This window comes from Zeugodacus cucurbitae, chromosome 5 (assembly GCF_028554725.1).
Source record: "Zeugodacus cucurbitae isolate PBARC_wt_2022May chromosome 5, idZeuCucr1.2, whole genome shotgun sequence".
Lineage (NCBI taxonomy): Eukaryota > Metazoa > Arthropoda > Insecta > Diptera > Tephritidae > Zeugodacus > Zeugodacus cucurbitae.
The window spans coordinates 1-212,712 of record NC_071670.1 but is presented as its reverse complement, the minus strand read 5'-3'; the positions used below and the strand labels follow the sequence as shown (position 1 = coordinate 212,712).

General features: G+C 34.1%; 14 protein-coding genes and 3 non-coding genes across 76 annotated transcripts; 9 read left to right on the top strand and 8 right to left on the bottom strand.

Annotated features, from left to right (window-relative positions):
* Positions 1-207: 207 nt before the first annotated feature.
* Positions 208-2,748, top strand: LOC105212722 (uncharacterized). Its single transcript, XM_011184904.3, has 2 exons — positions 208-388; positions 1,282-2,748. Exon 2 carries the CDS (start codon positions 1,307-1,309, stop codon positions 2,648-2,650), a length of 1,344 nt encoding a protein of 447 aa, XP_011183206.1. The 5' UTR covers positions 208-388; positions 1,282-1,306; the 3' UTR covers positions 2,651-2,748.
* Positions 2,749-13,572: 10,824 nt separating this feature from the next.
* Positions 13,573-15,707, bottom strand: Prpf38b_1 (pre-mRNA-splicing factor 38B). Of its 3 annotated transcripts, none has more exons than XM_011184906.3 (6): positions 15,545-15,707; positions 15,282-15,428; positions 15,070-15,194; positions 14,817-14,952; positions 14,553-14,659; positions 13,573-14,450 (listed from the first exon to the last, which is right to left on the bottom strand). In XM_011184906.3, the coding sequence occupies exons 1-6, from the start codon at positions 15,552-15,554 to the stop codon at positions 13,872-13,874; spliced, it is 1,104 nt and encodes a 367-aa protein (XP_011183208.1). In that variant the 5' UTR covers positions 15,555-15,707; the 3' UTR covers positions 13,573-13,871. The 3 variants fall into 3 exon arrangements, with proteins under 3 accessions (XP_011183208.1, XP_011183209.1, XP_011183210.1); XM_011184907.3 differs by having other exon boundaries at positions 15,282-15,416; positions 15,545-15,705; XM_011184908.3 differs by lacking the exon at positions 15,545-15,707 and having other exon boundaries at positions 15,268-15,409.
* Positions 15,708-16,462: 755 nt separating this feature from the next.
* LOC105212725 (raf homolog serine/threonine-protein kinase Raf) lies at positions 16,463-20,001 on the top strand. Of its 2 annotated transcripts, none has more exons than XM_011184909.3 (6): positions 16,463-16,917; positions 17,221-17,726; positions 17,797-18,471; positions 18,531-18,677; positions 18,741-19,114; positions 19,183-20,001. In XM_011184909.3, exons 2-6 carry the CDS (start codon positions 17,379-17,381, stop codon positions 19,760-19,762), a joined length of 2,124 nt encoding a protein of 707 aa, XP_011183211.1. In that variant the 5' UTR covers positions 16,463-16,917; positions 17,221-17,378; the 3' UTR covers positions 19,763-20,001. The 2 variants fall into 2 exon arrangements, with proteins under 2 accessions (XP_011183211.1, XP_011183212.1); XM_011184910.3 differs by lacking the exon at positions 16,463-16,917 and adding an exon at positions 16,995-17,139.
* Positions 20,002-20,591: 590 nt separating this feature from the next.
* LOC105212726 (homeobox protein extradenticle) lies at positions 20,592-28,499 on the top strand. 3 transcript variants are annotated; one of them, XM_011184913.3, is made up of 7 exons: positions 20,623-20,738; positions 21,046-21,082; positions 23,427-23,724; positions 26,548-26,694; positions 26,751-26,922; positions 26,979-27,237; positions 27,298-28,499. In XM_011184913.3, exons 3-7 carry the CDS (start codon positions 23,460-23,462, stop codon positions 27,580-27,582), a joined length of 1,128 nt encoding a protein of 375 aa, XP_011183215.1. In that variant the 5' UTR covers positions 20,623-20,738; positions 21,046-21,082; positions 23,427-23,459; the 3' UTR covers positions 27,583-28,499. The 3 variants fall into 3 exon arrangements, with proteins under 3 accessions (XP_011183216.1, XP_011183215.1, XP_011183217.1); XM_011184914.3 differs by lacking the exon at positions 21,046-21,082 and having other exon boundaries at positions 20,592-20,738; XM_011184915.3 differs by lacking the exons at positions 20,623-20,738; positions 21,046-21,082 and adding an exon at positions 23,142-23,280.
* Positions 28,500-28,893: 394 nt separating this feature from the next.
* LOC105212727 (unconventional myosin-XV) lies at positions 28,894-48,941 on the top strand. Its single transcript, XM_011184916.3, has 7 exons — positions 28,894-29,063; positions 33,625-33,858; positions 34,889-41,806; positions 46,606-47,108; positions 47,177-47,420; positions 47,483-48,622; positions 48,694-48,941. Exons 2-7 carry the CDS (start codon positions 33,733-33,735, stop codon positions 48,859-48,861), a joined length of 9,099 nt encoding a protein of 3,032 aa, XP_011183218.2. The 5' UTR covers positions 28,894-29,063; positions 33,625-33,732; the 3' UTR covers positions 48,862-48,941.
* A 2,889-nt stretch (positions 48,942-51,830) lies between these two features.
* LOC105212728 (GTP-binding nuclear protein Ran) lies at positions 51,831-53,672 on the top strand. Its single transcript, XM_011184917.3, has 3 exons — positions 51,831-51,993; positions 52,681-53,150; positions 53,214-53,672. The coding sequence occupies exons 2-3, from the start codon at positions 52,719-52,721 to the stop codon at positions 53,427-53,429; spliced, it is 648 nt and encodes a 215-aa protein (XP_011183219.1). The 5' UTR covers positions 51,831-51,993; positions 52,681-52,718; the 3' UTR covers positions 53,430-53,672.
* Positions 53,673-53,827: 155 nt separating this feature from the next.
* LOC105212736 (sodium channel protein para) lies at positions 53,828-187,933 on the top strand. 50 transcript variants are annotated; one of them, XM_054232467.1, is made up of 32 exons: positions 82,895-83,203; positions 84,106-84,453; positions 86,430-86,624; positions 88,389-88,479; positions 113,749-113,788; positions 147,949-148,104; positions 148,166-148,371; positions 150,768-150,896; positions 151,894-151,985; positions 152,094-152,370; positions 152,479-152,788; positions 153,337-153,642; positions 155,598-155,660; positions 156,383-156,563; positions 156,667-156,875; positions 156,965-157,064; positions 157,132-157,200; positions 159,626-159,903; positions 160,207-160,380; positions 162,232-162,394; positions 163,256-163,443; positions 163,557-163,800; positions 165,539-165,750; positions 165,835-166,317; positions 166,492-166,665; positions 170,494-170,616; positions 172,091-172,213; positions 173,045-173,239; positions 173,594-173,839; positions 175,202-175,472; positions 179,902-180,206; positions 181,503-187,933. In XM_054232467.1, the coding sequence occupies exons 2-32, from the start codon at positions 84,120-84,122 to the stop codon at positions 182,445-182,447; spliced, it is 6,882 nt and encodes a 2,293-aa protein (XP_054088442.1). In that variant the 5' UTR covers positions 82,895-83,203; positions 84,106-84,119; the 3' UTR covers positions 182,448-187,933. The 50 variants fall into 50 exon arrangements, with proteins under 50 accessions (XP_054088453.1, XP_054088442.1, XP_054088452.1 ...); XM_054232473.1 differs by lacking the exon at positions 82,895-83,203 and adding an exon at positions 83,323-83,674 and having other exon boundaries at positions 153,337-153,573; XM_054232475.1 differs by lacking the exon at positions 82,895-83,203 and adding an exon at positions 83,323-83,674 and having other exon boundaries at positions 159,650-159,903; positions 163,557-163,761; positions 165,569-165,750.
* LOC105212730 (uncharacterized) lies at positions 56,580-68,214 on the bottom strand. Of its 4 annotated transcripts, none has more exons than XM_054232488.1 (11): positions 66,828-68,214; positions 66,429-66,764; positions 65,378-65,540; positions 60,603-60,737; positions 60,075-60,531; positions 58,892-60,001; positions 57,558-58,783; positions 57,293-57,488; positions 57,020-57,200; positions 56,839-56,958; positions 56,580-56,775 (listed from the first exon to the last, which is right to left on the bottom strand). In XM_054232488.1, the coding sequence occupies exons 1-11, from the start codon at positions 67,235-67,237 to the stop codon at positions 56,589-56,591; spliced, it is 4,521 nt and encodes a 1,506-aa protein (XP_054088463.1). In that variant the 5' UTR covers positions 67,238-68,214; the 3' UTR covers positions 56,580-56,588. The 4 variants fall into 4 exon arrangements, with proteins under 4 accessions (XP_054088463.1, XP_028896235.1, XP_054088464.1 ...); XM_029040402.2 differs by having other exon boundaries at positions 57,558-60,001; positions 66,828-67,377; positions 68,027-68,214; XM_054232489.1 differs by lacking the exons at positions 65,378-65,540; positions 66,429-66,764; positions 66,828-68,214 and adding an exon at positions 60,831-61,056 and having other exon boundaries at positions 57,558-60,001.
* On the top strand, positions 64,230-65,355 carry LOC105212729 (pupal cuticle protein 27). Its single transcript, XM_011184918.3, has 3 exons — positions 64,230-64,520; positions 64,575-64,840; positions 64,911-65,355. The coding sequence occupies exons 1-3, from the start codon at positions 64,512-64,514 to the stop codon at positions 65,218-65,220; spliced, it is 585 nt and encodes a 194-aa protein (XP_011183220.1). The 5' UTR covers positions 64,230-64,511; the 3' UTR covers positions 65,221-65,355.
* LOC105212732 (zinc carboxypeptidase-like) lies at positions 68,919-70,525 on the top strand. The gene is made up of 2 exons (XM_011184924.3): positions 68,919-69,317; positions 69,393-70,525. Exons 1-2 carry the CDS (start codon positions 68,979-68,981, stop codon positions 70,389-70,391), a joined length of 1,338 nt encoding a protein of 445 aa, XP_011183226.1. The 5' UTR covers positions 68,919-68,978; the 3' UTR covers positions 70,392-70,525.
* Positions 70,410-77,423, bottom strand: LOC105212731 (uncharacterized). The gene is made up of 4 exons (XM_011184923.3): positions 77,164-77,423; positions 71,357-72,267; positions 71,156-71,281; positions 70,410-71,096 (listed from the first exon to the last, which is right to left on the bottom strand). Exons 1-4 carry the CDS (start codon positions 77,182-77,184, stop codon positions 70,907-70,909), a joined length of 1,248 nt encoding a protein of 415 aa, XP_011183225.1. The 5' UTR covers positions 77,185-77,423; the 3' UTR covers positions 70,410-70,906.
* On the bottom strand, positions 77,916-82,586 carry Fbxo41_0 (F-box only protein 41). Of its 3 annotated transcripts, none has more exons than XM_011184925.3 (6): positions 81,572-82,586; positions 80,704-81,458; positions 80,208-80,466; positions 79,979-80,142; positions 79,596-79,821; positions 77,916-79,509 (listed from the first exon to the last, which is right to left on the bottom strand). In XM_011184925.3, exons 1-6 carry the CDS (start codon positions 82,127-82,129, stop codon positions 78,316-78,318), a joined length of 3,156 nt encoding a protein of 1,051 aa, XP_011183227.1. In that variant the 5' UTR covers positions 82,130-82,586; the 3' UTR covers positions 77,916-78,315. The 3 variants fall into 3 exon arrangements, with proteins under 3 accessions (XP_011183227.1, XP_011183228.1, XP_011183229.1); XM_011184926.3 differs by having other exon boundaries at positions 80,018-80,142; XM_011184927.3 differs by lacking the exons at positions 79,979-80,142; positions 80,208-80,466.
* Positions 88,489-99,828, bottom strand: LOC105212734 (protein sevenless). The gene is made up of 12 exons (XM_054232464.1): positions 98,521-99,828; positions 96,818-96,892; positions 96,310-96,375; positions 95,860-96,204; positions 95,572-95,805; positions 95,180-95,511; positions 94,991-95,111; positions 90,497-94,928; positions 90,132-90,436; positions 89,868-90,059; positions 89,376-89,806; positions 88,489-89,307 (listed from the first exon to the last, which is right to left on the bottom strand). Exons 1-12 carry the CDS (start codon positions 98,911-98,913, stop codon positions 88,899-88,901), a joined length of 7,335 nt encoding a protein of 2,444 aa, XP_054088439.1. The 5' UTR covers positions 98,914-99,828; the 3' UTR covers positions 88,489-88,898.
* Positions 100,657-101,112, top strand: LOC105212735 (uncharacterized). The gene is made up of 3 exons (XR_008471587.1): positions 100,657-100,797; positions 100,893-100,969; positions 101,049-101,112. It is a non-coding gene; the product is annotated as an uncharacterized LOC105212735 (transcript).
* On the bottom strand, positions 102,748-102,819 carry Trnah-gug (transfer RNA histidin (anticodon GUG)). The gene has a single exon. It is a non-coding gene; the product is annotated as a tRNA-His (tRNA).
* Trnah-gug (transfer RNA histidin (anticodon GUG)) lies at positions 103,336-103,407 on the bottom strand. Its single transcript has one exon. It is a non-coding gene; the product is annotated as a tRNA-His (tRNA).
* On the bottom strand, positions 105,202-126,122 carry LOC105212738 (activating transcription factor 3). The gene is made up of 4 exons (XM_011184953.3): positions 124,874-126,122; positions 112,015-112,517; positions 111,864-111,953; positions 105,202-110,502 (listed from the first exon to the last, which is right to left on the bottom strand). Exons 2-4 carry the CDS (start codon positions 112,225-112,227, stop codon positions 109,081-109,083), a joined length of 1,725 nt encoding a protein of 574 aa, XP_011183255.1. The 5' UTR covers positions 112,228-112,517; positions 124,874-126,122; the 3' UTR covers positions 105,202-109,080.
* Positions 187,934-212,712: the final 24,779 nt, after the last annotated feature.

Sequence of the window (212,712 nt, the reverse complement as noted above, 5' to 3'; positions counted from 1 at the left end):
ACTATGTCAATGAGTCTATGCTCCCATCATTCCCCACATATAGTATTTGCTTTCAACTCTACAATTCTCACCCTTATTATTGCAGACAAAGTCTTCATGTTATTTACCGGAGACTTTCTTGCTCTCTTCAAAAATGAGTAGAGTTTGAAAAGGTGGTGATCGAAAGGAAAACGCAGACAGTGCTGCTATGCGCATAGCAATCCAGTTCACATTCGAGTTTTGTACACGGTACTTGACGGATGTGTTTTCGGAAACCAAGTTATAAAAACGAAGACCGCGCATTTTACGTAAAATTAAAGTTACGAGTATCACATATGCCTACATCTCAACTAAAATAAAATCATCATCAAATCAAAAAACGACAATTTTTATTGAAGTGAACCTAAAGGTAACATAATGTGAAATGGTGAAATGTACACATAAGAATATGCGAGTTCGAAGAGTAGCGATTGCACCCTGTATAAAGCATTTTATTCAAACACTTATGTATGTACTCGTATGTAATATAATTCATTTCGAATTACTTAAATACTTAAAAAGTGCACTTAAAATGTGTGGTATTCGCTAAAAAGCTTTAGATATAATCAATCGACGTGTAAATAATTGAAACGGCCAAACTGCAAATGCGCATACGCAGCCACGCGGACCAAACAACCACTTGCAGACGCAATGCAATATAGCCAGCATCGCAACTCAAGCACCACTTGAGGCCACTCTACATTTAAATGGAATAAAACGTATAGAAATAGCGCGCGCATATTTTAAAGGACTAAAGTTTGAACAGACGAGATTTCAAAGAATATGGGAGAAAACAGAATATAGAAATAACTTGCAAACACCGTCGCTTTTTTTAATTCCTGTTTCCTATTCAGGCGCAAATCTGCCAACGGTGCCAATACACTCTCATACTTCGCGAATACCAACATACTCGTATGCGCTAAAAGACAACAATTGGAGTTGACAGACTGCTTTACTTGCAAAAAAAAACAGCGAAGTCAATCATTTGTAAACCTGATTCGATTCCCATTGCTTTTGCTTTAAACACTATATTCGTTCTATATACGTGTATGTATATACATACATATAATACATAATTCGCCTTTAATTTCGCAGCTGGAATTCCGGCGGGCAAAGTCGACTGCATGACTTTGGAGTTAGAATAAATTATTTGGAAATAACGTTTTGCTTGCAGTAAATTAAACGGAGAATAATGTGCTTAGGACTCTCTTTTATGATCATTTACGAACTGTTCATTAATTAATTTGTTTTCATTCTTTACAGATAATTAACTCACATCTAATTAACAATGCTTAAGTGGGCAGTTAACACACCGCGAGTCTCCTATCTAACAGTGGAGGACTCTAAAGCAGATACCGAAATTTTGCAGCTCAAAACTTTAAGCGCCTCATCGCCAGGAAAACTGAACACTCCAAATGAAATCATTTCCACACAAACTCAGACCCTTTCCGCTAAGCGTCAGCGGTTGAAGCGGAAACCTTCTGATATTTACCTCTCCCGTCGTTTACAAAACTGGTTGGACAAAGAAAATCAAGTGACATCGACTCCTCTTCAGTCGAACTTAAAGACACATAACAGAAACGGTGCATTACGTCGACTAAACAGCTTCAAAGACTTATCCAACATAACGCCGTATGATAACGCCGTCTCCAATAACCCACTAAACTCAATCTTATCACTGCTCAACACACCAAGTCAGAGTTTAGATAGTAATATACTAAAAAACAACAATCCTGTCAATTATGCTACTACACTGCCTACCCTCGAAGTAGAATACTCTCCATGTGGCCCAGTTCCCGGACCGATTCTGGCGTTACGCGGCCTGGGTATTGCTGATACATACTTTGACAAACCCCGATATCTGCCACATAACAAAAATGATGAAACTCTAATACAAATCCAACCATCCTTTAACGCAACTAATTCCACTTTTCAATGTCAAAGAAATATGCGGCGTTCTTTGAATAGTGTACGAGATGATACTGCATCGTTGAGCTCCTCCAAAATGGGTGATCAAACGCTAGAACGCATGATAGATGCGATTCTGGAGAGCACCAGAAAGGAAAAGAAACCTATGAAGTTTGCGAGACAATCAAGTAACCAGCAGCAGTGTGTAATGTCGCCCACATATACACCAGCAGAAGATCCAGCCAACGATTTAAGTGAATTTTGGATGGAGTCACAAAATGGTGAAACGCTATTACAGACAATACGTAAAAAGAGACGTTCTCTACCAGCTAGTGTTGCGTCAGCTTCAATATACAGCGAGCGAGAAGTGCGATCTCCAAGACGAACAAGTAAACGTAACATTTTTCACTTGCGCCGACAACGAGCGGTGCGTAGAAAGAGGAAAACGTCTAAAGAAAACGTAAAACACAATGCACTTAAAATAGCAGGGTCAACACTGACAAACAAACAAGTGACAGGTTCGGGCGAGCTCAATTGCAAACAAAGGATTGACAATTCAAGCCCTGATAGTGGACACAATTCCTTTAGCGAACTGGATGAGAACTCCGTCACGATAGAGAGTAATTGCTTACCGATCGTTGGCTCGCTGGCGAACTCTGAACTCCGTGCCTTGGATTCTACAAAACGGCGTCTCAGCTTTTCAAATCAAACTTCAATCGTGTAGTATACACTTTATATGTTTTAGAAATGTTCGTTAATATAATTTGTTGCATAACCTGTTTATTACTTCATATCATATATTTTACAATCTACAGCCAAATAAAATCGTACAACAATATTTTGTAGCTAATATGTTTTAATGTTTCCACGGGCGGTGTGCAGAATAGGAAGCAACTACCGGTAGATGATAGTACTTATATAATATTGACCACTATACTTGTAAAAATAGTTTGTACCCCCGCTTACAAAAATAATTTATGCGATTTCGTAAGCATATTACGACCTATGCAAACACACTGCCACTTACTCGTATAAACACTTTACGCGGGGTAGTTCCGTAAAGTCGACATAACATTCTGCGGGTAAAGTGTTCACAAGTGATCACAAACCATGACTAAATTATGCGTAAATTCACAGAAAAGACATTTGAAATTGGACCCCGGGTGGTGTCATATGGAAATTACCAGCAAATACGCCGACGTCGGTGATTAAACCAGACGCATATCTATCTGGGCCTGGGAAACATGTGTATTTCGCAAGACTAACGTCATCGACAAACAGCTGCCGTTATGGTATTCAACACCGTTTCCGTTCGGTCAAGACACTGCCAAGTCAAGTACACTGAAAAACTCTTGCTTTTTAGTAAGAAGAAAAGTACCTGCTGCGAGTATATGCAAACATACTTATTCCACTAGAAGTGCATATGTATTTTTCCCATATACTAAAATAATAAGTACATAATGTTCCGTTAAAATTGTTGTTAAAGTGTACCTAATGCTTACATGTGTGAAATATCTTAAGAGTCAAACTATTTCCACTGCGCTATATGTGTACACATACGAATTGTATACTGTTTGTCGCCTAATCAATTATTTAGCACAATATAAATACTCACAATGCAATAGCAATTGCTTCGAATCTTTTACTCGTACATACCCTTTTCGTAGATATACTAAGTTGTTGAGCGTCTTATTGTCATTTCAATAGCTTTTGCTTACTGCAGCTGCTCTGGTTTAAACAAGAATATGTGACTGAGATTGTGTCAAAGCCTATACCGGTATAGTGACACATACAAACACAAGAATCATATGAATGAATGCCTGTGCGTACTAAGTGAATCACGTAAACGTGAGCTGACGTCCATGCATACTTTCAAGGATTACGTACCTTGAATAATACCCAGACAATGCAGTAACATAGGATGGCAGCACATGCGTAGAGACTTCTTGATACTTATACGAATATATCTGCGAGACGCGTGTGTGTTAGTCACATACTCGTACATATGCATGCATAATTTACCGCCAAAAATTGGCAGGCTGTTAATTTGGCGACATATGCCAGCTACGGAAACGGCGAAGTACGCGTTTGTACAACTGACATCTGTCACTAGTAGCGGCACGAGTCAAGAGCAGGCTGAACATACATATATGTAGCAATCGAGGCGGGCGTTTGCGTTGGCGATGCCCGCACAAATTGCATTACTACTGAAGCACTCTGTTTCTTTCTGCAATAACCTTTGTTGTGCATAAGTAAATTGCCTGAAATACATTTAATGGGTTGTGACGCCGTCATATATGTACATTTGTATATACATACTCATATCGTAACCACCGGTATGCATTCGTTTCAAGTATTGCTTGCTATTATTCATTGAACCGTTATTTTCCTGCACTCTAGTCCATCGTTTGAGTGGAGTGGAGCTATGCTATTGTCGCTACTTAAAATTGTCCGCCCGCAATCGCTCTTTAATAGTTGGCAACAACAAATAAATATGACATATGTACATAGAGTACATATGAACATGTATGTAGTATTGAGAAAGAAAATAAATTTAGCATATCGAATTATTGATTTAGCATTTTGCGTGCTGCTGATGTGTTTTAATTGTAGAAGGACAGTAGAAGGATTGTCTATGCATTTGCTCGCAATCAATCAGAAATCAGAGCGCATTTCACACTTGCAACGTCTGCATCAGCAGCGACATTTTTCTCCGCACAACAATTGATCGATCGCTTCTAATCTTTTGCTGGCATGTGTAAATCACACATATTCTTTTATGAAAGTAAAATGTTCCGAAAAGCACTCAACGTGATATAATGATTCTTTGAAGCAGCATCTCTCATTTTTCACAAACACTTAAGACACATTCACACATGTAGGATAACGCATAAACGTATGTACTTATGTATGTATGTATGTATGTATGTATGTGGGTAAAGAAGAATAGTTTGATTAATCACTGTGATATTGTTACATTCTGCAGCATATCCGGCGAAAAACAAATATATATACATATATGTACTTATATGGTTGTAAGTCGCGGAAACTGATACTTATACTTAGTTTCTTAAACGGCCCATACTTTTCATCACCAGTAACATCACATATTTTGCTTCCGTTTCTTCTTTTTTCTTTACCCAAACAGCACAGTGCTCCTTTGCTGGCTCCTACTGGCGGGTCATTGTTGCTTGCCGTCATTGTTGCTCTTTTGATATGTTACTCCTTGAATCGTTGTATTTGTATCATGCACAATAAACCAGAACATTAATGGATTTTGTAACAACGCAAAAAGGCATCTGGAGCAAATGTTGGATAAAAGTATACATTGTTCTCTAAATCTGGATGATGATTCGTCGTTTTGGCAGTGAGCAGCAGTGTGAGTAAATGCGCGCCAATATTACGCGCCTGCAAACGTGGTAATTACTCAACTACCAGTCCTACAATTATGCTTTAAGGATACGCGCACGTTCTATGGTTTCCCAAAAACCTTACTGAATTTCTTCCCATTTACTATATACATATGTATGTAAATCCTGTCATTTTTGTTAATTTATTATGCAAATTATTATGTTTCTGCTAAATCCTACGGCATCACGAGTCTTGCCTGTCAATTCCTTGTTCCCAACCAACTATGTAGCTATCCATAATCTTCATAATTCATGATCGTCCGTATACTCGGCCTGTGCTACTATTAGTTTTCCTCTGCTAGTGTGTTTTGTACCGTTTTTAATTTAATCAATTTCGGTGTTACGAAAGATGTCAATCTTGCTCAATGTAGCCCAGCGGACGGACATTCGCCCCATGTCCGGATGACTGTGTCTCGTTCTCCTTTGCGATATCAAAAAATGTCTTAAAAGAGGGTTAAATGTAAATTACGTGCATATGTCTGTAAACATAAAAACTATGAAAACAGCGCAACATGCATGCAGATGCCACAGCCCTTCGTCAAAGTTTTCATACGAGTATGACTAGAAGATTCCCACATGGGACGAGCAATGTCCTTGCGTCTCGCAAGGCAACCGACAACTATAAAAAACTCGATCGTTCATGCGACACCTAATGAGTTAGGTAATCTTGTTGCTGCAATTAAATTTAAATAAAAAGGTACAATTTTTGCATTTTTATGTGCGCCGAGAAGGCACAACAAACTTAAACAGACATAATTCTCAAACGGGATCAATCACAGCGCCGAAGTAAAAAGTTGTTTTCAACAGCCATTTACATATCTATATGTATATATATAAGGAAGTCATATGACAGATTTTCACATGCATATCTGCTTAATTAGTGGCATTAAAGCCCGCTCAACAAACAGTGTCGTTCGCAATCGTCTAATCGAGAATGAAGAAGCCAAAAAGTGAACAGTTTGCACTGAAGGAATTTCAGGACAATTGGCTTCAGCTTGAATTCTTATTTCTGATCTTTGGAATTTACATCGCCTACCAAATTAATTGAATCAAAGTTGCGAGTCATTTGCTTATGCACACTGTGTAATGTAAACATAATTCATACTCAACGCGAAAAATAAATAAATAAATTAGAAAGTTAGTTAAAGAGTTGGGCAGTACATTTTGCGGAGAGCAACTGTAAAATTAATGGTTTTTCTAACTGACCTCTGTCACGCGGCAACTAATAATTTACGTCATATTAGAAGCGCATCAGTAGGCAACACCGCGATCAATACAATCTTAATTGTTTTCAAAGATATCTCCGGTGTCGGGTATAAATTAAATTTAAAAAGCACCCCTCCTCAAGCTTTTCATAATAGATTTCTCAGATTGCGGTTAATGACCATGGGACACGCAGCGATGGGGTGTCTTCTTACTGGCCTTCCAAATGTTTTGATTTGCACGCCCTTTCTTATGCGCGTTCATTTAATTGACCAGTGACTACAAAATCCGCGTGAAAACAATGATTGCATGTCTCGCTTCATGTCACTTTCTTTACAACTATTCATGCATGACTTGGCGAAAATATACATACATACATATATATTTATATGTAGATGACCAACTATAAACAAAACAGCGTGGACAGGAAACAAGTAAAGCAGTCTAGGCAGTCAAGGTGATGTGGGCGCTTTCCCGTAACCGGAAAATTAAACCTTACATGAGAAAATTCATCAATCTGTCCTTGTTTGTTTACAACTTGGAAATTATGCGTAATGAAGGGGGAAATTGTATGTATAGTCAGTTGAGCACATAAATTCAAATCATAGGAATCAGGGCCTTACCCTGTTTAGCCATAGATACTAAATCAATATTAATATCTAGAAATATGTAACTTAGCAATATGTATGTAAGAGTGATCTTTGCGCCAGGAGAGGATCTTCTGTGCCTACTTCTAGGAAATACTGTGGCAAATATTAATTTTAATGGAAAACAAGGGACAGTGCAGAATTTATAGTAGTTGTGACAGTTGATGCAAGTGTATCTAAATATAGTTGTCAATGGATCAGTAAAGTAAAAACAGAAAAAATACTAAGAGACGTGAGGCTTTTGAGGCGATAAAGCTAGTTTGAAAGAAGTAAAGCAGAAGATAGAAAATTCCGAAACTATATGTGAATATTTTGAAAAAAACCCGTCACGAGGTACTATTGTATGAAAGGTTTATAATTTTCACCAGAGGATAGTTTTTATTGGTAAAATAAGAGACATATCAAATGCATCACATAGCGTTGTCAGCACATTCCAGCGTTTTAGAGTGAATTTACTTACAGTACTCAGAACCTCTTACTAATTGCTCGATCATTTTATACATTTTTGATGAAGTCATTAATTAAATTAAACAGCGCTCCTACCGTTAGATATACTGAATATATTCCGCTTATAGGGCTTAATCAAATCATAAAATCATATTCGATAATCAATAGGGGTTCCTCAGGAGTTGATTTGTGTGATATGAGTGCCTGCGCTAAAACAGTGCGTGTGTCCGTTAATGTAGCTATTGTTATCGCCCGCCTCAATGACTATTCTGCGAACATTCGAATAAAGTGACATATATGTACATACATCAATATAATCAATGTTTAGAGTTTGGAACTCTAATCAAAGAATTCACAAATAATGAGAGGACATGTGCAACACATCATTAATGCACAGCTATTTTATATCTGATGTTGGTATGTATCTAAAATTCGCGTGGCAGATACAAACGTGAAATCCCGAGTTTGCCTAATTCGACGCATTCTCTCAGAGAGAATGTTACAAATGACTTGCATACTCCGAAATCGACCAGGCACCAAGGACGATCTGCAAATTAAGTTGATCAACAGCACGTGCTGATTTGCCTGCTGCATGAAAAGCAAGCAAATACCAATTAACAATATGCAAGTGCGAATCTGAGGACACAAACAAAGAAACAAATACATAACCAACGCTTACTTCTGTTTACCTTGTCCTTCCACACATATTCATACATATGTACGTTTGAAAATTACTGCATGTTTGAGAATAACACAACAACTTCGAATATTTCAATTCATTATTTCAATTGGAGTTTCTACCTACTAAAAACATCTGCCCATCCAAGGCATACTGGCTCATACTGAGATTATACGCGCGTGCGCGCCTTTTATGTAAATATTCAATTCCTCACACATAGACGCGCATATATACGAGTGACTTAGTTAACATTGATCGGATCTAGACATTTCTTTATTGATGCACCTGTACTGGCGGACCCCATGCCGCCAGGTTCTTTTATAGTATATACATACATAAGTATACAGACAGACATAAGTAGGAGCCTCACTTTTACTTATTCCTTTGTCCAAAATACTTGCAATTATATTTCGGTTATATGTTTGAACGTGTCTTTCCCTATTGATTTCTTATCAAAACGTTAACAGGTAGGTGCGGGCGACGGTAGATTGGTTGGGCATCACGATCGGCCGTTAGCATTATCCTGCAGACAGCACAGTTACCCCAGTAAAGGCTGTAATAGCTATAATAGCAGGTGATATGTAAGAAATACAAAATGTATACCATTTATTGGCTGTCAGCTTACTTAGGCTCTTATAAATAAGAAAATGAGTATGTATGTACATAAATATATGTGCATTTAATGTGTACGCACTTTGAAGGATCCCATTGAGAGAATTCACAAATAATCAATAACATTGTAAAATTTCCTCCATTACATTCGAAATTTGCTGGTATGGTATTCTGGTTCTTCTCATTTTCATGCAACTGGTTCGTCTAACTACAATCTCCTCCAAAACCTCTTATCTTCTCTTCTAGTTTAAACTCATTATATGCATCTGGATATTTGCATATAAATATATACATACATATATTTTTACACTTATTGCATAAATGTGCCCGAAAAAGGTTGAACCAACACATTTGGGTCTCTTTCTACAATATTCTACTGTTTACTGCCAAAACATCAGCATGTTGAATGGAAATTGTGTCGGCAGTTGCGACGAAGCGTGAAACTTGCATATTTTATGAATTTCAACCAGCTGAACCGTGCAGGACATATGTACATATGTATGTATGAACCGAAGCGAAGGATTTTCCTCGCTACCATATGGTCAAGCATAGAGCAGAGAGTGCGTTAGGAAGAATAGGCAATTCGGCATGTGCCGTGTCTGTTTACAGGAATAATTGGAAACGTTTAGTCTCCTATTTGACCATTTCGAATCGTAAAGGGAGCACAACAAATGTAGTTACATACTTGAATGGGTAAGTGCTAAACGGTATAGGATAAAGTAATTTGGAAGTAAAAGAAACGCAACGACTTATCGAAAACTTCTTGAATATTACAGTGGTGTGCTGATCTGGTGGATTTCGCAAAGGTATATATAGGTCTTCTGTATTTTGAACTGTTGTGTACACGCACCTTCTTAACTTGCTTTAAATATTCATTCATATTTATGGAAGGTATACCAAACACGTGTACTTAAACCGATTTGTCCTAAAACCATACAACTAAAGTTGATTGTAGATATACATACGTAAGTTTGTACATATTCGGAACATTTCTGTGCCACCGCTGTAAACGTCACTTATTTACCTACTTATATATATGTATGTATGTATATAGTGTACTCAAACTGCACACGAGACCGTATTGTCGTGCTATATAGTTTGTCAGGTGATAAAAAAATTGCATCATGCTGCAATAGTCAACATCCGGTCAAACGACATAATCTAACTGCTAAGATCATATCGGCTACAAGTTAATGTGCTCTACGCGTGGCAAGGAAATACCACGGGCCGCCGGCTGTTGGCTGCATCTCTGACTAATGTGCGACATCGTCAGCTGCGTCGGGGGTCTCGATCCTTTTGTTTTGGTCATTAATAACTGAACTGTATTCTAACACGTTCCAGTAATAATGCAGTCCAACATACATACATACATATGTACGAGCATGTGCTTTAATTGTGTGGTTTACTGTTTTTTCTGGCATGCCGCTATGCTAACCGCCCACTGATTGTGTTGGCAGATAAAAACGTACTTTAACCAATTCTACATGCTGCGTTCATTTCTGTATGTGTATATTGCTTTAAAGTCAACCCGATTATGTGACAGTTTATCGCGCTGTCAACGCTACAAATGTCAAAATATTGGACACATTGCAATATGAATTCTAAGAGTGGAATTTCAACTGCAAAGTACCTAAGTACAGTAATAAAATAAAAACTGCGGCCACACAACCACCGCACACAACAATTTACTTTATATGAGTATAGGATGGGTTGCGGTTGCATGGGCTCACCTATGATTAATGATCTGTACATTTGCGTGCGGTTATGTACTGAAATTATATAATTGAAATTGTTTTAAAAGATCTTAAATAGTGTAATGATAATTGAAAAGGACTAAGGACATTAGCTTGCCACTAATGTTAGAAATATTATAATGTTCACTATATCTGATAAAACCACCTTAAAGTCATTAAATACCAACACAATCACACATTATTCAACACAACTTGAGCCTAAAAATTGTTTGTCGTTCAATATTGGACCGACTCTGTTTGCACAGCAAAACAGATGAACGCCGATGAGCCGACACATAAAATCTTGAAATTTAGCGCCTTCGCATAGGGAAATATACATACATATGTATGTGCAATGAACAAGCACAAATGTTTTTCTTGGTTTATTTTGTCACCGACTAAACCTCAAAATATATATAGTAAGTTATGATTTAAGTAATATTACTTTTCAGTGATCAATCGATCATAACTATGTTGTGTTTTTCTTGTTAATAGTAGACGAATATTGCAAAAAAGTTGACCGCATTTGCAGACATACATACATATGTATGTAGGTACATATGTTCACGTCCACTGTCCGCTTAGTTCGCCAAGGGTTACTCGCAAAAGCGCTTTGTTAGTTTAGGATAACATACTTATACTGACATTTATGTATATATGTCGCTGTTCTATCGTTAATGATGCTGTTGGCGAATTCACATCAAATGTTAGGTGACAATAAAATAAATAACCACCAATACCACTTGTGTACTTACATATTTATTTTACTAGATTTCAACAAAATAATTGAAGTGCAATTAAAATCACCGGGGCGATGGATATTTAAATGTCACACGGATATTAAAAACTGATCGTGCTTGTATGCGATGCTTTACATACCACTTGAGGGAACATGAACCACTCAAGCGACAACCGCTTATATAAAATATGATATTGCAATTTTTGCAGGAGACAATTTTCAATTCGAAAATGAAACTTTAGAAAACTAAAGGGTATACGTAAGATTCCATGCAAACACTTTCTGTACATGTATGTACATATGTACTATAAACAGACGTATATGTATAGGGTGAGAGAAAGTATCATTACACAGTTTCGCACACAAATGCAAATTTTGCATACCAAATATAACAATTTCTACAATCCTATCCTTCGATCTTCTGTAAGACGTCTTTCTTCAGCGTACAAACCAACGGGTATATGTACATACAGATAGGTATAGGTATTCAATTGAGGAAGGGATCATAGTCGTAATTTCGCAACCTCAGAAAACAAGTGATGCGCATTTAATTGTGCTTCAAAAAAATAACATCTTGTTACAAAATATAATGCATAGGTGCGACTGACACATCATTTTTCGCACTTACAAAGAAGAGGCAATCACTTTAAAACCCTTAACAATTCTATTATGTATGTAGTATGTATGTACATAAATGAGTGAAGGGGTTACAGAGGAATCATTTATAACGTACGCAACATAAGGCGTATGCTCTTATGGGAAATCTGGTACGGTGTTGATCCATATGCAAAAATGTGTGTACGATTACAATTTATTTCTGTGATATCGGCTCCGAATACCATTTATATTTTTACCAAGCACCCTTGCGAAAACTAAAGAAAACCGATTGATGCAGGAAAAAAATTAACTTTAAAGTCTGGCCTAACCCTTTTATATACATATGCATATAATACGCTGGTATACATAAATATGAACATATGTATAACATTTCTTTAAATATAGTATTTTAAAAACAAATAAATAGAATTATCCGAGCTGTGTAAACACATCGTCAAACAAAACGCTCCCAATATTGTTTGCGCGTTCCTCTACGCGCTTATCACATGGAATCACACCTTTGTCGGCAGCTGAATTTATAGAAAGCATACATATGTATGTAATGTAATACATTATATGACATGCACATGCATGCAATCTAACTTTGTTCACTAATATCATAGAATGTACATACATACAACATTTATGCTAATATTACAGAAGTGATCTTACAGAAGTGTTCTGATGCAATTTCCGTTTACCAATTAATATTTAATATTAAAAAGAAAATAAAGTATGTATCTCATAAAAAATATATAGGGGTATATAAGATATTTGTAAATTATGCATAAAAACTGTTGAGAGAGTTAATTGAGAAGGTAGCCAAACAACGATCATTTAACAATAATACAATTAATAAATACAATACAATTTTAGCGCCATCGCATGTGTATGGATTAACTCGAAATACGTAAGTATAAGTAATAGAAAAAATTTGTATAATTTCGTGAAATTTGTATTTTAATTAAAATTAAACATAATCTGTATATGTAACACATTTGTACGTACTTGCTTCTATCCACACCTTGTTAAGTAAATCGGATTCGGTAAACGGTGATTCATCAACTTGAACTGAAAATAAATAATAGATAGACGTCAAATGCTAGAGAATTACTGATGTTCATATTATTTATAATATGTTATTTAGATTTATAATACGTTATGCTCTTAGGTAATTTTCCAAATGTTTTGTGTGTGTTTTTGTATGTATGTATGTATGTATGTTAAGTGAATTTCCACATAAAATAAGAATAAAAAAATATATGTATATAGGAATAAGATAATGTAAATATATAATATTTTACATTTACTCAACTAATACATTGGAGCAATGAAACTATGTATAATGCGCGTCATATTTCTTCAATTGAAGGCATTATTGTACAAACATTGTTCGACAAGTTCCGTATAGGTAATTGTATTTTGTTATGGCCAACTGTGGCACTGACATATGTATAACTAAAAACCAATAATTATAGTCAATAATTGTGACATATCGTAATATCGATACGAAATGTACCAAATATTTATATAATCCCGATTCAAATATATTATTAAAACGCAGTATCTTCATACATGATTGCATTTACCTCATCGGGCTATTTACGTATTTATTAAATCATCTTTAGTATTAAGCAAAACAATTTCAGTAACTATTGTAACATTTAAACCAACATATATTTTTGCTGTATGCAATATAAAGAAAGTATAAGACAACAGACGTCCTGAGTTCAACAATGGCTTATAAAATGGAAATGTTATATGCAATGTTTTTCGGGCTATAGGGTATAGGAAAATCATATTATTTCCCACTTCTTTTTTATTCCGGGTTTCCTTTGTGCCTGTGTTTATTGTTACATATATGCTTTAATAAATATTTTATCGATATCGACGGTCCTCATAGTCACGACCACGACGTTCGTAATCTCTCTCCTTAGGTCTATTTCGTTCACGTTCACGTTCGCGGTCCCTATCACACTCCAAATCTTTTTTCCGCTCAGTTCGACTCCGACTTCGACTACGACTTCTACTTCTAGAATGCTGCTTGCGCTTATGTTTCTTCTTGTGCTTCTCTCGGTAGTGATCACGATCCCTGCTGCTGTGGTATGTATTTGAAGGTGACTCTTCACGTCTTCTGTTAGAGTAGTTATCCCGGTCATCGTGTTCATCACGATAATTTCCACTACCCGCTGCGGGAAGTCTGCTCCGACTGCTACCTGCACCACCACTTCTGCGATCATAAGCTACGTCATCATATTCATAATTTGCGCCTGCACTATTGGATGTCGAATTTCTAGCTGAACTCAATTGCTGCTGACTTATATTATTCTTGCGACAATATTCCTCCAACTTTTTTTCTATTTGCTTTTGTATAGGGACAGGTATACGGGGAAATAATGTAGAAAACCAATCGAGCTTGGTCAGAAATTGGTACACCATTTGCCCGATAGTTATAGTCTGTATTACGTGAGATAAATAAAAAAAAATACGTTATGTTATGTTATTGAACTAATATAAAATTAATGTATTTGAACTTTTTGACTCATACACTCGACTCACCTGCCCACCGCCAGCCTTTACATCTATTTCCTCTTCATCTTGAAAATAATCTTCATACCAATCGTACAGATCAGCTGGCGGTTGAGTATATCTAAGGTACATAAAACCTGAAAATAAATAATGGTTTTAATTGTTTGATGTACACAAAATTTTCTCCAAAAATGTTACATTTGCATAATACCTCCGAAAGCAGAACTGGATTGATCTGATATATCTGGATATTGTGATGACGGTGCTGTTAACACCTATTGACTTACCACCTACCTAGAGCCCTTATATAGGGTGAATCTGTGTGGTTTAGAAGTCCGTTAACCTGCTTTCTTGTCAGCCTAAGTGTGTACAATTTATACAATAAACAGTAAGCCGTTGATACTATGCCGCCAGCGCCCACTCCTCGCACCTAAAAAAGTGATAAAAGCCATTAAGCATGCAAATAAATACTCCTTAACTGCTGCTTTTTGAATTTTTGCAGGCAGTGTGTATATATAAAACGAAATACTACATTTCATAAACTCACTCCGCCACACATGCCAGTTTGTCCAGACGTTTTTCGTGATCCTCGTTCCCAGGGCTCCATGTGTTTTACTTGGTAATAAATCTCGTCTACAACTTCATGATAAGTTTTAAGTTTGAATAGATGAACTGTAATTATCGATATAATAAATATGTTATAAAAACACATAAAACACAAAACTGAAGTATTTCGCTACTGTACCTTTCGGGACGTACCTTTGAAATAGCTAGAGCCCTGTATGTTCGCAAGAATAAGGGGATTAAGGTTCATGGTCGCTTCATTTCCCCATAGCGGTAGAGTATTATGCTGTTTACCAATTTTCTTCGCCGCCGAAGTTTGCTGCTGATATTCTACAAAACATACTAAAATTATAACAAATGATGGGCACAATTTAAATTGCACATATGCCGATCACTAGTAGAAGTTGCTCAACTCTTCCAATCAGGGGCAACTCCAATATAGAGATTATTCTTCTTACCTTCATCCATTATGATTTGCAGTTTTTCTCACACACTATACAATTCCTATTCAACAACTTTTATTAAAAAATCTTTTAATTTCCATAACTCGCGATAAAACACCATAAACGTTTGACGACGAAAAAAATTATGTACAAAACGCGACAACCACGAATTCAGCGGAATAAGAAGATATTCAGCAAAGCTCTAAATTTTAGTGCTGCCACTAGGTTTAGACTTCGTAAAAATGTTTCTAGAAGATATATGAAATCTTAGGGCTTTGTATATATCTATATATTAAATAAATATGTAATGCTTATATATAGCTTATAAAAATTAACACGTAATTTATCCTTGGCTTATCCATATTCAATGGTCTATACATATAATATTGGATTCAAGCTAAGCCTAAAATTTCGGACCAAATATTTGAGGTTATCAGTTCGCTAATATTTGTTCTTACCGTCAAACATTTCCGTTAGCATGTATTTTTAAATATATAGTGTACAATGATTTATTAACACATTATACCACAATATTTTTATAACTTTAAATTTACTCACTCGCGATTGATAACGTATTTTCGAAATCCAATGGACTGTAGATGCAAAAACACGGAAGATATGAACGACGCTATTAGTGTACTGTCGAACTTAGCGGGAAATTTCATTGCGCTACCAACTTAATTTTTATCTTATAGTATAATATAGACAGAATTAAAATAATTTAACTATTATTTTTCTTTTAAATAAAACGATAAACGTTTTAAAGAATGTTGCTACTACTATAAGAAAAATAATAGTAGAGTAAATGTGATATGCAAATAATTCGTTGCTTCTACTGTTAGGCGAAAATACGAGATAAGCAACCCTGTTCGTCGTATCCTTGCAGTCTGCATTTTCAACAGCAACAACAAAGTTGAGTTACATATTTGAGGAAATTCAATGTCACACAATACCATCAGAAGAAAAAATAATTCAACAATATTTAATTATAATGCTTTTAAATAGTGTAAAGCAGTGATTAAAGCATTTTATTTAGAGCGTTTTCAAAGAATTTCTGATAAGTTAAACGATTTGGTTTGGTGCTATTAGGCCAATTAGGCTCAAAGCTACATAAGCATATACAAGTTATGAATGATTATCTTCATTTAATAACTACTTAACAAAGTACTAAGATCAGTAACTTAAATTCCTAATTTGACTCAAAATATTTAGAAGTTACGAAGAACTTAACGCCAAGTAGAAATATATAAAGTAACTAAAATCTTTGAAAAACAACAAAAATAACTCGTATAAGTAAACTTGATCATACATATCTAAGAGAAAATAAAACAGCTGACTTATAGATGGAATTAGAATAAACCCACACACACCCGTGATTGGCAAATGTGGTAAGGAATCTCTTTATCATTATCCATAAATAAATTATCTCACCTTACGTGACAACGCAAGTTCCTAAAAATATTAGTTTTTATAAAAAAAAGTAATTTATTGCAACCCTGTCAAGTTCTTAGTACAATCCGGCTTATTTGCGAATTTGTATTACTAAAAAAATAAGATCATAAACTTTTTTTAGTTTTCATTTAAGATGAATTAAAACATTTAGAAGCTGGGTAACATTTAAATTATAATAAATTAATATATACTCAAAACACAAACATTATTTAATTACCACAATTATTTTTGGTTTGCAGTACTGTGGAACATGAATTTGCCTTGTTGGGTAGATGTGAAAGTTAAAAATTAAAACTACATACCAATAACTACAATCGAATAATCGAATTGAAGTGTCGTGTTCTTATTAGTTCTAGCGTGAACACAAAAAGGTATTTTTAAAATTCTGAACGACAATATGTCTAGCACTTCTTCTACCGACGACAGTGGGGATTTATTCGATCCTCTCGCCGATGAGCTCCAAAATGTTCAATCTGTAATACATGTTACACGTGAAAATATAGATGCCCTTAATGCAAAATTTGCAAATTTACAAGAACCGCCACCAATGTACATAACAGAATATCAAGAACTTACTTCAAAACTTCATGACTTATATGTAAAGGAACATGAACTTATCGAGCAACTTAGTAGCCAGGAAGAAGAAGCAAACAAAATTGATCAACAAAAAAGCCAGCATGAATTTAGTAATCACCAACCTCAATATCAGAATCATCAACATACACATTTAGCATCAATTGATATGGTAAGTCTATGAATGGCGTTTGCAATGTGATAGATTTGATTTCATTTGAGTATATTTTTTTAATATTTAGACGGATTCTTATGCGGCAAACAGTAATAACGGAAGTCGATGCAGTACTTTGACTCGGCCACCAAAAGTGCTGCTGCGAGCTCATTTGCCTAATCAACAGCGAACATCTGTTGAAGTTGTACCAGGTGTCCGATTACGTGATGCCCTTATGAAAGCGCTTAAATTACGACAACTTAAGCCAGATATGTGTGAAGTTTCTGCAACCGATAGTGGGCGTAGTATTATTCCATGGGACACTGATATTAGCTCACTTATGGTGGAAGAAATTTATGTACGATTGTTGGATAAATGTCCAATAATGACTCATATATCCCACCAGTTTATAAGAAAGACATTTTTTTCATTGGCTTTTTGTGAGGGCTGTCGTCGTTTGCTGTTTAGTGGTTTTTACTGCAGCCAGTGCAATTTTCGGTTCCATCAAAGATGCTCTGATAAAGTACCTACACTTTGTCAACAATTTCCTATGGATATTTCGTATTATCAACGACTTTTGGCGCAAAACCCCGAAAATTTTGTTGGAATATTACATCCAGGGAGGAATGCAGTATTAAGTCAAGGAAGACACCCTCGCACAATTAGTCAACAAGATCGCTCAAACTCGGCTCCGAATGTTTGTATAAATCGACCATTAACAGAAGCACAACGTTGTTTAGTGCAGAACCATGTTCCTCTACAGGTTACCCCTGCAGTAATAAAAATGTAAATGTCAATATTAATATAATAATTTAATTACAGCATCCAGGCAGCGATCATCCTAACTCAACACAGGCCTCACCCACCGGCACGTTGAAAACAATAAAGCGACAAAGAGCTCGGTCTGCGGACGAAAGCAATAAAAATCTATTGTCGCCCCGTGACGGAAAAGGTTCTGAAGAAAATTGGGTAGGATTTTTTAAAATTCAAATGTAAATAGTAAATTTAATCGCACAGTTCTTTACATTTTAGAATATTCAAGCGGAGGAAATATTGATTGGGCCAAGAATTGGTTCTGGATCTTTTGGAACAGTGTATAAAGCTCATTGGCATGGTCCTGTGGCTGTGAAAACACTGAATGTGAAAACTCCAAGTCCTGTTCAACTGCAGGCATTTAAAAATGAAGTCGCTATGTTAAAAAAGACGCGACATTGCAATATACTTTTGTTTATGGGTTGTGTCTCTAAACCGTCATTAGCAATTGTAACTCAATGGTGTGAAGGTTCTAGTCTTTATAAACATATACACGTAAATGAAACCAAGTTTAAACTTAACACATTAATTGACATCGGCAGACAAGTTGCGCAAGGAATGGATTATCTCCATGCAAAAAATATCATTCATAGGTATATATATAATTCTGCTTTTAGTTATTCGAAATTTATTTACATCTATAATTTTTTAATGTTTTTAGGGATCTAAAATCTAACAATATATTTTTACATGAAGATTTGTCTGTAAAGATAGGCGATTTCGGTTTGGCCACTGCAAAGACGCGCTGGTCTGGAGAAAAGCAAGCTAATCAACCTACTGGCAGTATTTTATGGATGGCTCCGGAAGTGATACGCATGCAAGAACAGAATCCTTACTCTTTCCAATCGGATGTTTATGCCTTTGGTATTGTTATATACGAGCTATTAGCTGAATGTTTACCATATAGTCATATCAACAACAAAGACCAAATTTTGTTTATGGTTGGGAGGGGATTGCTACGACCTGATATGACTAAAGTGCGTGCAGATGCCCCACAGGCTTTGAAACGTCTGGCCGAGGATTGCATTAAATATGATCGAAACGACCGCCCACTATTTCGACCACTACTGAACATGTTGGAAACTATGTTAAGAGCAATGCCGAAAATTCACCGCAGTGCTAGTGAACCAAATATGACGCAAACACAGTTGCATAGTGAAGATTTCTATCAATGCCCCAGTCCTAAAACTCCAGTTAACTTCAGCAATTTCCAGTTTTATAATAGTGCGGGTAATATCTAGCGATGCTGATCCGATATTACTATTGTGATAACCAAAATGCGGGACAGACGATATCCCTTATGAACTCTGGAAACTTGTGTACGTAACCTTGACTATGAAACAAAGGGCAAAGAAAGTTTAAACTATATATATTTAAAAATCTGTGGGCCTTTGTTGATGGACACAACAGATACTTAAAATAATATTTACTTTTCTCCAAGTCTGAGCTAAAATAGATTATGAGTTAATATACAAATACAGTTATTGTATTAGTACAGAAATATTCTTCAACCCGTTTTCAGGAATTTTTCTGAGCAAACAGTTAACTATAAGTTCGCTCCGGTTTGTTCTTTTCAATGAATTCAATAAATCATGGACCACTAGACACCAATGGTGACTTGACAACTTCGGGATTTTCGGCTTAGCCTGATATTTCATAGAAGCTAATGAATAGAATTAATTACATTTTTGTGAAACATTACATTATTTAAAGTTGTAAGTAGACTAATTAGATGGCAAGAACATGTAATTGCATTGAGATTGTAACAATATAAGTAAATATTAAAATATAATATAGTTGATTTTAAGATATAAAGATTGTATAAAATATGTTTCATGCGACAGGTTTGGGCAATAAAGCATGTCCAACTTCATAAAATATATTAAAAATAAATTATTCTTTTAATGAATAGGAAAACAGGTGTATTTAACAAAGCTAATATTTTGTATTATTATTTAATAAGAAATACATTTGGAAAAAGGTTTTCGCACGGGAGGTAGGTGGTACAGTAATACTTGCAAGGTGAGTTTTAGGTACTTTTAAATGTAATAGATTTTTTTTATACTTTCAAGTTTTGATGTGGCATCACCAAATTGTATGGATTTTATTCTGACAACATTAACAACATTGAAGCTGGCAATACTTTGAGACGATTTCCAATTGCTGCTCTGCTATTTCTGCTTTGTCGTGTGGTTAAAATTTTATTGATAATATCTGGTTAGTAAAAATTATTTTGGGTAAACTTTACCAAACCAGAATAGTTTCAAAAGTTATAAAAACAAAAAAATCTGTGGTTCTATATAAGTTTAGTGTTAATACTATAAGAAAAGAAGTGAAACAACAAACGTTTTCGGACATAGTTTTCGCGTTTTCCTCCCCTCGTTTCGTATGATTTTTCTCTATCTATTTTCTTCAGCGGTTACAAATGCACTTGTTTGTGTACATAGTATAATTCATCTACTTAAAATATTTAGTTTTTATACTATTTCACCTTTTTAAATAGCCTACAATTTCCAATTTTCAGTTTTCCATCATTCTGATTTCACACAATTCCTATAAATGTAAGTAAAACAATTGAAATATAATAAGTATATATATTAAAAATGAATACACATTGCATATGTATATACGTAAGTAAATGTGTATTCCAAATGGATAGAGTGGATTGCGCAGGTTACCTCTAATATATTAAAATTTCACAGACCATTTTGACTTTAAGTTTTTCTAAATGATATATAAAAAGTCACTGAGTGTGTGACGAAGAGCTAAAACGTACATAAATTGTTGTTATGGAGTATCGGCGAATCACAAATCCAAAACTTTTCCTTAATCTAAGCTTCAACAATTACCACCTTTACTCAACCGACGGCTTTTGTATGAACTCGAATTTTATGAAAGAAATGTTTCCAAACATTTTGGATAAACCACACCCAATTTAAATAACATTTTAAATGTGTGGAGAATCGCATTTTCTTATTTTAGACTTAGAAGGATACATGTAATACAAAATTTAAGGTTCCCAATTTGAACAGCCTTGTTATCAATATAATTTAATGTATCAACTGTTGCTGATTCTTTGTGAAATGAAAGGTTTTGCAACGTAAATAAAATAGCGTATTTATCATAATATATAAAGGATAGTAAAGTTAATACCTCAATTTTATTTGTACAAATGTGAGAAATGACATAGATAATAATGGCAAATGTTCTACCTGGCAAATCAGTGTACACCTAACATAATTCGTTCCAATTCCTCAACCTAATTTGTTATTGTTCTAGAGGTGGAGGAAATTATACCTTACCAATAAAAATCACTGTTCGTATATGGTTACATAAGTCAAATTTAAATGCTGTAAGTCCATAGGAAGTTTAATTACCAACATGGGAGGGCAAGAGTAGGATCTAGATGGTTCGCATTGTTCTACAAAAATTGAGTATAATAAAATCAAAGGTGAAGATTAAGTATAAACAGTGGAACTTCCATAACTTGAACTTCTATAACTCGAAGATCTCCATAACTCGATCTTTTGAATTGGCAACAGCGGTTAGAAATCAAATTCCATGCAAATTTCCTTCCATATATATATAAAATACAAATTTTAAAATTTTACTATCGAGGCAGAATTTGAAAAGAGTTCCTATATATCGTATGGAGGCAAATAAAACATATGATTTTACATTTAAGGAATGCAAAGTCATATAACTAAGTCATAGGGTACAGACGTCATGAGCCAAACAATTGCAAACTGTAACAAACAAAATTACAGAATACATGTTTAACCTATATACATAAAGCTTTATGCGAAGTAAATAAATAAAGCTGGGTATGAACCTACATTTAACAGTTTTTGAAAAATTGTATGTTTTAATGAAAATTCTATAACTCAAAGTCTCTCTAACTCGAAGTTTTTTTGTGCATTATTGTGATTCGAGTTAGAGAAGTTCCATTGTACATATAAATGTTTTCATCAATGAACTCTACCTCATGCCTCTGGAAAGCTTAACGCTATATTAATATTAATATTAATGATTCGATGTTAATTAATATACACAAATTAAGAAGTCCTATTTTGTTGTCTCCTTCTGTCTATAGAAATCAGCTGATAGAAAATAAAGAAGTTTATGACTAGATACAAAATTATGTGCTGTTTTTTAATAAATAAATATGATATATTTTGTTCATGGTATAATGATATTATTTTGCCCGTTACTGTATCGCAAACGAAAAACACTAAGAATGGACTAACATAAAAAATATATCATTTCGAAGTTATCATGATTTAAACATGTGTCCTTTAATGTAAAATACTATAGACCACAGGCAAAGTTCCCTTACAAACAATAAGTAATTATCGTTTTAGGGACAGAACGGTTATATTTATTAAGAGAGGGCAACTAGTGTCCTTCTATCAACGCTGTGTTTCAAGTAGCTATAACGAAAACTACCGTCATGTGTTGTATCCTTGAAATTAAAACAATTAGATACTCATAAACATAATGTAAAATCTTTTGTTCATCTGATTACGTTTTTTTGTCAGGAGATGAGAGTAGCCAAGCAATTGTGGCGCATCTGATTCATTTAATTTTAAGAGTATATATCAACAGCATTGAGCTGAGAGCTGAGCATCGAGAGAGCAGGCATGTGAATAACATATGTATCTATTTTGTTAGCTTGGATGTTGCCCAATAATCGGTTTTGACTTTAGTTTACAATTGAGACTCGTTGACAGTGCAACGTACGCGCTTTGCTTTCCTTCTAGTAAGAATATTCAATAACGTTATTTTCGCAAATAATTTAAATATACATTTACATACATAAGTAAATATACATGCACTACGTTATTTGAACAAACGTTATATGATTGAGACAGTATTTAAAGTTTAGTGTATTTTTGCGATATTTAGATACGGCATTTAAGCATTGCGGCGGGATACAATATGGAAGATCCCAATCGTATGATGGCTCATACGGGCGGTATGATGGCTCCGCAAGCCTATGGAATGCCAGGCCAGGATGATGGTCAAAATACTGGTAATGAAAATGAAGTTCGTAAACAGAAAGATATTGGTGAAATTCTGCAGCAGATCATGAGTATTTCCGAGCAATCGTTGGATGAAGCGCAGGCAAGAAAACACACTTTAAACTGTCATCGTATGAAGCCGGCTTTATTTTCAGTACTGTGTGAGATTAAGGAGAAAACCGGTAAGTGAAAATTTATTTTTATCAATTGTTTTGTCTTTTATAATTTGTAAGTTATAATTAAAATTTCTGAGACTGATATCAGCATAAACAATAATTGTTTGTTGGTTTTCATTAATCTACATAGTTGCCTACTACAATTTGGTGCTTGCACAAAACAAAACATATTTGCTTTGTTGCATGTGTTCATAAAATGCAAAGCACGTTCCGAACGTCCCACATTGTAATATTCTATAGAGTATTTAAATCTTCATGCTACAACCCCTATTATTCATATTTTCATTGGCGAAATGAGAGCTTATGAGACTTTATTGAAAATGTAACATGTGTTTTGAATGGGTCAACCGCACTGTCGTAGGAATCACAATTGACAATTTTCTTACGTACATAGGTATTACTAAACCGAATTTAAGAGCAAAAGTTAAAGCAGCAGGTTATAACAAAGATATAGTACAAGTTTTGGTGGTTCATGAAAATTAACCGATAAAATATACACTATAAAGAGAGTATGTTTACCGTGTAATTAAATTGTGTGGATGTATGCGTTGTTGTTTGTTTTTAATATATTAATCCATTTTTCGAAATTTTTTTAACAATAAAATGTATACTTATTAAAATTAACTAGCAAAAGTAAAAATATTGTTAGATTCATTTCAAAAGTAAATTTTGGATCACACAAAACTGTTCAAAGCATATAAATTAGAATATTATTATTAAATAAATGTCTCAGTTTCTATACCATTTAAATGTACTCCCTCACACTCCTCATTTATAGTGAATAGTCTTCTATTCTGAACTAATGCCAAGTGCTCAGCTTTACTGCTTTCACCACACCTTTGGTTGTCAACCCTTTACATCTTTTAACTGTTTAATGAAGAATTTAAAAGAAAAGTGTGCGAATACGAATCTTTGTCTCTGCATCCTGCAATTACTTAAATGTGTAGTGATGTTCAAATCAAGAAGTTGTTTTAAATGTTTATTCATTACTTCTCTGCTTGTATCGTTCAAACTAAAGTTCACAATCGCGACTCTGCAGCATCGATCCGGTTTAATATTCAATGCCTACTGCCTTCGAACAGTTTCAAGAGACATATGTAAATAGCATGTAATGTTAAATATTGTCGCGCCTTCTCGCTGTGACTGAATTTATATTAACGCGACAATGCTTTCCCATAAAGTTGCTTAAAATATCACCTGAATATGCGAATAAACTATATACCTCATTTGTTTATTTGTTATATGAATGCATGTATGTATGTATATAATGCTCTACAATTACGATTGTACGAATGAGCGCTTATTGGTATGTTTGTTATTAATAATATGCTCTACTCAATTGAAGAATCCAATAAATTGCGGTTGGTTTGGTTAAATGAATATTATAAAAATTATCCGTATTTAAAGTTGTATTACTTTAAATTCTGTAGAATGACTTTCGGTCTAAATTTTTCCTGGCCAATTATAGCATATTTTCTACACAGCATTTAAGTATTTTTGGTAACTTATAGCGTGTGCTTCATTGCCTGTGCATCCTTTGCTATATAGTATAAATATGTAACATTCGAAAACACAGGCATGGTAATGCGAATCTATAGTAGCACACAAAAGGATACCGTAAGAAAACGAATGCTAAAGTTTTTTAATCTAATCTTAAATTGGCACACAACTACTTTGCGAGCTCAGGGACCATTCCTGCGTGCCGTACGTGCCGATGGTTGGGGTTATGATACGTTTGTATTTCTTGTCTGTGCGTCTTTTTCTAGACAATGCTTTGTTCATCCCTTGAATATGGATAGTAAGCGTATTTTTGCTTTTGCGGATGTTCATTCTCAATGTTGGCGGGCTATTTCGCACAAGTTTTAGATAAAATGATTTGGGTGTGGGCTATGTAAACGATATAATGGTAGAGGATGTTGCCTTATGCGCACCTTGTTACTAGCTATGAATGAAATGTTGGCAACATCTGTAGCATTGAATTCTTATTTTGTTTATTTTTATTTCGAAGAAACGAAACAAAATTATTTATATTTTATGCGCATTTCTGGAATTCAAGGTTTGAATTAATATTAAAATCGAGCCTCTGGAGTAATTGTTCAAATGCAATTTGTGAATTGCATAGTAATTTTTGTACAGAGGTAATATATATAAAGCAAAAAACAAAACAAAATTGTTTCCAGATTATATACTCTCTCATTAGGCTATTTGTTCTTGTTTCATGTTTTTTGTCTCTGTTTCTACTCTAAAAAATTTAAGTTGAGTTGTATTACAACTATACAATATACATATAGCCTAAGTGTAATGAGAATTGTGTTTGGCTGAGTTTAACAGTTTCAAAATACTTTTCGCTAAAATGATAATTTTTTGTTTAATATTAAAATCGAGCCTCTGGAGTAATTGTTCAAATGCAATTTGTGAATTGCATAGTAATTTTTGTACAGAGGTAATATATATAAAGCAAAAAACAAAACAAAATTGTTTCCAGATGATATACTCTCTCATTAGGCTATTTGTTCTTTTTTCATGTTTTTGTCTCTGTTTCTACTCTAAAAAATTTAACTTGAGTTGTATAACAACTATACAATATACATATAGCCTAAGTGTAATGAGAATTGTGTTTGGCTGAGTTTAACAGTTTCAAAATACTTTTCGCTAAAGGATAATTTTTTGAGCTAAAGCTGTAAACATGACAAACATTTATTAATCTGAGTGAAATATCAATAATTTGTTTTTGATACTTAGTTAAACATTATAAAAATGTACTTATTAAATTTATAAATAAATACCTATAGTTTATTATTTAATAATTCAAAATGTTTCCCTATGTAGTCCTCTCCATTCGCAATACGCAAGAGGAAGAGCCACCAGATCCACAGTTAATGCGTTTAGATAATATGCTTATCGCTGAAGGTGTTGCCGGACCAGAAAAAGGTGGAGGCGGTGCAGCGGCTGCTTCTGCGGCAGCGGCAAGTCAAGGTATATTCAATAACATACATATATAGTTTGCTATACACTAAATATTTGGAAAATAGGATCGTCTTTGTCGATCGATGGTGCGGACAACGCAATTGAGCATTCAGATTATCGAGCAAAGCTGGCGCAGATTCGTCAGATATATCATCAAGAGTTGGAGAAATATGAGCAAGCGTGCAATGAATTCACCACACATGTTATGAACTTACTACGAGAGCAAAGTAGGACCAGGTAAGTGATTATTGTATGAATATAAAAAATTGTTACGGAGTATTCCCTATTTTCAGGCCAATTACACCTAAAGAAATTGAACGAATGGTTCAAATCATTCACAAAAAATTCAGCTCTATACAAATGCAGTTGAAACAATCGACGTGTGAAGCTGTAATGATACTACGATCTCGATTCCTAGACGCTAGACGTAAGCGTCGCAATTTTAGCAAGCAAGCTTCCGAAATTCTCAATGAGTATTTCTATAGTCACTTGAGCAACCCATATCCATCTGAGGAAGCAAAAGAGGAGTTGGCGAGAAAGTGTGGAATAACAGTGAGTTTATAATGCCATATTTGTACTTAAATTGTTATGAAAAAAATAACATCCTTTAAGGTTTCCCAAGTTTCCAATTGGTTCGGTAATAAACGCATTCGATACAAAAAGAACATAGGCAAGGCACAGGAAGAGGCCAATTTATATGCTGCTAAGAAGGCAGCTGGTGCTTCGCCATATTCAATGGCTGGCCCGCCAAGTGGCACCACTACACCTATGATGTCACCAGCACCTCCACAGGATTCTATGGGCTACCCAATGGGATCAGGCGGGTACGATCAGCAGCAGTACGATAACAGTATGGGGGGGTATGACCATACTCTACATCAGGACCTTAGTCCTTGAGGCGGTTTAACATACCACAATTCACATGTATACGAGCAAAAGTGAACATTAAAATTCACTTGTGAAATATATTAAGAAACATATTTTTAATAATAAAATGAAAACGATATATGTTTTGTCAAAATCTTAAAATTAACTGTAGTTAATTTTCATTAAAATATTCAATATTTCTACTATACACACAAATCATATAAAATTATATATTTTTTTATCCTTTTGATTACAACATAATTTTCAATTTCCTAATCAATATCATTTCAAGTTCATTTCCCTAGAAGTTGTTTAATTACGAGCTTTAAAAGCATAACACTTTATTTTGAAATGTTCATTTTTGCTCCGTAATGTGTATACGCAATTAACAATAATGTATACGTAATATTGCATACTATAATATGTAGGCATCTATATATATAATTTGATTAAGTGTAACAATCTTTTATTGAAATGAAAATCCGTATACGAAACTTTAGATATAAATATTAACATCATAGTAATAAAAAAAAATATATGTGCAAATCCAGAAGCAGCTATCAAAACCTACAATTTTAGATGTACGGTAACAGCTAACTATAGAGTGCAAAATCGACGATGTATGTAGGTGTGCATAAAATATGAATGCTTTGCCAAACCCAAATTTACGATACTTATATTTTTATTTTCGGCACTACCTTTTAACTGACAATGCATCTCAAGAGAGTTACATTAAAAATTATACAAGCTAAAGCATAAATCTCAATATGAGCACAATTACTTATCTACTACCTATGTACGTAACTATTGTACTTTTGGCCAACATTCTTCAAGTATTTAATAGAAAGTATTGTAACGAGTTCTCTAATATAACTAAAAACATTACCTTCAATTTATAATGTGTAATTATTTTAAATTAATAAAGTACATAAAAATGTGGCAAACAATTTTCCGACTTTTTATTTTGTTTATAAAACTATATTGAGCATATATTTAACGTAGTCTCTAGTGACGTAGTTACTTGTGTATATGCACTGTAGCCTATACCTTTATGCTCTCACTTTGAGCGTAGCTTTAAGCCGCTTTGCACACACATTACGTGTCGATCTCACTTACCCACCCAGATACAGACACACAGAACGAATAAATGATGAAAATTTCGCTTTATTGTCTCAACTCAACCCAATAAACATACGCTATTGTGAGTTGGTGAGTTGTTGAGACACAGGTGAGCTAGTAAATTGGTAGTGAGCTGTCTTCCAAATCACGTCGGCTAAGAACCTGCCTACATTCCACAATTTAAGTTATGGCGGCAGCCGTAACAAGTTATTTCCGATCGAAATGGCTTCAACGATTCAGTTACCTGCTGACTTTCGAACGGATTCGTTGTGTGTGCTCGTCGCATTTGAATTAAAGAAACAAGAAGTGTAATGGAATGAAAAGATCTTAAACGACGCACGTATACATACACAAATACAAAGCTGTATACATAAATTGAAAAGCAAATATTGGTCAGTGAATGAAAGAATTCTATGTGTGGATATGAGTAAAATATTATTATTATTATTTTTGTAACAACCACATCTACGTGTGGAAACGAATGCTGATTCTTAAAAACTCACACAAATAACCGTAGTGAAATCCGTCAAATATACCAAAAAGAGTAAATCCACAAAAGGAAACTATATAATTCGGCCGGCTAAAATTGAAACACGAAAAAGAAATCTAAGTTTGGGAGCGTATTCCCTAATATCATAACACAAAATTCTTGGTTTACAACGCAAAGGTGTGACGGTGATGTCTCTACATATCAAATAACGAATTAAATTAATATAAAAATTTCAAGTAAATACGTAGATATGTGCTATCGCACCTTAGCGGAACAACAAACGAACGAAAATTAACTTCGTGGCAGTGGCTCATGTTATCGTTGCGATCTCACTTGTTTTCGGTGTAGTGGTGTTGAACAAGTATGTGTTTTTAAGCCCTGCTGTGACCTGATCTCATGTGTAAAACAATATGCACATCTACTCGTTTATATACGTATATACATATGTATGGACATAATTCTATAACTTATTATTCTATTGTTGTCATTTTTAATTTTATCCAAACTTGTATAGGTAGATAAGTAAAAGTAAAACTGAGAATTCTATGGACTTGAAATTATTGAATTTACCAATTTCTGTGATTAAGTAGTAGACGATGTAATGTGATATATGTATGTATGTTGGCCAACAAATTCTTAAGAACATGAAGTGTAGATATCATAGCTATGTTAAATAGTTTTAAAATTAATTTTGGCATTGGCTGTGAGAGGCTTAACTTAGTCATCGAACGTTTACCTAAATAATCAAGCATTGAATAGCGGCACAACCGTTAATCATGCGCAATAAATAATAGCATAAATCTAAACTCGTTCCGCATCTTCAATGTCTTCCAGAAAAATGGTGGCCACCAGCGACAGCTAAATTGCAGTAAAAGTTAACAGCTATTCGTATGAGCGTAAAAATAAAAAAACGTTAAAAATATTTAAGTACAACTACTACATCAATGAAATGTGGCCAGCGAATATTCGTTCTATTATTTGTGTTCACAGTTTTATTTCATTAACCTCATCTTAGGGCCAACTAAATACAAACGTTGTAAAGAGAGCTCAAAAGAGAGTCTTTAAAAGAGCAGGTGCTAGGTTTGAGGAGCTCTAGTAGCGCAGGGTAGAGAAAGCTTAGTTGGCCACACTTAACAAGCGTCAATATTTATTAATTTGACTAATTTCTTTTTGTTTAGTAATGTTAGAAATAAACCTTACTTTGATTTACATTCCTCACAAATGTAAATTCTATATGGTTGCTAAGTTGATTTATATTCTAACTATTCATCATAATCTAAGATTTTTAATACCTCCTGTTTTCTTATTAAATCCTCTTTACTTTTTAGTTTCATACCTATATTTTAGCGGCGTTGGCAAGTCAATCCATACTTTTACTAATATACTGTGATCACTGTTAAATGCTTAACTAAGTATATGCACAAGTGTCAGATACTTTACCGTGTAGTAAATAGTTAACCAATTATCAGTGACAGTCGCACTCATTGACAGTAAATACCAAAGCACCGATCGAATGTTTTGCATTTAACGCACCATTGAGCGAAGATATGGACAGAGAAATCGCAAAGGGCAATAAACTGTAGGCAGCTAATGCGCTGCCACATAAAGCAGATAGCTAAGGCTTGGGCAGTTACACCGCCATTGTCTTTACCGACTTTCTTGCTTCCGCCGATACTATATTTATACTAGACTGCGGAACGGTAAATAAATTTGATGAGCAATAGATACTGCTTGAATGTGATATACCATAAGTGTGTAAAACGCATCCTTATTATTTTTCAAACCCTTTGGAACTGGTAACTTTTAATAAACCCTAAGTAAGGAAGTTTCTTGGATAATGCTTTGCAAAAAATCGTGTATTATATATATTTCAGTTATTAAAATAAATGCTTACTTCAGTTGTTGTTCGCTGCGTTTTGACTGCACTAGAATTTGTGACACACTTTTAAAATTTTCTCTCCCGTTGCTGCTCATTGATTTTTGATTTTTTATAGGCTTGTGATAGGGATAAATATCCAAATTAGTATCCATACATCCAGAAATATTATTGTGTAATAAATTATACTTGTTTATATTCGTTTTTAAATCTCCAAATAGTAAGAGTGAGATAGGAAAGAAAAACAAGTTTGCAATTGGCTTAGTAAAGCTAAAAATATGTAATCGCCTCTATTCGTGCCATTCATTTCATATTGTTTTTAACAAGCACAAATTTATACAAATGTTTCTCAATTATATTAAAGAAACTACAAGATTATTTCATGTGGCCACGCAGCATTTAACAACTATATTGATTTAATGAACAAAAAGTACAGGTCTTACTTTGCCCCTGCACCATCGCGTGTCGAGCTTAACGTTAATTGAAGCTGCGCACTCAAGTGTTACTGATAAAAACAATTTTCAACAAATGCCAATATCATTCGGTACGCAATGTCTAATTTCATAAATGCAGAATTCGAATAACATTCAATTTGGATGTTTCATAAAGAAGTATATACACAAATTAGTAACTCCATTTCATTAAAATTTTATATCTTTTACGTGTTTATATACGGGTATATATTATACTTTTTGCTTTGTTTTTGCAATGCAATAATGGTTGGCATGAGCACAAACATAATGCACGAAGGTCTACAGGCATGCAACAAATGAAACTGACTGCAAAATGAATTAATTCACTTTCTTTACGCACGTGCCTTTTTTTAACGACGTTAACTAAGGACATTGCCCCGACACATAACTTCCAAACTTTTGATTCCCCTTGAAGTTGAAAAAGTAGATAAACTGAAAGCATCTGGGTTCTAGCCCAGATAAACTTCATATCTGAAAATTCGGTACACGTACTCTTATTAGCATCTATGTATCAAGATGCTTGCCTCGAGCTATTTATTGTGCAGCTATAAATTCCATCTATGAAGTCACCTCTGCGAGATATAATCGTTTTGTTCGTAGTGTGGCACGTGGCTGGGTATATGTAAACAAAGACCGCTATATAACATATAACGCATTTCAAAAGTTCCCTTACGACCATATTTCATTTTCTGATCTATTCTTTGCCAACACCAAGTACTGACATTTTAGCATTGGAATGCGGTCGAACAACAATGTTAAACGGTGATGTTCAATGGTGGCGCTCCCAGTCGGAGCTAAGCTAACTCTCTGCACCGCCCGAAAATATCCTCTCTTCAAACACAACACTTGTATCATTTTATTGTATGTATTGCACTAAGCTGTTCATACGAGTATAGCTAAAGAGTATTTCGCACTCAAATTTCAGCTGCCAATAAAAACAAGTTCTGCTCGGTATGCATACGGTTGGACTACGTCAACTCGAAAACCTTACCAGTTTGAATTCTGAATACACGGGTAATGGAATTTGACAAATATATTTCGGTATTTCGTTATCTAAGCACGATTCAATGCAGTGAAATGTAAAACCTACTTCCACAATTAACACAAGCCCAAACAGGTGAAAGTATTTTTATTTCTCGACTTCTTGCTCATTGGTTTAAAGTGTTTGTCGAGGTCAGTGGTAACTCCGATCACTGTTTAACATACAAAGAGCGTGTGAAGAGACAGATTTAACTGGAATAAAAGATCAAATCGAGTGTACATTGGAATATTAAGTAAGTGAGTGAGAGTGCTGTTTAATTTCACTTGGCAAGAAATACATATTGCATATGCAACTGCAATTGATAAAGTGCATAGAAACCGCCAGGAAGTTCGTGTCTTTAGTCTATTGATTTATACGAGTACAAACGGGCATTGAATTATAGTCACTGTTCATATTACGCGAATTATTTGTATCTAAATGTAAAGAGAGTATAAAGAAAATCAAATAATTAATTCGCCGCGACATTAATAATTGCTTACTGAATTATTGAACTGCACCCACTTTTGCCATTTTGTACCATTTATGTGTACTATCGCCTCCGGTAAATATTTCAACCCACAACATAAAATAATGATTGCTCTCGATGGGTGCCACAAACAAAGGTGCATCGAAATGTTGAAGTTTAGCTGTGTCACTCCCAGCAATGCTATTGTAAAAAACTATGCCCACACATAAACGCTTTGTTTTTAAATTTTCTCATTTTTTTTTGCAAAAATATTTAAAATTTATGTAGCATTTATAATTGAAATAAACAATTTTGTATGCCTACAGTCAGCGTTGAGCCATTTACGATGCGTAGGGTGACGGTGAAAGTGTGTAAATAGTGTGAAAGGTGCCAAACCGACGTGAGAAGGTTTGTTTATTGGTTGATTAGCGTTGGATTCAAAATAATTTTTTTCTAGCAATGTATGTGTTTGTAATGTTGACTCATCGGATATGAGTAAACAGAAATACACCGGCCAAAATGACTTGAGCGAATGTATTTGATTGTGTTTAGAAAAATTTAAAATCACACACACATTTTTGTATATTGTTAATATCTAAATTATTTTTAAAATCTTATCTTTTACAGAAATGCTTATGTTAATTAGTAATTAATATAAAAAGTAAATTTCTATCGCATACACAAAAGACGACTTGTACCGCATACTCAGAAGATAAGACAGATACTTTGTAGGAAATGGATTGGGTGGAAGGTGATTTGGTATGGTTTGACCCTGGTGTGGGTCATCCTATACCTGGTGAAATACAGGAGGTGCATCGTGCCGCACAAGTAATTGTTGTGCAGGCGCTCATCAAGGGAAAGGTTAGTAAATTCAAATAAATTAGGTTTAAATATATACTCAATATACAAGATCCATTTATAAGCTTTCATTAACAATGTCTACATAAATAAAAAATAGTCCGCAAGTAGCTTCACTTTGTAGTTTCAAGATCTTACTTATTATTAAAGTTTTATCATAAAGAAAATAATAATTGTTTATACGCGCTGAATCAAAGAGACTTTTAGAGTACAATACAGCAAAACGCGAAAAGCGTTATCATAGCATCGAAGAAAAATCAAAAAGTCAAATCGAACCTGTATGGCGAAGGACTCTTACTCGTAATATTGCAATGCTCAACAAATCAACAATTACTCACAGAAACACTGTAACAAGTTTCTCGGTCATATCTTGGTCAGCGACGTTAATATGTATGTATCTATAATATCTCCAACAAGAGTAGTGTGAGTTGTGGAGAGTAGTTGCATGCATCTTCACCTAGGCAACCGCCGATATCTCTTTTAAGCTAACAACAGTCCATTCTATTAACTGACATTGCAAAGTGCAGACATGTAGTTTCCATACGGCGTTCGTTTGTTATTTATCAAAATCCAAAGAAAAGCAACAGCATAGCAAGAGATTTTGTATTCTACAAAAAACATGCGTATTGTCCGCTTTCATCTGGAACCATGGCAGCGGTGCGGTTCCATCACACCCAGTCCGGCTCCATCGCCGTCAATAGCGGTTTTATCCCCACAAATTCTGCGTCGCCAACGGCCACCAAGTCTAGAGAATGTTCCTTCTATGAACGCTCAGTATGCGAAACTGCAATTAAAGCAGCAACATGATCAGGAGCGCAAAGCAAAAAATCGCTACCCGCAGTATGTGAAAAAGCTTTCAACAATTTGCAGCGATGTCATAGCGAAACACGTTCGTAACTGTTAAATATCCAAAACATTACATACACATGCATATGTGCAACGATGTAAAACTTGTTTGCAAGCAGCTTATAATAATAATATGTATGTATGTATGTACATTTTTTAATTATACTATTCCTGTTTTCTTTTTTAGGCCCAGACATTTGCACTGCAACCAGGTGAGGGAAACTTGCGCCCGCGACAAGATCTTGGAAGTAGTGGTGTAGATGATATGACAATGTTGGAGGATCTTCACGAAGCTTCATTACTATGGAACTTACGTTTGCGCTACGACAAAGGTCTAATTTATACCTTCGCTGGCAGCATTTTAATTGCCGTTAATCCATATAAAATGTTTCCCGATTCTTATGGACTAGAGGTGGCTAAGAAATACGCTGGAAAACCTTTGGGTACAATGCCACCACACTTGTTTGCCATAGGAGCAGCAGCACATGCCGCATTACCATTACCTCAGGTGGTAGTGATATCGGGAGAATCGGGCTCAGGAAAAACGGAGTCAACTAAACTAGTAATGCAATATTTGGCTGCTGTAGTTCCGGGTGGTGGTTCTGCGTCGGCCGTCATTGCTGAACAAATACTTGAGGCAGCACCACTGCTAGAAGCGTTTGGTAATGCTCGAACAGCTCGCAATGATAACAGTTCTCGATTCGGGAAATACCTTGAGGTTTACTTCAAAAATGGCGCAATTGTCGGAGCAAAAATTACTCAATATTTATTGGAAAAATCTCGTATTGTAACACAAGCGCCTGGAGAGAGAAATTATCATGTTTTCTATGAAATGCTTGGTGGATTATCTGAGGCTGAGCGGACAAAATATGGTCTTCTTGAGGCTGACAAATATTTTTATTTAAATCAAGGTGCTACAGACTGCACACCTGGGCGAGTCGATTGGGACTCTCTTCAAAGCGCCATGCAAGTCTTAGGTGTTTCAGAGGGCGAACGCGAGGGCATTATACGGGTATTGGCTTCGGTGCTACATTTGGGAAATGTGTACTTTCATCGTCGCCAATTGCGTCACGGTCAAGAAGGTGTAGAAGTTGGATCTGATGCTGAGATCAAGTGGGCGGCACATTTGTTGCACATATCTGCCGATGGACTTCACCGAGCATTAACTAGTCGAATCACCGAGGCTCGATCGGAACGTTTGCATACTCCACTTGGTATTGATCAGGCGCTTGATTCTCGAGACGCCTTCGCTAAGGCATTGTATGCTGGGCTTTTCAATTGGCTGGTATCGCGCATAAACTCTATAGTACAGAAAGGTGGTACTCATGACGCCCATCGTATATCAATTTTGGATATATTTGGCTTCGAAGACCTTGTGGAGAATTCATTTGAACAATTGTGTATAAACTACGCCAATGAAAATCTACAATTATATTTCAATAAACATGTTTTTAAACTGGAACAAGCTGAATACTCCCGGGAGCGACTTGAGTGGACCCCGCTTACGTGGGATGACAATTTGCCAGTCATTCATTTGCTAGCTAAAAAACCGGTTGGAATATTTCACTTACTAGATGACGAATCCAATTTTCCTCGTGCAACAGATATGAGTTTCTTGGAAAAGTGTCACTATAATCATGCACTCAATGAGCTATATTCTCGACCACGAATAGGTGCTCAAGAGTTCGGTATAACACATTACGCTGGCCAAGTATGGTACTGCGTTGATGGGTTTTTGGATAAAAACCGAGATGCTTTGCGAGGTGATGTATTGGAGCTGTTAGCATCGAGTAAATTGCAGTTAGTAGTTGATTTAACAAAGCAATTACGTGCTCAACGTGATTCCGGCAAAACTCTTCCGAAAGGAAGCAATGGTCGATTTGTAACCATGAAGCCACGTACACCCACAGTCGCAGCTAGATTCTCCGACTCACTGCAGCAACTTCTTCAATCAATGGGACGCTGTAATCCGTGGTTCGTGCGATGCATCAAACCAAATAACGAAAAACATGCGTTGAAAATGGACATGCCTTGTGTTCTACAACAACTACGTTATTTAGGTATGCTTGATACTATTCAAATTAGGCAAAAGGGTTATCCAGTTCGTTTGAAATTTCAACACTTTGTTGAACGCTACCGCCATCTTCTACGTACCCCACTTCCTCGCGGTACACCATATCGTGAATTGTGTCGCATTTTACTGGAATCTTTACCACGTACCGGTATAGAAGGACCAGATTTCCAACTAGGTGCTACCCGTGTATTTCTACGAGAAGCCCTACATCGAATGTTAGAAAGTGGACGTTCAGATCGCCTTAAGTCTGCAGCAGTTATTATACAAAAGAATGTTCGCGGCATGTTAGTTCGGCGTCACATGCACCGCAAAAAGACAGCTGCTACAAAGATTCAATCAACATGGCGTGGTCATCGCGAATCAGAAAAATATTCACAGCTTAAGAAGAGTGTAGTTCAAGTTCAGTCATTATGGCGCGGCAAGATGGATCGAAAGAGAGTTGCCAAACTTAAGGCTGAATATAAACGTCGATTGGAAATACAGAAAGCACAGAAAGAACGAGAAGCCAAAAAGCTCGCAAAGGAGCATATAGAACGTAGCCAAATAGCTTACTTGGACATACCAGCAGAACTAGCGTTTATTTATTCAAAGATAGACGGCTGGACACCAGTGCATGGTGATCGTCATCTTGTTAAAGTAGTTGGTACCGTACCAGGACCTCCTGTAGCGGGAGATTTGCCAAAAGATTTGGATCAATTCTCTTTTGGTAAATTCAGCTCCGTATATTGCAATGGCATGCGTTTATCACCACGCCGGGAGCCGATTGTAACACCATTTCTCACAAGAGCAGCGTCCCGAGACCAAGATTTTCAAGATTCTCTGGCAGTATTCAAATTAATTCTTCGATGGACAAATGATAAGACTTTAGATGGAAATAAAGAAAAAGTTCTCTCCGATTATATTGTACACAAAGGATTATCCTCTCGTGGGCTAAGAGACGAGATATTGGTTCAACTATGTAATCAAGTTTATAATGCAGAGGAGTCCAACTCTCAACGTATATGGCAGTTGATGGCACAATGTTTATCATGTTTCCAACCGGGTCCTGCTTTTAACAAATATTTGATGAAGTTCATAATGGACAATGCTCCATCCTCAATGAAAGAACTTCTCTTGAAAAAGATTTTACGTAATTCCAATAATGCGCAAGCAAATGCTTGTCGAAACTTTGTACCATCCTGGGTTGAATGGCGAGCTATCTCCAAAATGTCGGATATCGCAGTTTCTTTAACGATGCCAGACGATACTTCTCAAACTGTTGCAATTGATTCATGGACGACTTGTGAAGAAGCAGCTTCGCTAGCTATATCCACCCTTGGGATATCAAATCGTGGCTGGACAGTCGTCTTAGATGATGGCAAGTTGATCACTGATTCATGCGGTTTGGATTATGTTTTAGATTTAATCTCAGAGAAAGAATTGTGTCCAGCCTTCCCTGCTGTCCGTAGTGACCTTTTCAAAACTGGTGCCAAGTTTGTGCGAACAAATATGCCGGATTCCGAGTCAAGTAGCCCGAAAAGGCCACAAATTCCACCTCCAGAACCTCCAAAGGCTAAAATTATTCCATCAAAAGAATCTCCTATCGCCGAGCCTAAAATAGAGCCTCCTGTTAGGAAAACATCTAGAGATTTGCTCTCACGAAGTTCCGTACTTAATGAAAGATATTTTGAACAAGACAAAAATCGATCAAAGTCTTTAGATGATCTGCTAGCAGGAGATGTCGCTGATCTTGATCCAACTCCTGAACCAGAGCCCTTAACAAATCTTGGTCTATCTGAAAGTCGACTAAATGATAGATATCACTCTGCAGAGCGTTTGACACCCATGGGTAAAGAAACGGGTCCTCGTTATCAAAAATCCCAACATGCTGGTCGTCGATCACACGCTGGCTCTCATTCAAGCAAATACATGGACAAATCTGAGTATGCAACCCGTTCTTCAGCAATGTCTGACACGAGTGAAGCGCCATCGTTAGCTTCGCACGTCCGTCGTGTACGTGTACCATCGCAAGCTTCGGATGTCGATCAATTTCTTGATGATTTATTTAGCCCTGTATTAGATGGATCGTTGGATGAATTATCAGATGCAAGATCATTGGCAGCAAGTATAAGAGGAGGCGGAGAGAGATGTTTAGAGAATGCTAAAAACTGCACTGATTTTTACGAGTTTTTAGAAGCACCAAATACTCTTCAATCCTCTGTAGATCTTTTTACAAATGTGGATGCCCTTTGTGAAAAAATAAAAGGTGGTGGCGATGAAAAAGATGGTAATGACGAATCATCTACTGATAATTTGGATGAGTACATAACGGGACTATTTAAGCCGATATTTATCAATGACGCAGTTAACACACTAACGAAGCAAGCTGAGCTAATAGAGATAATTAAAGGGGGTGGTACCACACACACACAATCCACATCTAATGCAAGTTTCGTCACTTCACCGGTCGTTAGTCCAATAAGTCCCTTGATTTCAAATGCTGATAATATTATGCAAATGATTAATATCCCACCGGAAACGGATCCTAATTTATATCAACAGCACGTTCAACGCGCATTCCTCCAATCTGCAATGGCCCAAAACTTACAAATTCAACAGCAATTATTGGCTCAGAATCAGGCTTTACAAACATTACTCAGCCAGCAGGATACACCTACGGGCACAACCTCACCACCATTAGTACCCGTCTTAGCAACAGTTCAACAGAGCAGTCACACAACAAACACTGTAATGACTAGCGTCAACTCATCACCATCAGTGGTTCAAAATAATGTTCGCAAACAAAGCGTTAAAAATAGAATATCTCAATTTTCTGAGAATGACCGAAACAGAAAAGCTTCATCAGAAAGTGTAGGATCGCTAATACCTCCTCCACCACCTCCGCCTATGCCTCCACCTATAGAAGCTAAAGACCCATCTGAAACACGTCATTTTCTTGATCCCTATGGACGAGCGAAAACTGTAAGAATAGGCAAATGGCGTTGGCCACCACCACAGGACGCCCCTCAGTTTGAAACTGAGGAGGACTTTTTTGCTTTCAAAATGCGGCAATCTCAACGAAAAAATACACCGCAATCACAATTTCACAGCAGTAACGGTTCGTTAACGGGCTCAGCAATGGAATGGGAGGAATTTGAAATCGATACCTCTAAGAGCCCGTCGCCTGTTTCTAATATGCCACCGATGCATACTCAGATGGTGCGAACAACTCTTAAGATTGAAACAACTGGGAGTAAAATTGCTAACAAAGAAGTAATAGAACAGCAACAACAGCAAACATTAGTAACGACGAAAGTGGCTAAAAAGAGCTTCGAGATTGGTGCTGAAAGACCTCCACCAGGAAGTGTTGGGAAACTAAAATTAAGTTCTGAAATGCGTCAAAGATTGGAACAAGTAACTGCTGGTCATTCTGTCCGTTCAACAGTTAGTACAAAGTCAGAACAGAGGACCCCAGCTAAACTGGAGGATACTAGGAAATTGATGTTACAACAGCAACTAAGTGGACATTTTCTGAACATGGAAAACAAGCATGATAAGGACTTGCCCTCAGTGCGTACACAAATTGAACGTATGGAGGGTAAGCTTTCCCCACCACCAATTTGGCCCAGTGGAGTGCCTCCAGCTCCAAGCGTTCCGGCTCCACCACCACCCATACGCCCCCCATCGATTGCACCACCAGCACCACCACCAGCACCGAAAACACCACCTACTCTACTCGAATTTGAAGAAGATGATGTTATCTTCCGTAGTCAAAATGGTAAAGACATTCCAGCATTTATACAACGACAGGACCGTGACACATTCGGAGCTCGACATAACTGGAATGGCTCTGATGATTCAAAGGAGACTTATGACTCCTGGGGACGTGCGGAAGCGGCCAAACTTGATATGGTGTACGAAACTAGTTTTAAGAAGGAGATTAAAAATGAGCGAGAGCGATCAAGATCACGTTCGCGTTCCCGTGATCGCGATGACTTTTCGGAATCTGTTTGGGATCGGGCGGAAGTTGAAGGTCCTTCCTCAAGTGGTAGCGATCGAGAAAAGGAAAAAGAACGTGAAAAACGGGAACGTATCTACGAAATAAGGCAAGTTGAACGTGAAAAGGAGAGCAACAAGGTATATCATCCGGCACCACCCAAGGTCATAATGGCTACCGTCGAACGCGCTGATAAATCGTCCATAGTTTCTCAAATGGAACGTAAGTTTTCACAACCTTCGATAATTGCCGTTCAGAAACAAAGCACGGCTTCAACCAGCACCAATGCCTCCCCAATCACTGGTCCCGCCACATTTCGAACACATATGGCGCAAAAATATGAAAAAGAACGTAAACGAAAATCGTCAGCTTCCACAGAATTGTCACAAAGCACACGTCGCGAAGAAGAGACTGATGGTGGCGACGAATGGCCATTGCCAGCTATACCAGCACCTGTCCCAGCTCCTCCTTCTATTAAAAGCCCAGCAACCGCTTGTTTCACCTACAATAGGGTGCCATGGAGACTACGTGTTCGTAAAGAAGTCTTTCATCCGAATGAATCTATAGGCCCTCCTATTGCATTAGACTTACTCTTCGCACAGGTAGTATCCGACGTTTTTGGAATAACTCCTTGTTTACGCATCTCTCCGCAAGAGAAATCTGTGGCAGTGAGTATGCTAAACGGGCATGGTGTAACGGTTGAGACCATATGCAATCAAAATGTTAGAGCATTGGTTAAACGTCACCTGATCGACATGGCACGCGCTTGGCCACTCTATTTCGCGCGTCTATTTGCAGTACAGGGCGCTCCACAATATCCCGATGTTTCAATAATGGGTATTTCGCACAATGGTATTTACTTAGCACGACGAGATGCAGAATATTTGATTGTTGTGCAATCCATTTCATTAAGCGAAATCCAAAATGCAATCACACTTCCTCGACCTGCTTCACTGCAGTTAAATTTGCGTAGTGGGGAACATTTGGCGTTGCACGCAGCTCGGACGGCTTCCATTCAGGCGATGATAACTACATTTATCCAGGAGTATCGCAAGGTAATTCAACACTTTACATATATAAACTATCTACATTTACACATACATACATATATATATATTATAAGCGATGTGTTTAATAAAACATGAAGAGACTGCTTATCTTAATTTCCATAAAAGAACACACTGATTCATATTAACACTTGTGTCAGAATTGCAAATGCTTTACTAAAAATAGTGTCAATCATTTTAAGAGCTTAAAATAAGATATGTAAACACAAAGATAAACTGAAAATAGCGGACGGAAGTGAAATGCCGGCCAAATCAAATTTGTAAACAAACCATGATTACAAACAGATTGATTACTAAAGCGACCTATGCAATCGCACCACTCAAAAACCGGCTTAAAGCCCCAACGATTCAAATGGTTTTATTCATATTTTTTACAATGGAAACAAAAATGTCAAATGATAAAGGCTAGCGCATTTGGTGAAGGCAAAGTTTCATGGGCACAAGGTCTTTTGTACTCTATATATGTATGTTTAATATGTGTCTCTGTATCATAAAATTGTATCATTGTTGCAAGCAAGTTAAATATGAAATATTTTATAATCAACAATTATGACTGTTTAGGTAAGCCTATTACACAGTTTTTATAACTCTAAATGTTCACAAATTCACAATATATGCATGCATATGAGTGATGTTGTAAACCCTATCATCGATCCATGAATACATTAATATTTACCAAACAAAATATGAAAGCTTTCATGCACCACAATTAAACTAAAAAATACAGTTCATTCAATTAAATTTCCACATTTTCGGGCTAAGAGCACGTCCAAAGCACTACAACTACAATGACAAAAGGCATTTCAAACGTAGTGGCGAGTTCTTCATAGACATCTGTACACATGTATGTATATACCCAACTATCCATGCATACACGCACATACGTATACTTATGGTATGTATGTATATAGACAACGAATACCACTCTCTAACTCAAAGTTGATCATGGGCACAATAAGCGACTCTATGGATAGTCATACGGCAAAAAAAACTGCACTGAAACACACTCGAATGAGTATTTAGCCACATTCAGCCATTTATGCACTGACGCACATACATACATACATAAGTGTACAATGTGCATATGTATTTATATAATGCCATCGCTTGGCTTTCGGTCGACGATTGCTTGGTTGGTGAAATGGTCAAGTGAGTGCTCCACGATTTTCAAATCTTTAGTCGCGACAAACGAGCTTCAGTGGCTACTACAGCTGTGCGGAAAATTCACCGTTTAATCGCATACTTGCGGAAAGTTTTTTGTTTTTATTTTCTAACAAATGGTATTATTCGAGGTTTAACGGGATAAGAGACGGTCAAGCAAATAGTTGCATTTTGTAACCGCTTTGTGCAGCTTCCTTTCAGCTACGAACGTAAAATAATAAAACGATCAGTAAATGTCAGACTGTCAGAGTTATTGTACATCCGGTTAGAGCGCAGTTAGTTCGGCTACATCACAAATATAAAAGATAATAAAAAGTGAACATTACATGTTGAATACGAGTCCGAGTATAATAATAGCAAAGTATTACAAGATACTTTGAAACCGTTCTTACTCCAATGGATAAATGCGTAAACGTAATTACAGTGTTCAGCAGCTGGTATTTGGTCAATTGACAATAACTAGTGCGCGCATAGAGTTCGTTGACAGTGGCACGAAGCAGCTCAGTCGGTTACTTAGCCAATTACGGCCTTTTAATTGCGCAGAGAGTTTGGTGCGCGGTCGGTGCTAATCGGTGCGCATATACAACTTTCACTTGTTTTACAGTAACTAAAACAAGATGCCAGATATGATTTAAACAGTGGAAATAGATATATACATATGAGTATATGCCTGCAGACATGTGTGCCAGTGAATTTAAATGAAGTTAGAGTTAAACACATCGAACATTGTGTATAATGGATATGTGTCTGAAAAATGGACTAAAAGTTCCTTAAAGTGTTTAATCATACGTACGTAGCAAAAATGACATCTCAAGCGCAATCAATGTCATCTTCTAAATCTCAAAGCAGCCACAGTAGTGGCTCTTCTCATCATAAATTCAGCAGTATTGTCAATAAAGTTGAGTCTTTGATCAACAAAATGAACAATGACAAATTTAATAATTTTAAGCTACTCCAGAGCAATGCATTACTTCCCGGGCGGAAGTTAACGGCTCAAATAGAGCATGGGGTGCGTAGTAATAGTGTGTTGAGCACGTTCCAGTCTGAGGAATGTGCTTTAAATTCTTGCGTACAATGTGCAAGTGAACAAAATCAGAAAGAACTAGAATCTTTTGATGAAACGCTCACGCGAACAGCATCTTTAGATTCCTTAAATCAGCTAACTGATGCCGAAGACGCATTCGATAATCAAGATTTGGTTTATACCGATTCGGATGATGCTGAAATTGCACACATAACTGGCACAACTGCTGTTCAGGTACATCGTCGTAGCGATTTGGATCAATTAACAGATGAAACAATTCGCGAATTCAATGAACAATGCTCATCTTTGAGTCATGATGTTGACTTTGAAAATGCATGGAGTGCGGAGGACGATGAAGAGAAGTGTTGGACACAAGCTAGTGACGATAAAGGTTACTGTGGTGATAGTGATAGTCAAAAGAATGCCAACGAAACTCTTGGCAAGATTTACAGATATGAAACATATAGCAACCGCAGTGATAGCAACAACAGTAATGGCAATAACATTTTTAAACTTAGTGAAAACGGAGACAACCAAAGAGATGCAAATAATAACAACAAAAGAGATATTGTACAAATTCCTGATTCTCCTGAAACAACTTGGAGTTCTATTCAACAAAAACAACAAAACTATCAAAGTAACGAATCGGAATTTGCACAGCAAAGTAGTATTAGTGGGCCTGGGGCCAACGGCGATGGAGAAACAGAAGCTTATCGTGACCAATGTAACTCGGAAAACGGATATGAGAATGCATTGATAATGACTACTGATGTAAACATCAATAACAACGATACCTATAACGGCAACTCTAAGATCACTAATAATCAACAGCAAATTTCAACTAAGCGACGACCAAGCCTGGCAAGCAGCGGTTCTGTTGGTCGTATGGAAACCATTCTTGAAGAACCTGGCGAGTGCAAAGTATCCGTTAAAGAAATATTAGCACGATTTGAAACAATGAGCCTCACAGAGGTAAAATCGGTAACCGCAACTTAACACAATTCTTCAATTATTTCATATTATTAGTAATGTACGCAAATTAGTCAGAATGGAGAATATATACGAGTATTATTCGATTAAATCTAACAGAAATTTTTTTTTCGAAATTGCCTTTAGATACTAAATCAATTATATTAAGCATATATTTTTGCTTTTTACATATGCACATCACATATGGGAAGTACACGTATACGAAATGTTTATGCATATATTTACTTATTTGAAAATTTGAATGTGTCATGTCCTATGGTGTGTGTAAATCAAAAATTAATTAACTGAGCCGCAAATACAGCAGAGTTCATTCTACATTACGAGTCTACAATAATTAACTCGAATATTGTACATATGAAATAGAAAGTTACAGGTGCATGAAAATAATCCAAATAGCAACGAAATTACATGAGTTTATGTATATGGTCAGTGTTGTGACTGAACGGTCATTTTGGTGCATTGGCGCAAACCGCAATTCACACTTTGGACTGGTTCAAAGCCGATGTATTGTATCACACACATACAGCATACATATACATATATTTTTCATTATCAAAGTGAACGAGAATAAATGAAATTAAATTCACAGTCTTAATTTTTTCATTGGACGTGCCGCGTACAGGTGAAATGCAATGTTGAAGCGGTTCGGTGCCCGTAACATCAGTCAGTCGTAGTTACATATAGTTTCATATAAGTATGCCCACCAGTAAGAAACGCACCAGCAACACTTACAGGTGTACATATATGCACGCATAAACATGTACTTTGTATATGTATGTTTATGTGCAAATGTAATATACCAATTCACCATACATGTGTGTAATTGCTTAGTACGAATTGCTCTTGGACTGTGAAGTCACTAGGACGCACCATAACGGACACATATGCACATACGTGCTGCTGGAACTGGCCCAGTTCCTGCTACGGCCATCATAATTTAACGCAACCCATTTTAAATTTTTTTCTAAAAAAATCTATTAAGGTAATCTTAGTTAGATTGTTAAACTACTATTCTTGTATTTTCATATACGCTTACATCTTTACAATTTTTAGTTCGTCTTTTCCATACTCTCTAAATTCTTTAAAATCATAGAGTTTTTCATATTTATTCATAATTGATATTTCTTCGAAGTAGATTATTATTCTTAAAGTCATACAAGCCTAGATTCCTAGTCTTTTATCTTAAAGTCTTACAAGCCAAGATTTCTAGTCTTTTATCCATATGGGATCGACAACCTCGCTGTACGACAACCTCAAGATACACACAAAACACTTCCGGAAAAACTCCAAACGAGGATTTATCATCCATATTTATCCATCCCAATATATGTATATATATGTATTTATAACGTGATCGGGAACATGACAAACCGTTCAATAGGCATTGTGAAGAGTTAAATATGCAAAAGAGCGTGGGTAACCCGTTACAAATAAATGTGCACACACATTTCCACTAACATTTGTGTATACTGTTTCGGCAGTTTGTTTTACTACTGCATGATTTATTTTCTTGAAGTGGTGTACAGCTTTCACAATTGTCTTGATAGACCAGTTTTTGACCACTGAAATACAAATTACTTCATAATGGTAACATTTATTTTCCAAATTTCAGAGTCAATCGAAAGCGTCTACTTTGTCATCGGGTGCCCGTGCAGCAGCACAAACACTCAATGTTCCCATTGAACGATTGGAATCGCGCCAATCCAATCACCGTGAACATGGAAATGCGGTCAATAACCATAACGATGCAGCAGCAATGACCTCTTCAAGTGTTCATGAAATCAACATGGAGAAGTCAGTTGCCATGCAACATGGACGGCATAGTGTCGATGCAGAGGTCGATGTTCATCAGGATGCACATCATATAATGGATAGTGAGGCAGAATTAACGGCTATTAATGTGGATCGTCATCAATTCACAAAACAAGCGGGTTACCCACATCCCGTGCGCAAAATATCGAGTAACCAACAACATGTACAACAACAACAGCAGCAGCAACAACAGCATCTTGATGCCAACTATTTGACAGAAGAACCAAATGGCAGTAGTGGGCCGTCGCCTTCTGTAACTAAATATTCTCTTCTTCAATTTGCCATGCAACACTTCCGAAATGAGTAATAACTTTATTCACACATTTATTTTACATACTTCCTTATACAGCAAAGAATTTTACAAATTTCAGTCAATACCCTGAAGGTCGTGTGAGCAATCGCGATGCCGTTCGAGATCACGCTGATCGTAAAACTCCTTCTTACGCAGACTTGGTTAAATGGCAAGGAACTCCAATTCGTATGCCTTTGCTGCGGTTACCCAATGATCTAGCTCCTTTGGCGCTTGAATGCTTTGAATGTATTTTACGTTATTGTGGCGATATACCACACGATCCTGAACTGACTGAAGTTAAGTGCGTTTATACTGTGCTCATGGTACGTTCGGAATAAATAAAGTACACTTGTTAGCTTTAATATATGATAAAAAAAAATTTCAGCATTGCCACAAGTATTTGGCGCTACGGGATGAAGTTTACTGTCAGTTGATGAAGCAAACAACCGCTAATCGCTCTCCATGCCCAGATTCTGCGCAACGCGCATGGCGTTTACTCAGCATTTTAGCAGCTTACTTTGGATGTTCAGATGCGCTTCGCCCTTACCTAATGGAACACTTAACATCCGCTGCGTCAGATCGGCGACGTTCTTGTCATGGCACTGCTGCTGTTTGTTTAGCCAATTTACGTAAGACAGCACGCTGTGGTGGGCGAAAGAACGTGCCTAGTGTTGAGGAAGTTACTGCTGTGTCAGCTGGACGTTCAGCACGTCGTCAAATTTATCGTCTACCTGGAGGAGCCGAACGCGTAGTAAACACCCGTTGCTCAACTGTAGTCGCTGACGTAATTGCCGAACTTTGTGCATTACTGAGTGTAGATTCGGAAGCTGAGCAACAGGAGTTCTCTTTATACTGTATTGTACAAGGTGACGCATTTACTATGCCCCTGGCAGCCGATGAATATATATTAGATGTTACCACGGAGCTTCTTAAATCCGGTCAACCATTCTACTTAATATTCTGCCGATCCGTTTGGCATTTTCCTCTAAAACGAGATCCAGCACCAACGCCGCTATACATAGAAGTACTCTTCAATCAAGTGGCGCCAGACTACTTAGAGGGGTTGTTATTGGAATTACCTGGAAACGGTGTACCAATTGCAGAGATAGTCCGTGACATGGCACGTATAGCAGCATTACTGCATCGTGCTGCTGATTTAACACATGTCCCAGCTATGAAAGAAATCAAATTTCTATTACCCAAGCCGGCTCTTGGCGTTCGGGAAATCCGTCCTGCACAATGGGTAAGCTTAGTGCAATCAGCTTGGCCGCAAATTTCTGGATTAACACCAGGTCAAGTAAAAGCACAATTCCTTACGGTATTATCTGCGTGGCCTCTGTTCGGCAGCAGTTTCTTCGCGGTGAAACGCATTTGGGCCGAAGAGGGACCCCACGTCGAAGACAGCAATCCAATGTGGCGTGATTTAATATTGGCCTTAAATAGACGCGGTGTGCTATTCCTAGACCCAAACACACACGAAACATTACAGCACTGGCCATTTATGGAAGTTATATCCACACGCAAAGTAAGTACACTCTCATACATAAGTTCATATATCTGATTTAAAAAATTTACTTAATAACGTAAACATTACAGGTGCGTTCGGAAGACGGTGCCCTCTTTTTGGACATGAAAGTTGGCAATCTTATGCAGCAACGCGTTATACGAGTCCAAACTGAACAAGCACATGAGATATCTCGACTCGTGCGGCAATATATAACAATGGCTCAAATTAGCCAAAGAGACAAACGGGAGCTGAATTAAATTCAATTTAAGTAGTTTGTTTCGCAGTAAAGTTGTAATTCTATATGATTTCAATCTTATAAATCGTTATTTCTTTAATATATATCTAGTTTTATTGTAATATGTGTAGCCCATATAAAATAATTGAGTTTATCGAAAGCAAAATTATTGAATGTTTTCCGCCGTACAATAATCTGATGCGGTTCCATGGGCATTATATTTACATACTAATATATACTATATATAAAGTTTTCATTTGTTCAAATTGTTACAGCATCATCTATAAATATTACAATATATGTACATAGAGTACATTACAAATATAAAATATCTAGAAATTAGAGAATAAAAAAAAACACAAATATACAAACATATAATCCCAAATTGTATTTCAATCACTATCTTTTACCTGATAAATGAAAACAAAATTTAAAAATGCTTTTACCGAAAATATGTTTGCCGATAATTGCTATTATAATTAGCATTCCAAATACTAAAACTCTAAAAACAGAGATAGAACCACTCAGCAATAAACCCAAGCAGAAAAAAGGATATTTAACACATATGCGCATAGCATATTGAAAGTACAGTATATTCTCGAAAAGTAAATTCTCAGAAAGTAAATAATCGCGGAAAAGTTAACGCGGAAAAGTTAACCTTTAAGATTACACATGCACCTCGAAAAAGTAAATTTTTTAAAAAAGTAAATTTTTTAATTTTAAATTAAATTTTTTAATTTACTTTTCAGAGAGTGTGATAAAAAATTCGAAACGAAGCAAGCAGCGTTTTTTACGATGTTGCAAAAACACTTACTCTCTTGTTTATCGCGTCTTTTTAGTAAATAAACTCTCCTACTTGATCCACTGGTTTAAAAATGAAAACGATGCAAATCAGGTCTCAGACTTTTTGAATTGTCGTACAAAAATGGTCAGAAAATATATTGCAAAAGAAAAAAACAAAAGAATATTCAAGATTTTTTCTCTTCATAGTAAATACATATGTATGTATGTAAATGTACATATGTTTTTCTTGTAAATCCATATGTTTTATTGAAGCAAATAAATGAATGATTTTTTTAAGTTTAAAAATGCATTTAATATTATAAAAACAGATAATTTATGTATATATATACCCAAAATACCAATCGATTAACTTTTCGAGAGTATACTGTATCTATAAAAATAAACTTATTTTTAAACCAAAGTTAACTCAGATTTTCATATTTCCTAACAAGGAAATAGCGGGTGGAGTTTTAAAACGACTGTCAATCGGATGGAACTCACACACTGAACACACCCTGAGAATAACATTCAATATTTTCATCACATTTTAAATAAAATTGAGTCAATTTGACGAGCATAACTATTAAAATTAATTGTAAATTATGAAATAAATCTATAAATTTACACACTTACATTAAAATTTCACAAAGTAAATGCGAATTATTCAAATTATATATTAATCACTGCACACTAAATAACTCGATCACTGTACTGTAAATTTTCTAACTTTTGGAAATGAGGAAGTTGCCACATAGCTTACATTATTGTTCTTTCCGATAAACTTTCAGCCATTATTCTTAGAAATAATCGATAAAACTGCTGTCAACCGGATGGAAGTCACGCACTGAATGCGTCTTGCGCAGAATATGCAATATTTCCATCACAAGGAATCTTAATAAAATTGAGACTATTTGACGCATAATCATTCAAAATAATTGTAAATTATATGATACAACTATTACTTTACACACTTACATTAAAATTTTGCTTAATAACTCCGAATTATTCAAATTATTTATCACTGCACTCTCAATCACTCCACACTACACTGCACTCTACATTTTCTAACTTTTGGAAATGAGGAAGTTGCCACATAGCTTACATTATTGTTCCTTCCGATAAACTTTCAGCCATTATTCTTAGAAATAATCGATAAAAGTGCTGTCAACCGGATGGACGCACTGTACGCGTCTTGAGCAGAATATCCAATATCACATCCATCAAAAGAAATCTTAATAAAATTGAGAACATTTGACGCATAATCATTCAAAATAATTGTAAATTATATGATACAACTATTACTTTACACACTTACATTAAAATTTTGCTTAGTAATTCCGAATTATTCAAATTATTTATCACTGCACTCTCAATCACTCCACACTACACTGCACTCTACATTTTCTAACTTTAGGAAATAAGGATATTGCCACATAATTTTTCTTTGGATTAATCGTACAAATATTTAGAACTAGCTAACAAATTATTATTTTAAGTGTTCTTTGTTTTTAATGTATTTTAATTAAATGTAAAGATGAACAACATGTAAATACAATGAAAATATGTGAATTGTAAAATAGTTTAAATTAAATTAACAGTTGTTCTTTCACTGCATAGTCCAGGAAATAATCTGTTTCCTGCAGACATTGTCTACAAACATGTTTTCTATTTTAGCTTTTTTAAGTCTTTAGTATTCTAAACCAAAATGTGTATTCTTGTGGAGTGGACTTAAACATATGAACGTCCAAAAAAGATAGAATACAAGATTACGACATAGTGACATCTTCTGAACCCCGAATGAGAATAAGCAACATGAAGAATTGTCAAATGGAAAACGTAAATGTAAAACACAGTGAACCAAATTGATAAATATAAATTTCACATGGAATTTTAAATAATAATAAAGCACTATCGCTCACTTCCACCTTTTGGCTTTGTTTTATTGTTTTGTACTACCGTGCCCTGGATCTTTATAACTTCATACGACAGGATATTAAAACCCAAAAAAGCTAAAGGTAAACGAATGTCGTAATATCATTATTATATCATTCTTGATGAATTTCTTAATTTTGCTGTTATGCTTGACACTTTATACTGATTGTGTTGGGAATTTATTTCAATTTCAATCTCAATCCATTTATTAGATATGGTAACCTTAGGCATTCGTTCACAGTGCAACCAACCTTCACGAGTTTACTTCAACGCTCCGACAGTTATTCGCCGCAGACCGAACTTAGCAGCGGAATTGAGTTTTTCGCATTTTCACAGACCAATAGTCCGATTGTGTGTTTCGCGTGTTGTTAACTTCAAATTTTTTCTTGAAGAGTATTTTGGATACTTCAAATTGAGGTATACAGAGGCAACGGCAATTGTAAGTTCTATTTTCTACGGTTAAAGGAAAAGTGTGAAAGGTTGCTTTATTATTAATATAAGAGTGAAATTATTAGTGGGCACGTACATTTCAGTATTGGCATGTGGACCAGTCGTAAAATTTTATAGCGTGGTTTTACTTCACTTTAGAACAACTCAAAACTAGAATTCCAAAGTTTCAAATATTTGTGAAATAGGTGTACGGTGATATATGAATCATTATATATGCTTAAAGGACTTTTCTAAGTGGTTAGCTGTTTGTAGCATGAACACAAAATTTTTGCATATGCAAATGTTTCGTTTTCATGAGTTGAGGTTAGGTATTCCTTTCTCGTAAGTGACGATTAATACGCATCTGTCTACCGGCATTTATGCACTAGTAAAGTAAATATGTTCGAAAAATCGATTTTTGTGAAAATAGCACATAAAACTGAAAATCTAATAAAATACATTGTTCTGCATACGGCTGCGTCATTTGTATATGATTTTGGCGCCAAAGCCTGACTAGACCTAGCAAAAGTTGTATATATGCACGTATATATAATATATGTGTGTACATATGTATATGCATAAGTGTTTGATTTGTATGCGTCAGAAAATATTTCTAGAAAGCAACGCTTGGCTTGTATTTTAGTTTTTCGATTAATTCTGGAACTTTTGAAATAATTATGTTTATTTTACTTTCAAGAATCTCCATCGATCAATAAAGATATAATAATTTCACAAATGGCTCAGGAAGGTGATATTCCCACATTCAAATGCGTTTTGGTCGGAGATGGTGGTACTGGCAAGACCACTTTTGTTAAACGTCATATGACAGGCGAATTCGAGAAAAAATATGTTGCTACACTCGGTGTTGAAGTGCATCCCCTTATTTTCCATACAAATCGTGGCGCTATCCGTTTTAATGTCTGGGACACAGCTGGTCAAGAGAAATTTGGCGGCTTACGTGACGGCTATTACATTCAGGGACAATGTGCTATTATTATGTTTGATGTAACTTCACGAGTAACATACAAAAACGTTCCCAACTGGCATAGAGATTTAGTACGCGTTTGCGAAAATATACCTATTGTCTTATGTGGTAATAAAGCTGATATCAAGGATCGCAAAGTAAAGGCCAAAAGCATAGTTTTTCATAGAAAGAAAAACTTGCAGGTAAGTTTTTTTGAAACATATTTTTATTCTTAAATTATATATGGAAATATAAACTTGTTTCAGTATTACGACATATCTGCAAAATCAAATTACAACTTTGAAAAACCTTTCTTATGGCTGGCACGAAAATTGGTTGGAGATCCAAACTTGGAATTTGTGGCTATGCCAGCGTTACTTCCGCCAGAAGTCAAAATGGACAAGGACTGGCAGCTGCAAATCGAAAGAGATTTACAAGAAGCTCAAGAAACCGCATTGCCAGAAGAGGATGAAGATTTGTAATTTTTTCTTAAAGCCGATTTTACAAATAAAAGAGAACACACAATTCTAAAGTTACTGCAAAAACGAAAACGGCGAGAAAACAAATTGAAGTACTACAATACACGTTGCAGAAATTTTGATATTTATTGGAAAATAGTTTTCCATACCTTTCTTTGTTCATGTAATTGGTCTTTAAGTTTCGCCTATTTTCTTATTTTTAGTGTACAATTTAAATAATTTTGTATTAAATTAATTTGAATAATACTTGAAGGAGTTTGATAAATAATTTTTGTTCTGCTAATGTATCTGCTCAGGCCTCAATAAATTTAAGTTACAATTGGCTTTTTATGGGCTAATAAAAAATAGCGAGTAATTATGCCTTCGAGAGTCGAGTTAGTAAAAAGAGGAGATTGTTGATGTTTCAAATTGAAATTAAAGTCTGACATTTGCTTGTCAGTTTTAAACATCTCTGTGCTTCTGATTCTTGGGTTAAAAATAGCGGAACCGGATTTCTAATAAATTGGAAGTGCCAATTGCTAATAATTTTGAACATTGAAGAATATAGGAATAAGATTTCATTTCAGAAAAAACCTTTTGCATGAAATAAAACATAAGCATGCTTAACTTCTATGTCGATTATTCTAATGATAATATTTTCTTCATTCGTTATAAAATTCGCGACGAACGAGGGAAATACTAGTGTTGCCACTAATAACCAAAAATTACTAAAAGAAAATGTCCGACATGTCAAAGCGCGCGTTAAAGCCAAATAAAGTTTCAGGTTAGCATTTTTCATTTACAGAAAGAATTTTTCTTGGAAAGAAGTAAAAGTTACTTGCTTAAAAGGAACTTACATAAATATGTGTTCGTTGTTTTATTTCTTTAGTTCGCATTCTATACTTTTTACTCTTGAAACGATATTTATAAGACAAGTACATATTGAGTTAACAAATGTGATGTGCAAAAGTTAAGAAATTTGTGTGACCCATATTTTTCAAATGTATAAAAATTCTGCATTAATTTCCGTGTGCATGCATCAATAAATAGATAAGTGGATTTTTTATGTATGTATATACGGAGAACATCTAGATATATTTTCTTATGGCTGCCTGAAACAAAAGAGTAAGTACATATATATCTAAACTTATGCATATTATTATAATTGAAGCCATCTCATTTGAATACATAATATACATTCACTTTGAAACTTTTTCCTACTACGAAATGTCCGCTTTTGGTCGGATAAAGTCCTGGTCAATTCCTGTATCGTACAACCGGCAGCCGTAATAATTGTCAATCATAATTTAAGAATCGTTCTTACATAAATCTTCCTCTATTTTACCGGAAATGAGTTAATTTCCAAAATGAATTAATAGTATAAAATGCTTTGGTTAATATGCTTTTATTTATAGTATGAATATCTACCACTAATTATACATTATTGATTTATGTATATTAATTATGAGTATGTATTTGTGAATATCGGTCAAGTATTTTTTAAAATACTAGTACTTTCAAAAGTAGTTTATTTTTTTCTCTAAAAGAATATATCAAACAAAAATCTTGTTTTTAAAAACTTTTCTAAGTACATACTCGCACATAATTATTCCATATACAATAATATTTTGACTTCTTATTAAATTATTCCATTTGGTCAAAATTTTAAAACTTTTAGCTGTAAAACCTTAAGCGAAGTGAAGAGTTTCGTATGTATTATTTATGAAACTGAAAAAGCTTATTCTAATATCACTATTTCTACCAGCAATTTTATAGAAACGTTTTTTTTAATGTATATACGGATCCAATACATAATTAAGAATTTTAACGAAACCTTTCTATTATTACGTTTCATGTAAATTGTATACATAAGCGGTACTATCATAAAACTTATTCCAATTTATATTTGAAAATGAAAAATTATATTTTTTTTATTATAATACCTACACGGGTATGTACATTCATAATATATATTTTTGTATCGATGATTAGTTTTCTTGTTTTGTAACGTTGTATATAATTTTCATTTGCAGAACGGGTAAAATTGTATAGTTCTTATGGTGCATATCAGATAATAGTGTGCTTTGCTTATTGCTTTTAGCACTGATTATTTGTATTTTAAATCAAAATCTCTATTTATTTAAATAAATTAATTCAATTTGAAATTTTTGTTATGTTGAAGATATAGAATTAAAAATAATTACATCGATAAAATAATACCATAAATAAATATTTTACAATATGCAACGTTTTATATTATTTTGTGAGAAATTAACAAGAGTAATCATAATATCAATTAAGTTATTGCACCTTTAAAATTCAGCATTGAGACAGCAAAAACATTCAAAATTATTGAAAATATATGTGGTACTTAAAATTAAATAAATATTGCACTAAATTCAATCAGATTTATTTAATAAGTGTCTAATAGCACATAACTTCTATATAAATTTGTATCTAAATTAGTTTTGCTCTTTGAGCTCTTCAACAAAACTTACACCCAAGAGTGTATGCATGCTTGTAAATAATTTAATTTATTTACAGGTTCTTTATTGAAGGTTTTAAATTAAAATTAATAACAAATCCTTTCAAACCAATGCTTTCAAATATACATATATGCATATATTTATGTGTATGTATGATCAATATGTGCGTAAATGTACTATTTATGCATTATGCAGAACCTCAGGCTTCAGCATATAAGCATTTATGTAAATAGTGCTTACATATTTATGTATATATACATCATAAACAATATATATACTTGCATATACATATGTAAGCGTGTCTCTTGTATGGAAGTGAATGTGCATCTAATATTTTGATATTTTATATATAACTTTTTTTTAATAATTTAACCGCTTGTTGCTTCGTAAACCCCTAGTAATCCATCGTGTCGCATTGTGAATACATGTATTATAGATGCGTAACTCCAGGTGCAAAGGCAATAGTTTTTTGTCACCCAGGAATACATGCATATATATTAAATAAATATATTTACATATGGGTATTATGCATTCGTGTTATTTTACTGGTATTGTCTTATTATTTATCGTTTTCTGTTCATATATTTTTGTCAGTAAAAGTGTATACATTCATGCATATATCACTTAATAACTATATAATATGCTTTTTAACATATGTACATTTCTAAAGTAATCGGAAACTATCTCGTATAAAGGCCTATAATAACTGAACTATGACTGGCTCAATTAAACACATATGCTCTGCTCCACGAACTGGCAAGCGATTTAGGCAAAAATGTCGGATCATATCGGGGACAGCTTCAAATGGACGACTAAACTGGCCTAAAATGTATTGGCCCGATTCGTTGCGTTGGATGCGCATATGCATAAATCCTTTGGCACCCCTAAATTTATTTCAATTATATGTTTTTATTTTATCTTTAATAATTGTTCGTTTAAGTGCTTACTTAAGGGAAAGTGAGTAGTCTTGCTTGGTGGATTCGCAGTTGCGCACAAGAAAACTTCCTTCATTGAGTGGCCGCAAGGTGTTCTCTGCCTCAATACGAGTAATAGCACCATGATACCAACTTGATCCATAGTAATATTGATTAATATCGATTTAATAATAATATATAAAATTTATCTTACCCTTGGCGCTCAAGTGGTATAGAAATATCAATTAAATCGACAGCTGAGGTGAAGCCTTTTGCTATATTAAGATTAAGTTCTTTGTTAGATGAAACACCTCGTAAATCGAGACTACCAAATTTATTAGCTGGCCGCGGTTCATTGAAGTTTAAAGTTAAATTTTGTCGAAAAATAGCACCATCTGTAGGAGAAAAAGGACAAATTCGTGTATATATTATATTTATATTAACTCTACAGCATATATTAGGCGGTATATTTCAAATAATGACTTACCTAACTTTAGGGATATTTTATTTTCATCACGCATTGAATGACTAGAGGACGCTTGTGATAATCCGCTCGATTCAGTACTATGTGATAAAAGTCCAGTTTCTGTTTGATTCGTGCGGAGTCGTCTTCTCAATTTCGGCATGTCAAATGGTAAATCACCCAAATCCACAGATGTGGCACTTCCGGATGTACAAGTTTCCTATAAATAAGTAATTGTAACCATGTGAATTCTCTGTTTTGCAATTGTAAATATCGTATATTAAATTACCTGTTGTAGAGCCTTTTTTCGTCTTAATTTTGGCATATCAAAGGGTAGATCACGTAAATCTTTTGGTACCCCGCATGAGTGAGCAGCAGTTGCCGCTGCACTAGTGCTGCTTTCATTTACTTTGTCAGACTGTGGGATGTTAAGCTTTAAAAGACTAAAATTTTGAATACCAGCACTTAATTTAGAGTCTTCGCGCGAATGAAGTGAAATGCCACTGTCGGAACCGATAATTTCATCGGTTATATTTAGAAGTGTCTTGTTTGCGGGTAGTTTCTTTTTCTTTAATATATCTGTTGATGTCTGTTGTAGCATTTTTGTAACTTCAACGTTTAATATTGAAGTATGGGAACTTGTTTGGAGTTGTTGGCCAATTTGTGTAATTTCCTCAGGGGAAGTGTGTTGAGTTTTATTTTGTTCGGACAATTCGGAAGCTGGTTCTTGGGAAGACTTATCAGATATTGGACTTAAGATATGTAATTTAGAGTGGACAACAACGGGCGCTCGCAGTGGGAGCGCAACGCTCGAGCTACCAGATTCAGAGCTATGTGAACTCAACGAGGTTGAGTTCCTTGATTCTGAACTGGAAGTACTTCGATTTCCTTCACTGGTACTCGATCGCAAAGATTCCATGCTGCCACCACTACTCGATGTGGCAATGCTTTCGGTCGAGGAGTAATTATGTGACCTGCGACCGTCATTTGCCACATGGTGGCGGTGAGAGACGTGGCCTTTTCGTAATTCCAATACTCGTCCCGATTCAATAACAAAAGATCGAGGTCTGTTGCGACCTCTTGAACCATGAGATTGTGTAATGTTATGAATGTTTCGTGAAGTTGAAGATGGTGGATTAACGTAAGAGCTATCTGTGATACTGTTCTCATTACTGGTACCCACAGATCCAGCATTCTGATGTTGTTGACGCAAAGAAGACTGTAATGGAAGACGTAAATCTCGTAATCGTGGATGAGCTGGATTAGAAAATGGCAAGTTCGGAGCACTTTTTATACTATTCATTAGGAAACGATCATGTTTCCCTGGGAATTTTATCGGTAATGGAGCAGTTGAAGGTGGAGATGGAGTGAATCCACGAATAGGCAATTGTGAAGTAGAACTCGATGGTAAATCCTGTTGTAGGCTATCATTTTGGTCACTAACAAGAACTTTTTCGATGCCAGTTGTTATATTTACAATATGAGTTTCCAAGTCAGCATCTTTCGTGGGATCAACTGCGGTAGGAAAAGCAGAGAGTGGTGAACCATTTCCGCTAGCATTTCCGCCTGAGTTGCTGCTTTTCTCTTGTATTGCATGATTTTTAGAATTTTTTAACCTCTTACCTTCAAGACGAGATTTCACTTGGATAGATTTTGTAGATCGCGGTTCTGACTTTATGTTAACATCCGTACTATTCGGCTGAAATAATATAGAGTGATTCGTTACTCGATCAACCTCGTCGAGATCGTCGTCTGATTTAGCTATTTTACAATCGAACGCTGTCTCATATAATTGTCGTGTTCGGCTAGACATTTCGTCGTCTTCGGCCTCAGTAATGGCACAATTTAATTGAGTTTCACCTTTATCCTCAAATACATTTCCAATAGACGAGTTTAATTTTTTTATTTCTGGTACGCAGTCAGGGCATTCATGCACGCCATTCGGATGAACATAGAATATACTACGTGGTCGAAAGAATTCGTCAATGTCGTCTCCAACAGTCGGTGCTACACAGGCGCAAATTGCCGGGCCGAACTGTTTATGAGGAGGCATCGACGAATTGTCTTCCGCAACTGGCAAAACCTGTAATTTGTCAGTCTGATGAACACAAGTTCCTGTATTCACACCCGCGCTAATTGGCTGAATATTACATGTTTTTCGTACTAAAGCCAAAGCCCTTGCATGCCACTGCCTACGCTTCTGACATTCACTACAATCAGATTCTTCAGAAGTCGAAGTGGTAGGCGAATCACAACGAATTATATGCACTCCTTCCTCTGTAAATGAGTATCGTTTTGGTGTACCAATATTTTCAATTGCTGATTCTAAGAGTGGTTTTGAAGAGCTCTTAGCTTGTTCAACCAGATCTTTATCGTGCTCCTTATCCTCTGGTATATCAAGACTTGTACTTTTACGATAAAAACCTAAATCATTTGTTGAATGGGTCAAATGTGGCGGTTCCGAAACTGTTGATTGACGGCTCTTATTTTTTGTATCTTTATCTGGCGCTCCGACCTCGTTGTCTTTGGGTTTTAATATGTCAGAGTAATAATATGGCGACGGATTCCTTTTGCTAGTATCTGGCGGTGCAGCTACCAATTTACGCGGGCTCCGATATAATTGCGTAGGTAAAGGGTGTACAAGGTCGTCAGAAATGCTATCAGGAGAATTAAGTTCAGGGACTTTTATTGATTCATTGTTTTCATCGCCCGAAGACTTGGGACCTGATGAATCTGAGGACAGATATTTATACCACAATTTTAATTAATATGCAAAATGTGTTTTTTTATAATGACTTGAACTTACCTGAACTACAATTGGAACGCTTGGTTGATTGTTGATCTTTAGAAACGTCAAGCTGATTGGGTGGTCGTTGTTGTTTGTTTACTCTTCGCTTTACTTTTCTCTTTTGTTTTTGTTTCTTCTGACGCTTAGAATCTTTAGGATCTGAGTAACCTTCAATTAGTTTTATCGATGCGTGTTTTACGGCTGTGGGAAGAGGAGGGTGTGGTTGAAGAAGGATTGGCGGTTGCGACTGCGTTTGGTTATGTGATTTAGATTGAATAGAGTGTGTGTTTAATGTTTGTAGATCAGTATGTTCAGAATGATTAGAATGTTGTATACTGTTCGAAATATATGTAGATGGTAGACTAGTCAAATTGGTCTTGTTTGTGGGTAACGTTGATAAAGATACCGACGGTGGTGGTGGAGGCGGTGCTTCCAAGTCTTGAGATTGAGTTTCTTTCCTTTCGTTTAACGTAATCTGCATAAACATTTAATAGAAACTAATTACAAAAGTCGCAAAATAACGTAGATATATGTATATAAACTTACAAATTCGGTGTGTGGACTAGGATGAATCCAAAGTTCTGGATTTGTTGGTATAGCATCTGCTAGACATGGATCAAAGCTGGACGGCCGTTTCTTAACAAAATCAACTGGTAAACTGTAATCGTCGCAGATGGCTATCTGAAGAGAAAGTCAGAAGACTCTGTTAATATTTGAATTCATGCAGCGTGTTTGTTAAAACTATGTATAAGTAAAATGAAATTTCTGTCGAACCTCAAAATATAATTGTAAACGATATAGTTTTCGACAATCATAGCAATACCATTCAAGATATTTTTTTTTCTGCATTTCCAAACTAGTAGCATAAGATAAGTCAATACATCGGTCGTGAAACAAACGTGCACAAGGTCCCGAACATTGCACAGTCAACTCCTTTGATGAAAAGTCTATCCAGCAGCGACGACAAAACATATTTATATTTTTCTGTTTAATATTAACTATTAGCAATAAATCTGCACACCTTTACTAAAAGCGTTACCGTTTACTTCTAACGATATTTTCATAGCAATATAATTTAAAAGACTGTCATATGAAATACTATTTTCTAAAAGAAAATGTATATAAACGTACATATTATGTATGTATATGATTTAATGCTCGAGGGTAATAATACATTTTATAGCATACACCGAATGCCGTTCCTCTAAAGAGATGCTATTGACTATGAGTTCTTTACAAATATGGCTTGTATTCTTTCTTTTTGCTGTGAGGTGTTTACCTTGCTTGGATGAATACCTACGTCAAAGTGTAGGCACATATCATGGTTTATTTCGCATTCTTTTTATAAATATGAAACCCATTCAAATGACCACAACTCAACAACTTACATAAATAATTATATTCAATATCTAGGGTACATGTATATGTAAATGCAAGGTGTGTAAAACGAGTAATGATAGTTATCCCAAAGAATGTTTTGCAATAAAGTTAAATCTGAACAAGAATGTGAAAACTGATCCACTTTATTAATCATTTCTGTTATTTAAAATGTGTCTTTGAATTTGAATATATATGTAATATATACTTATATACCAGTCTTACGCCAAAATATTTGTTATAAATTTGCACAGCCTATCTATAATTAAAACACTACACAAACGCATACACATGTACATATTTGCAATCGCAGAGGTGTATGTAGGTATTTGTTCGGCATATAAGTTTTGCTAGTTTTGTGATGGCGATTGTCTCAGGCATTGGGAAACCCCTCAAGCGAGTTCCAAAAGTGTCCCATTCTCTTTTTATCAGCAACGATGAGTCATGAAGGTCGTGACGAAAACAAGGTATACGCTATGGCGCTGTGATTAGTATTTCTTCGAAATTTCGAACCATTTACACGCATTCATTGCATTCTATTTATACTCGAAGAGAGTAAATGTGTCTGTGAAAAAGTGATGGCGACTGCAACCGCTCATTTCGAAAAACCACAAGCTAAAAACAAACTATAGAAGTACTAACAAATTAGTTTTGAAGCTGGGAAAATCAATCTTACCATTTGTACTGATTTTAATTTATTTTTCTTAAATATTTATATTATATCATTATATTAAGGAAATCGAAAAGTTTAATTCGAATCGAGGAATCTTTTAATACAGATTTTTTCAACATGTGAAATACACAACAATAATCAATCACACACGAGCATACACACAAATGAAAAGGTTTTAGCGAAATTATGCGGAAATGTAATATATATTATCTTACCTTCTGCAACTCTCACGAATCACGAAATCTCAGGACTATTTGTACAAATATTAAATACTTTTGTACATTAACAATAAAGTAAATAACAAAAAGGACAATTTCCCATAAAATTTCTTTTTATTGAAGATGGATGGACTGTGCAAAGTTAAAAGCCGTTCCACTGCGTTGTGGTGATATGTACTATTTGCGTTTTATTTTGGTAATATGCGACTTTTCACTGCTTCGATTAAAACAAACTTAAGTGTATATACACAATTCATTTCTTTTCTAAATTACGCTCAAATTTAATGATGAATTATATTCATGAACCGGAAGATAGCTTTATGTTTTTGTTGTCTTATTAAATAAAATAAAATGTTTCACTCATAAGTAATTTGTTTGTTTCACTTGAAGTTGACTTTAACACTGCGGATATAATTTGCAGAAAGACATTTACATCAAATTCAACCCTTAAAAGCGTAAGAGTGGTGTTGAAGAGCTCTGAGAGCGATATTCGATTGCGAAAGCTTTCGCAAAAGCAATTCATACTCTCTTTGAAAAACTATTTTCGAAAATATGGAAGTATCGGATGTAGTTTTTAAATATGTAATTGGTTTTGAGTTTATTAATTGTAAAAATTAAAAATATACATATATTTATTATCTGTTTTAAAGTAGACAATATCCAAAATATTTCTATAATTACAATTTATCAATATCTTTAGACCGGCATGTGAAATCACGCACAATTAAAACCTGTTGTCAATTAATAGATAGATGAATTAATATATTTCCTTTAGTATCGATAAGAAAATAAGTGAATAGGTCATAGGGAATTGTAAATAATTGGTTTTTCTATCGATCTCTGCTCCCTCTAAGACAAAAATTCATAGCTAGCTCTTCAGAGATCTACATAGTCCAACCAAAAATTATGACCAAACTAAAGAATATCCTTAGTACATTTAGGCACGTATAAATATGCATTTTTGTCTTACTAATAGTCGATTGTCAGTCATAAAGACGAATGCTTGCCTTGAAATCCGTTCATAATGAATTAAAAATGCTGTGTGATACTTCAAATTCGTGACACATCTATTCAAACAGTTAATTGAGATAATAGTCGCCGTCGCCGGAAGTTATTTGGCAACTTAGACAATTTTTCGATCTTGCATTTGTGCATTCTACCGTAGCTGTACGTTTTTACTGTAATTAACATGTTAATAGTGTCCATACATACCTATGTACATATGCATTCTTGTATATGCATAACTCTCAGTTGTGTTATGTGGGGCATCCAAAACCATTAAAAAAAAAAAAAAAACTAACAAATAGAGTCAAATAACATTGAAAACGGTCATAGATTTGCATAATGTCTTAGTATTTTTTTAGAAAAAAAAAAATCAAATACATATGTATGTATGTACATATGCAAATATGTTATTTATCCTCAGTTTACCTATTAACAATTCATAACTCTTTTGATGAACGCTTACAAGTATTTGAATCTAAACCATATTAATTTAAAATGGACAGTTAGTACGAAAAGATGGATCATGTCTTATATGATGATAATAAAAATGTGTGTAAATATGTTGTTGGGCAATGATTAATAATGCATAACATATATTTGACATGATTGCCAATTATAAATTCTTGAGCGCACGTTCTAATAATAGCATTGATCTTTTGGTCCTATTAACAGTATATTTGTTTAAAAGAGAATGTTATTATACTTAACCGAGTTTGACTGTATATTATATTTACATATATACAATAATATATCTATATTCTACGTAATTAGTTTTTGAATTTAAGCTCATCGTCTCTCTTGGTAAATTGTATTTTCTAATTATAAATAACACACTTCTGCAAGTATGTATGTCCACTTATACATAGATATCAATATGTCTACTCATTTCAGTAACGCTTATTAGTTCAAAGCTTGATTAATTAAATTTTTATAAAAATGCCTGGAGATTTTAGTCAAAATTGATATGTACACAATCATATTCCTACATTAAAAATAGTTTGAGAAAAGAATTTGTACATACATACATAGATATATGTTATGCTCAAAGGTTTCTGCTATATAAGAATGCACTGCAGAGTTTACAGTCAGCAGTATTTTCAAAGCTTCCGTTAGATGCAAAGCGGCTTAAAAACTTTTCTATTCGTCAGTTGTAACAAAAAAAGGTTTTAACAGTTTTTACAAATGAAACGGGTGAATAAAAATTAAAATGTTCATATGCACGTGTTTATAAATATTCTCATTTAGCAAATTGTATCAATTATTTTGTACGAGTATGTGTTATTTTCAAAAGTTCTGAGCCTTGCTACGCCCTCTTTGAAATATTTACCGCCTGGAAATATTGGTGTTCCTTCTCGTCAATACTTGCAGTATAAAATAGTGAAAGAAGCACCGTATGGTGTAGCATACGAACGTGGTACAAATAGTGGACGAACAAAATATGTTGCAACAAAGCAAATACCTATCGTCAGACAGGACTATGCAAGCGATTCAAGCGGAAATTATAATTTTGGGTAATATTATGAATTAGAAAATTGTAGATATCAAAGTCATTTGTCATGAATATTTCCATGATCGTAATAGATTCGAAACTGCGAATGGTATTCAACGCGCTGAATCGGGTGATGTTCAAGGCAAACCGAAGAGTTCACTAAACGTGAAGGGTTCCTATTCTTACATAGGAGATGATGGTCGTACATATACCATTAATTATAGAGCCGATGAAAATGGATTTCATGCTGAGGGTGTTCATTTACCAACGCCTCCGCCTTTCTATGGCCAAAGTCATATTGGAGGAACTTTCTCTGGTGGAGGTTCTCAAAACAAAGTCAATGTGTACTCACCATCGATTCAATATCTACCACCACAACGGCTTGTTTCGAAACGCCATTAACAAGGCATTATCAAAACTTGGCTGACTATCCAAAACTAGTTTAATCTTAATATATACTGGAGCTGAATAACATATACATGAACTTCTGTATCTTTTTATATACAATTAAAATAAATACTTAACATTTGCATTTTATTTGAAATGTTTGAAATCTTACCTGTTTCTTCATGGTGTCTGTTAGTTCGTCGATACACTCCTTTCTTTCGAATCTTTCAAATTTGAAGCTATTCGAGCGATAAAGTTCGTTATCTTCATGTCGTCGATTCCGGCATAATCGTCGCATTATAATATTACCACTGCCGCCTCCTCCAAGTCGTGGCCTATTTTAAATGGCATAAAGTAAGGACTCATAAGAACGCAAATTTTCTACAAAAAGCAAAGTGAGCTTTTATATAAATTGTATATCCTTATTGGTTTTATAAGAGCCATATTTGTTTCTAACCATACTTTAGTTGCAATTGGGGCATTTTTCATTTTGTTTGTTAGATGCTACATCGTTGCACAAAGGAAATTATTGAGGTTCTCTTAAGAGGGTTTGCTAAAATCTTTGTCTTTATATGTAAGGCAGATGTATACGAACATAAGTTCAAATGAAAGATGTGTGCACATGCATATACATACATATACATTTGAGAGTAGGTAAAGGTGCTAGATGTCCGTTATATATACTATGGGAACTAAATGAGAGTGCCTGCGAAAGTGAAAATAGTCAATCACCACAATCAACTAAAGGTTTTAAAAAGAAACCGAAACGTATTTGTGACTGTCGGAACAGTTTAACACATATGTAAATACATATATATATATGTACATAAATGGGAGCGGTAATCATACCTGAATGAGCTCATTTATTTGCAGCTGCCAACGAAATATAAATTGGCGCAAAATATTCTTAATTCGCAACTGTAATTATTACAAAACCAAAAAAATAAACTACTAAGGATTGAAGTTTTTTGAAAACATAAAGAAGTCCACATTAATTATCACCCTATTTGAAGTTGTATTTAAATGTTAATGCTACAGTATAAATTGGTCAGCAATTTCTTGAAAGAATACATCCTTAATAAATATTTCGAAATAAATAGCTGATACTAAAATAATATGTTTATAAAGCATTAGATTAACTACGCTATTAAGCGTATTAATATAGAGCCCGTGTAATTCATAATAAGTATATATTAATTTCATATTAACTACTGTACTCGTACCCGCATGGCTTGCAATGAGTCATGTGCAAATCCCAATTAAGATGAAAATTGAACATTCGAAGCTTCGCTACGGCGCGTTGTCGCAACGATATGTCTGGAGTGGCGGCTATGGCAGCTTGTGCAGTAGTAGTAGTGCAAGTCGCTGCTTGCGTCACAGCGACTACAGCTTGTATGGAATCTACTTCTCGACCTGTATTAGGGTACATCATTACTGTGCCACTGGGGGCAGAGGTAGCCATTACACGACTTGAAGAAAGCCTTAATTGACGGTGATGACGGTGATTCCCAATTGTGCCATCAGACGAGTCTTTTATTGTGTAAAAACCACCAGATGATCTAAATATCGGTTTATTTATTTTTATTCGTATCCAAAGCGTAATTAATTCAGTTTACACTTACGACATATTATCTCCACCGCCCCCTCCAACACAACTGACTCCGCTTCGTCGCGAACGACTTTTACGACGACGTCGTCTTCGTCGATCAGATGATGCATGGCCATGGAGCACGTGTTGGCTTAGCGATTTGGGATACTGAGATGTTATATTATTTCCCTCGGCAGCAGTTGTGGGTCCACTTCCCACTACAGTAGTTGGTATTAGACCGCTCGCTGCCAAGCGACGACCAGTGGCAGTGCTGGAGGGCATATTGCCCGTGCTGTTTCCAGTCGCAGCTGTCATTCCCGTCAGAATGTTACCATCGCAAATACCTCCCGCTGAACTTGTTGTTTCAGCACCTTGTGCAACGCTTGCTGTTTTTGACGAACGACCACCGAAACTGTGGTTAACTTTGCGCCACATACGTTCCATTTCAAAGAACACATACGTAGAGTGAAGAGGATTTCAATATGAACGTGATTTTAGAGAGTAGGTATAAGAAATAATGTTGATGGAACGCCGATCTTAATTTTATAAATATTGTAAGGAACCATTTAAGTTATTTTTTTGAACTGTTTAACAAAAGGAACCATACAAGCATTAGTAGATTTTATTTCATTATATGTATGTATTCTATTATTATTTATTGCGCATATTGGCAAGTACTGTGCGAATGTAAATTTTTAAAATTCCAAGTTCATAGTTGCCTACTTACATATGTATTTGTATATGTTTTGGTCATGGCCAATGAACTCATTTTATTAACAGCTAAAATAATCTAGTTGTTATTTCGGAGAATCATAATAATTGTTATAAAATAGCACAACTATTTAGAGAATCACACAAAAAAAAATTGACATAAATAAAGGCGGTCTGCTGGACCTAGTACCTCGAAGTAGTCTCATTGTCATTGCAGGAACATATCTTTGTAGTACACTACCGTTCTGTCAGGATTTTTAATAGGTAACCTAATATGATTCTTGAGCAGTTATAACACTAAAAGTTTAGATTATCATAGACATTAAATTACGAGGTATTAAAGAAATTGTATCTGCAAAAGTACAAAGACTATGCACATAAATATCGCTTTTTTAACGTATACACCAAGGATAGGCCGACGGAATTTTTCTGTGGTGAATACAATCACTGATTTCGCTATATCACACAAAGATTTTCATTGCTATCTTTATTAAACACAAATTTCCTAATTAAAGTTGTTACCCATTTTTGACGTTTGAAATATACTTCATTTATGAATTAACAATTGTGGAAAGGACACGTTTTTTGGAAATTATTAAATTTTCATGCACTGATATATACAATACTCGATTCTCGACAAACCCTTCTGCACGAATGAAATTTCCACCATAAGAAAGGTTTGCTCAATTGGCTCAAAGCTTTTGATTTAGAAAAGCTTTCTCGCTCATTCGCCACCTGTCAGATGACAAACATCAACAATTTCAACGCATCCTTTGTAAGGTGGTGGAATTTTCTTTCAAATTTATTCAAAATCATCCCTCTCGTAATTCAAACGGCCCATACATATTATATTATTTTTAGAGTTATCTTTTACTCAGTGGAAGTGCTGTTTTACTGTGAATAGACGATTTTCGAAAAGTATTGGTTTGCGTATTAAATGTTGTGATTTATAAAACTGTATGCGTGTGTGTTTTGAATAAATTTTTGAATCATACATATTAAAGGATATCATTTACGTAATATACGTATAAATTATTGCAAAGATACTGAAAAGTCCGCATAGATTTTATAAATATTCTAAAAACTTTACAAAACCATTGAACATACACAATCGACCGTTTCACGAGACTTCAATTTGGTTCCGTATCCACCGTATTCTACGCATCTGGTTAACGACCAGTTCTTTTTACGCTGGAAACAAATTTACGAGACTTTTAGCCTGCCTGGTGTGTTTGCATTGAGATTTGAATGTAAATAAATTAACATATAAATGAATGTTTGATGAAATCAAATCTATTCTCGCACATATATAATCTATTAAGTGTTTATCAGCAATCCCTACATATGTACATACAATTTAAAATTATAAAATAATCAAATATGTTGAAATAGACGATTGCTCTTTGCGTTATTGAGGCTTATTATTTAGATCAGTTTTAAACAACAGTGCTCTTATCACAGACGACTTTAGAAAATGTCTCTGAACGATTGTTTAGGGAACTTCTGTTCACTTTTTGTGTTTTTGCTTGTAATACATTCGATTCGGTCGGTATGGTGCTGTGATCAACCTTTGAATTGTCTTAAAGCATCTTCCAATATTGCTCGATATGATCATTATCGCGTTTATCATGTGGAACTGGCTACGGAACAACACGTTGTTTTATTTCAACAACTGGAGGAAAAGAGTGACAGTTGCACATTTTATGGACACGCACGGCACCCGAAACAGAAGTTAACTATCATGGTGGCTGCACATAAAGTAGCTGATTTTGCTGATTTACTCCAAACTTACGATGTTAAATATGAGGTGTTGGTAAGAATTCATCGAAATAGTAGACTACAACTTGTTTTGTTATAGTAATTTTGGTTATTTAATTACACTCAATAGAGTTATAATTTTCAAGAAATTATTGATCGAAACCTCCAAGAAGTTCTTCCGAAGGATATTGATCCGAAAAGTATGGACTGGAAACATTACTATCATCTTGAAACTATATATTCATGGATGAATTCCTTGGTTAATGAACATCCCAACGATTTGACAATTATAAATATGGGAGAAAGCGCCCAGGGTCTGCCGATTAAAGGTCTCAGTCTCAAGAAAAATAAAAATAACACGGCTGCCACAATTTTTGTTGAAAGTGGTATTCATGCCCGAGAGTGGATAGCACCTGCAACAGCAAATTATATCATCAAAGAGCTAATTTCTTCAAATGACACGGAAGTTCAGAGATTTGCAGAAAACTATAATTGGATTATTTTTCCTGTCGTCAATCCAGATGGTTATAAGTATTCATTCGAAGGAGATCGGATGTGGCGTAAAAATCGCGAACTCTTTGGAATTTGTCGTGGTGTAGACTTGAATAGAAATTTCCCATTTCATTGGAATACTACAGGCTCTAGTGGTGATCCTTGTCGCTATGATTATTCAGGTCCTTCTGCTGCTAGTGAAATGGAAACCAAACAACTAATTAAATATCTTCAAGAAAATTTGGTAGTTAACAATATAAAAACTTTTATTGCGTTACATTCCTATTCACAAATGATAATGTTCCCTTATGGACATACAGCGGATCACGTAGAAAACTATGATGATCTCTCAGCGATTGGAAGAAAAGCTAGTGAAAAGATAAAACAAGTGTCCGGACGCATTTACAAAAGTGGTAGTATTTATGAAATCATATATCCATCGAGTGGTGGTTCAAAAGACTGGGCCCATGGTGAACTGAAAATCCCCATAACTTTTTCATTTGAATTGCGTGGACCGCCCGACAGTAAAGATTTATTTATTCTTCCCGCTGTAGAAATTGAACCTACTGCACAGGAGGCATTCGCAGCTATTATGACGATAATAGAAGAGTCTGAATCAAGAGGATATTATTCGTAAAATTATAGCACACAAATATTTCATTATTCATAGTTTTATTGAAATCAAATTTTATAAGTTAGCGATTGATACCCTATATCTAAATGTATGTTCACTTAAATGCAATAAATATATTTTGATTTTTCGATCATTAACATGTTATTTTTCATAACATCCGTTTCGATTGTAATAACGATAAATACATAAATACAATAAAGGTTTAAAAATATTTAGCCGTCGTCAACATGTAGTGATTTCGAGCTTAACTTACGCGTCGTGGAATACTCGTTTTTAATGTCTAAAAATTAATTATAAAATACTTGTTACATATACATACAATGTACATACATATAATACTTTTCCACAATGATATTGTAACAAATTCCAGATATGTTACTGCGTTTGGTACTTGTGAATTTTGTTTATTCAAAAGCTTGTATGTACATAATTATTACCGGCATAGTTAAAAATGTTTACATTTGGCTTGTTTGCCGGCGCATTAAACAGCATTAGTGTTTTTTCTAATTTATTAGAATTTAGTCTTCAGTTGCCAGAGCGATATTGCGTGCAGCATTCATTTGTATACGGTTTTCCCATTCCACTATGAGACGGTGCGAAGATGGTGCTTCCTCAGGAGGCAGATCACACAGCTGAGCCAATGACATGGCGGGGCGCATTGTGCAGGACCCATTTTTTTTTACATCAAAATCCGGACTAGGAGTTGCTCTGATAGGAATTTTCATATTGGAGCAGGATATATTGAAATTATGTATATTCTTCCTTACCTGGGTGACATGCTATTATTTAATGATGTAGAGTAACAAATTTCACTGACAGACTTTGCCGAACGGAGTTGCCTAGGCCCAAGGCAATGTTCTACTTCAGAATCTTCGTCATCTGTTTCTACAATGCTGTGAAAATGTACATATGTACATATATAATTATATTATGAAATGGAAAATTTTAAACTAGACCCCTCCACTTACTCGTTTTCAATTGACTCAAGTAAATCTGATGTGGATTGCCGAAATTTGTTACGTTTTTTCAGTTCATGCTCACGAGCCTGCAAGTCCTTTATTTCTTTCTGAATCTTAACCTCAGCTGGTACATACCCTCGACGAATTACTCTGCCTTCTGCATCCCTTTCGATATGTGGTGGGGTCATAGTGACAGTTGGTATGGCTATAGAAGAAGTTAAGGCTTCAGGCTTCAGTGTTGGTTGCAAAGCACTTGACACAACAGTTGGTGATATGATAGGTGATGTGGATATATTTTTGCTAAGCAAAGCACTTGCTGTTTTGGTATTTAATACAATTTGATTTGCTGATATATTATTGTTGCTTAGTTGTAATTTTCCTCGTGAAGCTATGAAACGCTGCATCACCCCTTTATTTGCTGGATTAAAAGCAAAGAGACGTTGCCGGTTAAGGACAGGAGGAGTAGCCGGAACCGTGCTCGCGATCATCATCTGACGGGGTGGTTCTGGTGTAATTATATAGCAATTTGGACCAATATAGCGCTGTTCTTTTGAAGGCTTTATCGGTTCTATGTAAAGAGGAGATGCTGAGACGCCATTTATTGGACTTGGCGATGCTGATATTCCTGAGTCTTCATCCATACATTCCTTAGTGTCAATGTTGTTTTTAATATTTGACACGCATTCTATTTTTAGCGCATCTTCGCCACTATTCAATGACGAATGTGGTAAGGGACTAATTGAAAGGCTATTGGAACTATCATTGTCATTATGACTGTTATTGCTATTTGCGATGTCATTGTGTATTTCGTATTCGTCTGTTGATATGAGGGAACTCCCGGAGATAAGCTGGCGATGTTCCTCTTCGCGACGTACAACTTCTTTTATTTCCTCTTGAATGCGGATCAACGGATCTAATTTCTGGAAAAGATAAAATAATTAACAGATATTTTCGTTTAGTTTTTGGATCTACCATCTAAATGTCAAAATTTCCCTCTTCATTGGTACTTGTAAAATTATAAAAATTATGTATGTACCTATAATGACAAATATTTTACTATAAAACAAGTGGTGGTCAAGAAATTAAACATTGTACAAAAATATTGAATCATTATGTATAGGAGAATATGTATAGATGAACATACTTTAGAGGATTACAGGTTCTGTTCGTAATACCTATGTACATATATAGGTAAGTACATATATGTGTATTCCGGTTGTACACATGATTACCTTTCAGTATCTTAAAACACATAACTGTATGTTATCGCATTCACCTCCCATTTGGTTGAATTACTTTTGCTGATAATAATTGGTTCTGCCCTGAAAGCTTTGGTAATTAAGTAGCAAGTAAGTTTACGTTCACAAGCATATGCATACATGCTATGTAAATATATAGCCTTACGCTTCATATGTATGTATGTATCCCTAATTGCATTACCGACAATTTTATATTTAATGTGATTGATTGAGTGATTAGTGCAGGATCCCTTATAATATTCGCAAATACTCATACATTAACGAACCCCTAATTATATTTTCTAAATTTGAAAAATAGATTGACCATCGATGCCAAATGAAATTTCATAATGTAGTCGAAAATTTGTTCTTGTCTTAAAGCCTCCACCACATTAACCAGCCTGTTTTAACATTGTTGATCAAACACATTCAGTAAAGTTTATATTTATTTAATAAAGAATAAATGATCAGAAATATTTAAATTAAAATATATTACTCCATTTGTCGAATAATACAATGGAAGGTTAGATTGCTCATTCAGCAGTCACTCTACTAAATTTTGAGAGATTTTTTTTTTTAATATTTCTAACTAATTTGTCGATCTAAATACTGGTAGTTGCTATGACGGTAATACATATGTTCCAGCAATATTTATTTCATTTTGTTTACAAATAACATTCAAAGTATACTCATAACATTCGCTGTCAAGTAATATATGGCATAAAAAACAAAATTATTATTAAACTAAATAATAAATAACATTGCCATGACTATTTGGTTTAAAATTCCTTTTATAACTCTATAATAGGCTTTCGATAAAAAATAAATATACTACAGAATTAAGTTAGTTATCTTGCTAATTAATAGACCAGTGCAAAGATTTTTCCTAAATTAAAGAGATTTATTGCCGAAAATGTAGAATGACTCATATTTACCACTTATCATTATTGTTCCATTAGACGATTACTACTATACAAACTTCCATTTGAAAAATATGTCAATATCTTATCAATTCATTCGGTACATTTTTTCATTTTAAATTGCACATGCCTTTTTCGATAAAGCTGTACAAATATACTGTGCAACTAGTGAACAGGTACATATCTAGCTACATGAGCTTTGTTTGTACTTTCGGTAAAAAAGACACTCCTCATACACATGCTCATACTTTGCTTTTTCGCGATTTTCAACTTGCTCGCCAACAATTCATTTATTGAACACTTTTGTTATCGGTAGAAATTACAAAACCATAAAAACAAAAATAGCCGTATTTGATAAGTTTCTAATTTCGCGATAAGGTGACAATGTCTAGTATGTGTACCTACATGTATGCATGTGAAATATATCAATATTAGTTCGAAATTCTTTTTAATAGCGAAGGCTAAATTGGCTTTTAAGGTGTATATTCTATGTATTCATTTACGTATATATATTTATGTAAGCATGTATATACATACATCCATAAAAGTACGTTATTTTAAATAATAATTTTACGTTAATATATACTATTTCAAGTTTATACATATATCGTATATATATATATATGTATATGTATGTACACATGTGATAAGCGTTTGACTGAATGACGTTAACATCCAAAGTCTGAAATTTCAAGAGTTGTGTTTCATTTAACTTGGCTTAGTTGCGTTAACCGAAACCCGAAAATTAAAGATTCCGTAACATACTACTTGTGTATAGTATTTGAAGTCTTTGTTTGGGTTAACTGTTAACTGAACGTCAACACTGCATTCACAAAATTTTCAACATTTGGCTGTTGCTGCATCTGATGGCTGCTGTTGTGGATTCGGCACTGAGTGAAACTAACATTTCAGCTTTGCTTTAATTAGATGTGAAAATATTTTCGTAACAGTACTTTTGTAGTGTAATAATGAGAGCTATTCAAACAAGCATTCACAAAAGGTTTTAGTTTTACTTTCGTTGCTTTTAAATATATACTTAAGTATGTATATATGAATGTAATGGATATATATAATACATTACCACATATTTTTTAATGACGAATTCACTAATGGTTGCATAGTGTTAACACTCAGATTTTGAATGCATTCCATAATATTTGTAACATATGTTACCTCAGTATATCTGATAAAAAAATAATACAAAGATGCGGCCAGGCAGAAATTTTGCTGAAACTTTTACTGAATTCGGCCCTATCGGCAGAGTGGATTTTTCGAATTATCCAATAAATATTAAATTAACACATACATACATTGATAAGTAGATTAAATAGAAATCTGATTTTCATGAATAATTTTTTGGATGTTCTAAAAACTCTTGAGAAAGCGAAATTTATTTATATATGAAGTATGTAAGAAAGTAAAATAGCAATATTCGTAAAATGTATTTTTATTGAGATGCATTAGAGACCGGTCGCTTGACCGTTTATTATATGTACTTATCGTCAGCATAAACAAATAAAATATGTACATAAATATGTAAGTATATATGTATGAATGTATTCACAAAAATGTGTGAAAAAGTTTAATTTGGTTTACTATTTTTAGAAAATTTAAAACCAACACTGACTTTATAGTTAGGAATCAAATTGTAGTTTTGTTTGAAGAATGGTATACTGATTTGTGGTTAAAAAATTTTGCCCGAATAATAAAACTGCGTTGTCATGGACTTGGGTAATTACAATGTTATTAAACCCTCTGTCACGTTTAATGTTTCTACTTTCTTATTTTCATTGATGTGTCTGTTTTGATGTTTTGTTTTAGTTTACATTTTTATAGGTCATGGACGAATACAATTTCAACACAATCAATGGGGCAATAGATACAGTTTAATATAATATGTACAAGGCGCAAGATATTACTGGCATGCCCATATTACATTTTTGACAATCGGTTGCAAATTACTGCAAGTTAATATAGTTGATAAATCGCATCAGTAACCTAATGTACATAAGCATATGTATATGTATGTGTACGTGTACATGCATATGTAGTCAAAATAGTTCAAAGGTGCTTGAACTCCTTCAGATTGCATTAAATACTTATGTACATATGGATGTCGGATTCGGCTATAATCGCTTAAAGCGGTTCCTACGCCAAATATATATATATACATATTGATGTATTTCTTATAAAAAACTATGTATTTAAGTTTATCGTATACGCAACTTTGTACCCACATTATTTACTTTTTCACCATTTCATTTTTCAGTATGAAAAGAAGTAAATTAACTTTCCGTCTTTTCTTTTTCGCAGGCCGACATACCAGTTTCTGCTTTGGTGGAACCTGTGTTGGCTTTGCCATTAACAGCATCAATATTAACATGAACTACCGCGGCATACAATTGCCACAAGTCTTGGCATTGTTTGTTTACCTCGCTATTCAGTGGCACGATCTTGTACTCTAACTTGGTTTTGATCGTGGCGGTTGCCATTGACAATACGTTTATATGAATGTGTGGAATTTTTTATGCTTCTTTGTTTTGCAAACGATTTGGGAGCATAGTGAAATTTCTACTTGTTAGTTGTTATACTCACAATAATTTCTAACTTTTGTCATGCTAATTATAAGCTTATTTCGAAGTTGAGACAATGTTTTTTCCATTTATCATAAACAAAGTACCAACTAACGGAAAGATCATTTGAAAAAGTAAAATAAACGACAGACAGATTAAGCACAGTTTGCATTCTCTTTTCCAACAGTCATTACCATACATACAAATGTGCATCCATACATGTATGTAGATGTATGTGTACAATATATGTATACATATGACTGAAGTGTGTATAGACATTATCATTAAACTTTTCTGTGGTCGAAAAGATTTCCCCATAAGTAAAAAGTAGTATTCCTTACAAATATTTACATTTGCACGTAAGTTACTCTTAAAAAATTCACAGATTGTGCACGAATATTAATAAATTACTCAGATTTAAAAATTACTTGAAACGTCCACGATTTTCCCGACATTGTTGATTAACCTTAGAGAAAATATACATAGGCATGTATGTACACCCTTAACACACTACATAATTTATTAAAGCAAGTCGCTTACATACATACGTACGTGTATGTACGTTTATACAAATGTGAAATAACAGTATAAACAAGTGTTTTCCATGTGAAAGCGAATATTTACATTATATGAACGTAAGAATGTTTTTACGAATACATTCGCATGATCGTGGTAATGCAGGTAAATAGATGGTGAACTCAACAATACACCATATGTAATGAACAGAAGTACAGAAAACTTTGGCTTCATCTAAAATAACTCAAAGTCACTAACCGTAACGTATCTAACCAACTAGTGCGACCGGGATCCATTATGGAACAAAACGAGATCGTTCTCATATGCTACGAGCTTTTACCGGTAATGACGTCTTCTGTTATTTTTTTATTTAAATTGGAACTTATGCATGTACATATGTTAGTATACCTGTATTCCCAATTAATAACGTTTAAGGGTGCCTTCTTTAGAGCACAGGTAAAATAACCGTATTTTAAATCCTTATCATGTGCAAATGAATATACAAATGTACCTATGTACATGTACTGATTTCCTTTGAGAAAATATTTTACACTTGCGAAAACGCTTACCTCACTTTTGATTTGACCCATGCTAGTTATCTATTTATTAATGATAAAAACGAATGTATAAAAAATATTTTTTATATTCCGAATTCAAATCGTTCGTTTTGAAAATTATTCAAATTCCATCATACAAATCGAATACGAATACGAATTTATAGCGACACTAACTATAGATCGGAACGAAAGTTGGCAACAAACTAAATTCGAATTCGTTGAGAAACCAACCAATTCTTCCACTTCCAACTTTACACGCCAAAAGTGCTCTCCAGATTAAATGCTTGTATATCAACTCTGAAAACAACTAGACGAATTCACCACACTTTAGTGAAGGCTGCCACTTTAACATTAAATTTTATTAACCAACTTGTGGTAAAAGTGGTAAAAACAGCGTATTCTAACATACAATTATTTGTATCATTTCTTGTTGTTCTTTAAAACCAACAGTGGTAGGCACTGTACACATATGGATGTATATTTGATTTTGCAGAAGGTTGAACTTATTTATAATGCTTAATAATCTTAAATAAGTTATGAGATATGTATGTATATGTAAAATATATAAATAATTTTATTGAAAAAATACAAAAGTTTGAGTACTCACCGCAATTTAGTCTTTATAAATTAAAACATATGAATTAGTGATTTAAGTCTACAATTTATTGCGATTGTAAAACTGCAACTCATAGTTTTATATATTTATATTAAAAACTTCATTTTTAAAGATATTAATGCTAGTTATTATATTAATTCTGATGAGCTTGCTTAGCTACAATAACATTAGCAGCTTAAATCTGCAAACGTGTGTGAATGTAGTATGTGGGAATTTCAAGCTAGAGTTCATTGCTTAGAGTAGCGCAATCTTAAATTTATTTATACGAAGTCCATTTTAAAGCCAATATACATATTTTTCCTCCCAATCATTAACAACTCTTTTAAATTAACAACTGAAATGAAATAAAAAAGGAAATAACTGCATATTCTGTACACGCGAATATTATGAATTGGCTTTACAGATCGAACTTTTTAATTTGCTGGTAAATTATAATATAGATACAGGCGATGTTCGGAAGTATTATCAACCCGATTTTCTAATATAATAAACCTTATTTTAATCGTATAAAAGTTGGGAGCGCTCTTTTTCTGTTGTTAGTTAAGCTCTCATTCAACAAGTTGCTGTTTACATGTTGCATGGTACGGTACTTTAACGATTGTGAATTTGGTTTTCGGTAAATTTTCTGCGAGAATAAACTCCACCTTATCTAACGGTAATATTTCAATTTGTGGAACATCGCTTGGCACTGGCTCCTCTTTCGGTTTTTCCCTTTCTTCATCATCATCTTCATCGTCAGCAGTAAGTGCACCTGGCACTGGTTTCAGTACCGGAATACATTCATCAAAATGATGTTTCTCTTTTTTAGTTGATTCTTCACACTGATCAACGTACAAAGCGGTAACGCGTAAGAGCTCAACCGTCACACCCCATGTAAAAACTTTCAGTGTAGAAGCCACTTGTTGGACAGCGTTCAAAACTATATGATTCGTGGTCGCTGACTGTGATATATATGTCGGAATGATAAGAAGCTTCCGAAGGTTGGTACACAGTTGTAATTTTTCATCGAATCCAGCTTTAATATCGAAGTTGACAAGTTCAAGTTGTGAAAGTTCTTTAAGTTGTGCGACAGCGTCTAGTATTTCCAGCGTACAACAGCTCGTCTCCTGTCCATTTTCTAGACGTAAGCGCCGTAGATTTTTTAATTTAGGAAGTACAACCTTTGCGAATGTAGAATCAAAATCACCGCATTCTCCTAATTCCAAAGAACGTAAATTCACAAGCTCACCAAGGACTTCGACACCTTTGGAACCCAACTCACGCACAGCAGTTAAAGATAACTGGTTTAGTTTTTTTAATGATTGTAGCGATTGTAAATTTCCCGAAATAACACCTGGTTCACATGTGCGGAGACGTAACTCTTCGAGTCTAGTTAGCATTCCAATGTGCTCAAGATTTATAGAATCATCATTAATGGCAACGGCATTTAAAATGCGTAGGTTTTTGTTGCTTTGAAATAAACTTTCAATAATACGGGCTGAGCAACGGCATAAATCGATAATTTCCAATGAGAAGACAGTTCCAATATGTTCAGAAAATTCTTGCCACATTTCTTCACCGCGTGTGCTAGATACCAACATTTTTCTAAGGTCCAGATGTTTTGTTTCGCCTCGGCGTAAAGCAGCAGCAAATCCCGCCCAACTGCTGACTCTTGAGTTTTTCATGCGAACTGTTTGCCATAAAGATGTATCTTTTGCAGCGAGATTCCACAGTTTACACACTGAAGCTGCACGTGGACGTTCCTATATGATTTTGATTGCGAATTACAAACGATATTTTGGTTAGTTACATACACCAATACCCCAATATATGTACTTTTTCTACTTACATGAATTTTCAAGTACTTCAGGATGCAGAGTAATGCGTCATAGGCAAAAGATACATTCGCAAAAAAGTTTGTAGCAAAAGCTTTGTTTGATTGATCTAATGATGTTTGGGTAGGTGAAATACCTAGAGTTTGAACAGGTGGATCTAATGAAACTGTGGATGTTTTACGATTGTTCCGGATGCTTTCATTAATTTGTTTCAAATCATTTTCGATATCGTTGGCATGCCTGAAATTAAAACAAATATTTCAACATTTGATCTAATAGTAAATGTAAAACTTCAATTATGAGAATATGTGTCTCGCTCTCGCTCTGTTCTTTTTTATTTTGGGACTAAGGACTAAGGAAAAATTGCTTGTGGGACACAATACGTTCGCACACTCACTCAGTTGTGGAAGAAATTGGTTTGGCAACCATCACATACTTTTTTCCTTTTACTACAGCAATTGTTTGAGGGTACTTGTTTTCAGGACGTATAGGGCGAGCGTTTGATGGCTTACGTGTTACTACTTTTGTTGCAGAAGATACATCTGTAACTGGTGTGCAAGCCTACAATGTAGAAAAAAAAAACAATGAGATTTACAAACACATGAGTATGTATATTAGACCGTCACCTCACAAATATATTCACGTCCTTTCGTTTGAGAAATGCCTTCTCCAGCAATACGATATTCACTATTTGAGCGATTTAATCCGACACACTCATGGTGGAATAGACAGAGGCATTTTACACATTTTAGTTGCGGAACTAGTCCCGTTGCTCTTGAACATTTTATTGTGCATGGTTCAAGTGTTGAAATTGATTTGGTATTATTGACTGATCCTGCGTTCGTCTGATATGTTGCGGTAGTCACATTCGTAGTGACAGATCCCCTTAAAACCAGAATTCAAACTTTCTAATGAAAATTGTCAATAAATTTTTTAAAAATGATCAAATTCTACTTAAATTCAAACAAAAAATAAATGTAGTTGTTTGTTTAATACACATCCTTGTACAAATCTTTCCAACTAAAAAAGAGTCTCATACACAAACAACAGGTAAATAAAAATTTAATAACGAGAGCGAGTAATATTTATATCCTAGTTCAATAAAATTCGTGATTTACTTACTTCCTTATTTTACTACTTTTATGACTTGTACCACTACTGGAACTGGCATGTCGGCTACTTGGAGGCGTACCCGGAGTCGAATTTGTGATGTATCTGCTCGAACCAGTACCACTAAGCAACGCGTTATTCACTTTAAGCGCTCTTGTTGGTGTCCACCCTTGTGGAGGCGGACTAGCTCCTTTTGGACCCTTAGGCTTCGAAATTCTTTTACCAATATTAGGTGTGGGTGCTGCAGCGATTGTTGCGGCCGCTGCTGAAACCCGTGAAGACGGCTTTGCACTGCGCACAGTTTCGAATTCCGGGCCAACGCCAAGGGGCTCTCGGGCGAAACTGAAATGATCTATAGTTAGATCACCCTCTAATAAAGGCAATATATCACTCCTTGTTCGCAATTTTTTACCACCAGGCGATATAAAATACACATCAGCTTTATCTTTACTTGATTCTATATTTGCACGCCAGACTAATTCACGTTTCCAACCGTAATCAAAAGGTTTTTTATAGAAATCATTTTGAGCGGACATTGGCTTTTTGCTAATACCTATACTACTTGGTGTTGCGGAAACTGTTTCCAAGTTAGTAGTTTTTGTAATATGACTTTCAGTTTCTTCATTATCGGCCACTATATGCCCGGAATGCCCCTCCGGATAGTTTTCTTCTTTTTTAAGTTGTTTTTCTTCACACACCTTTACTGATGACGGATCTTTCGCTACTTGTAATCCCGGTGAAGTTCGTGCTGGGGAAGCATTTGAAATCTATAGAAATACATTTTTATATTAACAATAACATTCTATCGTCGTAATTTCAAAATTAATAAATTAGTTACACAAATATTGCTTTTAATAAGAACCATATTCAGAAAACTTACTTGTTTCATTTTTTTACTGCTTCGAGAAATAGTAGTTAGACCTCCTTTTTGTTCATTTTTAACATTTGCAACTTTCGTTAGTGTTTCTAAGTCAGCCTTTATAACCTTTGGTTCTCCACTTTGCTCATCAAATCCCAACAAACATTCGTTAGATTCTGAGTGATGTATTTCATACCGTTTACGTTTAAGTGATATATTAATTGCAATTTTCATATCTTTGTTTTGAGTATTTAATGTTGATTGCTGACGTTCCGTAAAGCCACCGTCCTTGCTATCTTCATCGTCCGTACCAGATACTTCTAATTTTAATGCCGACTCCGAATAAAGTGAATCATCTTCATTTTTGTCATCGGAATGCATTTCAATATTATCTTCTTCTGGTTGTGATTCTACCTCAAAAGAATCACCCACGTTTTCGCTTTTCTCAATAGGCTTTGCACCATTACGTTGCTCAATGTGACTGGCTGTACGAGAACCGCCGTGCTCTGCTAACCAGCGTGGAGACTCTGCCCGATCATATAGCGTATCTCTTAGGCCAGAGGCATCATCCACTTCCATTCTTATATGATGAAAACTTTGCTTCCTTTTCGGTGAAATTTTCGCTAGCTTTTCTGGAGCGACCTCTTATTAATTCCCAATTTATCTATCTGATAGTCCTACAACAAAGGCAAAAGGAAGGTGCTGACACTAATGCTAATGTTTGACGTTTGCTTCGCCCGCTTTTTCCACAATTGTAAATGAGGTTATGTTTTGTTTGCGACGTTACGCTTTTGTTATTCACCTTTCGCCTTCTGTTTTTTAATTTATTTTCGGTCGTCTGTAATGTATTACGCCAATTGAATAACTACGATTTTACAATATAATATGTTATGAATCAGATTTAAAAGAGATTGTAATTTCTTTAACAGAATAAATCATTATATTATTATACTAAATTCTTATAACACATCGCAAAACAAACGGTTCAATCGAATTCACTCTTCTTGTTGTTTTTCTGACGCTTCTTGAAAGTGTTGCCAAGTCATCAATAAATGAAATGCGAAAACGTTGAGAAAGAAAAGGAAAAAATAATTTTTTGCATCAATATGGTCAACGCTGCCAATCAAAAGTTTTATTAATTTTTTGAAAAGTTTAAAACTGTTATTTTAATAGAATCTTTAATTTATTTAATATTTATATAAGGGTAAAATAATAATAATTTTTATATTTGTTTGTAATGAAAATGTTTGGGTTTTACAAAAAATCAAATTTATCGTTGCTTAAGAAGATCACCGAAATTTTGCAGACTCAGATATGCACTTATTAGTGCTGCCATTCTCAAAGTCTGTGTTACCATATTAATCTAATTCAAGCAAACTAATCAGAATCGTACCGCCGTTCCTGCGTTCGGAAGCAACATTTTTATTCGTTTCCCGCGCTCATTTCCCATCAGTATACAACTATAAACGGGAAGTTAATATTATCGTCCAGACCAATATCAAATTCATTTTAATTTAAAGAATAGCTGAAATGTGTAGTGTTCAAACATTGCTTCTGGAGCATTACAGGAAGTTATTTGAGTAGACAGGAGGAGGAGTTTTGCAAACAGCTGACAAGCCGTCAGTGAAAATTTCTCTTCCAGGTTATAACATTGTAAGTCGTTTTTTTACACCTATTTTTCTGACTTATTTCATATATTTAGAGTTTATGAACAATTTACATATTACATATGTATGTATTTAGCAAGTACATATATGTCTTTGTTGTTCAATAACTTTTACATTTTTTAAATTTATTTGATGTACAAACAAGGAGGGTTTATCTTGCATTCCACTAACTGAGATTACCGATTGAGCGCATGTCACAAAGTAGAGAGCTACATTATGTGTAGGAGCAACAATTTAAGTTGAATTCATGTTACAGTCGTCCTTTTGCCATTTAATAAGATTGTTCGGTGACCGGCGTAATGATGCAAATGTTAAGTTAAGGGAATGCAAATAAAAATATCACGGCACTTCCAACGTGGAAACATCGAAAGTGTATAAAGTGTATTAAGTGTATTAAGAGTATTCAAGAACGTGAGACTAAACAGCAGATTATTTATTTAAAGATACAAACCGTTAGGTAATAAGATGTATATTCATACCTGTGTTTGGATTCTCATTTCCATATAATTATAATCGTTATCTTTCTTCTTTCGCGAAGATGCCTGTTAACATACAGTTGTTTTCTCCATAAATATAGCACAAAAGAAAATATTATAAGCTCCAGCACATAATAATTTCATGAAAATTAATGTGATGGAATTTTACAACATATTTTAGAATTAATAAGAAACACATATACGAATTAAATTGCATTAAAGGTCGGTGAATGTTTATAACTTATATATATGAATATGTACATACATACATATGTACATGTGTGTGTAACTACATAATTTTAGTTTGTTTTTCATATATTTTTGTAATACATATTTAAACTTAAATTAATTCTTAACATTTCACTGTTTCTCCAACAACTGATAATTGGTCCATTTTACGAAAATTAACTAGTCAATTTTAACGAAATGTGTACATCACAATCTGCAATACCTTCGATATGCATTATATTTGTATTGACTGCCACACGTACTGAAAAAATGCACTATCGATGTTTTCACATATCAGCTCTTCTATTGGAATTATTGATTGTGGCTGTATTGTTATTGCAACCGCAATCAGTTTCAGCAGGGTCATGTCGCGAAGCACAGCTTTGCTGCAATGGGCGTGACTCCTCCTGTGTTGTTCAAAAAACACCAATTAATGCAATAATTGAAGACCTCAACGAAAAACCTTGCTATTGTGATCACGCTTGTCTTAAACTAGGCGACTGCTGCACCGATTTCAAGGATCACTGTGGAGGTAAATTTATTATAATGTATTTCTTTAAATTTAAAGTTATTTAAATTCTTATTCTTTCCTAAAACTCCTTTTCCGCTGAGAATACCTTCCTATATGTAAATACACCATAATTGAACACAGAAAGTAGAGAAACTTCATAATTTTACATGTAGCTTTAACCTGCCATTTCCCAGTTAACTTTTTTAGTTAGGCCCACATAAAAGGGTACTAACAAAAACACAGTTAAATTTTAAATTAAATAAATGAATCGGTGAAATTGAAGACTATATGCAATTTCATTTATAGTTGGTGTTTACATTTCGCTATGTTTATGTCTGGTAGTGCTTTTCTAGCTACTAGACATATTACATACATACACATATACATGTATTCTCGTATATACTGTACACATAGATATTGTTTCAACTGATAAATTGATGCATCATTTGAGGAAGTTGTATGTCTAAAATTGATCTGAGCACTGAGTCTCTAAAAATACTCTTTTAAACGCATTTACACATAAGTATATTCATAGTAATAATATACTCGGATATTATGGTAAGTGACAATTTTAGTAACCATAATTGAACATAAGAAGATTATAATCACATATTTGATTAATTTTCAAAGTTTTACAAGGAAAAAGTAATATGCAAACATATTTTATATCATTCTCTAAAGGTACAATACAAATTTTTGTATGTATGTATGTCTCCGATAACATTACACACAACACAATTGAAAATGATGGCATTTTATAATTCTAACGGTATTCACATGAATTTTATTTCTTGAATTAGGTTGGGCAGCCAACCATCTCAAAAATGGTTTAGGCAATGCAGATTAAGGGTGGTGGTTGACAAATTTTGATGTCATTTTTTATTTTGGTAGAGGATAAGATAAATGTTATTTTCGTAAACGTATGTATGAACATAAGTTTAGTGTTTTTGTAAGCGTGTCGCATGTTAGCTGAAAGTTTGTCGAACAGACCACACACTCACATCTTCGCCAGCTTTGGCAAATATATATATATGTACATAAATATACTTCAAGTAACACAACACCCACACATTTGAGCTTTAAATACATTTCTATGTATGGACATTTTTATTCGTATACAAGTATTCTTATATATAATATGTGCGTGACAGTGCGATTAGCAAAACAAAGACGCGTTTTAATACACTTCCAACATCAAAGTGGCGCAACACCGAGAATTAAATATGTATATATTCAGTGGAAGGTGTTCGAGCTCATTGATCTATTAAATTTATTGTCCAATAATAGCTTTAATTTCTGGTTATAGAATTTTTTATTTTGGTTTTAAAAAATTTGGCAGCTGGGAATATTTTCGAAATTAGGAAGTGATGTTACTGAGAGGACCTATTCAGTGTCGTATATCAGTTTGAGTCATTTCGAAAAAGCGGGCGCAACACTCACTCACCTATGAAATTACAAGCGTTTACATAATTTTATACACATACATATGTGCAAATTGGAGCATTTGCACCTTATGTATATAGAAATTCCACACATTGAAGAATTACATTTGCATGTACATATTTTTTACTTTTCAAGTCAGTAGCAGGCAGGACTTATAAGAATATTTACATTGAAATACGTTTATACTTGAACGATTTCAAATGAAACTATAATGCATAATCGAGTAGTCGTTTAGTTGGAAGGGTTATCAGAAAATGCTTCAGTGAACTTTAATAATTGGTATTCGTTTATATTGATTTCATTTGGACACATTCACTCAATTTAGTTATAGAGATATGTACGGTACCTTTAATATAACTGACCTCTTCCCAATAAAAATCGAAATGTTCTTATTATGTGTTATCTTATGTTTGTTTACATTATTTGATCCATCCGGAAGTCTTGGGCCTTATTGCATTAACTTTTTATTTTATGACAGACAGCTAATTCTTTGATTAAAGTGTGTAAATTCAACATTAATACTTTTTCAGTAACTGTAATCTTCTCTCTTGTAGTTGTAGATTGCAAGGTGAGTGAATGGACTCCATGGAGCGAGTGCGATAAGAGTTGTGGTACGGGAATAATGTTACGCACCCGTCAAATAATTCGGGTACCGCAAAATGGTGGAAAGCATTGTCCATCTTTGACCCAAAAGAGAAGCTGTCAAGGTATACGATGTCACAGCGAGAGAGGAAAACACATCATTCGTGGTATGTGGAAGTTTATTGTTTAAATATTATGCTTTTGTGGTTTTTTAATCGATTAACTAAATTAAAATTGTGTAAAAACGGAAGCAGCACAGACCATTAAATATGCAAAAAATTATGTACATTTTAAGTAAGCTCCTCATTAACTCGAGTTCTCAAATTTAATATACATATTTGCATTCACAATTGGTACATTTAGCAAAAGTAGTCGCGTTGAGGAGTAAAAGCCGCACTTCACAAATAATGTACAAAACGAACGCTTGGCAATAATTATGTAAAAAGCAACTCTTTGCCTTCCTGCTCCTTAACTTGGTTAAACTAATTGCACACAAACTCACGAGAGTGCAGTACATTAAAGTGTATTTATACATGCAAATTATATTCGTGTATTCTTCATACCTAAGTAAACGTGAGTAGTCTAGTGAAATCAACTAGTTATAAACTATTTCACAACTAGCATGAACCACTTATACCATAAGTCCGACCAGTCCACCGGCCGTATTTTTTCGTAAAATCCGTGTTTATGTCCCACCTGATGTGTTGTATAAACTTGGTCAGTATTATACAATACATGACAGTACAAATATCTGGTTTAATTAATTTTCCGGAACAATTTCAATTTCGTTTATTTCTTAAATTTTCCTGAAAACAAAATGCTTTTCTATTAAAGTTCACTTTTCTTCGTAAAACGGTAGTTATAAATTAATATTATTTGTAACTAGTTCACTGTGAGGTAAGCAAGCAATTTTACATCCCAATTGCATATGCAGGCGTGGGGGTGACCGTATTATGAGTGACATAGTAATCACCTGCAAAATGGGTGATGCTGAGGGAAAGCATACGAGTAAATTCTTGCAACTTGAACACATCGAGACTACAAGTTGTCAGCGGCGAGCACAATTTGTAATGCGTAAAGGGACGTACACATCAGGGTGGTTTACAAGTCTGAAAGTGAGCTTTGTAGTATGAAAGTAATTTTCATGTCATCAAATTTGCACGAGGTTTTTCTTTTTATGCCCTTTAAATTATGTACATAAATGTAGATGTACAAGTTCCACTCACTTTGGCATTCTTTGTTATTTAATATAAATGAACTGATGCTTGCCCATACTAAAACTAGTAAGAGATTGCAATAAATATATTTACATTTGAATATATATACATACATATGTAAAACAATGTATATTATAATATATGCAGAAGGTTTCACTTTTAATGTTTTACAATTAATTCTAGTACAATTTTAATGAATGACTACTAGCCTCAAAATAATCCATAGATCCATATAGAAATATTAAATTCGCACAACTAAACAACATTGTTTAACATTCTGCAATTTTATCAGAATACGTTGTATATTCCTAACAAGAAGCTTTAAATAAGTCTTTATCGTCTTTTATATATCCCCATTATATATTGTAAACGATATATTGTGTTGTTCTTGGTTCACCAACCTTTTTATATATGAAGCAGATCTTTGGTTTCATCGTTTTTCATATATTATATATATACATTCCTGAAAATAGTTGTATCAAAAAGTTATGTTTACAATGCTAAGTTTTTCAAACCTACCGGCTTTATACTTGACGTTACATTTCGTTTAGAACGAAGTTTTTCGTGTTTTTTGCTCTTCCTAACTTAAATTTAAATATTAAAAAAAAATAACTATTTATTTATATATATACCTATGTATTATAGATAAATTGTTAATCTTCATTTTAATAATAAAGCAAAGTTTTAATTGTTGGACTTTTGGTATCATTTCAGAAAATGCATTTTTATTTCCATCTTCGGTAGTCCAGAATCATAGTTCAAATACAAGTAAAGAGTCTCTTCGGCAAGCAAATAATCTCAAAAGGTATGTCAATTATTTTGATCAGATATTTAACCCTTAATCATATTATTTTTAAATACCTCAAAAGTAGTTTAATATAAATGGAATTTTAATTGTTAATTGTATATAACTTATTATTTTAATAACGTTGATTAACATTGTTTGCTTTTCGGGAGGCACTGCCAAATCTTCGATTATGCACATATTTCTGTTATTATTATTTCATTAACCATTTGGAGACGGCAAATAAATATTTCCAAATCGATAACTTTGCATTTGCAAAGAATAGCAAATCAGAATAAAGCTGGTATTAAATTTAAAAATTATGCGGTATATAAACCACGCATATATAAGTTTTCGTCAGTTCTTTATTGATAATAGGATAAATCGATTTTCAATCGTAAATACTTATATTCATTAAATGGCATCTTTTGGACGGCTTTTCATAATCTTGATATGCCTTCATTCATTTGAGAAGTCATACCAGAATTGATTGCTTCTATTTCTGTTTCGATTAATTGAGAATCATCAGATATCGTTTCTATATCAACGTCTTGATAAAATGTTTCCAACTGCGTTGACAGGTTTACATTGTCATTTAAGAATTTTCCGAAATATACTGATTCAGATGGAATATTCAAAGACTTTCCTTTTGGAACCGTGCTCATTGGCAATGTAGACGAACAGCTTTCTTCACGATTAGCGTATAAAGAGTTATCAGAGCTATCATTTGTAAAGCCCAAATTAATTCGTCGTAACTCCGTTTTAATTTTAAATAGTTCTATAACACATGTTCCAAACGATGGTCGATCTTCCGGCTGTTTACACCAACATTGTAACAATAAAGTAAACCTGTGAATATTTCAATAAAGAACCGAATTTGTAGAATAGTTGTACCCATTTGTTATGTTTAATCTTACAGTTCTTCGGGACAATTATCAGGTTTCTCTAGTCTTCCACCGTCCTTTACATAATTTAGGACTTCATAGTTATTTCTCGCAGCATAAGGCTGTTGGCCTAAAGTAAATATCTCCCAACATAGCACAGCAAAAGCCCACACATCAGAATGTGTTGTGAAAATGCCATCGATTAAACTTTCTGGAGACATCCATCGAACTGGCAAAAGTCCTTCGCCTTCTTTACGATAATAGTCACTTTTATATATGTCACGAGCTAATCCAAAATCGCCAATTTTCACCATACGTTTACTTGGATCTTTGGAAGATACCAAGCAGTTACGGCAAGCGAGGTCGCGGTGTACAAAATGCATATCTTCTAAATAACTACAACCTTTACATACGTCAATACACATCGAAGTTAAGTCTAAGAGTTTCAGTGAAGCCACAGGCCTCTGTAAATATAGTTTGTGTATATTGTAATTTCAGTTTGATGGAGTTAAAATTCATATATACCTTAGAGTTCGGCCTTGAGTTGCGTAGATAAGTCAGTAAGTCTCCACCTTCCATATGCTCCATTATTATAGATATAGACTCAGTGTCAAAGCAAACTCCAATAAGTTGGACAATATTTTCGTGTTTGAAGTTGCTCATTAATTGAGCTTCCTGCAGAAGTTCAGCAAATTCGCTAGCACCTTTTCGTAGGCTCTGGATTACAAAATATACAACAATCTTATTTTAATTTTACTTACTTACTCATATATTCTATTTGAATCTTACTTTAATAGCAACTTTTTCTTGTTGATCACTATTTTCATAGTTTATTAATCCTTCATACACTTCACCAAATGCCCCACTTCCCAAAAAATGTAATATTGTTATTTGACTCCAACTAATGTGAGGCAAAAGGGCGATATCGGCATCACTCAGAGGACCACCAGTGTATAATGTCGAATGGCTTGTGGTAGAAAATGCTCTATTACGTGATGACATAAGTTGCTGGTGCTGCAGCGTAGACATATTGCTCCATATGCTTGGACGGCTTTTTTCAAGCAATTTTTTTGCTTTTTGTCGTCTAACTTGTACTAAATATGTAAAAGTTAATAAAATTAAATTAGTTTAAATAATTAGAACTGTTAACTTACATGTGCGTAACAGGATCAAAATGAGCACAAATGTGGAAACAATAGCTGCCGGAGTTATGATAGCCAATACCAGTGAATCCCTTTTTTCTGGTGAAACAAAAGGTTCTGAAATTCGTTCACTATCCAAGCTATATGGACCCCAACCATATAATTCGTTTCTTGCCCGCACTCGGAACATCAAAAGCCTCTGTATATAAATTTCTCGTATAATGCAACTCAATTCGGTTGTACTACATGCAAGTATCCATTTATCTTCAATTGGACTAGGTTCTTCGGCCCAAAGCATTTGATTGAAACTGTCTACTGAATTATTTGTATAGTTTATGTTTGTGACTTGGCTTCTTCTTATGCGTTTGGTTTTACGAGCTTGTAACGCCTCCAGAGAATATTCTATTATTAATTCCCCATTACTTGGAGCTGCGTCCCAAAATATTCTAAACACATCACTTATGGTATGTTCGATCTGCGGTTGACCTGGCCGCCCAGGAGATGCACCCAGGGTTTCATAAATGAAGTATTCATTAGGTACTTCTGGCCATATATAAGGATCTACAAGATTTCCATAGAATATTTCAAGGAAAAATTGATATTTCGTTTTTGGGTCTAAATTGGGCACAAGTATTGAAGAAGAATCTTCTGTAATATCTATACTGAACTCATTGTTGCCATTTACTTCTTGGCAAGCTAGAACCGACCTAGAAACGTTATCCGAGGTAACCCAACTTAAAGTCAAGTTGTGAGCAGATCTTTTCACTAGCCAAATTCGAGAAGGAGTTTCAAATGTCTTTACTATGACGGAAGGTGTGGTGTTGAATTTGGCATCGGTTGAAAAAATTTTTAACCAAAGTTTATATTCTCGAGAAGATTCTAAATTCGTAACTAAATAATTTAGACTATTAACCTGTTTGTATGCCTCTTCACCAAAGATCGTATCTTGCCAATGTAGTACATACCATACTTTCTCACAATTAGGTCGTTCCGGAGGATTCCACATTATATAAATTTGTGTGGGATTTAAAGCATGTGCCGTAAAATTTAGAGGTATAGAAGGTGTACCTACATCTGTGAGTACGGTCATAACATCAGAATACCATTCATCTATTTTGAGTTTCCTTTGATAATAAGATGATATAGACAATTGTATTGTGTAATTGGTAAATGGCATAATATTGGTTACATTTAGACTGTTTTCTAATGTTGTTTGACTACGCGACATTTTGTCATTATCGGTAATCCACAAAGTGTTTTTTATTCCAGGTACTTTTACTTTACAGTTTTCAGATTCATACAGGTTTGGAAAAGTCATTGTCAAATAGTTTTCACCCACATCAATTATTTTTGGGTTTAACAATTGCTTATTTTTTAATAACACCTCATAATCCGGCAAAAGGCACCTGCTGTCTGGAAAATGTTGATAGTTATATGCTTTAACATGTTTTATGTTTTCAATGTTTACTTGATATTCAAAATTTTGTTTTTGGACATTATAAGAATATACTTTTTCCTTTTCCAGCATATATATATGATTGCCATCTCTGTCTATGTTAATTATTTCCTCTGGGTTTCTCAGATCTGAATGAATATGATGACTACATTGACGCTTTAAAATATCGTAAATGCAAATACTTCCACTCTTATCTACAAGGCTAACTGACACAGGTGACGACACAAACATTTTGTGAACGGATGTGGTATCAAAATCTATGAAAGTGGAATTACTCAAAATTCGACCAACAAGAGTAGTAATATTTGTTTCCGTATCCCGTTCAAGCCAAAGAAGAATATTCAAAAAAGGCATTATCATGAGGTCTCTCACATTCTTTCCTCTGTCGAGAGTAATTAATTTATTCGGTGTCATTACTTTTCCTTCAAACTGACACAAATCTATTTGATATATGGAAACAGTGTATTTATCATCTGTATCCAATTCAGCCCAGTATACAATCCGTTGTATCCAGTCGACAGTCAAAGACAGCACTTCAGCTCGCATTCTAGCTAATTTCATTGGTTTTAAACCAGGTGTAAACGAAATTAGCTCAACATTTTCATTTACCCACAATATGCGTCTTTCGCTTGACATAACTGCCAAATGCTCCACTTGACTGCTGGTTCGTATTAATACTTTCTTCATATTCAAATCCAGATCGTATTCTGCAATAAATTCACTTGTAGCATATAGAAAGATGGGTATTGATTGAAGTTCTGGTTTAATATCAAGTAGAAGTGTACTATTCTGCCCTTGTTTATCAATTCCCAATATAAAAGATTGCACTTGAAATACATAAGACTCTCCTATGTGCAGACCGTCTATTGATGTTTCAAAGAATCCTTCGTTACTCGAATTATATATTTTGGCGGCATGCAGCTTCTCTCCAAGCCAGCAATATATTTTGTATCCTATTTTGGAAATGGATTGTACATTTTCCGGAGATTCCCAACGAATTATTGCAGTAATATTGCTATTAGTCTCAAGTGGGTCATTGAAATGCAGAATAAAAATTCGCATTCCCTTTGGAGGGGATATACTAGTACTTGGAACAAAAAGTGGTGTAATCGCGGTTGGACCAAAGCTCCAGTATGTGAATGGTGTTATAGAAATATTAAAATCTGTCTCTATTGTAAGTGTTTTATCTATTCTTATGTACGATTCATTAGTCTTATAAATTACATCTCTTTGGTAATTAGAATTATTAAATTGTAAAATAATGTTGTAGAATATTGCATAATTTTCCGAAGTATTAACTGGGTGCCATCTGATAATCCATTCATTGGTATAATCTTGGTTAATGCGAATACTTTTGAAATCAACTGCTTTAGGAACAACTGACAAATCATTTGAAGGAATATAATTTGACTTCAAATGAATGCAATATATTTTTATTAGCTGAATAAGTTGAATTTGCATTTCATTGGTTAAATTGTCTTCTCTTGCGAAATTAATTGCATTTGAATTTGTTGGCAACCAAATAAGACTATCAATTTCATGTATAAAGCTTAAGGAGCCCATTTGAATATCATTTTCTAATATGTTGTATTGCAAATCATCTGCAAACATGTCAGTGCTAATGCGGAATAGCTGAACGTTACCATCGTCTTTCCGAACAATCCAAAACAGCCGTTTCGCTATGAAATCCAAGGCAAAGCCACTTATTATATCTTCGTATGCGCTGGTATGGTAATATTCATATTCATCTGTGTCAAGCGTGTCACCTAAAAATCGTCTCACTAATCTCGTTCTTGTTGAGTAGTAAATTTGGCCGTTATACGAATCTACTTCAATATACTGAGCACCGAATATGGGCAGCATCTCTTGCTGGCTTCCATCTAAGTTCGCTCTCTTCACACAATATCTCAGTGAATCTACCCAATACATTTTTCCACCTCGCCACTCATATGACAAGCTAATCGCATTTGAGGCTGTAAATGAGCAATTCATCTCAGGATTTATGATGTTCGCACATTGCAAGCGATTGTCCTCGGTAATGTAGTATACTGTTGCATTCAACTGCACAAAATCTTTTACGTTTTCCATTTGACCGACCTGCTCTACATGCTCACCGGTTTCATTAATTTCATATATACCATTAAGGTTTGCCGCTAAAAATGTATACTCCCCAAAGGGCCAAGTACGTGTCAACAATGCTTTAGACCACAAGCCCATTTTACCACCAAGAACTGTACGTACACGGAACTTATACACATTGTTCGGTTGTAATTTTTGCACATTGAAATAATTTGTCTTTATATTGCGTATATTAAAAGCGCTATTACTTGCTAAGTCCATAATTTCAAGCTCATAATCCCACTTGCGCCAGGCATATTCCGTCTGGTATTCAGTTAGCTTCGGTTCATTCCAAACAATTTTCGCTATATTAGAAGTGACAAAAGCGGTCAAGTTTTCCGGGCTTTTCTCTAGGATTGGTTGTGTTTGTATAAAACTTGTTTGTCCCTTTCGTGCCAGTGGCGAAACACTCCAACACCATTCCAACTCTTTCACAATCGATATATCGTATTCATTTGCATTGTAGTTCTTCCTCAATAGATGTGTACCATTTGTACTCAGTAGATGAATTCCATTGTACCAAAAACTTTGAATTTGGGGCATGCTAGTGGGTAATATGGAAGGAAGTTTCTGAATATATTCTCCATCAAAAGTGCTTTCATATAATTCGTGATCACTTGTGTTATAAAATATTATTAAATTGCTTTGATAATTGTTAGAAAATGTAGCAACATTCTTCTTAATTATAATTTCTGAGTAATTATTAGCGAGATTTGTTCGAAGAAGGCTGCCGTTATTGGTCCAAAATAACCAACCATTAATGGGATCTACTTCTATGTGATCGATTGGCTTTGTTATATTTCTGGTTAAAAAATTATTAAAGTGCCCATCTAAATTCGTAGAAATAATCGCCCACTCAGCAATAGACATCTGAAATGTGGTAGAAATGTTCATCGAATATTTATTAAGATAGCTATTTGCAATAAACTTACCTGGACCGCTATGAAAAGCATTTTATTTAACCAATCTACGCTAATTTTCATCGGTTTAAATTCAGTAAATTTGTCTAAAGTGGGAATTGCTCCACTTTGTTTTTCATCATTCCATGGAACTCTATAAATAGAATGGTTTTGAATATGAAGTAAGCAATTAATTGCCTATTTAAAAAATTATATACATACTTTATAATATTTCCCGAAGAATCTATAATATAGACAATGTACTCCCCAAAAGATGAGTAAAGCGCGTAATCTGTTATGAGATATTCACTTTCGAAAACCAGTTTAGAGTCTGGTAATGATTCTAAACTTTTAACTCTAATACTATATTCTCCAGCTAAAAGCACTAGATCAATGTTCTCAGAATTTCCATATAGAGGCGCAGCTTTTGTTTGAACAAATGTTTCAACAAAACTACCTTCTCCCTCTGAATTTAGCATGGATAGCTTTATAGAGTATTTCGTAGCTGGTAGCAAATGAGAAAAAACAAAACTTTGTTTGTCGTGCTGCAATATCTATTTGCAATGAGAGTATGAGTTTTATAATTAACTATTCGTAAATTTATTTTTAAATACCTGCTTTTGTGATGAATTTGTGTTCTCCAAAGTTAATATATAACCTTTTAAAGGCCCACAAGTAAAAATACCAGGTTCCCAAATGATACTGATATGATTGTGATCTAAACCAATTGCTTGTTTCAAAAGTGGTTTCGAAAGCGGAACACCTTTGGCTTTGGTTTTAAATGGCTTAGCTGGAGGCGAATATAAAATTTGATTTGTATTTTTTCCAAATTTCAATTTGAAACGAAACTGAAGTAGAAGAAGTTTCAATATAATTTGTAAAACGTTTAAGTTTATGCTTACCCTATAAACGGTAAAAGGAATCAGATCATTGAGTATTTCGCACACGAAGTGTCTGTTGCAATCAAAATTTGCAACGTTTTTCCAAGTTTGCGGCTCGGAAATGTTTTCTTTATCATATTGGTATTGTATGTATATGCTAAACTGGTCGCTCGTGAAAAAGAAATCAGGCAACAAAATATCCCAAATCAAAGTAAAATCATCTGTGTTATTTGTCATTTTTATATAAGGAATTTCACGGTTTATTTTTGCTTCTACCATTTCCTTTAGGTGGTCCCAGTATCGCCTTTGACCCATCTCACAAGCAAATGTGCATGGCAAATCAAGGCTATGTAGTTGCGTTGAAACCTAATATGAAGTAAAAAGGTAATTGTGGGAATTAATATCCGAAGCCTGATAAATATTACATTCGAAGTTGAAGGCCATATACATATATTATACATATACACTTACACATATTTCCTGGCAAGGCTCAGAGTTTTGTAATGCTTCAATCCATTGTTCACATCCTTTTATGCACTGTAAGAAACAGTTCATCCCTTTTTATTTTAAATACACGTAATACTTATGTATGTATATACAGGAGTACAAACAATCGCCTACAGGTGAGATCACCATTTTTGATGGGTCAAGGAGGAGGAAGAAAGGAGGGAATGTGGATTTGTGGCACTATATCCGTAACACATTTAGTTGCAAAATAATAATTGATATAAGGTGAAAAAATAAATCAGTATACCTACGCATATAAAATCATTCCCTAATTGCTGGAAAATAGTCTAATATTGCCCTCAATTCAATGTTTATACATATAATTATGTGGTTTTGATGTTGCACTGCATTTATCTGACAATTTGAAAGCATGATAGTATATTTTGAAGACAAATATTGGATAGTATTTTTGGACTAATAAAAAATATATACACAATTTTTGTAGGTTTTAGAAACTTTTATCTATACTTACTCGTTTTTTGAAGCATACGGGGCTCCCGTATTTTGCAACACAATCCAATCCGTATTCATTGAAATAATTATCTGCCTTTAAGAAAATAAAATAACTGGTTTCGTTTGTGTTTAAAAAAATCATTTAATGCATACTGCCATATTGTTTATTTACCAAACAATAACAATACTCAAAATAAATATAATATCTTATGCTTACACACGTACATATCGTAATATTATTCTTCGCTAGCAGTTGAATGTTTTTTTGTATTAAGTTAAATTTACTGATCGACATCGGTAAACCCATGAACATTCTGTACGACGAAATAGACAGGTGCATGGCAAGAAAACTCAAATCTAGCTGGAAGGATCTACCGGGGTGTAAAACTGCAAAGGTTATAAGCAAAGCTAGTTAGAGGAGATATCGTTAGTAAAGCCTCAGAAACTATTAAAATTCACGTCAGGCGCAGGCATCCTAAACGATGACTACTACTCAGCAAACATGTGAAGGCACTCCATTCTGGTATCGCAAAGGACCATAACTGGTCTATGCGTGGTCTGCAGGCCTACCAGACCAACGTAACCTAACCTAACCATAAATTTATTTATGGGAAAGTCACAATAGAGATTATTAAGAGAGGTTATTAAGTGGAAGTATCTAAGAATGCTCACAGGCTGCACAATGTTGTTATTTGTACTTATGGATTTGTAATGGAAAAATGAACTTTAGTTAAATGAAATTAACCAACAGAAATTCTTATTCACCTAACCTAACTTATTGTAATCCTCCCTCGTCGTTGACCACAAATACTGTTGCGATTAATTTTGCTGAGATATACATATACATGTACATTTGTAAAATGATGCCTAATCACTTGGCCATTGTTTTAAAAGGAATGTGTGCATACATGTGTATTACACGATATAACAGCTATTAAATGTTAGCGTTCGTTCACATAATTCATATTATTTAACGACTGTCCAATAAAGATGTGCTCCACATTTCTAGCACAAGCAAGCTGTCCTCGTAGAAACCGTGCCAAACTGTAGTAAGCGGCACAATATACATACATATATGTACGTGAGTAGATACATACATACGTACATATATACATCTGTAAGAGCTTAGATTTCTATGCGGATTCTGTTTTAATTGACGAAAAAGACATAAGCTTCACATGTACAAAAACCTCACTGTCTTAAAGACGAAGGCAAACACGTGAGCAGACAGTAAACGACGCGGCATATACAATTGGTTGAGCTTACTTTAGAAACTACTAATTAGCTGTTAATTAAAGTAAATATTTAGTTTATATATTTATATGTATATATACAAAAAATGTCAGCTAATTATAAGTCACTGTAGAAGTGACAATTTATCTTACGAGTCTTTATTTAATGCTAATAAAAGAAATTTATATATATTGGAAAATACCCACTAAAAATTAATGTTATGGTTTAGGGTACCGGTAATTATTAAAGCTATTGATTCAACCGTGTATTAAAATAATTCTCTTGGCAGGCTTTAAGATGCACATAGTTTATTATATATGTATATATGTATGTATGAGTTCATTATAATTATAGAAAGAAACTAAGTTTGTTTATATACAGTAAGTAGTTATAATTCATTTAGAGACTAATTGCACATACATTTGCAAATTAGTCATTCTCAGCTATTGCTGACTATGTTTTTTCTACTTGATTTTAGCATGCACTTACCTCCAGGTTGCAGTGTTCCATACACTCGTCTGTTACATTTATAATTGTAACATTTTTGATATTTGTTGTATCAAAGATTATTACTTTTTGACTTATGCCATATTCAGTTGCAGAACTTATTTTCTGTTCCCCGTGCGCATCGAACAGATTTGTAGTATCATGCGTTATTTTCTCGTTACTGTTTGTGCCGCCAATTGCAGTTACTGATTTGCTTGTCACTGGATATTCATTTGATTTGCACATATCACAACTAACCAACAATAAGATTATTAACAGCCAGTGAAATGAATTCATTATTGATGTCAATGAAATTCCGTCAAATGTGTTTGTACATGTGCAGGATATGCGACAAATAGTATGTAGTCGCGCCCGCACACCAACATTAGTACTCATTATTAATTGCTCTTGTGTTATGATATACAATATTACGTATACTTGCAGTGATGATCCACTCCTCCCTCCAGTTTGGTTATTCAGAGTATTTAATTTTTATCACAAGAAACCGTCATAGCGTTTACTGTATGCATGATTTAGTTCATTCATTATAGGTGTGACCTTATTCACAAACACATTCTCAAGAAGATTCCCAAAGCTAGTTTTTATGCCAGAAATCTTAAAATTTTCGGTAGATACCAGCGCGTTAATTGTTTTCTTCAAGTCCACTTGAGACGGTATGTATATTTTTTATTCAATTAATTTTTTGTGTCATCAATTAAATTTCATTAATTCGTATACGGGTTGAGAGTAAATACATATTTATTTAGGTTTTTCTTTGTGGGTATGCATATATACGGTTAACAAAACTTATTTCTTCCTTAGAGCAAATCTTGCTGTGAAATTAATTTGATCGATTTCATACTATATTTTCAGTTGGTACAAAGGGTATACTCTAAAGCTAAACCAGTTTTTAATTTTAATTAAATACTTATTACACACATTGTCATAATATAGCCGACTTTTTGTGCTCTGAATTTTAATTACTATACATACATTTCAGACTTTCTTCTAAAACTGATTAAGCTATAAACTCGAAGTATTCGGTATTATTTTTTTGTTTATCTGGCATTTTTAACAAATAACATTTTCATAAAATCGCTTTTATATTCACTTTCGTTCATTCATACATATGCATATGTAAAGGCATATTAATATTTAACGACAATGACAACAATACTTATATAGTACGTGCATACTGTATATCTTTTATTATATTATTCAATATTTATAATTTTAACAGAGTACGCGTATTCTCGGAGGTTTATCTCAGCTCACACACTCGCTATCTTTGTTCTGATGTTCTTTCCCGAGCTACGCTCAAATCACAACTGATCGCTCAAAACGAGCTTAACTCTTACTCGTTGTTCGAATGCCAGTATATTTATTCTTGCAATGCGGACTCTTGATTCAATTGGATATACATATGTATGTATGTATATATCTTTTTCGAATTCGGAGAGCTTTTCGATACACGAAAAAAATATGTTCATAAGTAAAATCTGATATTTTTTCAATATATGTATAAGTATGTACGAGTATGTAGATCGTATTTAGACTTGTGACAATTAAATTAAAGTGTGAAAATTACTTCTGTTGCTTGAAATTGCAACATTGAATTATTGCACCAAAAGAGCTGAAAAAATACTAATTCTGGAGTACGTTCTCTGCCAGTATATAAGCATTTTATGGGACTATAATAATGAATAAACGATCCAACTAATATTTGTTTATAATGGAAAAGAATTTACATAAAGCTCAAATTACAAGCGTATTTGCGTAAATGCATTGTGTGAACTTAATCTGATGCCGTTCATAAGCCGGTCCGAGATTTTACTGAATACTATACCACGCGCTCAAATCGTTCGAAGATGTTTATTAATTGGCAAATTGTGGCATTTTCTTTAGCCAAGAAAACCAAACAGTAATAACACTCTTTTTTTAGTAAACAGGGCACATATATTGGATTTTAATGATTTCCGTTTCTACAAAGATGTGAATGAATGTGTTATTTTTTTCTTTCCTTTACCTTTTGCGTTTAAAGAAGTGCTTTCATGTGAAATAAGTGTTATTGAGTGGTTGGACTAATGAAGCTTTTGAAAAGAAATTGTTGGACAATTTAAAACTTTAACTATGAAATTTAATTGACACGGTTAAATTGTGGATGAACATGGATGTAATGTTTTTGTTTTCCTTTTCATTTTATGTTTAAATAAGTTTTTTATTGTGAAAAAGTGTTTTGTTTGAGTGATTGAACTGATGGCGCTTTAAATAAATTGGATGGTAAATTCAAAGCTTTTACATATATAATTTAATTTTTACAGAACCCAATTTCAACGGATGAAGTTTCATAACCAAATAAATTTTTGATATTTCAGTTATTGTATAGAATTCGAAGTAATTAATTCAGCGAAGGAGTGCCATAAAATTCCACCGTACAATTTACTTTTGGAAGGTGATTCCTCATATATTACTTATATTTATAGGTAAAAAAATATATACAAAATAAATAAGAAAAACTTATACCTTTAAAGGTGATCGGATATCAGTACGATGTAATATAAGGAAAATATTCAACAAATGGACAATATGGAATGACGAAATGGACATAACTGCGAAAAACTCTACATTGCGAAACACCCGCAGAGCAGCAAATTTGATTGCATCTTCATCGATGTCTAGACGCTCAGTAGTTTACAACAATAATTATAAATACAGGGATATTACGCATTGTCGTGGTGAAGGTGCGACGGGTAGAATTTCACGGTGGCGTGCATCCGCTGTTCCGTCTTGTCAAGGCAAATGGCTGCGCCTTACACTAGAGACGGTCAAATGTTCGCGTACCCAATTTGACTTTGTTTAAAGCTAAAATCATATCAAATATATATTTTCGAAATGTTTATATTAATTACACGAATCAAAAAATATATAATATTATTAATATTACATAAATACATATATATTATGTATAAACACACTGCAATTAGTGGAATTCAGTCTTTCAATAGGAATTGACATCAATTATAATTAATATAATTTTTAAGTTGGAACATCGATCAGACTTTCAACAAATACTTTTATACATAGTAAAAGAAAGCAATACTTATCATTAGTAAAATAAAAACGAAATCGAAAATAGCCATTTTATTTAATTGTTCTCTTATGAGTATATTTTACATATGGTATAAGTACTTTAATTATGTTGCATTTAGTTATAGTGTCTAATAAATATGTATGAATTATTACAGATTTTTTAATGCAATCGATTTGGAATTAATATGTGCAATATGGCTTAGTGCAATGACTTCCAATTTGCTTAATCAATTATTCTATATTTTACTATAGTGTCTATTTGTTTGTTTAATTAATGCAAAGAACTTGGAATAGACACATATTTAGCACACCAAACCAAGGCCAAAGGCGTGTCTAATTTGATTTAGTATATGTGCACGTATTTATTTGATACAAACAATTACATTTTAAGTGGATTGTGTTATTTTTTGTTACAATGTAATTGAGTGAATTAAGAATGTATGAGAAAATTTTAAACTGGTGTTTCAATGGTAAGGGCGGTTTAACCACCATCGCATATTGCCCTAATATAAAATATTGTATTATATTACATAAATCCACTTCTAAACTTTAAATTTATGCGCATACATATAATGTATATGGTAAAACTGTATACTGTGTATGTGGTGATTGATGAATGGTATTTTTTCAGAGCTGCATGAAAGGCGATGCACACATGTGACCCAAAAGGATTTATTCATTTTTAAATTAGCATACAAAAGGTAAATGAGTTTTAGTGTATGCATATGTACGACATCAGCTGGACTTAAAATAAAATCAAAGTGATTTTTTTATATGTCGGGTAAGTACATATTTTATTTTTATTTACATTTTTTTATGTATTATGTAACAAACTATATTAGAGTCAAGAGCGAGAAGTTCAAACTACATATTTGGACGCTTTATTTATAGTACAATCATATATCGGTTAGTAAGTTATAATATTTCGAAGCGCTAAAATATTTATGAAAAGAGGACATTTTTTTTTTTAAGTATATGGGGACTCGAACTATCGATTTACATACATAAAAGTTAAACTTTATTTAGCTTAATTCATCTAAAATGCTAATTTAAGCGGTAAAGTTGTATTATAATAATTAAAAAAAAAAAAATAAAATAAAAAATAGAAAATTCCCACCGTGACAATGTTTCTTGCAACATTGCCGTGACCAGGATTCGAACCTGGGTTACTACGGCCACAACGTAGGGTCCTAACCACTAGACGATCACGGCTATTGGGATGTTATTTTAAAATCTCGCAAATGCCATATTTCATTATATCCAGATATCTGCTATGTACAAAACTTTCATTACGCATTTGGTGGTGAAATACAGAAATAAATCTACATTTATTGATTGCATGGTGTAATCAGATCCAAGGAAAGTGTATGTAATACCTACCTTTTTGAAAGTAAAAGTGTAAAAAAGAATAACGTTATTAAAATATAGCAATAAGTATATCTATATATAGCCTATGCAGTTTAGAGATTTAATATTTTCTATTTCAAATACAGCGCATTCAAAAAATTACCCATATTTTGGCTTTCGCAAATTTTATACTATTTTCAAAGGCTGTCTTTCACTTATGAAAAAGCATGCAAGAAACACCGAAACAAATTTTTTACATATTAAGTAGTTAATGAAATATATAATTGTATTTATAAAAATGTTATTTAAGTTTTATTTTGATTTGAGTTTCTCTGTTTCGTAAAAAATATGTGCTTCCCGTGACAATGTTTATTACAACATTGCCGTGACCAGGATTCGAACCTGGGTTACTACGGCCACAACGTAGGGTCCTAACCACTAGACGATCACGGCTATTGAAGACATTTTAAAAGTCGGCCAAAGTACATATATTTTCATTTCCTCGTTAATGCATACATTATTCACCAAAATCAAAAGCTCTCGAAAGGCTTTTATGTTGAACTTGTATTTTTCGATGCTATAACTTATACTATAATATTATGTTGGAATAATATAATTACACACTTTTTAAGGAGCTCTCCTATAAGTTGCTTATTGTTATACGCTATAATATTGTGTTGCTGTATTATAAATACAAAAAATGTTTAGGTAACTTTCCTATAAGTAGCCCTGTGTTTATTTTTGTTATCGATTTCTTACAATAACTTTTATATACATATACGTTCTAACGGGTGATTTTTTTGAGGTTAGGATTTTCATGCATTAGTATTTGACAGATCACGTGGGATTTCAGACATGGTGTCAAAGAGAAAGATGCTCAGTATGCTTTGACATTTCATCATGAATAGACTTACTAACGAGCAACGCTTGCAAATCATTGAATTTTATTACCAAAATCAGTGTTCGGTTCGAAATGTGAAATCCGCTTTTTTATCGACAAATTTTGTTCAGCGATGAGGCTCATTTCTGGTTGAATGGCTACGTAAATAAGCAAAATTGCCGCATTTGGGGTGAAGAGCAACCAGAAGCCGTTCAAGAACTGCCCATGCATCCCGAAAAATGCACTGTTTGGTGTGGTTTGTACGCTGGTGGAATCATTGGACCGTATTTTTTCAAAGATGCTGTTGGACGCAACGTTACGGTGAATGGCGATCGCTATCGTTCGATGCTAACAAACTTTTTGTTGCCAAAAATGGAAGAACTGAACTTGGTTGACATGTGGTTTCAACAAGATGGCGCTACATGCCACACAGCTCGCGATTCTATGGCCATTTTGAGGGAAAACTTCGGAGAACAATTCATCTCAAGAAATGGACCCGTAAGTTGGCCACCAAGATCATGCGATTTAACGCCTTTAGACTATTTTTTGTGGGGCTACGTCAAGTCTAAAGTCTACAGAAATAAGCCAGCAACTATTCCAGCTTTGGAAGACAACATTTCCGAAGAAATTCGGGCTATTCCGGCCGAAATGCTCGAAAAAGTTGCCCAAAATTGGACTTTCCGAATGGACCACCTAAGACGCAGCCGCGGTCAACATTTAAATGAAATTATCTTCAAAAAGTAAATGTCATGAACCAATCTAACGTTTCAAATAAAGAACCGATGAGATTTTGCAAATTTTATGCGTTTTTTTTTTTAAAAAGTTATCAAGCTCTTAAAAAACCACCCTTTATAAGTGTATATTTTACGTTCTCTGATTAAAGTCGCAGTTTGTTAACTTACATTTCTTAAGAATAATCACTCGGACAACATGTTAACTGCTTGCAGAGTCTGCTCTTGAACTGATGACATGGGTTTTTTGGATACTTACTTTTAAATAAAATTGTAGGTATTATATTTCAAACTCATGTTCAGGACAATATTCTACTTTTTTATATTTTTCTGATATAGTAAGGCATTTCGCTCGCTTTAACCTTTAAAAACATAAACAAACACATTACCCAAAATATAATTGTATATGGTATATGATATGAACTTAGGTATCGTTGAATAATGAATAATGCAACAATTAATTTCTTGTGCTTTTGTGAAAGAAAATATTCTATTTTTTTAATTTAGATTTCTCGAAATGGAGAATCTGAACGACGCCAAATACCACATTGTTTCTTTAGACCTTGGCCCTAGACGATTATTGCCACAAAAATCTTTTAAAAAATACTGAAAAAAAACAACAATTAAAAAGACAACTTTGACTGTTACAATGCATTTATTTTTATTTTTAGTACTTGGTCCTTTAGTAATAATTTAGTATCTTATATTTTAAATTTCCATGAATGTGCACCTGCCCCAAATTTGTTTGCAGTACATAAGTACTTTGTTGAGTGCCATTTTAATAACAGTTTTTTTTTATAGTGTTTTTCATTTAAATACGGTAGACTTGTTGTTGTCTTGTTTTGTCGAACTAATGTGAGATCAAACATCTAACAACAAAAGTACTTAGTGACCAATGCATTTTTAAAAAGTGAATTATAGTGCAATTGGTAGTTGCTCAGATTTCCAATTGTGATAAATATACAAACATGTGTAACAATATTTCTGTGTGAACATACATATAAACTTAAAAAAAGTCATTACAGAAACGATTAAAACAAAATAAAAAAGTGGATTTGCCTCTAGCGTTTATTATTTGAGGTTTCTGGTGTGCTTGTTTTGGTTAAGTATTAATAAGTTATTTATAATCAACAGTATACCGATATTTGGTACGATATGCCTTGGTAAAAACATAATATAACATGAATAAATTCTTAAAACGAATAGCAACAAAAATTAAAATATATACATTGAATCATTCTATAAACAAACAGGCATATATATTTATATATATATATTGGCTTGGATTATCTTGGAGATTATGCGTGTTACAAATATATTTAAATACATTTTTGCACACGTCAAAAACATTTTAATATTCTCTTATTTGTAAGCCCTTTGACACTCATAATTGCTTCTTGAAATAAAAACATGGAAAGCTTTGAAACAATCGATATTGCAACTTTTTACATATTTTATAAGTTTTTTTTTATAAGTGAAATATAAACTACCAACAATTGCACATAAGAGTCTATAAGTGTATTTATGAGAAAATTCTTTAGATTGTTCAAGCTGTTTTACGCCATTCAAAAGGTACTGTATACCGAGCAGGTACTTTTGTAGCGCTAAATTCTGACTTCATTTATTTGTAAATAACCTTGCTTTAAGTTATTCAATTTACAAAAATTATAAATTAAAATTATTTTCCTATTTTGTACTTTTTTCCACTGGTGATAGGTTCAAGTTTAACATTTTTAAATAACTGACTCAAAAATATACTAACAAGCGAATAGTTCTTTATTTAATTATCGATTAGAAAAATGTGCAGTTGTTGGCAATTACTTACTAATAAGTACCGATTCAATGACCATATTTAATCCTAATGGTTTGTTCCGGTAATATTTGATTGCCGATTTAACATTTGATTCGAACATCGTATAAGTATTTTGCATTTGTTCTGATTTTTTGTGGTACTTGTGTTATCTAATTTTTATAATTGGAGTGCCTCTTAGACATATACATACACATAATTTTTGCGGCTCCAAAGACTCAATATATGTAAATATGAATATTCAAATGCTTGTATCTCTCTATAAATGTTCAATAGATTGGTATGAATTCTGATTTCGATTTACTCTTCTATATATGTATATAGTACCGCGTTGTCACACGTTTTTGCAAATAGGAAAGTATTTTTTTTTTTATTTTGCTTATTTTCTTTGGCATTGTTGCCTTACATTCAATTATTACATTGGATACATTAATATGTACATGGATATTTAAAAAATTGTTTTAATATGGAAAGCCATTTGTTTTGTATTTTGTGTTTCGTTTGCGACTGTCATTTTCTTTTCGTTTTAAATTCATATTATGTATTATACCATACATACATATATTATTAGGCACTTATACATGGTGATTAAGTTTGATTTGCAAAAATTTGTCAAACCGTCATAATTTGTATCACTACTATTTATTCTCATTGTTACTTTTGATTTTGATTATAAACATGTGTATCTATACCTTCATTTTTATATCAATTGCATATAAGAAAACAGTAGATTCGAATATTTAACTTCATGCTCAATTCTGGAGATAGTAAAATTTGTTTGTTTGATTTACACATCACATATATAATTTATTAATCGTTATTTACTAAAAAAATAGAGGCATGAAATAGAAGGCACATGTATACGCGTACATTTTATTTAAAATTAGCCAAATTTTACCATTCATGTCTCAATTCAGCCCAAGCCCAAGTGGTATTTTTGGCAAAAGTATTCAAATCGTTATTTTTATTAATAGATATACTTTCAGATTTTGAATACTTAATTTTATATATAAATATGCGCGTAGATTTGCTGCATTTTAATTCGTGAACTTTGCTATTACAATACAATTTTCGATGCAAACACATTTCTTTAATGTGTACGAACAAATTTACTTGAATTTCTGTATGGGTATAATTGAAAAAATAGAAACATTTTTTTAAGCGCACTTTCAGAATTGTAATTCTATTTTCATTCTTATTCATTTTATTGATTTTGTTTTTTGATTATATTCGCTTTTATAAACATTTAAGGCAACATTGAACATCGAATATTTTTAACTTTCGCTTGTAAACTTTTGATTGTTTTTTAATTATTTAGTATATTAGTTTTACATATTAATATATAAATAAAATATGAGGTTAGCTGATTTTAGTTTAAGCAGATTGTAGATTACGTTGGTTGTTACTAGTTATGTTTACATAAGGCATACAATTTCTTAAACTACTGCATACATATCGACCCTCGTACATATGCGCACTTATATCACTTATATATAATATCATAAATTTCCGTTTAAATACTAAATTGCAAAATAAAAATATCTATACAATTAAAAATTACATACAATAAATACAACTATATATAAATGTGTAGAAAGCATATAAAAATATGAACTTCTAAGCAGAGATATTCTGCATACTCTTCGTATATAAAAAAAAAAAATAAAAATACAAAACCATATTGAAAATTTTACACATGCTATTCTGTAGGGCGTTTCGAAAAATTATATAAATATCAAAATTGGCTTTCTACACACCTAATCTCATTAATATATTAATTACTACGTAATTCATTGCAGTTTGACTTTGATTTTTAAGGATATTCACTTAGATCTCTTTAATTTTATCGGATCTTGATATTACAAACCTAAAATTGTGCCTTTTATTAAGAATAAAATAAATATTGTTTTTATTAAAAATAATATACTAATAATAAAAATAGTAATTACTGCTGCGGATGTGATTCTTCAGATATCTATGTTTATAAAATGTTTAGCAATTTAATTTTATATCTACTGGTTTTGTAGTTTTGGAATGCTATGTATGTCAATAGAAAAATAAATAAAAAATTTCTTATTGCTAAACCCAATTTATGAAAGCCCACAATTAACAATTTGCAATTTATAACGACTTTTTACGGAATATCCCGTTTCTGTGAATTTTTGAGGTAGTAAAGCCGCCAAAAGCGTTCATCTAAAAAATCCTTAATTTCATTTGAATTTTTAAAACCACCAAGTCAATTAGATTACAATATTCGAGATTGATGGTAACCGTACTTCTTTTAGTTAACTGGTATAGAAATGACTAAATTGATTTCGGAAGGTAATAATCAATTGTAAAAAGGAGGATACATATAAATAAATTCAGCATTATTTAGTGGAAGACTTAAAACACATTTAGAAGTGTATACGCATGTAATATTGAAGTACCGTACCAGTCCTACGAAGCCTAGACCACCTTTTACTTACTTCAATTCTATAATGGTTTGATTAGAGAAGCGTGACATAATAACACATATGTACATTATCGCGTCTGTACTATATTTAGTAATTAAAAGGGGTTGACTCTGACACAGTATTTTTTATAGTCAGTGCGTCCTTCGTTTGACCCTTTAACTTTTACTTAACTCTTAACAATTGTATGTTTACCATATTCACTGGGATGCTAAATGCTTCGATGGAAAAAAGTGTAACTGTAAATCGAATTTACGCTAAGCATCCATTGTTTGTCATGAATGTTGCTGCAACACTAGAATCAAGGTCCACAAATTCAGCACCATCTCCGGTGAGTTGTGCCAACAAATCGGTATCGTGCAAGTAGTCATTTTTAATCGATATTTGATCGTGAAAAGGCACAATCCCACTACTTCCACCGATCAGTGAGGTATTGAAATCTAAAAGGTTATTATTGCTGCTTTGATGTAGAGCTGTGATGCTATTATTGTTGTTGTTATTATTACTTAGACTTCCATGATGTAAGCTGACTGCATGTTTAATGTCTACGTAACTGTCACAATTACTCTCGAAAAGGAAACGTTCTGCTGATTGAGCGGTGGTGTATGGGCTTTGTGAGTCGACTAGCTCATTTTTTACGAACTCTGTCGCCGTCGTAGGTGTAGACAAGACAGAAAGTGGGCTGACAATGTCACCGAGCAGTACACTGCCGTCGTCGTTGCTTTGAACCGAGGTGGGAGTATGGGCTAATACCAAACCTAGACTATTTTCACAGTTTGGAATGTAATCAGAGAGCTGGTTAATGGAAGGTCCGATGGAGACAGTTCCAATTTGGGTGGAAGCAGAAGTTTGTGACGAAAGTTTCGCTAAGTTGGCAGGCAAGCATATATTTTCTTGTGACGGAGAAGTTATATATCCGAGTTCCTGTGGCGTTGGTGACGGTTTGCAATATCCATTTGGCAAATGCTGCTGTTGTGTTGGTAATTGATGGAGTTGCTGATTAACAGCAGCGGCAACGGCTGCGGCACTGCGTGGAAATTTTATGGTTGACATTGGTGGGATTAAAGTGCGTTGTACTCCATGGCTTGACTGATTACTGAAAGTGTTATTAATTTGAACTTGTTGTTGCGTTTGGGACTGAATTCCATTAACTGTGGCATTTGCTGTGGAGATGTCTCCATTGGCAGTACTATTGTCGTCCATTTCAATTGAGGTGAGGTACTTATGAGCGGGCGAATGCAATAGTTTAGAAGGTAAATTTAGTCCACCTGCATGTATGCAAGTTTTTATATGTCCTTGCAACATATCAAGCAATTTCCGACGTTCCACTTCTAAAGATCGCACTTGGGTCTTTAAGTCGACATTTTGAGTTTCCAATTGCTCCGACTCTTTTATAAGGTTTTGTGTGCGTTCGCGTTTCTTCATGCGACATTTTGTAGCAGCGATTTTATTGCGTTCACGACGTCGTCGTCGTCGATCCTCATCCTCTGGTGTCAGGCCTTTTGATGATGTTTTGCATTCAGTTTCTTCATCCGTTGATTCTTCACCATCTTCATCAGGACGGGAATATTTAGAGTTTGGCTGATCGGAGCTAGAGCTTGAATCACAAGTGGATAGTTTGCGCTTGCTTTGAATAGAGAGCTTAAGTCCAGCTTTAATGAGTTGAGAACACGTCTGAAACGAACAGACAAAAACCAAAAATGAATAAAATACAAGCGGATGCATGAAATTAAAAAAATTATAATTTTATATAATTTTTGTCCACACTTTGGTAAAATATTCTCATGCATATGTCTGCCATTCCTCATCAGAAGTGGCATGTCTATGCCTATTTTATGTAGCTAATCTATGTTTGATTAAATGTGTATAACATATAATTGGTCGATATTGGAAAATGAAGTAGTGTTTTGGGTTTTTACAGAATTACCACTATTTGAATTTTCAAGTAAATCTTGCTTGTCGGCTATATCCATAAATACAAAAAGGCTTATTTTGCAGTAAAGTGGATATTGCATATTTGGGAACAATGTTGCACTGGTTTGAAGTTACCAAGTATGGCAGCTTGTCCACTTTTTGTTCCATCACAGTACTCTGCTGCATAAAACTGTTTACTTTTTGATATGAAACGAAGAGTGTAGACATTTATACGAAACTGCAATATAAATAAGTCCATGCATTTACTGAACACCTACACTTGCACGTGACACACATTTGTTTATATGCATCGAATCTTGTTATACATATCTTGGTATATGTAAGTGCTCTTTGAAGTCGTTATATATGTTTTATGAAAGAAATTGTATGTACAAAACATATCTACATATGCACCGGTTGGTTGAATCGTTAATAGTGCATTCTGTGATATCCTGGGTCACAAATAACTTTTTTGATCTTCTGGGACAATATAATATTACTGGAAAAGCCTGTTTTTTTAAATGTCATTAATCAGTTTAATTCAAGTTCAAGTATATGCAGTCCCATATATGTCTATCCGCATCAAATTTAAAATGGCTTGGCCTACATAAAAGGATTTTTTTTAATAAATTGGGACTATGAGTGAGAAATTCATAAATTTTTTGCTTTTGTTTCTGTTATAAAATCAATGCAGACAGAGCCAATCTTGATAATAAAAAATTCGCACATCAATGTCACGAGTAGAGACTTCATGTACTGGTCGTTGAGTAAGCCCACACCTTTAAACGAATGAAGGCAATAGCAATAAAACACTAGCGGCGCACACATTTATTTCATTTGTAAGTGCGTTTTATGCATGTACTAAGTATAGTATGCGCACGCATATGAAAAAAAAAGCAATGCAAATATTTGACCTCAATTTTCCAGCAGTTCGGGCTTATTTATATTATGTATACATATATCTGCCATCTGTCTGACTTCAGAAACTTTCAGAAATATAATAGATAAAGGCAGTTCAAATAAGGCAATACTTGGAGAAGGGTAGCTTCTGTACTGTATTATATATAAGTATATAATTATGATAGTTAATTTAGTTAGAATTCTAGATCATAAAAACGTACCTGTTGAACACTTGGAGTAGAATTTGTCCCACTAGGCGAGTCTGCCGGTGATGTTGAAGAACTGGAATGACTACTATCCTGCGATATGATCTAAAAAGGACAAAATTTATTATAAACTGAAACTAGTCACAATCATAATCAGTTTACTCACTTGGACGTTCGAGCTACCATTGAAGCTTCGCAATGAAGCAGCGCTACAAGGAGTCGAAGCAGCTGATTCATTATTTAAAGGCGCGAAACTATAGTTATCCATCGGATTTGTCATTGCGATCAAAGAGTTCACAATTTCAGGAGTTTTTGGTGTAGTGCTTAGGCCAGAGCAATCGATGCCCAGCAATGACGACGGTGTGTTGAGGTTAAACATTGTGTTGACTTATGGTTAATTTTTGTTTTTAGACAAAAGCCCAAAATATTAATATACTAATGCGTACTATTACAGCGCAAAATCACAGATAAAAGCGTTGAATGGCGTGTTTCAAACTTCTTTTTTGTTATTATTTCTTATTTTTTATTAGTTATATCACATTCAAATGTACATTCATCAAGTAAGAGTTCTTTTTCCGCCCATATTATCCATCTTCATTTCCAAGTACCGTGTGAGTAAATTCAAACCTTATATATAGATGTATTTAAGTAGGCAGATGCAAAGACTTTCTGAAATGGAAAGAGAGACACGTTAATTGAGTATTCAAGAAATGAGAGAAATAGTTATTAGTGACAAAATGTAGAAGAGCGACATAAAAAAATTAGAACCATTCATTGAAATTTTAATTTATTTAGGGCTAATTGAAATTTATGAGTAAGAATTTTCGTTACTTTTAATTATTCAATTAACTACAACATTTTAATGTATATATGTATGTATGCTGTAAGTCAACGTCTACAAATGTGGGTAATGCTAAATATGGCTGAACAATTTAAATATATTATATATTTTGACGAAAGTTGTAACTACAAATGCAACTTATAAATCAAAGAATTTAAGAAAAATATATCATTAAATATACCTCATACGATGTACATACATATGTGGCGGTTATGTGTGGGGAAATGTTTGTGCTTATGTGTGAATGAAATAACATAAAAAAAACACATAAATCATAATAGTTGAGCTTTTAAAAGTCTCAAGTGAAGCTAAAAATATGACTTCCACATGGTTGATAGCATTGGTCTTTTAAACATCTATTTATGACATTCAACAATATTTACATATATACATACACATTCGCGAACTACATAAGTATATACATACATATGTAAATATATATTGAAAATGTCTTCTTGGTTGTTACCATGGATCAAATGGGCATCTCTGTTCATTCTCCTTTTGGAGATACATATGTACGTACATAAGTTCTTATTTATATATTTAAAATATAGAGATGTTTTCCCACATCCATGAGATCGTCTATTATTTATTATAAATTAACAATGTTAGATGAAAGATTTGCTATTGTTTAAAGAGTTTTGTAGATTGATTTAGACATAAGTGGAAGCTGTTTAATGAAATATAAAATATAAAATACATATGCAACTGCAATTTAATTTCACTCATCCGATTCATACAATATTTATTCGTCAAATATTTAATCTTCTACATATACATACATATGCGAATTATTCACAAAAGTTACAGCTACATACATACATATGTCAATTAAATCTCCTAAAATACGAGTATTTTATGCAAATTCTCTATCTACTTTTATATTTAGGTATGTATATATGTAGATATAATGGTATTTGTTGGTATGCAAATATTGCACAAACGTTTTATTAGTTTTTATTTTATTTACATATTTTCTTTTCAATACATTTTGTATAGATTGTATGAATGTATGGGTATTGTGAATTTTATTATAATATTATTATTTTTTCATTTCAGTGTATTCCAATGTGTACAATCCATTTCGACACATTTCTTGGTATGTACTAATTTTAATAATTTTTTATTTATTATTTTAATTTTGTCATAAGTACATACATATTTTGCAATTATGTACATATACATAAATATACATATATGCTATGTGTATGTAAATACGCATCATCTTATTGGGATAGTGAATACATCTGAGTTATTTTAATTATAGTGTTATAGTAATTTCTAAATATTAGTTCTTTATATTCACGCTTACACGGTATTCATTCCCTAGTAACTTCGAAGGACTATTTATTAAATGCATGTCTGTGTGCGTTTACATGTAATTGTATGTTTGTAATACAATACGATATATGTAGAGAATTTATTTAAGCAACATGTCGGGGATTCATGTTCATATTTTGATATGATAATTGTGGTCACAGCTGTGCACTGCTGCCTTCAAAATGTTTTACTGGAATAGCAATCAACGAGTTTGCTCATACATTCTCGTACATGTGTATATCTCTTTTATAAATATGTATGTATTTCCTTTGGGAGCATGTAAACAATGAATCAAACTTAATGCAAAAAAAAATAAATATATTATTTTGCATTTAACCAAATTGTTCAAATATTTATGAATTTGCATGTACATTCCTTACATCTATTATGATAACTCATCATACAATTTATCTGATTATGAGTATGTGCTTCGAAAGATACGAAGTCAGACGAACATGCATACCTGTTTGCAAGAAGATATTATATAATACAACCGTATGTGCATACATATTCATTTCGTGGGTGTGGTTCATTCGTGGCCGAACAGCATGCGCAAAAGAGGGGCTCACGTATTTGAATATTACAGCGCTTTATTTTGTATATTTCATTTTACTGGGACACAAGTAACTTATATATTTTACCGAATGTATTTGGTTAATATCGTTTAGAGAATAGCTTGTTGAATTCAAGTGGGCGAATTTTGTGCTAAGAAAACAAACAACAAATAGAGATGAAATTTAAAACTATTATTTTTTTTTTTAATTTTTGCGTTTTTAAGCTACTTATCTACTCAGCAGGTTAACACAAAATACATTGAATACATAATTTGTATTTGTAGAAATTTAAAGTTACGCTTCAGAGAGTTAGTCATATGTTTGTTCATGTGGATAGTTTTCTAATTTTCTTTTTCTGAATTTTCTATTCTAAAGAATCATTGCCACAATCGGTAAAACCCTATTTTTCATTTTTCCGGTTTCTCAACAATATTAAAGATTTTTTTCTCCTGCTGTTAAACAAATTGTTGCATTTTATAGCCTTTCTGCTAATTAAAAGGCGACTCTAAAATTTCTAATTAAACTTTGTTTGTATAACATCGGTGATTGCAGGGCTTTAGTCAACGAAAAGGTTAATTCGTTTTTATGTGAAGATACACATACATGTACATGCATACATACATATGTATGTAAATCTAACTTACACTTGTTTGCTGGTTTTCTTTCCACTTTATATAATGTGCTATACACAAATATATATTTTCTAGTATTCAACTCTTATTAAATGTGTGTTTTAGTATTTCCGTATTAGCATTTTAGTGCTCCTATGAAATTGTGAGTGGGCCTGGCGTTTCTATTCATATGTACATGTACACATATCCGGTGTGTGTGTGGTTGCTTATAGTTTTTCATTATTTATGCGCTGTGCACAAATTGCAATAAATTTGAACGTCCACAACATAAATTTGCTAGTTCGATACCAAGTTTGGATATCGGGCATTAACACTGATTGCCAAAAAAGTCCTGTGGATATGTCTTTGACTACATAGATAGTTCGTATTTGTACGACCCATAGACGCCTTAGTTATTTTTTATAACCACAATTTAATTCCATATTTATGTACCAACTTTTTTCGAATAGAACTTTTTTATATTTTTACATAGCATTCATTTCATCTGCAGACTGCGAAAAGTCGGCGACACAACTATATATTGTCGATATACACGTTCGGAAAGTGCTTCAGCAGGCAATATATTTATGCATGTCACATTTATGCGTAAATTAATACGGCGTTAGAACTGTAAGACGAGGTATATTTTTTGTTTTCAGTCTTATATGTATGTAAGTACATAAAAATGTTCTTATGCACATACATATGTATACGCATACCTACTCATGTTGCTCGCAAATCCTCAAATTAAAATGCTTTTCTTGTGCGATTCGTAAAAATACAGTGTGCATTTATAAATTTATTGAAATTCATATTTTATACAATAGATCTGATAAATAGATCGGCACGCCTTTCAATATTATACATTTAAGGAGCACTCCCAATTTCATATTTGGCAAAATGAATTATATTTATGTTGCGTGTCAATTTCTATTTGGAAAACTTTTATCAAACAGTTGTCAGTTAGCAAATAAGTGCTACTACGACTGGAGAATATCTGCACTACCATTGGATTATGCGCAAGTTGTTGCCTGAATTTACACTGCAGAGGGAAACTTATCCATACCAACTTATGTACTTACATACATATATACAAATGCTATATGATAAGACGTTACTTCGTTTGGCCTTGACACACTTAATGTACATAATATAAATGTATGCATAAACCACATATACATGCATATGTACATGTATCTGAAAACACACCCATTTCGTAAAACCCTACATATATATCTACTTCCATATATATATGTATGTATATAGTTCATATTTATGTATATGTGCGCCTCTCGTTAATTATTTAGCTTACAGTAGATTAATCTGATTATAATGTATTAAGTTTTACTTGCGCTTTGTTTTGGATAATATTAAATTTCTTGTCTTTAAGTCAAATATTGTATGGCTGCTTGCACTGCAAGTCATTTAAAGAGGCTGATGTGCTATACACTAATTACCTTATACATATTTGCTTACCACCTATACAGGAAGGCTTTGCCGAAGGTCATCGAAGGTTGTCCTTAATGTTTAAATAAATCATCATATTCTATGCACATATGCGTTTCTTTTCGATTTTCTTCAGTGTTGTATAGTAATATAGCATGAAAACTGATTACTGATATTTTAAAGTTTCGTAAGACTTCCTAAAAATTAATTCAATTCCTAAGTATATACGCCTTGATTAAGACATTAAATAATACAACTTAATACAGAATATCCACACATATGTAGGTATACGTACATATGTATGTACCCTTGCTTATATACTCGAAATTGATATTGGTTCATATTAACAGAGCCTTAAAGTCTCGATTGCCTCTCGGTGTGCGGCAGGAAGTTAACTTTGCTACGTGTAACATAAAATCTGATGTGAGTCCAAAGGAATACATTGTATCAGGTATACGTTTAGGAGAAGAGAAAAGAAAATATTGAAACATTGCTAAATTTTTCTTTAACGTTTCATTTTAACGTTTCATAATCATTTTTTATAATATGTGAGCATTTCAATTGAGAACCGGCATTTTCCTAATTTAAGCAATTAAATTAATTTCGGGTTTTGTTTTCTATTTTTCATTGTAATATTGAAGTTAAAAAGTAATGGTTTTCATAAAGCTCACAATGCAAATCTAGCAATTATCATTAATTGCAACTACCTTTTAGGGATATTTCACCCCGTCTCCCATCTGACTTAATTTGTAGCAAAAACTATTTCGTGAAATTTATGGTTACATTTATGGTTTCTTTTTTTATGACAGCCATCACCTTTGCCACCAGCACAAAACAACGTGATACACGTTTATTGTAGACATTGTTGCATTGACGCACCGTATACTATGTATGTAAGCTAGCATGTCAGTATGGCGTTGCGCAATAAAAATGGAAATATGTACTATCTGCAGCTGCAACGTCCCGCTATTGCTACAGCAATACCGCCTCTACACTTGATGCATTTTTTCGATCATAAAATTCACAGAGCTTTCATGCATCCTTTGACATTGAATTAACTATAATTTTGCGCAGTTCCCCAGCTCACCCCCTGTTTTTTAAATTTTACTTTTCCACTTACATTTTTACACATATCGCCATAAAAATTGCAGTGCGTCCCACCTCCGCATGTATGATATTTTACGTCTAAGTGAATATGTGTACATACTCGTATGTATATGTATTTGTGTGCGCATTTGGAAAAACACAATAGCACGAGCGTAATTAGACGAAATGCTAGTAAAATTCAAATTGAGCTGTACCGCAATCGTTCAAAGCATTACCGCCGTCAACCACACAGAATCAAAAATTTGAACAACAAAAAAATGAAATACTAAAATTTTAACCATGAGCAACTTTGTTTCACTTTCAATACTTTATTTAGTATAATTTTCCATATTAAAACATGTTGGTGTGTTGTTGCCTTTTCATATGAGGTTGTGGTAGATATGTGAGTTTGTATGTTTATACTCATTTCTGTAGTCATCCAACATTCTCAACTAGATGACGATTACTTTATAACTAGATTACAAACACCCTCATTTCCTACATGTATGTATGTACATGTTTTTCGTAAAGAGTGCGCAAGTCCGCGAATCTATGTATGCTTATGTAGCCGTGTAACAAATTATCTGGCATTTATGTATAACGACTTATTTACCAAACTTTATGGCATAGAAATTCTTGAGCATAAAATGAATGAAATTCTATTGGCGTCTCTGTAAAGTGCTGTGATAGTGGTGCATTTAAATACATTTATAAATCGAACGAAAGACAATTGACCCATCGTCGACCTTTCTGAATATGTGCCAAGAAGGATTCGACAATTTCTGTAATTCTCGGTATTTGTGAATTGGCAATGAATTTGTTTTTCCTGTTTTTAGAAGTGTTTTAGAAATATGTAAGTCTATGTACCTGATGAAAGTCAAATATAACTTGTATAATTGCCGGTTGATACGACAGCTACAAGTGACAGAGTAAAGGCGGCGGGTGAAGAATGATATGCATTCAAATGGTTGTGAATGAAATCTATACATACCTAGGGATATATTTTTTGACGATTTGCTTTAGCTAATTTGTATTTCAATGAAATACGGATTTCTCATATGTAAGTTATACATTAATACACTTGATACTTGGCCGACTAGGGCATATTCGTGACGCCACACAATGTTATTTAAATTGTAATTGTTATTTTTATGGTCTATTCGTGGGCGAATAATGGAGTGAAAATACCAAAAGTTGTTATAATTTGTGTATAACTTTTCGTTTCTCTTTGCAATAATATGTTTATTCTCACCTTTTTCCATAGAGCGTAAAAACTTGAATGACAGAAAATGTTCACGTACTTTGTATGAATGTTCATAGCGTTTTAAAAGTATTGTAATTAGCATGCACATCGCAACATGCCGCATCAATTAGTAGTATAATGAATTAACACCAAAACAAATAACTACAAATAATTAAGCGTTTATATAACAAGAGGTTTCTTTGATCAGTATTTCGCCAACGAACAATTTTCTGTCTTTATATACATACATTCTCAAAGCTGAATAAAGGTAACACCAAATTGGCGTTTAACTCACCTTATTACATACATAAGTAAAGACATTAATGTGTGGATTATTACATTGCTTTTGCATGTCAATATTATTTTAATAACAAAATATGAATTTCATCCATACTGATTAATGTTCGCTAAGATTCGACACATCGAGATACAAACAGGCATTTAATACCTAAATATAAAATACATAAAAACCTGTCCCAAACCAGATGCTGAAAAAATATGATAATTTTTCTAATGAGCTAAAACACAATAATACTCAAAGTTTGTGCGAAAATAATTTAACTATCAAAATAAATAATTTCAAACTTTGTTGATGTTTAGTTTGTTGGTTTAAATATGTATGCATATTGAATATTTACAAGAAAAATAATCTGACAAATTAGATTGTATCTTAAAATTCTTTTTTAATTTTTTAATAATTTAATTTCTTTAAATATGGCAACAAATAACCAAAATAGATTCCATTCAGACATACGACAATTATTTATTTTATTAATTAAGCAAACATATGTCAATATGTTCAAGCAAGAAATACATATGTATGTATTTATAAATTGACTGAAGTCAGTTTGTATGTATGATCCAAAAATATTTTAATTACAACAGATCCATCTACATTAAAACGTTTCCAAACAAAAAAATGTATGATGGGATCCTTTAAAACAACCGAATGCCTAAACCTTTTAAAAATGCTTAAATATACAATATGCACTATCTTACATATTTATATTTTCATTTATGACGATCATATAACAAGTTTAGCAATATATAAATGGCGTGCGTTGTACATACATAAGTATACAACGCGTACACAAAACCACAGTGAAATGTTCGGAATAAAATATTAAACGAATTAAAAGCGTTGCGCCACAATAAAAGTTAAATTAATTAGACGGTTGTTAGACGCTCCGCTCTCTGCTTCTGTTACTTCATTTGTACGAGTATACATATGTATATATTTTGGGTGTGGTCAACGCGTATTTATTTAGCTTTTGGGGTTAAAACTCTAAAAGGCCAAAAGCGAAATGCTTAGGGAGCAGTTGTGCAATACTGGCACAGTATGTTAGCTTGGTTGGATTCCCACCGGATTTCCGTAAAACGCAGAACGCGGATCGCACCCACCATATCTAATTTCATTACTGCACCACTCAAACACCACTTTGGACTGCGCTTCTTTCTTTGGTGTGCAAATTAGTAACTACATTTTTGCGTTAATATTTTATTCGTGCCTTATACAATGTATCACGCTACAACTATCTAAATATCCCATCACCATAATTATGCGTGCATTAGTTCTCTATTACTACAGTTTTAATATACATACATACGATGTATATATGTACATATGTATGTGTCCACATCAATATGTTAGTGATCTGACGCTACTTGAAAAGCTGACTATAAGAATTAATCAGTTGAAGAGTTGTAGGATAGAACGTATTAATTAAAATAAATCCATCGTTTTTTTATTTACACCAATATAGACCAAGATAGTTATCTTAATGTATTTAAATGTCATGTGCTAAATTCTTCGGGTATCTAGTTTTAATCGCATAATCAAACAATTTTATTCGAAAACACTAGTGCGTGTAATCCGGAAATGATCGCCCACGATCTAATCTGTACTTCGAATGGCAAATTAATATAGTGACAGAAGTGAACAAGTTCGTGAGTGGACTTGCCACGATATGTGGGGATAATACTGATGGCGGACGGTGCAGCTTGTGTATATTATTGCACTTTTTCCCTGTTATTTATTTTTCGTTTACTGCCGAATCGTGTTTTTCTCTGTACCCACGCAAAATAAATCACTCCATATGAAAACCACCTACACAACACCTGCCTATCTCTGAAGCGGCAATCATAGCCATGCTTTTGCCCCTGCTATCACACATGTTTCGTTTATTTTAATTTTGTTATGTATATGTACATATGTATGTGTGTATAAATTGCTTGGTGTGTGTTCATATTTATCTCCTAACAATTGCTATTGATGGCACACTTTGCAAATATAATAGTATAAATGATGAATGCAGTACAAGTTGCAGAGGAAACAGATGTTCTATGAATATATACATACATACATGCATATAGATACTCTTATGTGCGTATATGTATGTACGTATATAGTATAAGAGTCTTACATCGACTAGAACTAAATTTAAGTGCAATTTAAATTATGAATGAATGGATGTTTTATTATAAGTTGATACAACTTAAGTATAATTCTTATAGATTTATTAATTGACAAATGAATGGCTTGTGAAAATGTCTGCAATCTTGTTATACTTAGGAAATAAGAAATCATTCCTAAGTGGTATTGAATATTAATCCTTCTTAAGTTTGGACCTAAATAGCAATTAATAGAATTAATAAAGGTCCCAAACCCAATTGACATAAAATAAAGAGCAAAGCAACATTTTTATTTGTTTATATGTTAATATTCAAACAATTTAAAAACTTATGCTCGAAAAAATTAGCCTGTGACCTTGATGTTTGTCACTTATGTTTGTGTATGGTATGGAAGCAAAATCATTGTGATAATATAAGTATGTATGAGTTAAGTGGCATCGTATATTGTTGAAATAGTAATTGTGTTTTGTTTGGGCTTTTTGGTAATTAACATGTTATGCATGAATGCGATTTTGCTTTTGATGAATTCTGAACGTGTATTATTTTTCACTTCTATTCTTTGCATTCGGTAACTTCGTTTTGGGTGAAAACTAATACACACAAATTGAAAAAATATTATTTCTTTTGCAAATTGTATATATAAGTAAATATATATGTTTTCCAAAATGTGTAATAAAATAGTAATAAATATTTGGGTTTTGAGTAAACTCGTTTTGAAATACAGTTTTCAGTTAATGTTTTTATTATATATTTTTCACTCTGTAACTTAACGAAACCAGTTTTATAGGTTGCTTTTAATATACTGTAATGAATCAAAAAACAAAAAATATTTCGAAACACTAAAATATAATATTTTTATTTATTCATTGGCGAGGAAAGTCTTATTAGCCCACGGCAAATAGAATTGAAAATGAAAGAAACAAACCGATATATAATCAAATATAGGTACATACATACATACATAAATTAATACCAAAGTAAGAAAAATAAAATACATAAGAAAACGTAAACGACTAACTCTATATAAACATATACATATGTATATGCATATATGTGTAACATCGTAGATCAACTCACGCATATATACAGTATTTAAAAAAATATATGTACATACATATGTACCTCAAGGTTAGGCGGAAAGCAAAGGAACGTCAAAAAATAAAAACCGACATTAAACCTACAACAAAAGTAATAATAACAATAACAAAACGAACACCAAATTAACAATATAGAAAAATCAACAAAAAACACCGGCAAGAGCAGCTAACGTACTGATGAGTTCCAAATGAAAACAAAAACCACGAACTCTGTTTATATGTACATGTTTTTTCGGCGATTCTCAATGGAGCTTTTGCTTGGGTGACAGCTAAGAAATAATGTTTGGGGTGGCGTCCGTCCGTAAGGAGGGTGGATTTAATTATAAATGCCAAACTAGTTTTCGTTTTATTAAAATGGAAAAATAGTCGTACTAAATGTGAATGAGTAAAGGAAACGAAAAATTACGAATGTAATTATTTATTTCATAGCAAACCGCAGATATTTTTTTATTAATTTAGTATTCCCATAATATAGTTTTGAATTAGAATAAGCCTGAATCGTAGTAAATTCGTACATATGTATGTATGTATGTATGTATATAAATAAACTTCTGTTGCTAAAAGATTGCTAAAAAGTGGAATTTTCATTAATATATGTATTCTAGCTTCGAACTAAAAATAAAATTATTTTAGAGTGGACTCCAAAAAATGTACATATATAGGTGATTTTCTCTTGACCAAATGGTCCACCATTAAATTGTATCTACTTGAATACGAATACATTTAATACCCGCTATATACATATAGATATGACAATATATGTACATATGTACATGCGTACCAAAAAATTAGTATCGATCATTCACATTGCAAAGTTATTTCATTTGCTTCAACAAAACGATAAGAAAACTTCCTGTAATGAAAAAATGAGAGTTTTTTCCCCGGTTCCTTTTCCACCGAGCTAACGAAATCTTTTTTAATTTTTGTTTTAGAAATTATTTGATCACTCATCTGTTTGTAATAAAAATTAAGCTATCGAACAGCCTAATCCCCATTTGCTAAAATAAATAATAAAGCTCACTTTATCCGATTCTGAACATTTTATTTACCCTTCATTGAAATCAATCTAAAGTGAATTTAAAGAAAGTAGATAATTAAGCAGATAAACATATATAGGAAATAATCGCATCGGCCTAATTTATTACATATGTATTATTTAAACTTGCATTTGTATGAGTTTGAAGAATCATCCCTTTTAATACATACATACATACATATAATAATATACGCACGAACTTACTGTTTCTGTGCCACCCTTGAATTCAAGTTATTCTTAATATACATACATACTATGCTCCTTATAAGCTTTTTGCCGACATACATTTGTATGTATGTATGTACGTGCCTCCTTAAACCTCGGATTGTAAATTAAACTATTACACAAAATCGCTTTTTTATGGAGTTCTTAACAATAAATTTTAATTTGCGAATAGTCATACAAATAAAATTCCCAAGTATTTTTCTTTCAATTCACACTCATTTTACTTTTGCGTAAATTTTGTTACATTTTCATTTATGCAATACATATATATTATAGATATATAATAGTGTAGATACTCTATTTAGAATTTACATATTGTGAATGATTTCTTTGAAAGAGTGAGTTCATACGGAAATGAGTTAAGCGAATAAATTTATTGATCAAAGAAGAAAATCTTGAATATTTTTCGGGTCCACGTTTTCTGTTGTTAGCCATAATTCATGTTTTCTTATTTAAAATACAATACATTCAAAGATTATACACAAAGAGGGTGGTTGAGCAAGGCAAGGTGATTAGCTTATACGTCAGAGATTGGCGAGCGTGCCAAAAAATAAATACCCGCGGCGCACATCAAACAAATTAAGAAAAAGGAGATTCTTTTCCAACCAAGAAGATATATTTTAAATAGCTGACTGTTATTCGAACTGATGGCATGCGACCACGAAAATTAAAAAAATAAGAATACACATAAATACTTGTATATATACAAGTATGATAATACATATATGGGGAATAATATACATACATACATATATCTAAGAATATATTGCATAAATGATTGAGAAATGTGCAAAAGTGGAGCACAATATGGATTTATGCAAATATGGGTTATACTCTTTCATGTTTTTCCTACATATTTCCAATATACATACATACATATGTATGTATCTACTCTTGAATGTTTCCGTTTCATCTTTGTATGTATTTGTGAGTATGTATAGTTAATTGAAGGAGTGCTTAGGTAAACACCTGTTGACAAAGATGTGCATTATTTATTATATCTATCATTGCTCCAGATGAATTTGTTTTGATCTGAGAGTTAAAGTTAAAGTATGTAATTTCGGTCGATTTTTGCCACCCCAGTAAATCTTTACTAATGTTATAATATGTACATATGTATATATTTCATTAAAGAATTTTATTTAGAAACTTACCATTTCCAAACAGATTTTGAGCTTTAGTAATTGGTGCGAATTTCTGCATATATCTGCTCATACATATTTATATATGTAAATATACTAAATAAAATTTCTCTTAATATTCTGTATTATTTTAACATTAATTTAATATGTCATGTTTTAATACATAGAGTAGAGCTTTTATAAATTTTGTTCTTGTTTTTCTTTTTTACTTTTTTACTTTTTTAAAAACTATTAAACACAAACATTAGGCACTTTTTTTAAACCGTTTAATTAAGGTAAATTTCTTCAACTTTTATTAGTGGTTATATGTATTTTTACACATTTTATTTAGATACTTAATTATTTAAGTATTATAAATCTTGTCAAGTTGTCACAGTCCACTAAATTCACACGATGTTTAGGCCACTTCAAATAACGTGTATCGATTTGAGACGAAGAGAGTTGCTAACGTTTTGACAAAGTTTATTAAAAAAAAAACAGTTTACTTCTCTCGTAGTTGAGTAAAATTTTTCTCGAAAGCCAACAGGCAGTCGGACTTAGAAAGCGCGAGTGATTGTTGCGTTCACGACGAGTCCAACACATTAAATAAACTTAGGAGCAAATTTTGAATTTGTTTAATGCGACAATACATAAACTAACAGCGAAGTCAACGCTGACAACAACGACGCTAGCGGTAGCGACAACTGTTACGATGGCGGCACAATCGATGTCTACGAAGGCAACTCGTTGAGTCAATCGATGGATTCTATTCTAACGGCGATAGCCATTTATTAACCGGCACCGAAAAATATGCAGATACGGCCTCGCCTTTTAGTGAGAGAGAGCGTTTCTCGTCTAACTTTCGAGTTAGTTGTTTATTTAATATGACTTCTACGATATTTATATTTGTCCCAGGGTTCGGGCATTGCGAAAATGGTGGTTGTTTTTACTCTAATTTTTAAGTCGGAACTGAGAGACAACAAGCTAGGATGTGTATCTACTATCATGACACAATTTGACCATAAATATTCATTCAACCCCTATTATACATAGAACATATATTTTCACTACCAATATTGGCATTTATAACATTTCGAAAAAGAAGTCAGTTTGCAATGTAAATAATCGATGGAATTTGAACACAGAAAGTAAGTTTCACAATTGACAAAGGTTTATAATGGAATAAAATTGGGAATCTTTTAATATAATAGCAAACGTTTTTACATTATATAACGTCCGAGTCCAGCGCACAATAATAACTGAAATCCACTCGTGTAGAATTGAAGTCTGTACCAAATGACGAAGTAAATAGCATGCCAAACGTCCGAAAGCTAAAAGCTCTGGAGAGAATTACTATCAGTTCGCACAACACCATCAAACAAAGCCAAAACATGCTGAAACGTAAACAACGAAATCTTTTTCTGTGCTCTGCGTAAATACGTAGCTACCCAGTCAACATTTGCGTGACTTAATGTGATATTTAAGTACTTCTTTTCAGTAAAAAGTACAAGTAGCTCAAATGAATGACTGAAACAATCTTAATTTATTTTTTTATTTTATTTTTCTAGTTTTAATATTTGCAACTATTGCTGTAAATAGCAAAGATATATATGATCATTGAACTATCCGTTGATAGTATCGACTTCATTCGCAAACCACCCGAATAAATGAGAAATCACCAAACAATTCTCAAATGTTGACTGGTTGCACGAACATTCATATATCTAGAGAAATATGCGTACGAACTTATATGTGCGATTGTATATCGGTGTGTATATTAAAGCCCACATATGAAGAGTGTGCTCTCACGTCTACGTATGTGTATGTAAACGTATGAGGGCTTTTTTGGGGGGTACGTATACGTATGTATGTATATGTAGAAACTTTGGTGACCCAAACGCAGCAAACAAAGTTACATCGTTTCGGTCAGATCTGTAGATTATACCGCACAAGATGCTCTTAAGCATAAACAATTTTGCCGAATCGCAAGTAACGAATATAAAGATATACAAAAGCTGGGGAAGCGTCAAATATTTAAAACTATCAATATACATAGAGTGCAAGTAAATATAAAATGTAACCCCATAGATATTATATTATTGTATGAATTATTCTAAAAATGACTTAAAATATATTCTTGTCTAATTATAAATATGTATGCTAGCGCAAAGGCAAACCACAATCGTTACGATAGCCGAGTCAAGTAAGAAAAGATAAAACGCTGGTGGCGCACCCAATATTGTGTAGACATACATACATACCTACATACATACGTATTTATGGCAATTGTTAATAAATCAACGAGCTTTTTTCGGTTTTTTGTTTTATGTTGAAATTTGTGGCATTATACCAATGAATGGGGCATATAGGGGATAACGTAACAGCATGAAGTATACTAAATGTACAGCTGGCAGCGCTCGGCGGCAGTGAAACAAAAATAATGACTGTGTGCCAACACGTTTAACAAACACTACTCTCTATATGTATATAAATAAGTGAGTGGGTTAAAAGCATGACTTTGTTTTTATATATTTCTTGACGGTGTGTATAAAAATTTAATAGGAGAGAATCAAAAACAAAAATGTTCGAAATATGTAGATAGAGCACCAACACCGAAATTTGTATTTTTGTTGGATGTTGGGAGTGGTGTGCATGTGTACCTGTGCATACACACTTTGTATCTATCAAATCCAAAACATATGTATGTGTAGATGTACATAAATTCGCTTGCGCTCTTGACTTTAGCATTTTTACTAATACAAATGAGCGGATATGTACGTATGTAAATAAATAAATAGCATATGTATGTATATTTGTTTATTTGTACGTGCATTATTAAATACCGGCTTTTTCTTTCTATTTGTATGGTGTCTTCCCCAATTGTACATAAGAGAAGAAGATTTTGCATGAGCATATAATACATGAAAATTGAACTTCATGTCTTTACGTTTTTTGAGCTGGTCTCCAGCTATACATACATTTGTATGTGTAGGTACATTCTGAGCCCGTTTATGACCTTGATATTTTCCAAATTATGGGAAATACTGTGAAAACTCGTATGCTTTCAATGTTTTAACCGTTTGATATACATAAGATTGTATAACATGTACATTGGAGGGCAAGTATTATTCAAAAGCTCTACAGGTGTAAAGACTCAAACAAAGCTAACCTAACTTTAAAACATCATGTGAAACTTCTTTCCTTAGTTAAGTGATTGCCATTTTCTTTCTATGTTGAAATTGTTGTTGTACAGAAAAAGGAGACATGTTGGCACTTTGATATTTATTCACGCATACATACATAAATGCACATATGGTACATACATACGTATGTACATACATTTCTATGTGTTTGAAAAATGTTTTTATACTTTGGTCGGTAGTAAATTTCTTATCACCATTTCTTATTTATCGGGTTATCAGCAACATCAGCGCTTATCAAATGCCAAATGTGACGGCAACTTAAAATTCAATTATTCTTCTACTAAGTTTTTCCAATAACCAAAAGTACATAAGTGCTTACCTACAATTTATTATGAATTCCTTTTCTTTTTGAAATGTTTGATCATCCATTTAGATTTGAGCTAATGTATACACAATATACATACAAGTGCATTTAGTACTATTTTTCAGTTTTCGTATAACTGCTCTCAAAGAGATTGCTAATTTTTCTATGCATCTCTAAAAAATAACACACATGCAAACATACATATGTACATATGTATATGTCATACAAACATATAACTTAAAAATGAGCCAGACAGCAACAATTGTCGCTCGTTGGCGGTCATGTCAACGAGTGCGGCAGTCGATGTGTCGACGGACGGACTGCTAGATGTGCCATTCTAATGGCCAGGCACGAAATCATTTCGAACAAAATGTGTGTATATGCATTCATGAGTAATAGGACGAAGTCGACAAAGGGGGTATGAAGAAAATACGACCCAACAAATATTCCAAAAGAATCGTATGTGTGTCAATTTGCCGCTCGTTTATTTGATGCCTACCCCGTTGCCAATCGTAATTCTCACTGAATCTCCCCTTCTCTTCTATACTCTTTAGTATTTGTGCGACGACTAACACACAATCCACTGCTCCACCTCAATACTCATACCTCTCTGTCCCTGCCCCAACTCGCATTTACCTATCGATATGCTGCTGAACAGCATTTAGCCGCGAACTGAAACAAGTAGCCGATAGGTTTACCGACGGTCTGCGGGTAACAGGCAGTATGGTAAATATAAAACAACTAACAAATCGCATGTCTAAGCTTTTGTGAATGTGAAAATTCTATTTATAGTTCTCGCATCATTGCTTACCTCTGATTCGCCAACGATCTCGTCACCGATTTGTGTGGTTGGCCACGACTCACCAGTGTTTTCAACTGTAAAGCCGAACGTGCAGCCGACGCTATTCGGCGTATACCACAGTCAAAGCAAAAAGTTGAAAAATAAAGCAATAAAACAGAAAACGGCATTTCATCGGGGATATGAACAATAAGATTGCTATGAAACCGAGAACACAAAATTGCAAAAGCAATATACTTGCCTCGGCAACATGTGATTGGGTTGCTGAGGGGATTAAAGAGAGTTGGGTCTAACTTACCGAAGAAGATTGACGAGCCCACGAGTGTTTTAATAACAATAACAAATTTACTATGGAAACAATTAAGCCAAAGTATTAAAAAAGATATTAGCAATACATAACTGCCATGACTGTTTTTTATTCAGTAAATGTTGGTTGAGTTTTGTTTATTAATTTATGCAGTTATCAGTGCTGCGATTATGTGCTCGTATTGAATTGTTTTTGCATATACGAGTATGTGCCATTTTACATATGTACATATATATACTTATGTATACACATATGCGTAAAACACTGTGTATTATTCTATTTCTTTATCGATTCAGTGTTTTATTCAATTCATCGATAGATTTAAGTATTTATTCCTTCTTTGAAATATCCATGAATTAGCCACAATATCATACATTCACATACATATGTACATTGAAACACAAATCCCATTCTGTGTGTGTGCGTCACATTTAGTTTTTACTAGCGTTCTTTCTATTTTAATGGTGCATTTAGCTGCGAAATTATCTGGTTGCCTGATAACCTTAGCCAATATACTCCAGTTAAAATGAAAATTCTCCTATTCTTGCCCATTGCTACGAGCATTTCTATCCGGGTATAAGTGGGTGGAGATTCGTTTTTGCCCGACCCTCCTTACATTGTGATTATGTTTGTATTTGTTCATAAATACATTTTACTCCCAGACGAAAGAAGCTACAAGTATTTAATGCAACCAATCGAAAAATAGAAGAGAGCTCCGTTTTTCAAATTATAAACTGAGACATATAAAAAACTGAAAACAACCAAATTTGTTGGTCTTTAAAACTAAACAATATGTAAACAATATTTACAGTTTGCATATCTACATATATTAATAATAATTTTTGTTTAATATTGTATTGAGTACACATTTATCGATCTCTCTAAGACTGATTAATTTTAAGAAGCTGCTAAGAATTAACATTTCATTGACATTTGATAATCCTATACAAAATACAAACCAGTTAATTATACAAATGTCAACGTCTGTACATGCTGACCCTCAAATATTTCTTATCTCTGAACTTTATTTTTCAATTTCCACCTTATTCAATAACATTTCAAAAAAGTTTATTCTTTGAAAATCTATCTACAGACTTCAACAGATAAATACGGAAACAAAAAGAAAAAAATTGATAACCATCCAATGGGGTGTGCACACACAGCAAAAAAACTCGTTGTCAGTATATATCCAGTATATACATATGTACATATTTACATATTAACTATTTGGCAAATTTATAAGTTAAATAGTTATTAGAACGGCGGGTTATGACGAGTACTCGCCAAATGAGGCGATGAGGTATTTTTCGAAAGTATCCTATTATTTATAAAAACTAAAACATTTCCATTGTCAATTTGAACATAAGCCGGCTAAAATAATAAACGTTCAGATGGGAACTAACTAGTTGATTATGTTGAGTTCTAAAATTTTTATTCTGCGTTATGGTTCTTGCCGTATTATAAAAATATAATAAAAATAAACTCCATAGATTCTGTTGATTTTTGCGATGATATTCTCGTATACATAATCATGTAAATATGTATGCTAAAGAAAAGCCCTACATCAGTAGGTCAAAGAATGCTGGCGCCAGTTTTTGCATTCCTTAAAGTAATTCCTGTTAGTTTGTTTACACAGGTATGCAAGTTTATTACCCCTCTAACCAAAGAGCTTGTATACGTTTGTACATACATATGTTAATATACAATGTACTTTTGGCCAACTTTACAACTAGAATGAAACACAAGCCCAACTAGTCAATATAATTTTTTCCATACACGCAACTAATATTTTTTACAATTGATTCATACTATCTTATGGGATGACAATCGTTAGTTTTTAGTCAGAAACATACCAGTGTAACACCGGTATAAACAATAAAATAACATTTGGGATATTGTCTTGTCCATTGGATTTAAGATTTTTAGTTGCAAACAGGAAAATTTCTTACAAATATCCAAGAAAAAACAGAGAATAAGTGGGAATCAAGCGATTATTGATTTTTAGATTATATTAATATGGTTGTCTGAGAAATAGAGGAAATTTCAAGGAAGTTTTAAGCCGACCCCAATGGCTGATGATTTATATTATAAGCCGAAATAAAGCTCGTCTGGTAGAAATTCTCTTCCATTTTTTTATTCAGATATACTCAGATATTTAACATTATTTGGTCAGTTAAAATTTTCTATAATTAAATTTTTTTTCATAGCTGCAATGAGTATATGTACTCTGTTTCTAGACCTTTATTTATATGTATTTTCAAAAATACAAAAGGGTGAATACCATTATATATAAATTAAATATTTAACTAATAAAAATGCTTAAGATTTAATCATGTTTTTTTTTTGTTAATATTTGAGCGATGACAACCAACATGTATGTAAATACACTTACATCTATGAGCCATACAATTTATTTATAGTTACTGTAAACATGATTTTGTTTTGAATAAATTGAGTGAATTATTTCCTTCATTAATGTTCATAACTTAAATGAACACAAACAAAATTGATAAAAAAAAGTGTGTCTCATATTTAATCTCCTCTCAAGGCTGCCGCCGTTAAAACATACGAAGCCAGAACCAGATTCCATCAACCTTTTAACAAAAAGGGTATGAAAGCATATTTTGCCATTCAATGTATAAGACAACGAAACAAATAAACAACAATACATAGATAACTAATAAAACCAAATAAGCCGAAATTAATTTAATCATTAAAATGTATTGTAATGAATTGGATAAAAACATTTATGGAATTACAGTGTTTATTTTCCAATCGTATTTCAATTTACTGTAAAATAGCACAAAACCATTTTCTACTCTCATAAAAGATTGCAAAGAGTATAATATTTGTATACAAGTTTTTTGTCTTTTGTCTTCGAAATAATGATTTTCGGCAAATCCTGTTTTGTTTTTATTTTTATCGCATTTTTTATAATATTTTTTTTTGCAAATATTTACTGTAATTTATTTTATTAAAAAAATCCATTATGACGCTATTAAAATAAATATTTTCTATTTAAAAGTCTGGCAAATTGCATTACAAGTTGTGTCTATTACTACTATTAATATCGATAACATCACAGGCTTCAATTTCTGATACCCACATACGCCTTTAAGAAACGCCAATAAATCGTAATATATGATAGTATTTATCTACGCAGAATAAAAATTTCTTTTAGTTTAGCAAATGTTTAAAAATAAATATCACAATAATTTTCGGAGTTTTCGACTAATGGTATTGTAAATACATATGTATGTACATATATACGCTCTAACCCCTTTGAACAATCAGTTACCACTTAACTTTATCATTGTTCATTTATACTCGTATATTATCATTTATTTTATTCTCGTATAGCTAGGCTAGTTGAAATAAAGTAGTTCGTACTCTGTATAATATATATTATAATTCTTAAGTTATTCGTAATAAAAATACATAGTTAGTTATTTTAACTATTGCTAATTATATTTGTTTAACTCCCCTCCACTTATCCGTATTCATATCTTAACTTTGCACCTTACCTAATTTGTACTTTTTTATTTATGTCCAAAGCTGTATCAATATGTATACAACCATTCTTAGCCTCATTTACTACCTCCAAACATTTATGTCAAATATATTATGGAAACGCAAAACACATAATACATAAATATAAATATATATACAAATAGTTAAAATGTAGCAATTTTATGTGAAGAAACATGCCCTTTCTGATTCTTTTAAGTTAAAACTATGAATTACACATTCTTCTTGATAAGAATCTGAATCTGATTAATTTAATCTGATATATCAACTGTAATAGTTCATTAAAGTTGAACAATTTTAACGAATTAAACTGTTTTATTCATTGTAATATGTCAAACTTGCTGAAAGGTTAACAATGTAATAAATTTAACACACTTTCATACATATGGTTATCCTCTAACTAATGTGGGTACATATTTAATACCAGAAAAACTCTCTCAATTTACATACGATGCATTTAAATGGAAATATTAAGAACATTCTCTTTATATGCAAACAATTTTATATTTCATTTTTCATTATTCATAAATAAATCGCGATTTCCATTCATACTATCGCCAAAACGTTGCACAGAGACTAATAGTTAATCGAAAGATCATGCTACAAAACTTTAATTTGATACATAGAATAGGCTTGGTTTAATGTATCTATCATATTTCCTTAGATATAGTATATAATATCATGCCAAAAATCGATGAAATCGGTTCACGAGTTACCTCAGCCCCGTGTACTGGGTAAAATGAGTTTCGTCATTCTAGTACTTTTTGCCGAATACATCGGTCTAATAGAACTTTATGGAAATATTTTCCAAGCTTTCTTTGATTTAAAGACAGTACAGACATTCCCCTAGCTCCAATATACCCAATAATGATTTTCGTCTGTGATATTTAATGATATGAGTGACAGTTTAATGATGACTGAGATTCTATGGCATACAAATTATAATAGTGTAAAATGCTCGCATGCATTCGAACTTACCCTATCCTTACTTCTTATAAAATATGATTATGAGTTTAATTTTATTGCAACATCTCAATCCACTTCTCAACTTCAAAAATAAAGTGCAACGGACTACATGCAACGTATTGTGTACACCCATTAAAACTGAACTGAAAACATCTATGCAAAACGTTTAATTTCATAAAATACAGCAGCCAACTAATGGAAGCTATACAAATACTCAAAAATAGCCGATGATTAAACAATTGGTGCACAGGGTCACTTTTAAGATTCTATGTACTGTTTGTGCGGTGCAGTCGTGAAAAAGTGTGCGCACATAGAAATAATAATAAAGAACATAATAATTAGTATTTTAATTATTTTTAACGCCCACACTATGACGGTCTGCTAGATGTGAGCACATTGCGGCTCACCTAGTTGCTATTCATGTCTTACGCCTTTTCTCTTAGTTATACATCGTAGTTAGTTTCAGCACCATTAGCAATGCAACTAAGCACTTAGTTATATAAGTGACAATTACAAAACAAAAATGACTCCAAGCATCCATAAATTATTGCTGTGTGGAGCTTCAAAATTGAAATTATTGTCGATGCGCAAGCGTTGCTTAATAAACACCGATGAGTAATACATAAATATATTTTCTTACATAGATTTGTACAAATGTCTTTAGAATAAATATATATATACATATATATATATATACATACATTAATGTCTGTCCTAAAGTTTTCATTGCTCATTTAATAAAAATATATGCAAACCCATGCTCATTTAATATGGTTAGGTTAAAGTTAGGTAATAATCCCTTGGTGCCTGGTCTGAACTATAATGTGTAAGTCAAACGAACCTCCTAAAAAATCTCCCGAAGCTATGCACTATTAATATGTGTGGTTAACAATTTTTTTCCTTCAGACGGTCTCATTGTTTTCGATTTTGTTGTGATTCAGCAACGATTCGCAGATGGAAATTCATTCTATGAATTCGTGTAACAGCCCTATTTCGAACTTCATTACCAAAAATACCGATCGCACTTATATAACGCGGAATACAAATTAGTAGAGTAATCTCTTTGAAATATAACGGATTTATTTTTACTAGATCTACTATGTATTTTCGAATACTGACGTCAAAGTTTCGATTTGTTCTTAAAGGAAGAAAGCTTTACAGCTGACGTAGCAATTTGCTTGGAGAAAGCGCGAATCACTTCCTTTTTACCAATATATTATTATAATAAGTTATTTAGTTTTGAATATTAATTAAATTTAAACAAATGTCCATATATGTAAACATATAGGGACTCACACCTTCGTAATTATGAACTAAGGTTCTTTTTTATTTTGTAACACTATTTGTGTTTGTTTTTCTTATGTTACTATATAAGTTTACTAAATAAAGTTGTTTATGAAAAAAGCGGCATCGGGATCGGCCAAAAATTAAAATTCAAAAATTAGTAATGTTAAACCATGGCGTATACGCAACTCTTACTTGTTAAACATGTTTATGTCTTGCCTTCAAAAGGTTCCTGATGGTCACGTCAAGATCATCGTCTAAGAGTAAAATAATCTAATATTCTCCAATATGCTGTTGAAACATTTAATTAAAATTATAGATCTATATATGTAGAAAAACATTATTTATTTTTTGTGACATATTACATGCCGTGGTTTATAATTCAATTCCTAAACATGTACTTATATCAGAGAATATTAATGAAGTTTAAATAAATAATTTATTAATTAATCGTTATTTTCATTAACATTATCTAACTATATTTTATTCGAAATTAGTGGAATAAAAGCTTTAAAAGTAAATTGTGCTTAGTCGAGATTATAACCTTTTCAATTTACCTATTTCATTGTTAATATTATGCGACATCTATTGGTCGAATTTCAAAATAAGTTCATACGAATAATATAAATAAATAACAATCCATTCACAGCAACACTATAGTAAAACTACACTAAAATTCACATGCCTCAATTTGAAATTAATTAGTTGCAATGGAATGGATATTATATCGATACATAGCTCATATATTCTAGTTAAAACACAAATTTATTAAACACAACGAAGTCTATATGTTCCCGATTTTACTACTCCCAAATTCCTCACACAATGTATATTCGTTGGATTTTAATGTTCTTGCTCAAAAAAGACGAGTTTGCCGAGATTGTGCGCAGCTGTTGCTGAAATAGAAAGTTGTTGAGTTCGCCTGGAAGCAATACTCATTAAACAGCGAATCGTGAAAGTAACAGCTGACTGCATTCCATGACATTAAGAGCTGATTTTAGAGAGCTATGTAAATGTCTATCTGATACAATGTTATTAAACTCTGTCTTGAATGAATGCACATGCGCATTAACAGTTATTTTTCGATTGTATATGCTCTGTCATTTATATTATAACTTCAAACGAAATAATAATAAAGTCACTAAAGGAAGAATTTACGGTATTATGACCATTGTATGATGTCATCAAAATACACCAAATATGTACATGAGTATATAAAACTAAAATATATATGCATACATATCTATTTATTTGTCAGCAAGTAACCTAATTTGACATTAAATCTCGAGGCGTAAAATTTTACCAACATTTTACTAAAATACGGATACATTTTTATACACTCATACAGTTATGTGTACATACATATGGGGCCAAGCGGGCTTGTTCTTTAAATTCGTCATTACTACCTCGTCACATTAATTAATGCATTTAAGTCATACCGGAGGGACTAGCAAAATCTGTTAAAAATATATAAATTTGTGAACGTATAAGTAAATAGGAATATGTGCATTTATTAAAGTTATTGTTCAACTAAGCATACGGTTAAATTTCGGTACCGAGAACGAATGCACTCAGACCCACTCATATTACATTTCAGTCGCTGGCGCAAATTTTAATGTGTGCTAGCGGGAGTATATTCTACGTCGTTGATGCATTCCTTTACTCTAGTAGTTGCTGGGGAATTTTCTTTGTATGTGCACAAACAGTTACCATCGCAACGTTAAATGTATATAACAAGAAAATAGAATATTAAAATGTTCGATGCCGCTATTTAAAGAATATTGGCGGACGGAAGTCGTGTGAGGAAAGGGAAATAATGGAGTAGCAATAATAATGACGTGCGCTAAAGTGGTGTACTACAAGACCAAATGAAGAGAAACAAAGGTGAAATTTGTTTTATTTTTCAATATGTATAATATATATATAATATTCCTCTTGGACTATATCGATTTCTACAAAACAAATATAATAAAACGTCATCATCACTATATCTTATTAAAGCACAGCACCCTACTTGTTTTTAGGTGAGTCAATGAAAATATTTTAATTTTACAGAGTTCAAATTAGTTTGTAACTTTTATATTGGAAAAGATTTTTTAGGAAATATTAGTTTTAGTAAGTTAAATATATGTATGTATATCAGTCTAATATTATTATTCAATATTGAAATGCTCAAAAATAATAATATGATTTTGTATTCTTTTATTCTCTCGCTTTGTATTAAGGACTATTACACCGCTAATGAATGGGGATTTTAATTGAATATATGTTTCATCCAACTTTTCCTTCTTTTACCAACTATTCTATTATTATCCGCTCTGAATGGGAATTATATTTTTGTTTTGTGTAAGTTATCAATTTCCTCTGACTTCTATTTTTTTTAAGTGAGTCAGTTATATGTTTCAACTTCCTTGCCTGACGTTACTACAATTATCTGTCAAAATTTGACGAAGATTTACCGAAAGTTCGATAAATGATGAAGGAACACAAAACGAAGTAATTCGTATCCGTTCGGGTGTCCTAATGACCGAGTATTGTGACTGTAAACGGGTTGGAGCTGGCAAACGGGTGGGGTCATTGAGTGGCCGCCAAAGGCAGTCTTTATGATATATGTGGCGTTTGTTGTATAGCGTAAAGACCGTGGCACATGGTGTGCGAAGTATTGCGTGCGACATGCAAGTTATGTATGTATGTAAATCTCGGGCGCCAATATATCTTTTCGTTAAATAATCACACGAACTCACAAACATATTTGTTGTTTTTGCATCAAACTTAACGAAGCATGGACTTCCAAGGTATTCATTTGAAGCACAAGACGACAGTTTAAGCGAACCACAGAGGCGAACGGATTTTCGGGTAAAAGGCAGCGCTTGCAACACTTACTAACTGTTCACTTCCCTAAGTCAATACATAGAAAATATACTATAAGGATTTTTTCAAACTGGCTAAAATGTAATTTAAATGGTTAAATTCTTATAGTTTCACTAAGTTCGGTACGGTTCAATGGAAAAGCAATATTTTCACACTAAACCGTTGTTATGTAGTGTTTAACGTTGTGAATTTAAAAAAAGAAAAATTGTTAAATAAAGTGTATATATATGTATATATATCCATGAAAAATTTTCTTTTAGTAATAAAGGATATCCTGAAAAATAGTGCTAATTGATGCAATTTAAAGAATTGAAATAAGAAATTGACTTTCGATTTTTCTATCCGGGGTTGTGTATCTGGCAAAACGGTGTGAGTATAGGTGGAGTGTGAAAAGGAAGGCACAAGCTTACACGAAGAATACGCAATACCAGTTTCATACCCGCACAAGGATATGGCGTTAAATGCCACCCAGAGTAGCAATACCTTAAATGTATATGTACATGTCCCCTATTGAATACGTATAGAAAATGTGCATATATGTATGTGTTTTCACGAAGTACTTATGTCAGAAGACCGAACACATCGCCAAGAAGAAATTATTATTCCTCAACTATTTGAATTAGCCAGAAGGACGAAGTTTTTTGAGTGCAAAACTAAAATCGTATTTAATTGAACTAAAATCATATTATGAAAATATTATATTTCACGAATTTGATAATTTCATGATTTTATTTTTTCTTTTGTTAAAGGGATCGAACGAGGTAGAGTTAAGCGTTTTTATAAATTACTACAAACATATTAGAAAAAAGTGTTTGTTACACACATATTTATTTCTCCTCTACTGCTACAAGTTTCCAGTATTCAGACCTTTGCTGATTCATTACTTCGTCATACTATGCTGTTGCTATTTTTTCTTGCCCTACAAATGGTGTCACTGCTGTTGTCTTTTCTGTCATTGGTATTGCCGATGGCACTGCTGTTGCTACCGCTGGGACGAATGGTTGTTTCGAAGTTGTCGTAATAATTTCTCCCCAGTTAACGTGATCTTTGTTATATTAAATAAAGTGGATAATTTAGTAGTTAACTAAAAGTGCGTATAAAATAATATCTACGTGTTTTTCAATTGTGCAAAATCGAAAGGCAATATTAAATATGAAGTGAAATTGTTATTAGTGACGTATACCTTCGATTTCAGAAATATATATACAAACGATAATGCTTTAAATATTTTATTTATTTCTTGTCTCGGATTCAACTTGACTTATTTCCATCGTTGTTTTATTCTACAACGCGTTTCCACCATTATTGGGCGTATGCATGAGTTATGTATAAAAATCGATATTAGGGGTTTTCATTGACTAATTCTATTTTCGTGATTATCAATGTAAACCCTTCGGCACTAGATGACGAAGCAATGATAACATATATAAATATGTATAATAAAAAAATTAATTATATTATTTATTTTATTAACACTGTTTGCTTATTTTACATACAAATTCTTCTCTTCAATATCCTCCTAGTTTGAATATACATACATGTATGTGTGAACTTGTGTATTTATGTACATGCTATAATAGTTCACTGCGAAACTTTACGTATGTGTTCACACTTATACAATTACATATATTTCTGATTATGTAACAAAGTTACTTTATAAAACCACATGGAATAAAAAGTTCAAAGTATCCTAAAACAAACGGTTATACCCGTTTTTGTTGATTTGCATACGTGATGAGATTGTTGGTATGTTTAAATAAACAGCTGCGTAGCTCTCGAATTTTGGAAAATATATTAATTTGGTAATTCATTACATTAAAAAAATGAGGATAACAGCGAGCACAATTGTGTATAGGACAACTCAATTTGATTAGGGGTTTTATATTATAGTGATTATAAATGAAATTAATATAAATATAAAATAAAAACCGTATAAAATATGCATTAATAACATTACCCCTTGGTAGTTCCTATTGTCGTATCGTTTTTTGTGCAAAACAGTGGGTGTTAAAAGTGATGTCGATATTTATATATAATATTCTCCTCTATAAATATATTAATATCAACTAATATGGAAATAAAGTCAAAGATTAAAAAATTCTAATTAAAAAGGGCATACTTTGCAATTAATTAAACATACAATACACAACCTATGGAATGTGAAAGTTAAAAACAATATATGTATATATATATATATATCTATATATATATAGGTATATATATTATTAAGTGAAATAACAACAATAAATAATATATATACTATGAATGTATTTTCACACATACATATAATTGGAAACAGTGTGATGCTACAAAAGATAAGTGATGTCCTTAAATACACAGTAAAGAAGAATTAGTGTTCGTAACAACAGTAGCAACAGCAGCAACAATTATACAATATCACCGTTAACAGTGGATTTGTTAGCTTCGTGACAAAATTCCATATAATTTAATCAGAATATTATATCTACTAACCTTCCGTTATTATATTTTTTGACTATAAATAACAATCAACACACTTAAAAACCATCAGAAAATAAAGAAAAATGAACCGAATCATTTTACTTCGATAACCATTTACTTAACTCTTATATGAAGTGTACGCTGCTTTAAAAAATACGGAGCCATTAAGTTTAAAAATAGTTTTACAAAAAAACTTAATTCGCTCTCCTGCTCTCTTGAACAACCACAGGTGAACCTTAAATAGCAAAATATAACCACAGTAAGGAGTACTGCAATCAAAAGCAATTAATTTTGCTGTAATCAAAGGTATGTATGACTTTACAAGGAGTCAAACAATATTTTGTGATTCAATTCATTTAAAAAAGAGAAGAAGAGTAGTGTTTAATGTGTCGAGAATTTATGTTGTGTTTTGTTTTACATAGATTGTAAGACAGTACAATAAGATAATACAAATTTGTTTACAGCTATTCAAATATATATACTCTTCTAAACATATTCATAATTACACTGGAATTTGAACTGTTACGAAGTAAATACTGACATATACATATATATATATATATAAATTGGACTTCAACTCTCATTGTCCTCGTAAATGAGAGCTTAGAGAGAATGGTGCCGAATGTGCTTCGTTAAGTTTTCAGAATGTCAAGAACTACCAACAAATAAATAGACGAAAATATGATAAAAACAAAAAGGATAAGAAGTATTTCTGCAAGTTAACATTGTTCTCTGCGTAATTTTGACTGTAGGGCTTATTAATAAGCCTAGTGGTTTTCTAATGAAATTATAAGTGACTACTCAATCAGTGGAATGAAAAAAATGATGCATTAATAAATAATGCAATGATTTTTTAAATACAGTGGAACTTCTCTAACTCGAATCACCATAATCCACAAAAAACTTCGAGTTATAGAGACTTCGAGTTAAAGAATTTTCATTAAAGCAAAATTTTTTTCAAAAAGCGGTAAAATATATGTTTATACCCAGTTTTATTTATTTAATTCGCAAAAAGTTTTATGTTCATACGTTAAAACATGTATTCTAAATTTTGTTTGTTGCAGTTTGCAATTGTTTGGCTCTTGACGTTTGTATTCCATGCCTTTGTTACATGATTTATGCAATTCATAAGTGTTATATCATAATTTTTGTTCGCCTCCATAAGATATAGAGGGACTCTTCTAAAATTCTACCTCGATAGAAAAATTTTAAATTTTGTATTATGCCCTGACCAAAAAGTTCGATTTATGGAAGGAAATTTGTATGAAAGTTGCCTTCTATTGCCACTTCCAAAGTTCGAGTTATGGAGAACTTCGTGTTATAGAAATTCCTAGTTAGGGAAGGAAATTTGTATGAAATTTGCCTTCTAAACGCTATTGCCAATTCAAGTGTTCGAGTTATGGAGATCTTCGAGTTATAGAAGTTCAAGTTATGGAAGTTCCACTGCATATTTACATATTTTTTAATATATTTCTTTCTCGTCACCATTAAATCGTTGTTTTGACGAAACATTTCAAAATTTTATGAAAGATTTCCTTAAGGAATTAAAATTTTTAATTGCAGATTTATAAAAGCGGAGGGCGCTTATTGAAAATGGCGCCTCGGATATAGCTGTAATCCAAAGCTAACCCGCGACATCCATGTGCCTCATGTAAGAATTTTTAATGCAGCCATTGTTATATACATATACTGTTTTTAATATATACGTTGTTATTGTGTTTATTTACACGTTAAAATAACTGTAATAGGCCTTGGAAATCTGAGGCTCTCACTGCTGGCCGTATAGACAATGACAGAAGATTCCGACTCGATATCTGAGGAAGAACGTAGCTTGTTCCGTCCCTTCACCCGCGAATCGTTGATTCAAATTGAAAAACGCATTGCCGTTGAATATGAAAAACAAAAGGAGTTTGAAAGAAAAAGAGCCGAGGGCGAGGTGGTAAATACTTTAATTTGACTCTGAGTTGTGAAATTCTTTAACTTCTTAATATGTTTACATTTAATGTTTTGTTTCTGAATATAAAATCAAATCTTACGTATATTTGTGCATACACTTTTGATCTCGAAATATTATTTCCATTTATACAATTTTTATATACTCTTTTCAACTATGTAAAACATAGTATTCTTCGTTATTGGAAATGTATTCTATATATGCATACATCAGACTTCCTCAAATGATAGCGTGTAATCATTGTTATTCATTATCCATTTAAACAATTCATGGTTTACTACTTTTCACAATCGTTATGTACAGTTATTGTAACTAGAACATACACTGTAGATATTTATACGAATTGTCCCTTCCTTATCGCAAAATGTTTAAAATAATAAAAAAAATGCAAATTAATTTGTTATACCCTTTCCACATATATAAAGTTTCCGGTAGAAAAGTAATATATAGCAATCGACCAAAATACGTAGTACCTTTCGTTCCCAATTTAAAAAAAAAGTATATACATACGTCTGTACGTATGTACTTGCCATTACATATACATATATATATACCATTCTTGCAGATCTCTTGAACATCGGTATTTTTTAAATAAAATGGCGGCAATAGAAATTTGGTGTATTCATTATTCTTAGCTTTCTGTTATATTATTTAAACAAACCTCGCACTATTTGAATTTTCGTAAATTTCAGATGCTTGCAATAAATTAAAACCTATTTTAAAAAATTAAAAAGAGCTTTTACTTGTAACTGTATAGATATTTGAGTGTTCTGTAAAGTATTTTTGTTTTAAATTACCTACTAATCCCAATAATATATGTATATGTAGATAACGTCGTTTACTGTTATTTGAAAATACCAACCTCTGTGTAATATTCTACTAATTTAGGGTGTTAATTCTTCTACAAATAAACTAAGTATCTTAGCCTCTTCACGTGCCCTTTCATGTATTTTTGAACAATTATATATATATGCCTAAATATTGCAAAACTGAATTGGCATTTCTTTACTAACACGTGTATATTTCTATTCATTCGCTATAAATTCTATTTCCCTTAAATTCATAACTTGTGTTAGAATCGAATGTATACGTTATTTTTGCATATATTCCATATATTTTGGTATATGTATGTATATAATATATATTTATTATATAATGTAATATAAATGTACTATTTGCCGATTTATATTTATATGTACACGTATGTACATATATGTATATATCTTTCAATTATTGGCTTAAATATTATTTTGTTTCACATAATTCTTTTGGTTAAATCTCTATAAAATTTTTATAATTGTCACTATTATAGCCGTTTTGTATATATTTTTCATAATGGGTTGAATTCTTTTTATCATACTTCACACTGAAAAATTTTTTTTAAAAAAGTTAGTCTATAAGCATCATTTTAAAATCTTATATCAGTTTTATACATTATTTCTGTTAAAATTATTGTTGGTGATAACCCATATTTAAGATATGGTGTCAATCATTTCGTCACAAGTCAATCATTAACGAGTTTAACAAAATATTAATTCAATGGTTACTGGTGAAAGTTTACACATAATTTTGTTTCTTATCTCTCTTTTTCTCTATCTTTTTCTTCCTGAAATTATAACCAAACAAAACAACTTTCCTTTTTTCTATTTTCTCTTTTTCGTGGTTTCATATTACCTCTAACTGAAAATAATCGAATACTAATTAATGATGTTGAACAAACTAATCCGACATTACTCCCGAATAAATCATCATCGTTCCGTCTATCATTCATCGGTTATTTTTAAACAAAATGTCAATACTAAATTCATACTATTACATTTCAAATACCATTAAAATTTTTCGATAAAATCTTCATTCAGCCGCAATATGGTCGCAAGAAAAAACAAAAAGAAGTAAGAATTTTCAGTAATAGCAAATAAATTGTTTTATTCAAGTTGTTGTTTTGTCTAATTTGTTATACTTATATACATATACGCACTTCTAATACGTACTCAAATAAGCTTTTACTTTTTATTGCCGATTTAGGTTAACTATATCTATATAAAAGTGCAAGCATTACGGTTTAGGCTTTATTCTGATAGTTTTTTGCCTTACTCACTCTTAGTTCAGAGATTCTTTGAAGCAAATTCGAACAAATATAAACGAACAACAGTTCTAACCATATACATTTTTCTGTTGATTTTCGTATCGTATTACACACTACATTTCTTTTAAATGTTTTATTCTTTCCTATTCTTAAACAGCTCCCTTTCAAAAAAGGAAAACTGTTTTACTACATAAGTTTATTTTAATGACTCTTTATTTCATAAGTAAACATTTTGAAATATAAAGTGACTCAAAAATACTGTCAATTGAAACAATATTGGAGTACTGTAATAATACATGTCCCTTTATTTAAAATTTTCCTTTAATACATACATACATATATACTAACCAATGCATGTGTCATGGCCATTTTATTTTTCTTTCCTATATATCTAATAATTGTTATTATTATTTTAAATATTATTTCAAAAATGTAAACAGAACTTTACATGTATAAAAGTGTCTAATTTAATCTATCATCCGTATTCTGCTAAATTCTGTATATTTTGTTAAGGTATTAAGAATGCTAAGTCAAAGCCTATATTATTTGTTTAATATGTGTATGTGTATCTATGAATAACTGAAGCATATGTTTAATCGCATAATTTGGGAATTTACAAGCTAAGCTTCTTATATTTTGCAAAATGGCGGTAAAGCATTGTCATTTCATGTCATGACATTATTGTGCAATATGTGCACACTTACATTTATACTGACACTCGAATCACATCGAATATATGTATGATAGCAGTTAGTTAGCGTATAATGCGTAAGCTTAAACTATTCTGTATAGTAAAAAATTAATCAAAAATGTGAACCCAATAGTATATGCATATCTATGTATTGCATATATACATATCTACTTGCATTAGAGAAATTTAGATTTGCATATGTGAGTAAGAGTTAAAACCTTCATGTTCCCATAAATAATATAATTTTTTTATGGAAATACAGTTTTCCATTTTCCAATTATTACTTCGCAGTATGAAAAACGTTTTTAATTAAATAAGTTCCTCAAGTTCCCCTTCCATGATATTAGGAAATAATTTTCTTTTGACCATACTACGCAGATGTCTGATGATTTAGAGTTGGAGTGCAACAATTACCTGCGCTTTTATGCCGATTATATATGTATGGTATATCTAGTATAAAAATTTATATGTGTATATTAATACACATGCATTCAGCCACAAAGCTGGGCAATGTTGCATTACATAACATGTTATAACATCGCAAATTTCATGCTCTCCGACAAAGGTACAATTTTAAGAATTCCTAAGAAAGTAACGTTTATGAACAACAGGTAACTTTCAAATATCACGCTGTCTATAATAGTCTTTATTTGTAGTGAACATTATTTCTATTGCGGGTTTTCACAAATATTATTTTGTTTTCATTGAATTGAAGATTTACAAACAAACTAAATATTATACCTATATATATGTATGCCTAAGATGTATAATTGTTTTTATTTAACATACAATAATTCACTGCTAAAACCATCATGAAGAATATATGACTTAGCTTAGTATACCATAAACCATTTATTGAAATTTAATACAAATATTAACACAAAATATGATTGTATGCTATCTATCTTCAAAAGCAAGGACTAGGGCTAAACTTCCCAAATTAAGATATTAAAGACATTATTACTATTACATATAGCAGCGCAAAAGTAGCACCACGCTGACAGTTTTATTAGTAATTTGGCTTTGCTTTGAAAAACAGAACTGATAAGACAACTACATCTGATATTGGATATAATGAGACCAAAAAAACAGTACCTGACCATATAACGAAATACTAAGATTCGACAACTTATGTCCGCATGTTTATTTTAATTGGAATATTAACCAATGGATTGGGGATCTTATTTTTTTAGAAACGTTATATTTTACAAACTTCTTACTCAATATTTTTTCAAATATTTATAATATTTATTATAACGTCACGTGCAGCGTAGACTCGACAAATGCGGAGCAGGCGGTGCGGTGCGTTAAATGCAGCCATATCACAAATTCAAATATACATATGTATGTTGGCAAATGTAGATGTCCAATGTTAACTCGTTTGATTTTGCCCGAAGTATCGTGCGAAAAAATATGACATTTCCATAGTCGTAATTGAAATTATAATTTCGGAAGTTGAAATAAAACCCATTATCGTTTGTTTTCTAACAAAAACAAGACCATTTCACACAGAGTAATCATTTTATTGTAGCATTCACCATCAACGCATAATCGCGTTGTAATTGGACGCACACATCTGTAACATCGTGCCCGTGTCTACGCTTTTCACTTTCCGATAGTAAGTCACGGAAAGTAACGGACATTGAAATTAAGATGAAAACGTATGACGTTTTTGACATATATATGTTTAGACGAACATTTCAATAAAAAATGTAACTTTATCCTGTATTATGAATTGCGATATTAAAAAGAAAAGTATCTACATATTCATAAATATAGTAATATAGTTCCACGCTATTAAATTAAGTGTTTATGTATCAACGTTTGCAAAAGCTTAGAAGAATAAGTTATATCCAAATAAAATTGAGAATTTTGTTCTCATATAATTATTTACAAAACCAATCAGTAACTTCGCTAATTAACGATATTAATAATTCTTGTTTGTGTGTTTTTTTATTAAAGCTTTTATTTTACAACCTATGTTTATATAAGCTTTATAAAAGTATCCAAACTTCGTTTTCACCAGAATTAGCCCTTTGAAATATGACTGTGGACTGTTTACTGATTTATTTATAAGTAATAGTTTACAAAATATTATTTAAGAATTATTTTGTACGTGTATGTGTGTACAAGAGACAGTAGCCTTTATTGTCATTGTAATTAAAGTAATACATATAAATATATTATATAAATGTGCTATGTTTGCAATTTTGTGTTTATGCCGCTCACACCACTCTTTTGCTTTAGTTTTGAAATAGATACTACTATTAAATATAATTGAGCTTCATATTTTGTACAAAATCTTTGAAAACATTTCATGATACTTATTTAAATGCGCAATTCGGCCAAAAAGATCACAGAAAATAATTTGGAAAATCGAATGCAGATAATTAAGTATTCCGCAGTATTAGGACTCCAAATTGAGTATATCTACCAAAATCAATATCCTGCCTAAAACATCCACCACTTAGTTTTATATTTAATTACACACTTCGTTATTTAATTTCCATTGAATATGATTACACTTTTGTATTTTTCACAATCAAATATTTGTATAGCAGAGTGTGTTGTCAAACTCACATTCTCAATTTTAAATAATATATCATTTTCAACGTATTTTCTGTACTACCAAACACTCTTACGCGAAAATCACAGATCCGATATGATGACGAGGACGAGGATGAAGGTCCACAACCGGATCCTACACTTGAGCAGGGCGTGCCAATACCTGTTCGATTGCAAGGCAGCTTCCCTCCGGAACTGGCCTCTACTCCTCTCGAGGATATTGATCCTTTTTATAACAATGTACTGGTATGTAATTATAATCATATTGAACTTTTTGGCATTTAATATCATTCTGTTATTTTTTCAGACCTTTGTAGTTGTAAGTAAGGGAAAAGATATTTTTCGCTTTTCTGCATCCAAAGCAATGTGGTTGCTCGACCCGTTCAATCCCATACGTCGCGTAGCTATTTATATTTTAGTGCATCCGTTGTTTTCGTTATTTATAATTACAACTATTCTGGTTAACTGTATTCTGATGATCATGCCTACGACGCCAACTGTCGAATCCACTGAGTAAGTATAACCTTCCAATAATTTATATACATATATCCACGTAGTTTAGCATTTTTGGCTAAAAAGGAGAGTAAGTGCAATAAACATACATATTTTTTATATGTAAACATATACACGCATAGACGTATTGACTAAGGTCTCTGCGATTGTAGTGATTAAATTTAAACGCTTTCGAGATACACTTACCCTCATGTATATTATAAACCAATTATTGTATGAATGAATATGAAGAAGATACGATAAAATTGTATGTATGTATAAGTAACCAATTTAAGCCACAAGCAAATTAATTTAGACTTGCCATTTATTTGATTTAGGATAGTACTTATTAATTATTATTTATTAGAATAAATTAAATGTAGCTAACTTTTACGCGTTAATCCATTTAATTTTTATAATATTAAAATATCTTACTATATATACAAATTATATTTCTATCCTTATAATTTCGATTTAATTTGTACGCCTTGAATAAACATAGAAACTTCCATATATGCATACATATGCGTTTACATATACACAAGTAAATGTGTAAGTAGAATTATATATTTAAATTAGAACTCGAAATATGTATACAAGTTTGATATAATAAAATTACAAATCCACAAGTAGAATTTTAAAAATTGTTATTTTTATCGTACATACAATTATTGGAGAGCAAATTAGAAGTATTGTACATATAAACCTGGTTATCAAATTTAGACTGATTAGGTAGTAATCATTAACATTCAGGCAATTTTGTTTGATATACATATTTCTAAGAATTTCTATCCCAATAATAGATATTTACGCACTAGTATGTATATATATGTATATTAAACAATATATAATTATATATAAAATAATATACACATTCATACATATATACACCCATTTTCTAATACAAATTATTTCAACAAAAAAATAAAGAAGTAGATAAAGTGAAATTTTGTTAAAATCTCCTTATCACGAATGTAAATAGTTCTCATGTAACAAATTGTTAAATATTGTTAGCTTTAAATGGTTGGAATCCAAGTTGGTAGCAGACCGTATTATATACAAGAGCAATGTAAATCGTTTGAAAATATATAAATATACAATACATATACTATTTTTCAAATATTAAAATTACCTATTTACCAAAAAGCTATCACAATTATTATTGTTTTAGTTTTTACTGTATGTAAATATTAAAAAGATTAAATGTAATGTAAATAGTAAAAATATTAAACCTGATACTTAGCAAGAGCAAGAGGAAGCAAAACATACAACTACTATTATTTACAATTTTGTAAAAAAATATATTTATAAAATATACAGCACCCATTAAAATTCAATCCCCCAATATTTTAGTAGGAGTGTGGAAATAAAAAAAACATGTTATTGTACAGTTTTCAAAACCAACTAGATACAAAATAGAGTAGTCAAATTATACAACTAATATATGAATTGTGTTTCAATACAACATACATATGCATTTATTTACGTAGAAATTATGTTTAAATTTAATGAATTAGAGCGGCGAAAAAAGTAACGTCATTTTTTTAGCTGATGTCAATATTGTCATCGTAGATTTTGTATTTGAATGAGTACCCTAGCAGTTGCGGATAAACCAATGGACCTGATGTAAACAATGGATTTTTTTTTTCAATTACAAAATACAATTTTTATCCTTTTGAAGAAGTATGCTGCATTTTCAGCTCAGGGCAAAGGTTGATGGTGACCAAATAATTTAGAAAAACTAATTTTAAATCATTGTAAGAATAATATATTGTAATAATAACATAAATTTTATCTAAGTTTTACAATGTACCTTAGGAAGAATGAATGCCCATTTCACGCGCTCTACTATTTATAGATATACATATATACATATGTATACTCTTATACATGTACTTACATAAGAACAATAATCGGACAAAATATATAATGCAAATGAACATATGTTAATTATATGTAAGTGAACATTATTACGATAAATTGGTCAGAACCTACATGAATATGAATATCTATATAACTGAATAGATATATATTTGTTGTCTTGAATGTGGATGTATTTATCCCAATGTTTTCGAAATTTACAATCAACTAATTGTTAAAGATATAAACATATAATTTGACAATCGGAATGCTCCAACCTTTTAATTATGTTAAAATGCAACGAGTTTTTGCTGAACAATTATTATGCCAGGCACAAGCCATTTGTTATAAAAATGATTTTCCATAAACATTTTGTTACTGACAATTAAATTATAAAAAAATGTTATATACATTAAATTTAAATAGGTACTTTGTAAGTATTTTTAAGTCAAAACTAAACAATTCAAAATAATGAAAGTATCGCATTTATAATAATTATAAACAGAAGGTAAAAAGATTTATATGAAGCTACAGAAAATTTAAAAATTCGTTTTTAGGGTGATATTCACCGGAATCTACACATTTGAATCAGCTGTTAAAGTGATGGCACGAGGTTTCATTTTATGCCCGTTTACGTATCTTAGAGATGCATGGAATTGGCTGGACTTCGTAGTAATAGCTTTAGCGTGAGTTTATAACAATATATATATATATTTCAGTTTAATTTCCATAGTGTATTTGTTTTAGTATTATTTTATTTATTTTTTATTATCTATTGTATTAGTAATGCTTATTCTATGTTACTTTCGTTGTAAATTAAGCCCATTATCTCTATTAAAATACATACTATATAAACAATATATAGTGGAGTTACATACTTTCAGAAATTTGATCACAATACATGCTTATTTAATTGCTTAACGCTAGCTCATAAATTTTTCGTTTGTCACTAATTTCTGGAGCAATAAATTATTATTAGACAATGGGAGTAGATTCATTATTTGAATACATGCATATAATCACTTATTTAATTGAAATAATACGACTTAAATTGTAATTTTTTGTTAAACTTTATCGTCATAAATTAAAAATGGACACAAATGAGATCTTCTTCTATTTCATAATGTGTTAAAAAATGTATTGCATGTTCTATGAATAGCCGCATATACGTAATCATTACTCACGCATATAAATTAAATATATACATACGTATATTCATTAGTTTTTGCCATCTGACTATGAAGATAATAATACCTAAAGCGTTTTTATGTTTAAATTATCATAATACTTTTAATTACTAATTGATTTGCGGAGAATAAAAAAATTAAGTTCATTACAATTTTTATTTGTAATAATACATTTTAAACATCTCCGGAACTAGCATCTGATTTCAAGGAACGATTACATATACATATACATATGTACATATATATTATTTCTTAAAAAAATGTATACAATCTCATTGAATGTAATTTCTTTTATGTTGATATATAAACATACGAGAGTGTTCTCAGAACTCTCCGTTTTTTTTTGTAAGTGGCATTTATCACTAAATACAGCAACTCACATATACATAAATATTACATACAAGAAGTTTACATTTTTTCGTATTACTAATAAAACGTTTCAATTTTATTCCTTCGTTTATGATACATATTGTTCGCTCTCGATGCTCCTCTGTAGTTATGTGACTATGGGTATTGACTTAGGTAACCTCGCAGCATTGAGAACGTTTAGGGTATTGCGTGCACTTAAAACAGTAGCCATCGTGCCAGGTAAATAAAAATATATGCTTTGTTTTCCAATAGGCTATAATTTGGGAACTCTGGGCGCTTGCAATTGGATTCAATTCATCTTCCAATTTTATTTTACTTGTACTTTAGGCTTGAAGACTATTGTTGGTGCCGTCATCGAGTCAGTGAAAAATTTGCGTGATGTGATAATTTTAACAATGTTCTCGCTGTCAGTATTTGCTCTGATGGGACTACAAATTTACATGGGTGTTCTAACACAGAAGTGCATTAAAAAATTTCCTTTAGATGGTTCATGGGGAAATTTGACTGATGAAAACTGGGATTACCATAATCGTAATAGTTCGAATTGGTATTCAGAGGATGATGGTTATTCCTTCCCTCTTTGTGGGAATATATCGGGTGCTGGGTGAGTTTATATGTTCGCGATAACACACGTATGCATACCATTACAGCTCAATATTAAAATCACTATTTTTATTACAATATTATTTTTTATATATCTTTTCATATGCAGGCAATGTAGTGATGAGTACGTTTGTCTACAGGGCTTTGGTCCTAATCCAAATTATGGATATACCAGTTTCGATTCATTCGGTTGGGCTTTCCTCTCGGCGTTCCGTCTAATGACACAGGACTTTTGGGAAGATTTGTACCAGCTCGTTCTTAGAGCGGCTGGTCCCTGGCACATGCTGTTCTTTATAGTCATCATCTTCCTAGGTTCATTCTATCTTGTGAATTTGATTTTGGCCATTGTTGCCATGTCTTATGACGAATTACAAAAGAAGGCCGAAGAAGAAGAGGCTGCCGAAGAGGAGGCGATTCGCGTAAGTAGTACAATGCATGCGAGTAAATATATTCAATTTTAATTTGGCACCGAGCGGCCAGGCTCGAGCAGGCCGATTAGAGTGGAAATATTTACTCAACCCATTGAATGTTGAGTGGTTTGTTTTGCCTTTGTTATAACTATTTTACAATTTTGTTTCTTAAAAAGTATTTATATATGTATGTTCCTATATTAACTTTTATTGTGAAATCGCAGTACTCCTAGAATGTTCTTCATATAATTACATATGCGATAAATGATAAATTTTACAACCCTACGTGAACACATATGATTCCACGATACTGAAAGAATCCGATTAAATTACGAAACAAACTTACGAGTTTATTAGTTTTCTTAAACAAAAAGTTTATGTGCATGAGACGAAAGGAATCTGTTATTCGGACAGTCGAAAGGTTTCCTCAGCTTCGTCAATTGAACAATGTTTGATGGCTTTGGTGGCTTTAATTTTTATTTGCATAGCACGCTGTTTGAAATATTCAAACGCACCTGAGGCTTAACCCTTCATCCTCAATTAATATGTCCTTGTAGGAAGCAGAAGAAGCGGCGGCAGCAAAAGCTGCTAAATTAGAAGAAAGAGCAAATGCTGCAGCACAAGCAGCGGCTGATGCAGCTGAAGCGGCCGAAGCAGCCTTGCATCCGGAATTGGCAAAAAGTCCAACCTATTCGTGTATTAGCTATGAGCTCTTTGTTGGTGCCGAGAAAGGGAACGATGACAACAATAAGGAGAAAATGTCGATACGCAGCGTTGAAGTTGTATCGGAGTCGGTGAGCGTTATTCAAAGACCACCAGCACCTACCACAGCACCCGCTACTAAAGTCAGAAAAGTAAGCACGGTAAGTATATTGCAGCTGGCTGATCTGCTTAAAATTTATTTTTTTTACTTTTTTTCTGCCTTGCCAACTTTTAGCTTTTAGAATTCGAAGTTTAATTACGAAATACTTAAATATGATTTATTATAGCTTATATTTTAGGAGCCCAATAGTTTTCTTAAGATGTATAAAAAGCAAACACATTTAGTTTGAATTGAACACATTTAGACGTAGATGCAATAATTTTTAGTTGAAATATAAATAATCACATAATTTCCTCATATAAATTTGTATATTTGTATTATTGAATTGCATGTAAAATGCTTGCTTCAATACTGTACTGTATTATAAGTAATATATTAATTTTGACATGTCGAGGATATATTTTGTTTATCATTCAACCCCTGTTGTCAAATCATCGCAGTGGCAAGTTAGACTGCTGGTGAAGTAAAATGGATTTAAAACGATTGCCGAAATTTGTTATAAACATGACAAAAATATTAGACCGATTAGACATATAAAGCGTTAGTAAGTTACTGCGGTTTCTCTAGCTAGATAACAGCTTTTTAAATATGGTAAAGAAAGCAGCAATAGCTTGAACAATTAAAAACAGTTTTTTGAAATATATCACCACTCAATATATTCATGAACTTGAAAAAATAGAAATCTAAAAAGATTGTGCATCATGTTCACATAGATTTCCTCACAATTGCGGAATACACATGCAGCTGCTTGTTTAAACAATACTGTATAAAACCGCAAGTGTTTATTAATGAAAATTAAGCACACCTAAATTTCCAAGATAAAAGCGGATTAAAAATAATTTGTTTAAATAATAAAAATTTTCTTATTTATGGAATGTACAAGCTTGCATTACTATATTATCAATTACAAATGAAGCTAGCGCCGTGTTTATTCCCGTTAATATTGGCTTTAATGTTGGATCAACTTACATCTAGTATATAAATATACATAATTTAAAACATTTTCTTCTTAAATGTGTTTATTAATGTTTGAATTTAACACTTGAACATATTTGTTAAATGACGTTTATACTATTAGTTTTGTTGCTCTTTTTTGCATTCTCAAGAATTTTTATATATTTTATTTATTTTTTCTATTTGTTGACGCTATTCATGCATATTTCAGTTATAATGTTTTTTATACCACTAAGCTGTAATAGGTTTAGGTTTTTTGTATAGTTTTGAAAATCGCAAAGCTTTTGTTTTTCTTGGAATAAAAATTAATTTAATTTTGGTCCACCATTATTCAAGGTAGGTGTAAATCTTGTTGTATAATCTTTTTACCAAAACTCATTGAAAATTAATTAACTATGCTTGATTGAATATTTCTGAAACATAACTACATATATATACATAGATACAATGTATTTATGAAAATTATGCTGTAACAAACTCAAACTCTTTTCATTCTCACATTGCTCAATACATTCATACTTACAGTTTTGCCTTTTTGTTATTCCGAATAATATACATAGTACATTAAATTCGATGGAGTATAATTCTTGTGTATTTGCAATTTGATAACATGAATTATACACTGTTGGTAATAACATTAACTTAAAAATATGGAAAAATTTATGATCGTACATATATTTTTTCGAGTAAAGAAAGTATATGTCTAATTATTCTCCCTTAATTATTATTATTTTGTTCAAATAAACTTTGATTTTTTTCCTATCATACGTATGTCATCAATGAAATGTAATACATTTTCACAATGTAATTGAAACGTGTTTTACTAGAGGCATAATATACAATATATGTATATATATATATAAATTTCAATACCATTTTTAATCAAACTCTCTCTACAAAAATGTAATGCACCTGAAAATGAGATTGATATGTATCCAAGAAAACACGGAAATAATATCAAATAGTTTGAATATGAAATTTTTATTTACTTATATTTTTCTATTTCTTCTTCTATATACTTTTATTTGTTACAAAACATAGACATCCTTATCCTTACCTGGTTCACCGTTTAACATACGCAGGGGATCACGTAGTTCACATAAGGTAAGCGCTATTAATCAACTTCACTCCTCACAGGCAAAAACTGTGGGCTATACATGAGAATAAACATAAGCACTTAACCATTCTCGTAATATTTTTTCTGAACGCACCGTACGAAAACGTAACCATATATTTTATTTTAGACGCACGAACTGAATCAAAAATTCATAGATAAGAGCTAAAATTTTAGTGTATATTGATATAATTATAAACTGCTGTCAAATAATTTCTTTTAAATAAATGAAAAAAAATGCCAATAAATATTTTTGTATACAAACTGATGTTCAATCTTTCAATAATAAATGTGTACCTGTACTATATTTATGTTTGTATTGTCTGATGCCCATGCCATTCATGTGATCTTCATAACATTAACTTATTATTATGATTTCCACAGCGGTTTAATAGATCAACCGATTTAGAATATATAAACTGCTACTCTTGGTAAACTTGCTGTCGTTCCTTATTTATATTCATTAGTTTTTTATTGACATTGCTTTAAATGTTTTATGATTCTTATTTTAACTGTAATTTCGTTTTTAAATTATTTTTATATTATTTATTTTATATTATCTGCTCTTCGCCTCTTAATTTTTCACATTCATTCTAAATTCTAAGATTGATTTTTCCAATATTTTGTTACAAAAATAAATATGTGCTAACAATATTTAAGATAAATTAATGAAGCTTATTCATGATCGACGTGTTGTATTTTTAACTATTAGTACACTATTCGAAATGGGCGTGGTCGTTTTGGGATTCCAGGGAGTGACCGAAAACCCCTTGTATTGTCAACATATCAGGATGCGCAACAGCATTTGCCATATGCCGATGACTCGAACGCAGTAACACCAATGTCCGAAGAGAATGGTGCTATTATTGTACCGGTATATTATGGCAATTTAGGTTGGTAATATGAATATGTATATTTAAAATTTAAATGGCTGTTGTTCCTAATTCAAATTCACTTCTGAATTATCATTCAATTTATACAACTATAATATTCTAGGTTCTAGACATTCATCTTATACCTCGCATCAATCACGAATCTCTTATACATCGCATGGTGATCTATTGGGGGGTATGGTGGCTATGGGTGTCAGCACGATGACGAAAGAAAGTAAACTAAGAAGTCGTAATACACGTAATCAGTCAGCGGGTGCATCAAATGGCACTAGTTATGTCGATACAAATCACAAGGATTTACACAGAGACTTTGTAAATACTATTGATTACACTTATCTTTACAAATATATATATGTAGATAGTTAATTCCTTTAAATTACGTTTTTCCATTGTTACATCAGGAAATGGGCCTTGAATGTACTGATGAAACTGGAAAGATAAAACAACATGACAATCCTTTTATAGAGCCCGTCCAAAACCAAACAGTCGTTGACATGAAAGGTCAGATTATACATTTTATTTATATTTTTTTCTTTTTCTCATATTAATATATTTAATGGAATTGCAGATGTTATGGTTTTAAATGATATTATAGAGCAAGCCGCTGGTCGGCATAGTCGTGCTAGTGACCGTGGTGGTAAGACAATATATTCAAAAATATATATTTTTATTTTAATGTTTTTACATGAATTAATAGTATGTCGACAATATTGTTTTATTTTCCAAATGCATACATACCTACGCTTAAACTCATTTGTTTGTAAATACTAAACATTTTTGCTATAAAGAAGTAAATTTGAAATGTTTTTTGTATGATGTATGTATGTATGTGTATATATATGTGTGTTTATGTGCGTTTTTCATTATACCATTTACTAAAAATTGAATTGTTATGTAAATAATATATTTATATGCATAGCAGTTTATTTCGAAAATTTTTTAGATATCTACAAAAATACATACATACAAATTTATTTTTATGCTACCATAATATGATATTCTAAAATAAATTGTTTAATTGCATATGCTTGTATTACTTTACATATATAAATATATGTGTATGTACATACATATACATATGTATTCAGTTCATATAAATGTTTATCAAGAAGATTTTACTTAAAATACTTATTTGTCTATTTTCAACTATTATAATTATTGTCACACTTACTTCAAATGCCAAAAATATTTTAATAATTAGTTCAATACCGTCGCCTGCTTAGAATAAAATGTACATACTATAAATATACTTTGCAATTGCCTTGGAAAATGAACTAATTTGCCATTGGCATGCCTTTTTTTAAACGCCTTTGATTTACAATTTTTTCTAAACACCTGATAATGACAAATATAATATTTTCAAAAGTCAATGTATTATACTCTTTGCGGTTAACTTTGCAATCAATGATAGTTATGTAACAATGTATTATTCCAAAAAGTACATTTGTACTAGTATAATTTAATAATTGTTACCAGATGTTTGTAGTAGATTTTATCATACAAACACATGTCTTTTAAGAAAATTGGTAATATATTTTTCCAACTTTAACATTCTTATATACATATGTACATATGTATGTCGTTTCCTCTCTGCAACATTGTTATACAATTAATGAATAAAAAGCCTCTAAGAAATATTGATTATTAGTTGTGACAATCTTGTAGATTAAGGGATTCATAAATACAGTTAATTGTGTTACATAAATTTCATTTTAATAAAATATCGATACTTACAATTCCATCGAAACATTATATACACCATATCTATCATTTCCATTCATTAAGATTTATATATTTTATTTAAGTAACATTTTTATATACCAAATATATATTTTGGAAGCCTTCTACAAACTATATGACTTCTTTGACTCGTCTATTTTACTTAATACGGTGATGCTAAAGCAAATTAAATATTTTGAAAATACAATTTTTAACAAATCATTCGTAGTGAAATTAAAGCTCTATCTTACTTTGAACTAGTAACTACAAATGATTTTTAATGCTACCATATTTTTGCCAAGAAATTAGGTATTTTTGCTTTTAACTTTTATGCAAACTCTTTAAATCAAATATCAAAAAATGTTTGTAACAAACATTGTTAATTTAATTAATTATGCTAACAATAAGGTAAATGAAAATATTTGTTTTCAAAAAATTATAGATTTTAGTTTATATTTAATTTATGTAGTTTTATAATTTTGCTATGAGTTAGTTACTTTACTGCATGATCGATTTTTGTACCATTTCTTTATAGCTTCTATAAATATATACTGCGAATTTCGATAGCTTACTTATTTTGCCACGCATGGAATATATATAGTAGTTATTTTTACACCTAACTAGTTGAGACAATTTTCTTAGCAACTTCAACCACTATTATAAAAACTCTCAATTAAAGTAATTATTTTTTACTTATAAAGATTTTCTAGCACATATGTAAATGAACATAGTAACGGCGGAATATTTTTTGTTGCATTTAGGAAGATATTAGTTTATTTGTAAACGTTTAGAGATATATCTAAATGGCTTAGTTTTAAAATAGTAACCTTTTATTAAATTTCTTATATTTAAAACAGTTTTAAAATTAATTGGAAAATCAATTTAAAAAAATTCGATAACTACTTTAACAACTTTCGGTAAAGTCAGTTTAACAACCGATTTAAATAAAAAAATAAAAATATATATCTGTATGTACAAACAATTGAAATGGACTTGATTTTAGGAACTTTGAATTAAAATCATATCTGAAATATGTACATATGTACATATGTATGTACATACATGTATATATTTGTAAAGGTTTATTCAACTATGGATTTCCAATTAATTTTAACAACAACATTAAACTATAACTTTAAATGAGCAAAACGTTAAACGTTGGATTACGCACATTTTGCTATTTAATATTATTTGAACAATTTAATAGAAGGCTTCATCGAAGTATTCAACTATTAAAAGAAATATAAAAGATACATAATTGATTACAAAAGCCAAAAATAACACCTAAAATCGACGAGGTCAAAGCTGGTCAAAATTGACTAATCTGAAACTTTATGGTTCAGTCTCTGTTTACTATTTCCCCACAGAGGACGATGATGAAGATGGCCCTACATTCAAGGATAAGGCTCTTGAGGCTATACTTAGAGGAATTGACATTTTTTGTGTGTGGGATTGTTGCTGGGTATGGCTAAAATTTCAAGAATGGGTTTCACTAATCGTCTTTGATCCATTCGTTGAGCTTTTTATTACATTGTGTATTGTTGTAAACACAATGTTTATGGCAATGGATCACCATGATATGAATAAGGAGATGGAAAAAATATTGAAAAGCGGCAATTATGTAAGTTTAAAATATATAATCCTTAAAACTCTTCCTGGTGAACGTTTTTTCTTTGTTTTGACATTCCTAACATTGGCAATCAATCAATCAATTGATTTTAATTTTCTTCATACTAATAAAACCAATTAATCAAATTCGTATTAAAATTTGATGCATATAAATTAATTTTTTACATAAACTTTTGCATTTTACACCTGGCGAACAAAGTTAGAAATGTCACACAAAGCCAAGCTGCTCTTTTTGAGAGCTCAACCCTTAACAATGAATGTAGTGATATATTACCATATTAAATTGTTTTTCCAGTTCTTCACTGCGACTTTTGCAATCGAGGCCACTATGAAACTGATGGCTATGAGCCCGAAATATTACTTTCAAGAAGGTTGGAATATATTTGATTTTATAATTGTGGCACTTTCTCTTCTCGAACTTGGTCTGGAAGGAGTTCAAGGTCTATCTGTTTTGAGATCTTTTCGCTTGGTAAGAATATTGGCCATATATAAACACATATATATATTTATATATGTTTATGTCATAATTTAAAAATTTTAAGAAATTTGACAAACCTGGTAAATCAATATATAGTGTATTATAGGCATATATTTTATTACTAAAATAATCTGACATTAAAACATTAAAATAAGATATGAGATTATAGTTAATAATGCATAGTAAAGTATTTCTTGTTTAAACAAAGAAATATACCAAGCTTTTGTTTCTATTAATTATTTAAAAAATGCCTTGTAGGAACTCAGTATTAAAATGAGGCATAATCATAGTTACAACGTAAACTCCCATATACCAGAAATAAAATTTTTAAGTCACTATAAACAACGAAATAAATTTGAAAGTAGAATAATACTTTTTTAGTTCAAGAATTTCAATATAATTCAAAACTATGATAATGTCCTCATTAATTTAATTTTTTCATTTAATCATAATGTGTTCCATAAATTGCAGTTGAGAGTCTTTAAATTAGCCAAATCGTGGCCAACATTAAATTTACTTATATCCATCATGGGTCGTACCGTTGGCGCCCTAGGCAACTTAACATTCGTTCTGTGTATCATTATCTTCATATTTGCTGTAATGGGAATGCAATTGTTTGGCAAAAACTATACAGGTATTAGGAGCGCGACTAAATAATCAAGCAAAACAAAAAAACGCTATAAGTTAAATTTTAAATTGCAATTCTTTAATAACAATATTGCATTGAAGTCACTTGTTTGCTATTTTTTCTAACAATTTTTATATGTACAAACGTACATTTAATATTTCATTTTAATCACTTATTACTCAAGTACTAAAATATATAATATAGAGTAAACAAAGAAGTTAAGAATGTCTTACAATTTAATATTTGTACAACTAACTATTTTAATATTAAAGCTTGAGCACGTTTTTAGCTTACACGAGACGTGAAGTATCCGCTTGAACGATTTTACTTGCTTTAAGCCGCATTTTTAAATTAATTTCTTTGTGAGAATTATAACATAAAATTGGGGGAAGAAAGAAGGAAGTATTTAAGTTTATGAGTTTAAAAAGTATAATGTACATATTTCAGTAGCTATTCCATAACGAATCATAACTCTGTGTTATGACTCTTCATTAAAATTAATAAAAAAAATATCTATTTTTGTCAATATAAGCTAAGTTAATTTGGAATTGATGCAATCCATCCCCACTTTCCCATAATAGCGAATATCGAAATCATATCCTAAGGATTAATAACGTTTTGCAGTGACTTAAAAATATTTTACTTCTTTATTTCTTGCAAATGGCAAAAGCATATGTTCGGCTGTACCCGAACTTAGCTCTTTATTCCTCGTTTTGCAGAAAAATTGCTCTATTTGTATTTTCAAATTAATTTAATTGGGTAGTTCATTTGTCTGTTTTAAAGTGCCGTCATCACTTTATCCCCAGGTATGTAAAAACATATATTTGTATGTGAAAAGGATAATCACTGAAGTATATGGCAATTGAATTATTAATTGAACTATACATTTATACAATACTATACCATTACGACAAAATCCCTCATCAATTTCTTTTATATTGGAAAAAAAATTATTTCAATACATATAAATATGCAATTGAATAATTGATTAATTCTTTTCTTATTCCAATATATTTTTCTTGATGCTTTGCCCGGCTTACTAATAAAATTCATGCTATCTGTTATCATGAAACTCTTCGGCACATTTAAATCAACAACTACTGCACAATTCATCGCATAAAAACATTCGGATTGTATGACTTATGATAAATTTCAAATCTATTTGAATAAATATCCCATATGTGAAATCGAAATTAATTTTCTCGAAATACCAGCTACGAGTTTTTAAACTTGCTAAATCATGGCCTACATTAAATTTGCTAATATCGATTATGGGTCGTACTATGGGTGCTTTGGGTAACTTAACATTTGTCCTTTGCATTATCATCTTCATCTTTGCCGTAATGGGAATGCAACTATTCGGAAAAAACTATACGGGTAAGTAGAAAAAATTAGATGGCGATTGTGCATAATAACTAAATTGTTGTGGGAATTTTCGTATGCACGTACATATGCACAATTAAAATGATCGTATAATTTTCTTTCCATATTTTTTGGTGAATCTCATTTTCATTTGAATGCCTTTCTCCTTCTCATTTCCCATCTTCCTTCCAATGTTATTTCCTCGTACTTTCGCATTTATACATAATACAAATATTTACAAATATGTATATAAAATTACAAATTATTTATAACAATAATTATTCGAATTGTGTATTTACATACAAAAAAAAAATAATTCTCCAAATCTTTCGACGCGCGCAGTTTAAATTCAAATGTCACCTTACCTGATTAAAAGATTAAAAATATATCATTCAATTTATTTCGTGGACCCGTTGGTCCAATAACAAAGAAGTAATATAAAATAGGACTCCGGCGATAACGACGTTTAAATTCATTTAAAGCGATATAATAAGCCATTTCGAGAATCACTAGTGACTGGCATCACGAAAAAAAATAAAATTGATTGCAACTGACGTAATACATATTCTACAACATTGTACACTTTTATTATTCCGGTTCTTTCGTTTTTATATGTTTTTAATATCGTTACACATAAATGTAAACAGTTACACATAATTATATTTGAAAGTATGTATAATAAGGTAATTTATTCAAAATCACCTCGCTAATTCCATGTGGAGTTTTACAAATTGCTTGTTGCACTCTTTATTATGTTTACCAAATCTCTTTCTTCCTTCGCATTTTAAATGCTTCATATTTTTATTATAATTACATATTTTTTAGATATTTGAAATATTTTTCTTACAATGTAAATTAATTTTTTTTTAACTATAGACAATCAGGACCGATTCCCAGATGGTGATTTGCCTCGTTGGAATTTCACAGATTTCATGCACTCTTTTATGATTGTATTTCGAGTATTATGTGGTGAGTGGATCGAATCCATGTGGGATTGCATGTACGTGGGAGATGTATCCTGTATTCCATTCTTTTTGGCTACTGTCGTGATTGGAAATCTAGTTGTACGTATAAAAAATAGTAAATGTGATTTGTCATTGAAACAGATACGTATATGTGTTATAATTCAATTAATAACAGTGAAAGGTTGAACGCATTTTTTATGTTTTATTGGCAGGTGCTTAATCTTTTCTTAGCTTTGCTTTTGTCTAATTTTGGTTCATCTAGTCTCTCCGCGCCCACGGCTGACAATGATACTAATAAAATCGTTGAGGCGTTTAACAGAATATCACGATTCAAAGCATGGATAAAGCGTAATTTTGCCAATTGTTTCAATTATATTCGTAACAAGTTGACAAATCAAATTAGTGATCAACCATCAGGTGAGAGGATCAACCAGATCAGTTGGATTTGGAGCGAAGGTTTTTATCCACTTGTTTTCTTCTACTTCTTGTAACATAGAAACGTATTCGTAAACAAAAGTAATGATTAGATGAAATATAAGGAATGTATATCCGAATTAACATATAAAACGTTATTAAAGGCCTAGAATATAAACATTAGCCAATTTCAAATCTATATGTATATAGACTGACTACAAATTTATATTTATAACATACACTTGCATAATCATTTTCCCCCGAGCAACATATGTAAATGGGTAACTTAGTTAGAGTGAAGTAATTTCTAAAATATTTTCTCCATTATGTTTTTACATATGCATATAATTACTTAGACATCTGTTGCCGTCATTTACCTAAAATTTATAATAAATCCAAATATTAAAAAGCTAAAATACTACGAATTTGGCGTAGTTTTTTTGGAGGTTAGAATTCGATAATATCTTACGTTATCATGTTGTTAATGTATCAAATGAATATATAGATTTCTAAAAAATATAAGCGTACATTATATCACAATAGGCCACATTTTAACACTTCCTCTACTTCTTCTTTTATTGTGATAATATTGGCATACATATTTATCCATAGATTTATTAAAAAAGTCTAAGTTGGATTTTAAGTTAAATGGTTTAAATATGGCATGCTATCACAACAGTTTTAATTTATTATGTTCACATGGAATAGCAATTGAGCATTTTATTCGTAATGCATATTAGGGTGTATGCTTTATTTACAACACAAATTATCCTCGTTTTTATTTACTAGCATAATAATAGTAATTGTAGTTGTATTAGTGTAATCTACGGATGATCCTGGACAAAGAATAAAGTTTTAAGTTAATGAATATTTAGAAATAAATTCTATATGGCTGAAATTAGTTGTAATAATGTTTTAGGTTAGTCTGGATTTACTCGTACTTTATTAAATTATTTATGAAATAGAATGTAAAACAGTGGATTTTACCCTTCTAATAAATGTTTATTATAAGTAACTTTAATAATTAAAAACTCCCTTAATATAGAAATACAAAATCACAAAAGCATACATCATTTTTGTAATTCATTGTAGTAAACGCCCGAAAAAGTAATTTACCTACATATAAATGTTACGTTGTCATAAACACTTAATTTCCCTCTTAAATTAATTTGCTTTTAATATTATACTACAATAAACATTTTAAATATTAATATACATGCATAAATATTCATATATGCAAGTACATTTTACTTTATAGTCATAATTATATTAATCGTTATTTATCGCAAACTAACACATACGTTCCTACATTTGCACAAGCTTAAGCTCATTAACCATAATAAGTTAAGTACTAATATGGTATAGTAATTTAAATGTTATTCAAAATTTATTAAACCTTTCTTTTTTATTCTGGGCATATAATTGCAATTGAAAATCAAACAATTCCGATTTTTCGCAACACATCATATATAAACGGAAAAATAACAAATAAAAAATATATGTAATTGTACTAAAAATAAAATTAAAACACTTGGTAAACTTGCTATCTAAACAACAATTGTGAAAATATGTGTATGCGTAATCCAAAATATGCGGTTTATCTTCACATTTTGATCATCAATTGAATATACCATCCCACTACTGCAATCCGTTATTCGCATCTCACTGTTCATATATCGCCGATCGATCCTTGAACGACATTGCAACATTTTCACACAAATTTTGCATTCAAATTGATTTACTTAAATTAAACGATTGAAAATTATGAATGGATTCGAAGGCAAAGGGGTATGTCGTTGTATATCTACAGAACATGGTGACAACGAGTTGGAGCTTGGTCCAGATGAAATTATAGCTGATGGTATACTCAAGAAAGGGATCAAAGAACAAAACCAGTTAGAAGTAGCAATTGGAGATGGCATGGAATTCACTATACATGGTGATATGAAGAACAACAAGCCGAAGAAATCTAAATATCTGAATAATGCAACGGTAATATACTATAATATATTATATAATATTAAAATACTTTCAGTAAATTTTTAGAAGCTATACAATTTATCTATTTTCTTGCAGATGATTGGCAACTCAATTAACCACCAAGATAATAGACTGGAACATGAGCTAAACCATAGAGGTTTGTCCTTACAGGACGACGACACTGCCAGCATTAACTCATATGGTAGCCATAAAAACAGACCATTCAAAGATGAAAGCCACAAAGGTAGTGCAGAAACAATGGAGGGTGAAGAAAAACGGGATGCCAGCAAAGAAGATCTTGGTCTTGACGAAGAACTTGACGAAGATGGGGAATGTGAAGAAGGACCACTTGACGGAGATATTATAATTCAAGCAAATGAAACAGATATTTTGGATGAGTACCCAGCAGATTGCTGTCCTGACTCATACTACAAAAAGTTTCCAATATTAGCTGGCGACGAGGACTCGCCCTTTTGGCAAGGATGGGGCAATTTGCGACTGAAAACGTTTCAATTAATTGAGAATAAATATTTTGAAACAGCTGTTATAACTATGATTTTAATGAGTAGCTTAGCTTTGGTAAGTTAACGTCAAGCATATATATTATATATTTTAATTATTAACTAATTTAAATTCATTATTCTATATATTTATATATTTATTTATTTATATTAGTGAATTTTTTTTATTGGTACCATTTTATAATGTATATATTTCTTTCTCAAATTTATTCAATTACTTTATTTCATGCAGGCCCTAGAGGATGTTCACCTTCCGCAGAGACCTATATTGCAGGACATACTTTATTATATGGACAGAATTTTTACGGTTATATTTTTCTTAGAAATGTTAATCAAATGGTTAGCTCTTGGCTTCAAGGTTTACTTCACAAACGCGTGGTGTTGGCTTGATTTCGTCATCGTAATGGTGAGTACATCCGTTATCCAATACTATGTTTTCAAAAGATTTTGATTATTTGGACTCAAATATATAACACATACAAATAATTACAAGAGAAACTAGTACTTGTGTAACAAATATACCTATGCTTACTCATAATACAGAAAAACTGTTACTGAAAACTTTTTTTACCCATGACTAACAGATATTCCCATACCTAAGACGCGAACAGAAAGCTAACAGAATAATTACAAACAAGTATAAAAATAATTTAATTAATTTAAAGTTTTTTATGTTAGTTGTGCTTTTACAACAGTTTATTTTTAATCTATATTTATGTTACTTAAAGTTGTTTAGCATTACAATTTAGTTAAACCCCTTAAAATCCCAATATATCTTCGTTTAACAAATTTGTATATAAATACTAAAATTAGGGAATACCGTTTTTGATTTTTATTTAACAATATGTTAAGAATAAATTAAATGTGCTTCTTCCTCCACTTTCACCTGTCTGATGCATTGTTTAAATGCCTGGTAAATTAGCTTTCCCTCATCAATTTGGCCGCGGTTTGGTCCGGAGCCGACGATGTCCCGGCATTCCGTTCTATGCGAACTTTACGTGCACTTCGGCCGCTACGTGCGGTATCCCGGTGGGAGGGTATGAAAGTAAGTAGTTGCTGAATATGCATTCCAAAAAGTGCTTTCGTACTACGCCTAATTGAGTGTTGTGATGCAACAGTTTCTTCTACGTGTTCGACTCTAACTTAAACTAACTTACATGCTATTCTTCAAAACTTAAGTATTTGTGTTGTTGTGTAATAACCAGAGATTAGTAAACCTACGAATGTTACCATATTTTACGTATAAGTTTAATATGTTTAACAAATATGCGCAATTGAATGATCCACGTAAAATTTTACTAAATGGAAACTAAATCCGACACAAATTTATTATATTTTGTGGACGTTATTTCCAATTCGAGGTACAAGAAGATCTTGTCAGCTGTCAAGGCTGGAGAAAGGAAAATAGAATTTGTACAATTGCAAATCATACGTAAATTAAAGATAATGTGCAAGTATACACATATCATATGTACATACGCAAATAGATCTTTTGTACACTAGCGAATACATTAGCTACATATAAAATGCATACTACATAAGTACGAATATTAATGAATACACATGCATTAAGTAATGTGTACATTTGAGTATGTTCTTCTTGCCCAGATATATAAAACATCTTTGATATGAAGAAAACGTTCATAATTATTACTTACATATATGTATGCTGTTATATGTATTTCTAAATCACGAACATGAAATCGTTTTTTTACCTTTGGCCATAATTTGAACGAAGTTGTGTTTTGTACATAAAAAAGAACATATTGCAACTATATTCTGATACGATTTTCATAAAATATTGTATTCTCATACAATACCTTTAAGTAAATTTCTTTTGCAAAAAATGGTCTAGATTAACTTTATACTAACTGTATTGTACCTGTAAATGCTCTGTGTCACTATCACTTTGTATAGTATATGGGCTTTTGTTGTGTATGTTTGTGTTAAGTATTCGGCCAGTGTCGAAATTCTTATTTTCCTGTTTTCAATCACATTACGTGCTCAAGTCATTATTTAATTTAATTTTCAGTTATAATGTTAGTTAACTCGTCTACTTCACACATAAACTTTTATTTTTTGATGTTGTTATATAACTTTGAGTGTGAGACATGAAAATCAAAATGTAAAAGACGTTCATATAATATTTATAATATTAATGTAATTAGAAAATAAATGATTGTAATTTTTTTGTACAGACATATATTAAATGCCAGCTATCTAATCTGCTTAAATTATACATATGAATTAGCTTAGAACAAAGAAGTAAATCTTTTTAGCGCGTTCTAGAAAAAATTTTGACAGTGAAAGTGTATGTCATTTTGACGCGATCCCCTATTAAATCATACTGATTGGCATATACATACATAGTCGGCTCTGCTTGTCTTTGGCTACCACTTAAAAAACATTTTCGCACTGTTGTCAAATATGAAATAGATATAGAATTAGATAAATTATGAAATATAATAGAATTAGATGAAAATATAGTTTTAGATATGACATAGTTCCCGAGATGCCTTAGTGTCCCTTACTTTTACATATCGCTCATTCCAAGCCCAAAACGACACTCTTTTGAAATATGTTAATATATTATATATAGATGATAGCAACTAGTTGTATGTAATAAAGTAAAATCACTGAGAGACACATTTAAACAAATTGTAAAGCTCATATTGTAACCGCATCGTTTAATATTTCGGCAATAGAAGTGCCTTCCTAAATAAGCAACTAGTTTTTATACCTTGCTTCATTTATCATTGTTTTCTACCAAGTTATTCAATAATCGAAGCAAAAACGTTGTGCAAACTAAACTACTTTTAAGTAAAATCTTTTAATCCACTGTATTATAGTTGAGACGTCATAGAAACTTTCAAACCTTTTATTTAACTGTATCCCTATAAACGAAGTATCTTTGTACTCCATGTATAAAGTAAATAATTTGTACGCACATACAGATAAAATTTAAAATATATGTAAATACTTTCAGAAGCACAAACACTTCTTTGTCTACGCAGTGGTGGCAGTGTTTTACTTAAAAGGATATTTTTACAAAACATGAAATTACTTTACTCTCAGAATCGCTTGGTCTTGGGTTAGAGTTTTTGTGAAGTATTCTACTGACAATTTTCATTGTATAATGTATACTATCAATCACTTCTCCATTGAGTCTGGCAGCAAAGTTAGAGCAATAATTTGTCAGAATTTCGGCAAGCCAACCTAGCCTCTCATACCTCTCCACAATAGACAAATGCAATATAATTTCATTTGTACATATTTGCATAAATGTGCACAGATTTTTTATATTTGTGGTTCCCTCGAAAACTACGTAATATTTTAGTTCTGATGTCTCATAGTCGTACAGGTGTAAATAAAAGTAATAAGTAATAAATACGAAATCTTCAAACCCGCTCCCATGGTAACATTTCTTAATAGTTCGTTATTTGTGTTTGACCATTGTGGAGTTTAACAACAGTTTTGTAAAATGATCGGATACAATAGGATCAATTAAAATATTAGCTTTTTGGTACAGTTAGGCAAATATCATGTGTTCAAAATACACCCATACCATTTGAGAATGAGCTTACAGATTGAGCACAAAGGCATCACGGTAGTCGATGAGTATGCTAACAAAAATGCAGCATTCTTGATTTGACAGGTCAGGGAGTTATATCATGAATAGCTTTTACATGTTATATATTTATTTAAAATATAGATTTCATATTTTTTTATATGACTTGATGTTCGTTCTGCGAATAAGTAATAATATACTAAATAAAAAAGCCATACGTTTAAGACATATACATATGGAATAATTATTTAAATGTAAAAATATTTCTTAGGTATAATAAGTGTTTAATGATGGATTCTAAAGAGTTAAATAATATGGCATCGTTATCGTATTTATATTTTTTTTTTTGCAGTTTACTTCCGTTCCGTATCGTTATGTTTCTTTTTTTTTTTGATTTGGTTTGGTATTGTATTATAAAACAATAACGTTTAAGATTCAGTTGACGGTTGAAATGACAGTTCGAATAATACCAAATTCAAAACACGAAGCTATGAAGAAGAGAAACAATTCTTCAGATTACCAATATATACGAAAATCACAATGTCACAAGCCACAGAATCTATTACGAAAACTAGAAATAATTACCCCTTTAAAACACATACAACTTCCGTTACTTGTATTGAATAGAATATTTGTTTATAATGACTTTCGAAAAACCGGTACTAGGTGTCGCTTATCAACTTCGTTGCTTCACTTGCTGGAGCTGGTGGTATTCAAGCCTTCAAGACTATGCGAACGTTAAGAGCACTGAGACCACTACGTGCCATGTCCCGAATGCAGGGCATGAGGGTACGTACTTTCATAAACATATTCTCTCGTTAATGCAATCGTTATATTCGTTTAACAGCAGTGAAAACCAAAAATGCATCATAATAATGTCAGATTTCATTCAAAAGAAAAAAATGCATCATTAACGTTAGTTGAATTATTAACTATTCTACTAATTGTTTGATTGGTATGATTTTAGTTATTAATTTATAGTAAAGTACTAGATAAGTAGTAATTTGATCGAGAAAAATGTTTGTTGAATATATTTTTCCCTTGGTTTATTAACAAATTTCACACGTCACCTAATTCAAATACAATGTAAAAATTCACATATAAAACAAATATTTAAATAAAATATATTGCTGCACATTCCAAGTCTAATAATTAGAATATTTCTTTTAATTTTCACATACATAAAATCAGTACACCTGTGCCCGTACATTTGCAAAATTAGCATATACATACGTACCATACATACATATTATATATATATATATATATATTAAGGGTATTTTAAGAGTTTAGTGAAAATAAAATGCACAAATTCGATATAAAAGACTATTGATTTAAAATACGAGCAACATAAATACATATAATTTTATAACCCATTATTTTATAAATTGTTATTATTCTTATTGTTGTTAGTTAAATTTTTAATCATAATATCATTTTTTAAGTGAACATTTATATTTCCTGACCGTTTGTTGAGATATAATTAAACTACTTACGTATTCTGCATTAAAATGTTTGCATTTGCTTACGTAACAAGTAATTATTGAAATTTTTATAGATTATTCCTAGAATTAATGGTTTGCAATTTCGTTTTTCGAATATACATATATACTGTATATATATATGTATATGTATATATAATACAGCATAATTATAATTACTAGTTCTAAGAATATAAATATTGCATTACAGTTAATTATATTTTGATTAAAGCTTATTTATTGATTAACTGTCCTTCTTGCATGAGATAAATATGTATATATGTGTATGATTATTGTTTCCTTAAATACAAATTTACTATATAAAATATTTTAATATTTTGAGCATGTAGATATTTTTCCATTACCATGAATGTATTTATTATGTTTCTGCACCTAAGTAAATTCACGATTAACAACAATCATTGACTACATATCTTTAAAGTTAACTCATTCAAAGTCAATACAATTATCATAGATGCTTTCGGATAATTATTCACATAATATTTATTATTTACATATGTGACTTCAATTAAGACATTTTAAATTTATTATCCTATCGTGTTTCTCATAAAAATTTCTAAAACGTAACTTCTATTTGAATTCTATATTGTTAATTCGAAATTTTACGATTGGATACTATCACCAATCTAAATTTTACTCTTGTTGTGCGCTGAAAATTTGTTGACATCTCATTATTTTTATTGCTAATATCACTTTACTCAAATGCGACCATCGACATAAATATAACTGGCTTTGTTGCTGCCATCATTTTGAACGCACAGGTCGTCGTGAATGCATTGGTTCAAGCTATACCGTCCATCTTTAATGTGCTATTGGTGTGTCTAATATTTTGGCTAATTTTTGCCATAATGGGTGTACAGCTTTTTGCTGGAAAATATTTTAAGGTACGTTGAAAATGATTTTAAAAACACAACAGAAAATTATTAACTAAAAATTGACATACGTATTTTTATTAAATCTTCTTGGTGGTAATATATCCACTAAGCTGATTTACAAAGACATACAAAAAATGGCTTTTTTAAATGTTTTATCAAAGCCCTAAGTATGCACTGTAATGAATTGTGCTGAAACTAATCATTTTAATAAAAATTTAAAATTAATGATTCGATACGAAATATTAGTATATAGAGCGTATCTTTACATCTATTTTTCGTAAATGGTTGGATATTTCACTAGCTTGTTACTAATTGTGTTAATGAAGAAAGGAAGGAACCATGACACATGTTTCTTAATGGCGCGTTAATATCTAATAAATTTATTTAGCACTCTATTCGGGAAAGGTTTTTATTGTAATGAAAATGAAGCACATATAGAAAGCAATATACTTAAAATAGTATTAAAATATCTATATTTTCCAAAAACTTTGGCTAGCTTGCTAAAATTTGAAAGTGAAGTCTCTGTAAAATGTTCCATTAGTTGTAGTATTTAAGTATATTCAAACAATAAGTGTTACAACGTTTTATACATTTTAGCGACTATATATGAATCAGTCGGAGTTTTATACGTAAATGTTTTACATTGAGAGAATTACCTAACGGATCCTTAGACATTTTCGCAAATAATTTTTATATATAACTGGGTAAAAAATAAAAATACAAATAGGCGTATATTAAACTGTAATTTTATTCATCCATTTATCTATATTATTATATTCTAAAATATCTACATTAATTATTTCTACTTATTATTATGTTAACTACTGCTCAACTTCACAGTGCGAAGATCAAAATGGTACTAAGCTCAGTCACGAAATTATACCAAATCGCAATGCCTGCGAGAGTGAAAACTACACATGGGTAAATTCAGCTATGAATTTTGATCATGTAGGTAATGCGTATCTGTGCCTTTTCCAAGTGGCCACGTTTAAAGGCTGGATACCAATCATGAACGATGCAATTGATTCACGTGAGGTAATTCAAAATAGTTGCGGTTGAAAAAAATATATGTATATGTGTTAAGACATATCAAAAATTTTTTGTCGCTATATAATACTAACATAAGAATTTTTCTTTTTTCTTTCCCGTTCACAAATACAAAAATAAACGACCTTATAAACACAACAAATTACGTTACACTGTTTCCCGTCATACCTGCACGTCCGAACTAAACCTACAATGCAATTGAAATTAATCAAACACCAATAACAAAAATCATTTCACAACACCGTTAATGAATTTATCAACACAAATAAAAATATATCACCATTATCAAAACTTACCTAAATATACATGGATTAAAAAATTATAATCATTAATGTCCAATAGGTCGGCAAGCAACCAATCCGTGAAACAAATATCTACATGTATTTATATTTCGTATTCTTCATTATATTTGGATCATTTTTCACTCTCAATCTATTCATTGGTGTTATCATTGATAATTTTAATGAGCAAAAGAAAAAAGCAGGTGGATCATTAGAAATGTTCATGACAGAAGATCAGAAAAAGTACTATAATGCTATGAAAAAGATGGGCTCTAAAAAACCATTAAAAGCCATTCCTAGACCGAGGGTAAGGCTTATATCTTTTTATCACAAAACAACAATATAATAATCAATCAATAAATATTAAAATTATAGTATTAATTCTTTACTTAAATCTGTGCCAATTGTTAATACTTTTTTCCAAGTTTCGCGATTTATTACATTATAAGTTTCCTCTTTTTATACGTGTTTAAAGCAATTAGTACGTCCTCATTTGACATACTGATGACGTAATTAAAGCGATATCAATGAGGGCCCAGCTATATATCTAGCAATATTTTAAATCATCAGCATCTATGGCAACGGATGTATGAGCGCGTGCATTATCCGCGTTAAGTGGTCGAATTGTATAGTCAAGCTAAAGTATTCATCAGGAGTTATGCCATTCTTCCACTGTTACTTCATAAAGTTGCTTAAATATGTAAACACTTGGTATAATCAATACACATGCCAATAAGCAAACTAAATTCCATGTTCGGTAGTCTGTCCTTAAACATTTTTATATCTACCGATACATAAATCTACCAAAATTGATTACCTAGAGATTTTCTTTACATATTAAAAACTTATTTTATTTGTATGAATTTGCATGATCTGCAAATTCAAGACAATAAGTTATAAAAAAATGCGAGCATGAGAACAGACAAATATGTATCAACTTATCTGTCATAGTAGGTAGATACAGATGTACAATGCATTCTACTTTGCGACACATACTCGATTGCATGTTTTGTGAAAAATCTCAACACCTATAAATATCGATAGCAATTTATTCAAATGCATTTTAATTACCCTACTTTTAAATATGAGTAAACTTTATCAAATAACTGCTTAACAACTTTTAAAATTAATTGAATACACAGTTTAATAATAATCACTGTTAGTTGTCCTTTTCTCTAGATAATTTTAAATGCAAATATATGCACGTTTTTTATAGATACAGTACAATACAAAATAAAGATTCTTATTAAAGATTGCAAATCTTTTTTTTTAATATTCAATAATTATTTGTGACCTATAACAAAAAAAAAAAAACAAATCGGTTATATTGTATAGTTTATCAAATTAGAATTTGTAAATTTTAACATTTTCCCATAATGCAGTACACAAATGCGTGATAAAAAGAATTACCAATGAAACTTACTAATTTGTTTTATAATATTCGTATCAAATTCTTGAGAAAAAAGTTGCTTTTGGCACAGATCAACAATAATAAATTTATATAATATAAATGATGACTTATTTGTAACGCGGGCATGTTATCGTAACCCTAATAATAATAACAAAAAATAAGCTTTCAATTGCTTATATATACCAAAATAGCAAAATTGAAGTATTCCCAAATAATTTTGAATTCACGATTTTAATATTTCTCTTTCTTCTCTTACAGTGGCGTCCACAAGCAATAGTATTTGAAATAGTTACAGATAAAAAATTCGATATAATAATTATGTTATTTATTGGCCTAAATATGTTTACCATGACACTCGATCGATACGATGCGTCCGAAACATATAATGCTGTCCTAGACTATTTAAATGCGATATTCGTAGTTATTTTCAGTTCCGAATGTCTATTAAAAATATTCGCATTACGGTATCACTATTTTATAGAGCCATGGAATTTATTTGATGTAGTAGTTGTCATTTTATCCATCTTGGGTAAGTAAAAGCCAAAAGTCCTTTTGTCTGGTAATTTTGCAATTATCGTTTAAATATTCATTATATGTGTAAAGTTGTAATTTGTTGTTGTTAAATATTCAAAATTTTAACCGTAAAATTCCATAAATGTAAATTCCAAATTTTTAAATCAAATAAATCGTGCTATGAATTGTTCGCAGTCCGTATATGTGTATACGTACATATATTTATTTGCGTTCGAATTAAAATTTGGCTTTTTATTATTCTTTTCTCATTATTGTAATTAAATTAAGGGGTTAGGTGGGTTTCAAAATTAAAAAAAAAAATCTCTTGTTAAATTGTGCAATATGTTAATAATCCAAAACTATCAAATCAATCCGAGTAAAATTCTAAGAGAAGTTCCGCCTATCAGGCCACGTCAATGCGAATGTAAAACTTTAAACGCATTTAAAAAAGTCTAAAAACTCACGTTTTTAAGTCGGTGGACACGATATCTCAAAAAGTTATGAAGCGATTTTTAAAAATTTTGCACACGTATTTGTAATAACATTGTCTAATTAATGAATAAAGAATTTTTTTTATATCTTTATTATATCTATTTTTTTCGAGTCAATATATGCCAAAAATTTGACCTAAAAAGTGAGTTTTTTGGTTTAAATTCTGTCAAACATTCAAATTTTCTTTTTTCCTTCGTTTATTAACCAGATTTATCCATGTACTGTCGAAATATTTTTGATTTTGGATGAATGAATCAATCATGAGTTAGTATATCCACCACAAGACTTTTTTTTTAATAAAAATTTTACAAAATGAAGTTTAAATATGTATCTTTGAAACGCTGAATTGTTTAAATGAAATATATGATTTTATGTATTAAAAAAATGTAATAATGAAATCCACCTAACCCTTTAATTCAGGTTTTTAAAAATGTTTAATATACTCTTATTATCCAGACGTGCTATTGTACTGAAAGCTATATGTTGTGCTTAAGTATTTCTCATGATTTCCTTTGAAGCTTATTAATATGTTGATATTTTTATGATGCTTTACAAAAAATTATCATCCCCACTTTATTTAAACTGCTTGATATGTTATTTAACCACTAAATTGTTTAAAACTTAATTTTGTGCTTATGTTTTTTAAAGTTCAGTTCATGTGTACATACTGTATAAATATATATTTTTTTTAATTTGTGATATCTGTATATATATTAGTTTTATTAAAAATTAAGGAGTTCACGAGCTGTGCCGTTTGTCATATTTCTATAATATTGGTATTGCATTATTATAGATGCAAAGGTTTTGTTTTATAGATAAAAAATCGAATCTTTGAAAGATAAAATTGCAATATGGAAGAGAAATTACATCTAACTAATTAAATAAGTGCTAGTTTTTTTTTAATATATTGTGAAGAAATAAAATGGAGTAGTTCAAGAAATATCATAATACACTTTACAACTGTGCTATGCAATAGCAAACTATAGAAATGTGGTAAATAGCGCGACTCATGAATTCCATGAATATGTTGCTGTGTAATATTACATTTTGTTTGTTTTGTATATTGGCTTATATTATTATGATCTTAAATTCGTTTTCTTTGCGTATTTCTAATGCCACGAACTTAGTATTAAATGCCCCTCCTTAACCTTCTAAAATACTAAAAGTATATATTCTGTACTGCAAAACATGTTCATTCTTCATTTTTAAATTGTGAGGATTTAAACATTTGTTTGATTGAGGGGTTCAATATTTCTGTTACATATATTTGAAGTGCATTATGTGATGTACAGATCATCTTGGATTTGATTATTAATTATATTTTATTAGAATTGTAAAATTATTGCCCAAATTGCAAAAATAAATATTTCTTAAAGTTCGTGGTTTGGAAAGAAATGATATTTTTATGTTTTGATGGCATACTTGAAAACTTCTTTTATTCATGTTTGAAACATTATACGAAAGCACAAATGATTATTTGCTTCGTTTTTATTTATACACTTTATTAAATAAATGGCTTAAATTGCCGGAATAAAACGGCAACTCATCAAAAATATGATTACAATACATAGCAAAAAATTGAAAATCATAGATTTAATGGAGTTTACTTCTACAGAAGATGGCTTAAAATATGCTTTACTACATTATAAACAAGAAAGCGTCTTTTTCATAAAAACTTTGTATGAAAGCAAATAGTCTATTACCAATGTCTATGGGTATGTTATTTATGGAAAAGATACTTTTTTTCTGCTATGAAATAGCACATATTACTTTATTTAGGACCCAAATTCGTTACAGTTAAAATAGGAATCATATTTTTTTTTTGTTTAGCCTTGAGTAAAAACAGTTTCCAATATATATTAATAATAAATAATAAATACACCTTTTCGATTTAACCTAGTTATACATTATCAAGCATTCACACATTAATTGGCTTCTATATTGTGATCAGAACCTTTTTATTTGCTAGCTTCAAAAGCATTTCAACTTAAACTATCTGCTTGATGCCCTATATCATACATATGTATAGATTTACGATTTCAAATATATATTTTCTAAGAACGCTAAATTATTTCTACTTGCGCTTTGCGCCATTTTATATTAAATCGACAGCTCTAAATTAATTTTTGGCTTAAAGCTTTTATTTAATAACAAAAAAGGTAATATAAAAATTATTAAAAAAAGGAAATTACGTCGCTTCAGCTTGTAATATTTTGCTCCCAGGAAAATTTTAATAGTAAAGCATATACAAAATTAAAGAAAAGGAGTTATTGAATTAAAAGTGATATCAAATAGTCGAATATATTAATATACGTCGCCATTAACATAAATAAACCATAAATGTATATATATAGGCAAAGTAAAAAACGACCTTAATTCAATAGCAGTGGTTCTAATTCTACATATTAAGCTCTTAGATGAGGAAAACACAAAATGTCTTATTCTCCGTTGCATAACTCAATTACTGACTGTGATATTTCATTAAACGGGGTACTGCAAATAAAAGATATTAGCTGTATCATATTAATGGTTTTTGTCCATTTTGTCGATGGAAATTATGTACTTTACTATGAACGCAAGTCGCAACTCGAATTCTATTCATTTTATGTAAGTAGTTTGCGACCCCTTCGAAAAATCACTGCGATAATTAATAAGCGTTATAGTATAAACTTCGTAGATATAAAACAATTATATAACATTACATATTTGTATTAATACATACACATTACATTTGCTCACCTACGTATTCTAAAATAATATCGAAAGATAAAACTTCAGATATACCGTTATTAACATTATTATGTAAGGTAGTTGATGGAAGGAATATAAAAGAGTATACAAATTTACAGTTACGGGTTTTTTATATACAAAGGACTAGTTAATTTTACTAATCCACTTTCTGTTAATTCCCGATTGTAGCTCCCATTCTGTAACTATTAAAACGAAATGGGTCAAAAAATTGCGGCTACACTATTTTAATTACATGCATACATGTATAGTATATTTCGAATTGAAAATGTAAAATGTATTTTACAGATAAATACATATAATAATATAGCTATTCATTCACGATATTTGGTACTAAATATATGCTGCGAATTATCGCTTAGACTCTAATACGCATTTTCCAATAATTGAAATTTCTATTTGTATCAGTCCAATGAAAGTACATATTTACTTATGAAACATAGAAATTACTTATTGTTGGAAATAGGTAAGAATACAAGAACGAAATCTTCTAAAGAGAATATTCCAATGTTTTTTCTATTTTTTTATTTGTATAGATATATAAAGTACGCATTCTCACTAGACGCTTGCGAATTTTTAATTTCGACAGCGAGCGCAACATTTGTATATTTTAATACGTAATGTAAACTTCAAAGTAGGTGCAATTCATTTATACTCACCGCAAGTGTTTTGCTTACGCGTTGAGCTTTTGTTTTCTTATATTTCGAACAAAAATCGTTTCATTAATCGAACGATTGCTTCCTTCAATACCGGCTTTCATAGGATTAAATATTCCTTATCAACAGCGCAAATTAATTTCAATTTATTTTCTTTTTGACAAATGCATATACATATGTACATATATATACGTCTATACAATATTGTATGTACTTATAAATTTGTATTATTTACTGAAACAACTCTATCTTAGTTATTTGTTAATTTTGTATTCGTAATAAATGGACATTTGTAAATCCGTTCTGTTTAGAATAATATGTACATATTTAGTTTTTACTCGTAATATGTGTACATGTTTCGAATACACTACAAGTAGGTGTGCTTCAAGATATTTTAGTTATTCACTTTAGTAATTAGTGTTTACTTGTCTATTAGTATTTATAAATACAGGATACGGCCACGTAGGCCGTAACATCGTTGAATATTGTGGCTTCCCTTTTTACATCTCATTTTGTTTTGGACGAAAATATTTACTCCTTCTCTAACAGGTCTCGTGCTCAGCGATATTATTGAAAAGTACTTCGTGTCACCAACACTCTTACGTGTAGTACGCGTTGCAAAAGTGGGTCGAGTTTTGCGTCTGGTCAAAGGTGCTAAAGGTATCCGCACATTGTTGTTCGCACTAGCTATGTCGCTGCCAGCTCTCTTCAACATTTGTTTGCTGCTCTTTCTCGTGATGTTCATCTTCGCTATTTTCGGGATGTCATTTTTTATGCATGTACAGGAAAAAAGTGGCATTAACGACGTTTATAACTTTAAAACATTTGGCCAGAGTATGATATTGCTGTTCCAGGTAAGCAACCACAATTCATGTTCCGTTAATGTTGTCTATTGTTGTTGTCGTTGGGTAATATTCCCGTTGGCGGTTAATTGAGTGTCTTTATTATGCGGCTCACCAATACTAATAATCACATCACTTTTCTCATCTATTGGTGTGTTGCCTTATTGATCCACTCACCCAAAAGAGGGAATATTACATTGTTGATTAAGCTATGGTAGTTGTTGGTAAAAGCTAAATTAGCAAAATTGAACAAACATTTCAAAGCACATTTATCATTTGTTTTATTTAGTCCTTTATTGCTTAATTTATTTATAAACCGTTAAATGCTACCTTCAATTCCATATTCTTATCATAATAAAAAATGTATATCATTACCCTCTCACTAAGCTGTTTATTTTACTGTTGTTAAAAAAAAATAAATAATTTTAAGAATTAAGCAATTTATCCACACTTCAATTATTATTTCATTCATGTTAGTTATGTTCCTTTTGTATATATACCTTTTTTATTATCATAATTTATACGTCAATTACTATCTCATTCCCTACCTCGCTTATATCTAATTCAGCTCTTTCAACAATCGCCGGTTTTAATATTTATAAAAAATCCTCATAAATTGCGTAGTTATTGATTTAGAAGCTTCCTCAATTTCGAGTTACTTCATAAATAAAAGCGTTATCAGCATACATGAACAGAAATGCTTTTAATTCAGAAAAATTTTGATTTGAAGCAAAATTTGTATTTACTGCTTCTATCACAATTAAATTATTGGTGCTTAAATAGTTGATTAATGACTAGTTTAGTCATTTCTCATTTAAAACCCAGTAAATCCTTAGTTTTGAAGAAATTATTTTTAAATGTCCTTGTACTCGTAAAAAAATAGAACGTAAATACGAACCCTCTATGCGGGAATATTTTCTGTTTGCAGTTTTCGCTATCAATATTTCATAATCTACAAATTATTTTTCTGGAAAAATAGATAATATATTATAATGTAATATATATTTTTGCGTCTTTTCTGCTTTTTGTACATTGTGCAACTTCCAAAACACTTCGTATGGAGTAGTTTGTAATCAATTAATACGAGTATTTTTTTATATAGTAAGAAAAAATATGTAAATGGGACGAATTAATTAGTTGATTGAATTTGCTGCCATGTTGTTCTGTTAGCTTCAAACAACACTTTAACTAATAAAATTCACTTATTCTAAACTTTTTTGCTGCCTCGCCATTACGTATTTGATTTAAATCACCCAATCGGATCTATAAAATGGACTCTGTAACCGCTATATGCACTGCGGAACACAGATGTCTACCTCAGCCGGTTGGGATGGTGTTTTAGATGCTATTATCAATGAGGAAAATTGCGATCCACCCGACAACGACAAGGGCTATCCGGGCAATTGTGGTTCAGCAACTGTTGGAATAACGTTTCTTCTCTCATACTTAGTTATAAGCTTTTTGATAGTTATTAATATGTATATTGCTGTCATTCTCGAAAACTATAGTCAGGCAACCGAAGACGTGCAGGAAGGTCTCACTGATGATGATTATGATATGTATTACGAAATTTGGCAGCAGTTTGATCCCGAGGGTACACAATATATCAGATACGATCAACTGTCTGAGTTTCTGGATGTTTTGGAACCACCTTTACAAATACATAAGCCGAACAAGTACAAAATTATATCTATGGATATACCAATATGTAGAGGAGACATGATGTATTGTGTTGATATTTTGGATGCGTTAACCAAGGACTTTTTCGCACGGAAAGGAAATCCTATAGAAGATACCGGTGAAATTGGCGAAATTGCTCCAAGGGCAGATGCGGAAGGACATGAGCCTGTGTCGTCTACTTTATGGCGACAACGGGAAGAGTACTGTACTCGATTGATACAAAATGCCTGGCGAAAGTACAAATCACGTACATCTGGTCAAATTCAAGGAAACCTCGAAAACAACTCTGCCCATGAAAATGATGATGGTACCGATTCATGTGATAGGCGAAAATCTGGTGACAATGAGCGGGAAGATAAAGCTAGCGTCATAAATAGCCCGGAAGGTTGCGACAGTGGGAGTCCAGTTAGCCAGGGTCTTGCGAGTGGTGGAGTTGGTGTTGGATCAAATGGCAGTAATGGTCGGCAAACGGCCGTGTTGGTTGAAAGTGATGGCTTTGTGACAAAGAACGGTCATAAGGTTGTAATACACTCGCGCTCACCGAGTATAACGTCGAGAACTGCAGACGTCTGAGCCAGGCCTCGCCCCTCCCTCCAGGATGCACCTTAATCGAACTGACTTAAATCACCAAAAATTATTTTCTGCCACATTCAACAACAACGACAGCGTACAACAAAATTGTAATAAAGCTATAAGATCCTGTGTCACTATAAATATCTGCAGTTTTTGTAAAATCAGTAAAACTAAATTAATGTAAATATATATATATAAATATATATATATAAAAATATATATATATATAAATATATATATATATATATATAAATATATATATATATATATATGTATTACTATGGATACTAAACACGAGAATCACAAATAACAACGCACTACTGTGACCCTAAACAAATGGAAGTTACCCTATTAAAGTAATAGTTTATTACGATTTTATGATTAGTAAAATATTTAATTATTTTCAAATTTTAACAATATTTCTACATATACATACATATGTAAATTCACATTAAATGAAAATTTAATATTTAATGGATTATTCCTATAAGCATCTTAATTATCGAAAGTTTATGCCTAGGTTCGCTTGCCGCAATGTATAACAAGGATTAAATACATTTTGAAATGTATTTATTGTTTATATAGAACATTCTGAATGTTTTATTTATGGCAGCGTTATGCAATATTTTTTTCTAAATATTAAGCAAATTTGCGGCGGAAGTAAGTAAATATACAGCCATAAATTGCAATAAAAAGCCTACTGCCATATCTCTAAACTCAAATGCACAGCAAATGAAAACAAAGAGAAATATTTACATACTTACACCACTGTTCTCCAATCTAAATTCAACAAATAAAACTTCATTACATTCCATGTCCATTGCGTCAACAGAGAATTTAAGTATCACATAAAATTGCAAGATAAATATGCAAAAATGGTCATAAAATACAAAAATTTCTTGGAGCTGGGGCATCTTGAAAAGCTCATAAAATTTTTCATTATTCGCAATACATACTTATAGAGTTATCGACAAGGCGCAGTCGGTGAATAAAAGTTACTCGAAAATAACACCAATGACTGAAGTTAAAATTAATAATTTTCAAAAATTTAATTTTTCAATTATCAAATTAATCCATTTCAATTCAATTTTAGACGTTTAAATTTGAATAATTATTTGACATGACATGGATGAGTTATAAGATATATTAACATTACAAATATACAGAAAATATGGATGAAAATGAGTATGGAAACCAGAAAAACTAACAATATTATCCACAGTTTACTGATCTTTTCTGCATTCTACTTACTTCAAAAATATATTTGTGAAGTTAATAAGATCTTTTAAGAAAATTTGCAGAATGTGAATTAGTAACAAAATTCGCAGTTAAAAATACAAATGACATATTTTTCGTGTATGGTCAATTTTAAGCAACGTATGGTCATAAGAATGTAATAAATGAGTGTAAGCAAGCACTTACATGTGCAATTGTAAGTCCAACTGATTTTCAAGAAAAATGCATATAACAAGTAAATATTACCACTCGAAATTAAAAACAAAAAATGGACATAATGAAATAATTTTATATCAATTAAATATTCCATAGCCATGACAAAGAAATTTGCATACATACGTTGCTCAAAAAGGAATACGCAAGTGATCTCGATTATGGTGAATTGACATATATTAATCCGCATGGTTATTATTATATTTTGAGTACATATTTAAGAGATAATATTTATAAGAATATACATGGTTGCGAGCATACTCTTTTAAATTTTTTAACTTAACATAACTCTTTTTTAGTTCGAGACCCGTAATATATGAATGATTTGCATTTCTTTGTTTTTTGTTTACTTTGCTAATATTAGCAAATGAAAAATGTGCGTATAACTCCAGACAATAAGAGCTTCTGGTTATCGACAGCTAGTCAGAAAAAACTCTGGAAACATAACTATATGATTATTGCATTAAATTCAAAGTCACTTAGCGGCCCAATAAAGACCATTTCATCATTAAAACTATATGCATTTGCATGTTCGTGGTAAAATCAGTTTTTAATGATCTTAACATGATTTATGAAATATTGATTGAGACTTAAATCAGCTAGACGTTTTTATTAACTAATTGTTCCAACTCGAACATGTATTTAACGTAAAAAACGCTTTGCTATTGCTATGTATAATTTAAAATAGTATTTTATTCTTATGGCTTGCCATTTGTTGAGCATAAATATTTAAGCTTTCGTTGTTTTTGATTGCGACTGCAGCGTAAATAATATGCAAAAAAATATAAGAAGCAGAAGTATTACGGCTGCTGTGGCTACTGCCAATTCAAGCCCAAACGCCAAGCTGCTTCACTAATCATTTTTTAAGCTATTTATGAGATGCTACACACAGAAAATAAGTTCATTGAATAAACCAAAATCTATCAATTGGGTGCAAAAACTATAAAAACTGAGGGGCGGGCGAGATGAAAAGTAAATGATTTAAAAATATTATAATATTTTTAATTACTAAGAAGTACGTAAATTGTACCATACTAAGGAGACTTAAGTAATATGATAACGAATCAATTCATAAAAGAGTAGAGACAATAGAAAAAAATGTGTAAAAAGTAGAAACATTTCGTAATATACATATGTAAATAAAAAATGTTAATGAAGAATGTTATGATCAGCAAGCGATTATAAGTCAAAAGCTCTGCAAATTGCAAAGCTCTAAAAATTTAATATTCCTTGACTTGGATAATGTAGGGCCTAACACATAATTCACATTACCAGCGCCAAAATTATAATTCAAATGTCGATAAGTGGACACGTTCACTACTTCGAAACATTTTCCTTTTGATTACACCGGCCTTTACATTTTAGTAGTATCGATGATAAATACATATGTCTGCAATGGCTGATTGAAAGAAATTCAAAATACAATTAAGTCGAAAATACAGATACACATACACAGCATAAAAACGTAAAAGAACCAAATCTATTAACATCAAATCGATAACATTTAGAACATAACTAAATACAGCTGAATACAAAATGCTTTTTCATAAAAAATCATTAAGCTTTATATATATGTATTTATAAAATAATAAAACATACACAACATGTACATTCGGTCACTTTTTAACTCATACAAGACATTTATTCAAAAAGCGTTCGTACACTCTTTAATACTTATGTATATGTAAAAATGCCATAATTTATGTGTTTAAGCGATTGTAAATGTAATGGCGGACATTGTAATTAGCTATAGCTATCAAATTGCGTTAGATATTCTAATAAAACTAGCAACAAAAAATTTAACATATACAAAAACAAAAATTAATAGGAACAAAAAAGGCTTTATTTCTTAAGAAAAATATAAGATATTAACAAATTGCATAAAATATATTAATTTCTATTGTATTATATTTGTATTTGCTTAACATGTTCTGTTAAACAAATCTATGTGCATACATCTCGTTCAAAATATTTGCGATGGTTAAATAGTACATATGAATATTCTTCAGTATTTTATTAAACTTACTTGCAGTGATGACTAGAATGTGTTATAGTATATACCCAAAAGGCCAGATAACATATTAATCTAACATATAATTTTCTAAAGCGGTTTAGTACAGTTGTAAAATATTTTCAATGCAAAATCATCATAACATCAGATTATTTTGACTAAAGAAAGTTATTTTTAAATTGAGATTAAAGTCTAGATTACAAGACACGTTTTAGTGGTTATAGTACATATAACTGGCGTTATGGGAAATAAAAACTACTAACAATCAATGTGGTTTTGCTTACAGAAGTATACCCCTATTGAATAATTTTTTTAGAAATACTATGTTACGATATAGTGATATAGTATTGTCGATATACAGACCAAATTCCAAATCAATTTAAAGCTAAACTTAAACTTAGTTTTTGTGTTTTTTCAACACACATCAAAAAATCGCTAATTCGAAGAATAGGTGCTAATAAGACCAATGTTTATCTAGTAATACCTATGAATGCTGGCCTTTGGGGTTTCACTATAATCCAACATAGGTGTTAAAATAATTTTAACATGCGTACTTACTATAATTATAAGCAAATATATATTGGTATAAAAACTAATAATAGCGCATGAGTTATCGGCTCAATATGTATATTTTTGTAATGCAATTAAAACACTTTAAGGCAAAATTAAATATTACAAGCAAATGAACAAAATATTAAAATTAACAAAGAAGTCGACTACAAAACAGCAAACGCACTGGCAATTTAAGAAATGGCATGACTCAAAAAACATAAAACGAATGAAAAATAACCCCTGATGTTTACTGATACTTTTTATCAATTTACATTAACACCAAACAATTTATAATTCCCCGCTTTCATTAAATATTCAACTTCAATTCTATATATTCTCAACCATTTAAAATATTTAATATACTCACATACATACATATGTGTGTACGGGTATACTAATTATATTCACTTTAAGTCATTTATTCAGTTATTATTCTAAAACGCTTTGGCATTGAACGTTTTATACAGTTTTTGTCCACTTAATCCGAAGAGTGCTAAAAGTCAAAAGGCCTTGCATAGAGATGCAGCATTAGTTTTTTTTTTTTACAACCGGAAAACTATGTATAATAAGTACTCATTCCCATGCTCCGTGAAATTTCTTAATTTTTTTTACTATTTGCGTCTCCAAGATCCAAATATTTACAAATATCAAATTGCGACCTCAGTTAAAAATAACGTGAAAAATATAATAAAACCCGCACATTATTTAATATAAATAATGTATGTACTTTTGTCTCCAACTAGAAAGCTCTCCATCGAACATGTTTGCTAAATAAAAATGCCGACTATCTATTACACCATTTTCCCGAATATAAATTTTCTATGCAAACTTTTAAGTATCATTTTAAAATTTAAGTTAAACTCTACTTAATAGCAACTTCCCCGGCTATACTAGAGTTTACATACATTTGAAGTTTGAAAAATTTAAATCACTTCACTTATAGTTTTCCTGTTCTTCGAAAACAATGTGTTTCAATATCACTGTAAGGTAGTAAGAACTTAACCCCATAATAAATAAACACCTTTTTATAATTACTTGCAGAAATGTCAACTTTTCAAAAAACAACAACAACTATTCCTTTCTCATCTTAATGTTTTAAACTACACCCAGATTACACGAGAAAATGCCTTCATTAAAATATTTCAGTGTCACACCCTATTGATGGACATACATACATTTGTACATTACATATACGACGCATGAATCAAGGTGCAAAGATTTATAGATGAAATATTAGTCTAAGCAGCGGACCGATTGAATGCCAATGCACAATAATATTTTAAATGTCATTTAATAAAAACCTTCTAAATAATAATAATAATAGCAATAGTTTCTTAAAAAATGTGAAAGTAAAGAGAAGTAGGAGTGACAGTTAAAAAACCATCAGATAATACAAATATGTAAAAAGTATTAAAAATAATTTAAAATAAGTAATTACAGCTTTTTTAGTTTTTGAGAGTTGCGTATTTACATTTCTATATTATTTTCACAAGACAAAACGTAAAATATAAACTAATTAGTAATGTAATCTAAAATATATACAAATATTAAAGCGAAATTTTTTTCACACTTTAGCTTAATAAATTGTAAAAAGGAGAACAAATAAAATAGATCTCTCATTGAATTTGTTATGCAAATGAATTCTCATGTTTTATTAAAAAAAAAAAACGAAATAACAACATATATTTTACATTTGATTTGATCGATTCAGAGTAAACAATATAAGGACCACTTTATTTCACTTTTCCAGAGGGTGGTGTTGGTGTGTGTCAACGGAAAGTTAAGGATAACGAACCAATTTCGGAATCCTCATAAAACCCCATAAGCACGTCTATGATTGCATCCGACCAGTACTTTAAGCGAAATAGTAAAAATCAGAAATAATTCTCAAAACAAATACTAAGAATTTTATATTAAATCAATGAATTAACACTCAATTCTGAAGAACTCCTATAAGAGCGTTCCAATAGTATAAAATCTTCCTCTAGAACCTTCTTCCAATACTCGGTATCATTTTCAGCACTTTTCTCACGCAAAAGTTCAACATGCTCCATTAAGAGGTTATCAATTTTTTCTTTATTTCTACATAACGCAACAGTTGGATTTTTTGCAACTGATATTAGAAAATCCAAAAATGACCATTCTATATCACCTTCGTAATGGTCCTTATAGAGCGGATGTTGTATGATCTCATCGCAGTCTGCCCAGATGTTCAGCATACTCCAAATTATTATCGACAGCGATTTTTTCCTGTAATCCTTCTATGCGCCTCCGCACCTCATGACTGTTGGTGCTTAAATTGCGATGGTTACGTATATAAGATGGACCAAGCCATTTGTTCGTAGCTGCGCAAATTTGCATCATCATCAGCGAAAACAGTGAGTTCTTTAATAAGTATTGGTGTATGATTTCATTGCGTACCTCCTGAGCGGACATTTCGCTTTATAAATAACTAGCTGACCCCGCAGACGTTGCTCTGCGCGAAGTTATTTGTTTTGAAAAGAAAACAAAGTGGAGTTTATATTGTGTGGAAAATATTTATTTGTGATTTTTCTAAATTTTTTTAAATTTTTGCTTTCTGTTCCGGTAGTAAAAATATAGCTAAAATTGCGCGTGCACTCAACCTATCGTAGTTACGATAATTTTGGTCAATGTTCGGTTAAACATTCGCGATGAGTTCATCTTTCGATGAAGTGAATTGACAAATGGCAGGTGGAATTGATATCAAACCTTTGGAAGCACCAACTGGAATTTGCCATTTCCAATTCTTAGCAGAAGTTTACCAATTCTTTCCAGTAGATGCGAGAGCCAACGCAATGCCATTTTGAGGCCGTATTATCATTTACATATATGTATGTACATATTATTTAGATAGCGTTTGTGTGGGAAAAAGGAAAGGGTTGTCCTTAGGATTTTCCCGACAATTATTCTAACTTTTCTCACTGACTTTAAATCTTCTCTTGATCTCCACGAACATTTCAAGACTAAAATTATACAAATCGGTTCAGCCGTTGTCGAGTTTTAGCGATACTAACGAACAGCAATATGAATATAGATAAATGAAGAACCGCTCAACCGATTTTGTTCAAACTTCGCACAAACCGTCTATTAAATAGTTCGAACAAAGCCTAGACATTTGGTTTGAATCGTCGAGACCGTTCTTAATCGTTTTCATGGAAAATAATTTATTGTCTCGGATTGCATATTCATTTTTGTTTAAATATTTATCTGTGTGTAAATATACTAATGTACGAATGTTGATTAAAAATATTTGCTTACGTTTCTAAATTCGAATAAGAATTTAGTCCACTTTGATTGAAATATTCTTAACAGGAAGTCTCAGTTTTTCGTGTTTGTATTGGTTCTGTTTTTAAATTATTTGAGTTATAGTGCAGCTATTTTAAAAATTCCTTCTGGCATACGCAATCGGAGCATTCCCGGATTTATATCGGGCTGTCAACTTGGAAGCATTATTTGAGAATTATTTTGTGCCACTACAACAACAACTAACACTAACTTGACTTAGTAATGTTATTGTTTAAAATCTCCTCCTTCAAGTGAACCGAATATTAATCAAATCGATCTAAAAGCGCTCAGTAATATTGTTTATTCGTTGTTTTAACATGAGCGAGGTAAAACTTATCTTGCCGACTGTTGTATTTTCGGGAAAATTAGACGTCATACAGAAAAATACGTAAATTAATAATATTAGTCTCTTTAATAGGGCAAGATTTTTGATTTGTAAAAAAATAGCACTTGATCTTTGAATATGCTGTGGTCAGATTTGTCGGGCCATTTGCGCGTTTTTTATTTGTCGTGTTGTTTGGATCGCGGTCCACGATCGTTATCATTTATACTCTCGTAACAAAGTTATTAAGATAGTTAGATAGTTTTTTCACATAACGGTTGTTTGTAAGTGATAAAACTAAACTAGTTACATATAGAGTAATATATACACGTATGCACATTGTGCACGCGTATGGTAGTAAAAATATATGATCATACACATGTTGCGAAAATTGCCGACGGCAAATCAATTAATCAATAATGGTATCATATATGTATGTATTACTTATTTTATATAAATAATTAGAGAATAAGACTAACTTTTTTAATCAGATATATATAAAAGTTAACTTAAAAAGCTTGTAATGAAATGGTTTATTATAATGGTTTATTATATTAATATTAATTAAAAATTAGCAAAAAATAATTAAAAACAAGTAGGGAAGGGCTAAGTTCGGGTGTAACCGAACATTTTATACTCTCGCAATTTATTTATTTAACTTTATTTATATTATATAATACACAATTTGACCCACATATTCATAATATTAGGTTAGAAGCACCGAGGTCCTCGTGTTCGATATATGGGACCTTAAAAACCTATGGTCCGATTTCGGCGATTTTTAGAATGGGGCTGCCACACTATTAACATAGTATTTGTGCAAAGTTCTGCACCGATATCTTCACTAGCGCTTAACTTATATATTGTAAAGTAAACGATTCAGACCGACTTCAAAGTTCTGGTATATAGGAAGTAGGCGTGGTTGTGAAGCGATTTGGCCTATTTTCACAACATATCATTGGGATGTAAGGAAACTATTACAAACCAAGTTTCATTGAAATCGGCCGAGTAGTTCCTGAGATATGGTTTTTGACCCAAAAGTGGGTGACGCCACGCCCATTTTTCATTTTGTAAAAAAATCTGAGTGCAGCTTCCATCTGCCATTTCTTATGTGAAATCTAGTGTTTCTGACGTTTTTCGTTAGTGAGTTAACCCACTTTTAGTAATTTTCAACCTAACTTTTGTATAGGGGGTGGGCGTGGTTATGATCCGATTTCTTTCATTTTTGGACTGTATTAGGAAGTGGCTAAAAAAAAAACAACTGCAGAAAGTTTGGTTTATATAGCTCTATTGGTTTGCGAGATATGTACAAAAAACTTAGTAGGGGGCGGGGCCACGCCCACTTACCCAAAAAAATTACATCCAAATATGCCCCTTAATAGTACGATCCTTCATACTAAATTTTATTTCCATAGCTTAATTTATGGCTTAGTTATGGCTTTTTATGTGTTTTCGGTTTTCGCCATTTTGTGTGCGTGGCAGTGGTCCGATTTTGCTCATTTTCGAAAGCAACCTTCCAATGGTGCCAAGAAATAAGTGTGCCAAGTTTCATCAAGATATCTTAATTTTTACTCAAGTTACAGCTTGCACAGACGGACGGACGGACAGACAGACATTCGGATTTGAACTCCACTCTTCACCCTGATCACTTTAGTATATATAACCCTATATCTAACTCGTTTAGTTTTAGGTGTTACAAACAACCGTTATGTGAACAAAACTATAATACTCTCTTTAGCAACATTTGTTGCGAGAGTATAATTAAATGAAAAAAAAGAAAGAAAATTAAATCAATTTAAAATATTTATGAATATGTATGTATGTATGTACTACATATCTATATATATATCTATATATCATATGACTTTCAGAATTGCGTACCATTAATAGGCGAATTATCGCAAAATCTATTCAGTGAATTATCATACATATGTACATTCACACATACATATTTTCCTACTTTGCATACAAACATATCTATCGAATTCCCTAGGTTCGACGCTCATCATAAACATATTTTTCTTATTAATTTTAATAAAAATTGGGTCAAAATATATTTTTAATTAGTAATTATGTTAATTTATAAATTTGTATAAATTATCTATCTTAAATTGCAAATGTAGATCCTAATAAGTAAGCACATGGAGAATTGAGGTGAGAACACCCTTTTCCCTTTGTGTCTGTTGTTCTCAGTTCTCTCAAACGCTTTGCGTAAAAATAAAAACCAATTGTCTAATTCACATTCACAATGAATCAAAGTTTTATCACAGTGAGAAACGAACCGTCGATCTCTCACATCATATACCTTCCTCGGTTCCTTACCATTGACTATCTGAGTTTCCCCCTATATGTCAACATTGTAACTTCAGCACGGTTTTAAACCAAATCATCTACACGTAAAAGAAAATATATCAAGTGTAACATATGAAAGAATTTCCAAACCACCGCCGCCATTACCTGGAGTAGCTCACAGCATAGCAGTTGGTAGGCATATATTAGAGGTAGCGAGTTCGAATCCAGGATTAGGCAGTTTTAGAAAATTAGTTTTAAAGCACGGACGAACAGGTAAGTAAACAACTATAATACTAACAAACAAAAATAAACAACATTAACAGTAAACACGACTCTACAGTAGGTGGGTGGGGGTAAGGGGAGGCTTTTATAGAAGGACTGCAGAAAAGTGATAGTAGTACTATAACAACTGTAGTAAAGTAGCCTCGCTCACTCTTCCGCATCCCTTTTCATGTGATTGATTGTACGCTCTTTTGGTGCGTTTGAGCCACCACCCGGACGCACCCGATCCTCAAGAGCGCGTCAAAGTGAAAAAATCGGTTTTTGGTGATTGTCGCGCTCCTGGTGATCGTGGAGTGATGGTGGATGGATGAAAAAGTTAGTGCTCGATAGCACCAACATGTATAAATAGAATTCCATCCACCTAGTGCATCCGTTCCATCCGCCAGTGACCACCAAAGGTGCATCATTGGGTGACCATCGACATATGGTACTCGTGCGATTGTCGCGCTCCTGGTGACGCTAGGTTCGCTACCAATGGCTCAAATGGTAGCCAATGGAACCTACTAGGTGGCCCAAAGCGTTTGAGCCACCACCCGGACGCACCCGATCCTCACGAGCGTGTCAAAGTGAAAAATTCGGTTTTTATGGTACTCATGTGATTGTCGCGCTCCTGGTGACGCTAGGTTCGCTACCAATGGCTATAATGGTAGCCAATGGAACCTACTAGGTGGCCCAAAGCGTTTGAGCCACCACCCGGACGCACCCGATCCTCACGAGCGTGTCAAAGTGAAAAATTCGGTTTTTATGGTACTCATGTGATTGTCGCGCTCCTGGTGACGCTAGGTTCGCTACCAATGGCTATAATGGTAGCCAATGGAACCTACTAGGTGGCCCAAAGCGTTTGAGCCACCACCCGGACGCACCCGATCCTCACGAGCGCGTCAAAGTGAAAAAATCGGTTTTTATGGTACTCATGTGATTGTCGCGCTCCTGGTGACGCTAAGTTCGCTACCAATGGCTCTAATGGTAGCCAATGGAACATACTAGGTGGCCCAAAGCGTTTGAGCCACCACCCGGACGCACCCGATCCTCACGAGCGTGTCCAAGCGTGTCAAAGTGAAAAAATCGGTTTTTATGGTACTCATATGATTGTCGCGCTCCTGGTGACGCTAAGTTCGCTACCAATGGCTCTAATGGTAGCCAATGGAACCTACTAGGTGGCCCAAAGCGTTTGAGCCACCACCCGGACGCACCCGATCCTCAAGAGCGCGTCAAAGTGAAAAAATCGGTTTTTGGTGATTGTCGCGCTCCTGGTGATCGTGGAGTGATGGTGGATGGATGAAAAAGTTAGTGCTCGATAGCACCAACATGTATAAATAGAATTCCATCCACCTAGTGCATCCGTTCCATCCGCCAGTGACCACCAAAGGTGCATCATTGGGTGACCATCGACATATGGTACTCGTGCGATTGTCGCGCTCCTGGTGACGCTAGGTTCGCTACCAATGGCTCAAATGGTAGCCAATGGAACCTACTAGGTGGCCCAAAGCGTTTGAGCCACCACCCGGACGCACCCGATCCTCACGAGCGTGTCAAAGTGAAAAATTCGGTTTTTATGGTACTCATGTGATTGTCGCGCTCCTGGTGACGCTAGGTTCGCTACCAATGGCTATAATGGTAGCCAATGGAACCTACTAGGTGGCCCAAAGCGTTTGAGCCACCACCCGGACGCACCCGATCCTCACGAGCGTGTCAAAGTGAAAAATTCGGTTTTTATGGTACTCATGTGATTGTCGCGCTCCTGGTGACGCTAGGTTCGCTACCAATGGCTATAATGGTAGCCAATGGAACCTACTAGGTGGCCCAAAGCGTTTGAGCCACCACCCGGACGCACCCGATCCTCACGAGCGCGTCAAAGTGAAAAAATCGGTTTTTATGGTACTCATGTGATTGTCGCGCTCCTGGTGACGCTAAGTTCGCTACCAATGGCTCTAATGGTAGCCAATGGAACATACTAGGTGGCCCAAAGCGTTTGAGCCACCACCCGGACGCACCCGATCCTCACGAGCGTGTCCAAGCGTGTCAAAGTGAAAAAATCGGTTTTTATGGTACTCATATGATTGTCGCGCTCCTGGTGACGCTAAGTTCGCTACCAATGGCTCTAATGGTAGCCAATGGAACCTACTAGGTGGCCCAAAGCGTTTGAGCCACCACCCGGACGCACCCGATCCTCAAGAGCGCGTCAAAGTGAAAAAATCGGTTTTTGGTGATTGTCGCGCTCCTGGTGATCGTGGAGTGATGGTGGATGGATGAAAAAGTTAGTGCTCGATAGCACCAACATGTATAAATAGAATTCCATCCACCTAGTGCATCCGTTCCATCCGCCAGTGACCACCAAAGGTGCATCATTGGGTGACCATCGACATATGGTACTCGTGCGATTGTCGCGCTCCTGGTGACGCTAGGTTCGCTACCAATGGCTCAAATGGTAGCCAATGGAACCTACTAGGTGGCCCAAAGCGTTTGAGCCACCACCCGGACGCACCCGATCCTCACGAGCGTGTCAAAGTGAAAAATTCGGTTTTTATGGTACTCATGTGATTGTCGCGCTCCTGGTGACGCTAGGTTCGCTACCAATGGCTATAATGGTAGCCAATGGAACCTACTAGGTGGCCCAAAGCGTTTGAGCCACCACCCGGACGCACCCGATCCTCACGAGCGTGTCAAAGTGAAAAATTCGGTTTTTATGGTACTCATGTGATTGTCGCGCTCCTGGTGACGCTAGGTTCGCTACCAATGGCTATAATGGTAGCCAATGGAACCTACTAGGTGGCCCAAAGCGTTTGAGCCACCACCCGGACGCACCCGATCCTCACGAGCGCGTCAAAGTGAAAAAATCGGTTTTTATGGTACTCATGTGATTGTCGCGCTCCTGGTGACGCTAAGTTCGCTACCAATGGCTCTAATGGTAGCCAATGGAACATACTAGGTGGCCCAAAGCGTTTGAGCCACCACCCGGACGCACCCGATCCTCACGAGCGTGTCCAAGCGTGTCAAAGTGAAAAAATCGGTTTTTATGGTACTCATATGATTGTCGCGCTCCTGGTGACGCTAAGTTCGCTACCAATGGCTCTAATGGTAGCCAATGGAACCTACTAGGTGGCCCAAAGCGTTTGAGCCACCACCCGGACGCACCCGATCCTCAAGAGCGCGTCAAAGTGAAAAAATCGGTTTTTGGTGATTGTCGCGCTCCTGGTGATCGTGGAGTGATGGTGGATGGATGAAAAAGTTAGTGCTCGATAGCACCAACATGTATAAATAGAATTCCATCCACCTAGTGCATCCGTTCCATCCGCCAGTGACCACCAAAGGTGCATCATTGGGTGACCATCGACATATGGTACTCGTGCGATTGTCGCGCTCCTGGTGACGCTAGGTTCGCTACCAATGGCTCAAATGGTAGCCAATGGAACCTACTAGGTGGCCCAAAGCGTTTGAGCCACCACCCGGACGCACCCGATCCTCACGAGCGTGTCAAAGTGAAAAATTCGGTTTTTATGGTACTCATGTGATTGTCGCGCTCCTGGTGACGCTAGGTTCGCTACCAATGGCTATAATGGTAGCCAATGGAACCTACTAGGTGGCCCAAAGCGTTTGAGCCACCACCCGGACGCACCCGATCCTCACGAGCGTGTCAAAGTGAAAAATTCGGTTTTTATGGTACTCATGTGATTGTCGCGCTCCTGGTGACGCTAGGTTCGCTACCAATGGCTATAATGGTAGCCAATGGAACCTACTAGGTGGCCCAAAGCGTTTGAGCCACCACCCGGACGCACCCGATCCTCACGAGCGCGTCAAAGTGAAAAAATCGGTTTTTATGGTACTCATGTGATTGTCGCGCTCCTGGTGACGCTAAGTTCGCTACCAATGGCTCTAATGGTAGCCAATGGAACATACTAGGTGGCCCAAAGCGTTTGAGCCACCACCCGGACGCACCCGATCCTCACGAGCGTGTCCAAGCGTGTCAAAGTGAAAAAATCGGTTTTTATGGTACTCATATGATTGTCGCGCTCCTGGTGACGCTAAGTTCGCTACCAATGGCTCTAATGGTAGCCAATGGAACCTACTAGGTGGCCCAAAGCGTTTGAGCCACCACCCGGACGCACCCGATCCTCAAGAGCGCGTCAAAGTGAAAAAATCGGTTTTTGGTGATTGTCGCGCTCCTGGTGATCGTGGAGTGATGGTGGATGGATGAAAAAGTTAGTGCTCGATAGCACCAACATGTATAAATAGAATTCCATCCACCTAGTGCATCCGTTCCATCCGCCAGTGACCACCAAAGGTGCATCATTGGGTGACCATCGACATATGGTACTCGTGCGATTGTCGCGCTCCTGGTGACGCTAGGTTCGCTACCAATGGCTCAAATGGTAGCCAATGGAACCTACTAGGTGGCCCAAAGCGTTTGAGCCACCACCCGGACGCACCCGATCCTCACGAGCGTGTCAAAGTGAAAAATTCGGTTTTTATGGTACTCATGTGATTGTCGCGCTCCTGGTGACGCTAGGTTCGCTACCAATGGCTATAATGGTAGCCAATGGAACCTACTAGGTGGCCCAAAGCGTTTGAGCCACCACCCGGACGCACCCGATCCTCACGAGCGTGTCAAAGTGAAAAATTCGGTTTTTATGGTACTCATGTGATTGTCGCGCTCCTGGTGACGCTAGGTTCGCTACCAATGGCTATAATGGTAGCCAATGGAACCTACTAGGTGGCCCAAAGCGTTTGAGCCACCACCCGGACGCACCCGATCCTCACGAGCGCGTCAAAGTGAAAAAATCGGTTTTTATGGTACTCATGTGATTGTCGCGCTCCTGGTGACGCTAAGTTCGCTACCAATGGCTCTAATGGTAGCCAATGGAACATACTAGGTGGCCCAAAGCGTTTGAGCCACCACCCGGACGCACCCGATCCTCACGAGCGTGTCCAAGCGTGTCAAAGTGAAAAAATCGGTTTTTATGGTACTCATATGATTGTCGCGCTCCTGGTGACGCTAAGTTCGCTACCAATGGCTCTAATGGTAGCCAATGGAACCTACTAGGTGGCCCAAAGCGTTTGAGCCACCACCCGGACGCACCCGATCCTCAAGAGCGCGTCAAAGTGAAAAAATCGGTTTTTGGTGATTGTCGCGCTCCTGGTGATCGTGGAGTGATGGTGGATGGATGAAAAAGTTAGTGCTCGATAGCACCAACATGTATAAATAGAATTCCATCCACCTAGTGCATCCGTTCCATCCGCCAGTGACCACCAAAGGTGCATCATTGGGTGACCATCGACATATGGTACTCGTGCGATTGTCGCGCTCCTGGTGACGCTAGGTTCGCTACCAATGGCTCAAATGGTAGCCAATGGAACCTACTAGGTGGCCCAAAGCGTTTGAGCCACCACCCGGACGCACCCGATCCTCACGAGCGTGTCAAAGTGAAAAATTCGGTTTTTATGGTACTCATGTGATTGTCGCGCTCCTGGTGACGCTAGGTTCGCTACCAATGGCTATAATGGTAGCCAATGGAACCTACTAGGTGGCCCAAAGCGTTTGAGCCACCACCCGGACGCACCCGATCCTCACGAGCGTGTCAAAGTGAAAAATTCGGTTTTTATGGTACTCATGTGATTGTCGCGCTCCTGGTGACGCTAGGTTCGCTACCAATGGCTATAATGGTAGCCAATGGAACCTACTAGGTGGCCCAAAGCGTTTGAGCCACCACCCGGACGCACCCGATCCTCACGAGCGCGTCAAAGTGAAAAAATCGGTTTTTATGGTACTCATGTGATTGTCGCGCTCCTGGTGACGCTAAGTTCGCTACCAATGGCTCTAATGGTAGCCAATGGAACATACTAGGTGGCCCAAAGCGTTTGAGCCACCACCCGGACGCACCCGATCCTCACGAGCGTGTCCAAGCGTGTCAAAGTGAAAAAATCGGTTTTTATGGTACTCATATGATTGTCGCGCTCCTGGTGACGCTAAGTTCGCTACCAATGGCTCTAATGGTAGCCAATGGAACCTACTAGGTGGCCCAAAGCGTTTGAGCCACCACCCGGACGCACCCGATCCTCAAGAGCGCGTCAAAGTGAAAAAATCGGTTTTTGGTGATTGTCGCGCTCCTGGTGATCGTGGAGTGATGGTGGATGGATGAAAAAGTTAGTGCTCGATAGCACCAACATGTATAAATAGAATTCCATCCACCTAGTGCATCCGTTCCATCCGCCAGTGACCACCAAAGGTGCATCATTGGGTGACCATCGACATATGGTACTCGTGCGATTGTCGCGCTCCTGGTGACGCTAGGTTCGCTACCAATGGCTCAAATGGTAGCCAATGGAACCTACTAGGTGGCCCAAAGCGTTTGAGCCACCACCCGGACGCACCCGATCCTCACGAGCGTGTCAAAGTGAAAAATTCGGTTTTTATGGTACTCATGTGATTGTCGCGCTCCTGGTGACGCTAGGTTCGCTACCAATGGCTATAATGGTAGCCAATGGAACCTACTAGGTGGCCCAAAGCGTTTGAGCCACCACCCGGACGCACCCGATCCTCACGAGCGTGTCAAAGTGAAAAATTCGGTTTTTATGGTACTCATGTGATTGTCGCGCTCCTGGTGACGCTAGGTTCGCTACCAATGGCTATAATGGTAGCCAATGGAACCTACTAGGTGGCCCAAAGCGTTTGAGCCACCACCCGGACGCACCCGATCCTCACGAGCGCGTCAAAGTGAAAAAATCGGTTTTTATGGTACTCATGTGATTGTCGCGCTCCTGGTGACGCTAAGTTCGCTACCAATGGCTCTAATGGTAGCCAATGGAACATACTAGGTGGCCCAAAGCGTTTGAGCCACCACCCGGACGCACCCGATCCTCACGAGCGTGTCCAAGCGTGTCAAAGTGAAAAAATCGGTTTTTATGGTACTCATATGATTGTCGCGCTCCTGGTGACGCTAAGTTCGCTACCAATGGCTCTAATGGTAGCCAATGGAACCTACTAGGTGGCCCAAAGCGTTTGAGCCACCACCCGGACGCACCCGATCCTCAAGAGCGCGTCAAAGTGAAAAAATCGGTTTTTGGTGATTGTCGCGCTCCTGGTGATCGTGGAGTGATGGTGGATGGATGAAAAAGTTAGTGCTCGATAGCACCAACATGTATAAATAGAATTCCATCCACCTAGTGCATCCGTTCCATCCGCCAGTGACCACCAAAGGTGCATCATTGGGTGACCATCGACATATGGTACTCGTGCGATTGTCGCGCTCCTGGTGACGCTAGGTTCGCTACCAATGGCTCAAATGGTAGCCAATGGAACCTACTAGGTGGCCCAAAGCGTTTGAGCCACCACCCGGACGCACCCGATCCTCACGAGCGTGTCAAAGTGAAAAATTCGGTTTTTATGGTACTCATGTGATTGTCGCGCTCCTGGTGACGCTAGGTTCGCTACCAATGGCTATAATGGTAGCCAATGGAACCTACTAGGTGGCCCAAAGCGTTTGAGCCACCACCCGGACGCACCCGATCCTCACGAGCGTGTCAAAGTGAAAAATTCGGTTTTTATGGTACTCATGTGATTGTCGCGCTCCTGGTGACGCTAGGTTCGCTACCAATGGCTATAATGGTAGCCAATGGAACCTACTAGGTGGCCCAAAGCGTTTGAGCCACCACCCGGACGCACCCGATCCTCACGAGCGCGTCAAAGTGAAAAAATCGGTTTTTATGGTACTCATGTGATTGTCGCGCTCCTGGTGACGCTAAGTTCGCTACCAATGGCTCTAATGGTAGCCAATGGAACATACTAGGTGGCCCAAAGCGTTTGAGCCACCACCCGGACGCACCCGATCCTCACGAGCGTGTCCAAGCGTGTCAAAGTGAAAAAATCGGTTTTTATGGTACTCATATGATTGTCGCGCTCCTGGTGACGCTAAGTTCGCTACCAATGGCTCTAATGGTAGCCAATGGAACCTACTAGGTGGCCCAAAGCGTTTGAGCCACCACCCGGACGCACCCGATCCTCAAGAGCGCGTCAAAGTGAAAAAATCGGTTTTTGGTGATTGTCGCGCTCCTGGTGATCGTGGAGTGATGGTGGATGGATGAAAAAGTTAGTGCTCGATAGCACCAACATGTATAAATAGAATTCCATCCACCTAGTGCATCCGTTCCATCCGCCAGTGACCACCAAAGGTGCATCATTGGGTGACCATCGACATATGGTACTCGTGCGATTGTCGCGCTCCTGGTGACGCTAGGTTCGCTACCAATGGCTCAAATGGTAGCCAATGGAACCTACTAGGTGGCCCAAAGCGTTTGAGCCACCACCCGGACGCACCCGATCCTCACGAGCGTGTCAAAGTGAAAAATTCGGTTTTTATGGTACTCATGTGATTGTCGCGCTCCTGGTGACGCTAGGTTCGCTACCAATGGCTATAATGGTAGCCAATGGAACCTACTAGGTGGCCCAAAGCGTTTGAGCCACCACCCGGACGCACCCGATCCTCACGAGCGTGTCAAAGTGAAAAATTCGGTTTTTATGGTACTCATGTGATTGTCGCGCTCCTGGTGACGCTAGGTTCGCTACCAATGGCTATAATGGTAGCCAATGGAACCTACTAGGTGGCCCAAAGCGTTTGAGCCACCACCCGGACGCACCCGATCCTCACGAGCGCGTCAAAGTGAAAAAATCGGTTTTTATGGTACTCATGTGATTGTCGCGCTCCTGGTGACGCTAAGTTCGCTACCAATGGCTCTAATGGTAGCCAATGGAACATACTAGGTGGCCCAAAGCGTTTGAGCCACCACCCGGACGCACCCGATCCTCACGAGCGTGTCCAAGCGTGTCAAAGTGAAAAAATCGGTTTTTATGGTACTCATATGATTGTCGCGCTCCTGGTGACGCTAAGTTCGCTACCAATGGCTCTAATGGTAGCCAATGGAACCTACTAGGTGGCCCAAAGCGTTTGAGCCACCACCCGGACGCACCCGATCCTCAAGAGCGCGTCAAAGTGAAAAAATCGGTTTTTGGTGATTGTCGCGCTCCTGGTGATCGTGGAGTGATGGTGGATGGATGAAAAAGTTAGTGCTCGATAGCACCAACATGTATAAATAGAATTCCATCCACCTAGTGCATCCGTTCCATCCGCCAGTGACCACCAAAGGTGCATCATTGGGTGACCATCGACATATGGTACTCGTGCGATTGTCGCGCTCCTGGTGACGCTAGGTTCGCTACCAATGGCTCAAATGGTAGCCAATGGAACCTACTAGGTGGCCCAAAGCGTTTGAGCCACCACCCGGACGCACCCGATCCTCACGAGCGTGTCAAAGTGAAAAATTCGGTTTTTATGGTACTCATGTGATTGTCGCGCTCCTGGTGACGCTAGGTTCGCTACCAATGGCTATAATGGTAGCCAATGGAACCTACTAGGTGGCCCAAAGCGTTTGAGCCACCACCCGGACGCACCCGATCCTCACGAGCGTGTCAAAGTGAAAAATTCGGTTTTTATGGTACTCATGTGATTGTCGCGCTCCTGGTGACGCTAGGTTCGCTACCAATGGCTATAATGGTAGCCAATGGAACCTACTAGGTGGCCCAAAGCGTTTGAGCCACCACCCGGACGCACCCGATCCTCACGAGCGCGTCAAAGTGAAAAAATCGGTTTTTATGGTACTCATGTGATTGTCGCGCTCCTGGTGACGCTAAGTTCGCTACCAATGGCTCTAATGGTAGCCAATGGAACATACTAGGTGGCCCAAAGCGTTTGAGCCACCACCCGGACGCACCCGATCCTCACGAGCGTGTCCAAGCGTGTCAAAGTGAAAAAATCGGTTTTTATGGTACTCATATGATTGTCGCGCTCCTGGTGACGCTAAGTTCGCTACCAATGGCTCTAATGGTAGCCAATGGAACCTACTAGGTGGCCCAAAGCGTTTGAGCCACCACCCGGACGCACCCGATCCTCAAGAGCGCGTCAAAGTGAAAAAATCGGTTTTTGGTGATTGTCGCGCTCCTGGTGATCGTGGAGTGATGGTGGATGGATGAAAAAGTTAGTGCTCGATAGCACCAACATGTATAAATAGAATTCCATCCACCTAGTGCATCCGTTCCATCCGCCAGTGACCACCAAAGGTGCATCATTGGGTGACCATCGACATATGGTACTCGTGCGATTGTCGCGCTCCTGGTGACGCTAGGTTCGCTACCAATGGCTCAAATGGTAGCCAATGGAACCTACTAGGTGGCCCAAAGCGTTTGAGCCACCACCCGGACGCACCCGATCCTCACGAGCGTGTCAAAGTGAAAAATTCGGTTTTTATGGTACTCATGTGATTGTCGCGCTCCTGGTGACGCTAGGTTCGCTACCAATGGCTATAATGGTAGCCAATGGAACCTACTAGGTGGCCCAAAGCGTTTGAGCCACCACCCGGACGCACCCGATCCTCACGAGCGTGTCAAAGTGAAAAATTCGGTTTTTATGGTACTCATGTGATTGTCGCGCTCCTGGTGACGCTAGGTTCGCTACCAATGGCTATAATGGTAGCCAATGGAACCTACTAGGTGGCCCAAAGCGTTTGAGCCACCACCCGGACGCACCCGATCCTCACGAGCGCGTCAAAGTGAAAAAATCGGTTTTTATGGTACTCATGTGATTGTCGCGCTCCTGGTGACGCTAAGTTCGCTACCAATGGCTCTAATGGTAGCCAATGGAACATACTAGGTGGCCCAAAGCGTTTGAGCCACCACCCGGACGCACCCGATCCTCACGAGCGTGTCCAAGCGTGTCAAAGTGAAAAAATCGGTTTTTATGGTACTCATATGATTGTCGCGCTCCTGGTGACGCTAAGTTCGCTACCAATGGCTCTAATGGTAGCCAATGGAACCTACTAGGTGGCCCAAAGCGTTTGAGCCACCACCCGGACGCACCCGATCCTCAAGAGCGCGTCAAAGTGAAAAAATCGGTTTTTGGTGATTGTCGCGCTCCTGGTGATCGTGGAGTGATGGTGGATGGATGAAAAAGTTAGTGCTCGATAGCACCAACATGTATAAATAGAATTCCATCCACCTAGTGCATCCGTTCCATCCGCCAGTGACCACCAAAGGTGCATCATTGGGTGACCATCGACATATGGTACTCGTGCGATTGTCGCGCTCCTGGTGACGCTAGGTTCGCTACCAATGGCTCAAATGGTAGCCAATGGAACCTACTAGGTGGCCCAAAGCGTTTGAGCCACCACCCGGACGCACCCGATCCTCACGAGCGTGTCAAAGTGAAAAATTCGGTTTTTATGGTACTCATGTGATTGTCGCGCTCCTGGTGACGCTAGGTTCGCTACCAATGGCTATAATGGTAGCCAATGGAACCTACTAGGTGGCCCAAAGCGTTTGAGCCACCACCCGGACGCACCCGATCCTCACGAGCGTGTCAAAGTGAAAAATTCGGTTTTTATGGTACTCATGTGATTGTCGCGCTCCTGGTGACGCTAGGTTCGCTACCAATGGCTATAATGGTAGCCAATGGAACCTACTAGGTGGCCCAAAGCGTTTGAGCCACCACCCGGACGCACCCGATCCTCACGAGCGCGTCAAAGTGAAAAAATCGGTTTTTATGGTACTCATGTGATTGTCGCGCTCCTGGTGACGCTAAGTTCGCTACCAATGGCTCTAATGGTAGCCAATGGAACATACTAGGTGGCCCAAAGCGTTTGAGCCACCACCCGGACGCACCCGATCCTCACGAGCGTGTCCAAGCGTGTCAAAGTGAAAAAATCGGTTTTTATGGTACTCATATGATTGTCGCGCTCCTGGTGACGCTAAGTTCGCTACCAATGGCTCTAATGGTAGCCAATGGAACCTACTAGGTGGCCCAAAGCGTTTGAGCCACCACCCGGACGCACCCGATCCTCAAGAGCGCGTCAAAGTGAAAAAATCGGTTTTTGGTGATTGTCGCGCTCCTGGTGATCGTGGAGTGATGGTGGATGGATGAAAAAGTTAGTGCTCGATAGCACCAACATGTATAAATAGAATTCCATCCACCTAGTGCATCCGTTCCATCCGCCAGTGACCACCAAAGGTGCATCATTGGGTGACCATCGACATATGGTACTCGTGCGATTGTCGCGCTCCTGGTGACGCTAGGTTCGCTACCAATGGCTCAAATGGTAGCCAATGGAACCTACTAGGTGGCCCAAAGCGTTTGAGCCACCACCCGGACGCACCCGATCCTCACGAGCGTGTCAAAGTGAAAAATTCGGTTTTTATGGTACTCATGTGATTGTCGCGCTCCTGGTGACGCTAGGTTCGCTACCAATGGCTATAATGGTAGCCAATGGAACCTACTAGGTGGCCCAAAGCGTTTGAGCCACCACCCGGACGCACCCGATCCTCACGAGCGTGTCAAAGTGAAAAATTCGGTTTTTATGGTACTCATGTGATTGTCGCGCTCCTGGTGACGCTAGGTTCGCTACCAATGGCTATAATGGTAGCCAATGGAACCTACTAGGTGGCCCAAAGCGTTTGAGCCACCACCCGGACGCACCCGATCCTCACGAGCGCGTCAAAGTGAAAAAATCGGTTTTTATGGTACTCATGTGATTGTCGCGCTCCTGGTGACGCTAAGTTCGCTACCAATGGCTCTAATGGTAGCCAATGGAACATACTAGGTGGCCCAAAGCGTTTGAGCCACCACCCGGACGCACCCGATCCTCACGAGCGTGTCCAAGCGTGTCAAAGTGAAAAAATCGGTTTTTATGGTACTCATATGATTGTCGCGCTCCTGGTGACGCTAAGTTCGCTACCAATGGCTCTAATGGTAGCCAATGGAACCTACTAGGTGGCCCAAAGCGTTTGAGCCACCACCCGGACGCACCCGATCCTCAAGAGCGCGTCAAAGTGAAAAAATCGGTTTTTGGTGATTGTCGCGCTCCTGGTGATCGTGGAGTGATGGTGGATGGATGAAAAAGTTAGTGCTCGATAGCACCAACATGTATAAATAGAATTCCATCCACCTAGTGCATCCGTTCCATCCGCCAGTGACCACCAAAGGTGCATCATTGGGTGACCATCGACATATGGTACTCGTGCGATTGTCGCGCTCCTGGTGACGCTAGGTTCGCTACCAATGGCTCAAATGGTAGCCAATGGAACCTACTAGGTGGCCCAAAGCGTTTGAGCCACCACCCGGACGCACCCGATCCTCACGAGCGTGTCAAAGTGAAAAATTCGGTTTTTATGGTACTCATGTGATTGTCGCGCTCCTGGTGACGCTAGGTTCGCTACCAATGGCTATAATGGTAGCCAATGGAACCTACTAGGTGGCCCAAAGCGTTTGAGCCACCACCCGGACGCACCCGATCCTCACGAGCGTGTCAAAGTGAAAAATTCGGTTTTTATGGTACTCATGTGATTGTCGCGCTCCTGGTGACGCTAGGTTCGCTACCAATGGCTATAATGGTAGCCAATGGAACCTACTAGGTGGCCCAAAGCGTTTGAGCCACCACCCGGACGCACCCGATCCTCACGAGCGCGTCAAAGTGAAAAAATCGGTTTTTATGGTACTCATGTGATTGTCGCGCTCCTGGTGACGCTAAGTTCGCTACCAATGGCTCTAATGGTAGCCAATGGAACATACTAGGTGGCCCAAAGCGTTTGAGCCACCACCCGGACGCACCCGATCCTCACGAGCGTGTCCAAGCGTGTCAAAGTGAAAAAATCGGTTTTTATGGTACTCATATGATTGTCGCGCTCCTGGTGACGCTAAGTTCGCTACCAATGGCTCTAATGGTAGCCAATGGAACCTACTAGGTGGCCCAAAGCGTTTGAGCCACCACCCGGACGCACCCGATCCTCAAGAGCGCGTCAAAGTGAAAAAATCGGTTTTTGGTGATTGTCGCGCTCCTGGTGATCGTGGAGTGATGGTGGATGGATGAAAAAGTTAGTGCTCGATAGCACCAACATGTATAAATAGAATTCCATCCACCTAGTGCATCCGTTCCATCCGCCAGTGACCACCAAAGGTGCATCATTGGGTGACCATCGACATATGGTACTCGTGCGATTGTCGCGCTCCTGGTGACGCTAGGTTCGCTACCAATGGCTCAAATGGTAGCCAATGGAACCTACTAGGTGGCCCAAAGCGTTTGAGCCACCACCCGGACGCACCCGATCCTCACGAGCGTGTCAAAGTGAAAAATTCGGTTTTTATGGTACTCATGTGATTGTCGCGCTCCTGGTGACGCTAGGTTCGCTACCAATGGCTATAATGGTAGCCAATGGAACCTACTAGGTGGCCCAAAGCGTTTGAGCCACCACCCGGACGCACCCGATCCTCACGAGCGTGTCAAAGTGAAAAATTCGGTTTTTATGGTACTCATGTGATTGTCGCGCTCCTGGTGACGCTAGGTTCGCTACCAATGGCTATAATGGTAGCCAATGGAACCTACTAGGTGGCCCAAAGCGTTTGAGCCACCACCCGGACGCACCCGATCCTCACGAGCGCGTCAAAGTGAAAAAATCGGTTTTTATGGTACTCATGTGATTGTCGCGCTCCTGGTGACGCTAAGTTCGCTACCAATGGCTCTAATGGTAGCCAATGGAACATACTAGGTGGCCCAAAGCGTTTGAGCCACCACCCGGACGCACCCGATCCTCACGAGCGTGTCCAAGCGTGTCAAAGTGAAAAAATCGGTTTTTATGGTACTCATATGATTGTCGCGCTCCTGGTGACGCTAAGTTCGCTACCAATGGCTCTAATGGTAGCCAATGGAACCTACTAGGTGGCCCAAAGCGTTTGAGCCACCACCCGGACGCACCCGATCCTCAAGAGCGCGTCAAAGTGAAAAAATCGGTTTTTGGTGATTGTCGCGCTCCTGGTGATCGTGGAGTGATGGTGGATGGATGAAAAAGTTAGTGCTCGATAGCACCAACATGTATAAATAGAATTCCATCCACCTAGTGCATCCGTTCCATCCGCCAGTGACCACCAAAGGTGCATCATTGGGTGACCATCGACATATGGTACTCGTGCGATTGTCGCGCTCCTGGTGACGCTAGGTTCGCTACCAATGGCTCAAATGGTAGCCAATGGAACCTACTAGGTGGCCCAAAGCGTTTGAGCCACCACCCGGACGCACCCGATCCTCACGAGCGTGTCAAAGTGAAAAATTCGGTTTTTATGGTACTCATGTGATTGTCGCGCTCCTGGTGACGCTAGGTTCGCTACCAATGGCTATAATGGTAGCCAATGGAACCTACTAGGTGGCCCAAAGCGTTTGAGCCACCACCCGGACGCACCCGATCCTCACGAGCGTGTCAAAGTGAAAAATTCGGTTTTTATGGTACTCATGTGATTGTCGCGCTCCTGGTGACGCTAGGTTCGCTACCAATGGCTATAATGGTAGCCAATGGAACCTACTAGGTGGCCCAAAGCGTTTGAGCCACCACCCGGACGCACCCGATCCTCACGAGCGCGTCAAAGTGAAAAAATCGGTTTTTATGGTACTCATGTGATTGTCGCGCTCCTGGTGACGCTAAGTTCGCTACCAATGGCTCTAATGGTAGCCAATGGAACATACTAGGTGGCCCAAAGCGTTTGAGCCACCACCCGGACGCACCCGATCCTCACGAGCGTGTCCAAGCGTGTCAAAGTGAAAAAATCGGTTTTTATGGTACTCATATGATTGTCGCGCTCCTGGTGACGCTAAGTTCGCTACCAATGGCTCTAATGGTAGCCAATGGAACCTACTAGGTGGCCCAAAGCGTTTGAGCCACCACCCGGACGCACCCGATCCTCAAGAGCGCGTCAAAGTGAAAAAATCGGTTTTTGGTGATTGTCGCGCTCCTGGTGATCGTGGAGTGATGGTGGATGGATGAAAAAGTTAGTGCTCGATAGCACCAACATGTATAAATAGAATTCCATCCACCTAGTGCATCCGTTCCATCCGCCAGTGACCACCAAAGGTGCATCATTGGGTGACCATCGACATATGGTACTCGTGCGATTGTCGCGCTCCTGGTGACGCTAGGTTCGCTACCAATGGCTCAAATGGTAGCCAATGGAACCTACTAGGTGGCCCAAAGCGTTTGAGCCACCACCCGGACGCACCCGATCCTCACGAGCGTGTCAAAGTGAAAAATTCGGTTTTTATGGTACTCATGTGATTGTCGCGCTCCTGGTGACGCTAGGTTCGCTACCAATGGCTATAATGGTAGCCAATGGAACCTACTAGGTGGCCCAAAGCGTTTGAGCCACCACCCGGACGCACCCGATCCTCACGAGCGTGTCAAAGTGAAAAATTCGGTTTTTATGGTACTCATGTGATTGTCGCGCTCCTGGTGACGCTAGGTTCGCTACCAATGGCTATAATGGTAGCCAATGGAACCTACTAGGTGGCCCAAAGCGTTTGAGCCACCACCCGGACGCACCCGATCCTCACGAGCGCGTCAAAGTGAAAAAATCGGTTTTTATGGTACTCATGTGATTGTCGCGCTCCTGGTGACGCTAAGTTCGCTACCAATGGCTCTAATGGTAGCCAATGGAACATACTAGGTGGCCCAAAGCGTTTGAGCCACCACCCGGACGCACCCGATCCTCACGAGCGTGTCCAAGCGTGTCAAAGTGAAAAAATCGGTTTTTATGGTACTCATATGATTGTCGCGCTCCTGGTGACGCTAAGTTCGCTACCAATGGCTCTAATGGTAGCCAATGGAACCTACTAGGTGGCCCAAAGCGTTTGAGCCACCACCCGGACGCACCCGATCCTCAAGAGCGCGTCAAAGTGAAAAAATCGGTTTTTGGTGATTGTCGCGCTCCTGGTGATCGTGGAGTGATGGTGGATGGATGAAAAAGTTAGTGCTCGATAGCACCAACATGTATAAATAGAATTCCATCCACCTAGTGCATCCGTTCCATCCGCCAGTGACCACCAAAGGTGCATCATTGGGTGACCATCGACATATGGTACTCGTGCGATTGTCGCGCTCCTGGTGACGCTAGGTTCGCTACCAATGGCTCAAATGGTAGCCAATGGAACCTACTAGGTGGCCCAAAGCGTTTGAGCCACCACCCGGACGCACCCGATCCTCACGAGCGTGTCAAAGTGAAAAATTCGGTTTTTATGGTACTCATGTGATTGTCGCGCTCCTGGTGACGCTAGGTTCGCTACCAATGGCTATAATGGTAGCCAATGGAACCTACTAGGTGGCCCAAAGCGTTTGAGCCACCACCCGGACGCACCCGATCCTCACGAGCGTGTCAAAGTGAAAAATTCGGTTTTTATGGTACTCATGTGATTGTCGCGCTCCTGGTGACGCTAGGTTCGCTACCAATGGCTATAATGGTAGCCAATGGAACCTACTAGGTGGCCCAAAGCGTTTGAGCCACCACCCGGACGCACCCGATCCTCACGAGCGCGTCAAAGTGAAAAAATCGGTTTTTATGGTACTCATGTGATTGTCGCGCTCCTGGTGACGCTAAGTTCGCTACCAATGGCTCTAATGGTAGCCAATGGAACATACTAGGTGGCCCAAAGCGTTTGAGCCACCACCCGGACGCACCCGATCCTCACGAGCGTGTCCAAGCGTGTCAAAGTGAAAAAATCGGTTTTTATGGTACTCATATGATTGTCGCGCTCCTGGTGACGCTAAGTTCGCTACCAATGGCTCTAATGGTAGCCAATGGAACCTACTAGGTGGCCCAAAGCGTTTGAGCCACCACCCGGACGCACCCGATCCTCAAGAGCGCGTCAAAGTGAAAAAATCGGTTTTTGGTGATTGTCGCGCTCCTGGTGATCGTGGAGTGATGGTGGATGGATGAAAAAGTTAGTGCTCGATAGCACCAACATGTATAAATAGAATTCCATCCACCTAGTGCATCCGTTCCATCCGCCAGTGACCACCAAAGGTGCATCATTGGGTGACCATCGACATATGGTACTCGTGCGATTGTCGCGCTCCTGGTGACGCTAGGTTCGCTACCAATGGCTCAAATGGTAGCCAATGGAACCTACTAGGTGGCCCAAAGCGTTTGAGCCACCACCCGGACGCACCCGATCCTCACGAGCGTGTCAAAGTGAAAAATTCGGTTTTTATGGTACTCATGTGATTGTCGCGCTCCTGGTGACGCTAGGTTCGCTACCAATGGCTATAATGGTAGCCAATGGAACCTACTAGGTGGCCCAAAGCGTTTGAGCCACCACCCGGACGCACCCGATCCTCACGAGCGTGTCAAAGTGAAAAATTCGGTTTTTATGGTACTCATGTGATTGTCGCGCTCCTGGTGACGCTAGGTTCGCTACCAATGGCTATAATGGTAGCCAATGGAACCTACTAGGTGGCCCAAAGCGTTTGAGCCACCACCCGGACGCACCCGATCCTCACGAGCGCGTCAAAGTGAAAAAATCGGTTTTTATGGTACTCATGTGATTGTCGCGCTCCTGGTGACGCTAAGTTCGCTACCAATGGCTCTAATGGTAGCCAATGGAACATACTAGGTGGCCCAAAGCGTTTGAGCCACCACCCGGACGCACCCGATCCTCACGAGCGTGTCCAAGCGTGTCAAAGTGAAAAAATCGGTTTTTATGGTACTCATATGATTGTCGCGCTCCTGGTGACGCTAAGTTCGCTACCAATGGCTCTAATGGTAGCCAATGGAACCTACTAGGTGGCCCAAAGCGTTTGAGCCACCACCCGGACGCACCCGATCCTCAAGAGCGCGTCAAAGTGAAAAAATCGGTTTTTGGTGATTGTCGCGCTCCTGGTGATCGTGGAGTGATGGTGGATGGATGAAAAAGTTAGTGCTCGATAGCACCAACATGTATAAATAGAATTCCATCCACCTAGTGCATCCGTTCCATCCGCCAGTGACCACCAAAGGTGCATCATTGGGTGACCATCGACATATGGTACTCGTGCGATTGTCGCGCTCCTGGTGACGCTAGGTTCGCTACCAATGGCTCAAATGGTAGCCAATGGAACCTACTAGGTGGCCCAAAGCGTTTGAGCCACCACCCGGACGCACCCGATCCTCACGAGCGTGTCAAAGTGAAAAATTCGGTTTTTATGGTACTCATGTGATTGTCGCGCTCCTGGTGACGCTAGGTTCGCTACCAATGGCTATAATGGTAGCCAATGGAACCTACTAGGTGGCCCAAAGCGTTTGAGCCACCACCCGGACGCACCCGATCCTCACGAGCGTGTCAAAGTGAAAAATTCGGTTTTTATGGTACTCATGTGATTGTCGCGCTCCTGGTGACGCTAGGTTCGCTACCAATGGCTATAATGGTAGCCAATGGAACCTACTAGGTGGCCCAAAGCGTTTGAGCCACCACCCGGACGCACCCGATCCTCACGAGCGCGTCAAAGTGAAAAAATCGGTTTTTATGGTACTCATGTGATTGTCGCGCTCCTGGTGACGCTAAGTTCGCTACCAATGGCTCTAATGGTAGCCAATGGAACATACTAGGTGGCCCAAAGCGTTTGAGCCACCACCCGGACGCACCCGATCCTCACGAGCGTGTCCAAGCGTGTCAAAGTGAAAAAATCGGTTTTTATGGTACTCATATGATTGTCGCGCTCCTGGTGACGCTAAGTTCGCTACCAATGGCTCTAATGGTAGCCAATGGAACCTACTAGGTGGCCCAAAGCGTTTGAGCCACCACCCGGACGCACCCGATCCTCAAGAGCGCGTCAAAGTGAAAAAATCGGTTTTTGGTGATTGTCGCGCTCCTGGTGATCGTGGAGTGATGGTGGATGGATGAAAAAGTTAGTGCTCGATAGCACCAACATGTATAAATAGAATTCCATCCACCTAGTGCATCCGTTCCATCCGCCAGTGACCACCAAAGGTGCATCATTGGGTGACCATCGACATATGGTACTCGTGCGATTGTCGCGCTCCTGGTGACGCTAGGTTCGCTACCAATGGCTCAAATGGTAGCCAATGGAACCTACTAGGTGGCCCAAAGCGTTTGAGCCACCACCCGGACGCACCCGATCCTCACGAGCGTGTCAAAGTGAAAAATTCGGTTTTTATGGTACTCATGTGATTGTCGCGCTCCTGGTGACGCTAGGTTCGCTA

Coding starts and splice junctions, on each gene's coding strand:
- LOC105212722 (XM_011184904.3), top strand. CDS start 1,307: ATGCTTAAGTGGGCAGTTAACACACCGCGAGTCTCCTATCTAACAGTG.
- Prpf38b_1 (XM_011184906.3), bottom strand. Junction 15,195..15,281: donor GGGCTCTAGCTATTTCAAAG/GTACGTCCCGAA, acceptor CGATAATTACAG/TTCATCTATTCAAACTTAAA. Junction 14,660..14,816: donor ACCCTATATAAGGGCTCTAG/GTAGGTGGTAAG, acceptor ATTTATTTTCAG/GTTTTATGTACCTTAGATAT.
- LOC105212725 (XM_011184909.3), top strand. CDS start 17,379: ATGTCTAGCACTTCTTCTACCGACGACAGTGGGGATTTATTCGATCCT. Junction 18,678..18,740: donor AAGGTTCTGAAGAAAATTGG/GTAGGATTTTTT, acceptor TTTACATTTTAG/AATATTCAAGCGGAGGAAAT. Junction 19,115..19,182: donor GCAAAAAATATCATTCATAG/GTATATATATAA, acceptor TAATGTTTTTAG/GGATCTAAAATCTAACAATA.
- LOC105212726 (XM_011184914.3), top strand. CDS start 23,460: ATGGAAGATCCCAATCGTATGATGGCTCATACGGGCGGTATGATGGCT. Junction 26,695..26,750: donor TGCGGCAGCGGCAAGTCAAG/GTATATTCAATA, acceptor TTTGGAAAATAG/GATCGTCTTTGTCGATCGAT. Junction 26,923..26,978: donor CGAGAGCAAAGTAGGACCAG/GTAAGTGATTAT, acceptor CCCTATTTTCAG/GCCAATTACACCTAAAGAAA.
- LOC105212727 (XM_011184916.3), top strand. CDS start 33,733: ATGGATTGGGTGGAAGGTGATTTGGTATGGTTTGACCCTGGTGTGGGT. Junction 47,421..47,482: donor GCGTTTATACTGTGCTCATG/GTACGTTCGGAA, acceptor AAAAAATTTCAG/CATTGCCACAAGTATTTGGC. Junction 48,623..48,693: donor AAGTTATATCCACACGCAAA/GTAAGTACACTC, acceptor TAAACATTACAG/GTGCGTTCGGAAGACGGTGC.
- LOC105212728 (XM_011184917.3), top strand. CDS start 52,719: ATGGCTCAGGAAGGTGATATTCCCACATTCAAATGCGTTTTGGTCGGA. Junction 53,151..53,213: donor ATAGAAAGAAAAACTTGCAG/GTAAGTTTTTTT, acceptor AACTTGTTTCAG/TATTACGACATATCTGCAAA.
- LOC105212729 (XM_011184918.3), top strand. Junction 64,841..64,910: donor AGCGGAAATTATAATTTTGG/GTAATATTATGA, acceptor TGATCGTAATAG/ATTCGAAACTGCGAATGGTA.
- LOC105212730 (XM_029040402.2), bottom strand. CDS start 67,237: ATGGAACGTATGTGGCGCAAAGTTAACCACAGTTTCGGTGGTCGTTCG. Junction 66,765..66,827: donor GGCGGTGGAGATAATATGTC/GTAAGTGTAAAC, acceptor ACCGATATTTAG/ATCATCTGGTGGTTTTTACA. Junction 57,201..57,292: donor TAAAATATCCCTAAAGTTAG/GTAAGTCATTAT, acceptor TTTCTCCTACAG/ATGGTGCTATTTTTCGACAA.
- LOC105212732 (XM_011184924.3), top strand. CDS start 68,979: ATGTCTCTGAACGATTGTTTAGGGAACTTCTGTTCACTTTTTGTGTTT. Junction 69,318..69,392: donor ATGTTAAATATGAGGTGTTG/GTAAGAATTCAT, acceptor TACACTCAATAG/AGTTATAATTTTCAAGAAAT.
- LOC105212731 (XM_011184923.3), bottom strand. CDS start 77,184: ATGGGTCAAATCAAAAGTGAG. Junction 71,282..71,356: donor CTTGAGTCAATTGAAAACGA/GTAAGTGGAGGG, acceptor ACATTTTCACAG/CATTGTAGAAACAGATGACG. Junction 71,097..71,155: donor AATAATAGCATGTCACCCAG/GTAAGGAAGAAT, acceptor AATTCCTATCAG/AGCAACTCCTAGTCCGGATT.
- Fbxo41_0 (XM_011184925.3), bottom strand. CDS start 82,129: ATGGAAGTGGATGATGCCTCTGGCCTAAGAGATACGCTATATGATCGG. Junction 81,459..81,571: donor GCAGTAAAAAAATGAAACAA/GTAAGTTTTCTG, acceptor GTATTTCTATAG/ATTTCAAATGCTTCCCCAGC. Junction 80,143..80,207: donor GACGTGAATATATTTGTGAG/GTGACGGTCTAA, acceptor TCTACATTGTAG/GCTTGCACACCAGTTACAGA.
- LOC105212736 (XM_054232467.1), top strand. CDS start 84,120: ATGTGTACATCACAATCTGCAATACCTTCGATATGCATTATATTTGTA. Junction 173,840..175,201: donor AAGCCATTCCTAGACCGAGG/GTAAGGCTTATA, acceptor CTTCTCTTACAG/TGGCGTCCACAAGCAATAGT. Junction 180,207..181,502: donor GTATGATATTGCTGTTCCAG/GTAAGCAACCAC, acceptor TGCGGAACACAG/ATGTCTACCTCAGCCGGTTG.
- LOC105212734 (XM_054232464.1), bottom strand. CDS start 98,913: ATGAGTACTAATGTTGGTGTGCGGGCGCGACTACATACTATTTGTCGC. Junction 95,112..95,179: donor TCTTCGGGAAATATTATAAA/GTATGTATATAA, acceptor TTCTATTTATAG/AGTTCCATGGAATGATGAAA. Junction 89,807..89,867: donor ACTCAAGGCCGAACTCTAAG/GTATATATGAAT, acceptor CTATATTTACAG/AGGCCTGTGGCTTCACTGAA.
- LOC105212738 (XM_011184953.3), bottom strand. CDS start 112,227: ATGTTTAACCTCAACACACCGTCGTCATTGCTGGGCATCGATTGCTCT. Junction 111,954..112,014: donor ATGGTAGCTCGAACGTCCAA/GTGAGTAAACTG, acceptor TGTCCTTTTTAG/ATCATATCGCAGGATAGTAG. Junction 110,503..111,863: donor CTACTCCAAGTGTTCAACAG/GTACGTTTTTAT, acceptor TGTTCGTTTCAG/ACGTGTTCTCAACTCATTAA.